Here is a 288,358-nt window from a genome sequence, read left to right as displayed (position 1 = left end):
TATTACTATAGAGTCAGTAGATACTACTGTAGAGTCAGAGTCAGTAGATACTACCGTAGAGTCAGTAGATACTACTATAGAGTCGGTAGATACTATTGCAGAGTCAATAGATACTTCTGTAGTGTCAGTAGATACTACTATAGAGTCGGTATATACTACTGTAGAGTCAGTAGTTACATCTATCTATATATAAATAAAAGAAATAAATTGTGGGTTTGTGGGTTTGTGTATGGTCGCTTGCTTGGCACTCCAACGGTGGGGTTTATGGTAAAAAAAAAATAACCACGCACTAAGCCCCGTGGTCAGCAAGCGCTATTCCAGTTTCACATCCGTCAACTTTAAATTAGTTTAATTAGCGATTTAGTGCGATTTTTGTGCGCTTCACTATTTATTTATTTATGGCGCGTGCACGACCATACCAACTCACGCGCCTTTCGTGTTAAAAATGCTATAAAAATCTTCACTGTGTGATGTCTCCCCCACCCCAATGCGTGCAGTTATTACTACTATACAGTCGCTAGATGTAGCAGGTACCACCACAGTCGGTATGTACTGCTGTAATCATAGCAGGTACCACCACAGTCAGCATGCACTGCTGTAATCATAGCAGGTACTACCACAGTCAGTATGCACTGCTGTAATCATAGCAGGTACCACCACAGTCAGCATGCACTGCTGTAATCATAGCAGGTACCACCACAGTCAGCATGCACTGCTGTAATAATAGCAGGTACCACCACAGTCAGTATGAACTGCTGTAATCATAGCAGGTACCACCACAGTCGGTATTCACTGCTGTAATCATAGCAGGTACCACCACAATCAGTATGCACTGCTGTAATCATAGCAGGTACCACCACAGTCAGTATGCACTGCTGTCATCATAGCAGGTACCACCACAGTCAGCATGAACTGCTGTAATCATAGCAGGTACCACCACAGTCGGTATGCACTGCTGTAATCATAGCAGGTACCACCACAGTCAGCATGAACTGCTGTAATCATAGCAGGTACCACCACAGTCAGCATGCACTGCTGTAATCATAGCAGGTACCACCACAGTCAGTATGAACTGCTGTAATCATAGCAGGTACCACCACAGTCGGTATTCACTGCTGTAATCATAGCAGGTACCACCACAATCAGTATGCACTGCTGTAATCATAGCAGGTACCACCAGTCAGTATGCACTGCTGTCATCATAGCAGGTACCACCACAGTCAGCATGCACTGCTGTAATCATAGCAGGTACCACCACAGTCAGCATGCACTGCTGTCATCATAGCAGGTACTACCACAGTCAGTATTCACTGCTGTAATCATAGCAGGTACCACCACAGTCAGCATGAACTGCTGTAATCATAGCAGGTACCACCACAGTCAGCATGAACTGCTGTAATCATAGCAGGTACCACCACAGTCAGCATGCACTGCTGTAATCATAGCAGGTACCACCACAGTCAGCATGCACTGCTGTAATCATAGCAGGTACCACCACAGTCAGTATGAACTGCTGTAATCATAGCAGGTACCACCACAGTCAGCATGCACTGCTGTAATCATAGCAGGTACCACCACAGTATGCACTGCTGTTACATTTTAAAGAGTAGTTTTGAAATAGTTTTAAGACCCGGGCAACGTCGGGTACTTCCTGCTAGTATCTTACATATATGTGTAACATCATGGAGACAGATTCCCATGCAAGGCGCTCCGGTGCCAATGTTCTGGGGTCGGGTGTGGGGTGTGATTATAAACGCGTCGAATAATAAACTCGTGAAGAGTCATATCGGTCAATAATCACGTGTATAACACTGGTCAACAAAAACAAAACATTTTTTTTTTCTGGCCTGGACTTTTGCATCTGTTTTAGACTAATTTCAGGGTGCTGATTCCAAATCTGATCTCAGATTTGCTCTGTCACATCTCATTTTTATGCTATCGGCATACCCCATTTTCATTGATTTTACCCGAAATTAACTCTGTCACTTATGATTGCAAGTAGTTGCGAGTCAGTGACTGCTTTAGTGTTAAAATATGATGCTGTATTTTTAGGATAGTGTGTTTATAATATCATTTTATGTAGATATCCACATCTGTTTAATTTTTTTCTTCTGCAGTTTTGATTAAAAATGCAATATTTGATAGACAAAAACTGATGCCAGATTTGGAATCGGCACCACAAAATTACCTTCAAACCGTTGGAATACCTTTTGTCAGAAAAACTATGTTGACAAGTGTAATCTGCCAATGTAAAAAAACGACGACATGTAAGTCCATACGGAGAGCGCGAGCGACGCCAAAAGCCTTCTTTCTTTCTAAACTTCCCGATCGCGTGAAACAATGTGGGCAGGGAGGTGAGTCAAGAGAAGCCGGCGAGCGGGAACCGCATTTTCGTCGCGTGTGCAGAGCGGCCGTCAAACTTGAGTTTCTATTCGCTTGCGTCGCTTGGCTCGCTAGGGTATACATCGCAGCATTGACCATTGGTCAGGATTGCTCACGTTCGTTGTTCATTCATACGTGCATGTATTTCTATTCTTAGGTTTTTTTCGGTAAAGTCACGTAGGTAAAAAATTAAAATGAATAAAAGTAAAATTAAAATAAAAATCACGACGTTTCGGAGGCAACACAAGCTTCCGTCTTCAGGTGGAACCGTCACAGCACGATAGCTGTATCAAGTGTATCACTTGTGTGTATCAAGTGTATCACTTGTGTGTGTATCACTTGATACAGCTGTCGTGGCTGTGACAGTTCCACCTGAAGACGGAAGCTTGTGTTGCCTCGTCGTGATTTTTATTTATTTTACTTTTATTAATTAACATTTTTTACCTACGTGACTTTACCAGAAAAAACCTAAGAATATGAATCCTTGCAGTCACGAAAGCTTCAAATCGAGAAAAAAAGTGCATGTATTTATCAGAACCATGTTGGGTCAGGCAAGAGGGGGGGGGGGGGGGGACGACGACGACTCTGCTACAGCATCAGAATTATTGACATCTCCTTGACAAACCACTGCTGGATGAAGACCTCCCAATGCCGTGGGTCACAGAGGTTGATTGACCTCACTCCCACCACGCTGGTGAGTGCACGTTTCCGTAAGCGGCCAGCTAGAAGCATTAGTTCGGGTAACACTCACCACCGATGCCAGCCCCTGGTCGCTGGATCCACAGGCTTCGTTTGGCTAACTACTGCGCCACCGCTCCAGATGATCTCGCATCCAACTCTCACATTCATTGACCCAGGAAAAAAAAACATCTCACCGCGGCTCAGGATTTATTTTCAAGAGGCTCCTGCCACGTTTGAGATGTTTGGCCAATTCCGCGCGTCACCCCACGAGCATTTCGTTCCACGTGGGTGAACACCCCGAGTAACTGCGCTCGGAAAAATCCCAGCTAGCACCCGAGGAAATACTAAAAAGAAATTAACCCGTAAAAACAAAGTTTTTCACTATAAATCCTTTATATGCGTGGTGGCTAGAGTCCTCTCGTCCTCTGGCTTGAGATGGCTGCCACCTATGGGTCAGATGATTGCCTGCCACCATTAAGCAATTGGTAATTAAATATAATTTTTCTTTTTCCTAAAAAGTGTAAAATTTTGGAAAAAAAATTTCACGAAAATAAATTGTCACGCACGAGTCTGTGTGCAAAATGTCAGCTCGATTGGATCACGGGAAGTGGGTTAAAAACGACCGAAAGATTTGCACGGTCGTAAGCGCGCAAGCAAGCAAGTAAACTTAATATAAAGGATTTAAAAACTAGAATTTAAACTATTGTTTTTATTTGACCAAGTAAGGCCCCGCTGGCTATCACAAATGGAAGCCCAACGAAGTGGCTTATCACGTGGACATTTAGAGCAGTCAAATCTAACAACGTGTAGAGGAGTAAAATGGGGACGTGACGTCAGGTGTGCCGTTCAGTGCGGTGACGTCACGTCTCCTAGGGTACTTAAGGGATACCCCGTGACGTAAGCGGGGTCACTGTGGGAAGGGGTAGAGTAAGCAGGGTGAAGAGGGAGCCAGGGGTAGAGAGAGGGATCGAGTGGGGAGTCTGGGGAGAAGCCGGTGGTAGCCGTAGAGGTGCTTCTCTCTCCGCTCGGTGCAGTCGGCCAAGTCCACGATCCGACACGAGAGAGAGACCGGAGCGAGCCGGCAGGGACCCGGACTCAGAGTAGGACCCCTAGCCCCCTGGGAGTTGTGTGCCCTTTTGTGATATTGATAAGCTTTAATAAACCCTGGCGGAAGCCCTTAACTTACCTCCGTCTTAAGTGCGTCCGTTGGAACTTCTCTACAAATGCAACACCCAACAGATCCACGCAGAGCCACTTTGCTCTGTTGTCATCTCGCACACCAGCCGAGCACTCCAGGATCTTTATTACTTGTCTTTATTGTTTAATTAGGATCCGGAATACTTAGGACAAACGTACCCACCACACACACACACGTAGACTCTATCGTATATATACACAGGAATGTCAAAATTGTACAAAAAATCAAAGAAGTTGCGTGTAAAGCTGTTTTGGGTGTGAATCAGAGGTCGCAACCGGGTACCTGATACCCGTACCCGGCCGGGTACGGGTAAGGTACGGGCACGGGTACCCGTTTGCGACCCTGGTGCGGCCGGGTACGGGTAAGGAATCAAAACCCGTTTGCGACCTCTGGTGTGAACAGAGAGAGTAGTGGGGGCAAAACAGTCCAAATGCGAGATTGCTCGGTGTGAATTAATCAATTGATGCTCAATAATCAGTGATGATGAAGCTCTCCCTCTGGTCGCGTGCCATCACATCATCACCACCATCACGAGCGAACGGATTAAAAGCGAAATAACACTAGGTCTGGACTTTGGGTAGTAGGAACAAGCTATTAGGTGAGGGTTGACTCAACCCAATCAATCCCCCCCCCCCCCCGAGGTCGATAAAATAAGCACCACTTTGTGAAGAAGTTAACAGTAGGTGTCGTATGTATTCAGAACGTATTTCGCACCGTACGTAGCCAATCGTGCTTATCGGATGTGTGAATACGGTGCCCCTTCTGGAATGTGGACTTTCGCCACTGAGAACGCACTTGGCAGGGCTGTAAACGGGAGTTGGGGCACGGATGCCTCAATAGATGGGCACCGATGGCTCAAGATAAATCAATGCTTGATCGAGCAAGGCATTCGCCGTGCCGACTTCACAGTCCTCCCACCCTCCTTAACCGCTTCGGCACATCGCAGTGAAGATACCCCCCCCCCACCCTCCCATAGAGCGTCACGATCCTGGTAACAACAACAAAAATGTGATTGTATTGATTGGATGACTCGATTATGACCTTCTCTCTCCTTTGTATTGTTTTCACATTTTATTGTTGTTGTATGGATTTGTAGTTTTTCACCTGCATGAGCACGATATCTATATCCAGAGATGTCTAACGGGTCGCTGCAGGGGCTCACGGCAAATTCCAACTGTGGGCCCCACAGACGCCTTCAAAATAAACTGGAAGTATAAACATCGGACACCGTGAAGTCAAAGCACGCCCTCCCCCCATCGCCAAGCGCGGGGCCCGGGGCAGTCGCCCAGATAGGGGCCATCCATTGAGTAGGTACGCAAAATCTGTCAAAACTCGACCCCCCCCCCTCCCTGTACGCACGTGGACTTTTTACACCCCCACCCCCACCTGCGTACGTACGGCACGCCTGACGCACCCCCCCCCCCCCCCAAATCCTATAGAACGGCCGATATTAAATCCACGCAGAAACGATCAAGGATTAATAATATTAACGTGTTTAAGCAAACAGATAGTCCACACCGCCGGACTATCCAACTCATTTGAAGGCCAATGTAGACAAATTATTATCGAGGCTTCACCACCCCCCACCCCGTCTCCTGTGTACATTGTCAGTAGAACCCCTCCCCCCATACGCAAGCGAACGCATTTGGGTTAACCCCCCCTCCCCCCTCCATGCGTACGTACTCAATGGATGGCCCCAGACGCCGTGCCCCACCTCGAGAGCACTCTGGGACATACCCTTCGCACAAAAGGGACAATCGCCATGGCCACCGGATTACAAGACGCACTACTCCCCGCCTTGGCTTTGAAATGCATGGGGGTTGGGGTGGGACGCGCCTCGCGGCGTGGAAAACACGGCAAGAGCTCGTGACGCTTGACGCCTGTATCGCAAGTCCAGTCGCAGGCTGTCATCGATTAATCGTTACACGACTCGACTAACCACCACCACCACCACCCCCCCCTCCGCCCGGAAGGACAATTAGGCTTGTGTTGCTTCCGAAACGTCGTGAATCATTTACTTGATACAGCTGTCGTGGCTGTGACGGGTCCACCTGAAGACGGAGGCTTGTGTTGCTTCCGAAACGTCGTGAATTTTTTATTGTTTTATTTTACTTTAATTTTTTTTTTACCTACGTGACTTTACCGAAAAAACCTAAGAATATGAATCCTTGCAGTCACGAAAGCTTCAAATCTAGAATTAGCGCTAACTATGAGGTCAGTTTCTGCTCCCCCGTTTCATCTCTCTTCCGCTGGTCGCTTGTGTCAAGTTGAACACGGAGTCGGCGGCTTTCGCGACCATCCATAGTACAAGTTGTTTTTTGGGTTCAATCACGTGAAAATATAAATGTGTCGTTAAACCCGTGACCAACCGAAACAGGCCAATTAGAAAGGAGACTAAATCCACAACATTTACAATCCGAGTACGCCTGATGAAGATAGTTGTAATTACTGGCGAAACGTCGTACTCACATTGTAAATGTTGTGGCTTGGCTCTCCAACACACCGGTTAGTGCTGCACTAGTGACGAATTGGCCACGTTCTGTTTACGTGACAAACCTCACTAATTGGCCGTGTCGGGTGGTGGCGGTTTTAACGACACATTTATATTTACGCGATCTAACCCCGACAACAACCTGCATTACGCTTGTGGAAGGTTAACGGCCACTTTGGCACTCGATAGCGATCGCACCGAGCAATGAACCGTGCCACACCGGCGCGAATAGGTCACGTCCACACGCACGCCGGCCGGCTTAGTGTGTCAAGACATCCGGCGACCCGGATAAAAGGGTATTTCCACAGCTTTGCACACCGCATCCACGACAGCTTTTACTTTTGTGGACGTGGTTCCAACTCACACGCGCTGCCACCTCCTGCACCCCCCCCCCCCCCCCCCACAGTCTACCAGCATCCCAGATAAAATATCTGCAGCCGTCACACCGCATCTTGGATACCTTTCACGATGATGGATTGTGACTTCGAATATTCAATATTTTTTGTTCCGTTCGAGCCTGCCAGGTTTGGCGGATGGGGGGGGGGCGTCTTACACCTGGCATCCCGGCACCCATGCGGGCACTTGGCACGCTCAACGCGATCTGGTCACGGGAAAATTGTTTGGCCGGAGAAGCATCGCCGAGTCTCAAGGGCTTTTCCCCAAGAGCTGCCCCCTGCTTTTGGGACGTTGGGCCAATTCCGTTAAATATGAGGAGTGTTTCGCGTGCGATAAGATGAGGGAGGGGGGGAAACTCCCACCATGACCGCGATTCGATTATTGAACTCGCGACTTTGAATTATGTAATCTCAACGATCGATTCATGATGCGTCTACCACTCGGTGTGCGCTTTCTGCCCTTGCGACATTGGTGGCACGCCCGCAGCCTGGCACACCTTCCACAAGAAGGGCAAAGACAGTTCGCCCTGAGAGAAAAAAAAAAGGGATGGGTCCAAAAAAATGTATGGGTCACCTTGGTGGCAATTGCGACATCAAGGGGGCTGCTTACTTTTGCCCAAAAATAAAGAACGTATCGGGTCGGTCAGCCTTTGAGCCTCCTGAAGCAATGCATCGTTTGGTTAAGAATGTGGACTTGAGACCAGTTGAATTCTCCCACATCAGCAGTGTGCGTAGCCCGTCAAGCAAATGCTGCCAATGCCGTGGAATGAAAGCGCGAAACGCCTGCGAATTTGCATTCTCGAGTTTGCCGTTGGTCACCCGTGGCTTGTTGCTCAACTAGCTGGGTAAAATTAGACAACCAAAACTGGCTGTGAAGTTATATTGTCATCCCCCCCCCCTCCCGTGACAATATAACTTCAAACGCCGCTCGTAAAACGTTGCTGCGGAATGGCAGCGAACTGTACCTTGGTGAGGTTATTCGCGTAAAGTCGGCTTGTCGACCTTCACTCATCCCCTGATCGGCTCGCTGCCGAGCACAAGCAGACCCCCCTCTCTGGTGGAGAGCCCCACTTGAGATGTTTTGTTTTTTCACGGGGTGATAAATTCGCGCACGATTCCACCTCGTAACTGCGCTGCGTTGCGTTCATGATCGCGGCGCGAGTCACGGGGGACGAGAGTCCCCGATTCAAAACTTTGGAGTTTAGATCGAGCCAGGACGACGTGTGATCTTATTTCGGATTAATTCGCATCGCGTGCAATCAGGTCGCGGGGAGTGAATGCGCCGCTCTGTGCCCGGGAAGCGACGCTGTGAGCGCGACGTCATTCGCCATTCAAATTTTGTTCGAATCCGAAAGCAAAAATAATTTCAGGCCCAATGTTTGCAGTTTTCAAATTCATTCATAATTTGGGGGAACTCAACCCCCCTTACCGTGAAATAATCCTTTTGCCGGATCGCGCAGCGACCACGAAGCTTTGCTCGACACAACGAATGGAGCCCGGCCCCGGCGTCCTCGACCAAGGTTCGTAGGCAGTGGTGGGAAAAGGGAAACCTGCCGTCGGCGTTTGCTCAGTGATGCGACCTTAGCACACGTCCCCTCTCTCTTCAAAATACTGTTCCATTCGCCACGGAACCGTGTCGAAACCACAACGACAAAGTATTGCGACGTAAATAACTTCTCTGAAGAAACTCAGTTCTTGATAATTAAAAAGAAACGCCCGCTCTTCCTCCAGAAGCGCGTTACACATCGAGACATCGTCCGAGAGCTCGAGCCGAGTTTCTTTCCATCGGGGTCGGACGCACGGAAACGATCTCTGAGTTGGTGGGGGTCGCTCCGCTACGGAGATCCACGAGGGGCAGCCAAGATGGCCCATGACGCAGGCCACCGACAGGCCACCGCTTGTCCTGCCCCACCTCGTCCAGATTGGCGTGGGGATGGTCGCCTGATCTCCCACGTCCCCACACCCAGGACAGGCCACCCGCCCCCCCCCCCGCACGCCATCCCGGGGTTGCCACCCGTCCTGGTCGTCCTCTTATTGAGGTGGCGGCCCTCCTGGGAAACCTGCGAGTCTTCCCAGGGCTTTAAAAGTCCCGGTGTTTGCCAATCGTGACATAATTATCACCACAACACTTTCAAGACCGATGCTTTTACATTTCCGCGGGCTTTGTCAGAGGAGACCACAAACTGTCCCAGGTGAGCTCGATTTAAACGCCTCCAGCTCCGGCCGACCGCTCTGCTCACGTTACAGAGGTTGCCACCCACCCACCCCCACCACCCCCATCCCACCCAGCAACTTTTGCAGACGCGTGCAAGCCGGCCCGACAGTCAAACGTACATCATAACCATCGATCAGGCTCGCCGCTACGTTTACGACACAACACGAAGGAATGACGCCACGGTGACGGGGGGAAGTGTGATGCAAACACCTAAGCGGCGGCTCAATAGGTCGTGTGAATCGCTCGCTAGAAATGACGTGCGTCCGACGCGTGTGCAGGTGGCTGCGATGATTCGACCTCGCTGTTTGCAACGTCTCGTCGGCCGGGCTCCTCCACTCAGTGTTTCGCTCCATCGATTGCACGCGCCCCCCGCCCCCCCCCCGCTCCGTGCCAGCGCTCTGTCAGGTTAAGATTCCAGGCAGCGCCACCCGCATCACCGCTACCGCCCCAAAAACCGCGGGTTGGGGGGGGGGAGCAGGGGGCGCTGGGTTCCGTGGCTCGGCTCGAGCGGCGAGCGGACGTTGATCGACCACCGAGCGATGCTGCTGTTTGTGGTTGGCGAAAATTTCCGCTTGCGTCGAGTCCAGTTCGTAGTTTTCACATCCACGGGCGCGGAAGCAGCTGCAGTTGAGCGCGGTGGTTTGATGTTGGACAAGCGACGGCGGCGGCGGCGACGACGATCGCCTGTGCCGACTGCTCGTGCCGCAAGATCTACGTCTCACAGGAGCCGGTCCCGCGACGCAAGGCCCATCGCGCCGTCAAAGTTCACAACTCTACACGACAGTGACTCGCATGGCTGTGTGTGTGTGCACGCGAATGAACGCCGACGTCATCCGTTCGAGAGGGTTAAGTTACGGTGAGATAAATTATGACGTGTAAAACAACACGACGGCTTCTAAAGAACCCTGTCCCATCAAAAACTCCCGACGATCATTTGAACGATTTAATTCCGATGTCATTCGCAGAGGAGGTAACTCAAATCTGTTTTCCCCCCCGTCCCCCCCCAGAAAGGTTAAGTCGTGATGAGATAAATTATAAAGCGTGTGAAAAAAATATATATAACGCGACACAGATAGAAGAAGCCTGTCCCCACCAAGAACGTCAACGACCATCTGACCGATTGCATTCCAAAGTTGTTCCGTCGGGAGGCTGTGCGACCCACCGATCCGCGCGTCGCCGTTTGGGAAAGTGTATTAGGACAAGGCAGCAGGGATATTGCCACGGTCTGCCACTGGTTACGGTACACGTCACTCGCACCACTCTTGCTCTTTCACCACCTCCGCACGCTATACGGTATTATATAAGCGTAGATTATCGGTATACTAACCACACACAGTGTATGCCACATTGAGAAGACTGACTGTGCATGTTGCGCGTATACCGGACGTACGCATGAACAACATCGTTGTGGAGGAAATGTGCAAGTAAAAAAAAAATACTAATTCCACCCCCGCGACAAGCAGCCGCCGTGGCAGCAGCAGCAGCAGCGAGCCTCAAAGGCGAGTGTCCTGCAATTCCCGATTTCTTGGAAATGTTTTAACTTCCCGCCGCACGTGGTACCCTTATTTACACCTCACTCATTCCGCGGCAGGTGATCGCGTGGCTTATCGCACGCGTTACGCAGAATACCGCGCCAAGACCACGGAGATCGGAGCCTCCGTGCCCGTCAGCCGGTCGCGTGCGCCGTGCTACATGAGCGAGCGCTGTCCCTGGTTTTCGAATTCTGCCCACGCGTCGTTCAGCTCCATGAAGATCATCTTGGCGTACTGCTCGTAGGGCTGTCCCGTCGCCTGCAAAGGGTCAGAGGGGGTCACAGGGGGGTTCACATCTCGCTGGTTAATCGGATTTCCGCGACGGCGTCAGTTGCAAAGACGCGCGAGGTTACGGTATCACGGTCCACGGCAGGACAGGCGCGTCACGAGTCGCGACTTACATCGAGTCTTTTACCCTTTTATCTGGCAACAAAACAGACACCTTTTTTACAAGGAGTCATGTTTACATAGACCACAATACCTGCAGTCATAATGCAAACAAAAAACACAACTCTGATAATGTATGCACTGTCCTTGAAGTTGATTGGTCCACACCCGAGACAGCTTTCCTTAGAGCCTAGTCTCACATGGTGTTGGACCAGATGACGCCAAAAGGCGCACAACTCAAAGACAATGCACCATCAGAGTATGAGAGCTCGGGGTAAGCATTTACACCATTGGAACCTCATTTGCCAGTAAAAAATATGATAATTGTTTTTTTACCCTTTTATCTGGCAACAAATCTGACACCTTTTTTGTTGCCAGATAAAAGGGTAAAAAAACAATTATCATATTTTTTACTGGCAAATGAGGTCCCAATGGTGTTACAACGAGTCCTCGTTTAGCGCGGGGAGGATGCGTTCCTGTGAAGTTCCGCGCGCTAAGAAAAAAACGCGTTAAGCGAAGAAAATGTCCTCATAAATAATGTAACGTTAAAGTCTGGCGAGATACGATGTACTACTACGCACACGCAGTGAGATGGCGGGACTAATAACTGGGGGTATGCTGCCGCGTTACTGTATCACTCCACATACCGTGTCACTCTGCACGGCCGACGCAGCTCAAGGAAGTAGTCCGTCATCAACGGCTCAAGAAAACACGTGATAACGGCGCGCACGTTTTACGTTAGAAGAACCGCATCTTGGCGAAAACGCGATGGAGTGTGGAACACCACGCGTTAACAAGCCACTGGATCAATGCACTTTGAAACCAAGATTGAAAAAACTAATTTCTATAAAACTGCTTTTTGCGGTGAGTTTATTGTCCTTCTCCCCCCGCACCTCCGATTAGCACGGTTGGTCCCGCACTGCGCGTAAGAATTTCAACGTACACACACGTACAAAAGCGAAAGCTTGCCGTATTTTAAAAATCGAGCAGAGAGAACACGCACGCGCAACGCGTGCGAGTGCTAGGGATCGTTCCGCACCGCCCGCGGGGTGCAGGGGCTCAGGTGTTGTTATGAATGCGCGCGCGATGGCGCCGTGATGCTCGCTCGCTCGCTCGCTTGCGCGCGCTGCTGCGGTTGGATCGGTCCTGAATCTTGAGCGAACTCCGCCCAACTCCCTTTAAACGTGCGACTCCACGAGCTGTATACGTAACGCTGCGTGTGTGTGTGCGGTGTCGTGACGTGTTTTTGCTGTACGTGTGTCGCAAGACACCTCCTTGCAATCCAAGAAGTTAATCAGTCTCAATGGATTTTCCATTTCAAAATAACAAACGTCTTCCTTTGTATTTGCCCGTTCCGCATGTTCCGTCTCCCGGCTATTTGTACCGTCCTGTTTTTACTGCATTATGTGCTCTGTGTTTGACGTTCTGTCCCGCGTGTGTTCCGTCCATTTGTTCCGGTCTCCATCTTCCTTGTAAAGAAATGAACACGGTAATTGCGTTTCGTGATGTTGTGGTTTTATTTTGTACGCACTGCTGCACTTTCCGTTTGAGTCAACATTTCCTGAAAAAGCGCTTCAACTGCACTTCTCTCTCAACAATAGTGTGTCACGAGTCTTCTAATCAACAATAGTGTGTCACGAGTCTTCTAGTCACGACGGGTCTGGGTCTAGAATGCTTTTAATGCATTCCCTAGTAGCTGAGCAGAAACGTTCCCTTCTTAGCCCGCCTTTTCTGCGCCCCCCCCCCCCTTCATATATAAGGGACAATTGTGTGCGTGCGTGCGCGTGGGTGCGCGTGGGTGCGCGTGGGTGCATGTGCGCGTGTCACCTTGTCAGGATGCACGATGAGCACCGCCTTGCGGTAGACTCGCTTCACCTGGTCGGCCGTGACCAGGTCGGCCATGGTGACCGGCCGCCACTTGGACTCGCCCTCCCACAGCACGGCCTGCAGAGTGGACAGCAAGGCGCGGATGTTCCGCTCCTTTCCTTCGATCCACTCGAGAAGCTGAAAAACACAAACAGCGCACACACCCCCCACCGCCGACCCCGCAGAGCCATTAGAGCCGGGCGAGCTGACAGTCACGCGACCTCGACCTTGACCACCCCTCCAGTTAACCTGACGTCAGGACCGCTCTTCGTCAAGGAGCGGTGGTCAGCGTGGGGTCATCGGTGTCGTAAACGGCTCACGGCCGAGGGGGCTTGACGCTCTACACGCAGTTTACCATAAGACTCATCATTAGCGCCACTGGGCATGATACAACACGTTGCAAATGACTGCTTCGTTACACATCACGTAGCTTTGCTTGGAACTGGGACCCGTACCTAACGGGCAAGGCGTCTGCCTGGAAAAACCCGGCAGCTCACCAGCACCGATGGTCAGCCGTGGCCCGGTATCAAACTCGCGGTTGCAGGGTTCACGGCAAAATAAACGTCTCGACGCCTATTCAAGAAGCCGGTTCAGATCACGTGGTTTTTCTGGTTTCCAGACCTCGACCCGAAGAGGCGCCTTTTGGCGTCATCTGGTCCAACACCATGTGAGACTAGGCTCTAAGAAAAGCTGTCTCGGGTGTGGACCAATCAACTTCAAGGACAGTGCATACATTTTCTTCTTCTGGTTCTTTCGGTAAAGTCACGTAGAAGGGAAATAATAAAATAATAAAAATTAAAATAATAAAATACAATTCTCACAACGTTTCGGCCACAACGCAAGCAGCCGTCCTCAGGTGAAGAACAGGTCTGTCGGAAAGACAGCGTCTGAATGAACACCACCAAGCTTGTCAGCGTATATTTAAGCTGGGTTAGGGGAGGAAGAGCGCCTTGACAAAGGAATTTGCATATCAAGAGGAATTTAGCATATTTATGAGAAATGCAGATATGGGATTAGTCACTACTTGTGGAATGTGTAGGTGATGGGGGGGGGGGGGTATCAAAGTCATATTATGCTCGTGTATTATGTAGGATTAGCAGTAATAAAGGGAAGGAATTTGTTGTGTTTTTGGTTTGCATTCCAACCGCAGGTATTGTGGTCAATGCAAACATGACTCCTTGTAAAAAAAGTGTCAGTTTTGTTGCCAGATAAAAGGGTAAACAACCAATTATCATATTTTGCTACTGGCAAAGGAGGTTCCAATGGTGTAAGGCAGTTCCAAGTGAAGCGTCGCGGAAATGCGTGCCGAATTTGGCTGCGAGAGTTCTTCTTCAACTCAGCGGTAGACGAGATGAAACAGACGGGAACAAATCGGCGCCTGCCCAAGTGGTGACCACATCACGACGTGGCCCCAGTCCAAAAAGTTTCTCGTAAGTCATATTTGGCTACGAAAACTGGTCTGTTAACTGTCATTGCGAAATACGGAAATATATATAATGCAAGATTGCATTGCATCAGGACCCAAATCTGAGAGATATTCCTTTGCCTATAAACATCTGTCAGTTTCGCCACCATTGATTCAAGCGAGCCGGACTGCCGATGAGACAATGTCTAAACCGGTCTAGACGTTTTCTTGTGTTGAATCAATGCTGTTAAAATTAAGCACTCCCAGAAGGCCGTGTGGCTTATGGGAAGTGTAACCAAAATGTTTGAATTGTTTTACATGGAGGGACAGATAAATCAGAATGAGGTGCAGTCGGCTTGTTTATTTCATTACACTATTTTGTTTTTTATCCCAGTCGAGTTGTAACAGACTCGTTGCCTCGGCATTTCATTCGAAGAAAAAAATCGTAGATGAAGGAAGCCTTGGCTCTTGGGCGCTTGCGTCTCGCCCACAGCGATTGCCTGCTGGGGCCGGACTCCCCTGGCACGACCGAAAGAACGTGGGGGCGCGCATCGTATCGTCGGCTCCTTTATCAGCGACCCGGACGTCGGCTTCTCTCGCGCAGTCGCCCGTCACGGTGGGCAGCGCCAGCCCCGGCACAGCCTGTACGGGGGCGAGCGCCGTTTGCGGGCGCCCGTTAAGGCCTGCGCGGCGCAACAGTGGGCGGGGTGCGGGGGCCCGGCGAACACACACACGCCTGGCCGCCTTTATGTCTCCCTGGCGCCGACGTTGACACGCCGATACGGGAAGAGCCAGTTACGGTTGGGTCCACCAAGGGGAAGCACGTGGGCTCGTTTCAGATAATCGCCACTCTTGTTGGCCGCAAGCGGGAGTCGGCCTCGGGTTGTCGAGCATGTGGCTTGCGCAGGGCGACTGCTGGCTAGGCACTACCCATCAGAGGTCGCAACCGGGTACCTGATACCCGTACCCTACCCGATACCTAACTACCCGTACCCAGCCGGGTACGGGTACGGGTACCCGTTTGCGACCCTGGTGCGGCCGGGTACGGGTACGGGTACACCGTGAGTCACTGGTGTGTAACCGTTTGTCACTCATTTCCCAACGTCTTGTCTCTTCTCACAATTCAAGTTCCTAGAATCAACCCACCCGCGCCTGCAATATGGCTTCATCCCAGAGGTCGCAATCAGGTACCCGATACCCGTACCCGGCCGGGTATGGGTACGGCCGGGTACGGGTACGGGTACCCGTTTGCGACTCTGGTGCGGCTGGGTACGGGTAAGGAATCAAAACCCGTTTGCGACCTCTGCTACCCATTCAGCACAACTTACACTCCCAGCGGTGTGGGCTTTTGATGAGGATTTGTTCTCTTTTGTTTGCTCGCCTCATTTGTAGACTTGTATTTTTGATGAAACTTGCTTTGCTTGAAATGTTTCCGTCATCAGTTTTGTTCCTCCCATTGTTCACCGTCTACAATTAAACTTTCTATGCAGAACAACTTCAGCGCATTCCGACTCCGTCCTTGCAGAGATCAGCGAGGGCACCGCGAGCGTGGGGGAGCTTGCTTTCGATCCGACGACGCGCCGCGGCATTGTTATCGCCGGCTTTGCGACTCGCTACAAGCGAACGTGCAGACAAAGAGGAAGTGCCCCCCCCAAATGTGTTGTCTCGATCACAATCCTGTGGGCGTCTTTCGCAAATAACAAGAATGGCTTCATCACGTAACAAAAAATATGCAATTGATGATTCACCCACGGCACCCCAACTCTGGATTTGGGGAGGGGGGGGGGGTTCGTCATTTGCATCAGATTATAGTTTTGCTTTCTCTATCTCGTAGAAATTTAATCAGTTCCACGCTTCAATAATCGTGTGCCGCGAGGGTGAGCAACCAAAGCTGCTGCCTCTCCTCGACTTAGCTGATGTCACGCTTCTGATACAGAGCTGTATAGTAAAGTAGCCGTCATCTTGAAAGCTACTTTTGATTTGCCAAATCCTTCCGTTCTGCCACATGCTTCACTCCTTACAAGCAAACTGCTTCACTTATGACTGTGATCTTAAACATTCCTCCTTTTAACTAGGAGGGAGTGTCATTGAGCCAAGTTCATCTTTACAACAACAACCGCCATTCACCACGAAGTGGCGGTAACATCACCACGGCGCTTGTGCCAGGCTATGTGCACGTTGAGGCCACGTGAAGTGTCGAATGCCCGCTGGCAGGAGGTCACGGGGCAGACGCAGGTGCCATGGGTCGACTGACTGAGATGAGTGGCCGATGCACCACCTGTGCCCCCTACTGTGCCAATTTGCTGTGTTTTAGCCACCTGGCGCTCCGCTCGTTGTTGTGAGCGTCGCTCTTTTGCCCTCCGTTGCTGTTGGAGGGCGACTGCCTCCAACTGCCCAGTAGCATCCTTCACGAGCCTCCTCCACAGAGGCCGATCTTGACACCGCTGGTACCAGTCATCGGCAAGTCCACTCAGCTCCACATCCTCCTGTACCACATCACTCCATCTCTTCTCTAGCCCATGCCGCGCCCGTTTAGCTCCTTTGATCCAGCCAAATAAAAGCTGTTTAGGCATGCGGTGGCTGGGCATGCGGGCTACATGACCCAGCCAACGCAGCCTTGCCTGCCGGAGGAGCTCACCGATGGGATTTTGTCCAGATCTTTCAAGGATTTGTGAGCTCCTCACACAATCCAGCCTGATTAAACCCAGGATGGATCGTAAGCAGGCCAGCCTAAACGTTTCCAAACGGCGAAGATGTTCCATGAGCGGGGTCCATGTTTTGCAAGCGTAGAGAAGGGAGGAAATTACTGTGGCCGAGAAGACCCGAAGCTTCATGTTGAGCGACAGACCTGGTAGCTTCCACACAGCGTTACGCAACTGATGAAAGATAATGCTGCTCGACTGATTCAGAGTGAGACCTCTGCTGTCAAACCGGAGCCAGTCATGAGCACACTGCCCAGGTATGGGAAACTCTCCACTCTATCCACAACTGCCCGATCACCAATGGGGAGTTGTGGGGGTGGAGTGTCCAATGGAACAAAATACCCATGCAGGTGCTTTTGTTCTTATTTCTTTTCGCTTCTGCGCCGGACCTCTTTTGCCGTCGTTTGGCTACCGTAATTTTTTTGGCGACGAGGTCACTCTCGCCAGCGGGAACGCCCCCATCTTTGGTCCTACCGATTTCTCCCCGGGTCAAATCGAATCACCTCCAGCTTGACTTGATTTCAATTGACGAGCCAAAGGGTTGCGAGCTCTGGCGAGAGACCGGGCACTCTCAGGAGTCAACGCGTCGCACCCTGCACGAAGCGCAGCCCTTGTCGCGATAACCCGAGGGTTTCTCTCCGTAGGTCGCATGCAGCCACGCAGCCAGCACATTGAATAGTGATGAAGTAATCTCGGAATTTAAAAGTAAAACGTAATTTTTTTGTGCCAACACGTACGCTTTTTTTTTTTACAACCGCATCACAACCGCTCGCGACCATTTCACAGAAAAAATATCCCCACACGCGACGTAACACACGCAAAGAAAAAAAAATAACCATCAATGCATGTGCATCCCTGCAGGCTTCTAAGTGTCAAGTGTGACAGAACAGGTTATTATTTATCATCATCATACGATACTTCTCAACAGCCGGAGCAATCCGTCAGAGAGACGCGGCCATAACAAAAAAAAAACGCCGTGCAATGTAAACCCAGGGCAGGCAGTTTTGACGGCGGGGCCAGGGATCAAAATGACAAAGTAAACAGGCGGCCGAGAGCGTTGGGACGGCGTTTTGAAGATAGAAAAAAAAACCGATTACAGAGGTTGACACGCCAATGCAAGCCACGAGGATTGCCTGCCTCCACGTGGTAACGAGCACTCTCCAACTCTTGTCGTGCGCCCCATCTCTCAGGCCTCTCTATCTATTTCCTCGCTGTGAAGTAGGACCACATATTGTGTGTGTACATGTATTACACGTTGCGACGAAAGGCCACGGTGTTACTGACGAGTGCGTCATGGCGTTATTTCCAGAACTTAAATATATAAAGTTCATAAATGTTAAGGTTAATCTGGATTTGAAGCTTTCGTGACTGCAGGAATCCTGGTTCAGCAGTTTCCCGCTGTGATTGTCTCACCTGATGACGGTCGTGATCTATTATTTTCTACCTACGCGACTTTACCAAAAGAACCAAAGAGCACGTCAAGATGAACTTTGAGAATTGTTGCCGCCTCTGTGCGACCGCCTCTGTGTCCGCTCAGCGCATGGGAACGGGGCGACCGGGTGGTGACCAACCTTACAAATGCGTGGAACTCCTAAAGGAGTCGCAAAGGGAGGATCGTGGAGAGGGCGAAGACAACAACCGCGCATGTGTATGGTGATGAAGAGAAAGGAAGTGACTACACCCTGCATTAACACTGCCCATGGGCGATGCAATTTACAACTGAAGTGACCGCTGGAATGATGGGTTCCTTTGTCCCGCTGAGATATCAACCGCAAGACCGGTTCCTCCCCCGCCCCCATGCGGTTCAAGTCGAGGAATCCTTATTCAAGAACTTCCACTGGGAAATAAGAGACTCGCGGCGTCTGCTCCGGCAAGGTGCAAGTGGTGCACTGCTCGTGTAAGTAGCTGCCGCTCTCGCAGAGCTCCGAGTACGCTGCTCGTCCAGCTTGTCGAGCGACTGCACAAGGCACAGCGTCCGAGCGGGACTACGAGCGAATGCAACCCTGTCCATTCACAGTTTGCGTTTCCAAGCAGCTGTGAGCCGAACGCCGTCACAACGCGGAGCGCGCGATCGCTAACGAGCCGCTCCCTGCACCCCCCTTTGTTGCGCTGGGAATCGTGCGCAGCTCTGGAACCACACCCAAACCCCAGGTCAATTCACTGCTTTTGAGCGCACTCGACAGCAGACATGCCCATTGAATTGTGACGAATTGCAGCATTGCTGTTTGCGCGCTTACTAGAAAAGCGCGCGCCGTTATCAAAGTGGCCCGCACCTCTGTACAATTCGCAAGAGGTTAACTTCACTCTGGACAGCCAAGTCCCGTGGGCAAGGTGACCCTGGCGTGGTCCCTGTGAAGGGCGCACGATGCGTAAGCGAGCGGCATCTCCGCGTGCGTGCGAGACCGCAAGCAACACCGCGGGACAACGCGAGCTGGAGAAGCACGCGACGGGGCCGCAAAGGGCGCCGTCCGTCAGGACGGGCTTGGGCCCGAGCGTCCCACGGCAGCCTCATCGGGAAGTTGCGGCGCCTCGTGCAGCGGAAAGCGAGGCTGGTGGCTCACTCGGGGCATCGCGTGCTCGCGAAAGCACGCTGTTGCGCACACAGAGAGGGGCGAGGCGGAGGTCTGGCCTGGCTGGCAGGGCTCAGCCGCGTCGTGTGCGTCCGCGCAAATGTGCGGGCAGTGCTTGGTTTTTGAATAAACAATGAAAAAAAAACATGTTTTTAAAGCAACCTTGAGCTTCTCGGGGTCCATGTCCTTGGCCATCTCCTCCTTCATCATCTCCTTGATGGTGCGAGGCTGGCGCCGGTCCTTGCCGCCGGCGGACGAGAAGCCCTGCTTGGAGAGGAGGTCCTCAAAGTCGCTCTCCAGCACCTTGGGCCGCGCCCCTGCGTTGGTTGCGCACACAAAGCACAGCGAGCTCAGGTCAGCACCTCTGTCAAGCGCCGACAACAAACCGCTCCGGCAGGGCGGCAACGGCGGCGGCAACGGCGGCGTCCACACTCGTGCCTCGCAGCAATAAGCTCCTGGGTTCGATTCACGCTCCCGGGCGCCTTTCTGCGAGAAGTTTGTATCTTTGTTTTCCTCCCTGCTCAGCATGGGTTTCCTCCAGGTTTTCCAGTTTCCTCCCATAGCTTAACAAAATGTAACTATGTAAGCGGTTATTGGTGCAACATCTCAATGCTGGAAAAGTACCTACTCTGCTCAATTTGGGATCACACATCGCAACGTCACCCCTAGCTGCAAATAAATGGCAAGGCCCTCCTAATAAAAGTGCCTTGAGCCTCGGTGTGGCTTTCCTGGGCGACCGAGCGTGAGGAAGGAATCCCCCCGGGACGGTGTCATGGTGGTGCGATGGCGAGCAGTGCACCGGACTTGCAAACCAGAGGTCGCCCATTTCACTCGGTCTCCCGGCGTGTCAATGGAGAAGGTTAATCAAATCCCCGCCAACCGTTTCTGTCCGCCCGTCAGTAAAGATGGATTAAACCACGGTTAGTTAGACTGGCAGGCCTCATGCGGTGGTGGTAAAGTGTGGGGACTGCCACCTCTTCCAAAATGCCTGGCCTGAGTGTAAGAGCAGGCCAAACTACTATCTGGAGAGGCCTCTCCAGAGCTCCCTCTAGTTGAGTCCCTTCTGCCAGCGGTGTCGTTAGCAAGCCATTGCTGGGCTGCACCTCCACCTTGCCTCAACCCTAGAGGGGTCTGGGTGAATCAGAGGGTCAAAGCGTCAAGTCGGCACCGCTGACATCCTGGGTTCCAATTCCCATTTCACGCACTCGTGCTTAAACCGGATGCTCAAGTGATCGTCTCAGCCTGATCATTATCTTTATTGATGGTACGTAAACATATATTTATATTTGGCCTTTCATGCCATTTGGATAATTGTAGACATTGGTATTGCTATGTTTCTACTTTGAATGACATGACACGCATATTCGTGCAGGGCAGACAAGGACACTGCCTATTGTGGGGATAAGTGAATAATTGGAGTGGCCAATCTTTGATGTCATCGTCCGGGGATGTTCTCCGAGGAAGGGTCTTTAAAAAACCGCATGACACGTGGAATACATGTGGATGATCCCGATCGACTGACATGAATTCTAATGGTATTCTAAAAGGACGAGAAACACCTAAAATTGGCTCCCAAGTCTTTTTGAGTTTTTGCTTATGACTGGAAAAAATATAAATGCACAAACCTGAAATTGATTGGCCTCACTCAGAGGAACAGCCCTAAGCTTGAAGTCCATTATCGGCACACGGGGTAGTTTGTACACCCTGGGGCCGTGCCCGCGCGTGGCGTACGACACTCATATAAATTGGGCGATGTCGCCTACTCGGCACTGCCTTTAACACCGGACTCAATGGCATTTTCCACTGAACAGAAACACTGAGAAAGCATGCGGTGGGGTGTCAAAACAAGAGCGGACAAGCACACACAACGCTCAATGGGCTGCTCGCCAGCTCCAAAAGCAAATAAATACGTAGCTGCATGAAAAGAGGGGAAAAAAAATAACATTTCAAAGAAAACTCACTGCGCCGAAACATCACGCGTGCTTTTGTGGACTCTGACAAACCAACATGACCTCGAATGTTCCGCTTAAGGTGTAAAGTAGGCGTGAAACGCACTCATAAAATGGACATGAACTAATACTACAAACTTGACGTTGCCCCAGTGGCTCAAAGCTCCGAGCACTTGAGAGTTGGCACCCCCGAGGATCCTGGGTTCGAGTTCAGATTTCTCAAATGGTTTTCCAACCAGACTTTTATTTCGCGAGTTCTTCGAACGCTGCCCCGCGCTTCTCATCCCCGTTGGACGGTACGATGCCTGCATCTGCATACAGAGTCCTGAGACTCAGTAAGGCTGCCCCTTGTTTAAAGGGAACAGCTCGGTTTTTTTTTTATCGGATGCAATTGTGAACGATAGCCGTATCGGACATCAGGACATCTAACCGGCATCATCATTGGTTCACTGCAGCTCAAAAGACTCGGTCCCATAAGGTTAGGAGGTGCCCATGTGCTCGGCATTTGGAGGCCTGAAGACCAGAAACGGTGATCTCGCCAACAATGTGTTCAGAGAGGCAGTTCTATATCTGGACAGCAGAGTGAAGAAGAAGTGAGCTTATGTCCAGGGAGCATGTTCTGGCACTGCGAGGAGGGGTGGAGGGGCGAGGGCATGGCTTGCCATGGTATTGTTATTATTATCTGAATCAGTCCTGGACCCTACCTTTACCAACCAACACTGACCAGCGTGGTCAAGTATGGTCAGACAACCCCCCATGGTAGAAACTGTGGAAGGGGACCACCTTCATCCAGCAGTGGATTAACAAAGGACTGAGATGTTATTTATTATTATTTATAATCGTAAGGAAATGCTGGTCGCGGAACATATTTGACTCGACTGTTCGTGTCAAAAAGGTAAAAATTGCTTCACAATAACCAAGGAAACATAATTGTGTTTATGTTTTAAACAACTGTGTTATGACATACACAAATAGCCCCTATTCACGACCAGCTAAAAGCCCTCTGAGCGGCGGTCATCAGAGGTGAGCACGCCCTGTCACAGATACGGTGGGTGGCGAGTGACATCGGAGAGGGGTCCCTGCCCTCGCCCCTCCCCATTCGCCAACTGGCACCGCAATCAGGAAGAAAATGACAGCACGTGTGGCTGAACACATTCTTGGGTGAGGTTGTGCTGTACACAGCAAACGCCACCGACCCACAGAGGTCGCAACCGGGTACCCGATACCCGTACCCTACCCGATACCCGGCTACCCATACGGCCGGGTACGGGTAGCCGTTTGCGACCCTGGTGCGGCCGGGTACGGGTACGGGTAGGCCAGTGAGTCACTGGTGAGTAACCGTTTGTCACTCATTTCGGGTAGGGAACGGGTACCCGTACCTGGCCGGGTACGGGTACCCATTTGCGACCCTGGTGCGGCCGTGTACGGGTACGGGTAAGGAATCAAAACCTGTTTGCGACCTCTGCCGACCCGACATCTCTTCCTTCCCCCGTGCTCCGATGCGATCCGATCACGTGGCATCGGACACGCCTGGTTCCGGGGGCGGCCCGGGCACAAGCTCGTCAGCTCTCTTACGAGAGACGCCGGGGGACGCGGTCCGAGTTGGCGAATCGAGCAGAGACCCCCCCCACCCCCCCGCCCCCCTACCCACGCTGCTCTTGTCGCGCGGTGACCTACGCCCCCCCAGCAGGCAGCGTATTGTTGAACAAAATTCGCGACGGAAAGTGTTTTTGTAAATTTAACGGTGACTACGGGCGGATAAAAAGACTCAGCGAGCGCGACGATGGCTCCGGCTGAACATAGAAACACACCGACACTGGCGTCGGTGACGCGACCAGACCTTGAGGAAACATTTTCCAAACCGATACATCACGCCAGAAAAGCATGAGTTTCAAAACACACGCAGTAGAAACTTGCGCCACACTCCACCTTCACCCATTATGCAATACGCCATCAGCGTATCCTGAAGGTGCATGACCTTTTGATTTTTTTTTTGCATAATGCGCAACACCGCAGTGTTTTATTACACCGAAAGCCTCGAGGGAAATCCTACACGCCCCTCGCAGCACCGAGAAATAACTGGGCGCGTTTTTTGACTAAACGTCCACCCCTTGTTTTCGTCATCCAGACGAAGAAGAGAGCAACTCGGTGAAACGCACCGAGGTCTGCGGAGGGTTGGCGGCGGTGACAGTGCCCGGACGAAGACTACGACAGAAATAAACAACGGCGGCCGCGCAGGGAACGCACCGAACCCCGCGGCTCTCTTGCCGCGGTCTTCCCGGCTGCCGATGACGCTGCCCAGGTTGACGTTGTAGTTGGGCTTCGCCGGAGCCTGCTGCTGTTGTTGCTGCTGCTGCTGCGGTTGCCAGGTCGGCGCCTGCGGAGCTCGAGTTGCGCTCGGCGCCGTGCTCAGCTTCGGTTGCCCCGCTCCGGGCGCTGACGCCGCTGCCGCCGCCGCTGCCGCCGGGCCCTGTGGTTGGCCGGGCCTCGGCTGGTGGTTGCTCGCCGGGTGAGGACTTTGCTTGGGCGAAAACAGGTTGCCACCTAAAACGACAACGTCCGGTCACGGGCGCGCTAACGGGACCTCACGCACGCAATCTCTCGGTGACTTATCTCGGCTCCGGCTTTACAGACAGACGACAATGGACGGGATTGCGAGTCCACGTGCGGGTAACGTCTCTGAGGCTTGAGACGTCATCGTGGTCCAAGCCGTTGATGCCACCACACTTCTTCCTCGCTACCCGCGTGCTCTACTCAACGCCAGATCCCGCAAGCTGCTGCACGGGAGAGACGCAGTGACCTCCGACATCTGCCCTGACAGTCTCATTCCGACATCTGCTCTTTGACTCGCACACAGACCCCCATAGACACAGAGAAACCCATAGACTCACACCGAGACCCACAGACTGACACAGAGAACCACAGATTTTGGCTGACATTCTCATCCCACCGTCATTGCCTCAGCAATCGGCCCTCCACCCCCTTCCACACGTGCGTCCCACCGAGCGCAATGACAGAGGGCGGAGGACACAGTGGTTACGCCCGTGCCTCACAGCGAGAAATTGCAGGTGTCAATTCCTGCCCCCGGGTGCTTTTCTGCGTGCGGGTTTGGTATGTTCCCTCCCCATCTTGTGCGTGGGTGACCTCCAGATGGTTTCCTCCCATAGCTAAAAACAAATCCCTATACAATGTGTTGGCTAAATTACATTCACACATTCCAATTGCTGGACAAACGACCTGCAAATCCCTCCATTCGCGGTCGCACACAAAAACAGCTGCCCCAATTGCAAAAATACTTGACAGAACCCTCCGGACTTTACTGATCAAACAATAGCATAAATAAAGGAAAGAAAAGCACAGAGGTGAGGGTGTGGCATTTGACCTGCAGGTAGGCCGGATCCCAGGCTGGCCAGCTCCGCAAAGGGGTCAAAGGTTTTCGGTTTGCCGGGCTGGGGGGCAGCCGTGGAGCTGCCCGTCACACCGGTTGAGGCTGCGGCAAAAACAAAACCAGCGGGACGATGAGTGTTCTGGTGAAACGCTCGGAGTGGTGCAGAAGCGAAACAGATTTTTTTTTTTTTACATCCCATCAGCCACGCGGCGTATTTTACAACTCGGATCCACATCAAACAGTGTGAACGTCCGCACTGACGAACACCTGGAATATAACAATAGGTTTAACCCTTTCGTGCAATAAAACACGTGTTAAGATGTTAAAACACCAGCTTGGAAGCGAACCATCAAGTTCTACACCGTTTTAACTGCATGCCTATACAGGTCACCATTCGTTGATGGTGATTACTGTGAGCAGACAACAGGTACTATATTCTTAGGTTTTTTCGGTAAAGTCACGTAGGTAAAAAACATAAAAAAGTAAAATAAAATAAAAATCACGACGTTTCGGAGGCAACACAAGCTTCCGTCTTCAGGTGGTACCGTCACAGCCACGACAGCTGTATCAAGTAAATGAGAGATTGCAGAAGCTACCAATCCGTTTATATAATGGTTGGAGAAGGTGGTGGGGCAAGGGCCGCATACTTTTATTAATATGGTAAGGTGAGGCTTAAGACTAAGAATAGACTTACCTACGTGACTTTACCGAAAAAACCTAAGAATATGAATCATTGCAGTCACGAAAGCTTCAAATCTAAAACAACAGGTACTGCCATTTCTTGTACAGGCACGATGTACATGCATAACGCAAATGCATAATGTATGTTTGATTACCCTAATGAATAACCCAAGCTGTAATGGTGTATCCATTGTAATTTATATGCAAATACATTAACTCCTCCCACACCTCTGGTCTTCGCACCTGACTGGTTCACAGGTGACGGCATCACATTTATCCCCCATCTATTTCAACAAGAGGATTTCTCCATAACACTGGCTGTCGCCTGATGACGATGACCGAAACTAACAGTGAAACGTCACAATACTCGAATTGTCGATGTTGTGGTTTGTCTCTCCAACACACCGGTTAGTGCTGAACTAGTAACGAATTGGCATGTTTTGTTTAAGCGACGAACCATACTAATCGGCCGTTTATTTCCGAGATCTAACCAAAAAAAAAAAACATCTTTTATGGACATGGATAATTCTTGAGTTGAAGCTTTCGTGACTGCAAGGATTCATATTCTTAGGTTTTTTCGGTAAAGTCACGTAGGTAAAAAAATTAAAATTAAATTAATGAAAGTAAAATTACCCTAATGAATAACCCAACCTGTAATGGTGATTTTTATTTTACTTTTATTAATTTTAATTTTTTTACCTACGTGACTTTACCGAAAAAACCTAAGGACATGGGTAATATTGGTTGCGAAATCCTACGTCTTAAACTGAACCAATACTGCGGAAATAATGCACTCCCAGAAAGCCGCGTCTGGCTGACGGCATGCGTACATTTTCACGAGGAGGGACAGATCTGTGAAGGAGGGCGCGTCGATTGGCTGCTTATTTAGTTTGTCGCGAATATTCTCTCGGATGCCGCCGATGATTACGTCGCCGTGCCAAACGCGCCAGTTGGCTCACCTCCAGTGGCCGGTTGGCCGCCGCCGCCCGCGCTCCACGGCTGCGACGGCACGCTCGCGGTGGACGCAGAAGGCCCCATGTCCCACCCGCCGATCAGGTCCGGTTTGCCGGGCTCGGGGGTCTTAGCGACAGCGGGCGGCGCAAACCCTCCTTGAGCAAACGACAAAGCGCGCGCAAGCAAGCAAGCGAGGTTTCCCCCGGATCGGTTCTGCACGCTCAAGGTTCACGAGGTCTCGGGCGTTCACTTCCACTCGGAGAGCACACGGAGGTCTCGTTCGCGACCGTGACCTCGGTTGGCGAGAACGGGCGGCGACGCGGCCCGGCGGCGGCGAGTTCGCCGGATCGAATTGGGTGGGCCGCCCCGGTTAACACTGCGGGTGTATAAACCGTGAACGTACGACTCGCCATCTGCTTCGCGTGGGACGTTAAAGAGCCTGCGTGACGTCATTGAAGAGAGCGGGCCATCGCGTGCCGGCGCCACGGTGCTGTCGAACGGGAATCGCATTTTGCACGCAAGCATTGCCGCGTTGCTCATCGCGGGGGCTGTCGGCATCTCACCCAGACTGAAGAGGTCGGAGTTGGAGCCGTGCGCGCTGTGTACGAGGGGGGTGTTGGGAGAGAGGAACCCCCCAAACAGGTCACCGGTCGCCACGCTCGGGGTGGGACCCAGCGAGAAGGGGTCGAACACGCCACCTACAGCGCCACACGGGGTCACGCGGGGTCACACGGGCGGAGGAGGACGAAGAGGAGGAGGTTAACGAATGCTTTTGTCTGCAGAGGAAGTCGTCCCAGCACGGTGCTCACAATGCCACCGCTTGTGCAATGGCACGTCCGATCGCTCGCACAGACACACAACGCGTGCGCGATCGACGCACCCGACTCCTGGGGTGGCGGCTGCACACTCGGCTGCGACGGCGGCGCGACGGGCACCGACTCGGAGAAGAAACCTTCCGAATCGGCGACCCCTCCTCCTCCTCCGAGCAAGTCGGCGGTGGCCGTTTCCGTCACGTGCTGCTGCCGGCGCTGCTGCTGCTGCTGCTGCTGCTGCTCCCCGGCAAAGAGGTCGCTCAGAAGGTCGGCGTTGCTCCCCGACGCCTTCATCTGCGACGTCGCCGCGGCGATGGAGGGCAACCCGTCGTGGGTGCCCAGGCCGAGCAAGTCGACGGTCGGCGCCGGTGCCTCCGGCTGCGATGCCGGCGGCGCGGCGGAGGTGAAGTCGGCGTCGAAGAGGTTCTCGGTGCCGTGCCGGTCCTCGGCAGGGGCGAGCCCTTCCACGGAGTCGGCGTAGGCCTCGCCGTCGCTGCCTTCTGCATCGCTGCACAACGCTTCCGCCTCCTCTCCCTGGTGCTCTGTGAATGGGGAACCGCGTGTGCTTATTCACTGTGCTTTTGATCATCCATCGTTCGTTCGTGCAGGTTTGGACGAGTGCGAGCTCACGGACACTGCTTCCACACACAAAACCTACAGACCGACATGGAGACGCAGGCACACACATAGGCCCATAGCCTCAAATATATACTCAGACTCACAGAGATCAACAGACTACCTCGAGACCCATTGACTCACATAGACTGAGTTCTGGTTAAACCAGGTTCTTAAGTGTAAGTGGGCTACGCATTGGTTTTATCGGTAAAGTCACGTATGTAGAAATAAAATAAAATAAATACAATTTAATCGAAATAAATCACGACATTTCGAACGCAACACAAGCGCTCATCATCAGGTATTTAAATGTTATTTTATTTCTACATACGTGACTTTACCGAAAAAAACAATGAATAGAATTTCTTTCTAGATTTTAAGCATTCGTGACTGCAAGGATTCATACTCTTAGGTTTTTTTGGTGAAGTCACGAAAAGTATAATTTCTGCAGTCACGAAAGCTTCAATTCTAGATATAAGTGGGCTTTGACCATCGCAGGCCTAATCACCAATCGTCTACCAAATAACACCATCGATATAAACGGGTGTTGCAGGATTCAAACCGGCTGAATCATTGTCAATTTAATTATAGCTCTGAAAATGTGACCACATTTTTGGCTTACAAAAGAACTTTGTCTGCAAGGTATAGTAAAGGAATGTCAAAAGCATAGTAAAACCAAAGCTATACAAGCCATTTGTAAACGTGTTCTGGAGCCTACTTTCAACGGGGCCCATTCCTCACAGCGGTGACAGACGCCGTTACCGCAGCCCCGAATGAGCAGCGCAAGAATATTTGTAGAAAAAAAAAAGCAGACTGGTGAAAATCTTAAGCAGAATCTACTGCATGGCGGCAGGTGAGATTTATGGGCAAGGTTCACGGTCACGATTTATGGCCGGGCGTGGTGCTTGTGGCTCACCCCCTCGGGTGCCGTGCCCGGCTTCAAAGGTGCTGCTCGCTAACAGCATTTTCCCCAACAGTCTGTTCACGACTATTCGGGGGAATCTTTGTCTTTGTGAGTGAGGGAGTGTGAGAGCGTGAGTTAGGGAGTGCGAGGGCATGAGAGAGCGAGTGTGAAAAAGCGAGTAAGAGTGTGAGAGAGCGAGTGTGAGAGAGCGAGTAAGAGTGTGAGAGAGCGAGTGTGAGAAGAGAGTGAATGTGTGAGAGATCGAGTGAGAGTGTGAGAGAGCGGGAGGGGGCGGGTGAGAGTGTGAGAGCGTGAATGAGAGTGTGAGAGAACGAGTGAGAGCACAAGTGAGAGTGTTAGAAAACGAGTGAGAGCACAAGTGAGAGTGTTAGAAAACGAGTGAGAGCACAAGTGAGAGAGTGAGAGAGCGAGTGAGAGCGAGAGTGATAGTGAGAGAACGAGTGAGAGCACAAGTGAGAGTGAGAGAGCGAGTGAGAGCACAAGTGAGAGTGCGAGTGAGAGCACAAGTGAGAGAGTGAGAGAGCGAGTGAGAGCGAGAGTGATAGTGAGAGAACGAGTGAGAGCACAAGTGAGAGTGAGAGAGCGAGTGAGAGCACAAGTGAGAGTGCGAGTGAGAGCACAAGTGAGAGAGTGAGAGAGCGAGTGAGAGCGAGAGTGATAGTGAGAGAACGAGTGAGAGCACAAGTGAGAGTGAGAGAGCGAGTGAGAGCACAAGTGAGAGTGCGAGTGAGAGCACAAGTGAGAGAGTGAGAGAGCGAGTGAGAGCGAGAGTGATAGTGAGAGAACGAGTGAGAGCACAAGTGAGAGTGAGAGAGCGAGTGAGAGCGAGAGTGATAGTGAGAGAGCTAGTGAAAGCACAAGTGAGATTGTGAGAGTGCGAGTGAAAGCCAGAGTGAAAGTGTGAGAGCGTGAGTGTGAGGGTGCGAGGGAGAGTGTGAGAGAGCGGGTGAGAGTGTGAGTGAGAGAGTGAGAGAGTGGGTGAGTGTGAGTGAGCGAGTGAGAGCGAGAGAGAGCGAGTGAGAGTGTGAGTGAGAGATTGTGAGAGAGTGTGAGAGAGTGTGAGTGAGAGAGAGAGGGTGGGTGAGTGTGATTGAGCGAGTGAGAGCGAGAGAGAGCGGGTGAGAGTGTGAGAGAGCGGGTGAGAGTGTGAGAGAGCGGGTGAGAGTGTGAGTGAGAGAGTGAGAGAGTGGGGGAGTGTGAGTGAGGGAGTGAGAGAGCAGGTGAGAGTGTGAGTGAGAGAGTGGGGGAGTGTGAGTGAGAGAGTGAGAGCGAGACAAAGTGAGTGAGAGTGTGAGATAGCGGGTGAGAGATTGTGGGAGATTGTGAGAGAGTGTGAGTGAGAGAGTGAGAGAGTGGGTGAGAGAGCGAGAGAGTGGGTGAGAGAGCGAGAGAGAACGGGTGAGAGTGTGAGTGAGAGAGTGTGATTGAGTGAGTGAGAGCGAGAGAGAGCGAGTGAGTGTGTGAGTGAGTGTGAGTGAGCGGGTGAGAGTGTGAGTGAGAGATTGTGTGAGATTGTGAGTTTGAGTGAGATAGTGAGATTGTGAGATTGTGAGAGTGTGAGTGGGTGAGTGTGAGTGAGAGTGAGAGATTGTGAGAGCGTGAGAGTGTGAGTGTGTGAGTGAGAGAGTGTGAGAGAGTGAGAGTGTGTGAGATTGTGTGAGATTGTGAGAGAGTGTGAGTGAGAGAGCGAGTGTGAGTGCGAGAGAGCGGGTGAGTGTGTGAGTGAGAGATTGTGAGAGAGTGAGAGAGAGCGGGTGAGTGTGTGAGTGAGAGATTGTGAGATTGAGTGCAGTAGGACCCACGCTCCCAAGCGGCGCTGGAGTGGGAGTTGCTGCACCCCGGCTCGTCCGATTCCACCGCGCTTGGATTCTGCGCTGGACTCCCGGAATCGTACTGCGTGCCGGATCCAGGCTCCCTGGGCAGCTCTGGTTTGCCTGAAGTAGGAACACCCCACACGCGGCTCGAGTGAGATCGGTATTTATATTGTTTTGCAACAAAACGCGAGCCCGGTGCATCACGCCGAAAAATTCCACAGTTACGGGGTAACAGAGAATCCGCGGGTTAATCCATTCTGGCGCGACGGAACGACACAAGGGAGGGCAGATCGGTATTTTAAAAAGTTCCACCCTGTGGAATTCTGACCTCGGGGTTAGAGCACCACACCCCCACTACCTCTAGGAATTTCTCTCTCAAATCCTGTTTGGTTGGTTGTGCGAAGCGTCAAGTAGGTGCCTGAAGCCCGTCAGACAACGCAATTAAAGCAGACGCACTGGTACGTCTCTGTTACATTCCTGTGCCTCAGTGTACAACGTGCACTTATTTTGTCTTTCACATTGACCATCTGCCCCACGGCACCAACAAACTCTGGACTGTTTTCGACGTTCAGTGTCTCGCCAGGAGAGCTGGGCTCGCTTGTATCATCAAGGCTGGGGAGCTACCACACCTCGAGGCAAAATTATGTCAAGCGTAACGCAAAATAATCATTAACGTACTTGCAGAGAATTTTAATAACCAAACGGATAAACACACAACAGGTCTCCCTCATTATCCATCTCTCCACGTAAAAAAAATAAAGGATTCTTTACACAACTCATTGGCCCAACACCCGTATATCCCTCTAGAGCAGGGGTCGGCAACCTATGGCTCCGGAGCCGCATGCGGCTCTTTACGGGCTGCTTCTTGACGATGAGTACATATGTACTCAGATGCATTGCGGCTCTTGAAATACTGAATTTTGTACCGAATTGGAAAGAAATGGCTCTTCTTGTTATTTTGGTTGCCGACCCCTGGTGTAGAGAATCCATCTCCACGTCTGGGCGACTCTATTCGTGAACTTTTTTCCGTTTTCTCTTAGTGCCAACAACTTGTGCTGCCTCACAGCAACACAAGTTGACAGAAAGAGTTGAGTTCGAAATGAATCAACCTTCACGAGTGTTTGCCCACCTCCCACACCCGTTACACAGAGAGCACTTAAGTAGTAGTCGGGCAGCTGACGGGGAGCTGTCAGGCAAGAGACGGACAGACAGACAAAACGTGTCTAGGCGGTGGGCACCGAACGAGGCGAGGGTGCTGATCTGCTCGTCGCGGCTGGAGAAGAGCGGCTTGGGGGTGAGGCCTCGCGCGGAGAAGGACTCCCAGGGCTGGGCCGGGTGCGGCGAGGGGCGGTCGCGGGGCTCCACCTCGAGCTCCAACACCACCTGGAAGAGCTCCGGGTACTTCTCCTGGATGTCGCACGCGTCCAGGTCGTACCTGCGCGACCGACGCAGCGTCCGCGAGGTCGGGGGTCATCGGCGTGCCACCCTCGGACGGCACCAACGGCTCGCTCGTCCTCCCCGCTGACTTTCCGAACGGCCGCGCGGCCGGATCGCTCTGCAAACTGCGCAACTTCGATCGCCCGCAACCGCTTTGTCCGCACCCGAGCGGAAAGTTGCGCAGCAAAGCACGTGGTGTCTGGCCAGGCCCTCGACGGCATAGGCCCGCCCCTTATTCTGTCAGCTGCACCCTCTCCCAACTCCCTATATCAGGAATCTAACGAGCGAAATCTTAGCTCACAATTGAGCACGCGACGGCACGCGTCACTACAGATCGCGGAGCAGGATCGCCCCTCTTGAGAGTCGAGTCCGTCAATCTACCGGTTGCGCAACAGCTTGCAACCGATTGCAGACGTTTGCATGCAAGCGATTCGGTTGCACGCAACCGAATTGCGCAACTGATTGCTCAGGAATGAAGCCGCCTTGAAAGCTATTCAACTGTAGTTCACGCAGCAAAGTCATCGCGCAGGTCTGCGCAAATCGTTACGACTTGACGATCTCTCACTGCTAGCGAACATCCTGTCAGATCCACACAAAATAATTACAAAAATGATGAAGTGATATAAATGCCATGCCATCAATTACTCAGAAAAAATACACTGCAAAGCACTAATTTAACAGATAAAAGCTATTTGTGTACAACTGCGATGACCAAATTTGCAATTTCAGAGAATTGAATAGTTCATCAGAAAGATTAAATGCCCGCATGCAGTAAAGTACAAGGCAAAAGTACAAAGCTGGGTCATTTCTGGGCGTGTGGTTGGAACCGTTGGGAGCAACCATTGGGAGAAACGGTTCCAAGGACAATCGTGACGTAACCATGTTTTGAGAAACAGACAACACGACAACCATGGATTAACGTGGATCGGATTTCTTGGGTTTGTCACGTCGCGACGGCCGTACCTTTTCTCAGTGAAATTAAAGAACAAAACAGTTTGCCGCTCAGGAACACGATCCGTCCCCAAACCGGCTTTTCAGCTAATGTGGGCGTGCAGATTAGCCAAGTAATTTACGCGACACAACACAATACGCACTTGGAAAACTTGATGGACGTGGCGTTCCTTGGTATGAAGCCCGTGTGGAACTGGATCTGAAACACCTTCATCGAGGTCATCTGAGAAGCACACAGCGGGGGAAGTCACACGTTACGTCTCGCGTGCCTACGCATGTTTTGCACGGCTGAACGAGTCGACAATTTAACTTTTTTTTTATGTATCCTTCGGGGAGGAATGCGTCTCCGCAGGTGACGTCCGCCGAGGAGATGGAGTGACGAGATCGGTTCGTGTGCATCGCAGGATCGCGAGAGATGGTGGCGACGTTGGGAAGGCCTTCGTCCAGCAGTGGATTGACCACGGCCAACGATGACGACGCCAGTCACAATAAACGATGGCGGGTACCTTGGCCTGCAGGCGTCCTCCGAGTGTGGACCTTGCGTGGTACATGATGATCAGGATGTCGCCCGACACCGTCACGCCCATGGGAATCACCGCCTTCTTGTCCTCCACTTGGAAATCCCTGCAAGCATCCATGCCATTACCCAGCGTCCATGCCCTTTACTCAGCGTCGATGCCCTTTAGCCAGCGTCCATGTGCTTTACCCAGCGTCCATCCGCTTTAGCCAGCGTCATGCCCTTCACCTAGCATCCATGTCCTTTACCCAGCGTCATGTCCTTTACCCAGAATCCATGCCCTTTACCAGTGTCCATACCATTTAAATGCCTAAATGCCCTTTAAAAGCGCCTTCACTTGAGGGGGAGGCTGGGAGGCTCGGAGGTCCGAGCAGTGAGCTGGCAGCGCGGCGGCCACGTCAGCGACCCGGAACGGATTTCCGTGCCCAACAGACCACACCGGGCACCACTCTCACTGTGGCAGCCGGGTCGGTCGAAAGAGGCTGCGCACCCACACTACCCGACTGTGTCGTCTCACCAACGCGGTGTTCCACCACCACCACCACCATCGCCACCGCCACCACCACCGCCATCATCACCGCCGCCGTCACTACCACCACCACCGCCGCCACCTCCGCCGTCACTGCAGGGCACAGCACTCCACCTTTTGCTTCTTCCCACGCACTGCACCTCGTTGGAATTTCCTCCTCTAGCGTCTCTTGCCCCCAAACCCTCAAAGCCTTGCTCAATTCAATACGCGTGTCCTCGACTCTCATCTATTAACAACTCTGGCAGTCTGCATTTCCCATAAATATGCTAAATTCCTCTTGATATGCAAATTCCTTTGTCAAGGCGCCCCTTCCCCCCTCCAACCCAGCTTAAATATACGCTGCCAAGCCTGGTGGTGCCCATTCAGACGCTGTCTTTCCGACAGACCTGTTCTTCACCTGAGGACGGCTGCTTGCGTTGTGGCCGAAACGTCGTGAGAATTATTTTATTATGTTTAATTTTTATTATTTTATTATATCCCTTCTACGTGACTTTACCGAAAGAACCAAGAAGATGAATCCCTGCAGTCACAAAAGCTTTAAATCGAAATTTAACTCTGGCAGTGCTGTTTGTTGCTGGTCGTTCGACGTTTTAGACCTTCCGCCCCCCCCCACCTCCCTCCCCCTCACCCGAATTCTTCTCGCCACCTCCGGTTAGAGCTGCCCATCCATTGGCTGCTGAGCCGTTCGTCAATTCAAATTTATCAACTGGGATTACACGTAGCAATTGCCGCCCCCCTCTCCTAGTGGCAGACTAATCCCAACGTCCCCCACCAACCCCCCCGTTTGCAGGCCAGGTGCTGAGTCACTTTGTGCCGAGCAGGGACAGCTGACACGGGGGGTCCCCTTTCAAATGTGCGGGGAAGAGATGTAAGATCGCGCGTAGAGAGGGCGGCTCCATCAAAAGCAAATAATCGTTGATTTTATCAAGAGAAAAATGTTCACCCTTTCCCGATCCGAGACAACCGCAAGTTGCACGGTGGCTCCTGTTCACCAATGAATGTTGGTACACGCAAGCGGTTCGGCGTTAATTCTATTCAGAGAAGCGCCGTTCTTTTTAAAGACATTGTACTCCCTGCAGAGAACCGTAGCGACACGACCTCCGCACACTACGATAGCAGCGCCAAACTGTGCCACACTCCCTCCCGCATGGCCTTGCGGGAGCCTCGGTCAAGAAAAATCAACGTCAGTTTTTCTTGCGGTTCCATTGTGATGACGTACACGTACGTTATCGTAACAGATCCGAAAGAAAAACTACTGACGTACGCGTATTCCGTTAACGGAATGGGAAAAGGGTTCATCAACTTCCCGAGGAAGCCCCCTCCCGACATCGGGCGACTCTGATCGGTGGGAACCTGCGCCGCGGCGCGCCCACCTCATCTTGTCGTACTCCTGCGAGGTGGTGAGGATTCGCTCCTCCCCGACGTAGACCTCGCAGAACGGGCGACAGCCGTTGCGCTGCTTGTTGAAGAGCGGCACGGGAGAGAGCGTCACGGAGCGCAGGCACACGGGCTTGCCGTGCGGGATGATGGGCTCGTCCGCCACCATGTCGCACACGTACTCGATGTAGCTGCAGCGCCGGCGGCGCGCGCACAAAGACAGAGAGCCCCCGTATAACCTCAACAGACTCCTGGGAGAGGTGCTGTTAGCAAGGCTGGCACGGCACGCGAGGGGGTGGGTGGCCAGCACCACGCCCGGCCGCCTTTGTCTTCCTAGTGCCAATATTTGCACATCGCATCAGGTACTCATTTGAGGCCGAGTCGACCTAGGGGAGGCCGAGGACCGATTCAGAAATTCGTCGCTGGTATTGGCCGTGAGCGGGAATCGAACCCGGGTTGCCGGGTTCGGAGCGCAGCGCGCTCCCCACGCACGTGCACACTCGTACACACACGCGGGGTGCCATCAACTTTCAAGCTCACGTTGTTTAATTAACTTCCTGAGAACTCGAGACAAAACAAGATGAGTGCTCAACACCATGTGAGACCAGGCTCTAAGGAAAGCTGTCTCGGGTGTGGACCAATCAACTTCAAGGACAGTGCATACATTATCAGAGTTATGTTTTTGTTTGCATTACGACTGCAGGTATTGTGGTCTATGCAAACATGACTCCTTGTAAGAAAAAGGTGTCAGTTTTATTGCCAGATAAAAGGGTAAAAAACCAATTATCTTATCAGGATGAGTGCCGTTCGAAATTAGCGGCTTAGAGCATTTCGTCTGCTAGTAGTGGTGGGGGGGGGGGGGGGGCGATGATTGCTACGTATAGTTCCAATCGAGCAATTTGCGGTGTCAGTTTCGAGTTTGGCAACCCCGACGCTGCTGGCACACGAGGGCCTCCTCTTGCGAATGATGCCCGGCGGGATCTTTGACGCAACCCCCACCGAGACAAGCACGGCGTCGCGTGGCCGCCTCTCTCTCTCTCACCGCTTGTGCGACGGCCAGATTCCAGGAGGGCAGCGGCGCAGGCTGTACATGTAGAGCGCCGCCTCGGCAGTGCTGAAGAGCCGGCAGAAGCACAGGAAGGAGCACACCGCCACCGCCGACACGGCACGCCCGTCCTAGTCCAACGGGAAACGCGTCAGTGTCGGATATAGTCGTCGTCCTCCCCCCAACGCTGCCACCGCCGCCCCCTCTAGTTCCCGATTAGTGCTGCCAAGAAGCTTGCAGCGATGGGTACAGTGAGGGAAAAAAGTATTTGATACCCTGCTGATTTTGTACGTTTGCCCACTGACAACGAAATGATCAGTCTATAATTTAATGGTAGGTTATTTGAACAGTGAGAGACAGAATAACAACAAAAAAATCCAGAAAAACGCATGTCAAAAATGTTATAAATTGATTTGCATTTTAATGAGGGAAATAAGTATTTGACCCCTCTGCAAAAAATGTTTTGTTGTTATTCTGTATCTCACTGTTCAAATAAACATACCATTAAAATTATAGACTGATCATTTCGTTGTCAGTGGGCAAACGTACAAAATCAGCAAGGGATCAAATACTTTTTTCCCTCACTGTACTACGGTAGAGTCAGTAGATGCTACAGTAGAGTCAGTAGATACTACTATAGAGTCGGTAGATTCTACTGTAGTCAGTAGATTCTACTGTAGAGTCAGTAGATTCTACTGTAGAGTCAGTAGATTCTACTGTAGAGTCAGTAGATACTACTGTAGAGTCAGTAGATACTACTGCAGAGTCAGTAGATACTACTGTAGAGTCAGTAGATACTACTGTAGAGTCAGTAGATACTACTGTAGAGTCAGTAGATTCTACTGTAGAGTCAGTAGATTCTACTGTAGAGTCAGTAGATTCTACTGTAGAGTCAGTAGATACTACTGTAGAGTCAGTAGATACTACTGTAGAGTCAGTAGATACTACTGTAGAGTCAGTAGATACTATTGTAGAGTCAGTATTTTATACTGTAGAGTCAGTAGATATTACTGTAGAGTCAGCAGATACTACTGTAGAGTCAGCAGATACTACTGTAGAGTCAGCAGATACTACTGTAGAGTCAGCAGATACTACTGTAGAGTCAGCAGATACTACTGTAGAGTCAGCAGATACTACTGTAGAGTCAGTAGATACTACTGTAGAGTCAGTAGATACTACTGTAGAGTCAGTAGATTCTACTGTAGAGTCAGTAGATACTACTGTAGAGTCAGTAGATACTACTGTAGAGTCAGTAAATTCTACTGTAGAGTCAGTAGATACTACTGTAGAGTCAGTAGATACTACTGTAGAGTCAGTAAATTCTACTGTAGAGTCAGTAGATTCTACTGTAGAGTCAGTAGATACTACTGTAGAGTTAGTAGATACTACTGTAGAGTCAGTAGATACTACTGTAGAGTCAGTAGATTCTACTGTAGAGTCAGTAGATTCTACTGTAGAGTCAGTAGATTCTACTGTAGAGTCAGTAGATACTACTGTAGAGTCAGTAGATACTACTGTAGAGTCAGTAGATACTACTGTAGAGTCAGTAGATACTATTGTAGAGTCAGTATTTTATACTGTAGAGTCAGTAGATATTACTGTAGAGTCAGCAGATACTACTGTAGAGTCAGCAGATACTACTGTAGAGTCAGCAGATACTACTGTAGAGTCAGCAGATACTACTGTAGAGTCAGCAGATACTACTGTAGAGTCAGCAGATACTACTGTAGAGTCAGCAGATACTACTGTAGAGTCAGTAGATACTACTGTAGAGTCAGTAGATACTACTGTAGAGTCAGTAGATTCTACTGTAGAGTCAGTAGATACTACTGTAGAGTCAGTAGATACTACTGTAGAGTCAGTAAATTCTACTGTAGAGTCAGTAGATACTACTGTAGAGTCAGTAGATACTACTGTAGAGTCAGTAAATTCTACTGTAGAGTCAGTAGATTCTACTGTAGAGTCAGTAGATACTACTGTAGAGTTAGTAGATACTACTGTAGAGTCAGTAGATACTACTGTAGTGTGAGTAGATACTACTGTAGAGTCAGTAGATACTACTGTAGAGTCAGTAGATACTACTGTAGAGTCAGTAGATACTACTGTAGAGTTAGTAGATACTACTGTAGAGTCAGTAGATACTACTGTAGTGTCAGTAGATACTACTGTAGAGTCAGTAGATACTACTGTAGAGTCAGTATTTTATACTGTAGAGTCAGTAGATACTATTATAGAGTCAGTAGATACTACTGTAGAGTCAGTAGATACTACTGTAGAGTCAGTAGATACTACTGTAGAGTCAGTAGATACTACTGTAGAGTCAGTAGATACTACTGTAGAGTCAGTAGATACTATTGTAGAGTCAGTATTTTATACTGTAGAGTCAGTAGATACTACTGTAGAGTCAGCAGATACTACTGTAGAGTCAGCAGATACTACTGTAGAGTCAGCAGATACTACTGTAGAGTCAGCAGATACTACTGTAGAGTCAGCAGATACTACTGTAGAGTCAGTAGATACTACTGTAGTCAGTAGATACTACTGTAGTGTCAGTAGATACTACTATAGAGTCAGTAGATACTACTGTAGAGTCAGTAGATACTACTATAGAGTCAGTAGATACTACTGTAGTCAGTAGATACTACTGTAGTGTCAGTAGATACTACTATAGAGTCAGTAGATACTACTGTAGTCAGTAGATACTGTAGTGTCAGTAGATACTACTGTAGAGTCAGTAGATACTACTGTAGTGTGAGTAGATACTACTGTAGAGTCAGTAGATACTACTGTAGTGTGAGTAGATACTACTGTAGTCAGTAGATACTGTAGTGTGAGTAGATACTACTGTAGAGTCAGTAGATACTACTGTAGTGTGAGTAGATACTACTGTAGAGTCAGTAGATACTACTATAGGCATTATATACTACTTTGAAGTCGTGGGCGTCATGTGGCCGCAAGCCGTATGAATGAAGCAGCGGGCTAGGTCACAACAGGTGTGTGTGTACGCATGTTGAACTTCTTTCGCACCGTACGTCGACAACCGTGCTGATGAGAGGTACGCGGGGGCGACTTCCTCGGAATGGCACGCAGAGTCCGAAGACTCTTTTTTTTGGGAGGTTCCTGCTACATCGGGATGTTTGGCCAACATCGATGACACTGTGTGTTTTCGCTCTGGGTTCATGAAAGCAGAGAACCCAGAGGAAACCCTTGTAGAACAGGGGGGAGAACGTGCAAACGCCATGCAGAAAAGCGCCTGATTTGAACTCAGGCCCTTCTTGCTCTATTTATAATTTAACATTTTATACTATTACTTTCAATAAAAAGCTGCTTATTTGGCAGCTATACTTTTTGATTACTGAAGGGGATGTCTGTTACTCAATGGCTAATAATAGTGGAACTAGTCATCTGAACGCCATGGTGTTAACAAGTGCAGTGTCTAACGCCTATTATCCAATTGGATAATAGGCTATCGTGACTGCAGGAATCCATACTCTTTCCATCCACTCTGTCTTGCCCCTGGCCTCTCTCTGTACATTCTATTTAAAAAGGGCCGTAACCTAAAAGGTCAACGCTTTTATTCTTGTCCTATTACAGCCACACATGAGCAGTGCTGTGGAGCAACGTATAATTGAGTTCCCCAAGGCAGCGAGGCACGGGCGTTCCCACTGCGCCACCGTGCCGCGCCCCGGTACAGCCTGCAGGCCATCGCTTCTTAGTCCTGAGAGAAACGCCGACCCCGCCGACCTCACCGATCCCGCAGACCCCACAGACTTCGCAGACCCCACCAAACCCACAGACCCCCCCCCGACCCCCTCCGACCCCACCGACCACCTGGGAGGGCGAATTCCGAGCGAGCGACGATGCCCGCGAGGGGAGGACGCGGCTGTCACTCGCACGTACCAGGCAGTGCACGACGCAGATGTTTTTGGGGTCCTGCTTGAGCCACACGAGCAGGTCCTTGCAGAAGGTGTAGAGGCAGCCGAGGTTGGGAGCGCGGCGTGTCGGGAAGGCGTACTCCGAGACCTGAACCAGCGCGGAACAAACCACGACGACACGGATGGCTGAGACGCGTGGCGGCGCGCTGCTCTGTCGCCGTTGTATTTGACGCACATTCTTCGAGTCTATTTACGCGTAGGTACATTTGTCGCGGTGTGGAACCAGGTCACCCTTGCAAATGAGGCCCCGAAGTTGGTCTCTTGAGTTCTCCGCTTCGGTTGAACAAAATTGACACCTTCGTAAAAAGCTCTCTGCGGCTTAAGTGCGACGTTTGTTGAGTCGCTGAGGTGGGGTGCACACGTCCACCCTCATCACGGAGTGTTATTCAAATGAGTCGCTCTGTTATTCGCGGACTTTATTCCCGTAATCTTCTTCTGCTGCTGCTGCTTATCTGCTCGTTCCATCTGCGACTCAAGATCAAGATGTCAACGGAGCCAAGGCCGTTGATGTCACCACCACCCAGAGGTCGCAACCGGGTACCCGATACCCGTACCCTACCCGATACCCGGCTACCCGTACCCAGCCGGGTACCCGTTTGCGACCCTGGTGCGGCCGGGTACGGGTACGGGTAGGCCGTGAGTCACTGGTGAGTAACTGTTTGTCACTCATTTCCCAACGTCTTGTCTCTTCTCACAATTCAAGTTCCTAGAATCAACCCACCCGCGCCTGCAACATGGCTTCATCCCAGAGGTCGCAATCGGGTACCCGTACCCGTACCCTACCCGTACCCGGGTACGGGTACCCGTTTGCGACCCTGGTGCGGCCGGGTACGGGTACGGGTAAGGAATCAAAACCCGTTTGCGACCTCTGCCACCACCACGCTTCCTACCCCCCTCTTTCCAGATGCCGCAGCTGCCACGCAGCCGTAAGGACGTGCCCTCAAACACCCGCCCTGACAGTCTCATCTAGCCGTCTGCTCTTTGGTCCTCTCTTCCCCTCGGTTGCCGGACTCGAGGAGGCCGCTCCGATGCCGGTCTCCTGTAATCGGCCCCCTTGTCTAACTTGCATCGGGGTGATGTTTTTTTTGTTCTTGCTGCTGCGAAATTATAGCTGAAAATTATAGCCTAAAATTACGTGCAAATGCTCTCTACCAGACTTGTGCATTGCTTATCCTGTCTGACCAACAACATACCTAGCATTTATCTCAGATTACTGGGCTCAAATCCAAAAAACTGGTTTTTATTTGCTTTATTGTCCAGCCATTCAAACCCTTCAGTAACACAAAGAGCAGCTCTGCCAAAAAAAACCCTTGTTTTACAGTAAAGGCTCATCTCTTTCCAAGTCCAAAATGGTTTTCATAGTTGCTCCACATCAACAATCATTATTGTGAATTCCATACCGTCCAATAGCAGTGGAGTGGTACATCGATACATAGCAATTCGTCAACTCAAAATACACATATTGGATGTCACACGTCACAACTGACATACGTCGTGTGGTGCATGTTGTTAGCAGCTGCTGACATACTTTGTGTTGTGTAAGTTGTACGTGACTACTCATATACTTCGTGTGGCGTACGTTGTACGTGACGGGTTCGTGTGACTCCTACTACAGCCACTTGAGGCATGACAATTCACCGCAATGTAACAACTTGAATCCAACTGCGATCCTTCATTGCGACCATTCAGTCATTATTCTTTCAGAGAATTCGCCTCCTACTTCCCATATCCGTCTCTCCACATGAACAAATCTTTCCTTTCTATTTTTACACATCCTATCATGCCACACGGCCGTCTGGGAGCATGCAATTTCAGCGAAGTCGATTCAACGCAAGCAAACTCTGGACCGGCTTCGACACCCAGTATCTCATCAGCAGAGTCAGGCTTGGCAAACACCCTTTTTTTTTGCTTTGATTTCTATTCGGTTTGTTTTTGCTCCGATTTACAAATGCTTCATTTTCCATACGACTGCGTGTTCATTTCTACGCGAACCAGGTCATGCTCGCTAATGACTCTATCCTCGTCCCTTGGGTTCTCAGCTGGTGAAAGCAAATACACTTGAAACTGGAATGCTCTCCGACAAATACGAGTCCAGGATATTATTTCCGAAGGCTTCCTTAACCATTTAAATTCTGCTTTTTGCTTTCTGTAGAAACACCGTCAGATGTAACAACAAGGCCTACAGTCGTATATATATTTACGTAATTACTGTTATTAATTTAAACTATCACGTGGAGCGAGACAGGGATGCGGAACGGTCATGGGCGTCATGTCGATAACGGCTTGGGGTGGGTAATTGCTTTGCTCAATGAAGGCACATGTGCCAGCGGGTCCCTGCGCAGCCGAGCACGATGACTTCACAGTGGCAGCGCACGCTCACCGGGATGATGCTGAAGCGCGATTGTCGCACAAGCCGACACAGGTGGGCGACGTTTAAATTACGGTGACTGTGACGATGGACAAGAAATGTAATGATGATAAAAACGATGATGACAATATTCACGACGATGATGATGTCAGTGATAATGAATGGCGATGATAACATTGTAATAATACAAACAAAATGGCAATGACATCAATGCTGATGCTCATATTATAAATGATAATATTTGCATGATTTTCTAAAAATATATATACATAGTGGCGTCATTCATGCCGAATTTGTAATGCTTTGCAATTTTCGCTCAGAGGCACGAGAAGCCACAGACATGCGCTTGGGAAGGTGACCAGAACCGGCACCAGCGATTGCCCAAGTTCTGTGATCCTACATTGGGATGCTTAGCCAACTCCATGAATGATGAATACGGAGATAATGCCGCAGACAAGATTTGGTGATGACGATATCAATGACTTCAAGGAAAATTACAAAGACAATGACCGTAAAAGCAACAGTGATGGTTTCAAAAATGACGATGATCACAATAACGCCGCAGACAAGGGCTACGATGATAATGGTTCTGAGCGGCAGCTATGGCGCGGAAAGCCGGCTGTACCCGGTTGTGGAAGCGCGCGGGGCGGTAGCCGCGCTGGCAGAGGTTGAAAACGGCGTAGTGGTCGGGGTGCCGCGAGTCCAAGTACGCGCGGACGTCCTCAATGTGGTTCTTGAACGCCGACTCGACTCCCTCCGCCGGGTACGACATGACTGGGGAGATCCGGCCACGCCGCGTACAGCCACAACGCGGATCAGCCACACGACTCTGGCCGTACCACGGTCAGCCACGCCGTTTCCCTGCCGCACCACTGCAGCCCACACCACCTCAGCAACACACACAGCGATCAAACCAACTGCGTACAGCCACACCGATCCGAGCGCAGGGCCACCGGCAGCGATCTCAAAGCCCACAATCCCCCGTGTCGCAAATTAACGGACAGCTAGGGCTGTAAGCGAGTAGCACCTATGAAGGCCGGCACGGCACACGAGGGGGCGTGTGGCCAACACTACACCTGGCCGCCTTTGTCTCCCCCAATGCTGATGCTTACACACCACACCAGGTACCAATTTGAGACTGAGTCGACCTGGGGGAGGCCCAGGACCGGTTCAGATAATCCTCACTGGTGTTGGCCGTGAGCGGGAATCGAACTCGGGTCGCCGGGGTTTTAGCGCAGTGTGCTAACCGATACACACGCTCACCGTACCCTCACACCGCACTGTTAGAAAGACCATCACCAGCAGCCTCCCCATTGTCACCCACACCACCGCAAGCCATATACAAACGATACTAAATGCACCACCACTATCCGAGCGAGGATGAACAATTCGATTCGTCTCAGTATGTCCCGACGCCGCGGAATTTAACGAGCATTTTTGCTCTCATCAAGGGAGGTGGATAAACGATTCCTGTGAAAATCATTGTTTTAATTGGTTGAAATACGATGCGCAAGTAGAACGCCTCTTAAATATCCCAGCAGCGATTGGTCGCGTCTCGAGAGAGAAAGAGGTTGCGAAATGCACGTCTCGCAAGTGAATGTCGATGCACTGGTCCACGGACTCAAGGCCGCACTCACCTGCTACCCGCGTCGTGATGTACGAGATGTCCAGGTCTCCCTTCGTGTAACTGAAACGATGACCACATTTTGTTAGAGCACTGCGCTCCGTGCGCTATGAAGCGCCACCAAACAAAACACAACCATCAACTTACAGTCAGTGCCTCCAAAGTGATTTTTTTTTAAGTGAATCGGCCCATTGGCCCTCCACACTTCACCAAATCAATCATCGGAAGCACTGCAGATAATCCAAATACAAAGGAGGCCGTCAGGAGCCTGTTCATAGGCCGCGGCGAGACAGTACGGCTCCGAAAGCAGCGCTGCCAAGGGAGGGCGAGGGCAGGGGTCGGCAACCAAAATAACAAGAAGAGCCATTTCTTTCCAATTCGGTACAAAATTCAGTATTTCAAGAGCCGCAATGCATCTGAGTATACGTACTCATCGTCAAGAAGCAGCCCGTAAAGAGCCGCATGCGGCTCCAGAGCCGTAGGTTGCCGACCCCTGGGCTAGGGCAACCACCCTAGCCCTCTCGGGCGAGTTCCTTAATAGCGACACAACTTGACGCTCAAGTGCCGTTCATATTGGGTCATCTGTAAGAGAGTTACCGTGACCCCCATCCTGATGCGGACAGACGGACGGGAGCGATCGAGCAGACGCACGGAGAGAGCGAATGCATTACGGTTTCAACCTTAATCGGAAAGTGTTCAAATGTAGAGTTTGTCTTCGGGGTTTTGGTTCACTAACAAGCTGTCCAGCTACAACTGGACAGCGCTGAAGCATTGCTCATCTTACTGTAATTACTACGCTTGTCTACCCAGGAAAGCATCACCGAGTCTCAAGACTAGTTTTCAAGAGGGTGCCCTCCTATTGAGTAAATTGCAGGTATTTATTTTATGCATTACGGCATTTGGCCTAGACTAGTTACACTGAATGTTTTATGTTTGGCAGCTATGGGAGGAAATCGCAGAACCCACAGGAAAGCGATACAGAACTGGGGGAGAACTTAGAATCTCCACGTGGAAAGGTGCCCGAGTTGGTAATGGAACCGAGGCCCTTCTTGCTTTGAGGCACAAGTGTTGCCACTGTGCCACCGTGCCGCCTCTCTGCCTTCAGCTGCAAATACAATCCGGTTTACAAGCTAAATTGCACGTAACAATCACGTGGCCGCACAACTTTCATGAGGACACAAATAGAATTGAATTGACAAATGCTACACTGGGTAATGTATACAACACGTGTAGAGCCTTCGCGTCAATCCACTGCTGGATGAGGGCCTCCCCAAACTGTGCGGATCACAACAGGTGTGTGTGTACGTACGTTGAACTCCATTCGCACTACCGTATGTAGCCGACCGTGCTAATCGGAGGTGCGGGGTGCGAATTGGATGTGCAGGGTACTACAATAAGTGTTGCAGCGGCCTACAACAGGCGTTCTAGGCGGCTGCGGTGCTACGCTGTGAGCAGCAGAGAGAGCGGTGCAGCAACGTCTATCGTCGAAGGGAATTCATTGCGCTTCCACGTGTGCGCTCCCCGCCTTCGCCAACCCGCACCGACCCGCGGCTCGGCAAGGAGCGGCACCGTGTGCATACGGCAGTTGAGGCACCTCAGCGTTACCGCAAAACCTGCGTACAGTCAGGTCAGCGCCCTTCTACTCCAAGCTCCGACCCTCCGGCACCAACCCCAAGCACCCAAGCGAGCCCTCTTCCCAGGGGTCCCACCAAGCAAAGCCCCCAGGTGAGCCCCCTTACAGGGGTCCCTCCAAGCAAAGCCCCCAAAGCGAGCCCCCTCCCTATCGCCGAGTCTCGACTGTAGCGGCAAATCTGCCGCATTCGCGAGACCTCCGGCCACCTCCTCGGCCTCCACCTCCTCCGCCCACGAGGTTCTCTCGCTCGGAGAAGCTGGCGGCCAGGGATAAGGAGAGGAAGGGAGCCTGAGGCTGCAAATACATCTTGGATTGGCCGGAGAGTCCCGGTGGTTTCAAAAGGTCCGTCCCGGTATCAGGATTTTGTCTCCACTTGGGCAGTCGGAGTAACGCGAGTCGTGGGTGGGGCTATGTAAAAGTAGGCGGGTCTGAGGGTGGGAGTGGGTGCCAGCTAGACCACGTGTCCCCGATGCCTTGCGATGGGTGTCTATTTGGTGTTTGAAAGTCTTAACGCCTGCGTTCTTTCCGCAAAGGGTAAAGCCTGTTCTTCTGGCATCATGTGTCACTGGTTGAGCCTCCTCCCCGATATTTGGTAGGCCTTTAGTGAGTGGCGTGGTCAGGGTGCTGCAAAAAGTTGGCATTGCCAGCACCTTAGCTCCCCATTTTTTCACACGTTCATCACAGCGGAACTTTAACAGGAGGCGGGTGACCGATGGCGCACGGTGGTCAAAAGCCGAGATGACAAGCGAAGGCATTACGCGTACACAGAAGCTGATGTTAAGCGCAAATAAAAAGTTAAAATCATGCGAAGAGGCAATGGGATTTACCTGGTGCTGAGGGTGGCAGGAGCACGTAATCGGCGAGATGGACATGGTTATTCACAGGTGAAAGCAACCAAGCAGGGTGTTAAAGTCGATTGCAGAAGCATAAATAACAAAAAACACGCAACAAAACGATCAATGCAAAATGCAAATCAAGTGATATGTCGCCACCTAGTGGCACACAGACAAATGTGCATGCATGACCACGACAACCACCCCCCCCACCAGCCCCCACTTCGAACGGGGCACCACGAAAAGGGCGTAAAACCAATATCGTTAAAAATCGACAATCCAGGTCAGCAGCTCGCCGATCGGAGGTTGACTCTAAAGCAACGAATTCGGACAACCAAATTGGTGAATTTAAATCACCGCTTTAAGTTAATTATAATTCATTAACGAGCAAAGGGGGTCTGGAGTGCATTGAAAGTGTGAGTGGGGGGGTGGGGAAGGTTCGAAAGCAAACATGGGAGGCAACTGTCCGAAACCGAAAATCGTGACGAATCGTCTCGTGACGGCGAGGGAGTGAACGCCACTGCACGCCGACGAGGGTGCGCACCGAGCGATCGGTGCGGCGGGGAAAGAGAGAGGAGGTCTCTGCACGGAGCTGCGAGCGACACACCGGCGCCACCATCACCGCCGTGCGAGTCACTTGTGCCGACCCTTGCTTTAGAGAGGCAATGGTGGCGGAACCAGGGGTGGGAATTCCATAAACCTATGTCGGGGGCAGTCTATCCGTAGAATAACCACTGTTGACTTTCCCCGAAATGCAGTACTCATTTTATCGACCCCCGGAGGAATGATAGGCTGAGTCAATCCCTCCTAACTGGAATTTGAACTGGCAACCTTCTGATTGCGAGCCGCTCACTCGGCCATTTAACTGCGCTGTCCACTGCAACACGCTCCTATCATTTCACTTAATTTCTCAATGTTCTCATTTCTGTACGTTTCATTGGACATGTGTTTAACTTCAGTCCACGGCTCTGGCTAGATTTTAGAGGCAATCGCTCACGCACCTGATCTCTCCCCCCACCTTTCACCCTGCGCGCTCTGCAGCGCCAACCAATCCAATACAGACGCCGCCGTCGTCGCCGGCATTTGAGATTGACAACTCAGAAACCCACGGGCTGGCGAGGCTGCGCACGTCACCCCTACCCGCTCGTTACGCGCATCAAACATTCAAACCCGCTGCATCGTTACATGGCGGGATAGTGAGAGGTGGCGGTGGTGGCTTGGCAAGGCCATCGTCCGGCAGTGGATTGACCATGGTTGACGATGTGTTTTTTTAACTACCAAAACCGGCGCAAAATAAACGCTCCCGAGATTGCGGCGGTGTTTTTTTGCCAGGGTCTTTGGAATGCTCATTCCACGCGGACAGCGCATTCCAACGTGGCACGCCCAACGAGCCAGCCCTACCTCGCCACGCAATAATCGTGACGCCGGCATAACATCTGTTCGGGCACGTGGGGGGCACGCGGTGAGGGGGTGGGGGGCAACGCGCGGGCTAAAGTACGGGGCCACGGCGGACACGTAAACTAAACTATTTTTATTGTACCAGGAAAAGCCCACTGAGCTATGTAACTCTTTTTCAGAAGTTATAGCTCAACGAAGTGACTTAACATCACGTGGAAATGTATAGTAGTCAAATACTCTAAACGTGTGATGTCGATTCTAAACGCAGAGGGGAAAACCGGAGAACCCAGATAAAAATCCACGTGACCACGTGGAGAGAGAGAGAGAGAGAACACGCAAACTCCAAATATACAGCAGCGTTCAGGGTCGGGATCGAATCCACGACCTCTTCCATACCAGGCGAGGTAGTTAACATCTCACCACCATGGTGGGGGGGGGGGCGCATACCTGGTGACCGACTGGATGACCTTTGAGGACGTGTCCTTGATGTTGCTGAAGAGACGGCCTGCGCCGCCCTTCATGATGTCCAGCAGCCCGCCGACCTGCTGAGGGTCGCCCTCCGAGCTCGTGAGGCCTGCGGGCAGGATGGCGTCGCGAGTTACGAAAAAACATTCGCCATCACGTCGCTGCGGACGCAAGAGGTGTCGCGTCGGCGGCTTGGGGAAGCCTTCATCCAGCGGCGGATTGACCATTGCTGATGATGACGATGACTTGTAAAAATGAACAAAGTCAAAAGTGATTTCTTGCTCAAATGAGCATTGAGCCATTGGCGTGGTCCATCTCCCATTTCCAACCCTGCAGAGCCGGTGGTGGAAATTCCACATTCCGATAAGCACAGGCGAGTCCACTCATAAGGACAGCCGCTGTTGACTTACCCACAAGGTGGGACATTTTAACGACCAAAGTTGGGTCGAGCACGTGTGCCGTGTCCCCGCGTGCGCCGTGCCCAGGCATGTCCCCATGTCCCCGCGCCCCCGCGTGCCGTGTTTTGATACGAACCGTGTGGCTCCATGCGGTTTTCGGGTGCAGGCTGGAAATTAGCGGTGACAGACGGGGAAATGCCAATGCCCAGGGAGCCTCCTCCGTCAAACAACTGAGGAAGCACACGCAGAAGTGAACGTACAAATGTGATCGCACTAAATGCCTTCCACATCCTCCAGAGACTGGCCTGGCCCTGCCTGCCTCTCATCTCGCTCTACTCCTCCACAAACTCTCCTCCATCTCCTCTCTCATCTCACTACTCCCCTCCACGCACTCTCCCATCTCACCTCTCTCTACTGCTCTCCACGCACTCTGCTACCTCTCCCTTTGGTCTCCCCAGTTTTGCCGTTACCCACCACATCTGGTACTCGTGCAAGGCTGAGTCGACATAGGGGAGGCCCTGGACAGGTTCAGATAGCACTCGCCACTTTTGTTAGACATGGCTGGGAGTCGCAACTCGGTCCGTAACGGAGTGCCGCTAACTGCTACACTACAGCTCCCCACACAATGGCACGCAAGCACAATGACACACAATAACACACACCCACACACACAACAGTCGTTCAACACTATGTAGCGATGACATCACCTTGATATTTATGCCAAACTCAGCGTGCAGCCCAGAGCAGAAAGGACGCGTACAAAGACAAAAATCCCCCGTATAGCCTGAACAGACTGTCGGGGCAAGTTCTGTTAGCGAGCACCTATGAAGGCCAGAACGGTACACGAGGGAGTGGGTGGCCAGCACCGCGCCAGACCGCCTTTGTCTCTCCAGTGGCGATGTTTACACACCGCACCAGCTACTCATTTGAGGCCGAGTCGACCTCGGGGAGGCCCAGTACCGGTTCAAATAATCGTCACCGGTGTCGACCGTGAGCGGGAATCGAACCCGAGTCGCCGGGTTCATAGCGCAGCGCGCTAACCGCTACACTACCGCAGAAAGGACACGTACACCCACGTATAGACACACGCACGCACGCACATACACCCACGTGCCAACACAACCACAAATGCACGCACGCGCGTGCACGCACACTCCGCAAACGGCAGCCTTGCCCTGGAAACGCGAGCTGTTCCACCGTGCTCTCAGAACCAAACGACACGGCAGCTAACAGACACGCCGCCAGTTCAAGTTCAGGTTTATTTATTAGGTATAGCCCTGTGAGCCATTCGGATCTTGAATCAGTGTTTGTGCTAAACTGCAGGGAGCATCAAAGTCATTACGCGCTGTCCTGGCGGCTATTCTCTACGTAGCTGCAAGGGACGCTGAGAGGGGAACCGTAAAAATAAATAAATACACAAACGCTCGCCGGCTCAAACGGCTTGCGAGATCAAACAGCGCGCTCGACCCTCATTGGCTAGGAGCTTGTCGCCGGGGAAAGCCGGTGTGGGGCCACACAACCGGATTTGAAGGTGGACAACCGTTTAAATCGGATTGGTCAACAGGGTAAATTTGAAAGTACGCGGGGAAAACTAAATGCAAACGAGGGGCTCACCCCGTTGGGATGAACGAAGCGGATTGGTCGGGGTTAGGGTTAGTCGGGGAGAGTTTCAGGAAGGACGAAAAGCGGAGAGAGACGGGGGTTCGGGGCCGTGCCCGAACCGAGTGATTCCCTGATGTTGCGACGAGCTGCTCCGACAGAAGCAATGGAGACCAAGTTGAGAGGACCTTCCCAGGCTGTAACTCCTTAACGTATCTTCGATGGCTCGTGCGAGTTTGTTTGTCAAGGTGAACGGAGACGTTTCTCTGAACCTCCGGCCCAACAATTAGGGTTACCGGCTGATTAGTCGAGCAATCCAACCGATACTCGGTCGGAGGATTCCCTTGCATCACGTGTAATGAGAGTGCTGCATGGGCAGACGCCTCCGTATCGGGCTACTATCGCTACTGCAATGGATACTGTTCCCGCAAGCTTTACACACCGATTCGACGACACAGTCGGTCTCTACCAGACTGACTGTCGTCTCATCCACCACACTGTGTTCTACCACCACACTGCAGGTCACAACAACTCACCGACTCACTGACTCACCCATCAACCCACTCGCTCACATCGTCTGCTCCCTCACTACACTCATCCAGCCACTCGATCACCCCGACACTTCTCTTTTTGCTGCTTCCATTCGCACTTTTCCACTTTGGAATTCCCTCGTTCCATTGTTTCTTTCTTATAAAAATGACCTTGCTCAATTCAACACGCGTGTCTTAGACTCTCATCTATTACAACTCTTGACGGTGCTATTCGTTGCTGGCCGCTCGACGTTTTAGACCTTTGGGCCTGTGCCGACGTGGCGATCTTCCACCTCTCCTGCCCTGGCCGACACAACGTCCACCTCTCGCTGCCCCCCCCCCCCCCCCCCCCACGTCAGCTGGCCCCCACCTCCGCCACCTGCGCCACCTCCGCCACCTCCGTCCGGTTCAGTGACACGGTGAGAGCTGCGCTTCCATTGGCCGCTGCGGCGCCGCTAAGTCGATGCATCGGTGCGCGTTTAGAGACCGCGCCGGGCGTTTGGGTTTGACGGTGGGGGCGGCAGTCACTCACCTCTGTGATTGGCAGCTTGGGGTTGACGGCACGCGCAGTGGCGATCTCCTGCAGCTGAGCGATGACCTCCGCTATTCCTGGCCGTTCATCTGGGTGCACCTTCAGCATAGAGCCTTGAGAGAGAGAGAGTGTAGACATGCGTGCCAGTGTGCCCGGGGTCTTGGTTTAGGAACAATGATGAAGACGACAGCGAGTGGCTGCTGGGGGATCTTTCACGTCCACTGTGAAGCAGACTGGCGCTTATTCTATGGTCAATGCATCCGTAGTAATAACCGGGGTGGCCTGTCCAATTCCATCCGCAAACCTCTGCAACAAGGCGGGGGTGAAGGTGCCATCACTGGGCCACGTCACGGCACGACAATCCTACAGGGCTGTTGTCCACACACTGGCGGACAAAGGGCTACCCGTGCTGTCTAGAGTCGTGGATGTGGTTGTGCCGTACTTCACCACACTGTAAAGGGACAGGTCGGTGAAGTTGGGGACAGAAGATGGTCCAGGAACGGTTCAGATGTCGCTCGCTTTGGACGCCAGAGTTGGGAATCGTCGAACGCTGGTCACGCAAATATAGCCGCGTCAATAAACCATGCTGCGTTCAACCTTGGCTCACCCAGCCCTGCGGAACGACAGCAAGTCTTGCTCGAACTACATCATCCCGACTTGCTATTTCCTGATGCACGTAGCAGGTTTCACACACGGGAGACGTTGACGTGTAGGTCGCTGGGTTCATGGAGGGGTACGCGCTAACCGCTGCACCTCAATCTCCAAGTGTGAGCTGCCGATGGCGAACATATTCATTCCTCTACTCTGTATAAAGGTGTCAGTTTTTGTACCAGATGAAAGGGTAAAAACCTCTCATCAGCCGTGCGGCGTTCTGGGAGAGCATCATTTCAGCAGCGTCGGTTCAAAGCAAGCAAACTCTGAAACCGATTTCGACGTACAGCGTCTCATTAGCAATCAGGCTTGGTTGAGTCAATACCGGTGAACTGCCCAATGTTTACAGGCGCGGACGCTATTCTGTTATAGATGGGTCCGAGTTCGATGCAAAATGACACGACGCGTAACTCAACAATCGTGAGCGTCGTGGAGAAAATAAGAAACAAAGCAAATTAAGCAGGCAAATCCCGCCTACTTAGCACAGCTGTCCCCTCCAGATAAAAAATATCAAAGTCTTCTTGGTTCTTTCGGTAAAGTCACGTAGAAGGGAAATAATCAAATTAAAACATAATAAAATAATTCTCACGACGTTTCGGCCACAACGCAAGCAGCCGTCCTCAGGTGAAGAACAGGTCTGTCGAAAAGACAGCGTCTGAATGACACACCACCAAGGCGCTCTCCCCGCTCCAACCCAGCTTAAATATACGCTGCCAAGCCTGGTGGTGTTCATTCAGACGCTGTCTTTCCGACAGACCTGTTCTTCACCTGAGGACGGCTGCTTGCGTTGTGGCCGAAACGTCGTGAGAATTATTTTATTAGGTTTAATTTTTATTATTTTATTATTTCCCTTCTGCGTGACTTTACCGAAAGAACCAAGAAGATGAATCCCTGCAGTCACGAAAGCTTTAAATCGAAAAATATCAAAGTATTCTCTTTCCACATCGGCCACACGCGGCCTCCTGAGTGGCGGCGTGAGAGCGTACGGATGAGCGGGTGCAGGGCGGCGTAGCGCGTGTCGCCCGGCGGGATGCTGAAGTTGCCGTTGATGATCCGCAGCTTTGCTCCGTCCTCAAACGGATGCTCCTGGAAGCAGAGCAAGTAGAGGACGCAGCCCAGCGCCTGCACGGCAAGTGGGGGGGGGGGGGGGGGGGGGGGGGGGGGGGGCGTGCGGCATTCAGCGGTGACGAGAAACCAAACGCGGACGCCAGAGGTCGCAAACGGGTTTTGATTCCTTACCCGTACCCGTACCCGGTCGCACCAGGGTCGCAAATGGGTACCCGTACCCGGCCGGGCACCGTTCCCGACCCGTACCCTACCCGAAATGAGTGACAAACGGCTACTCACCAGTGACTCACGGCTTACCCGTACCCGGCCACACCAGGATCGCAAACGGCTACCCGTACCCGGCCGGGTACGGGTAGCCGGGTATCGGGTAGGGTACGTGTATCGGGTACCCGGTTGCGACCTCTGGCGGACGCAGGGACGAAGGCGGTTGCCCCGCTACCGACGAGGCAACCCAGGCGGCAGGTCGATCGCCGTTCATCTTTTGGGCCGAGCACCTCGGTGCCGGATGCTGCAATCGAATCACCGGGCGATGCGCCCGACCTGGTTACATCTCGGAAGCTAAGCAGGGTTAAGCCTGCAGAGTGCTTGGATGGGTTAGGCGTCATGCATCAAGCCACCTGCTGGTACCAGCTGCTGCTGGGCTGCGTGGTGGACAACAGAGGGCAGTGCAGCCATGTTTGTTGATGCACTGTACCGAATCAAAATTCTCCCTTCCTTCACCAGCCCACTCTGCTGGGCGTGAAGTACAGTCAGATAACGACGACGACCCACGCGGCGCGGGGAGGACATCATCCAGCAGCGGATTAACCAAAGGCTGTACGTGTACCCCCGGTGGTTCAACGGATCGGTACAATGTGAAGTTATAATTTGACTTAAGAGTGGATTTAAATTTTGTCTTGTTTGTACCGTCACTATCGTTCTGTCTCAGCCATACCATTAGCCTCAAGGCATATGGGCATTACGGTAGTTTGCGTTTCATTTCCAGCCCTTTATTGGTCTAATGCCGTATGAAAAACTCTCTACCACACATCACAAATGCTTTTTTTACCATACTTCACAACAATGGTTATTGTGGATTGGCAAAGGAAGGTGGTACAGCACCGATGTTAGACATGGCCGGGAATCGAACTCGGGCAGCCCGGTTCAGAGAGCAGTGACCTAGCAAATCGAAACATTTGCATTACATGTAAATGAATGCAATTTTTTACTACAATGCTCATTTAAATAGCCATTTAGAATCTTTATACGTGGGGTGAATCACATGTGTCAATGTGACATAGGCACAATGGATGTCAGAGTCTCTAAGGGATAACAATATGCCCTTAATAACTATTCAGAATCACAGCCCGAGGGTGTAAAGGATAGATAAGCGTTCATCGTTGAGAGCGAAGCAACCTAAAGATTAACCACCAAGCGTGAAGCACAACAAAATTCTCAACTTATAATGACTGCAAAGCACAAAGTGCCGCAATGCCGAAGCCAAGCGACGCACAGCACCACCATACAGTAACCGACATTCATCTTAACCGCTGACAGCAGCACAGAGCTATTGGGCTCGCGCTCGACACACAACATCGCGCGCATGTTACAAACCGTTCACCGTAATCGAGGCAGATTTCGCAACGCGCTTTGACCGTTCGCCGGGGTGGGGAGGGGGGGGGGGCGGCGAGCGACGAGCCGAGAACGAAAACCCCCGGCGAGCGGCTACAGCCGCAGGACTGCCGTTGGCATCACGGCGGTGCGCGCAGCCGCAGTGTCCGTCGGTTGTTGTCGCGACGGATTTCCACCCGCCGACGCTTCGCTCACCGTGCGAACGGGGGGCAGGGCCGGGCGCCTTTCTCACGCCGGTACGTGATAAAAATACGCAACGCTTCCAAGGGCTGCCGCTGCTGCTGCTGCTGGCAACGCCGCCGCCGCCCTCCGCTACGCGAGAGGCATTTTTATTCGCGCCGGGGCCAACCGGCAGACGCGGTGCGACCTTTGTCTCAAGGATTTAATCCCGGCCACACCCACAGAGGGGGGTCACAGGGCAGCGGCAGATCATGTGATCCGATCGCATGGCTGAGCAGGAAACGCGTTCGATTGCTAATTAGGACGGAGCCCGTGCCAGACGCCCGGGCGTTGCACAATTAATTATCGGGTTTGTAAGAGTTTAAGAACGTGCACCAACCTCCTGTACTGGTGTCATGTCAGTGGGTGGAATAATGGCGCATGGTGGTTCGCATGCTGCGCTATGAGCCCAGCGACCAGTCAAATTCCCGGCCAGTGGCAAATGATGTCAGAACTGTTCCTGCCTCCCCCATCAACAACCAACCTTGACCAAAGTGGTGAAATATGGTCAACACACCCCCACCAACTGACACGGCATGGGGGCGCATTCATCCATCCGAATGAGAATGATTGGAATCATTCGTTTTATTTTTGGCATGTAATGATTCACCCTCCAAACACACCAATGCTTTGATGACTTGTCAAACATTGAGCATCACGACTGATTTTAAAGGAACAATTCTTCTATTTTCTCGCGTTCGCCTTCTCATCTGCCGTTTCTAAAATGTTCCGTCTCAACTGCATAGTTTCCTTCACTCCATTATCCTCCACGCTGCATTGGCATATCTGTTCGCACGAATTGTAAATAGTCCATTCTTCCACGCATTATCCAATGCACGTTATTATGGAGCTTAGAAACCCACCAAAATCTGCGAACCAATGCATTGTAACACGTTGTATATTGCAGTGACCGAGCGTGCAATAATCAGCATGCAAATGTCAACTCTTTGATGCATTGAGTTTCCAGTCAAGCCTTAGTAGTTGAATACATCATCCATTGTCTTTTCCCCCCATTTATTAAATCCTTTATATTAAATTCGCTTGCTTGCTTACGACCGTGCAAATCTTTGGGTCGTTTTTTAACCCACTTCCCGTGATCCAATCGAGGTGACATTTTCCACACAGACTCGTTGTGCGAGACAATTAATGTTCGTGAAATTTTTTTTCCAAAATTTTACACTTTTTAGGACAAAAATATTATATTTAATTACCAATTGCTTAATGGTGCAATGCAATCATCTGACCCATAGGTGGCAGCCATCTCAAGCCAGAGGACGAGAAGACTCTAGCCGCCACGCATATAAAGTATTTATAGTGAAAAACTTTGTTTTTACGGGTTATACTTGTTTTTTGTTTTATCCTGACCGTGCCGTCGGCGTCGTCGCCGCAGAGCGAAATCGGCGAGTTGGGTGCCTCTCGGCCCGGCCCCGAACCCCGCCCGAGTGTGCGGCGAGAGGAGCAGACGAAGCCTCCTCGCTCTCGCCCACTCTCCTCCCACGGGAGAAGCCACGCACGGCTGACGATGTAAAATAATCATAGTAGTAATGATAATAGTTAAATTTATAACGCGTGCAAATTTGCGGACGTAGTGGCCGCAACTCAGAGGCGCGGAGCCAAGCTCAGAGTCGCTCGAAAGCACGGTTATAGAGGTGAGTTTTTAAGTCTCTCTTGAAGGAGGCGATTGAGGTGATGCTGCCAATGTGCAGAGGGACGTCGTTCCAGACTGTTGGGGCTGCCACCGAGAAGCGGCGCATAGACGTGACCATCCTGGAACTTGGTATCAAGAGGAGGTCGTGAGTCGCGCTGCGCAGGCATCTGCCGTGTGCTGAGCTGCAAGTTGTCAATAATGAAGAAAGGTACGGCGGGCAGGCGGATATGAAGGCATTGTGGCAGAGGCAGGCGGTCTTGTATGTGACCCTACTGGCGATGGGGAGCCAGTTGAGAGCACGGAGACAAGCTAGTGAGTCGAGACGGGGATGAGTGTGGCCAATGACGACGCGTGCCAGGAGGTTGTTTTGTAGTCTTTGAAGTTTCTTTAGGTTGTCAGCGGAGGTCCGGACTAGGACGGAGCTGCAATAGTCAAGGCGAGACCCAACTATGCAACATGCCAATGTGTTGGCAATTTCAGTAGAGATGAGAGGACGTATGTGTCTGAGAGCCTTCAGGTGAAAGTTACATGAGCCGATGCTGACCGTGCTGTGGGCCCGCGGCCCCCGTCGCAAACGGTCGCCATTGTTCCAAGTTGGCTTGATGGACACGAAACAAATGACGTCGTGAGACGATAGGATCCATTCGGAAATGCGACCCTTTGTGTTAAGACAGCGGCCCACGGAAGCGGACATCGCGGAGCTAAATCTGAGATCCCTTCAAATGACCTCTGGACAGGACATGAATATACGTGTCCTGGTCTTGAGTGGGACAAAAAAAGGGAAATATTATTTTTTCAATCGAACCCAGGCCTTTTCATTTCAGTGTGCACATTTGGTATATGCAGAATTGTGATTGTCTGTCTTTGTGGCAGTGGTTCCTAAAATGTAGCAAGTTGGCACAGTAGGGGGGGTACAGCTGGTGCATCTACCAGTCAGACCTGGGTCTGTCCCGTGACTCCCTGTCAGCAAGCATTCTACATTTCAAGTGGCCTCAAAGTGCACCTGGCTTGGCACAGGCGCCATGGTGATGTCACCGTCACTTGGTGGCGAATGGCTGGTATTGTTATTGGATCGGTGGCAGTGGTGGTGCAGGGGTTAGCGCGCTACGCTATGAACCCGGTGACCCGAGGTCCATTCCCGCTCATGGCCAACACCAGTGACGATAATCTGAACCACTCCTGAGCCTCCCCTAAGTCGACTCTGCCTCAAATGAGTACCTGGTGTGATGTGCAAACATCGCCAGAAGGGAGACAAAGGCAGCTGGGTGTGGCGAAGGCCACCCACCACCTCGTGTGCCGTGTTGGCCTTCATAGGTGCTGCTCGCTAACAGTACTTGCCCCAACACAGTCTGTTAAGGCTCTACGGGGGAATATTTGTGTTTGTGCGCGTATGTGTGCTGTAGGAAGAATAGGTTTCATCCTGCAACTTCTCCACTTACACCTCCACCAATGTTTATACAAAGACAAAGCTCCCATGTATAGCCTTAAGAGGTCGGGTTTGTAGCGCAGCGGGCTAACCACTACACTATATGCACACACACACACACACACGTATATATACCCTACAATATGCAGCAACAATTCCCTCGGAACAGTTAAACAGAAGCTGAGTGGGACACGGTGAGGCACACACCGATACCCGCTATTCGCCACCACGACGCTTGTGCCAGGCCATGTGCACCTTGAGGCCACGTGAAGTGTCGAACGCCCGCTGGCACGAGGTCACGGGGCAGACCCAGCAGGTGCCACGGGTCGACTGACTGAGATGATTGGCTGATGCACCACCTGTGCCCCCTACTGTGCCAACTTGCTGTGCTTTAGCCACTCAGCGCTCCGCTCGTTGTTGTGAGCATCGCTCCTCCGCCCTCCATTGTTGCTGGAGGGCGACTGCCTCCAACTGCCCAGTAGCGTCCTTCACGAGCCTCCTCCACAGAGGCCGATCTTGACACCGCTGGTACTAGTCGGCGGCAAGTCCACTCAGCTCCACATCCTCCTGTACCACATCACTCCATCTCTTCTCTAGCCCGTACCGCGCCCGTTTAGTCCCCTCAATCAGGCCGAACAAAAGCTGTTTGGGCATGCGGTGATTGGGCATGCGGGCTACATGGCCCAGCCAACGCAGCCTTGCCTGCTGGAAGAGCTCACCGATGGGACTTTGTCCAGATCTTTCGAGGATTTGTGAGCTCCTCACACAATCCAGCCTGGTTAAACCCAGGATGGATCGTAGGCAGGCCAGCCTAAATGTTTCTAACCGGCGGAGATGTTCCATTAGGGGGGTCCACGTTTCGCAAGCGTAGAGAAGGGAGGGAATGACTGTGGCCGAGAAGACCTGAAGCTTTGTGTGGAACGACAGACCAGGTAGCTTCCACACAGCTTGACACAACCGATGAAAAGAAAATGCCGCTCGACTGATTCGGAGTGAGACCTCCGCTGTTAAACCGGAGCCGGTCATGAGCACAGGTATGGGAAACTCTCCACTCTCTCCACAACTGCCCCATCACCGATTGGGAGTTGTGGGGGTGGAGTGCCTGATGGTACAAAATACCAGCGCACACACACACCAGTTCCACAAGACCAAGCAACGATTGCACGCGGTAACCTCATCGCAGGAAGACTCGTCTGCGTAAAAAACATTTGCATGTACAACAAATACATATAAGGACGATTTATAAGCGTATGCGTTCACCAAGAAACGCTGTTGACCGCCAACATGGAGGATAAAAGCTTCAGGGTTTAATTCCAGAGCGCGTCGGGAATGGCTGCTTGCGCAAAGCGCAATCGTTGGTGCATCGTGCCGCACAAGTAAATACCCAGCCACGCGTAAACAGGAAGGGTGGGGAGAGAGGGAGGGTGGCTACAAGCCAGCAGTAAAACAAGGAAACTCGCGCTCATCACGAACACTGCCCCCAAAGGGGAACAGACAGAGGCAGTAAGTAGGCGACGTTTCGGACGATGGTCCTTCTTCACAGCAGTGTTGAGTTTGTGTTGGAATTTGTGTTTGTGCTACACAGACATGAGCTGTATGCGAGTGTGCGGGTCTCGATGTAAATCTATGGTTTTTTATGTAAATCTATGAATTGCAATGTGAGTCTACGTAAATCCATGGAGCTCTAAGTGAGTGCGGGTTTTTACGTAAATACATAGGCCGAAATCTACCTATTGATTTATATATGATTCTATAGGTCTCTGTGCAAGCTGTGTGTCTGTGAGCCTGCATCTCTCCGTGAGGCTGTGTGTCTCTGTGCGAGTCTAGGGGTTTCTACATGAATCTGTGGATCTCTATGCGAGTCTACGGGTCGATGCGCTGCTGCCGACGCAGTTATCGCAAAACTTTGACGTGGACACACGAGTACGTGAAGAGGCGTCACGTCGCGCAACTCACCCAGATGTCCTGCTTCTCTGTGATGGGAAGATTCGAATACAGATCGAGCATCTCCGGAGTCCGGTACATGGGAGTGGTGTTCCTCATGATCTAGACAGGAATACACGCGTTACGATGGTCTGACTTACGATATTTCGATCTTACGATGGCGATAGCGATACGACAAAATATTTTACATTTCGTGCGGCAGGCAAACGCAGCAGCGTACGAGGTACGATACTGTACTTCATCATCGTCATCCTCCTCTTCCGACAACTAAGTTAATGTAGCCATCAACAACCTAACATCGTTCAAGTATGCAGACGGACAGAATCTTGGTGAGCACAGTACAATACGATACGTTGCGATACGTTCAATGCATGTATGATACGTAGCTTTAGCGATTTTATTTTCGGGTTACCACGATACGATACGTTCAATGCATGTTAAAAGTTTTTATAGCAGATAGGATTGTTTCCTGAAAAAGACTTTCTTTAAATTGCAGTTCATATAGGTAGGCTAAGAACTTACCTTGTTTTTTTTACTTTACATTTTACTGTGCAATACAGTATTTTAATTAATACATACAGTATATAGTTTATACAGTACGGTAGTGTAAATTGCTCTGTTTTGCTAAATTATCACCATTCTTTAAGACTCCTGTGTAGGCTATAGGCCATCTTCGACTTACGATATTTTCGACTTACGATGGGGTCGTCGTAACGCATCTCCATCGTAAGTCGAGGACTACCTGTATTCACATCCACACTGATGTCGGGGGGAGAAGCCGGAGTCACGGCAACTGCACAGAGCGGTAACATTCTTGTGTATTCGTCGTATTTTGTTGGCGGGGGCGCGTCGGGGTAACCCACCTCCTCCTCCACCTCGGCGCGCTTCTGCGCCGACCAGCTGTAGTCCGGGTAGTGGCACACGGTCGTGGCGCTGCCAAAGTCGCACAGCTTCACGTTGCCCTGCGAGCTCAGCAGCAGGTTCTCCACCTGCAGAGGACAGCGCCGCGACATCTTGAATGCGACGCTACGACGATCGGTCACGGCGACGACGATTTGGCACGGCCAACGCAAATTCAATTCTAGGTAGTTGAGCCGTTCGGTTCAAAAACAGAATGAGATTGTGATTTGAAGAGGTGAAGAATCCACTTGGATCGCTCACAGACACGTGCAACCCTTCGTGTTGGAGAATGGCCCGTGGAAGCAGATTACAGAGCTACCTGAGAGCCCTACAAATAACTTGCGGTCCACACAGTACAAGACTGCAACTTTGCCACCTGCCATGCCACTGAGAGTGATGCCCATCACATGACAGCCAAACAGACATCATCATTCTCAGAGAAAGAACCGTGACAAATTAAGAACAGAAGAAATGGAATATGATCAGGGTTTTTTGACTGCACAAACAAAACATGCCCCAACAGTCTGTTAAAGGCTACACGGGGATGTTTGACTTTGTGGTAAGCGGAAGCGTAGATTTTCATTGCTAAAGCTATGGTCCATATTTGTTTTTGGGTAAAAACCGTTCATCACATTGCAATTGGATGTTTTGTTGTATATTAACAAGTGAAATGTAAGGCTTTTTTCGTTCAGTCATTGGCGACGAGACTGCTGCCATCCGATAAAATTTGAGAACCTCGTTTAAACACAGGTGACTTACAAGCGGGATTCACACACCCTGGATCTCAGAGGTACCACACGTTAGCTCTCTGAACTCCCCGCCTCCCGACCCCCTCTGACCTGATTTTGCGACTAAGTTGACGGGCCACACTGGACAGGGGGGAGAGCGTAGCGAGACAGACCCGAATCGACTCATCTCACGATGCCGATAAAAGAACTGCGATACATTTACAGACCGGTTTTTGTTTGTTTATAAACAACAGAGAAACCCGGAGTCCAGAGCCGACGTCGTCGGTCACCGTCCGCGCGAACGCACCTTGAGGTCTCGGTGGATGACAGGCGGCTTGAGGCGGTGGAGGTGCTGCACGGCGCGGCACGCCTGGTAGAACACCTTGATGATCGTGTTGCAGGGCACGGGGCCCCGCAGCTCGACGCGCTTCAGCCCGTCCGAGAGCTGACCTGCGAAGCGGCACGTGCGCGCTCGTGTGTGCCACTGCAACGGCACCGCAGCAGCAGCACGGGGACAGGCCGGCGCGGTGGCGACAATCCGTTTCCCCCGACTCGAGCGCATTTCTGTCTGGAGTTTGTGTGTTCACCCACCAGCCAATCCCAGCCGCCCCCACCGCTGTTCTGCAGGGTGTGTGCGCGCATGTACGAGTGTGTGAACGTGTGGAGCTTGTAAATTATTCCCCTATACCGGATAGGTTTCCTAAAGGTTCTCCGGTTTCCTCTGAAGGCTACAAAAAAAAACCATATAAACTAACTTCCATTGGTCAAAGTAATCATCGCTGCAAATGACTCCATTGAGATTACGCAGCAGCAGCATCCACATCGTCCCCCGACTGCGGAAACTTGGCAGGACCCTCCTGAGAAAGTGTCTTGAGACTCGGCGAGGCGACGCGTGAATTGTGCATCGGCGACGGACCTTTACAAAGCTCGGTGAGGATGAGGAACTCAGCTCTGCCCGTGTCGGACTCCTCTTTGCTGATGGAGGCTGCCGAGCTGAACTGCACAATGTTTGGATGCCCGGACACTTTTTTCTGGGTGCGCGGCAAGTTAAGTGCCACTCTTGATGGCATCAGCAGTTCCACACATTTCAGTACAACCGTGGCCACGGCATGAACAGGATAATCAGACAAACTGCACAATGCCGTGTGACGTTATGACAAGAACACGCGGTTGGTTTAATGCTTCGTCATTCTAGATTTGAAGCTTTCGTGACTGCAAGGATTCATATTCTTAGGTTTTTTCGGGAAAGTCACGTAGGTAAAAAATGTAAATTAATAAAAGTAAAATATTTTTTATTTATTTTACTTTTATTAATTTAAATTTTTTTACCTACGTGACTTTACCGAAAAAACCTAAGAATATAATGCTTTGTCAGTTTAACATGCTTACACAGCATCATCGAATTTCCGGTCTGATCCAGGGGTGGTGTGCCAAGGTATTTCAGTTTTATGATTTACACCAAATGTAGCCCACACGCAGCTTGAAATGTTATTGATATTGCTCATCTTCCAATCATACAAGTATTAAAAGCAATACGAAACAGAGGCGACAAAACACCTGCTAAAAGCACCGAAACATCACGAGCCAATTCAGGAGCGCGGAATCTAACATGACGGTCGGTACTTCTGCAGCGTAGAGCTGGGGGGCTGCACTGGCGCGCGACGTTGCCGCGTGGCCTGGAGACGCAGCTGGCAACAAGCCGGCACTGCTTTTCCGCTCACTCCAGCGAGTTTCGTCAGCGCAAGTTTATTATTTTTTCAACTTATAGGGTCCTCAACTGCCCCTCCCAGCACAAACTCCGTTACATGCGGGACACGGTATATCCCGCTCGTGTTATTTCGAGGTTACAGAGTATAACCGAACTCAGTCTATAAGGCTTTGTTACATATTTCAATGAATACTGATCATTAAATGGACAGTTTGCAGTGCAGCAGTTCGGGCTATTGATCAGCCAAGAGGCTCAAGAACAGGATATGCCACTTAACGCATCTTGTGTCTACTGTGAACACGAGGCACCCGCAATTTTAATCGCTGTGCTTTTTGAAAGTACAAGGGGAGGGCTGAGGTGACCGGGTGGCTCGGAGGTCAGAGCAATGAGCCAGCACCGTTGAGACGCTGGGTTCAGATCAGGGCAAGCTGCCTGCGATTAAACCAGGTTCTCAAGTGTCACGGGTTGATGGCCTCAGCCTAGTCGCCAATGAATCGTGGCGCCCCACAATGGCGAGATGTTAACTAACTCGCCAGGTGTACAGGAGGTCATGGGTTCGATCCCGACCCTGACAGCTGTATATTTGGAGTTTGCATGTTCTCCCCGTGGTGGCGTGGATTTATCTCCGGAACCTCCGGGTTTTCACTCCACATTTAAAACATGCGTTTAAGAGTATTTGGCTGCTATAAATTTCCACGCGATAAGCCATTTCATTGAGCTATCATTTGTGGCCAGATCGCTTCTGAAAAAGAGATATTTAGCTGAGTGGGCCTTACCTGGTAAAATAAAAATAGTTTCGTTTTAGACTTGCATAGAGACCCAAAGTCAGGCAGAGACCCACAGTCTCGCTCAGACCGAGTTACGATTCAATGGGGTCTCAAATTGATGGCTCTGGTCCAGTCAAAAGAGACCGCAGAAGAAACAACCTTGACATTAAATTTGGTTGTGTACTTAATTTGGATTGATTCCAACTCTCCCAAGAATTCAACGATTATCGGTTTACCTGTCATGGGATGGATATTACTCTCAAAATGCAGAGTGGGTGGGAAGGTTCTGCTCCCGACTGTGAGTAGACCTTAGGTCACTTGAAGGAATCTCAGAGGTCGCTGGCATGTAGCACGTTCAATAAAGGCGCTACATACACATCTAGATAAGGAAAGGATGCACTGCTCTGAGAGAAATCTGAATGGACACTTCATCTCATGAAATGTCAAATAAAAAACGAAACTCCAAGAGACCATGAAGGCAGAGATGCTGGAATGTAAATTACTTTCACTTCAACGAGTGGTAAATTGGCTTTGGCTTTTAACGTGTCAATTGAATGTGAACTCTGCACTTGTATTCAGGAAGCACTTTGAAAACACACGAGGGTACAGATACGAGACTCCATTCCTCCACTGTGAAGGTGAACGCCAGTTTCATCTGCCAAATCGCCACTTCGAATTTCACAATGACGTTCTGTAAGAAACGAGCAAAAACCTCTACATTTTACACTTTTTCAGGCAGGCACCGGTCGTGGCAAACCAAACTCGCAGTAGCGGTGGTTGCGGGGTGCTCAGATAACCGATTCAGTGTCAAGAGCATTGAGCCAGAACCTCCTGAGAGATCCTCCGTTCGACTCTGGGCAGCACCCGTGATGAAACTGGGTCCCGAAGTATTGCGAATTAAAAGTCTAATTTAGGGCACCAATGACCTCCCTGTACCCCACACCACCCCCCCATCCATTAGTGCAGTGCAGATGATAAGCTGTTGGAATTTGGCACTGACATCTGAACTTATCCTGAGCACACTGGACCACTCTAACCTCAAAACCGTCGGTGATAGCCAGCCAAGGATACCATCAGGTGCACCTCCTGAATGATAGCCTTGCTCCTCTCCTCTTCATCTGACAGCAGCCTCTGCAATGTGCAGACATCCATTCAAAACAGAGGCAAGGCAAGCTACGTTTATCCTGTTCAACCGAGGTGACAACTCAAAAGAGGCCAGAGTATTATGATTTACAAGAGTGACCGCCAGTGATCAAAATGAGCGTCAGTAAACTCGAGCAAGGGATTAACCACGTGGTGGCCAAGAGTGCGATGGCACAGTATAAGTAACATTTAAAAAAACTTTTTTTATCTCGCTTTAATTAAATGTACCGTACTAGTAATGGAAGAACTCCACGACTCCAGGAAGTGGCCCCGAAGCTTGCCAATTACAGCCAACGTCAGATTACCGTGGACAATTAGAGCCAAGCCGAAACATAACATATAAAAAATAATGTTTAAAATGTTTTTTTTAATGATAGAATATAGTATTGTCATCAGTATGACATAAGTATACCAAGTTTGCAGTCGATACCATATTGGGAAGTGGGTAAAAATTTAGTTACAAGATTTGAGGATACAACAATGGACAACAACAACAACAACAGACAGAGGTGAGTTAAATAAAAGCGTGTAAAAAGAACATACGAACAAAACCTAGTCGGGAAAAGTGACGCACTCGAATAGATTCTGTAATGCTTCAAATGTGCAAGTATCTCCAGAAGTATTTCAGATGTATTTAATTAACAGCTCTTATCTGTTTACCAGGGCCGTTCTCTAACACGGTTTATGCTCTGAAAAAGAACCACAGCCCAAAAGGTTCATTGAATATTTTTTTCCCATTTACGACTGCAGTGTTATTGACGACCGTGCCACATTTTCTAACACGGAGGGTTTGCACCGCCGCGCTAGAATTCCAAACGAATTATGCGTCTCATCAAGACGCCGCCGATTGCACAATCGGGAAATCACACAATTTCAACAAGAGCACATCTATTTTGATGTATTCGTATCTTTAGGCGCGGTCATGCTGAAGCGTTTTACAAAAATCTAATTGCACTGTAGATTTCAGGTAAAATTATGACGGAATAAAAATTTGGTTCAAAATGATTTCTAAACATGTTCTGGGGCACGACACCGATCGCACACTCACGATACGAGGAGGGGAGAGGATTTTTGGAAAAAGCCTTTAAGAAAAAAACAATGATTATGATTGAACTGAATACAAGTTTGGGTGCACCTTGAGGGCATACTCTTTGCCATTGCCGACATCCTGAGCTTCATAGACGAATGCAAAGCCTCCTGTGAACGCGAGAACACAACATCCGTTTAAAAATTAGCCGCTAAATCAACTGCCCATTCTTCCTTGAGAATAATTTTAGCCAACAGTACATCTCTGCAGATTTTCTCAAGAGGCACACACACACAAGGCAACAGTTCAGAGTCCTTTGGCATAAACAGGAATACCTTGAGCCAACCAGTTATGAAAAGACAAACGGAAAAGATATAATATTCAACAGGGTAAGAATATTGCACTAAAATGTAAATACAAAAATAAAAGTGATTTCTTGCTCAAATGATTGTTGCGGCAGTGCAATGCTCATGCCCTGTTTACAGCCCTGAGCCAGTGGTGGAAATGCCACATTGCTATGGCGGGGGCCAGTCTATCCAAAGAACAACCAGTTTACTTTCGATTTAAAGCTTTCGTGACTGCAGGGATTCATCTTATTGGTTCTTTCTGTAAAGTCACGTAGAATGGAAATAATAAAATAATAAAAATAAAACATAATAAAATAATTCTCACGACGTTTCGGCCACTACGCAAGCAGCCGTCCTCAGGTGGAGAAAAGGTCTGTCGAGGAGACAGAGTCATTCTACGTGACTTTACCGAAAGAACCAAGAAGACGGTTTACTTTCCCCACAAAGTAGTACTATTTTTAAATCCTTTATATTAAGTTCACTTGCTTGCTTGCTTGCTTAGGACCGTGCAAATCTTTCGGTCGTTTTTTAACCCACTTCCCGTGATCCAATCGAGCTGACATTTTCCACACAGACTCGTTGTGCCAGACAATTATTGTTCGTGAAAAAAAATTCCCTAAATTTTACACTTTTTAGGCAAAAAAAAATGTATTTTACATATATTCAAATATAACTAATTCATGGCTTTGGCTGAACGTCAGAGTGTAAGAGCCCAGAGCGTAACCCCTCCACAGGCCGTGGCGGAGTAGCGCAGTTGGTAGCACCCTCGCTTCCCATGCCAAAGGTCGCGGGATCGATCCCCGCGTCCTCCACAGGCGAATATATTTTTAAATCCTTTATATTAAGTTCGCTGCAATGCATATAAAGGATTTATAGTGAAAAACTTTGTTTTTACGGGTTATACTTATTTACACTTTCACCAACCCCCAGCCAGGATTTGAACTCATGCCGCCGGGTGTTAATCCACTGCTGGATGAAGGCTTCCCAACGGAATTAGAGCGTACATTAAAAACATGCATTTGGAGTGACCCGGTATGATGAGATCCGCGCGCCGATTAGCACAGTTGGCCACGTACGGTGCGAAATAAGTTCAGCATACGCGTGCATATGCTGCGGCAACTCCAAACCCCGCCGGGTGTTTGACCGGCTTTTAAAATCTCGCACATCTCATTCATTCGGTTGCGAAACTGGTTTCTGGCATTCCTTGGCAACGCCTTACTCATTCTGCCCGTTTACCTAAACCTCCCAATGACACGTCAGAGGCAGCATGTCAATGGGATGGGGTTTGGTGACTAGAGGCTAAGTTCACGGCCCTGAAAGCCACACAACGCCGCCGCTGTTGTGCGTATCAATGGCTGGCCACCGCTAGAAGCAACGAGCCCATTTGTTCGTCTTGTTCTACCGCTAACCATAAACCTGCATCGATCCCCGCCGCACCGAATCCTGATTGCCCTATCCTGACCTATCCCAACGTCTCATACCTCGAAACCCATATGGCGTATTCCGTATTCTTGTACAGGGAAATTGAGTTTTCAGGTGGTGGGAAGTTGTGGGATGAACGTTGACACTTATAATGGCACGGGGTGACCAACAATGTCTGAACTGGACTTTAATAAGGTAGGGTACTTATAAGCGACTTAGTCCGTACACTTAACCGCGGATTTATACCATCCCCACAGCTTCAGCCCACCGTCTGAGTTCCCACCCGTGATGGTCATCATTCCGGCTTTTGATCCTGACCCACAAATCCATTTCTCGACCCCCTGACCCTCACCCAATGTCTCCTCTAACCCCTAAACCTGACACCAATGTCTAACCCCGAGCCCGCGAACTCTCTCGTTCTAACCCAAAGTGACTCCAGCCCAACACCTATCATCACCCACATTCTCCCCCTAACCAAAGTTGTTATCATCTGTAACAAACCCAAAAAGCGCTTCAAAGCTCATCGGCTTTGTATATCACATTCCTGTCAACACCTTATCAGTGCCCTACCTTATTATAGACCAATTCAGACCTTATTGGTGATCCCGTGCCCTTATACATCTCAAAGTTCATCCTACAAAGTCCCATCACACGGAAGAAACACAAACAAATCGACAAAACACAAGTTTGTTCCCCGTATTGAAACGGCTGTACGCCGTACGAACCTCAAAACTCAATTTCACTGGACAAGAATACGGGGTAAACCGCATGGGTCGACAGGTATTATTGTGTAGTGTATAGTGTAGGATATAATAGTGTACTGTACTGTATAGTAGGGTATAGGAGTGTATAGTGCATACCTGTCAACCCCTTATCAGTGCTCTACATTACAGACGAACCCAGACCTTATTGGTGACCACGTAAATCCTATAAATCTCAACGTTCATCCCACAAAGTCCCATCAGGAGGGAGAAACACATTTGCTGCCCTGCATTGAGACGTCCTACGCCGTGTGGACATGAAAACTCAATGTCTCGGTTTCGATTTAAAGCTTTCGTGACTGCAGGGATTCATCTTCTTGGTTCTTTCGGTAAAGTCACGTAGAAGGGAAGTAATAAAATAATAAAAATAAAACATAACAAAAATAATTCTCACGAAGTTTCGGCCACAACGCAAGCAGCCGTCTTCAGGTGAAGAACAGGTCTGTCGGAAAGACAGCGTCTGAATGAGACCTGTTCTGAACGAGACTCTGTCTTTCCGACAGACCTGTTCTTCACCTGAGGACGGCTGCTTGCGTTGTGGCCGAAACGTCGTGAGAATTGTATTTTTTATTTTTTTATTTTATTACTTCCCTTCTACGTGACTTTACCGAAAGAACCAAGAAGATCAATGTCTCTGCACGAGAAGACCACACACAGAGGTAGGCCTCGGCAAGGCAAGGTAATTGTACCTTTTTTACCGGGTAAAAGGGGTAAAGGTAAAGGTGTCGACATGCCAACGGGTAAAGGTAAAGGGTAGGGTAAAAGGTAGGCTCGTTGCTTTTTACCTTTTACCTTACCTGCTAAAGGGTAAAATGTAGGGTAGAGTGATTGTATTGTGGTAAGGTAAAAGGTAGGGTAAAGGTAGGCTCGTTGCTTTTTAAATCCTTTATATTAAGTTCGCTCGCTTGCTTGCGTGCTTGCTTGCTTGCTTACGACCGTGCAAATCTTTGGGTCGTTTTCTAACCCACTTCCCGTGATCCAATCGAGCTGACATTTTGCACACAGACTCGTTGTGCGAGACAATTAATGTTCGTGAAAATTTTTTTCCAAAATTTTACACTGTTTAGGGAATTTTTTTTTATATTTAATTACCAATTGCTTAATACTGGCAGACAATCATCTGACCCATAGGTGGCAGCCATCTCAAGCCCGAGGACGAGAGGACTCTAGCCGCCACGCATATAAAGGATTTATAGTGAAAAACTTTGTTTTTACGGGTTATACTTATTTATTGTATTACTTCCCTTCTACGTGACTTTACCGAAAGAACCAAGAACATCAATGTCTCTGCACGAGTAGACCACACACACACACAGCGGAGTAAAAGCCGTGATAAATAATACTGGCAGACAATCATCTGACCCATAGGTGGCAGCCATCTCAAGCCAGAGGACGAGAGGACTCTAGCCGCCACGCATATAAAGGATTTATAGTGAAAAACTTTGTTTTTACGGGTTAATTTTTCACACTTTTACCTTACAGGGGGTAAAAGCCGTGACGGGCCGGTAGATTTGTGGCTGTGTGGAACCTCACCCTCGGCCAGAACGGCCTTGACACGAAGCTTCTGCTTGCCCAGCTCCACCGTGTTGCCCACGAAGTCCTTCTCGTCTCGGGCCGCGTTGCCTCCAAAGAAATCGAAGGCCGACTGCAGGATAGACATTGTGGTGATGGTGATGGTGGTGATGGTGGTGGTGATGGGTGATCCGTTTTTGGTGATGTTAAAAAGTTCAGGGATGGTGTCGGCGATGATGATGTCGGTGATGGTGTGAAACGTTGTGAGTGTTGATGGTGGTGCTTGCGCTGGTGTCGATATTGGTGATGGCTTTGATGGTGATGATGTTGTTGGTGGTGTCTCGTGATGGTGGTGATGGTGGTGGTGGTGATGGTATTGGTGATGTTGGTGATGATGGTATTGGTGATGGTGGTGATAGTATTGGTGATGTTGGTGATGATGGTATTGGTGTTGATGTTGGTGGTGTTAACGGTGATGTTGTTGATGTTATCGGTGATGTTGGTGGTGATGTTGTTGATGTTATCGGTGATGGTGGTGATGGTGGTGGTGATGGGTGATCCGTTTTTGGTGATGTTAAAAAGTTCAGGGATGGTGTCGGCGATGATGATGTGGGTGATGGTGTGAAACGTTGTGAACGTTGATGGTGGTGCTTGCGCTGGTGTCGATATTGGTGATGGCTATGATGGTGGTGATGTTGTTGTTGATGGTGGTGATGTTGTTGTTGATGGTGGTGATGTTGTTGTTGATGGTGGTGTCTCGTGATGGTGGTGATGGTATTGGTGATGGTGGTGATGGTATTGATGTTGTTGGTGGTGATGATGTTGGTGGTGATGGTATTGGTGTTGGTGGTGATGTTGGTGGTGTTAACGGTGATGTTGTTGATGTTATCGGTGATGTTGGTGGTGATGTTATCGATGATGTTATCGATGATGTTGGTGATGGTATTGGTGATGTTAGTGGTGATAGTTTTGGTGATGGTATTAGTGATGGTATTGGTGATGTTGGTGGTGATAGTTTTGGTGATGGTATTAGTGATGGTATTGGTGATGTTGGTGGTGATGTTGATGATGTTGGTGGTGATGTTGATGATGTTGGTGGTGATGTTGATGATGTTGGTGGTGATGTTGATGATGTTGGTGGTGATGTTGGTGGTGATGTTGATGATGTTGGTGGTGATGTTATCGATGTTATCGGTGATGTTATCGATGATGGTATCGATGATGTATCGATGATGTTGGCGATGATGTTGGCTCAGGTGGCCCGGCCCGGCGAGGCCCCGCGTCCGCGTTTCCGGATCCGCGTCGGTTTGTATTTCCCACTGCGGATGCGCGCACCCGCCGCCGCCGCATTGGCTCGCGTGAGACCTCGTGATCCGTCACTTATCCAGACTGGGAAATATGATTCGAGGGGAGGGGGGGTGGTGGCTCGAGGGGCTAGGAGGGGGGAGGGGTTAACGTGGTGACGTCATTACGCTCCTCGTGACGTCATCGCGCCAACGCGTCACCCGCGCGGACGAAACAAACCTCGGAAATTCTACGCCCGGTGACGTCACCACGCTGGGTGACGCCCCCTCGCGTGCCGGCGAGCGTGACGTGTGTAACGTATGGTGACGTCAACAGCGCGGTGACACGCTGTTGTGACGTCATCATACAAGAGGGGTGGGGTACGTCGTGTCCCGGGGGGGGGGGGTGGGGTAACCATAGCAACCCCCATCACTAGAATTCCCACGTGGATTTGACCCGTACATTTTTTATACATTTTTATCCTGGAAATATTCGATGAGCTATGAAGATTTTTTTTTTACAGTGCAACGTGTAGGAAAGTTTAGCAAATCACAAAAAATAAACTATTTTTTACTTTATTTTACGAGGTTAAAGCCTGCTGAGCTATTAGCTGCTTTGTTCAAAAAAAAGCTCACCGAAGTGGCTTATCAACCACGCCGGTCACAGCGAGTTGGTGAATCTTGGAGCACAGCAATTTAGAGTGGATGTGTCAGCACTGCCCTCTGCTGCCCGCCACGTAGGAACGCAGCAGCCTATAGCACCCGTTATGCACTGGGGTCGCCCATTCAAATCACTATCCAGGCTCAATACCTGCTTAGCTTAAATTATCTCAAGTGTCCATTATCTTATTCTTTATTTCTTATGGGTTAATAGCAGCAGATTAAAGATGCAATTTTAGATGTTGTTAGGGGCCGTCCATAAATGACGTCACGTGATTTTTGACGATTTTTGACCCCCCCCCCTCGTCACACGGCGTCACAAAAAGTCAGACCCCCCCCCTCAAATATGACGTCACAAAGCTCTGCCCCCCCCTCTCACCAAAACCATATTTCCATTTTGAAAATAAAACATGCTTCAAATCGCTTTAAACTATTGTCATTGTAGTGCGTATTTAATGTTGCGCTGCACTCTGATGTTGTAGGAGTGTTGTTATAACAATTAGTGTTGTTATAACAATTCTATATCTATTTTAAGTTGCGCATTTTGATGTGACGTCACATTTCTCACCCCCCCCCCCCCCCTCGTCTGGTCAAGTTTTTGGACCAGTTGAAAGGGTAAAAACCTATCACTATATTTTGCCACTGGTAAAGGAGATGTCTCATAGTGTAAATGCTTCACCCCGAGCTCTCAATACTCTGATAGTGCGCTGTTTTTGAGTTGTACGCCTTTTGGCGTCATCTGGTCCAACACCAATGGAGACTATTTATATTCTTGGTTCTTTCGGTAAAAAACGTAATTTGGAGCTTTCGTGACTGCAGGAATTATTCTTTGGTTCTTTCGGCAAAGTCACGTATCAAGATAAAATAATAAATTAAATACTAGCATACGACGTTTCGATTGCAACACAAGCAATCGTCATCAGGTATAAATTAAATAGAAACACAAATCTAGTATATCTTCTTGGTTCTTTCGGTAAAGTCACGTAGAAGGGAAGTAATAAAATAATAAAAATAAAACACAATAAAAGAATTAATAATATAATACGTGACTTTACCGAAAGAACCAATAAGATGAATCCCTGCAGCCACGAAAGCTTTAAATCGAAATCTAGTATACTGTACTTAGAAATGTAATGTAATACAACAGAGAGTCGGATGACATAACAGTCAACACCCTACCTGGTTGATGACGTTCTTCCTGAGAATGCTAAATTTGAGAGAGAGATCAAACACAGAACCAGAGACATATAGACAGACATATAAGCGGACAGAATCTTTCGGTAAAGTCACGTATAAGGGAAATAATAAAATAATATTAATATAAAACAATAAAAATTATCACGACGTGTCGACTTCAACACAAGCAATCACTTGATGATGATCACCTGATGATGATTGCTTGTGTTGCAGTCGAAACGTCGTGATAATTTTTATTGTTTTATATTTATATTACTTTATTATTTCCCTTCTACGTGACTTTACCGAAAGAACCAAGAATATGAATCCCTGCAGTCACGAAAGCTTTAAATCAAAATTTAATGTGTCTATTTGTTTGTGTTTCTCCATCGTGATGGGATTTGTAGGATGAACGTTGAGATTTATAAGGGACACGGGGTGACCAACACTGTCTGAATTGGCCTGTAATAAGGTCGGGCACACCCTCTTAAGCCTCACCTTACCATATTAATAAAAAGTATGCGGCCCTTCCCCCCTCTCCAACCATTATATAAACGGAGTGGTAGCTCCTGCAATCTCTCATTTACTTGATACAGCTGTCGTGGCTGTGACGGTTCCACCTGAAGACGGAAGCTTGTGTTGCCTCCGAAACGTCGTGATTTTTATTTTATTTTACTTTTTTAATGTTTTACCTACGTGACTTTACCGAAAAAACCTAAGAATATGAATCCTTGCAGTCACGAAAGCTTCAATTCTAGAATCACTGATTAGGGGTTGACAGGTATGCACTATACACTTCACACTACTATACACGAAACCCTACTATACACTACACTATACACTACTATATCATACATTGACAGGTATGCGGTCCTGATTGGGTTGATGGTCGAAGGTTGAAGTGTCCACGTAGTAGTCGTAGTCGCAGTGTTTTGCTTACAATTGTTTGCAAGCCTCACCGCGTGTTCTGCAGGAGGGTCATGCCAAGTTTTATTTCAGTAGGGGGCGATGGTCACCACTGCTGCTGCTGCTGCTTTGTGTTCCAAAGACATTGGCGTGTAAAACGTTGACATTTGGCAAATGTAGGTCACGATGTTTCTTCGAATAACGCCTCGGGATCTTTAACGTCTACTGCGAAATAAGTTCAATATGCGTACACTATACCATGCACTACACTATACACTACACTTGTATACACCACCCTACATTACCCTACACTATCCTTTGGGTCTTTCGGTAATGTCACGTAGATAGGTTAAAAAATAACAAAATAACACTATACGTGATATCACTATACACTACGCATTACACGAACCTAACTTTTTTTTTACTGGTTACATAAAACTCCTGAAACGTTTCTTTTGTGGATTCGAAAGGCCTTAAGGGGCCGTCCATAAATGACGTCACGCACCTAGGGGGGGGGGTCAGACATTTGTGACGATGTGTGATGAAGGTGGGGGGGGGGTTGAGAAATGTGACGTCACATTAAAATGCGCAACTTTAAATAAATATAGACAACGCGTTCTACTTAATTAAATATACTTTGTAATACACGTTTTCTCCGACAACATCAGAGTGCAGCGCCACATTAAATACGCACTACAATGACAATAGTTTAAAGCGATTTGAAGCATGTTTTTTTTTGGGGGGGGGGGCAGAGCTTTGTGACGTCATATTTGAGGAGGGGCTGACTTTTTGTGACGCCATGTGGACGATTTTTTACGGGGTCAAAATCGTCCAAAATCGCGTGACGTCATTTATGGACGGCCCCTAACTGGTCGCCGTGGAAGCACCTCAGCTGCATTCCCATCTACGAAACAACACCGGAGTAGGGGCCGCGATACGGCCAATGTTCATCGAAACTTTCAACGATATTAATCACCAAACAGACGAAGTGATGTGAGACCCGGTCGTCGAATGCGCCATTTGTCTAGAACTCTCAGCCCAGTGCCGCATTATCGTAGTAGCAATAAGTATAACCCGTAAAAACAAAGTTTTTCACTATAAATCCTTTATATGCGTGGCGGCTAGAGTCCTCTCGTCCTCTGGCTTGAGATGGCTGCCACATATGGGTCAGATGATTGCATTGTACCATTAAGCAATTGGTAATTAAATATAATATTTTTGTCCTAAAAAGTATAAAATTTTGGGAAAATGTTTTCACGAACATTAATTGTCACGGACAACGAGTCTGTGTGGAAAATGTCAGCTCGATTGGATCACGGGAAGTGGGTTAAAAAAACGACCGAAAGATTTGCACGGTCCTAAGCAAGCAAGCGAACTTAATATAAATGATTTAAAAATAGCTACATATGCTATGGGCCCAGGGCCGGATTAAGGCACGGGGCTTTAGGAGATGCAGCCCAGAGGCCTCAGCCAGCTGGAGGGCCTCCAGAGAATAAGTGAAAAGTTATTTCACTTGTGAATGCTGAATTGTATTTGTTGTTAGCCTTGTAAAATTTTTTTTTTTATTTAACATTGTTTTCCTTAAATTTCGATTTAAAGCTTTCGTGACTGCAGGGATTCATCTTCTTGGTTCTTTCGGTAAAGTCACGTAGAAGGGAAGTAATAAAATAATAAAAATAATTACTTCCCTTCTACGTGACTTTACCGATAGAACCAAGAAGATTTGTTATTACTGGGGGCCTCACAGTACATGTAGCCCAGGGGCCTACAAATATATTAATCCGGCCCTGTACAGGCCCCACACTTTCAAAGGCCCTGCACGAAATGCTTTCAAGCTACAATTCTGGTTCAGTGATTCTGCACTTGCTCTATTACTATAGTACTATACCGCCTTCAACTTTTGTGAACGACTGGGTATTTAAGGTTAGCGATTTGTCGTATTATCCGGCTGTATAGTAAATGGGAAAATATAATTACATGTAAAAAAATTGTGTTTTAATATTTACGTGTTTTTTTTTTATTTAGGGCCCCTTTATAACATATGCTACAGGCCCCGCACTACCTTAGTCTGGACAATTTAGTAAACCCATTTCAACGGAGGAGAAGTAATAGCAAAACGCCACGAAATCTCTCCTGATGCCCGCTCGTGGTCAGCAGCAGACCATGACACTGGCGCAGATAGCTCCGGAGCCATATTGCTGCCGAAATACGCAAGGCATAGAAGCCACAGATCACCGAGCAAGACATCTCACCAGCGTGAAAGAGTAGGCCAAATACCTTCGACGAGTGGAAGGCCCCCTTGTGCAATCAGTGGCATGAGCAAGCCATTGTAGGGCTGCCCTTTTACCAAGTGAACTCCCCTTAACTTAAGGCGTCGTCGTACAACCAGGCTCAGTTTGCAGGCATATGTATGTATGTTGAACTTCTCTGGAGCCGCACGTAGCCAACTGTACGTATCAGGATGAGAAAGAAAGGAAGACTCCGTGTGGACATTGTGAAATTGGCACACGTGTTGCTTGTCTTCATGGTCAAGTGTTGTAATTGGAAATCATTTTAGTGGCATCGAAAGCCGACGCTCGCCAGTATTTCCCAAGCTAACAAAAAAAAACCCCACTCTGTCTGGCATTGCCATTTCAGATGATTAAACATTTTGAACAAGTCAGGCGGGTTCAGGACCGACCAATGTGGCTGTGGGTAGCAAGTCTTCCCGTGCGCATTTTACACCGCTAAAAATAAAAAAAAAACCTGGCACACGAAGAAAGGATTTGGTCCGTGGAAGGTGGAACGGAAAAACCAACTGTGGTGACTTTTTTGTATGGTTAGCGCACAGCTGCGGTCTTGCAAACATAACGATGGTGGCCCCATCGGTCTCGCGGGGAGAAATGGAGAAGCCGAAATGGAGAAGCCGTTTGCATATATTAGCTAATATTCCCGATAGCGGTGGTTCGTATAATCCAAGTTCTGGGCAACCGTTTGATCGATGAGGCCACTCTTTTTTTTCTCTAGGGCAAGCCTTTAATCGCAACACAACTCTATGCTGAAGTTTCATCACATGGGACCATCATTTTGTTATATATATAAAATATATTTTTTATTCCATATCCTCCCTCACACCATACATTGACGGGTACAGATCAACGTCCTGTGCGGTAGTTGCAGGGGCATTGGCGGTTTCAGGCATCAGTCCCACACCCGATATGGGACCATCTTTACGAGGAGTTATTGGCGACAGAGTCCAAATTTTCCCAATTCAAAAATTACCCGCAAATTATCATTACGCCCCGACTGGCAATCAATGTCCCCGCTGACTCGCCCTGCAGAATTCTCACGGTCAAACAAAATCGACTTGAACAACCGCCACAGACAGACAGGCGGAGCTAATGCCTTCGGACTCTCGCCCATCATTGGAAAGGGCAACGAATGATATCTCGATGAGTCGAATCGCGACCGCCGGGTTGTGACATCTGACACTTTGCCGAGCCACGGGCCGGGTGTGTGCTCGCGGGTCAATCGTCACACGTGCAGTCGAAACCAACAGAGGCTTTGCGTGACGTTTCCTTCCACGCAGGGACACACATGAGCCAAGCGGATGAGAAAACTGAGACTCCATCTGGACGTTGTGAAATTAGCGCGCTTTAATGCTTCGCTTTACTCTGCAGACAAGTGTCGTAATTGGAAGTGATGTTATGGCATCGAGAGCGGATATTCGCTGCCATTTCCAAAGCTTAAAAAATAATCTATCCGGCATTGCCATTTAAATTCCTCGGACAAGTCAGCCAGGGTCAGGATGAGCCAATATGTCCGTGTGCAGCAGAGTCTCCGAGTGCGCGATTTTACTTCGCACTTAGTCCATCCCGTGCCACTGACGCACCGGCCTCCACGTGTCCACAGTTCCATAACACACCGGACTTTCGAGATCTGTTCTTACAGTGCCATCACCTCCACAACATCTGGCTTTAGGTCTTCCTCCTCCGTCTCCGGCGACATTACCTGCTATTTGCCATCCTTTCTATCGAGTCCCACGATGGATAGGTGGCGGTGAGGGCTGGGGGAGTGGTGAGCAGGTTGATATTGAGTGTGCCTTGGTGGGGGGAAGGTGCGGGGGGGGGGGTCCCCTTCAGACGAACGAGTGGACTTGGCTGGAGATGAACGCGTGGATTTGGGGCCACACCTTGTTGGTCTCCGTGCCCGCGAAGGTGTGCAGGAGGCCCCTGCTGCTGCTCAATGCGCAGGACAATGGCGACAACGACAGGGGTATGGGTGACGCTGTCGCTCGCAGGTCGGGCGGCGTGGTCACGGTGGTGGTGATGATGATGGCTGCAGGTGAACAGTGGAGGACGGGGGCTTAATACGGGTAGGAACAACAGGTTCCACACTGCCCACCAGGGATTATTTGTCTGTCTGTCTGTTGTGCATGGAATTCCGCCCACCCAAGCACCTCCCCACCGAACACCAAGCTACGTGTGTTCTCACTGAATTTTGTCCGGGCCGCTGGGTAGGCTGGGGTAGATGACACGTGACCGGCAGCCTCTGCCACTGCCGAGAGGGTATACTGGACGTGGTGTTCTGGGTCTGGAAATATTTCATAAGGCCGCTGAAATGAATCCCTGGGTGGAGGATGGTGATGGAAGATGGCGATGAATGACGATTTGGGTGAAAAAGATTACGTGAAGTGATGCTGCTTGGATGATGATGGTGATGTTGATTGGTCGAGGGCGATGGTTGTACACGATGGATTGCTACTGCGATGGTGAAGACGAGAAGGTCGTGCAAAGGTTTTCGCGGTTGGGGCTGGGAGCTTCCTCTGTCTCAACGATTAGATGACAACATGACGCTGGAAAGTGATGGATGATAGTGATGCACGATTGGTGGAGGGTTGCCGATGATGGTGACAGTTGCAACTGCTGACGCGCACGCTGACAACAGCGACAACGGCTGCCATCCGCCACGAAGTGGTGGTGACGACACCATCCTTAGTGCTTGTGCCAGGCTAGGTGCACTTCAAGGCTCGCTTGCAGGAGTTCATGCTGCCAAAACAAAATTAAATATCCCCGATTTGGCGAGTGGCTAAATGGGGATAAAGGCCGACACAGCACAGTAGGGAGTTGTGTGGCTAGCATCATGCCCGGCCGCCTTTGTCTCCCCAGTGGTGCCGTTTACCCATCATACCAGGTACAGTAAAATCTTGGATTGCGAGTAACTTGGTCTACGAGTGTTTTGCAAGACGAGCATTTTTTTTAAATAAACATTAATTTGATAAACGAGCGAGGTCTTGCAAAACGAGTAGCACGTGTATACGCTTTGTCTGCCGAGCGTCACGTGATCACAACTGATATACGAGTGCTTTGATATACGAGTGCTTTGGATTACAAGGTTTTACTGTACTCATTTGAGACTAAGTTGACCTCGAGGAAGCTCAGAACCGGTTCAGATGATCGTCACTGGTATTGGCCATGAGCGGGAATTGAACTCGGGTGGCCAGGTTCGTAGTGCAGCGTAGCACTCACCGCTACACTACTGCGTACTCACACGCCTACACGCACGCCTACTCGCACGCGTACTCGCACGCCTACTCACACACCTACTCACACGCGTACTCACACGCCTACGCACACGCCTACTCACACGCCTACTCACACATGTACTCACACGCGTACTCACACGCCTACTCACACGCCTACTCACACGCGTACTCACACGCCTACTCACACGTGAAGTCACACGCCTACTCACACGCGTACTCACACGCCTACTCACACACCTACTCACACGTGTACTCACACACCTACTCACACGTGCGTACTCACACGTGTACTCACACGTGTGTACTCACACGAGCATACTCACACGTGTACTCACACGCCTACTCACACGCCTACTCACACGCCTACTCACACGCGTACTCATACGAGCGTACTCACGCGAAGTGGTTGACGAGCGGCTGCGTCCTCTCGCGATACTCGCGGAGTCGCGCCACCACCGTGTCGGGTCGGTCGTCCAGCCTCTGCGTCAGCGGCTCCCCCGTCACATCGTCACGGCCCTGGGGGTGGTGGGGGGGGCAGGGGGGTGGGGGGCGGGGGGCGGGGGGAAGGGGGGCCACGGGGGGTCATGAGAGAGTTGGCCCCCAAACCTCCCCCACCTGAGAGAGAGAATCGCTCTAGGGCAGTGGGTTCTTGACCTTTACTGCAGCCTTGCACCCATTTGGGATCTCAGCAGTGGCGGCTCCTGCAAAATCTCTCAGGGGGGGCAAATGTCTGGATGATTGATAAGGATAAGGTCCACCCATGCAATGGATAAATTAACAGCTTAAGCATGTAAAGGCAACTTCACTTCTTTAATATTAATGAAAAATAAAGTGACTATTACAATACATCTTGTTTGTTTCTATACTCACTATTATTACAATCCACTCAGTTTCTTTTATTAAAGATTCCACTAGGTGACGACAAATAATATTGTTGACTGAAACGTGCTTACGTATGATGACGTAAGCACGTTAGTGCAAGCCCTCCCGGAAGCCATAGAGAATGCATTGCAGCGCCCGCCGTTCGAAAAAAAATATCTTTGAATGTAAGTCTATGGGAACACTCTGGGCGATTCTCAGCCGGAGTGAAATCGCCCAAAAAGAGGCGGTACTCCACAGAACGTGACATGACGCTGATTGGACTATATCCAGAGGCACAGTAACGGCTAGCATGATTCTGTGGTTGAATGAGATTGGTGGTGCGTCGCCCAATCGCCCTAATGAAGAAACCTCCCCTGGATCTCAGTCGTAAAAACTAAATGTAGAATGTTCATACATACACAGGGTTTGATGAAACAAAGTAAGTTGTACTTACATGCCCGTGCTTAATTTGCGTTTGTGATGATTTACCTTCTAAAAAAAAAATCTTCCCATGTCTCTCGCACCCCCAGAAAGGGCATCTCGCACTGCCAGGGGGTGGCGTGCACCCCCAGGCTAAGAAGAAGAACCACATTTACTATCAATAACCAATAACCACATTCACAGCAATAACCAATAACCACATTCACAATCAATAAACAACAACCACATTTACTATCAATAACCAATAACCACATTCACTATCAATAGCCAACAACCACATTCACTATCAATAACCACATTCACGATCAATAACCACATTCACTATCAATAACCAATAACCACATTCACAGCAATAACCACATTCACTATCAATAACCAATAACCACATTCATTATCAATAACTAATAACCACACTCACTATCAACAACCACATTCACTATCAATAACCAATAACCACATTCACTATCAATAACCAGTAACCACATTCACTATCAACAACCACATTCACTATCAATAACCAATAACCACATTCGCTATCAATAACCAATAACCACATTCGCTAACTATGACCAGTAACCACATTCGCTATCAATAACCAATAACCACATTCACTATCAATAACCAATAACCACATTCACTATCAATAACCAATAACCACATTCGCTAACTATGACCAGTAACCACATTCACTATCAATAACCAATAACCACACAACTATGACCAATAACCATAACCTATAGCCATAACCATAACCTACAGCCGTTACCATCACCTATAGTCCGTCGGTCCGTACCGCGTTCCTGGGGGGATTGTAGTGGGTGTTGTAGACGCGGCCGCTACGGGCGTGGATCCAGCGGGAGGAGAGGCGCTCTCGGATCATGTCGGCGGGGACATCGAGACACAGCACCGCGTCCAGCCGCACGCGCTCGCACTCCAGGGCGTGCGCCTGGGGCAGCGTGCGCGGGAATCCTGGCCGAGACGCAAACACGAGGAGATGGGAACGCCAGGGTGGCGAGATGTTAACTGCCTCGCCTGGTATACAGAAGGTCCGTGGGTTCCGATCCTGAATCTGACAGCGGTATATATATAAAACCTAAGAATATGAATCCTTGCAGTCTCGAAAGCTTCAAATCTACAAGCTTCAAATCTGGTATATTTGGAGTTTGTGTGTCTGTCTCTCTCTCTTTCTTCGTGGTCGCCTGCATTTTTCTCCGGGTCCTCCGGGTTTTCCCTCCACATTTTGAAACATGCTTTTAGAGTATTTGGCTGCGATAAATTCCCACATCTTCTTGGTTCTTTCAGTAAAGTCACGTAGAAGGGAAATAATAAAATAATAAAAATATAACATAATAAAATACAATTCTCACGACGTTTCGGTCACAACGCAAGCAGCAGTCCTCAGGTGAAGAACAGGTCTGTCGGAAAGACATTCAGACGCTGTCTTTCCGACAGACCTGTTCTTCACCACACTCAGACACTGTCTTTCCGACAGACCTGTTCTTCACCTGAGGACGGCTGCTTGTGTTGTGGCCGAAACGTCGTGAGAATTGTATTTTATTATGTTTTATTTTTATTATTTTATTATTTCCCTTCTATGTGACTTTACCGAAAGAACCAAGAAGATGAATCCCTGCAGTCACGAAAGCTTTAAATCGAAATTTCCACATGATAAGCAACTTTGTCGAGTTGTCATTTGTGGCCAGATCGCTTCTGTAAAAGAGCTATACAGCTAAGTAGGCCTTACCTGGTAAAAAAAGAAAAAAGTTTAGTTTAGCAAAAAAACTGTGAAAGAATACAATGATTTAGATGGCAGGGGCATGCAAGTACTTGCCACATCGCGTAAACAACATCAGTGGGGAGGCCCCCTTTCCGCACTCGTGTGCCGTGCCGGCCCTGCCATGAGTGCTCTCGCTAACAACACTTGCCCCAGCGGTGATGGGTGAGAGTTGGGGGGGGGTGATGATCTTCGGTCGTTGTTGGCAATTGCGGGTGGGGGAGGTTTTTTGCCTGCAGAGAAATGACCTCGGCCAGCCCCTCCCACCGCAAAAGCCGCGTGGCCGCACGGGACGTCGAACTCGGAGCGAGAATCCCACGAGGGACGAGCGGCTTTAATGCGCGTCCGACGGTTTCGCGCTGTGTGGTCGCATTTACATGTTGGAGTGTTTCCAGTTTTTCCCCTACCCCCTGCCCCCCCCCCCCCCCCCCCCCCGCTGGAAATCACGGCTTCCGTTCTTTTCCCGGCAGCTCGCGCCAAGATTCCGAGACCCGCGCGGCAGCGTTGATAATTATCACCGGTCAACACACTTTTTCTGGCATAAGGTATTCCAACGGTTTTAAGGTAATTTTGGGGTGCCGATTCCAAATCTGGCATCAGTTTTTGTCTATCACATCAGGAGATATCAAATATTGAATTTTCAAAAAAAAACTGCAGAAGAAAAATATTAAATAAATGTGGATATCTACATAAAATTATATTATAAACACACTATCCTACAAATACAGCACCATATTTTAACACTAAAGCAGTCACTGACTCGCAACAACTTGCATAAAAACGAGATGTGATAGAGCAAATCTGAGATCAGATTTGGAATCAGCACCCTGAAATTAGTGTAAAACAGCTGTAAAAGTCCAGGCCAGAATTTTTTTTTTTTTTTGTTGACCAGTGTTATTATCGGATGGAAGTTGAGTTGGTGAGGCTGGCTGTGGGAGAGGGTGGTGGGGTTCATAATGTCTGTAGCAGAGCCACGGACTCGCTGAACCCGCGCCGCAGAGAGCCTGGGATTGAATCCTGAGTTACAGCCGCGTTGAAACCGGATTCCCAAGCGGAACGAGTTGATGGTATCACCTCGGTCAGAATAACACGAAAATAAAATGTGTATATATATCCACACACCACGTGAAATCAGCTTTGTCACTTAAATTAAAAGGCCATGTTTGGTAACCATGCAACGAGCATATCAGAGGTGCAGAGCCGGTACCGCTGAGATCCTGAGCTCGACTCTCTGAGCTTACAGCCTGCCCACTCAGATTAAAGTGGGTTCACAAGTGCAGTGAGTTTTCCGGTGTCAGCTCGGTTAGAATAATACAAAAAAAAGTTAACCCGTAAAAACAAAGTTTTTCACTATAAATCCTTTATATGCGTGGCATCGGGGCAGCTAGAGTCCTCTCGTCCTCTGGCTTGAGATGGCTGCCACCTATGGGTCAGATGATTGTGTGCCAGCATTAACCAATTGGTAAATAAATATTATATTTTTGTCCTAGAAAGTGTAAAATTTTGGGAAAAAAATGTCACGAACATTAATTGTCACGCACAACGAGTCTGTGTGGAAAATGTCAGCTCGATTGGATCACGGGAAGTGGGTTAAAAAACGACCGAAAGATTTGCACGGTCCTAAGCAAGCAAGGGAACTTAATATAAAGGATTTAATAAAGGATTTAATTATGTATATAGTACACACCACGTGAAATCATATTCTTTGGGTTTGTCGGTAAAGTCACGTAGATAGGTTCAAAGAAAATATCCTATCTGCGTGACTTTACCGAAAGACCCAAAGAATATGAATTCCTGCAGTCATGAAAGCTTTAAAATCACGTGAAATCAATTTGTCACTTAAATTCAAATCGAATCCCGGTCCTGAGAATTAATAAGTATAACCTGTAAAAACAAAGTTTTTCACTCTAAATCCTTTATATGCGTGGCGGCTAGAGTCCTCTCGTCCTCTGGCTTGAGATGGCTGCCACCTATGGGTCAGATGATTGTCTGCCAGTATTAAGCAATTGGTAATTAAATATTTAATTTGTTTTCCCTAAAAAGTGTAAAATTTTGGAAATTTCTTTTCACGAACATTAATTGTCTCGCACAACGAGTCTGTGTGCAAAATGTCAGCTCGATTGGATGACGGGAAGTGGGTTAAAAAACGACCGAAAGATTTGCACGGTCGTAAGCAAGCAAGCAAGCACGCAAGCAAGCAAGCAAGCGAACTTAATATAAAGGATTTAAAAAGCCACGTGCGGAAACCATACAACGAGCATATCAGAGTTAGGCAGAGCCGCTATCGCTGAGATCCTGGGCTCGACTCGGAGCTTACAGCCTGCCCACTCGGATTAAACCGGGTTCACAAGTGCGGTGAGTTTTCCGGTGTCAGCCGGGTCACGTGTAGGGGTGTCGCCGCACCGTCCAGCACCCATCCCGCGTCACCGCGCCGCTGCAGCTCCCGCATGACGAGGTGTGTGATGAAGTCGTCGGGCACGAGGCGACCCGCCACGATGTAGGAGCGCGCCCGGTGCCCGATCTCTGCACGCGGACACACGCAGCACGCAGCACGGCGGTGATGCCTGGGGTCACACGGGTAACCCTGCTTGCTCGCCTGGATAAAGGCGTTCAACTCAGACAAGCCGGCTTGGATTGGTGGCAAGAGACAATGTCGGTGTGGCGAGCGGTGTCGGAACAAGGTCCTGTGCCTCCCCTAGGTCATCTCAGCCTTAAATCAGTACCTGGTGCGGTGTGGGTGTATGAGCATTGTGCAAATGCGGTCGCGCGTGGCACTGGATACACACACCCCCTTTGTGTGCCGTGCCGGCCTTCATCGGTGCTGCTCGCTAAAACAACAACAACAACAACAACAGAACACTGACCCCCCCCCCCACCCCCACACAGTCTGTTGTTATACGAGTGGCGTGGAGGCAAGGGACGGAGAGGCGGGTCCCGGGGCGACCCCAGCTCCGTGTTCCGGCACGGGCGGCCGCCCTTCCCGTAACCCTCGACGGTCCCTGCCGCTCTTTCACCCCAACAACCACCACCCCCACCACCACCCCCACCACTCCCTGCCGCTCTCTCACCCCAACCACCACCACCCCCACCACCACCCCCACCACTCCCTGCCGTTCTCTCACCCCAACCACCACCACCCCCACCACTACCCCCACCACTCCCTGCCGTTCTCTCACCCCAACCACCACCACCCCCACCACCACCCCCACCACTCCCTGCCGTTCTCTCACCCCAACCACCACCACCCCCACCACTACCCCCACCACTCCCTGCCGCTCTCTCACCCCAACCACCACCACCACCCCCACCACCACCCCCACCACTCCCTGCCGTTCTCTCACCCCAACCACCACCACCCCCACCACCACCCCCACCACTCCCTGCCGTTCTCTCACCCCAGCCACCCCCACCACCACCCCCACCACTCCCTGCCGTTCTCTCACCCCAACCACCACCACCCCCACCACCACCCCCACCACTCCCTGCCGTTCTCTCACCCCAACCACCACCACCCCCACCACTACCCCCACCACTCCCTGCCGCTCTCTCACCCCAACCACCACCACCACCCCCACCACCACCCCCACAACTCCCTGCCGTTCTCTCACCCCAACCACCACCACCCCCACCACCACCCCCACCACTCCCTGCCGTTCTCTCACCCCAGCCACCACCACCACCACCCCCACCACTCCCTGCCGCTCTCTCACCCCAACCACCCCCACCACTCCCTGCCGCTCTCTCACCCCCACCACCACCACTCCCTGCCGCTCACCCCCCCACCACCACCACTCTCTGGCGTTGACCGCGTTCCGGGAAGCCGGGGGGCAACGTTCATGGTGTCCAAAGCACGTGAACTCGCCATGCGGTGAGCGGATGCGGTGAGTGAACGTGGTGAGTGAACGTGAAGAGTGAATATCAAACCTCTGCAAGGAGCGGTGAACGCACACCGGCTGGGCGCCCCGCCTGCCCCCTCCGCTCCCCCCCCCTGCCCCCCCACCTCCTCTCCCTGCCCCCCCCCAGCCCCCCCCCCAGCCCCCCCGCCCGCCCCCACCTCCGACTCGTGGGCCCCGGGGGGGGGGGGGCTGTCGAGACCGCATGCGGTCCGAGCATCGAGCCTCCCGCCGCGACTTCTCAATTGCGTGACCCCTGATGACCTTGCTCCCAATTAAATATTTATTATATATTTTAACACCCCCCCTTCCCCACACTCATCACCCACGAGGGAGCCATCACCACGGCGGCTCGCAGTGGGTAGGAATTAGAAGAATAATCGTGGGAGGAACGCCGCGCGGAGCCGCAGGGGATGGAGAGAGAGGGAGGTGGTCACCACGTGGGCTACACGAGGAGCCCGTGGCACCAGAGGTTGCAACCGGGTACCCGATACCCGTACCCTACCCGATACCCGGCTACCCATACCCGGCCGGGTACGGGTATGGGTAGGCCGTGAGTCACTGGTGAGTAGCCGTTTGTCACTCATTTCGGGTAGGGTACGGTTAGGGAACGGGTACCCGTACCCGGCCGGGTACGGGTACGGGTCGCCGTTTGCGACCCTGGTGCGGCCGGGTACGGGTACGGGTAAGGAATCAAACCCCGTTTGCGACCTCTGCGTGGCACCCAATCGATATTGTAGGTAAAGGCGCAGCCCTGCAACTGCTTTCTTACCTTTGGGGCAAGGACGGTGGTGGGGGGGGGCAGTTGTCCGGCTTGAATGATTACTTCTGTGATAGGAAACGTGTAGTAGTAAATAATAATGATGATGATGTATATCCCGATTGTTAATCCACTGCCCTTTAATGAGTTAATGATGACGTCACCCTGCTGCTGCTCTATATAAGAACGGGAGACACAGCAGAGCCTCACCATTCTGGCGAATTGCCCGATGATGCTGGATGCAATTACCAGCGAAACGTCGTACTCAAATTGTAAATGTTGTGGTTTCACGCTTCAACACACCGGTGTGGGGGCTAAAGCAGTGAACTATTTGTCTTTTGTCAACGTGACACTTTTTTGCTGATTGGCCGTGTCGGGTGGTGGAGGGTTACGACACATTTATAAATAACGCGATCTAAACCCAAAAACGTTGATTATGAATAATATTGGTCGCGAAAGCCTGCCACGTGTTAAACCCACTGCCCTGCTTTACAATGTGGTCCTGCAGTGGAGTCCTTCAACGGAGGAGGAGGAGGAGCATCAGCACCACACGAACTCTCTCCCTCTCTCCTGAATTCCTCTCGCCGTGACCAGCAGCAGCGTCAGCAGCAGCATCTCCACATTGGTGTCTAGCTCCTGAACCAGACTGCTGTCAAGAATACAACATAATCCACTGCTGGATGACCGCGTGATTCATTCGATGCACGGCATTTGCCCACTATAGGGAAGCTTCGCCGAGTCTGTGAACTCTTGCCCAGGAGGGTCCTGCCACACTGGCGACCTTACGGTCAACTCCGTTCACGAGAGTTTAGCTTCGGGTTGGAAGGAAAACGGGAAAAGCACGGAGAGACCCCCCCCCCCACGCAATGGAATGGGTTAACACGGAAAGCACCGCACAGATTGATTCAACACTCTTGCTGCACTGCTGTCTTCTGGGAGTTCTCAAATATGCGCTTGTGTGGGGTGCGGTAGTGTTGTGGTTAGCGTGTGTGGGGTGCGGCAGTGTAGTGGTTAGCGCTACGCTGCGCTACGAACCCGGTGTCCGGGTTCGATTACCACTTACGGACAACACCAGTGCCGATTATCTGAACCGGTCCTGGGCCTCCCCTAGGTCGACTCAACCTCAAATGAGTACCTGATGCTATGTGTAATTATCGCCACTGGGGAGACAAAGGCGACCGGGCGTGATGTTAGCCACCCACCACCTCGTATGCCGTGCCGGCCTTCATAGGTGCTCGCTAACAGCACTTGCCCCTACAGCTTGTTACAGGCTATACGGGGGATCTTTGTTTTTGTTGTGAGGTTCACCAACCCAAGGTCAAGCACGCACGTGTCCGGGTCTCCACTACCCACACACCCGATGGCCAGTGGCGGCACGGGGGCAGAAGCAAAACTAAAGCAAAGGCTAAAGGGCCCCGAGTAGCTCACGTGCCTTCCCCGAAATCGCGATAACAAAATAATATTTTAAAATAAATGGTCAAACAATTCAAAGTCGTCTCCTTATACTTAAAAAAATTAACCCGTAAAAACAAAGTTTTTCACTATAAATCCTTTATATGCGTGGCGGCTAGAGTCCTCTCGTCCCCTGGCTTGAGATGGCTGCCACCTATGGGTCAGATGATTGCCTACCACCATTAAGCAATTGGTAATTAAAATATAAAAAAAAATTCTTAAAAAGTGTAAAATTTTGGAAAAAAAATTTCACGAAAATAAATTGTCACGCACAACGAGTCTGTGTGCAAAATGTCAGCTCGATTGGATCACGGGAAGTGGGTTAAAAACGACCGAAATATTTGCACGGTCGTAAGCGCGCAAGCAAGCAAGCAAGTGAATTTAATATAAAGGATTTAAAAAGAAGAAGCTCTCATGATTCGAATAACACGCAGAAAAAAAAAGGTTGTAATTACCCTCCGAACGTGATTATGTCACACACAGTCGGGACATGATTAAGTTACGCGCAGACTGCCCGGTTCGTGTGACGACTCACGACCGTGGCGGTCACCGTGGGGCGCCCAAAATAACTCCGGGATTAGAGTGCCAAGGGTCCCCTGGCAGCCCCGGGGCAGCCGGGCAGGGCGAGCACGTGTCTGCTCCTCGTGCCGGCCACGGAGAGAGATAGGGGGGGCAGCGATCGTGCGGGTGAATGGAGAGAGAGAAAGAGAGAGGGCGGGAATGAGAGAGGGGGGAGGCGGGAGACAGAGGATGAGAGGGGGAGGGGGGTAAAGAGAAGGGATTTAAGGAGGTGAAGAGAGAGAGGGGGGTGTAAGAGGGGATGAGAGAGAGAGCGGAAGAAAGCGACAGAGGATGAGAGACGAAGGGATGAGAGAGGGGATAGAGAGAAGGGATGAGAGAGGGGATGAGAGAGGGGATAGAGAGAGGGAGTGAAGAGAGGGGACGAGAGAGGGGATAGAGAGAGGGAGTGAAGAGAGGGGATGAGAGAGGGGATAGAGAGAGGGAGTGAAGAGAGGGGATGAGAGAGGGGATAGAGAGAGGGGGTGAAGAAAGGGGATGAGAGAGGGGATAGAGAGAGGGAGTGAAGAGAGGGGATGAGAGAGGGGATAGAGAGAGGGGGTGAAGAGAGGGGATGAGAGAGGGGAGATAAGAGGGGATGAGAGAGAGAGCGGAAGAAAGCAACACAGGATGAGAGACGAGAGGATAAGAGAGAGGGGATCAATAGAGACAGAGAGAGGGGGAGTGAACGAGAGAGGATGCGAGGGGGATGAGATGGTGGGGGGGGGGGGATGGGGGGGGTGTAGGGGTGGTACCGGTCCTCCGGTAGATGTGGTCCCGCAGTAGCTCCCCGCTCGCCACGCTCGTGATGCCGAAATGGAGGCGGATTTTGTGGGCCATGGTCCCCTTGCCCGAGCCCGGGGCCCCGAGTAGGGCCAGCCGGGACACGGGGACACGCGCAGCCATGGACGTGACAGCGAATCGACCGCAGGGAGCGAGGGCGGTGCGGGAGAAAGGGGGGGGGGGGAGACTGAGAGAGTGATGCGGGGAGGGAGGGAGAGGGGAAGGAGGGAGGTGCAGAACGAGAGAGAGCGAGAGAGTGAGCGAGAGGTGGGGGTTTACATAAAGCAAAGTTTAAATAAAATAAATAAAAAATAAATTAAGAAATGATGAACGAAGCAAAGTGCCGACTACACCGAGCATCTTCTTGTTTCCACTGATCGTAAAAAAATAAAAAAGAGGAGGGTGAGAGGGAGGGAGCAGGAGACGGGCAGGGAGAGTCGAGGGACGGGGCAGGTGGTCTCGAGCCAGAATAGGTGGGGAGCACGAGGAGAGTGTGGGGTGCAGGCTCCTTCCACTGCTGGCTGCTGCTGCTGACATCGGCCATCCCCGACGGCGTGACACAGCCCGGGACGCGCTGCTGCCACGGTCATCGTAATTATAGCGACGCAGACAGCCGCTCGCTGCTGCTACTGCTGCTGCCTCTTCAGCAGACGTCGCGAGCTAATTCGGGATCAAGATCTACCCCCCCCTCTACCCATCGGCAAGGGGTGGGCGTGTTTGTATTTTGAGATCCGGGGAGCTTGTGAAGGCTGCGCACGTGCAATTGTTTACACGTTGTTGGTATTGTACCACGCACACCGAGGAGACGGAGCGAGGATTGCGTCATGGCCCTCGAGTGTGGATTCCTGCACGGGTCGCAGGATCGTGATGAGAGGGGGGATTTGGGGAGGTCTTCATACAGACAGTGGATCGGTGTCGGTGCCGTGAGAGCGATTACTAGAGGCGGCGGTGCCTCTAGCAGGTGTTGGTGCTTTCCGCCTTGACAGTCTTGACCAGGTGACCCGCGCAGGTGACCTTAGTGACCTGCCCAGGTGATGCCCGGGGTCAGCCAAGGTCACCTCCCAGGCGAGGACGACTCGTCGCCTCGCCCAGCAGCTCCACTGGGGGACTCCTCCTCGCTGGTCCGTGAGAAGCGACGTTCAACAGCGTCGTGCGAGTGAGACGTGAGCGCAGAGGTAGGAGAGTGAGATGAGAGTGGAGAGGTAGGAGAGTTCGTGGAGGGGAGGAGAGTGAGATGAGAGGGGAGAGGTAGGAGAGTTCGTGGAGGGGAGGGGAGTGAGATAAGAGGGGAGAGGTAGGAGAGTTCGTGGAGGGTGGGAGAGTGAGATAAGAGGGGAGAGGTAGGAAAGTTCGTGGAGGAGAGTGAGATGAGAGGGAGAGGTAGGAGAGTTCGTGGAGGGGAGTGAGATGAGAGGGAGAGGTAGGAGAGTGCGTGGAGGGGAGTGAGATGAGAGGGAGAGGTAGGAGAGTTCGTGGAGGGGAGTGAGATGAGAGGGAGAGGTAGGAGAGTGCGTGGAGGGGAGTGAGATGAGAGGGAGAGGTAGGAGAGTGCGTGGAGGGGAGTGAGATGAGAGGGAGAGGTAGGAGAGTGCGTGGAGGGGAGTGAGATGAGAGGGAGAGGTAGGAGAGTTCGTGGAGGGGAGTGAGATGAGAGGGAGAGGTAGGAGAGTGCGTGGAGGGGAGGAGAGTGAGATGAGAGTGGAGAGGTAGGAGAGTTCGTGGAGGGGAGTGAGATGAGAGGGAGAGGTAGGAGAGTTCGTGGAGGGGGGGGGGAGAGTGAGATGAGAGTGGAGAGGTAGGAGAGTGTGTGGAGGGGAGTAGAGTGAGATGCGAGGGAGAGGTAGGAAAGTTCGTGGAGGGGAGTAGAGTGAGATGAGAGTGGAGAGGTAGGAGAGTGTGTGGAGTGGGGGTGAGAGAGGAGAGGTAGGAGAGTGTGTGGAGTGGGGGGGGGAGAGGTAGGAGAGTGTGTGGAGTGGGGGGGGGAGAGGTAGGAGAGTGTGTGGAGTGGGGGGGGGGTGAGAGTGGAGAGGTAGGAGAGTGTGTGGAGTGGGGGGGAGGTAGGAGAGTGTGTGGAGTGGGGGGGGTGAGAGTGGAGAGGTAGGAGAGTGTGTGGAGTGGGTGTGGGGTGAGTGAGAGGATATTTCGTGTCGAAGCGAGGGAGACGAAAGGGAGAGGCAGGGGAGCGCGAATTGACAGTGGGGAGATTAATCGGCATGCCATTCCCCTGGATTTTCATCGGCAACACGAGCTAACTACATAAATAACATGCCCACTCGGGGAATGTTTTATGGAGATTTCACGTTCTCCGCATGTTTTACGATTGCCGCAAGCGCATCACGACACCCGCTGGAAGAGTTCCAACTATTCACATCTGTAAATGACTAGACACTCCATCCCACCCCAGGCTCTATCTGTTACCCAGGAGCTATTAGGTCACGATTCATACGCCGATTTGAAAACTGGTGTCATCAGTAAAACATTTTTTTCGAAATGTCATTCTCATCAGGCACCCGTGGTGTAAGCGACTGCATTGTCCAATTCTTATCGTCGACGCTGTCTCTCTGCGCCACGGTGGCGAGATGTTAACTAGCTCGCCAGAATGGAAACAATAAAAATAATAAAATAAAACATAATAAAATAATTCTCACGACGTTTCGGCCACAACGCAAGCAGCCGTCCTCAGGTGAAGAACAGGTCTGTCGGGGAGACAGCGTCTGAATGTTTTATTTTATTATTTTTATTGTTTCCATTCTACGTGACTTTACCGAAAGAACCAAGAAGATGAATCCCTGCAGTCACGAAAGCTTTAAATCGAAATTTAGCTCGCCAGATATACAGGATGTCGTGGATGCGATTCCGACTCTGACGCCTGCTGCTGTATATTTGGAGTTTGCGCGTCTCTCTCTCTCGCTGTGGTCGCGTGAATTTTTCTCCGGGTTTCCAGGTTGTTCCCTCCACATTTAGAATCAACGTCACGCGTTTAGAGTATTTGGTTGCTGTAACTTTCCGCATGATAAGCCACATCGTTGAGCTATCATTTGTGGGTGGCAAGGTCGTTACTGAAAAAAGCTATATTGCTCAGTGGGCCTTATCTAATGAAATTTAAAAAAATACTTTAAATAGGTTGTATGTGCTGCGAAGGGCCATCAAATGTCGCCTAATGCTGTTTTTTGTTTACCTTTTTAATGCCACACACGGTGTTGTTTATAAAACCAATCACAACAGAAAAAAAAATTTAATCCGGGCCGGAATTCATCGGGTTTTAGTACCACGCAAATATGTGCACCATCACGTGTTGAATAAAACCCGTCAGCCAATTACAGTCCACCAGCTCAAACTCATTTAGTGTGCGCCTACGTTGTCGTTTAATGCCAGCGCCTCGATTAATCAACGTATCCCAAGGAATTGGTGGAGCCGTGTAAGGAGGAGGAGCAACACTCACCTCGGACACCTGGTGGAGGAGGCAGCCCCCTCACTCCCTCCCTTATGTAGAGGAGTAGAGTAGTAGCGTCATGTGCGCTGTCCAGTGCTGATGACGTCACGGGGCGTGGGGCCACGTGCGCTGGACAATGCACATGACGTCACGTCTCCTAGGGTACTTAAGGGATACCCCGTGACGTAAGCGGGGTCACTGTGGTAACGGGTAAAGTAAGCAGGGTGAAGAGGGAACCAGGGGTAGAGAGAGGGATCGAGTGGTGAGTCTGGGGAGAAGCCGGTGGTAGCCGTAGAGGTGCGTCTCTCTCCGCTCGGTGGAGTCGGCAGAGTCCCCGATCCGACACGAGAGAGAAACCGGAGCTAGCCGGCAGGGACCCGGACCCTGATGATGATGGTGTTACTAATGGTGCTGATGATGATGCTGCTGATGCTGATGATGCTGCTAATGCTGCTGATGCTGATGATGCTGCTGATGATGATGCTGCTGATGCTGATGATGCTGCTGATGCTACTGAAGCTGATGATGATGCTGCTGCTGATGGTGCTACTAATGATGATGCTAATGCTGCTGGGGAGAAGCCGGTGGTAGTAGCCGTAGAGGTGCTTCTCTCTCCGCTCGGTGGAGTCGGCAGAGTCCCCGATCCGACACGAGAGAGAGAGAGACCGGAGCTAGCCGGCAGGGACCCGGACTCAGAGTAGGACCCCTAGCCCCAGGGAGTTGTGTACCCTGCTGTGTAATATTGTAACAGCTTTACTAAACCCTGGCGGAAGTCCTTAACTTACCTCCGTCTCCGAGTACGTCCGTCAGGAACTACTCAACACTTACATAACCACACTCACCCGATGTCTAGCACTGCCCCGCCTACTTTTACATAGCTCCGCCCACTGGGCAGGCAGCACGCAGATAGCCACACCCTCTTCCCGTACCATGAGGTCAAGCTCGAGGTCAGAACTTCTGAACTTGGACGACAGCCCTGCCGTGGACCGGATAGAAAGCCCATAGAGACGGAGATACACAGAGACTCATAGAGATACACAGAGACTCTTAGAGATACACAGAGACTCATAGAGATACATAGAGACTCATAGAGATACATAGAAATACATAGATACTCATATAGACTCATAGAGATACATAGACATACACAGAGACTCATAGAGATACACAGAGACTCATAGAGATACACAGAGACTCATAAATATACACAGAGACTCATAGAGATACACAGAGACTCATAGAGATACACAGACTCATAGAGATACACAGAGACTCATAGAGATACACAGAGACTCATAGATATACACAGAGACTCATAGAGATACACAGAGACTCATAGAGATACACAGACTCATAGAGATACACAGAGACTCATAGAGATACACAGAGACTCATAGATATACACAGAGACTCATATAGATACACAGAGACTCATAGAGATACACAGACTCATAGAGATACACAGAGACTCAGTCACTCAGAGATACATAGAGATACATAGAGACTCAGAGATACGTGGACTGATACAAATACAAAGAGACACATATAATCCAGAGACTCATAGAGATACACATATTCATAGAGATACATTTCGACTCATAGAGATATAGAGCTACGTAAAAAAGACAAGCTGGGTGGGGGTGGTGACTGAGTGGGGGGTGGGTTACGGTGTCCTTTGATGTTTTTTTTCCGTGGTGCATTCCACTGCGACTCCCACACAACTGCGCTAAACCCGCACGGTGCCGAAAGACATTGACTATTCACACGCCTTGCAAGAGTCGCAGGGCGTTAGGAGACGCTTCGTGCAGTATTTTTTTGGGTTTCCTTTTCGTCTATACTCATGCCGTCTGGCACACCGCGGCCGTCGCTGGACATCTTGCGAAAAACAAGAGAGAGCTTCGTTAGCTCGTGGCGATGTCTTCCATGGATAATAAAAAATTAACCCGTAAAAACAAAGTTTTTCACTATAAATCCTTTATATGCGTGGCGGCTAGAGTCCTCTCGTCCTCTGGCTTGAGATGGCTGCCACCTATGGGTCAGATGATTGTCTGCCACCATTAAGCAATTGGTAATTAAATATACATTTTTTTCCTAAAAAGTGTAAAATTTTGGCAATTTTTTTTCACGAAAATTAATTGTCACGCACAACGAGTCTGTGTGGAAAATGTCAGCTCGATTGGATCACGGGAAGTGGGTTAAAAAACGACCGAAAGATTTGCACGGTCGTAAGCGCGCAAGCAAGCAAGCAAGTGAACTTAATATAAAGGATTAAAAAAAAACAGATTGTGATGCCGAAAACGCGCACTCACGCTTCGACATTCAACGGCTCATCGGCAGAGTCGGGGTCTCGCTTGAACCAGACATCTGGTGAAGCCGCCTGCAGCTGTTCGCAATCGAGGGGGTCTCTACCTGGTTAGCCGCGCGTCTTGGGTACGACGCCAAGATTGTGAGTTTCAGTTTAAAAAATCACAACACACAACGAACTTGTCGCACGCAGCGGATGAGTTCGGTTTTTTGGTGTTTAGGGAGTTGGTTAGTTTAGCACGTAGTAGCAGGCTTTCGCGACCAATATCGTCCATCATATAGGTTGTTTGTTGGGGGGGTTAGATTGCGTAAATGTATAAATGTGTCGTTAAACCCGCCACCACCCGACACAGCCAATTAGTAAGGTTTGTCATGTAAACAGAACATTTGTCGCCTGATGAAGCTAGTTGTAATTACTGGCGAAACGTCGTACTCAGATAGTAAATGTTGTGTCTTGGCTCTCCAACACACCGGTTAGTGCTGTACTAGTACACTACACTATACACTACACTATACACTAGTGCTGTACTAGTATACTACACTATACACTACACCAGGGGTCGGCAACCAAAATAACAAGAAGAGCCATTTCTTTCCAATTCGGTACAAAATTCAGTATTTCAAGAGCCGCAATGCATCTGAGTACATACTGTACATACGTACATATCATCAAGAAGCAGCCCGTAAAGAGCCGCATGCGGCTCCGGAGCCGTAGGTTGCCGACCCCTGCACTACACTATACACTACACTATACACTACACTACACACTAGTGCTGTACTAGTGACGAATTGGCCACGTTCTGTTTACGTGACAACCCTTACTAATTGGCTGTGTCGGGTGGTGGCGGGTTTGACGACATCATTGGGACCTCCTTTGCAAGTGTCAAAATATAAGAAGAGGTTTTCCTCTTTTTTCTGGCAACAAAACAGCTGTGTTAAGATGTTAAAAATACCAAACTGAAACCTTTTGCAAGGGAATCCTGTCTGCATTAACCACAGATACTTGTGGTGAAAATACAAACAAAAAGACATGCTCTGACTGTATCTGCATTGTCTTTGAAACTGATTGGTCCACACCAGAGACAGCTTTCTTTAGAGCCTCGTCTCAAGCAAGTTCAAGTTCATGTATTAGGTATAGTCCTGTGAGCCATTCGGCTCTTGAATCGGGTGCAACCGCAACAAACAAAAAAAACATGAACAAGAAAACATCTTAAAGTGAATATGTGACTAGGTGCAAACATAAAATCCAAGAAAAGACAGCTAAATATTCCAGAAAAAACACCTTACACCAACGCTGTGCAAAAATCCCAGTGGGATGCAAGTCAAATAACAACAAGACAACTTAGATTAAGCCCATCAGTCTTACTCCGTACTACAACAAACAAACATGGCCAAACCAAAAAACTTTTCGAAATCACCAAAATAAAGCCATGAAAGCAATGAAACAGTGATCATAGGAACTGTGACGGAATTTTCACAATAAACGACATAAACAACATGTACTACCAAAACCCTGCAGCCATAGCTGGCTGCATGAGTCACTCCACAACAGCAGGAGCATCAGTCGGAGTATCATAATGTTTCAATGCACCTTTAAGATCAGCACACTAAATCAAAACACAGATAATACTTTGCAGCGGTCATCCGGAGCGAAACATTTTATTTTAGGCCACTGAATAGCGTTGGCAGCTAGGGGTGCAGTGTTAGATCAGAGGACGACGCCAAAAGGCGAACAGCACAAAGACCATGCCACCATCAGGGCATTGAGAGCTCGGGGTGAGCAGCTACATCATGGGACCTCATTTGCCAGTGTCAAAATATAAGAATAGATTTTCCCATTTTTACACGCTTTTATTTGTATTATTTAACTCACTTCGTCTGTTGTATCATCAAAAATAAATCTTGTAACTCAAATTTTTACACACTTCCCAATGTGCTATCGACTGCAAACTTCGTATAGGTATGTGATACTGATGACAATACTATATTCTATCATTGAAAATTTAAAACATATATTTTGAAACTTTTTACACGCTTTCATTTAACTTACCGAATGTGTTGTCGTATTAACAAATCTTGTAACTCAATTTCAACCGTATTCCCAATGTCGTATCGACTGCAAACTTGGTATAGGTGTGTCATACTGATGACAACACGATATTCTATCATCGAAAATAAAAAAAAATATTTTTTAACAATCGTTTTACGGCTATAATTGTCCACGCTCAACTCACGTTTGTCTGTAAATAAACCACGGTCCCTTACGTCACGACAAGCCTCGGGGAGCCACGCCGAGGGGCGGGGGATGTGGAAGGAGGGGAGGGGCGATGGGGGAAGGGGCAGGGGGAGGTGCAGCTCGGACAGTACATTTCATTAAAGCGTGTTTTAAAAAAAAGTATTTTTAAATATTTTATTCTGGCAACAAACGACACATATTTGCGTGACCTAACCCTAAAAACCCCCTCTATTATGGAGGGAGTTGTTTATTTTCATTGTAACAGCGTGGGCTGCACAGTAGGTGGCGTTGTTTTACACAGAACGCCGAGTGGCGAGTCAGGCGGTCCAGACCTCCCTCTCGCTGGCGACACTCTCCAGCACTACATTACTATACACTACACTATACACTACTATATACTGCGCTATATACTACTATACACTACACTATACACTACATTACTATACACTACACTATACACTACACTATACACTACATTACTATACACTACACTATACACTACACTATACACTACTATATACTGCACTATTATGCACTACACTATACACTACATTATACACTACTATATACTGCACTACTATACACTACACTATACACTACTATATACTACACTATACACTACACTATACACTACTACACTACACTATGCACTACTATATACTACACTATACACTACACTACTATACACTTCTAAACACTACACTATACACTACACTATACACTACTATACACCACTACACTATACACTACTATATACTACACTATACACGACTAAAACCTGCGGAGCTCTCATCAAGTCTCAGTGGGCGGGGGTCACGGAGTCGCTCTCTCCTCCATCTGGTCGACTCTGGCAGCCACGCGCTCTCCAAAGACAAAGAGCCCCCGTATAGCCTCAACAGACTGTCGGGGCAAGTGTTGTAAGCGAGCAGCTATGAAGGCCGGCACGGCGCACGAGGGGGTGGGTGGACAGCACCACGTCCGGCCGCCTTTGTCACCCCCAGTGGCGATGTTTACACACTGCATCAGGTACTCATTTGAGGCTGAGTCGACCTAGGGGAGGCCCAGGACCGATTCAAATAATCGTCACTGGTGTCGGTCGTGAGCGGAAATCGAATTCGCCCCCCACTCATCTCCAATTTAAAATTTTGGTCAAGGAGACAATTCATCTGCTCGTTTATTTACGTATTTTATTACCAATATTTCTCAGATCATAACCAATCGGTGAACTCAGAGTATAACGCACGTGTCCCGAGGAAGGGCAATTGCCAGAAACGTCGCGTCTTCACGTTTAACCATTTTATAAATCCTTTATATTAAGTTCACTTGCTTGCTTGCGCGCTTACGACCGTGTAAATCTTTCGGTCGTTTTTTAACCCACTTCCCGTGATCCAATCGAGATGACATTTTGCACACAGAAATTTTACACTTTTTAGGAAAAAATAAATTCTATTTAATTTTCCAATTGCTTAATGGTGGCAGGCAATCATCTGACCCATAGGTGGCAGCCATCTCAAGCCAGAGGACGAGAGGACTCTAGCCGCCACGCATATAAAGGATTTATAGTGAAAAACTTTGTTTTTACGGGTTAATTTTTTTAAAGGCCACGGTGTTCATTGAAGAATGTGTTTAAAGGTTCGGTTCTTTGCGTTTGGGGAACTCTCGCGCGGATGACGATGTGTTGATGACGTGTTGACGATGTGTTGTTGATGTGTTGATGATCACGAGGAGCCAATTAGCGCGTGCACTCCTCCTCCTCTGCTCTCCGGCGACGCGGCGAGATTATATCATCTCCGCCTGCTGCTGCTGCTTCGCCTGCAAGCACACACGGTAATTTTGTCTGGTCACGGTCAGTCACGCTTTGGTCTTTGGCCGAGGCAGTCGTAGTCTAGCGGCGGTGATGACTGGTAAACGATTTTACTACTTCACACCTTTTTTAAAACTGAACCATAGCTATGTTTTGTTGTTGTCAGAAGTGACCTGGCCACACGTGATGGCTTAACGAAGTGGCTTATCACGTGGCAATTTATACTGGTAGGAACCTCCTGGTTCCACCAGCCCACAGGGGATTATTGTGTCCGTCCGTCCGTCGTGCATCCAAAAATGGGAGGGATGGGGCTGGGTGGAGAGGGGAGGGTGGGGTGGGAATGGGTGGGGAGGGGAGGGGCTGGGTGGGGAGGGTGGGGCTGGGTGGGGAGGTGCTGGGTGGGGAGGGTGGGGAGGGGCTGGGTGGGGGTGGGAAGGGTGGGGAGGGGCTGGTCACTCCGTGGTGCCCTTATGAAACTCAACGTTTAACCTACTCACGCCGGCTTGTGTCCACCCTCACAGTCGGGCATATTTGCGGAATACACCACGCCGCCGTTGACCCTGGCCATTGACCAAGCAACCCAACGTTCCTACGAGCTTTCTCTGCAGGAATGTGTTAGGAGCAGCCAGATCGAGTGGTGTTGATTATGTTGGTGGTGATGATGACGATGAGGGGTATATTGGTGAGTAGTAGTCATTGGCCATGCTTGATGATGATTTTCGTCCGCTCGTTTTATTGTTTGGTTGGATAAAAAAAAATGTACATGCACTCTTAGCTGACGGATCTCTCTCTCTTTCTCTGCACAGCTTGGCAGGGAAGTTTCAGCGCATGACGGTTTCTGTAAACACCCCCCCCCCGCCAGCGCCCACGTAACGTCACAAGGAAGGGTGGTGGTGGTGGTGTTGGGAAGTTGGGCTGTTTGAACATTCTCAGAAATTACATTTTGTGCCAAGAGTTTTGCATTGAACAAATCGGGTCATTCTCACGGAAGAGACGCGAGCTTGGAATTGGACCGTGAAACTGAAAGAGGGGGGTAAGGATACGCGTCCGGGGCCTTGGACGCGTCGCTGCCAGAAGGGGCGATATGCCGATGGTCGAGAATGGTCATGGGAGCTGCAACTAAAGGACGGAACGCGTTCCGACGTAATTGAAGTCAACTAAACTATGTTTTTCATGTTACCAGGTAAGCCCCCCATTGAGCTATGAAAACTCGTTTTCAGAAGCGACACGGTCATCACAAATGACAGCTCAACCTGAGTGGCTTATCGCGTGGACATTTTAAGCAGCAGCAGCAGCCAAATCCTCTAAACGCGCGTCTCTAAACGTGGAGGGGAAAAACCCAGAGGACCCGGAGAAAAAAATGCACGCGACCACGGGGAGAGAAAAAAAAGTAATAAAAAAAAGAGAGAGACACCGCAAACTCCAAATTACAGCAGGCGTCAGGGTCAGGATCGAACCCACGACCTCCTGTATACCAGACGAGGTAGTTAACATCTCCTAGCCACTGATGATGATGAGAGAGAGACACGCAAACTCCAAATCTACAGCAGGCGTCAGGGTCAGGATCGAACCCACGACTTCCTGTACACCAGGCGAGGTTGTCAACATCTCCTAGCCACTGATGATGATGAGAGAGAGACACGCAAACTCCAAATCTACAGCAGGCGTCAGGATCAGGATCGAACCCACGACTTCCTGTATACCAGGCGAGGGAGTTAACATCTCCTAGCTACTGATGATGATGAGAGAGAGACACGCAAACTCCAAATCTACAGCAGGCGTCAGGGTCAGGATCGAACCCACGACTTCCTGTACACCAGGCGAGGTTGTCAACATCTCCTAGCCACTGATGATGATGAGAGAGAGACACGCAAACTCCAAATCTACAGCAGGCGTCAGGATCAGGATCGAACCCACGACTTCCTGTATACCAGGCGAGGGAGTTAACATCTCCTAGCTACTGATGATGATGAGAGAGAGACACGCAAACTCCAAATCTACAGCAGGCGTCAGGGTCAGGATCGAACCCACGACTTCCGGTATACCAGGCGAGGTAGTCAACATCTCCTCGCCACTGATGATGATGAGAGAGAGACACGCAAACTCCAAATCTACAGCAGGCGTCAGGGTCAGGATCGAACCCACGACTTCCTGTACACCAGGCGAGGTAGTTAACATCTCCAAGCCACCGTGATAATATAATGATGAGAGACGCAAACTCCAAATATACAGCAGGCGTCAAGGGTCGGGATCGAACCCACGACCTCCTGTACACCAGGCGAGGTAGTCAACATCTCGCCACGGGGGGCACCGGTGACGTCCACCGAGAGGAGATGGAGCCGCGAAAGCAGCTTGTGGTGTGCAGCTGCTGGATGGATTCTTGCAGGATCGTGAGAGGTGGCGGCGGCGGCTTCGTAAGCTGTGGATCGATGATGGCCGACGATGATTTTTTTTATTGAAATACAATAATAGCTGCCACGTTTTTTTTGCCCATCATCCCCTCCGAGGTCGATAAATCGAGTTGTACTCGGTGGCAGGTCGACAGTTGATGCTTTATTCATTGCCTTGTCAGCATTTCAACCCAAGCATCAACTACCAACAGACCTCTCAACCTTTTTCCTTCATTCTCTCGCTTAATTTCCCCGTCACCACGGCCACCATCACCCAACACAATCAGTCTCCCTTCCTCCCGTCCCACACCATTCCAAGTTCATTCTCGACACATCGTCAAACATCATCCATCATCAACCCCACCCCTTCGCGTCTCTTCCTAACAACCCCTCTTCATTCCCCACTCACCCCTACCTCCCACCGCTACCTTCGACACCCCGATCACCATGATACTCCTATCTCATCACCCCTCGTCATCATCATCATCATCCCGATTACCTGTCTCTAGCATCCCAATCCTCCCCCCTCTTCATTTCCATCCCTCCTGTGCACCCCACCTCCCACTCCCCATCTCCTCCACGAGCTCCCTCCACCCCCCAGGCCATCAACCTCCCTCCCTCTTTTTTTACGATCAGTGGAAACAAGAAGATGCTCGGTGTAGTCGGCACTTTGCTTCGTTCATCATTTTATATATTTTTTTAATGCTTTGCTTTATGTAAACCCCCCCTCCCTCTCTCGCTCCCCTCCCTCCCCTCGCGATCTTCCCACGCGGAAGCTCGGGTCCACACGGGGCGGTGCCTGCACCACAACCACCACCACCACAACCACCACCACCACAACCACCACCACCACCACAACCACCACCACCGCCACCACAACCACCACCACCACCACCACCACAACCACCACCACCACAACCACCACAACCACCACCACCACAACCAACACCACCACAACCACCGCAACCACCACAACCACCACCACCACAACCACCACAACCACTACCACAACCAACACCACAAACAACCACCACCACAACCACCACCACCACCACCCCAACCACCACCACAACCACCACAACCACCACCACAACAACCACCACCACCACAACCACCACAACCACCACCACAACCACCACCACAACCACCACCACCACAACCACCACAACCACCACCACCATAACTACCACCACAACCACCACAACCACCACCACCATCAGAGACCACCACCACCATCACAGACCACCACAACCACCACCACCACAGACCACGATCACAACAACAACCACCACAACAACCACCACAACCACCACCACAGACCACAACCACCACCACAGACCACCACAACCACCACCACAACCACGATCACAGAGGTAGCAGCAGCAGCATGAGCAGCGAGCAGGGCCCGCCCCCACGTGTGCAAGGGCGTGGCGCAGGCGAGCGGAGCGAACCAATCAGCAAGCGGCTACACGACTCGCCTCTTCCCTCCCCCGTCCAATAGCGCCTCGTGCCTCTGCCTCCTAGCTACCCCCCCCCCACCTCTCTCTCCTCCCTCTCTCATCCCTCTCTCATCCCTCTCTCCTCCCTCTCTCCTCCCTCTCCCCTCCCTCTCTCCTCCCTCTCTCCTCCCTCTCTCCTCCCTCTCTCCTCCCTCTCTCCTCCCTCTCTCCTCCCTCTCTCCTCCATCTCCCCTCCCTCTTCCTCCCTCTCTCTCGCCTCGTGCGAGCCAGCGTGTGACGCGACATGATCCCTCCTCCTCCTCTCCCCAGACCCCACCCCATCATCATCCTCCTCCTCCTTCTCGAGGGCGCAGGAAGCAGCAGAGGCGAGCGCGCACGCCAGAGATCGTCCACAGCAGCAGCAGCAAGAAGAAGGATCTGAGTAGCTACCCCCCCCCCCCATAGTCGACCCTCCAATCTTGTCCACCCTTCCCGCTGGCTGCGCGCAGTCGGCGTCGTTCGCGAAGCGTTTCGTGGGCGAGAAAGGTTCCAACAACCACCACCACCACCGTCACCACCACCTGTGTTGGCGAGGCCTCGCGATTCTGCCCCATGGCACAGAGGCACGGATACCGCAGCAGCAGCAGCAGACGCCACCAGCGTTGATCGGACGACCTCCGCGGAGCCTTCGATTCGGTGAGTGTGGCAGCGTGGCAGTGTGGTAACCGTGCTACAGTGGCACCGTGCTACAGTGGCAACCGTGCTACAGTGGCAACCGTGCTACAGTGGCAACCGTGCTACAGTGGCAACCGTGCTACAGTGGCACCGTGCTACAGTGGCACCGTGCTACAGTGGCACCGTGCTACAGTGGCACCGTGCTACAGTGGCAACCGTGCTACAGTGGCACCGTGCTACAGTGGCAGCCGTGCTACAGTGGCACCGTGCTACAGTGGCAACCGTGCTACAGTGGCACCGTGCTACGGTGGCACCCCTTACACACCCCCCTCCTTGGTTTCGGTTCTGGTTGTGCGGAACGTGCGAACCCCATCCGAGATGGGTCAGAACGTGGGGCGCGGTGGTTGGTGGTGGTGGTGGTTGTTGTTGGTGGTTGTTGTGATGATGATGGGTTGTTGTGGTGGCGACGGTGGTTGTAGCTGCTGCGCAAATGCCACTGTTGACAGCGCTTAAGAGGGGAGAGAGAGCGGAGAGTTGGTTGATCACGTAGCGATCTGTGAAAGTTGAAGGACACAGCTCTACAGTACAGCAAGTAGGTCCGTGGTAACTGCCCTTTCAGACGGTGAGTTTAGAGAGCGCACGACCCATCGTGACCCAGACGATTGAAACAGGTTCAGAATGTGTCTCACTTTGAACACACGAGGCCCTGTGTATTATGGAAGTCGTCATGATGATGTCTGCTCTGGGTAAGCCCCCATTGGGCTTTGCGTGGTCAGTGAATATCATCACACACACACAGTACAGTATTTTATATTTCATTTCAAATCCGCCCAGAGGCGGAATGTAGTTGCGATGCTTTGTGAATGTGCGCAGTATGAATCCAGGTGGGAGGTAGTGGGTGGTTGGATTAGTGGGTGGTTGAATTAGTGGGTGGTTGAAATAGTGGGTGGTTGAATTAGTGGGTGGTTGAATTAGTGGGTGGTTGAAATAGTGGGTGGTTGAATTAGTGGGTGGTTGAATTAGTGGGTGGTTGAATTAGTGGGTGGTTGAATTAGTGGGTGGTTGAAATAGTGGGTGGTTGAATTAGTGGGTGGTTGAATTAGTGGGTGGTTGAAATAGTGGGTGGTTGAATTAGTGGGTGGTTGAATTAGTGGGTGGTTGAAATAGTGGGTGGTTGAAATAGTGGGTGGTTGAATTAGTGGGTGGTTGAATTAGTGGGTGGTTGAAATAGTGGGTGGTTGAATTAGTGGGTGGTTGGATTAGTGGGTGGTTGAATTAGTGGGTGGTTGAAATAGTGGGTGGTTGAATTAGTGGGTGGTTGAATTAGTGGGTGGTTGAATTAGTGGGTGGTTGTATTAGTTGGTGGTTGTATTAGTGGGTGGTTGTATTAGTGGGTGGTTGAATTAGTGGGTAGTTGAATTAGTGGGTAGTTGAATTAGTGGTTGAATTAGTGGGTAGTTGAATTAGTGGTTGAATTAGTGGGTAGTTGAATTAGTGGGTAGTTGAATTAGTGGTTGGTTTAGTGGGTAGTTGAATTAGTGGGTAGCTGAATTAGTGGTTGAATTAGTGGTTGAATTAGTGGGTAGTTGAATTAGTGGGTAGTTGAATTAGTGGTTGGTTTAGTGGGTAGTTGAATTAGTGGGTAGTTGAATTAGTGAGTAGTTGAATTAGTGGTTGGTTTAGTGGGTAGTTGAATTAGTGGGTAGTTGAATTAGTGGGTAGTTGAATTAGTGGTTTAATTAGTGGGTGGTTGCATTAGTGGGTGGTTGGATTAGTGGGTGGTTGAATTAGTGGGTAGTTGAATTAGTGGTTGAATTAGTGGGTAGTTGAATTAGTGGTTGAATTAGTGGGTAGTTGAATTAGTGGGTAGTTGAATTAGTGGTTGGTTTAGTGGGTAGTTGAATTAGTGGGTAGTTGAATTAGTGGTTGAATTAGTGGTTGAATTAGTGGATAGTTGAATTAGTGGGTAGTTGAATTAGTGGGTAGTTGAATTAGTGGGTAGTTGAATTAGTGGTTGGTTTAGTGGGTAGTTGAATTAGTGGGTAGTTGAATTAGTGGGTAGTTGAATTAGTGGTTGGTTTAGTGGGTAGTTGAATTAGTGGGTAGTTGAATTAGTGGGTAGTTGAATTAGTGGGTAGTTGAATTAGTGGTTTAATTAGTGGTGGTTGCATTAGTGGGTGGTTGGATTAGTGGGTGGTTGAATTAGTGGGTAGTTGAATTAGTGGTTGGTTTAGTGGGTAGTTGAATTAGTGGGTAGTTGAATTAGTGGGTGGTTGGATTAGTGGGTGGTTGGTAGTGGGTAGTAGGTAGTGGGTGGCATTACGCGTGGTGAGTCGTGTTGACTGCTGCTACCTGTGGCCGCAACGCGACTCAGTGGGAGCCAACGCCGCACTCGATACACAACAAAGGGGCGTCATTTGTCCGACGTTCCAGTGCAGGGCCCCCTCGTGAAGGGGAAACGTCGTTGTTGTTGTTGATTCTGCATGGCGATTTGTGTGGTCACCGAATGTCGCCTGCGACTTCCTGCAAGTGCGTAGTGGTGGTGTGGTGGTGTGGTTGTTGTTGTTGATGGTGGTTGTTGTCGGTGGTGGTGGTTGTTGTCGTTGGTGGTGGTGTGGTTGATGGTAGTGTAGTTGTTGCTGTTGCTGTTGATGGTGGTGGTGTGGTTGTGGCCGTTGATGGTGGTTGTTGTTGTTGGTGTGGTGGTTGTTGTTGTTAGTGGTTGTTGTTGTCGTTGGTGGTGGGGTGTTGGTTGTTGTTGGTGGCGTGGTTGACGGTAGTGTAGTTGTTGCTGTTGATGGTGGTTGTTGTTGTTGCCGTTGATGGTGGTTGTTGTTGTTAACGTTGGTAGTGGTGTGGTGGTTGACGTTGGTGGCATGGTTGTGGTTGGTGGTGGTGGCGTGGTTGTGGTTGGTTGTGGTGGCATGGTTGTGGTTGGTGGTGGTGACGTGGTTGTTGGTGTGTTTGCTTTACTGTATCTGCTCGAAGGCCGATTTCGCAATGCGACTGCGTCGTCACATGCACACCCCCCACGCACATTTAACGTCACATTATGAACTCTTTATCATTGCAAGTTAATTGCTTTTGTTTGGGTTTGACCAGTCGCCCCAAAAACATGTATAAAGGTATCAGTTTTTGTGCCAGTTGAAAGGGTAAAAACCTACTACTATATTTTGCCACTGGTAAAGGAGATGTCTCATAGTGTAAATGCTTACCCCGAGCTCTCAATACTCTGATAGTGCGTTGTTTTTGAGTTGTACGCCTTTTGGCGTCTTCTGGTCCAACACCATGTGAGACTAGGCTCTAAGAAAAGCTGTCTCGGGTGTGGACCAATCAACTTCAAGGACAGTGCATGTCATTATCATCAGAGTTGTTTCTTTTTGTTTGCATTTTGACTGCTTGTGTTGCGGTTATTGCAAACATGATGCCTTGTATAAAGGTGTCAGTTTTTGTGCCAGTTGAAAGGGTAAAAACCTATCACTATACGCTTAGTTATTTGATCATACTTCACCACGCTGGTCAATGCGGGTTGACGGCTGGGGTGGGATGTTGGCTGGCATCGCCTTCTGCTGCCCGCAGCCTATAGCACCTGGGTCACGCTTGGCGTGATCGCCCTGTAGGGCTCCAACTCTGCCTGAGCTTGACCTCGATGGAGCTCATCCCCCCACATTGCTTTGGCCATCTGCGCGTACAGCACATATATTGTATTTCACATTTCGTGGGATACAATATGTACTGCGTTTTGTGTGTCGTTTGTTGACCTTCTCCACCCCACTCCTCCCTACGCCACCGCATCTTCGATCAGCAACGTTTGGCTGTGTATGGTGCGAAAGAAGTTGCAGTACATACACGTGTCATTTCGACTTGTTAAAGACATGTGTGCGCAGTGGGTCGTCTACTCACTCGTCAGGCATGAATGACAACGTCTTGTGGCCAATGGCAGAGACAGGATTTTCAGGTAGGGTGTGGGGGGGCAACTTATCCAGCAATGAATAAGTAATATTTAAAAATAACTTTTAAAAAAACACGCTGTTATGAAATGTACTAGTAATGGCAGAACTCCACGACTCCAGGAAGTGGCCCCGAAGCTTGCCATAATGTAGGGAACCGTGCCCAATTACAGCCAACGTCAGTTGAGCGTGGACAATTAGACCCAAGCCGAAACATAACATGTAAAAAAGACTTTTTAAAAATATATTTTTTTATGATAGAATATAGTATTGTTATCAGTATGACATAAGTATACCAATTTTGCAGTCGATACCACATTTGGTTAATATTGAGTTACAAGATTTCAGGATACAACAACAACGACAACAACAACAGACAGAGTGAGTTAAAAGAAAGCGTGTAATAAAAATGATATAGGAGTTGTTAGTAAGTAAGGACTTGTCCCTTGCTTCTTATTCGACGCGTGTGCGGCGATGGCGCAGCCATCGATCGAGGGTCGAATTCGAACCGCGTCGTGCGATCGGCATCGCGCTCGCTGAAGGTGAATGCCTTCAGGGAAGTCGTGTGCTGTAGACGCAACTGCGCACAATTCTGTGAGCCACTTATAACTGCTTTGCCGTTTCTTATTGCCAATAATGGACTCAGACTATTGGCTGATCATCTCATAGAGTCCCTGGCACGTAATAATATGCTACACAGTGGCAGTGGGGGTAGCAAAATGCCGATTTATTACTAATAAACCCCAACGATCCGAACGAAATTCGGGATTTTGATCGAAATTCGGGATTTCGATCGGTTCATTTGGGGGGGCACGTGCCACCCTCTGGCTCCGCCAGTGTTTATGGCGGTCACTGCTTGCTATCCAGCAGTGTTTAGATCACGGCTGCTGCCGCTGCTGATGATGATAACGACTTTCAAAATGAGACGCGGCCTTCGTCTGCGTGCTGCTAAATCCTCGGCAGGCTTTCTGCAACCCGCGTGGAACTCGCCTCTCTCTCCGCACGTGCAGAGCGGATCGTTCGTTTGGTTCGACGCGGGCTAAGAGCCCCCCAGGTCCGGTTTAGACATTCGGTGTCGGCAGAAGTTGGTGACCTGTCGGGATGTTTCTAGCACACCGCGTCAATCCCATACGGTTTACGCCGTGTTCCTGTGCAGGGGACATTGAGTTTGCAGGTCCATATGGCGTACGGCCGTTTCAATGCGGGAATTTTTTTTTATTTGTCTTATTTGTTTGTGTTTTTACCTTGCGGTCGGACTTTGTAGGATGAACGTTGAGATTTATAAGAGGCACGGGGTGACCAACAAGGTCTGAATTGGTCCGTAATAAGGTAGGGCACTGATAAGGGGTTGACAGGTATGCACTATACACTCCACACTACTATACACTCCCATACCCTACGATACACTCCACTTATACACAACACGATACACTATAATACCTGTCGACCCGTACGGTTTACCCCGTATTCTTGTACAGGGAAATTGAGTTTTCAGGTCCATACGGCGCACGGCCGTTTCAATACGGCCAAAAAACATTCTCTGTGTTTCTCCCTTGTGATGGGACTTTGTAGGATGAACTTTGAGATTTCTAAGGGGCACGGGGTGACCAACAATGTCTGAATTGGTCCGTTATAAGGTAGGGGGCACTGATAAGGGGTTGACAGGTTTGTTATAGGCCAAGGTCTCTTCTCTGTCTTAGATATGGGTGCCAGTTCCAGGCACAGCGTTACAATGCACATTTCGCAATAGTCGTGGAGAATGTAAACAAGACGATAGATGTATGAAATATTAGGTGCAGGACTGTAATTGCGGGTTTCTATATCAGTACTGCATTCGAGTGCAAACGGACCGCTCTTACCAATGACACCAGGAGACCCAATCCGGCATCCGTGAAACAAAACTACAGACCTGCTGATGAGACTCAGAAAGCCGAAGCCGGTCCTGCTAGGCTGTGCCAATGTGCCCACACTTAGATCAATTATGCGGCGCAGAATTGATTGGCCTTGTCGGCTCTTCTTATAATAGCTGCCCAAGTTCTCGTAACAACAGTAACCCTTTGCTCCATCGATTCAAGTAAACGAATTGCAGTGTATGCTATCTTGCGCATACCTTCGACAGTGCCGTTTAGTTGCTGGCCGCTTGAGAGGTTTCGCGAGCCTAGGACCGCTGGATATGTTGGATATGTTGTATATATCTTCTTGGTTCTTGTTGTATATATGTTTAACTTGTTGGATGTAAAATTTTGATTTAAAGCTTTCGTGACTGCAGGGATTCATATTCTTGGTTCTTTCGGTAAAGTCACGTAGAAGGGAAATAATAAAATAATATAAAATTATAAAGTAAATAAATATAAAACAATGGCATGTTGTATATGTTGTATAAATTCTTCGCTTGTTTCGCACCCCACGTAGCCAACGTTGCTAAATCGGAGGTGCTGGGGGGGGGGGGCACAGCCCACACACACACACAGGCTTGGTGCGCTGCAAAACTAAAGCAAATATTGTTCCTGCAGGAATACAGAGAGCAAGAGAGAGACAGTTTGTTGATTTATTTCAAGACTACAACTGAGTTCTTGCACCGGCACGGTTACTTATTAACTCGCCTGCAGGATGCCGTTGTGCGTTTAAAGGGATGCCCACGTGGCACAGCAGATGTTCGGTGCCACGCCGGGTATTTAACTGCACGTACAGGGGAGAGAGGAGACGACCAGGGCTGAGCTCCGGAAAACAGTTCTATGATGGGGGGGAGAGAGGTGAGGGGGGAGGGTGTTCGAGACGTTGAAATGATGTAAATGTAGGAAATGCAAAAAAATATAAAAAATGAGAAATTGACCTCGTGTGCACAAGAGGCTTGGGTACACGCCGAGGCCTGGCCCCGTGAGATTCCGTGAACAGCACTGCATCGAAGTCTTCGTCTGGCCTCTGTGAACCTCCACTTCATGATGCTTGACCAGGTGGGAAGCCGAGAGACTAATTTTCGGGATCGAGTGGTGGGTGAACTTGGGCCCTACCACTCAATAACGATGAGAGGGAGAGAGAGATACCCCCCCCCCCCCCAAAGTTCGGCAGTGACCGACGCTGCTCTACGTGGCCTGGGGTGATTACAGCTAAAATAACTCCGCGGATAAATGAATGTACATCTCCTGTGACCCCGGCTGCTAACGCGTGTGGCTCGCTTCCCTGCCAGCTAGGCAGGTGTTTGTGAGTGTGTGTGTGTCTGTGTGTGTGTCTCTGTGTGAGTGTCTGTGTCTCTGTGTGTGTCTCTGTGTGAGTGTGTCTCTGTGTGTGTGTCTGTGTCTCTGTGTGTGTGTATGTGTGTGTGTGTCTGTGTGTGTCAGCCTTAAATGAGTACCTGGTGCGGTGTGTAAACATCGCCACTGGGGAGACAAAGGCGGTCGGGCGTGGTGCTGGCCACCCACCCCCTCGTGTACCGTTTCGGCCTTCATAGGTGCTCGCTAACAGCACTTGCCCCTACAGTCTATAGGCTATACGGGGGATCTTTGTGTGTGTCTGTGTGTTTGTGTGTCTGTGTGTTTGTGTGTGTGTCTCTGTGTGTCTGTGTGTGTGTATGTGTGTCTGTGTGTATGTGTCTGTGTGTGTGTCTGTGTCTCTGTGTGTGTGTCTGTGTGCGTGTCTGTGTGTGTGTCTGTGTGTGTGTCTGTGTCTCTGTGTGTGTGTCTGTGTGTATGTGTGTCTGTGTGTGTGTGTGTGTTTGTGTGTGTCTCTGTGTGTCTGTGTGTGTGTCTGTGTGTGTGTCTGTGTGTGTGTCTCTGTGTGTCTGTGTGTGTGTCTCTGTGTGTCTGTGTGTGTGTCTCTGTGTGTCTGTGTATGTGTCTCTGTGCGTGTCTGTGTATGTGTGTCTGTGTGTATGTGTCTGTGTGTATGTGTCTGTGTGTCTCTGTGTGTGTCTCTGTGTGTGTGTCTGTGTGCGTGTCTGTGTGTGTGTGGGGAGCGGCAGTGTTGCGGTTAGCGCGCTACGCTACGAACCCGGCGACCCGAGTTCTGTTCCCGCTCACGCCCAACACCCAGTGACGATTGTGAACCGGTCCCGGGCTTCCCCTAGGTCGACTCAGCCTCAAATAAGTACCTGGTGCGGTGTGTAAACATCGCCACTAGGGAGACAAAGGCGGTCGGGCGTGGTGCTGGCCACCCACCCCCTCGTGTGCCTTGCCGGCCTTCACAGGTGCTCGCTAACAGCACTTGCCCCTACAGTGTGTTAAGGCTATACGGGGGGTCTTTATCTTTGTGTGTCCGTGTGTGTCAATGCGGGTAACAGAATGAGAACGCGGCCGTGTTACGGACAGTGGTGAGCGGCTGTTGCGCAAACAGCACTCGGGGTGCCAGGGGCAGCAGCAGCAGCCTCCTCGTGCTGACAGCACCGCTTGACACTGTCCCGTCTGCCTGTGACACTCTGTGTGTGACACTCTGTGTGTGTGTGTGACACTCTGTGTGTCTGTGTGTGTGTGACACTCTGTGTGTGTGTGTGTGAGACACTGTGTGTGTGTGTGACTGTGTGTGTGTGTGACACTTTGTGTGTGTGTCTGTGTGTGTGTCTGTGTGTGTGATAGTCTGTGTGTGTGTGTGTGACACTCTTGTGTGTCTGTGTGTGTGACACTCTGTGTGTATGTGTGACACTCTGTGTGTGTGACTCTGTGTGTGTGACACTCTGTGTGTGTGACACTCTGTGTGTGTGTGACACTCTGTGTGTGTGTGACACTCTGTCTGTCTGTGTGTGTCACTCAGTCTGTCTGTCTGTGTGTGTCACTCGGTCTGTCTGTCTGTGTCACTCTGTGTGTGTGTCACTCTGTCTGTGTGTGTGTGTCTGTGTGTCTGTCTGTGTGTGTGTCTGTCTGTATGTGTGTGTCTGTCTGTGTGTGACACTCTGTCTGTCTGTCTGCGTTGTCGCGGTTTGCTGAGCATAAACAGGCGCCCAAAGCCCCCCCCCCTCGTCGATCACCCCCCACCCCACAAAACAAAGTGCCAAGCGGCCAGCAACAAACAGCGCGAATAAAGCTATAAATAGATTCTTCTGTTTCGAGACGCCGCGTCTCTCTTCGTGTTCACGACCAGCTCCGTGAGTTTGTGTCGTTGTTGTTGTTGTCGTTGTTGTTGTTGTTGTTTGTACGTCGAATGAAGGAGGTTTGGTGCATCGTGGGGCCCTTTGGGGGTTGTCGCCGATGGAGTTGTCGAGACGCTTCGTCAATCGATAAACGGCGTCGCGACTTGGGGAGGCCTTTGGTGGTGGGGGGCTGGTGGGGGGTGCTGAGAGGCGGTGGTGGGGGGCTGGTGGGGGGCTGGTGGGGGGGAGGCTGAGAGGCGGTGGTGGTGGTGGGGGAGGGAATTCCAACATCGAGTGGATGGTGGTTGTTTGTGGTTAGTGGATGTGGTTAGTGAGTGTGGATATTGTTTGTGGTTAGTGAGTGTGGTTAGTGAATGTGGCTATGTTTTGTGGTTATTTTTGTGGTTAGTAAATGTGGTTAGTGAATGTGGTTATTGTTTGTGGTTAGTGGATGTGGTTAGTGAATGTGGTTAGTGAATGTGGTGAGTGAGTGTGGTGAGTGAGTGTGGTGAGTGAATGTATTTGTCTCCACCCAGTGTGTCAATGTGTCTACTTCACCAGGCACTCAGTTAGGGTCGAGTCAACGTCAGGAGACCCAGCAACCTGTGTTGTTTGTTGGTCGTGAGCGAGAATTGCATGCAGACACAACAACAACCGCGACTCGCCACTAAGTGGCGGTGACGTCACCACGGCGCTCGTGCCAGGCTAGGTGCACCTTCAGGCCACGTGAAGTGTCGAACGCCCGCTGGCAGGTCACGTTGACAGACCCAGCAGGTGCCACTCGCCGACTGACTGAGATGACAATACACAGACAAAACATAGACGCACGCTCTCGCACAAATCATTTAATTTTCGCGCGCGCGCGCATTAACACAACAGCACGTGGCATTTGCAATGATGACGTCACCCCAGCGATTGTGCCAGTTTAAGTGCACCTTGTGGAGGGCCCCACGGGAGTGTCGAAGGCCCGCTGGCAAGGAGGGACACGGTGACAGACCCAGAGGTGCCACGCATGGACTCACCGAGACGAGCTCGCAGATGTGCACCACCTGTGCTCACGACTGTGCCAGTTTTATCCGCCCCCCTCCCCAGTAGCTACGTTGTTGTGAGCGTCGCTCCTATTGCACCGCCCCCCCCCTCGCTGTTGTTGGGAGGGCGACTGCCCCCCCAACTGCCCCCTCGCCCCAACTGCCCAGCAGTGTCCTTCACGAGCCCCCCTCCACGCACACGCACCTTGGCAGGCGGTCAATACGCAGCGTTCCCAATGCGGATTCTCCCAGAGGCACCCATTCTGCCTGCCTCGTTCTCCACCCTCTGCTCCACTCTGCTCCACGCTGCTCCACTCTGCTCCACTCTGCTCCACGTTGCTCCACGCTGCTCCACGCTGCTCCACGTTGCTCCACGCTGCCCCACGCTGCTCCACGCTGCCCCACGCTGTCCTACGTTGCCCCACGTTGCCCCACACTGCCCCACGCTGCTCCACGTTGCTCCACGTTGCTCCACGCTGCTCCACGCTCTGACTGCGCGCTCAGCGGCCTGCAGAGATTGCTCTACCGCTGCCCTTGCCAGTGCCGGATGATCCTCGTAGCAAAAGTAGCTGCTACATATGTAGTAGCTACGGGCCCCGCACTTTCAAGGGCCCCGCACTTTCAAGGGCCCCGCACTTTCAAGGGCCCCGCACTTTCAAGGGCCCCGCACTTTCAAGGGCCCCGCACTTTCAAGGGCCCCGCACTTTCAAGGGCCCCGCACTTTCAAGGGCCCCGCACTAAATGCTGTCAGGCTATCAATTCCGGTTCAGTAATTCTGCACTTGCTCTATTACTATAGTACTATACTGCCTTCGACTTTTATGAACGACTGGGTGTTAAAGGTGAGCGATTTGTCGTAGTACCTGGCTGTATAGCAAATGAAAAAATAAAATTACTTTACTGTGCAAGTGAAAAATGTGTGTTTTAATATTTATGTGTTTATTTATTTATTTAGGGAACCCTTTATAGCATGAGCTACAGGCCCCGCACTAGCTTAGTCCGGCACTGGCCCTTGTACAGTGTCCGGTGAGCGTGGAGTGGCTGCCACGAGCATTATAACTTTTATTACCACCACCACCACCTCCCCCTTTTCAGCCACTTACCCACTCACCCGAATGACCCACTTAACACCTCGCCCATCCATCAACCGACTCACCTGCTCACATCCCCTGCCCACACACCAACCCACCAACTCCCCCATCTATTAACCAACTCACTTGCCCACATCCCCTACATTCACACCAACCCACCAACTCACCCACACATCAAACCATTCACCTGCCCACACCCCCTACACTCACACCAACCCACCAATTCACCCATACATCAAACCATTCACCTGCTCACATCCCCGACACTCACACCAACCCACCAACTCACCCACACATCAAACCATCTATCAAACCATTCACCTGCCCACATCCCCGACACTCACACATCAACCAACTCACCTGACCACATCCCCTACATTCACACCAACCCACCAACTCACCCACACATCAAACCATCTATCAAACCATTCACCTGCCCACATCCCCGACACTCACACATCAACCAACTCACCTGACCACATCCCCTACATTCACACCAACCCACCAACTCACCCACACATCAAACCATTCACCCAGCCCACACCCCCTACACTCACACCAACCCACCAATTCACCCATACATCAAACCATTCACCTGCTCACATCCCCTGCCCACACACCAACCCACTAACTCACCCATACATCAAACCATCTATCAAACCATTCACCTACCCACATCCCCGACACTCACACCAACCCACAAACTCACCCATCCATCAAACCATTCACCCAGCTCACATCCCCGACACTCACACCAACCCACCAACTCACCCATACATCAAACCATTCACCCAGCCCACATCCCCGACACTCACATCAACCCACCAACTCACCCACACATCAAACCATTCACCTGCTCACATCCCCGACACTCACACCAACCCACCAACTCACCCACACATCAAACCATTCACCCAACTCACATCCCCGACACTCACACCAACCCACCAACTCACCCATCCATCAAACCATTCATCTGCTCACATCCCCGACACTCACACCAACCCACAAACTCACCCATACATCAAATCATTCACCTGCTCACATCCCCGACACTCACACCAACCCACCAACTCACCCATCCATCAAACCATTCATCTGCTCACATCCCCGACACTCACACCAACCCACAAACTCACCCATACATCAAATCATTCACCTGCTCACATCCCCGACACTCACACCAACCCACCAACTCACCCATACATCAAACCATTCACCCAGCTCACATCCCCGACACTCACACCAACCCACCAACTCACCCATCCATCAAACCATTCATCTGCTCACATCCCCGACACTCACACCAACCCACAAACTCACCCATACATCAAATCATTCACCTGCTCACATCCCCGACACTCACACCAACCCACCAACTCACCCATCCATCAAACCATTCACCTGCTCACATCCCCGACACTCACACCAACCCACAAACTCACCCATCCATCAAACCATTCACCTGCTCACATCCCCTACACTCACACCAACCCACAAACTCACCCATACATCAAACCATTCACCTACCCACATCCCCTACACTCACACCAACCCACAAACTCACCCATACATCAAACCATTCACCCAGCTCACATCCCCGACACTCACACCAACCCACCAACTCACCCACACATCAAACCATTCACCTGCTCACATCCCCGACACTCACACCAACCCACCAACTCACCCATACATCAAACCATTCACCTACCCACATCCCCTACACTCACACCAACCCACCAACTCGCCCATCCATCAAACCATTCACCTACCCACATCCCCTACACTCACACCAACCCACAAACTCACCCATACATCAAACCATTCACCTACCCACATCCCCTACACTCACACCAACCCACAAACTCACCCATACATCAAACCATTCACCTGCTCACATCCCCGACACTCACACCAACCCACCAACTCACCCATCCATCAAACCATTCACCCAGCTCACATCCCCGACACTCACACCAACCCACCAACTCACCCATCCATCAAACCATTCACCCAGCTCACATCCCCGACACTCACACCAACCCACCAACTCACCCATACATCAAACCATTCACCCAGCTCACATCCCCGACACTCACACCAACCCACAAACTCACCCATCCATCAAACCATTCACCCAGCTCACATCCCCGACACTCACACCAACCCACCAACTCACCCATCCATCAAACCATTCACCCAGCTCACATCCCCGACACTCACACCAACCCACCAACTCACCCATACATCAAACCATTCACCTACCCACATCCCCTACACTCACACCAACCCACAAACTCACCCATACATCAAATCATTCACCTGCTCACATCCCCGACACTCACACCAACCCACCAACTCACCCATCCATCAAACCATTCACCCAGCTCACATCCCCGACACTCACACCAACCCACCAACTCACCCATACATCAACCAACTCACCTGCCTACATCTCCTACACTCACACCAACTCTCACCCATCCATCAAACCATTAACCTGCCCACACACCAACTCGCCTAACTCGCGCAATCGCTCACCTACTCACTGACGCATCTCCCCACCCGCTCACGCCCCTCGCTCGCCCACTGACCCACTCACTCACGCGACCAACCCACCCGCTCACCGCACACACCACGACTCACTGACTCATCCACTCACAAACACCCCCCTCCCCCCATACGGCCCCACAAGCCCCACGCCGCACGCGAACGCGGCTAACATTCTCTCGCAGTGCATGAACTGGTGGGTGGTGGTGGTGGGGTGGGCGGGCACGTGTTTTTGCTGTGCCCGGTGCCGGATTATCATCGGAGCACAAGTAAATTTCGATTTAAAGCTTTCGTGACTGCAGGGATTCATCTTCTTGGTTCTTTTGGTAAAGTGACGTAGAATGGAAATACAAAAAAATGAAACTTATTTATTTATTTATTATTATTTTATTATTTCCATTCTACTGTGACTTTACCGAAAGAACCAAGAAGAGGAGCACAAGTAGTTACGGGGTCGTCCATAAATGACGTCACGCGATTTTGGATGATTTTTGACTCCCCCCCCCCCCTCGTCACACGGCGTCACAAAATGTCAGACCTCCCCCCCCCCCTCAAATATGACGTCACAAAGCTCTGCCCCGCCCCCCAAAACCATATTTCCATTTTGAAAATAAAACATCCTTCAAATCGCTTTAAACTATTGTCATTGTAGTGCGTATTTAATGTGGCGCTGCACTCTGATGTTGTAGGAGTGCTGTTATAACAATTAGTGTTGTTGGAACATTTATTTATTATTTAAATTTGCACCTTTTGATGTGACGTCACATTTCTCAAACCCTTCCCCCCTTCTCGTCACACATCGTCACAAATGTCTGACCCCCCCCCCACCCCCTAGGTGCGTGACGTCATTTATGGACGGCCCCTATAGGCCCCGCACTTTCAAGGACCCCGCGCTAAACGCTTTCAAGCGATCAATTCCGGTTCAGTGATTCTGCACTTGCTCTATTACTATAGTACAGTGCTACTAGCTTCTTTGCCCGTCCAAGGATGCGTGTATGAATTGCAGTAAATTTGAAATATTCAAGAGAAGAATTGTTCAGCTCATTATTATTAATGTGGGGAGGGGGGGGGGGGGCATGTGGAGTGACGTCACCCGCTAATGGTTGTTGTGGAGGGATGCGGCATGTGAGTGACGTCACACACTCATGGTTGTTGTGGAGGGGTGCGGCATGTGAGTGACGTCACTTGCTTCATCCGGCACTGGCTGTACCCTATGAGATTTCTCTCTGGGCAGAGGGCACGTCTGCATATTTGCAATGCCCCGTTGCTGCCCGTATCCAGAGTGAGTGGGGCATGTTTCATCACGTGCACAGAGGGAGCAGCTACTAATTTCATACCACGCATAGCATGCATCTGTGACGCTCCGAACATGAAATGTTTGATCGCTCGTACGAAGGGCATGGTTGCAACGCACTTGTATAGGGCACGTGTTCATGCTCACGCAGAGGGCATGCTTGTACCGTAATCTTGCACAGAGACCCACAGAGACTTAAATAGACCGGTATGTGTGTGTACCCAAAGACTCACAGCATCGTACCTTTTGCAGAGATGTCCATATGCTCGCATATAGACCCAGATACTTAATGAGACTTATCGATATAGATTTGAGTAGATACCCCATACACTTAGGAATCTTTCACAGAGACCCAGAGACTTTCATAAGTATCCATAAGCTTTAATAGAGACTCGTAGACTAACAAAGAGAGGCACTGGCTTGTATAGAGACCCATATAGCCTTAGCCACTTAAAGTGTCCCTCTTGTATCTACGGTACCCGTGATTGTTTTGTGTTTTCATGACTCGCAACATTCAAACTCTCAGTCCGGTAACCTTCAAACCCTTGTCCTAACACGCACACACGGGCAACACGTGTACACACACACACGGACAACACATGTACATACACACACACACACAGACAACACGTGTACACACACACACGGGCAACACGTGTGTACACGTGCAATACGTGTGGACACGCGCGCACACGGGCAACACGTGTGCACGCACACACTGAGAATTGGCTCAATTGGCGGAGACACCTTGAGTTGCTTGGCGCTTCACGTGGGATGTGTTTGAACAATCATCAGGCGCGCGGAACGAGTTCATTTGAATGTGGAAGAGTACATTGGTGAACGCAGGACTGCAGATACCCACACGCTTACAGTGGCCCACACACATGAGATAGACTAACATAGAGACCCGCAATCTTACACAGAGACCCATAGCCTTACACAGAGCCCCATAGACTTACAAAGAGACCCATAGCCTTACAAAGACACCCGAAATCTCACACAGACACCCATAGCCTTACAAAGAGACCCATAGACTTACATAGAGACCCGCGATCTTACACAGAGACCCATAGCCTTACACAGAGACCCATAGCCTTACTTAGAGCCCCATAGACTTACACAGAGACCCACACTCACACAGAGACCCATAGCCTTACAAAGAGACCCATAGACTTAGAAAGAGACCAATAGACTTACACAGAGCCCCATAGACTTACACAGAGACCCATAGACTTACACAGAGCCCCATATCCTTACACAGAGCCCAATATCCTTACACAGAGCCCCATATCCTTACACAGAGCCCCATAGCCTTACACAGAGCCCCATAGACTTACACAGAGACCCATAGACTTACAGAGACCCATAGACTTACAGAGACCCATAGCCTTACACAGAGACCCATAGCCTTACACAGAGACCCATAGACTTGCCTAGAGATCCATAGTCTTACACAGAGCCCAATAGACTTACAAAGAGACCCATAGCCTTACACAGAGACCCATAGAATTACATGGAGACCCATGGACTTACACGAAGACCCATAGCCTTACATGGAGACCCATAGACTTGCCTAGAGATCCATAGTCTTGTACAGAGACCCATAGACTTACACGGAGACCCGAGTAATTATCGCGTGTGCTTGTGCACCACTGCAAGCGCAGTATCTATCACCAGAGTTGCCACCTGTCTGGGTTTGGCCCGGTACAGTCCGGGAAATGGTATCTATCTGTGTTCGGGTCGCGACAGGAATGTATTCGTACCGAGATGTGGCGGCGTTAGTTAGTGCGGTGTTGAACGTTATCACAGCATAGGGCACAGTGTTGATAACACACCGAGTGCTGACTTTATTACGAGGAGGAAGACGTGTCTGGGTTTGGCCCACAGTGGTGTGTAAGGTCACCCTAGGGATCACAAAGTATCTGGTGATGCTGCTGCTGCTGCTGTGTTGGTAGTCTCTTGTTTGTCCATCGAAGGTTGACGATCACCTTGACACGCTTCGTTGGGGATGAGTCTGGGGTATGGTGAGAGTGCAGATGAATGAAGAGGCCAACGTGATCCCGGAACACTCTGTGGCACACTGGACATGATATGTTGGCGTCAGCCTGCTGGGGACGGGTCTCTTGATGTGTAGTTGGTAGTAGCACACGGATAACACAGAACTCTACACATTCGTCAACAACATTGTGGCCTTAAAAAAAGTCGAATCGGTGACGTTTCAGGCAATGGCCCTTCTAGCACATGAACAGAGAGGGCATAGAGTGGACGGACGATACGAGGTGGAGGCGGGACTTAACACAATGGGACCCTGAATTAGAATTATAATGGGGGGAAAAAATGTGACCTGATGACCACCTTTTTACACTCTTTTATTTAACTCACTCTGTTGTTGTTGTCGTTGTTGTATCCTCAAGTAACTCAATTTTAACCCACTTCCCAATGTGCTATCGACTGAAAACTTGGTATACTTATGTCATACTGATGACAATACTATATTATATAATAAAAAATATATAATTGTAAACAATCTTTTTTATATGTTATGTTTCTGCTTGGGTCTAATTGTCCATGGTCAACTGACGTTGGCTGTAATCGGCCACTGTCCCTTTACGTTATGGCAAGCTTCGGGGCCACTTCCTGGTGTCGTGGAGTTCTTCCATTACGAGTACATTTAATAAAAGCGTGTTTTTAAAAAGTTTTACAAAAAAATATGACTTATTAAATAGGCATACTGGATAGTTTACGGGTATCACACGCGCGTAATTTTATTGCCACTGATAGCTTGTTAAGTCGTGGGCGGGAATCAAACGTGGACCGGCGCACGGGGATTCGGTGAACAGCCGTCGATGGGTGAGAGGGGGGGCAGAGCGAAACCGGCCAAGTGGGCCGAGGAGGAAGGTGGCGGCTGCGTTTCTCGATTTCGCTCAGCGGGAATTCCCCGTAGAGAGTTGAGCGTTGACATCGCCCCCCTGCCCCTCACCTTGATGGTGGACAGAGAAACAGAGACTTAGGGGTGGGGTGTGGGGTATTGGGAAATCACTCAGCCCACCCATCAACCAACCACCACCACGATCCCGTGGCAATCATCATCATCCATCATACGTCATCATACGGAGTCGATGCACTGCTGCGTGAATCGGAGCCTGCCCCCCAAACCCTGCCCCCCAATCCCTGCCCCCCCCCCCCCCCCCCCAAAGCGTAGTGCCATCAAGGGCTTCACAGTGCATTGTTTATACTGGTAGGAACCTCCTGGTTACACCAGCCTACAGGGGATTATTGTGTCCATCGTGCAGGGAGGGGCTGGGTGGGGAGAGGCTGGGTGGGGAGGGTGGGGCTGAGTGGGGAGGGCTGGGTGGGGAGGGGCTGGGTGGGGAGGGTGGGGAGGAGCTGGGTGGGGAAGGGTGGGGAGGAGCTTGGTGGGGAGGGTGGGGCTGGGTGGGGAAGGTGGGGCTGGGTGGGGAGGGTGGGGAGGAGTTGGGTGGGGGGTGGGAGGGATGGGGCTGGGTGGGGAGGGGCTAGTCACCCCGTGGTGCCCTTATAAAACTCAACGTTTAACCTACTCACGCCGGCTTGTGCCCGCCTTCACAGTCGGGCATATTTGCGTAATACACCACGCCGCCGTTGACCCTGGCCATTGACCGAGCAACTCAACGTTCCCAGTAGCTCCCTCCGCAGGAATGTGTTTATTCGTGTCATTGGACTGCCGACGACGTCTGTTGACGTTCGAAAGCGTGCGCTCTGGGCGGGACACGTTGCCTGCAGAAGGGATGACTCGTCACGGGTTGGGTTGGTCGAGACGAATGATGGAGGAGGTGAAGAGAGGGGCAACGCGGCGTGAGGGGCCATCCATTGAGTCCGTACACATGGAGGGGGGAGTGGGGTTAAGCCAAATGCGTTCGCTTGCGTATGGGGGGGGGGGGGGGGTCTACTGACATTGTACGCATAGGAAACGGGGGTGGGTGGGTGAAGCCTCGATAATAATTTGTTTCCATTGGCCTTCAAATGAGCCACAGTTCAGTGTCTCCAGCTGTCAGACAACAAGTCCTGCCGGGAGAAGTGGGACTGTGGGAGACGTGTCACTTCGTGTGCCACCGTGCCCCTGACTGCAGCTATCACGCAGCTCGGCAACATCAGTGGGCGAGGTGCGCGACTTAATTATTTAATGCCGCCGGCGGTGGACTGTTTGCTTAAACACGTTAATATTTTTACGGTAATCCTTGATCGTTTCTGCATGGATTAAATATTGGCCGTTCTATAGGATTCGGGGGGGGGGGGGTGCGTCAGGCGTACGCACGCAGGTGGGGGGGTGGAAAAAGTCCGCATACGTACAGGGAGGGGGGTCAAGTTTAGACAGATTTTTGCGTACCTACTCAATGGATGGCCCCTAAGGGGCCGTCCATATATGACGTCACGCACCTAGGGGGTGGGGGGGGTCAACATTTCTGACGATGTGTGACGAGGGGAAATGTGACGTCACATCAAAATGCGCAACTTTAAATAAATATAGACAACACGTTCTACTTAATTAAATAGACTTTTTACTAAATGTTTTATCCTACAACATCAGAGTGCAGCAGCACATTAAATACGCACGCGATTTGAAGCATGTTTTATTTTGGGGGGGTGGGGCAGAGTTTTGTGACGTCATATTTGAGGGGGGGTCTGACTTTTTGTGACGCCATGTGACGAGGGGGGGGGGGTAAAAAATCGTCCAAAATTGCGTGACGTCATTTATGGACGGCCCCTAAGTTGTCCGTGGCAGCTTTGTGTTGGGGTCGAAGGTATCGGCTTCTCCCAGCAGTGCTTTGATCCTTGCTGTGACGATGATTACAAATTGAACCCTTATGGCAGGACCCCGGGGGTCACGTAAGCTCCCGGCTCTCGCATAAACTGCGTTGCGACGTCAATGTATGTCCGTTGAAGGCGAACGACACGGCGATCTATTCCTTTCGAAGAGCTCTACACGATGCGCTAACCAATGTTTCAAAGTTTTGTTCGCGACTACGGCATTCGTCCTCGCTGCTGCGCTTGGACGACACGACAACAGAAAGATCCGCGCCAGGTGGGACGGGGAGTCCCCAAAAATAAAAAAATGTCAATGACGATTTTGACTTCCGTTTATTTGGGGTCCCGCCATAAGGTTCATATTATTTGATCATCATCATTATCATCAATACAACTGCCGCTGCTGCTGTGTCTGCTACCACTACCCGCTGGGTTGAGTTACGGGACCAGAGGCGCTGGCTGTGGTTACGGCCTGCGTGGGTAGAGACACCGCCGTTGCGGGTGTCGCACTTCGGGAGGTGCTTCTGGGGGGTTTCCTGTGGCCGCTCCAAAGCCATGGAATGGGATTGCTGTCAGCTTCGTCATCCCACTCCCGTCCACTCAATTCCCAGAACCCCCAGCTGCTGCTGCTGCGACCCAGGGCGGTGAATGATCGCCATAGCCACCCCCCCTCTCTCTCTACCCGCAACTCTCTCATTCGCTCTCTCCAGAAAGCTGCTACACACACACACTTTGGCTCAAGGGCTCTTCCACCGTGGACCAAATATGAGTCGGTACTCTGGGCCTATAAATTATCAAACCCGTGCAGGACAGGGACTCCTCCACTTAGGAACCGAGAGTCGTAAGTTCAACCGCCGCGCAATTGATGGCGGTGGTGACATCTACATCTGCGCAACACGAAGAACCAGTGGCGTCTACGTCGATGGGAGATTATACAACTTTTCAATCCATTCCTCGTGTTTAGTGGACACGCCGTACAACGTGTTTGGAATCGACAGGAGTAAAGTTGGACTTACGAACAAATCGACTTACGAACAGACCTCTGGAACCTAACTAGTTCGTAAGTAGAGGAGTACCCATGCACAGTTTTTTATTAATAAAGTTCAACACAATACCGGAAACTCGAGCCGCTCATAGCCTCGCCAAAAAAGATACCCAGCGTCCTGGTTTGGCCGGGAGAGTCCTGGTGGTTTCGGTGGGTCTTACCTGGTAGAATAAAACTAAAACTTGTCGAATATTATATTTATCTATATCTATAAAAGGGAACTGTGTGATTATGTGTGTCTGTTCAAAATGTTTAGCGTACTTCCCGACATGCAAAAAGCTTGAAATTTGCCATGAGGGTACTTTCCAGACTGTACACCATGCACAAATGATAAAAATACACTTTTGTATTTTTTTTGGGGGGGAGCTCAACAATGCATTTATTTTTTGCACGGCATTGTGAGCTGTGACGTCACATCTGTCATGTCACCCGCGTATGCGCAGTGCTTGGCACGCTGCGAAACGAAACCCGGCTACCCGAGTTCGATTCCCGCTCACGGCCACCACCGGTGACGATTATTTGAACCGCTCCTGGGCCTCCCCTAGGTCGACTCAGCCTCAAACGAATAACTGGTGTGGTGTGTGAACATCGCCACTGGGGAGACAAAGGCGGCCGGGCGTGGTGAATCCAAGTCCTGGGCGAAGCCGGGTAGTAAAGCTCGTTTTATACAAAGTCCGTCCGGAATATTGAGCAAAACTTTCCGAGTTTATTTTATCGCAAAGTCTCATGGTTGCTGGGCAGTCAATGGATATACCCGAGCTGTGGGCGGGGCTTCCTGAGCAGTGGGCGGGGCTCACCTGAGCTGTGGGCGGGGCTACACAAACTGGGCGGGGCTACACAAACAGTGGGCGGGGTTACATTGACAATGGGTGGGGGCTACACTAGTAGGCGGGGCTACGTTAGTTATGGCGGGGCTACACGATAAGTGGGCGGGGTTATGTCAGGAGTGGGAGGGGCTAGTTAATTGAGTGGGAGGGGCTATGTAGAAGTGTGCGAGGATGGGGAGGGGAGGGGCTTGACAGCTCAGCCCACGTGTTGCAGGCTTTGCCTCCCCCCCAAGTCGAGTAATCCGATAGCTTTCATTTCTCCACTACACTTCCCCTGCTGCAGGTCTCCTGCTGCAGGTCTCCTGCTGCAGGTCTCCTGCTGCTGCAGGTCTCCTGCTGCAGGTCCCCTGCTGCAAGTCTCCTGCTGCAGGTCCCCTGCTGCAGGTCTCCTGCTGCAGGTCTCCTGCTGCAGGTCTCCTGCTGCAGTCTCCTGCTGCAGGTCCCCTGCTGCAGGTCTCCTGCTGCAGGTCTCCTGCTGCAGGTCTCCTGCTGCAGGTCTCCTGCTGCAGGCCCCCTGCTGCAGGTCTCCTGCTGCAGGTCTCCTGCTGCAGGTCTCCTGCTGCAGGGCTCCTGCTGCAGGTCCCCTGCTGCCGGTCCCCTGCTGCCGGTCCCCTGCTGCCGGTCCCCTGCTGCAGGTCTCCTGCTGCAGGTCTCCTGCTGCAGGTCTCCTGCTGCAGGTCTCCTGCTGCAGGTCTCCTGCTGCAGGCCCCCTGCTGCAGGTCTCCTGCTGCAGGTCTCCTGCTGCAGGTCTCCTGCTGCAGGGCTCCTGCTGCAGGTCCCCTGCTGCCGGTCCCCTGCTGCAGGTCCCCTGCTGCAGGTCTCCTGCTGCAGGTCCCCTGCTGCAGGTCCCCTGCTGCCGGTCCCCTGCTGCCGGTCCCCTGCTGCAGGTCTCCTGCTGCAGGTCCCCTGCTGCTGCAGGTTTCCTGCTGCAGGTCCCCTGCTGCAGGTCTCCTGCTCCAGGTTCCCTGCTGCAGGTCTCCTGCTGCAGGTCGGGTGTGTGGGGGCAGGGCAGGCGTGGAGACACTGGGGAGCGCTGCGCCACGAACCCGGCGACCCCGAGTTCGATTCCCGCTCTCACGGACAACACCGGTGACGATTATCTGTACCGGTCCGGGGCCTCCCCGAGGTCGACTCAGCCTCAAAATGAGTACCTGGTGCGGTGTGAAAACATCGCCACTGGGGAGACAAAGGCGGTCGGGCGTGGTGCTGGCCACCCACCCCCTCGTGTACCATTCCGGCCTTTATAGGTGCTCGCTAACAGTGCTTGCCCCGACAGTATGTTAAGGCTATACGGGGGATATTTGTCTTTGTATACACTGTACCCATGTAGCAGGGAGGAGGAGGAGGGGGGGACATTCGTGTCCGAGAGATGTGTCCTTTACAAAGTGTACCCATGGAGAGGGGGGCGCGTGCCAGGAGGTAACATTGGCACATTTGCATAGTGCACCCATTGAAGCAGGCACAGTGCAACTCCTTCTCAATCCACTGCTGGATAGTGGCCTCTCCCGCCACCCCCCCCCCCCCCCGCCATGTGTATCGAGGTGGTTATTAGACCGTACTTAAGCGGTCAGTGTGGGTTGTTGAAGGTAGCGTGCTGCATCTAACACGGCAGCATACAAGGCCGGTAACAGCAATAGACTTTGCTGCAACTGCCCTTTTGTTGTGCGACCCCTCGGCCTCTTAACGACCCATGAACAACAAACGTAGTCGCCCAATCCAGTCGCCCACTAAGCAGGCTGTCGAACCTGCTTGTCTTCGGCGATAATAACAGGACACTGCGGATTGCACACGTTGACATTTGACACAGGAGGAGGGCACATTTTTTACATCGCGGACGCAAATGTGGGTTGTGCATTTACATCGAGGAGGGCACACTTGTGTTGTGCATCAAGGGATGACACGTACAGAGGGGGCAGAACTACAGAGTGCCCCCAAATGTCAATGGAAATGTACACGTGGACCCAACGCATCGTGGCACGTATGCGTGTTGAACCTCTTTCGCTCACCCTACCTAGCCAATAGTGCGATATTCGGCACAGCTGTATGGTGCACTCTGAGATAAGGAACGCGGTGCGCAGAGGCAAGGGCACATGCAGCAGAGCCATTGGGGCTGTTGCATGCGGGTGTCAGGGGATGTGAGTGCGTGTGGGGAGCGGTGGTGCAGCGGTTTAGCGCATTGCGCCTACGAACCCGGCGGCCCAGGTTCGATTCTCGCAAGCGGCCCAACAGGCGACGATTATCTGAGCCGGGTCTGGGCCTCCCCTCGGTCGACTCGGCCTCGAATACAGGATGCGGTGTATAAAGGTTTCCGCTGGGGAGACAAAGGCGGCCGGGCGTGGTGTTGGCCACCCACCCCCCTCGCGTGCAGTGTCGGCCTCCACAGGTGCTTGCTAATGGCACTTGCCCCGACAGTCGGTGGCGGCTATACGGGGTGGGGCGGTCTTTGTCTTTGTGTGCGTGCGTGCGTACTTGGTGTGTGCACGATATAAAATCTTTGTAATTTTGTACTCGGAGTGCACTTGGCCTGGCACTACTCGGGGACATAAATAGGTGACCGAGCGCTGGGATTGGTCTCACCGCACCTCTCGTGCGGCCTTAATAGGTGCTTGCAAACAGCGCTCGCTCCATGGGTCTGTTAGGCTGGCGGAGGGGCGATCCTTTTCTTTTCTATTTAGTTTTGGGGTGTGCTCACTTGGGTACAACTTGAAAATGTGCACCCTGGGTCAAGGCTCTTTCAGTGTCAAGGGGCCAAGCACTTCGTGCATGACACTCATTGGCTCCTTGCAACAACGGGCGCGTTTCCACACGCGTTCAATGGCCAATGCGTAATTTACTTAGGATCCAGTAACCAAAGTCGCATTTGAATGGTCTTTTAGATTGCTTTACAGTGTAGCTTTACAGCAGGCTTACGAATACTGACGATATGGGGGTGTCTAGTGGGGAGGGGTGGGACTGGAGAGGGTGGGGGGGGGGGTGCAGTGGTGCCTGAGCAAAACCAGAGGTGGGATGATTCATCGATGGTGCTGTAGCAGCAGCAGCATTATCACCAAATATGTGAATGATGAATCCATGCATCATTCAGTTGCTTGATGATGCTTTTGCTGCGTTGGCGGTGGTGCACACGCACAGATAACACGAACAACTCGACGCGTTCCTTGTCAGTAACGCTGTGTGGCGTGAAAAGGAAACGTGCAATAGGCAACGTTTGGGGGCAGTGGCCTTTACAGGCACATGTTCGTCACGTCGATGTTGAGATTAATGATACGCGTGTGGCGTGTAAGAATCCTTCCCATCCGCGCGTGTCGTGCTGTACACTCGGGCGGAGCAGTGGCGCGCCGGTCTCGGCGCACTGCGCTATGGATGCGACGGGACGAGTTCGATTCCCGGCCCACGCCCGAAGTCGGCGGCCGCTGGCATCGTCGTGAAATCTCGCGTGCACGAGCGGACGCTGCGTTTCGTCGGGCTCCGCAGCAGTGGCGGCACACTCCGCTGTTGTACTGCACTATGCTCCAACGTCTATTCTGTCCTTGGGCAACGCGCGCACGTGTGCGGTATTGTCGAGCGGCGGTTTTCGGAGCCGCCGTCACGCCGCCTTAACGTTCTCGCGACGCTGTGCGCCCTCCAGGAGGGTCACTTTTTGAGGAGCAGAGCGTCCGCGACAGTTCCCGCGGGCCGCTCCCCACTGCCTCGCGGCCACCGGCGGCGGTCGCGGGCCCCTGTAGGTCACGGATGCCCTCCCCGCATCGTCCGTGCATTTGCTGGCCAGCCCACCGCATCGCCCAGGCCGTCCACACCCATGCCGCAGCGGCGAAAACGGTGTTGTGGTGGGGGGGGGGGCAGAAACAGTTTTAGGTGAGGTCTCGCCGTGTTCTTAAGATTGCATTTATGGCGCCTGTTAAAAGCCGAAACAGTCGGTTATTCCTGATTCGTTTTTTTTTCGTTTTTGCGGAATCAATTTGAGATTGGTCGTACGAAACAAAACCCGATAGGATTCCACGGGCGAGCGGCGAGCGAGCGGTGCGTAGCACAATTCGAAATGTCGAGCAGCCCCACAACAATTCCGCTCCCGATCCAGCGTCCCCGCGCGTTTAATTTATTTTAACCCCACGTCGGTGGGGAGAGCGCCGCTTCCTCGTTGGGCCCCACGGCCTGTGCCCGGCAGTCCGGTTGACCGGTGAGTCGGCCGGTCAGTCGGTCGGTTAATTGGCCAGTCGGCTACTCGGCCGCCTCTGCTTGTGCCGAGTCATTTAAACAGCGGCGCTCGCCACGCTGCGGTCTGATCGTTCAGCCGGGTTCAAACGGCGCTGAAGCTTAACGACGCACGAAACAAAACGCATCGTGAGCATCGTGCGTGGCGCGTCATCAACTGCGACAACTCGAGAGGGCATCGCAGAGAGCGTGGCTTGAAACCAGAACTGGCGGTAAAGCGTCGCGCGTCGCTTCCACATTCATTCTCGATTTGATGACTTTTTCAGAAACGACGACCGATTCCACAAAAAACGGTCATCTGAACATCAGGTTGAGAACCCCGTGTGAAAAAAAAAAAAAACGCTTGGCGATGCCGCCTGCTGCCGACGACGCGTTGATAGCGGCTCACTTCCACACCACGGGGCCGGAGTGGCCCCGTCGGATGGAAGTGAGCGTGATCGGTGGACGACGATGGTGATGGTGATGATGACGGCGGCGATAAGTGGCGACGGGCAGCCCGCCGCAACGTTTGAGTGTGCGGTGTCCACAAGTGGCTGACGGCGGTGGTGGTGGCGGAGCGGGGCGGGGGGCCGTGTGGCCATCTGGCCATCTGGCAGATCTAGTCGGTGATTTCCTGCTGCTCGGATGAGCATTGAGGCATTGGTGCTCATCTCATGTGTGCGCACCCTCGCAGAGCCAGCGGTGAGACATCCACATTCCCGTGGCAGGGGCGAGTCTGTCCGTAGAACAAAACTCGCTGTTGACCTCCCACCCGAAGTGGTGCTCATTCCGTCGCCCAGGGGAGGGACGACGGGCCAAGTCGACGCCACAGAAGAGATCGTCTAGACAGGAGATGGAGATACAGCGGGGATGAGCGAGTGGTAGAAATGGATAGATGCAGCGAGTCGAAAGAAGTGAGATGCGGATGAGTCCGAGACGAGAGACAAAACGTGGGGTTCGATGAGAGAATATGCAGACAAGATATGGATGAGAGAGATTCATTGGCTCGTGACATGGATTAGATATGATGAGATTATGATATACATATTTAAAATAAGACAAAATACTTTTCCGCGGATACGACTGGGGGTCCTTGCTCTTTGCTTGCGCCCAGCACGGCCACTGGCAGCGCCGGCGGTTCTGTTTGAGGCTGTGGGAGTTGCGAGGCGATCGTTTCACGGCTAACGTTCGTTGGCAAACATTATTTCCCTCTATCAGAATTGCCCCACCTTCCGCCCACGTGAAACACGTGCTTTTGCCTTTTTGTTGTTGTTCGACCTTCCTCTCCGCGACGCCCCTGCAGGCGGATCTTTCTCGTTCGTATCCGGCCGATAATTGTTGGGCCATCTCTGCGTCCCGCTCTCGAGGGCCACATTAAAGGAGGAGAAAACAAAAGCGTCTCAAGAGACTTTCTCTCCGACCTGATGAGGCAATCCAGCCACGCCGAGGCCACTCTGAACCCGCCCGTGCGCAGTGCACAGAGAAAGCGAGAGATAGTGGGGGGTGGGGTGGGGGGGCGGCCCGTGTGGCACGGTGCCCTAGGGGCCCGACTGGCAGCGGTAGACGGGGCGGCGATGCGGTAGCCACATGTTACCGACGGGTCGAACCGACGCAGTGGTACCGCACAGCGCTGACTGCTGCTCTGTTAAAACAAACAAGTCCCATGCTGGCTCCGTGCTGGCTCCGTGCTGGCTCCGTGCTGGACCCGGTGTTGGCTCCGTGGAGCCGGTGGTGTGCGCCTGACAAGGCCGCGTGCAGAATTATTCCGCGCGATAATTGCGTGACGTCACCTTGGACATGCACAGCATGCCGTGGGGCCCGTCGGCTCTGCTTCGCCGTTGAGGACACGTGCCCAGGAGTTGTCGCCCGTGCGGTGGCGTGGCTGCGGCCTTCCTGCCTACGCCTCCCACCCTCCTCGCCAAAGGACGCAGCACACACCAGCCCGGATTATTTTGACCTCAGTTCCCACACTTGGGCTCTCCTCCACCGGCTCCCTGTCTATTATCGCCGTCTGTTGTTTACATTTCTCACTCGATAAATCCCTACACCTTATCTTGCTGTTTTCTTCCCTCGTTCTTGCTGCTTTCATCTCTTGCTCGGTTCCATGCCGCCCCCTCGCCGCTCCCAATCTCTACTGTCCCTCTCTGTGCCTCCCTCGCCCTGCGCCCAGTCGCGCTCTCTCGTTCCCTTTCCCTTCGTGCTCCCCTTCGCTTGATAACAAACTCACGCCGCAGCACGCAAAACCATCGTCGTCACCTCAACCTGCTTCCGTTCCTTCCCTTTAAGCAACCCCCCATTTCTTTTGCCCTCGCCCATAATGCTACTGCTGCTCCCTAAGCCTCACCCCCCAGCTACGACCAGGCCTACCCCTACTCCTGTCACTAACCCCTATCCCATTCACTACCCCAACCCCTATCACTACCCCTAACTGCTACTCTCTGCCCCCGTCGCCCAGCTACGACCAGGCCTACCCCAACCCCTATCACTACCCCAACCCCTATCACGACTATAACCACTATCATTACCCCTATCACTACCCCAACCCCTCCTTAACCAATCCCAGCTGTTTCCCTAACGGTCACCATAACTACACCACCGCTGTTAATAATGACCGGCACCCTTTACCTCAACCACTTTCATCTCATGTACAACTTTAGCATCGTTACACAGCACCTTCGTGCACCGTTTCACTCTCACGGCCTTAGTTTTACAGATATTTACTTTGGGTACATTTTTACATTTGGTTTTCGCCGTTGTAAAGCAACCCCACCTTGGAAGTAGTTCTCCGGTGTCTGCTTCTGTGGGCTGTTGCAAAGGAGGTGGGCAAAACATCCCGGTGCAGGATCCTACCTTGGCAGAGGTTCCCTGAGACTCGGCGGTGAGGTTTTGCCGGGCGAATAAAGTGCATGATCGTCATTATTATCGTGAACGAGTTTCTTGCACCCGCACCACCCCCCCCCCCCCCCCCGCAACTCCACCACCTCTGTCCTGCCAGCGGTAGAAATGGGTTCACTACAGTTAGTCCGCGATGGGCAGGACGCGTATGAGGTGGTGGGTGAAGTGCGGGTACTCCCACGACTTCTCTCCGTCCAGCGTGGAAGAACAGACCCCGATGACCTCGTCTGGAGGGCTTCTACATACAGTTCCCTCTTGCAGTCGAGGATGTTCTGCGTGCGGTGGCGTTTGCAAGCAATGGCAAATGCTGCACATGCTTTATAAACGCAAACATCATGCCGATGATGATGATGATGACGGCGGTGGGGGATGGTGGGCGGTCGTGCGGTGAGAGATCGAGCCGACCACGTTCGGCTCTTTTGTTGCCCCATAGAAACCGCTGATGTGGCTAAGGTCGTAGGTCAGGGCGAGCGAGTGGGTGAGGACAAAGGTGGGCAGACGATTACGACGAGCCAGTTTGATGCCCCGCTGGCAAGACGTTATCTGCCTCGCCTGGTATACAGGAGGTGGTGGGTTCAATCCCAACCCTCTCTCCCTCCCTCCCTCCCCGAGGATCGTGTGGATTTTTCTCCGGGTCCTCCGGTTTTCCCCCTCCACATTTAGAATCGACGTCGCGCGCTCAAGAGCAATTTGGCTGCCGCAATACATTTCCACGCGAAAAGCCACCCCGCCGAGCTGTCGTTCGTGATAGCCCGGTCGCTTCAGAAACAGAGCCACATCGCTCAAGTGGTAAGGTAAAATAATTGATTCTAGTTTCATGGTTTTAGACGCGCGCGAGAGGTTTCTGTCACGTGGCACGCGGCGGTGCTCGGAGGGCGGTCGCTCGGCAGGAAGGACGACGGTCGGCCACACCGACCGCTGTTGACCGTCATCGGGCGGGTTGGTCCTTGGGCGGGGGGGGACGCGCTGTCCGTCGCCGAGAATCCACGACCCCGGTCGAAGCCGGGGTCGCGCCACGGCGGCGGCCTGCATTGCCGCCGACGCACGCGCGGCAAAAGGCTTTCGAACACGACCTGTGATCGACATGGACGTGACCTCCCGTCGCAACCGATATGGACGATGATGAGGTTGGCCGTGCCCCGGAAATGTGGCTCGCTCGTAGTCGGGGTCGCGGCGTGGTTTTGCGTTAACCGCTAAACGCCACGCCCCACCTCACGTGGCCATTTTTTACCATTCTAATAAATAAAGAACCGTCCTCATTGTGCAAGTCTACGCAAGTCCCGCGGTCTCGGTGCGTGTCTGTGGCATGGCTTAATTCCGCCCAAATGGGGTCACCCACCGTTCCCCACCGACCGTAGTCGACGCCTGGATGTGTTTCTCAAGTCGGCACGGGGGTCCGTTATCGGAACCGTGCAGCAGCTTCTCGCGATAAAGTTCAGCGCAGCAACACCGGGACCCGATCTCGGCGCAAATCGACTCCTGCCACCCGGACACACATGTTAGTCCACAGACCGTCCCGGCGTAACACGGGACTGTTGGCAACCCTACTTGCTAACCATTGCACCACCATTTCACGGGTCTAATAAGTTGTGGAGGAGGGCAGTAACGCGTAGGGGGGGGGGGGGTGCAAATAAGCTTCCGAGCGCAAACTCCTTGTCAGCGTTTCAGCGTGGATACACCCTATGTAATATATGCGTAGTCAAACGGAAGTCTGGAATGCGTTGTGAGTCTGTGTTGGTCTATGAGCGAATGAGCACAATCTGTCCACGGAGCATGGACAGACTGGGGCTGACACTGACTGCAGACACCGTACTCCCGTGTTGAGGACTCAATCTACCAGACGAATTGTTTAACGGCCACATTGCAATATCAGCAACACACCCACCCACCCATTCACTCATCCACCCATTCACTCACCCACCCACCCATTCTCTCACCCAACCACCCATTCACTTGTGCAGCGACACACCTATTCACTCACCCACCCACGCATTCACTCACCCACCCACTCATTCACTCACCCACCCTCTCACTCACCCACCCTCTCACTCACTCACCCACCCACCCACCAACGCACTCATCCACCTACTCATCCACCCACCCACTCATCCACCCACCCTCTCACTCACCCACCTACCCACGCATTCACTCACCCACCCACCCACTCATCCACCCACCCTCTCGTCGTTTTCTGTTCCCAAGATCTCATAGTGAGTAACCTCCCTCAATTTCAGAAACGTGTCACACTCTTGCCCATCGCAACTTTGACGGTGCCGTCCATTGCTGGCCGCTCTATAGATTGTCCCACTTTTGGCCTGCGCTCGGCATCCGCGTTTACAAACCAAAAAAAATGAACGTTTGACTATTCCTGTACGCACGTATGCATGTTGAACTTCTTTCGCGCCGTACGTAGACGACCGTGCCAATTCCCGTCTCTCGTCTCCAGGCGGACCGCGGCTCGGGCCTCGCCGTCGCTGTGGCGGAGCTCCCTCCTCCTCCTCTGCCGGCGCCGGCGGCACCGGCGGCGTGCCCCCAGTCCCGGCGGCGCTGCGGGGGCAGCGGAGGGCGACCGTAGCCGCCCCCCCCCCTCCAGCCGTGCCAGCCAACCGGACCCCCCCCCTCTCCTTATGCCGATGTTAGCCTGCCTGGGCGTCATGGCCGCCACCAGAGACGGCAGGGTGAGCGCCGGCAGCAGCGGCAACGACAGCGGCGACGGCGGCGGCGGCGGAGGAGGAGGAGGTGGGCACGGCGGCCGCGGCGACAACGGCGACGGCCGGGCCGCGCCGCTGCCCAACGGCGGCTCGGCGTCGCTGCACCGCTCCGGATCGGTGAACGAGGGGGCGGCGGCGGCGGCGGCGCCGGCGCCGTGGTGGGAGCTCGACGAGGCGGCCGTGAGCCAGAGTTGGCCGCGCGAGCAGCCCGGCCTGCACGTGCGGCTCTACCACGACCTGCAGGAGGCGCAGTTTCTCTCCTTCCCGCCCGGCGAGTACGTCGCCGAGGAAATCTGCGCCTACGTGGCACGCACGAGAGGTGAGCGGGGAGCGGGTGGGGGAGCGGGATGGGGATGGGGTTCGTTGGATTCGTTTTCGTGGACGTTTCCCAATGCTGCTTTTCCATTCTAGATTTGAAGCTTTCGTGACTGCAAGGATTCATATTCTTAGGTTTTTTCGGTAAAGTCACGTAGGTACAAAATTAATAAAAGTAAAATAAAAATAAAATAATGATCACGACGTTTCGGAGGCAACACAAGCTTCCGTCTTCAGGTGGAACTGTCACAGCACGATAGCTGAACCAGAAAAAACCTAAGAATATGCTTTTCCATTGGCACGTCCGAGCCGTGCCAGCGCGGGGCCACCGAGTTTCAAGTTGGTTTCGTTCGGCCGGCGGAGAACTGTCGAGAGTCCCGTTCGTGTGAGTGTGACCTGGGCAACCACAGTGACGACAGCGATAACAGTTGCAACTAAGCTGTTGGAAATCGGAGATGTAAAAAAAAAAAAAAATTCGAACCTTTCGCGTAAGAAGAAATCGCGAAATAGTGCACAAACTCGACGTCAAATCAAAACGACGTTCGCTAATGAAGTCCCTCGCGGTACGGGTGGCCGAACCGGGACTGAACCGCGATACGGCGGCCTCGTGACGGCACGTCTGAATGTGGCCGGGGGCCAGGGGCACGTGGTTCATGATCATCAACATCGTAGTCGCATCCCCTCCACGCGGCGATGATGCGTGCTTTTAGCCGAGCGTGTGCCCGACCGCGGCGATGAGAGAAGCGCTGCCGAGGTCACGTGCAGGTCTAGGAAGGGCAGACTAAAACCCCTCGCGTGTTTATGTGGCGACACGAAGCGGGGGGGGGAAGGGGCGGGGAGGGCTGCTGATTTTTGCCGTATGCCATCGCCGCGATCGTCTCCGGTAACCGCTAACGACGTTTGGCCCCTTTTTTCGATACGTGCCGTAAAAGCTTCGGAGAGAGGGAGGGAGACCGAGCCGGGCAAGCGCGCATCTTATCGTGCGGGCCGCGAGCCGCGAGCCGCACTGCGTCGTCGCCGCCATGGCGATTGAGATTCCGCCGTTTTGTTTTTCGCCACCACGATGGCGATGCGATTTTATAGTCGCCCCGCTGCAATAGGGGACCGTCCCGAGGCGGCAGGGGGTCCCGGTGGGGCCGGGCCGCCGGGGTCGAGGGTTCAACGGCCGCGCTTTTCCTCGGCAAGAGGTGCGGCGGCGCGGGACGAGGCCCGCTTTCTCCTCGTGTGACGCGGCACCGGAACGGGCGCCGTGGCGCCGGTGCTGGCGTGCTGCGGCCGGTGCGGTGGACGCGGGGGTTGGCGGATCGCTGGAGGATTTTACATTGAACAATAACAAAAGTTTTGAAAACATGGGACCTTTTTTTTGCCAGTAAAAAAAGGTCCCATGTTTGCAATAAAACACAAGGTGTGTTCAAACACCAAATACGTACTTTGGTGAACATGCAAACAAACACGCTCTGATAATATATATGCATTGTCCTTGAAACTGATTGGCCTACGCCAGAGACAAACACATAGAGACCCATAGAGATACGCAGAGCCTCGGAGACACATAGAGACCCATAGAGATACACAGAGACTCGGAGACACATAGAGACCCATAGAGATACACAGAGACTTGGAGACAGAGACACACAGAGATGCACAAAGACTCGGAGACACATAGAGACCCATAGAGATACACAGAGACTTGGAGACAGAGATACGCCGAGATGCACAAAGACTCGGAGACATGGAGAGACCCATAGAGATACACAGAGACTCATAGAGACCCATAGAGATATATAAAGGGTCATACATATACACAGACCTACAGAGATACATAGAGAAACGTAGAGATACATTAAAGACAAGCCACAGTAGCGCGATTGTGGCCACGCAACCAAAACTATGGACCTAATAATAAATCCATCGAGACACATGGATTTACATTGAGACCCATACAGTTGAGTTTGGAGCATGGAAGTATAGTACAACAGGTAATCATCACACACACGCATCACATTGACCCTAGCAAGGGCGATATCTGGCGGTCGAATCCATCTGTGGAGTGACGGCCAAATGAGGGAACAGCTGTCCTGTGACAGCGATAAATAACGTGAATCAAGCGCCGTTATTGCTCGGGAAAGCCTCACTGGGGTCACGTGACCTTTTTTTTAGGAAGGTCCCCACTACTTTGGGATGCTGGGCCAATCCCGCGAGTGTGGGAGTGAACCGGAGACAACCCGGCATGCGTAAAAACAGCACTCAAAAGAACTCAACCCTCGCTGAGCGTCTGCGATCCCACGAGGTTGGGAGGGTGAGATCAGAGCCCAATTAGTCGCAAGGAATTGCATTTACACAGACAGGAGCACATTTGCAGAGTGCAGCCCAAAAATAAGGAGTGTTTACAGAGTGCACCCTCAAAGGAGCGCATTTACAGAGTGCACCCAGAAAGAAGGAGCACATTTACAGAGTGCAGCCCAAAAAAAGGAGCGCATGTACAGAGTGCACCCACAACGGAGGACATTTACAGTGCATCCCATAAATAAGGAGTACATTTACAGACAGAGGAGCACAGTGGCAGGGTGCATCCATCGGAAATTGCGAAGCACTTGCACATCTTGCAAAGGAAACGTTTCAACAGAAAGGCACTTGAGGTGCGCACGTTTGGGAGCATACGAAGAAGTGTTACCGTAAGCCCCATTAATGAGGTCAACTGTATTATTGCAGCGAGTGGAAAGTTATTGCTTGGCTCCCGCGGGTGTTGGGCTCAGGCTGCGGCCCAGTGTGGTCGGGACATTTTTTTTTTTTTAACGAAAGATATTTCTGACAGGGTCATGAGCGAGAGTAAGGGCCAGCAGATATCCTGTTATTGGGCTGCGGGGACAAGCGAGATAAGGCGGCCAAGCACTCGGGCAGCACGAACCCCGCACGCTGAGCGGGGGACTTCCTTTACAGTTAATTTCGGTGTTTTATCTCCGCTCGTAAGCTCAGCGGATCGCTCATTTTCGCAGCGCTGTTTTTATGGCGCCGCGTCCGACGTTTCGCGCCCGGCGCCGCGCGGGTCGTGGGAGTTGTTTGTCCGTACTTCACCGCGCTGGTCAGCGAGGGTTGTCGAAGGCGGGGGTGGGGCAGCCACAGAGCGTCCAGTGCACGTGACGACAAAGTTCGGGCAAATGGGGCGCAACGTCAGACATCGTGCTGGACATTGTTAATATTATTGCTCATTCGGAGCATTTCTCTTCCCTCCTTTGGCTGCCACTCCGCCACTTGCCTCGACCACCGCCGCAGCAGACGTTCCCTTCCGCCCCGTTCTCTGCTGTCCCCCAAGACTGCCTTTCTTAGCAATTGATACGACGCGTGTGTAATGATAATCCGCCGTTGTACTGCGCTTCTGCGCGCTCCCAAATCTACGCTCGGCGCATCCACCAGCCCCGCGATAAACCGGAACGGAGGTAGCGACCGTCTCTTGTGATCTCCGCGCAATGCGTGCTCCGTGCGGTCCGTCGAGCGATCCACCGATTCCCACGTCGGCTGCTCGACCGTGCAATGGGTGAGGCCTGACCTGGGGGCCTGGTGCCCTCTCGTCGTCCTCGCTCGGTTTTTAGCGGCGGAGAGCGGGCCGCGTGACACACGACACACGATACGCGATTTCAACAACGAAATCTCGAGCCGCAGCCTCCAGAATCAAGATCAGCGAAATCACACGCGGGGGTCGAGGCCTTCTTTACACAATAGCCTGCGCGGCCGCGGCAGGTTTCGTAACCCGGGATTGCGTGGTTGCGTGCGTCCATGCGTGAATGCGTATGTCCGTGCGTGCGTCCGTTGTGAGGGCGCCAGCAGTTCCCTGCGGGTGTCTGGGCAGTCCCATCGGTCTCTCCAGATGCGGCGAAGAAACGGCTCCCTCCCTGGCCGCCGCGGTGAAGTATGGTGAAACAAATATCCGTGACCAAACAAGGCACGGCGAGGCCTTCATCCTGCAGTGGATGGTTATTTATTCACATTTTTAAAGACACCACCACTACCACCGCCAACATTCGCGGTGGTTTTGAGTGCGCGTGTTTTTTCTCGCTCAACCGCCGCCATCTCTTGCCGATATCTCTCCTCCAAATCTCGCGATGTGCCAGCGCCATCACCCCTGGTCTGCAATCCCCGACTCGTTCGAGGGCATCGCTGACACCGCAAGTGACACGCGCAGGTGTCACTGCTGCATGCGCAGGTGTCATTGCGCAATGCCCCTGTGGGGTGGAGCGGTGGCGCAGCAGTTGGCGCACACGGCGCCACCAACCCAGCGACTCGAGTTCAATTCCCAGCCATGGCTGACATCAGTGGCGTTGACACGAAACCGGTCGTGGGTTGACCCCGCGGCCTTAAATTAGCATCTGGTTAGATGTGTAAAAGCGTCTGCGTCGGGGAGAGAAAGACAGCCGCCGGGTGTGGTGCCGGCAACACTACCGGGTCTTAATCGGTGCTCGCTTAAAACAGCACTGGCCCCAGCAGTCTATGAAAGGATGGTGGAGGCCTCTTGACTGGGTAACAAGAATCAGTGCATGCAGCCGGCTGGCTCGGCATGAGAGAACTAGCGGCTCACAATCTTATTAACTATACGAAAACTGTAATGCCCACTCAGCTATATTAGCTCTTTTTCAGAAGTGACCTGGCCACAAATGATAGCCCAACAAAGTGGCTTATCGCGTGGAATTTTAAAGCGGCCAAATACTCCAAACGCGCGTTTCTTAAACGTGGAGGGAAAAAATACTGAAGAACTGGAGAAAAATCCCCGCACGATCACGCGGAGAACATGCAAACTCCAAATATACAGGCGTCTGGATCAAACCCACGACCTCCTGTATACCAGGCGAGGTCATTAACATCTCACCACCGTGGCGCAATCGCAATGTTGTGACTTCAATCCGGATTGTGGGGGTGCTAACTCGGCCCATCATTTTCCACCACTGGCTCTGCGGGGCTGTGAACGGAAGCTGAGCATCACTTTGACAGTCGCACTCCCTTGGGCCGCGGGTCGATGCGGTTTTGGTTCTCCTGTAATTGATGAAAATAAAACCAGTCTCTCAGGAATAATCAGTGGGGGGGGGGGGGGGGGGAAATCTCAAATGCCAGTCAGAAAGTCTGACTCATCCGTCACGACTGCAAGGCAGCTTGCTTGTGCAAGTTACGCACGCAAAGAAAAAGATCCTACATTTAGCCATGCAGATGGATGGCTGCAAGCGCTGTTTGCGAGCAACCATTAGGACCGTCGTGGCATGCGAGGCGGTGGTGTGGCCAGCACCTGGCGCTTGCGTGAGGATGAAGATGATCTTGGTGAGAACCAGGTTCAGATAATCATCCGGGTTCCATGTGCAGTGTGCTAACCACTGCGCCACCGCCACGCACAACGACAACAACAATAGCCATTGACCGCTGAGTGACGGTGATGTCACCGCGGGGCTTGTGCCAGGCTAGGTGCACTTTGAGGCCGTGCAAAGGTGTGGCTAGGCTTGCTGGCAGGAGGTCATGGGACAGACCCAGGTGTGTTGTGGGTTAATGGACCGAGGTGACGGACAGATGGCCATTAACCTGGTGAGACCGCTGCTCAGGAAAGCCCCGAGTAACAACGCACTTGAGGGGGTTCTCGCACGCCACTTCGGTCACAGAGGGTGGGATGGGGGGGATGGGAGGGAGAGGGGGGGTCGTTTGTTTGACCATACTTCACCGCGCCGGGTATAGCGGGGTGGCCGTTGCTGGGAATCGAACTCGGGCCGGCGGGTTCGCGGCGCCGCGCAGCGCTAACGTGTTGCCGAGAAATTGGAGATTGTTCAATTAACGGGCGGTGACGGGAAACGCAATGGATGACTCTCCTCTGCAGTTTGTTCATATTTTCCATTGACGGTTGCTTGGCTGTTCGTCGTGACGGGCTTAGATCAGTTTTGTGTATTTCAGGAGTCATCAGAAACTTGTAGCCTGCTTCCTATTTGCTTTGTCGTCGTTGTACTCGTTATATTTTTTTAAATTATTGCTTTTGTAATTTTTTTGAGAGTCCTCTGCCAGTCTCTTGAGCTTTCAAACTGGGTTCAACAAAATAAACGTGGGGGAAACCCAATGGTGTAATGTACACCGCGGAACCTGAGCGATGTGGCCAAGGGTCGTCGCCAGGCCACGGACGACCGAGCGGAGAGAGAGCGAGAGAGAGCCTCGGAGCGGATCGTTCACAATCGGTGAAATTACTCTCTCGTCAGCAAATTATTCGCGTGGGAAAACTTGGGCCAAAGCTTGTAAATATTTTTTGGTTTTCCGATTCGCTGAGAGGAAAAGAAAAAATATATAACCTTTCGACACGACTGCAACGATGGAATGACTAAATGAATAATAACAAGACGAGACATGTGTTACCACGAGAGACCTCTAAATATCGGCGATAATGGACCAAGCGTAAAGCCTGCGCCCATCAGCCAAAAGCCCCCGAGGACCGTCTCTTTTCGGAAATGTTTAAGTGTGCACGCCACGGCCCGGTTTCGACTTCCCTGCGCCTCATCGGCGGGGCGCGGCCCGTTAAACAAATGGCCCGCCGGGTCGCCTGACGTTGCCTGCTAGAGCACGCCGCGTCTCGCGTGGGGGGCCCAGGTTCTCGCGGGTCGCCCCGTAGCGTCTCGCGTGGGGGGCCCCGGTTCTCGAGACCGCACGTAGCGGCTCGGCACGTCTCCCCCTCAACGTGGGCGAAGGAGCGTGAGACGGCGAGGACCGTCCCTGCCCCCCCACCCCCTCCATGCGTGAGCGCGACGCTTCCCGGAGAGTTGATGGCGATAGAAAGCGGCTGGCTTTGTCCGCGGCGTCACCAACGACCCCCGCTCGCCCGTGCCGTCTCCACGGCCGTCGACGGCACCAGCGTCGCATGCTGCGCTTTCTGTGTGGTAAATATATATATAAAAATATATCTTTTTCGGGGGGGGGGGGGGGCGTTCAAAATCCACAGCTCCTAAAGCTCCTGCGTTAAATTTATTTTTCCCCGAAAACAAATCCAAGTGTTTTTAGTTGATCGCCCGGCTACATTCTGCAATTTCGGGCGAGCGTGGACGAGTAGGCCCCGAAGTCCCCTCGAGAAGGGCTCCTGAGAAAAAACAATCGGAGGCCCGTTCCGCCGGCAGTTGCTCATAGAAGGGTTTGCAGGGCTACACCTTTACCGCAATATTAAATCGAAACTATAAACAAAGCAATTTTTTAAAATGTTACCAGCGAAGACTCAATGAGCTTATGCAGCTCTTTTTCATAAGCGACCTGGCCACAAGAAATGGCCCAATGAGGTGGCTTATCACATGAAAATGTATAGCGGCCAAAATACTCTAGACGCGTGATTATAAATGTTGAGGGAAAAACCGCAGGACCCGGATAAGAATCCACGTGGCCACGGGGAGAGAGACGCGCAAACTCCAAATATACAGGTGTTGGAGAGTCGAACCCACAAACTCCTGTATAGCAGGCAAGGTAGTTAACATCTCTCCATCGGTCGCATGAAGCTTGGCCGTGTGGCGTCATGGTGCAGGGCTGGCTTCCTTTACGTTACAGCAAATTTGTCAATTCACTGCTAGATGAAGCACACGGAGCGAAAACGTCGGACGTGGTGCCATACAACGCGCGGTGCGACGGCAAAGATGCGTTGGAGCGCTGCTGTCGTATCTGCTCGTTAAGCTAACTGGCGGCAGTTTGAATTGCTCTACCGTGAGTTTAGAGGTGGTGACGGCTTGCGGGTAGGCTTTCATCCAGCAGTGGATAGATTGTCGCGACTGTTTCTGCTACTGACGACGACGATGACTTTGAACCGAACGGAGATAAAGAACAAAAATCCCCCGACATCATCGTGACCGATGCGAGTGTAGACAAATAAAAATAAGAATTTTTCGATTTAAAGCTTTCGTGACTGCAGGGATTCATCTTCTTGGTTCTTTCGGTAAAGTCACGTAGAATGGAAATAATAAAGTAATAAAAATAAAACATTAAATAATTCTCACGACGTTTCGGCCACAACGCAAGCAGCCGTCCTCAGGTGGAGAACAGGTCTGTCGAGAAGACAGTCTTAATGACACACCCCAGGCTTGGAGCGTCTATTTAAGCTGGGATGGAGGGGGGAAGAGCGCCTTGACAAAATAATTTGCATATCAAGAGGAATTTAGTATATTCCTGTTGAGAATTATTTTATTATGTTTTATTTTTATTATTTTATTATTTACAAAAATAAGAATCTCAAAGTCCCGTCAGGAGGAAGATAGATTTTGTCACACATCCTTTCAGTGAATGATGAAAACAAAAAATATCGGCCGAAAATATTAAATATTCGTGTTCCATCCACGTGAACGGTTTGGGCGCCGCGAGTCGTTATTTTTAAAACGCTCGGCGCCTCGCGATGCTCGCGGTGACTCTTGCCTGTGGCATGTGGCGATCTCGGTGTCAATTGCCCAACAGCAGCTTTGCCGATGACACGCAGAATACATGCACGAAGCCATTCAAAGTGTGTCACGATGAACAGCCGATCAACTGCCGATGGAAAATATTAGGACGAAGTAAGCCACCTGAAGTGTCCGCCCATCATTCCACCGGGGGGTCGTTAAAATAATCACCACTTTGTAAGGAAGTCGCGGTGGTCGTTGTATAAAGAAGTGCGTCCCTGGCATAGGATTGTGGAATTTCCGCCATTGTTTCAGGCCTGTAAAACAGGCGATGAGCATCGCCTCATTACGTTTATTTCTTTACCCTTTCGTTTAATTGGGAACTTTTTAGATAATTGGGAATGTATAGTGCACGCTGAGTTAATGTCCCCGCTCACTGCCAACGTCCGTGGCAAATTTCGCGGTGCCAGGTGCACGCTTGGGCCTTGCCAGCGACTATTACAATTCACGAAACCCGCTCCGCCGAGTGGGGTCCGGTCGAACTCCCAGCCGTGGCGGTGCCCCTCGGGATTAATTTCAGACGGATGTGTCCGGGCCGGCGACCCGAGACAATCTTCCCGTGCTCGGCGCACCACGAACTCGGCATTCCTCTTGCGTTGTCATCAACTCCGGTCTATGCCAGCGACATTGACAGCATCGCGTGATTTGGTGATGCCGCACTCTGCTGTAGGCCGCCACGCGTCCCTTTCTGCTCCTTCCTCCAGCGCTGCTCCACTTTGGAATTCCCTGGCTCCCATTGTCGTCTCTCTTTCCCGGTGCTTCTCTCTTAACCTTACTCGATTTCAAGAAGCACACTCAATCTTCATCTCTTGCACCTTCTTCGGCGCTGTTTGTTGGGGTTTTGGGGAGCTTTAAAGGGCCCGCGCTCGGCGACCCGTGATAAAAAAAAACGATTCCACCGTTTATGACCTCCGTGAAACAGGTGGGCAGGTCGCGTGTGGTGGGGTCAAGCGTGGGAAAAGTAGGCCAAGTACCCTCCCCGGAAGGGACTGTCTCTCCGGAACCACGGGGGGGGGGAGCGGCTCACTTCAAACACGCGTGGAAATTGGCCCGACCGCTCGCCGCCAAAAACACATTGGGCTCGGACGCGGGGAAGCAACGCGCCAGGGGGAAACGGCTGGCGGGGGCGGGAGCCGGGGGCCGCCCGCGTCACGTGCTCACGCGCGCATCGTCAGCCCCGTGGGTGCGGCGGAGGGGGGGTGGGGTCACGCCGGGCTGAGCGGCTGCCTGCTCAAATGGCCCCGGCGCGGGGTCGCCTGGTGCGTTCGCCTCCGCTGCCGCCTCCGCTGCCAAATCGGTGCCGTCAGGAAACCGCTGCGGGCGCCTCCGTGCGGCGACAGCACCGGCTCACGAGCCCCGGCTGCCGAGCCGATTCTCGTCGCGCGCTCGAGCCGTTTGGCACCCGAGAGCTTTCTCTCTGGTGCCGGGCGGTTTCGTGGCGGCGTGTCGTCGCGGACTTTCCGTTTTCTCCTGAGAGATGTTTTCCGTGGTGGCTGACTCGGCGCGAGAGCGAGCGGCGGTCACGAGCGGGGAGGTCGCGAGTTCAAATGCTGCGAGTTAAGAATGATAGTTTGCCGGGGGGAGGGTAGTGGGTTGTGGGTGGGGGGTTGACTCGGCCCTATCCGGTCCTCCGTCGTCGACACAAACGAGCAACCACCTTGGTCCACAACTGAACGGCTGTTTACATCTAGAAAGACTTGTTCCTGGCAAAGGAATGTTGAATTTCTACCGGCTATAGATCAGGGCTGTAAAAACGGGACACGAGTATCGCCATAATGTTAATTTGTGCAGGATATCACTATGACGTGTGTTTCTTTAGCGTTAACAAAAAAAACTGTGCGTGGAGCGGAGTGGATGGTGATCTGGAACGCGGAAACAGGAGCTGCCAAATACGATGAGAAAATGATTGTCGCACCCATTACAAGGCACGTCACTCGTTAGTTTTGCCCGCGACCAGATCATGGGCTGGAATGTGTGGTCTGGAGCGGCAGCAGCGAATCTAAATACGCCCTGTTCCGCTTTTAGAATAGACCTCCCCATTTGTGTCTCCAAGTAAACATTACCGTGTGGTTTTGGGAGGTAGCCAAACGCGCTCAGAGGTCGGCGTAACCGAGCGGGTGCTGCTGACAATATTGGGTTTGAGTCCAGGTCACAACCGTCCGTGATTAAACCGGTTTCTCAGGCGTAGAGAATGCATAAAAAAATCCCCATTATATAAAATTTGGTTCTGCACTTAATTTGGATGCGTTTCAGCTCTGAACATTTAAATCACAACTTTGACTGGCACGTAAAAAAAACATCGCTTTCTGCATAGCAGGGAGTGGGTGGACCAGATGTCACTTGAAAGGATTTCAGAGGTAGCGCTGTGATATCCGCTTCTGCTGGCCCAATGCTCTTCACAAAAACTCAACACATGTGTCAGCAGTGCTTCCGCCCTCAGGGTTGCACGACTCTGCGATATTTCCGAACGGATTCTCCGTCTCGTTGAGGTTTATCGGGGGGGAATGTTGATCGCAGAATAAAAGTTGGAAACCATCTTTGTTGCATTCCGTCAACCAATCGGTCTCCCCAGACCAACATTATCTGCCAGCAAACTCTGCGCCACCTTTAATACGTCGGCAGCATTTCCGTTTATGCAATCGAGCAAACAAAGCGCATCAACAGATGTCTCCTGGAACAATGCAAAAAAAATAATCGGGAGGTAAATTTTTAGTTTTTCGGAAATGTTTTCGGACGGAGAGTTTACTCGAAGGAGGCTCCGGGTCTCTCGCATGGCGCCTGCGTTGAGATGCTCGGGGTTGGACAGCGTTTGCCCACTATCTCCGGCCGCACACAAGAGTAGATAACCGCTACGAAGATGACGACCCAGTGGGAACCCAGCTTGGGTGTGAAGTTGTGTTGTTGTTACGGCATCGGCGCGAGGAAAACCGGCTTTGCCAAAACTCGCCGGCACGAAACCAGAGCTAAGACGACGATGCGTGAATACGCAAATTCGTGTTTTGCCCTGACAGCCGACCACTTTGTACTGGACTGTGTGAAGTTGCGTTGCCACTAGGAATTAAACCCCTACCCCCCGGTCCCTCTTCTGCTGTCTCCCCGCACCCAAGTTCCGAATCCTCAGGGAGTAAAGTAAAAATAAAAAAATGTTGGCGCAATATTTACACCGGGGGACAGGGGGGGGGGGTGTGGGGCCGGTGAGAGAGGACGGAGCGGAGCGGCAGGTTGTACAAAAGCAGCCAGCGGGCGCCCCATGTCGCCGCATCGTCGACGGTCCGACTCCAGTCGAACGCTCGCGGTCGGCCCCGTCGCGCTTCGTGTGCAGTTGCTCGGCGGGGGAGAGAGCCGTCGAAGAGCGCCGGCTCTCCGCCCCCCGCCCCCCCCCCCCGCGGCGAAGTGGCCGCCGCGAGGGGGGTCAACATCTCGAGCCACCCCGAGACGGAAAAACACATCGGCCCGCAGATCGTCGATTGCGTAATCACCGCCACACCCCCCCCATCACACCGGCTCCTCCACCCCCCACTCCACGCCCCCCCGCCCCCTCTCCCCTCTGTTAGAACAAATGTTTCTGAGGCCGCTTTCGACAGCGATGCACTTACGGCATCTGCTGCTGTTGTTGTTGTTGTCGTTAATTTCTGTGAAGTGTGGCGTTGCGGCATATTCCGTGCTTCGTAATCTTACGTCTGTGTTTGTTTTCGCGTCGATGTTCGATGCGGTCTGCTCCCCCCGCGCTTGTTTGAGCCTCTGGTCAACACCGGCGGCAGCCCTCGTGTCGCACGACTGATTCTGCTGATGAGCCCCAGGTGGTTGAAACCCCGTCCAGAGGTTGATTGCTTAAACAAACGTGATATATTGGTCAGGAAAGCCCATAGACCTGATGGATTACATTGCATTTGTATTCATTGTTGTACTCCTAACCTTCCATGCCTATGCCCCCTGCCTGACACTTGTACAGTTTCAATCCAGCAGTGGATCAACAAAGTCCCGCATTGCTTATCGATCGGCTATCGATATTGTCGCGGTCGAGGAGCCGGTCGTGTGTGCGGTGGCGTACAATGTGTGTACTCTGACACTTCTTCCGAGACGCCTGGCCGGTGCGGAAGAGTAGGCCAAGCGGCGTCTACGGAGGGACCCTCTAGAGCTCCCTCGGGCGGGGGGGGGGGGGGAGGTCCTCCCGTCGGCGAGCAAATTGCACGTCCTGCTCCTTGAAGTAGTCAATCGGTTCGCTGGCTCTCTCTCTCTGGTGATTTGTGCAGAAGGACCCGGCATTGAGACCGCCGCGACCTTTCTAAATGCCTCATTCTCGGCATTTCTGATGGCCGAGCGCGCACTGCATTTTCGACGATAAATCTCAAATTCCCCTCCCGTCCCCGACGGAGATGTATCTGGCCTGACGCTATCTCACCCGGCCGCTCACGTGTGCGGTTTGCGCCGCGTGGAAGGGTGGGTGGGTGGCTGCGGAGCTTTTTCAGGCGCACGTGGAATCCACGGGGTGCTTCCTTCACTTTTGTTTCTTGAGGCTCCCTTTCTCAAAAGTCTCCCGAAGGGTGAATCCTTTTGCTGGAATCCGGGGGCCGATGTTGCCGGCGGGCGGCGGGGGGGGGGGTGGCGATGTTGGCCAAGGGGGGGGGAGTGGTATGCACATACCGTTTAGAATGCGCCACGAAAGCCGCGTTGGTCTCACGGCGTTATAATTCACGCGGTGCGACCGGTTGCATGCACGGGGGGGGAGGTGGGGGGGAGAGGTGAGGCATCCACGCCACCGCGTCCCCGGACCGTCGCCGCAGGGCAGACGGACGCGCCGCGGATGCCGAGGGGTCAAGGGTCGCGCTGCACCGCTGCCGCTTGGCCGGCGAGCAAATCGGAGGGCAGGGCGGGCGTCCGCTTGTTTTCGCGTCCAGAAGTTCTAATCAGCCGAGCGCAGCAGCTCGCACGCGGTTGGTTCCTGCGGTTGTGCTGTTGGGTGTGGGTATTGGGCATGTAACATTTACCCCCTCCCCACCGCCCCCCCTCCCCCCCGCTACCCGCAGAGAGGCACGGCAGCAGGGGGGGGAGTGCCCAAGAGGGACAGTTGAGCCGCCAAATTCTTCGGGGCCGGTTTGTCCGTCATGGGCCATTTAAAAAAATATATTTCAGCAATGTTGTAAAAGTGAATAAGTGGACATCCTCGACGTTTCGTTTGGGATACTTTTTATTTTAATGTTGATTTTAAGCTTTCGTGACTGCAGGAATCCATACTCTTAGGTTCTTTCGGTAAAGTCACGTAGGTAGAAAATAATAGATCACGACGTTTCGATCGCAACGCACGCAGTCGCCTGATGACCATTGCTTGCGTTGCGATCGAAACGTCGTGCTGTCTTATTTTATTCTACCTACGTGACTTTACCGAAAGAACCAAAGAGTATACTTTTTATTTTCTTTCTATCTTTCGCTTACAGGGAAGTGTTCACGCTCCTGCAGATTACAACTGTAACGGTGACGATCGTTCGCAGGCCGCTTGGCTTTTCGGGCCTTTGGGCCTCTGCTCAGCCACCGTGATGAAAAAAAAATACTTTGCGCACGCTGCCCCAGCGGCGGTGTAACGATCAGCACTCCGCTGCTGGCAATACAGAGGTGGCCGGTTCGACTCCATCTCCATGCGCGGAAGTTGAAACAATGGGACGAGTTTCGTACAATCTCCCTCCCCCCCCCCTTACCGCCTCTGTCCACCCAGCCGTACGAATGGGTGCATCGCAGTTAAGTCCACGATCGACAGGCCACGCGCACGCCCGGGGTGAAGTGTGGCTACGCCCGCGTCGGTCCGGTTCGCGTGGAAGACTAGGCCAAAGCACCCTGTCTCGAGCCTAGGCTCCTTCCGCCAGCGGCGCGGCGAGCGAGCGAGCGATGGCGGAGGCTGAGCGGACGCGGTGACGTTGACGCGGCGCCTCTGTGCTCCCTCCGCAGACATCCTGCTGATGTACCACAGCCTCTTCGCGCTCTCCAACGAAGACGGGGCCCTCTGGTATTCCCCGAGTCACAACTTCAAGGTCGAGCCCTCCGCCTCGGTCATCGTCACCTTCCGCATCCGGTGAGACTACTCCTCCAGCCCCCCACCCCCGAACGCGCGTCTCCAACTAAACACAACAAAACAATATGTATGTACATAATAACAAATCCGGCAAGCCAATGGATCAGTGACTATTCTGTTAACAAAGTTGGGTTAGTGAAAACCAGTGGGCGGTGTCGGGGGGGGGGGGGAGCGCTGGTGGAGGCAGCTGCATGGATACCGTGCAGGATAAAAAAAAAGTGCCTTCCGTACAGGAGTAAAACGTGAAACGAGCACCTTGCGTGAATGCTGACGTCGCGTGGACGAGAGGCGTGGACACGCGGACTCTCTCTCTGTGTTGTGACCTCGACAACATGGGGGGGGGAGGGGGGCAGTCGCCAACCACGTGGTTAGGGGGTTTTGTATATTTCTTTGAGAGTGTGTGAAGTGTCCTCTCAGACAAGACACATGGACACGGAGACAGAAAGCCACAATATTCCCCAAGCAAGGCGTTGTGCAGTAATAATTGTCACCGTTGACGGAGCGTGGTGGTGGCTCTTCATGGCTCTGGGTGGCTCTGCGTGGCCCTGTCGTTCTGCTTGACTCTGCTGACGCCGAGCGCGTACGTCTGGCCGCCGCCATGCGGCACACAAATCACACTCCCACCCCCCCCCACCGAGAAACCACCGCGACGTGAGCCATGAATACGTCCATTACCAGGCTGACTGCCGCAGGTGCTCACAGCAGCCAGAGAAACGCGGCGCGCATTGGCAGCTCGCTAAAAATCGCACGCAACTCGAACAAAAATGAATCAGTCTCTTACACTCATCGCTACCTGCGAGGGATGCACCCGTACCACAGGTTGGGAACTGCTGTTGTAGCAACAACAATAAAAACAAACTCTCTTTGAATTGACGCCGAAAACCTAGCCTGGCACGGGGGTGGGGGGCACGGGCTCGTGAACCGGAGTCGGGGAGGGGGCACATCCCCATGTACGGGACACGGCAGCCCGGCCTTAAGATAGTCCTGAGTCCTGGCAGCGTCGCATTGCAGCGATCTGGGCGCTGGGCGCACACGCCGAGCGTCGCGTGAGTCAGCGCCTGTTTTATATCTGGGTTAAAGTAACACGTGCGTGTGTGTGTTCGTGTGTGTACATGTGTGCGTGTGTGTTCGTGTGTGTACATGTGTGCGTGTGTGTTCGTGTCTGTACGTGTGAACATGTGTGTGGGGAGCGGTGGCGTGGCAGGTTACCGCGCTGCGCTACGAACCTGGCGCCGACCCGAGTTCGAATCCCGCTCGCGACCGATAACAGTGGCGAAAAGATTGAACCCGTCCCGGGCCTCCCCTAGGTCGACTCGGCCTTAAATGAGTATCCGGTGCGGTGGGTAGACATTGTCACCGAGGACACAAATGCGGCCGGGCGTGGTGTTAGCTACCACCCACGCCTCGTGTGCCGAGCAAGCCTAATAGGTGCTCACTAACAGCCGTTGACCCAACAGTCTGTTAGAAGCTGCGGGGGGGGGGTGATCTTTGTATTTGTGGAGAGGGCTCGCGCGTAGTTTTTCCCCATTTCCAACGCTAATGTCCACATTTGTGCTTGAGGCCAAAGATCGTTCATCGGCGCGGCAATCGGATGCGCTTACTTTCATTCTCGCAGCTGGAATTCGGCAAAAATGAAGTGAAATTACGTTTGGGGGGGTTTTAATGTTTTCGTAAAGTCACCAGTCGACTGCGCCTGAGGGCGCGGTTCAACCGCATCCCGGAGTCGAACCCAGGGAACTCCGTCCGCGGCGTGGCGCTCTGACCTCCGGAGCCACGCGGCCATCACTTTAGAGCTCAGTTGAAGGGGGCACGGAGAGGAGGGGAGGCGAGGGGTGAGGGGGGGAGGTCTCCTGGGTCAGATGTCTGCTTAGAGGAGAGAGGTTCACGTTGCAAGTTTACTTTGTTTGAGCACGGGGAGATGTCGCCAAACGAGACTCGCTTGCAAATGAGTCGCAGATGAGTCTTCATTTGCTAGTGGCACCTGGGTCACCAGAATGACAAAGGGCAAAACAATGAAAGTCTCACAGTCATTAAGCAAATAGAAATTTGAGCAAAACACAAACGACGGTGTCTAATGATAAATCGTAAATATTGCACAAACGGGAGAGTTTTTTTGATCGGTGTGTTTCGTGTAGATGACCTGCTAAACTATAAACTGTTAACACATTTTTTTTTTGGAACCAGGTAAGGCCCACTGAGCTGTGTAGCTTTTTTTCGGAAGCAACCTGGCCACAAATGACAGCTTATCGAAGCGTCTTACCGCGCGTGGACGTTTCTATCAGCAGCCAAATACACATTGAAGGCGTGTTTCTCAATGTGGGGGGAAAAAGCGGAGGAGCCGGAGAAAAAGCCACGTGGCCACGGGGAGAACGAGTGAGAGCAACCGGGACGGAGTCTCGTTTACAAGTGTGACCTGGGTCTCCGGAAGAACAAAAGCAAACCAATTAAATTAAAGGACGGGGATATACGTATGCGTGTTGAACTTTTTTGGCACCCCACGTAGCCAACCGTGCTAATCGGAGGTGCAGGAATGGAAGCGAATAGGACGTGGGAGAATATAAATCGACTGTGTCATACGACGAGCAATTTAAAACGTTTGCACCGCGAGAGGAGGAGAGGAGGAGAGGGGGACGCGTGCGCGGAGGTGGATGGAGGCAGCCGTGCGGATGAGCGGATAGGGCTGTTCTAGAACCCCACAAGTGGTGGCGGAGAGAGAGGAGCGACCTCCCCGTGACGCTTGAGGACCCCGGACGAAATCGCCTCTTGGCGGAAACCGCGATTCAAGCCCGGGGTTAAGATTGTCTCTACTTGGCCTCCCCGAACCAGCTGGCCGCCTGATATCCCCCCACGCATTACTCCCGAGGTTGAGAGAGAGAGAGAAAAGCAAGCCGTACAATGCGGCACTGTCACGGCACCTCGCAGCAGCTGGTGCTGCAAGGCGGTTTCGAGGGTTGCGACGAGGGCGCGTGGCCGTTGTCGGACGCGGTGAACGACGGCGAGTTTGTTCCGAGCTTTCGTCACGGACTTGCGGCTGACGGGATTCGCTCGCCGCGCGGAAGGGGACGGAGAGAGAGGAGGGGAAAGCTTCGCAGTGAGTTTTAGCCCGACCGTGGACTCCGCCCGGCCACAGAGACCCGCGTAGAGACCCGCGTAGAGACCCGCGTAGAGACCCGCGTAGAGACCCGCGTAGAGACCCGCGTAGAGACCCGCGTAGAGACCCGCGTAGAGACCCGCGTAGAGACCCGCGTAGAGACCCATGTAGAGACCCACGTAGAGACCCACAGACTACAGGAGAGTGGTTCCCTCTACTCGAGTGCCGCTCCCCTCTTGGGCTCGAGCCGGCGCGGCGAGGTTAGCAACTGGGGGGGCGCGGGGGGGGGCAGCTGTGGAACTGGGGCAACTGCGGTCCACGTTCTCTCGCACAGAAAGGTCACGCCGGGTAACCCCGCTCACAAGGCGGAGGGGTTGGTGAATTGTCTCGAGGGACGTTGTGACATCATTTGCAAGGATATGCGCCTGCTGTGCGTGGGTGTCGATGTGAAAAATACACCTCGGGGCGAAATGCAAATAAAACATTACCCAGCGCTGAATGAATGTGATCACGATAATCACGACCTTTTGTCAGTCCGCTGCTGGATGAAGACGTCCGCACTATGTGCAGTAGGTCGCGGTGGGGGGGGGCTGCTTTTTGACCACTCATTGCCGTCCGGGTCTCGGTCGTCGGGTTAGATTTGGCGAGGCCCGTTGAGCCGGGAAGCTCTCTTTCCAGCGACGACCGTGCCGGAAGGTGGAATCGCGCCGGCGACGCCGCGGGTTTGCGTGGCCCGCGTGTACTGGCCGTCATGGCACGGCAATGGGCTTATGGCCTCCGGGGAGGCTATACGTTCAGGTGTTTCACGAGTGTGGAAACGGAGCCCCCCCCTCCTCCGTGTGAGCGCCGTGTAAAACTCCCTCGGGCAACGCTGCGGTAAAACAGCGGGCGGCGCTTTATTATAGACAGACGGCGAAGCAGGAGCGGTGGCATTTGGGGCGGGGGGGTGGGGGGCTGACGACACCGTTTCGTTTTGTCACTTTGAATGCCCGGCAAAACAATCTCTCCATCGCGTACGTGCCCACCCCCCTGCCATCCCCCACACCTAACCCCGCTCGCCCACTGCGGTTGCGCTAATTAACCATTGGCGTCCAACAAACAGCTGTATTGCAATTAATCCGCTGAATAATTTGCCACTTAATGGGCGTGTGGCGGGGTGGTGGGGCCGGCAGGGTGGGGTGCGTGACGCGCCGATGGGGCTGCTGCTGCTGCTGCTGCTCCGGGTGACTGTGGCGGCCGCTCCGAATTGTAGACAAGAGGGCAGCAGGCCAAGGCTGCGCTGCACTCCGCTCCTCCTCCTCCTCTTCTCTTCTTCTTTGCCGCATTCGCAGACGGTGACTGGAGAGTTCCTAAAGTCGCTGTGGCGTTGCCGTGGAGCTTTCTATATATATATAAAAAACAACACCACCCCGCAGTCAATGTGGGATTATTTTTTAGTTTCATCTCCCCCCCCCACCCCCCCCCGCTGATCGAGGTGGTGCTGCTCACTGGTGGAAGCTCCACATTACTATGATGGGGACGAGTCTATCCGTAAGACCACTAATATTGACTCCCCCCGGGGCACTCGTTATTATTCACCCCGACACGGGGACGTTGCGCTGAGTGGGCCCCCCGCCAATCAGGATTCGATCGCGAGTGGCCGTTCAGTGGAGCATCGCGGGTAAAGAAAATATGAGCGGAGCTTCGTTCCGTCTCCGCGTACGAATAGAGGTATGTGCGAGTCCACAGGCCTCTTGGCGATCCACGCTGACATTACCCCAAGCTGCATGTGAAACCTCATGGCGGGACCCTGGGGTCCCATAAGCCCCCGGCTCTCGCGTAAACTGCGTTGTGACGTCATTTCATGTCTGTTGAAGGCGAACGACACGGCGATCTATTCCTCTCGACGAGCTCTACACGACGAGCTAATCGAAGTTTCAAAGTTTTGTTTCTTCCGCGCATTCGTCCTCGCTGCTGCGCTTTGACGACACGACAACAGAACGATCCGCGCCAGGTGGGTCGCGGCGTTTATGTGCGCGGTGGGACGGAGTCGCCGAAAATAAATCAATTAATTGCGATTTTGACCTCCGTTTATTTGGGTACCCGGGGTCCCGCCATGAGGTTCAATTGTTGCAGCGAGCAAACCCTGGGCCTGCGTTGAGAGTCTGGCTCTCACGAGCACGGCTCGGGGCTTGTGAAACAATGCCCTGCTGGCTTACCAGATGTTACTGGCAAGAGCACTCCGTCCCCGCGATAGGGGCCCCTGTTCAACGCACAAAGCGGCATTGTGGACAAACTCATGATGCGTTTTCCCGTGGAGCGCTACGGTTAAGAATCAACGTGTTTCCGCACGTGGATTTAGCCTGTTGGCTCGCGCATACTCATATTGTCCAGCAGCATGTGTTTATTCAAGCAAACTGTAAAAAAGAACTTCCAAAAAATGTTTGCTGCTCCCGTTGCCACGGCGCGTCGTCACCGTCACGTCGCCGTGCGGCTCTCCGATGCGTTTTCGGGTCGTACCGCCCCCCCCCCCCCCCCCCCCATCTTCCGGGCATGACGTCCGACGTTTTGCGCCACGTGCCGCTGGGAGTTTTTCAGGCACCGAGGAGGAGCGAAGCGTCGGACAACGTGCCCGAACAACGGCGCGGCGCGACGCGAAAGCACCGTGGGAGAGAGCGAGTGGGAGTTTTCGGAGGCGGCGGAATTCCTTCCTTCCCCTCCCTCCGTGGAGCCGAACGTTCTAATGAGGTCCCTCCGATCCCTCCTTGCCTGTGCAGACGGTCACGTGACTTCAGAGGCTTTCGGCCGGCGGGAGGCCCTCTTTTGGGTGTGGCTGAAATGTCAGCACCTGTTAAAATAAAGATTAGGACACGGGGATAAAAACAGAAAATCGTATAATCCTCGGCGCTGTTTTCTTGCATTAATGGCTCGCGATTTCTGTGGCCGCTGCAAGCGGGATTGCCAAGGCGGCCCCCTTTTGTATTCGGCGGCAGCGCGGAGACCAGCGAGGTCACGTGCAGGCCTCCCGCGGAGCTCACGTGCGGCCCCTCCCCCCGCTGCCCCCGCCCCTCTGGGTGTACATCCCTGCCTGGGTCAACTGAGTTCCACCGTGGAGCCGCGCGCTGGTCGCACCGTTATCGTCGCAACGCTATCGTCGTCCTCTCTCGGGTGCGCTGCCCCCCCCACCTTTGGCTGCCGTTCCACCGCTTAGTCTCGCCCGCCGGCCATCATCGATGCCTTGTGGCGGCAAGGTCCTGCCCCCTGCCCAAGGCCTCTTAGCCGCAGCGTACGTTCTCTAATCCGAGTTGCTCCTCCACCACAAAGCGTGGGGGGGTGGGTGGGGGGCTCGTGGTTACAAGGGCGTGAGTTCAAATCCCAGCCTGGGTCTATGCCGTCTCTTCATCAGCACCACCACCACCACCGTCGTCGTCATCATTGTTTGTCTGGCAGTCGTAGATTGAGCCACCGCCTTCAGGAAATGGCAGTCCACAATTGGATTGTTGGATCCATCTGTGCGGCTGTTTGAGAGTTTTGCCAGGAAGTTTGCTTGGTCGTGGGTTTTCTCCACGTTCTCCAGTTCCCTCCCCACCAGAAGTCGTGACTGGAAAGAGCCAAAACGTCCAACTGTAGCAGGACCCTCCTGCAAAAAGAGGTCCTGAGACTCGGTGAGGCTCTCTCCTAGCTAGGTAAATATAGGGAATGGTTATTATTACCCGTGTATCATAAGCCAGACTAGTTGGTGTAAGACAAACCGTTATTGTGTTTGTTTTGACTCTGGACAGACTTGGGGGCCCGCCATTGAAATGAAGGTGGAATATCCATCACCGCCTTCCTAATAAATACACCAATGTCGAATCAATTTTGTTGGCCCAACGATCCACGCTTACCGAGTTAGGACCAACAACACAGATGTTCGCAGTCCAAAGTTAGAGGTGCCCAGGGGAGGCTAGGCGTGCGTGTGCTGATGAGCGGTAGCGGCAGTATGCGGCCCCCTGTAGTCGGTTATTTGTGTGCTTATTATTTGTGCTTGTTTTTCGTGTCGCTGCAAGGGCCGCCACCCTATTGATCAGCTTGAGATCACACCGAGATAAATTCTGCATTTCCTGGCAAAACGGCTTGTTTACAAGTCACAGCCTCCCTCCCTTCCTCCCTCCCAATCCACTGCTGGATGAAAGCTTTCCCAAGCCACCGCCACCTCTCGCGCTGCTGCTGCCGTTGCGATGCAGCCGGGCCCCAGCTACAGACCGCTCCGTCTCTGCTGCTGTTGTGGTGGTGTTGGTGGTGTTGGTGGTGTTGGCAGTTGCGGCGGTTGCGGCGGTTGCAGTGGTTGCGGCGGTTGTTGTGGTGGTTGCGGCGGTTGTGGTGGTTGCGGCGGTTGAGGTGGTTGCGGCGGTTGTGGTGGTTACGGCGGTTGTGGCGGTTGTGGTGGTTGCGGCGGTTGTGGCGGTTGCGGCGGTTGCGGCGGTTGCCGTGCTCCCCGGAACATTCCCCCGGTTTGGCTGCTGCTCCGACGCCGGGCCTCGCCCAGCGGCCTCCATCCCTTCTCGCGGCACGCTCCCCGGCACGTGAGCCGCTTGCGTCTCTGAACGGCGACAGTTATGGATGTAACGCGGGCGCGTTCTGTAATCTGCCCGCTCCTCTCTCGGTCTCCCGGCGCAATCCCTCGCGTGCATCTCTCCCCGTGCTTCCTTGCGCGCTTCAGAGCTCTTATTTGTTGTTGTTGTTGTTTATTAATTCTATCGTTTCGTCTGGAAGATGCCTCGAGACGGAACGTCTCAGTTGCACGGCTGTCCCCTACCCCCTCCCCCTGCTTTTCACGTCCACCCGCTCCATCGTGTTCCGTTGTGTGTCCCACGTTCGTGATCTGTGTCGTGGTAGGTCATCTGCAAGAACGCGCGCGCGCACGCACACACCGATAAAAAAAAAAAACTCCCTCGCTTGTTCAATGTTTTCGAGTCATCATCGGACGACTCGGGATTTCTTATTTGCTTCATGGGCTGTTACTTTTTAATTTAGTTAATTCCTTTCGCTTTTTGTCATTTCGTTGGCCCCCGGGTCGCCCTTGCAAAGGTCACGCACGAGTTCTCAGCCGGTGCCCCAGAACGGGCGTGAGCCCTGGACACACTCGCTTCGTTTGGGCACTTCACCGGCAACGGTGCCGGATGCCACGGTGTAGGCGCGACGGGCGACGTTCCTGCACGCCGGCAAAAACGCCAGGCGGCACGGCGGCGAAGCGATCGTCCCCGCGCATGCCGCTCCGAGAGCCGGGGGTCGTGACGCCGGGTCGTTGCGGGCGCGCGGAGCGAGCGGTGGCGCGCGCTCGCTCCTTGTGCAACGCGAAGCTGTTTCCTGAACTGCGCACAAGTGGAGTCCGTGTGCTTCCTGCCGATAAGGTCGTGTCGGGGGCGGCTCTGACGGCGTTGGGACCGGGCGATAACGGAGCCCACGGTTCCCCCCCCCCCCCCCCCCCCCTTAGCCTAGACTGCCCTCTAACATCTGGACTACATAACGGCAGTGGCTTCACAGGCCTGGCCCTTTGCTGACGAGACCCAGAATGTTGAAACCGGTCCTTTTGCTCGTAACAGCAGTGAATGCCGAGACCGCTCCTTTGTTTATGGATGAGTGTTGGAGCGCTTTGTGTGCGAGGAGGTGCGGAGAAGCCGGAGAAAACCCCACCACGCATTTGTGTGGAAGGGTAACACTCCAAGCTCCGCACAGGTGGATTCGATTCGAGAATACATTGCTAGTCTTCCATCGCAATGGCGGTGACGATAATGATAACGATGGCGATGATGATGATGATGATGACGCTTTGTTGACCCAGACTGGGATTTGAATTTGCAGATCTTGTCTGTAGAATAACACTCAAAACTTCAGACAGATCAATTCACGTGCGGTGCCACTGCACTGCGGGCAAGGATGGCTGGCATATGGGGGACACGGGATAGGTGGGGAGCACGGGATAGGTGGGGGGCACGGGAAAGGGGGGGGCAGTCTAGTGTGGGATGGGGGGGGGGGCAGGCGTGGGCACGGAGGGGCACGGACAGATTCCGCGGCCAGTCAGTGAGGTGAACGTTGATCTTTTGCGAGCGCCGGGCAGAGAGCGACTCCGAGTGAATGGCAGTGGTGGGGGCACTGCGCTGGGGGTGGGGGGGGGGGGTCGCGGGCAACTGTCCCGCCCAACTGTCCCGCCCCCCTCCCCCTTCGGTGTCCGCCACTACTGTGGCCGATTGTGCGATTCCCCCAAATGCTTTTGTGCGGAATTTGACTCTAATCCCGCGAGCTTTGGGTGTTTTTTTTTTTAAACATTACAATGGAGAGCTGGCGCTTAGCCCTGGCACAATTGCACACACGCTCATTCATTCTCGGACGCTCTCCCCTCGCTCTCCCCTCGCTCTTTCAGATGAAGAACGAGTTCACCCGAACTGTGTACGCCATGCATGGACGCGCACATATGCACACGTGGTTACGCAAAGGCAAACCCACATACGCATGCATGCAATAAAGACAACGATCCCCTGTATAGCCTTTGGCACACTGTTCGGGCAAGTGCTGTTAGCGATCACCACGGCACGGCACACGATGGGGTGGTGTGGCCAATATCACTCACGGCCACCTTTATCTCCCCAGTGCGATGTTTTCACACAGCTGCAACTCTTAAGGTTGAGTTGACCAAGGAGAGGCCCAGAACCGGTTAAAAATGTTTACCACCGTTATTGTTTTTTTGAGCGAGAATTGATATTAGTTTTGCCGGGTTCGTAGTGCAGTGTCCGAACCACTGCTCCACCGTCCCCCACTACCGCACGTGCGCACACACACACGTGAGCACACAAACAGGCAACGCACACACACACCCACCCACACGCACACGGTTGGGCCAGCGCACAAGCACGCACACGTACGCTTGCATGCATTCGCGCAGAAGAGAGAAAAAAATAACGCGCCCACACGCACGCGCGCACAGGCGCACGCACGCACGCACTTCCTCTACGACTTTTTTTTTAAAGGAACCCATTTAATTCGGACTCGGCAACTGCAGTAAACCGTGTGTGTGGGGGGGGGGGGGGGCGCGTTTCACTTTCAGCACGGTTTACAGTAAACGTCCCGTTTCCTTCCATTGTCGTCGCCAGGAGGCTTTCGAGCCCCTTCCTCACTCTCTCTTTCTCTCCTTTGCCCCGCACACAATAATTTTAATTCGTAAAGCGCCCCGAAAACAATCGTTCTCGGGGCGCACGGGGCGGGCGGGGGGCTGGCCACCGAGCGAGGAGGATGCGTTTCGGGGAAAGTGAAGGTTCCGCCGCCGCCACCACCCTTGCCCCCCCCTCTTTTGTTAGAGGAAGTCTCTTAAAAAAAAAGAAAAAGACGACTCCTCCACGGCCGCCGATCGCCTCTCCCCCCGCGCTCCGCGCCGCGCGCTGCCGCGGCGGTTTCCCAACGGCGGCCGTGAGAACGATGTTCAGTGCGCGCGTCGAATGCGTCGGTGACGTTCGGCAGCCAGCGGTGCCACCAAACCTGGATATGTTTTTTTTTTTAAATCAGTTTGCCTATGTCAGGGATCGGCGGACCTGCTGTTCCGGACCTGCAGGTCAGCCGTACGTACGCCTTTTGGCGTCCTCTGGTCGAACACCTTTTTGAGACCAGGCTCCAAAGAAAGCCGTCTCTGGTGTGGACCAATCGGTTTCAAAGACAATGCATATATTATCAGGGTATTTTTTTGTTTGCATTCTGACCACAAGTATTGTGGTTAATTCAGACATGATTCCTTGAAAAAGGTTTCAGTTTGGTGTTTTAACATCTTAACACAAACTGTTTTGTTGCCAGAAAAAAGGGGAAAACCGATTCACATGCAGGGGCTCTTTAAGGGACTGCTCCGTGATATTATTCCCGTTCCATTACGGCTCTTGAAATAGAGTTTTTAAAAGGCTCTTCTTGTTGTTTTGGTTGCCGACCCCTGGCCTAGGCCGACCAAAACTGTGCAGGACACTGCAATGAAGTTCCACGCAGTAACCCGTACCGGATATCGGTACCAATCGACTCCTGCCGCCTGAACACGGATGTCGATTCCCGGACTGTCCTGGAGAAACGCGGACTAGTGGCGGCCCTATTCACACCCCGTTGTCGATCCACTGCTGCATGTCAACGTGCCCCCATGCTTTGTCGGTCGTGCGAGTTATTTGACCATACTTCGCCGGTCGGTGGTGACGGCAGGAACGAGAAAGGGGGATTGTGGGTATCGCAGGACCACGTGCGGGTGAAGATGAAACGTGCCACGCCGCATGATGATCTTTTGCGTCTCAAAATCCCTCCCAAATCCCACCCCTGAGCCCCATTGCCCCGGCTCTCCTCCGAGACTAAACATGGCAATCGTCGTGCGTGCGTGTGTGCGTGTGGTGTCCGTGTGTGCGTGCGTGCGGTGTCTGTGTGTGCGTGCGTGCGGTGTCCGTGTGTGCGTGCCGCAGGTTTTTCTTCCCCCACTGGCACGGAGCTGAGGGTCCGTGCGCTCACAGATTCAGCCTGTCCAAGGACGGGGAGAACGGAATCTTCGACGACCACGTCATGAATTACCTGTACTGCCAGGTAACCCTCCGCACGCCCGCCCCTTCCTCCCGCCCCGTGACCTCGCGGCAAAGGTCGATCTCGGGCCGATGCCTCCTGTTGAACAATTATATTGGTAGTCTATTTACGCATGAGAGCACATCGACAGGCCCGTGCACGCGTCTCATTCGTGAATGGGGAAAATGAAGCCACTCCGGTCTGCGCTCCTTCAGCGGAGGAGGAGCAACAGCGACACGACAGGAACTCTCTCTCTGTTCTCATCGTGGCCAGCAGCAGGACCTCACAACAATCTAATTATGCCTGTTTACTCAAGAAAGCCTCATTGAGTTTCAAGACTCAATGTGTGTATGTGGAGCTTTTTCCGCACCGGACGTAGCCGACTGTAGATCATGGAGGGTCCTGCCATGATTTCGCAGCATGGGCCGATACTGCTTCTGGCGTTGTGATGATCCCAATTGAGCAGCTTAATGCGCAGGTAATTTTTTTCACGTTTGGGATGTTTTGGCCACTGCGTGGGTTTCTGTTTAACTGTGGAAGAAAAGCGGAGGGCCCAGAGGGAACGCATGCAGTAGGGGGGGGGGGGGGCAGAGGAGGCAAAAAAACCCGACGCAGAAAAGCGCCCGAGACGTGGGAGTCAAACCCAGGCGCTAATTGCCGCGAGGCGCGAGTGCAACCACGACGCCGCAAGCGGCCTGCCGAAGGCTTCACGAGGGATCTCCGTCGTGGCCGTCATCCTCATCGTCGTTTTTGTTCCCTGCGTGTGCCTGGGGGTCAAGGTCCAACACGACTTTGTGAACGGGCGCGTGTCGCTGAGCGACGTGGCGGGCGTGGAGGAGGAGTGCCTGGGCATGGCCGTGCTGGACATGATGCGGCGTGCGCAGCTGCAGAACATCACCCTGCTGCAGGTGTTCAACAGCATGAGGTGCGTCGTCGGCGTCTCCTGCGTTCTCCCTGCTCTCCGTGCTGCCCGTGCTGTCACCGCTGCTGTTCCTGCTGTCCGTGCTGTCTGTGCTCTCCTTGTTGCTGTCCGTGCTGTCCCCGTTCTATGTTTGTTACTGCTATCGGCGTCGCGTCACGAGACATTGTCCCGATTGCGCAAGATGGGCGTCGCGTTGTGGGGCGGAGGGAGGTGAGACGGCCGGGATTAGTGTGCATTACACCGCTCAACGTGTCGCTCGGACGGCGGCAACGGAGCGCGCAAGGCGGATAAACTAACACTCGCGCGTGCCTGCGTGTGTGTGCGTGTGTGCGTGCGTGTGTGCGCGTGTGTGTGTGTGTGGCCTCTCTTCCTCCGCCACCGCCGCGACCGCCTGCTCAGCTACAAGAAGTGCCTCCCAGTGGGCGTGCGTAGCCGCATCCAGAGCTACAACCTGCTGACGCGGCGTCGCATCCGCAACCGCTTCCGGCGGTTTGTGCGCCGCTTCGGGCAGTGCCGCACGGGCCTGCGCGACCTCACGCTCAAGTACCTGACCAACGTGGAGAGCCTGGACCCCACGTTCGGCCAGGAGGTGTTCGCCGCCAAGCAACCCACCGACCACAAGCCGCTGCTCGTCGCCGTGTCGGCGCAGCACGGCGTGCAGTGGCGCTTCGACGGAGAGGTGCGGGCTGGGCGGGCTGGGCGGGCTGGGCGGGCTGGCGCTTTTGACATCGTCGTAATGATCGTTATCGCCGTCGTCACATTTATCGTCGCCGTCGTCGCCTTGCTTGTCATCGCGATCGTCGTTATTGTACGAATGATCATCCTTACCGCTATCATCGTCGTCATTATCATCATTATCATCATAGCCATACAGGCGCCGTTAGCGAGCACCTATCAAGAAACATGCCGCAACACGCACGCACAAGCACGTACAGACAAATGCACAATCTCACTAGCACGTACACAGCAATGCACGTATATGTGCATGAACTCATTTAAGGCTGAGTTGAAGAAGGGAAGGTGTAGGATAGGTTCAGATATTCATCGCTGCTGTTGGCCGCGAGCGGGAATTGAACCGGTACCTCCACGTTCGTGCTAACCACAACACTACAGCTCGCCATCATAAGGGTCCCCCGTATAACCTTGACAGATTGTAGGAGCGAGTAGTACCTATGAAGGCCGGCGTGGCACACGAGGGGTGGGTAGCCAGCACCACGCCAGAGGTCGCAACCGGGTACCCGATACCCGTACCCTACCCGATACCCGGCTACCCGGGTACGGGTAGCCGTTTGCAACCCTGGTGCGGCCGAGTACGGGTACGGGTAGGCTGTGAGTCACTGGTGAGTAACCGTTTGTCACTCATTTCGGGTAGGGAACGGGTACCCGTACCCGGTACGGGTACCCGTTTGTGACCTTGGTGCGGCCGGGTACGGGTAAGGAATCAAACCCCGTTTGCAACCTCTACACCATGCACAGACACGCACACGACCTTTGCAACGGCGGCATTAAAATTGTAAAAATAACTTGTTTAGTCGGGCGGCGGTTTAAGTGAAATATGTTATGGTCTATATAAAGAGACAAAAAGCACTCAGCCAACGAGCTTGGGAAAACCTGCACAGCAAGTCGTCGGTGTCATTATTATTTCGGGCAGTTATTTTACTCCAAGTCTGCCGAGGCAGTGGGGGGCGTGGGCCGTGCGCTGGGCGGCCCCTGCCAGCGTGCGTGCTGGTGTCACAAACGGAGGATGCGTGAAAATCTCGCAGAGGAGCGGGGGCGCGGTGGTGTGAGCGTGCGGCAGCCTGAGTTTGATTCCGGACGAACATCAGCGGCGAGCGATAACACTGTGTAACAAATTTTTTTTTGTTCCTGGCTAGTAAGTGTTATTTCCTTATTGCTTATGCCTCAAAAGTACAGAAAAATGGCTATTGTTCCACACAAACTTTGCTTTTGTGACCAAGACAGTGATATTTTGAAATGTATCTATTTTCAATGAGAAAACGCGGTGTGCATTTGTGTCTTTCGTTCACATAAAGTCTTGGTCACAAAAGCAAAGTTTGTGGGGAATAATAGCCATTTACTAAACTTTTGAAGCATAAGCAATTAGAAAATAACACCTACTACCCAGGAACAAAAATCGTGTTACATATTGTCATCGCTCAGTGGACCTTGTATAAAAACGCTTGGTTTAGCAGCTCAGAGTGGTTTTGAAGTGCTTCACGAAACCAACAGCACGGACCAGTGTGGTGAAGTATGGTCAAATGGCTCGCCACAACTAGCACGGCATGTGGGGGGGGGGCAGGTCCTTGTCCGGCAGTGGGGCTGCGCGCACGACGAGCGAGGGAAACGCTCGCGAAAAATCCGCGAGTTCCAGACGTGTGGACGTGAAATTTGGACCGATGTGAACGTCACCCCTGGCTGCTTTCCCGCGGGAATCGGTGGCACCGTGGCGCTGCCGCTTGCAAGCCCCGGCGGCGCGCAAATACGCGACGCCGCGTGGATCCCAAACGTCCAGAAAATATTCGTAAAAGTCTTCCAAAGTGTGAAACGTTCAAGGCCGAGTCGTAAACTAACATCCCCCCCCCCCACCACTCCCCCTACCTCCCTCCCCGACCGCCTTGTCGCGCTCCGCAGACCCCCATGCCCTTCCAGACGTTCTGCGACTTCTCGGCCATCACGGACATCAGCATGCACGCGGCCTGCACCCCCAAGGACGGCTGCATCGTCACCATCAACCGCCAGGACTGCAAGCCCATGGTCAGTGGCCGGGCCGCTCGCGCGCGACGCACCTCCTGCCGCGGCTCACTCGCAGCGCGGCCTGTCGGCGGGGCGCGGTGTCGCGTGGCTACGCGAGGAGGAACGCCACGGAATCTCGGGATGGTTTGCAAATGCTTCGCTCGGAATTAAGATGCTGACAAAAAAAAACATTGCGGAAAAGATCGGTGCCAGAATGATGTGGCACTGCTTGGGGGGGCATATTGGCACAAGACGGAGGAAAGCGAATGACGAAAATTGCGGTGGACAACCGCTACGGGGCTATCTGCCCATGGATTCGATGAATTCTTGCGCCGTTCGCTGCCGCGCTTGAATCCCGGACTCCGCTGCCACTCGTAGAGCGCCTCTAGCGGCTGCCGGGATCTCGTAGCAACGAGCCACGCGCATGACGGACACGCACGAGAAACTACCGCGGGCGCTCGCGACAGCCGCTCCGATCACCGCACGCGACGCAAGCGCGTGGGTCGCTTTCAATCGGCACCCGCGCTCTCTCCCCGATCAAGCAACGACGCCGACTCTGTTGCTGCGTCGTGCGGTTGAACAAAGGGTGCGACTCCGAGCGAGGAATTCCGTATTTCGGCACGACGGCAGATGTTCCTCCTCCTCCACCCCCGCCACTGCGCCCCAGAACCTGTTTGGTCTCTCTATGTTCCGAGTTCACGGGGTTTGCGTTGTTTTGGCTTCGGTGGCCTGTCACGCTCGCCGCGCGCGAGTTTACTCCGCCGGGTGGAGAGAGCCCCCCCCCCGCACCGACGCTCCTCCCCCCACACCCACTTCAACTCGCAAATCCCCGTGATGGATTCACATCTCGTATGCAAGGGAGTACCGGGTGTCCAGCGAGACGTAGCATATGCACGCGCAGGCAAACCTTTTAAAGGCCACTCGGTGCACAAGTCCACGTGCTATCCTGCTCAAACGAGCATTAAGGCGGTGCTCCACTGCCGTTTATAATTATCCAACGAACCCGACGACCCGGACCGGTTCCTGGGCACCGCCGATGCCGTACGGCGGGCGGGGATGGGGGAAGGGTTGATGCCTTCTCATCCAGCAGTGGAGCGGCAAGAGGCTGCGAATTACTTGTCGCTTCTTGGACGCCAGAGTTGCAAAACGAGACGGGAAGTGCAAAACACATGGGGAGAAAAATAGGGGAAGATGCAGAGGGGAAGAGGATCAGCACAAAGCATGCACAGAGCGTCGCGGGGACGACGACGATGTGACGACGACGACGCGGCGGCGGTGGTGGCGGCGGTGGTGGCGGCTGAGAGGAATAGAACGCAAAAGGCTTGTCAATGTTGACCAAATTGGACGCAGTTGCGCCCGGTCTCGTCGGAGCCGGGAAGCTAAGCAGGTTTGAGCCTGGACAGCGGCACGGATGGGCGACCGCCGTGCGTAACAGGTGTTAGCGGGGGCCCGCGTTGTGGTTTAGTGCTGGGCCGTACGGTAAACCGCATTGCGTCTACGCCGCTCCGAGCCTTTTGCCAAACCAACACCGAGCAGCGTGATGGAGCCATCGTCAAGAAAACCCCTCCGCCGCTGCGGCCGACCTCGGGGGCATCGCCGCGGTCGACGCGGAGGCCGAAGTCGAGCACCGTCCCCCCCTCCCCATCCCCTCCCCGGCGTGCCGGCGCGCTCGGGGTTACCGGGCCGCCTGGCGGCGTCGTCCCGTGGGGACCGCTCTGCGCTCGGGCCGGGGAGGGGCACGCGACCGACGGCGACGACGGCGATTGGCGTGCAGGACGCCCGCATCAAATACGAGTCTTGACGGGTCCGGCTGAACGAGCGTCGCTCCGGTAATCGACGCACGGGTAGTTCACAGCGTTGATGACGGGGTACAGTTTAGCGTGGGCCTTCGGGGCGGTGGGAGGTGAAGGGAAGTTTTTTTTTCTTCTTTTTCTTGCAATGACGAGAAGTTCAGTGTTTTACTTTCAAATCCAGGCCCCACTTCCCCAAAATTCCCACCTGCCGCTCGGCGGTCGAGGAAATAGAAAAGGGCAAAGCGACCTACGCATCCGCACGTAAAACCCCGCTCCCTAACCACCGCGGTGCGGCGACGGCGGTGGCGTAGCCCGGCACCTCGCCCACCGCTCGGTGCCCGTTGGCCGCGGGGGGGTGGTGGGGCATGGAGGAAGTGACACACGGCGGTGGGATCGCGCGACACGCACGCAAATTTCGGTCGCATCAGCGCGTTTTCTGGAAAGGCCCAACGATGACGCACGGGAGGGGGGGGGGGGGGGCAGTTGAGAGCCTTCGCCGCCACCGTTTCTCGGTCTCCGTGGCCTCGTCGCTCCCCCGGCGGGAGCGTTTGGGACGTTGCGCCACGGGGCCTTCCGTGAAGCGAGCGCGGAGCGCCCCGTGCCCGGATGGTGCCTGTTAGGCCCAAGCCAACCAATAAAATAATTCGGGCACCCAAGCAGCTCAAGGGGGCGGGGGGGGGGGGGCACTGCATCGTAGATGAAATAGAATTTTGATTCGTAACAAAATCTGCATTGTGGATCCACGTCCGTCTCTAGTCTGCATCGCTGCCTCGTCCACATCTCTGTTCTCTCGTCTCGGCACATCTCGATTTGTCGTCGACACCTTCCGTCGTCTCGCGAGGGAACCTTTTTCAACTGGACGGAAGCAGGGTGGGGGGGTCACAACGAGCCTGCAGGGCCCCCACCAGGGGGGCTGCCGCCGTGACCTCGCTTTGGGTTGGGTGGCACTGCGCCTCTGCCCCCACCCCTTCCCCCACCCACCCTACCCCCACGACGGTTACCCACGGCCGGGACGTTGCGTGCGGGTTTGAGATAAAGAGTTTCACACGCGGCGGAGGGACCTCAAGAGCTGCGCTTCACACGCTCCCACGGCGGACACCACCCGGGGGCGCGCACCAGAAGCCAGCAGCATGGCAGCACTCCCGGCTGTCCGCGCTCCCAGCTGTCCGCGCTCCCGCTAGTCACCCGTGCCGTCTCCGCGCTGGTGTCGAGGGCCGCTGCTTCGTTTCGAGCGACGCGTGGTGTGGCGGGCGGGAGGGCTGCCAGGCTGCTGGCCGGCACACAGGGCCGGCCCCGTGACGTCAAGTAGAAGGTCGCTTTAAAGGCAACCGTGCTAATTGCTGCACCTCCGATTAGCGTGGTTGGCTACGTACGCTGTTCTGCGGTATCCGCTTCCGCGGGCCCGTTGTCCCATGCGAAAGATGGGTTTGCGCTTTTCCGTCTCATTATCGCGCAGTCGGCATTAAATTGGGGGAAAAATGCTGAAAAAAATATTTGGTGGAATGTTTGATACCAGCTGGAGAGGGGGGCAAGATTCAACGGGTACGGACTCGGCGATGGGCACCGCTGCTTCTGGTCGTACATGGGTTGAGAGTGGAACGCACGGGAGACACACTCGGGCCGTGGAGTTGCTCGTTTGGTTTAGCGTTTAACGTTCGTTCAACGTTGACCGCGTCGTGCCCCCAGGCAGCAGGCACGCAGTGACAGGGGTTGCGAGTTCTGTTTTGGAGGGTGTTGAATCGGCCCCATCATCCACCACGGAGTCAAGTCCAAAAAGTGGACGTCCTGTGGGGGACAGACTTGCCACCCACCATAGGAATGTGGAATGTGCACGGCTCTAAGCGGGGAGATGAGCCCGCTGCCTTTGCCCTCTGTGTCCAAGCGAGCGAGAAACTCGCTTTGGATTGCGAGCGAGGCCCCCGTCACGCGGGTCTCTTTGGGTCGCCGTCAAGTAAAAAAGCCTGGGGGGGGGGGGGGCTGGCGGCTCACGGACAGAGGTCAGGTGAGCGCCCGCAGGGGTCACCGGGCAGAAGCATCGTGCCCCGGGGCCTTGCTCTCTAATCGGCGATGTCCTCCCCCCCCCCCCCCGCCCTCCTCCTTCCTCCTGCCCCTCCCCACCCACAAAAATTAAAATGCAGACTTAAAACATTTCGTTCACGGGGACGTCGACTTGAATTACACTTTGTTTGCGCGGCAGCGCCAGCGGGGTGGACGAACTTCTATCTCGACGAGCCCGAGCAGTCCGGGCGAGCCCCAGGCGGCGATCGACGGAGCGGATGCTCGAGGGCAAGCGGGGGGGGGGGGGGGGGGTAGCTCGCCCCAAACGCGTGTTTATTGCTTCGGAGTGCTGGGGACGGTCTATTATTAACGCGACGGGCGCCATACGACCCGGCACGGTTGGGGCTATTCATGGCCAAGCGCCCATTTCCTTGCCCCTCCCACCCCTTTGCGGAAGCGAAGTCTCTCGGGCAGCAGTAATTCGCGTCGAGCGAGCTCTGCGCGCACGAGGAGAAAGCTCCGCCGTGTGCAGGGTGTGTTAACTCGTAAGCCAGCGGCGTGCAAGGGTGTGCTGCTGCTGCTGCTGCTCTGCTACTGACAGCAGCAGCAAGGCGCGAAGCCCATCCATGTGCCTCGTGTGCATGTCATTTGACCAACGCGTCCGCACGTTCATTGCTCCCGGCCTTGTCCAGCCGGATGGCACGGCCGCATGTTCAACTCTTTTTGAGTCTGTGGTCTAAACGGCACTGCGGCCGCAAGTTCAGCTCCCGGGCTTGAGAGCATTCTACAAGCAACGGGGCTGGTCACGTGGCAATGCACGAGAGCCGTCGCCCCCTTTCCTGTGTGTGTGTGTGTGTACGTTGAACTTCCTTCGCACCGTACGTAGCCAACCGCGCTCATCGGGGGTGTGCGAGTAGCGCGCTGGGGTTTCGCATGGGTGGCCGGTGCGGGGTCGCGGGAAAGCGTGACCCGCAGCCGCTCGGTCAGCAGTGACCACGTTACTCACCTGCAGCAGATGCTGCAGCAGCAGATGCTGCAGCATCTGCTGCTGCTGCAGCATCTGCTGCAGCAGCAGCAGATGCTGCAGGTGCAGAAGCAGCAGCAGCAGATGCTGCAGGTGCAGAAGCAGCAGCAGCAGCAGATGCTGCAGGTGCAGAAGCAGCAGCAGCAGATGCTGCAGGTGCAGAAGCAGCAGCAGCAGATGCTGCAGGTGCAGAAGCAGCAGCAGCAGCAGCAGATGCTGCAGGTGCAGAAGCTGCAGCAGCAGATGCTGCAGGTGCAGAAGCAGCAGCAGCAGCAGCAGATGCTGCAGGTGCAGAAGCAGCAGCAGCAGATGCTGCAGGTGCAGAAGCAGCAGCAGCAGATGCTGCAGGTGCAGAAGCAGCAGCAGCAGCAGATGCTGCAGGTGCAGAAGCAGCAGCAGCAGATGCTGCAGGTGCAGAAGCAGCAGCTGCTGCAGCTGCAGAAGCAGCAGCTGCTGCAGCTGCAGAAGCAGCAGCAGCAGCTGCTGCAGCAGCAGCTGCTGCAGCAGTAGTAGCAGCTGCAGCAGCTGCTGCAACAGTAGCAGCAGCTGCTGCAGCAGTAGCAGCAGCTGAAGCAGCAGCAGCAGTAGCAGCAGCTGAAGCAGCAGCAGCAGCAGCTGTAGCAGCAGCTGCAGCAGCAGTAGCAGCAGCTGCAGCAGCAGCTGTAGCAGCAGCTGCAGCAGCAGCTGTAGCAACAGCTGCAGCAGCAGCTGCAGCACTAGCTGCAGCAGTAGCTGCAGCAGCAGTAGCTGCAGCAGTAGCAGCTGCAGCAGTAGTAGCAGCTGCAGCAGTAGTAGCAGCTGCAGCAGCAGTAGCAGCAGCAGCCGCAGTAGCAGCAGCAGCTGAAGCAGCAGCAGCTGCAGCAGTAGCTGCAGCAGTAGCTGCAGCAGCAGTAGCAGCTGCAGCAGTAGTAGCAGCTGCAGCAGCAGTAGCAGCAGCAGCCGCAGTAGCAGCAGCAGCTGAAGCAGCAGCTGCTGCAGCAGCTGCAGCAGCAGCAGCCGGCTACGGAGTCGTGTGCGCTGTGCGGCGAGCGACACCACCTCCGCCCCCCCTCCCCCCGCCCGGCCTCACGCCACCAGAGAGCGGTTGTGGGCACACCGTGCCAACTTCGGGCAACCTCATCCGTGCCCGTCACAGAGCCAGTTTCGCTCTCCACACACGTGCGCGTCACGCACGTGTATCGCATGTCGGCAACCCAGAAGCCAAAACCACCCCCACGGGTTCGTGCCCGCTCGCCCCTCGCCCGCCAGCGTGTGCGCCCGTTATTGCCGACGCTGCAGCATTGTGCGAGCCGGCGGCGAACGGTGACGCGGGGCGGGGGAGGGCGAGAGAAGCGCCGGCGTTCCTCCCTCGCCGGGCCCGGCGCCAGCGCGGCTAGTCTAATCCGTGTGCCGTGCCAGCCTTCGTAGGCACAGCACTTGCCCCAGCAGCCTGGTGTTATAACCACCTCGCCTGGTTGGTTTACAGGAGGTTGTGGATTCGATCCTGACCCCTGACGCATGTGTATTTGGAGTTTGCGTGTCTCTCTCTCTCTCTGTGGTCGCGTGGATTTTTCTCCGGGTCCTCCGGTTTTTCCCTCCGCGTTGAGACTCAGTGTCACGCGTTGAGACTATTTGGCAGCTGTAAATTTCCACGCGAGAAGCCGCTTTTGTTTGAGCAATCACTTGCGGCCAGGTCGCGTCTGACAAAGAGCTACGTAGCTCAGTGGGCCTTACGTGGTAAAAAAAGATAATTTGAGGTTATGCTTTACAACCTTATATGGGGGGGGGGGGTGGGGGGGGATCTTTGGTGCGGGTGCTCGCCATTTTTGTCTTGGGGCAGGTACCGCTTGCCGCCGCCGCCGCTGCCGCTCGCCGATAGGGAGACGGCGACCTTTGGGGTTTTTTCCGTTTTCCCCTCTCCGTACCCCCGGCGCGCGTTTCCGGGACGCTAATCAGCGCGAGGCAGGCAGGTGCCGCTCGTGAACGAGGAAGTATACGGCCGAGGCGGCGCTGCCGGCCGAGTAGCGGGAGCTGCAGTGGATGGAGCCCCCTCCCCTCCCCTCCCTTCCCCCCCCACTCCCCCCACCCCTCGACATTTGCACACTTGACACATTTGTCATACAGTGTTGGCAGTGGTGCAAAAGTGCAAAGTAACAAAAAGACTCGACGCGTTGCAGTCGACAACGCCGCTTCTCTCTGGCCCGCTGCTCCTGTTGAAGGGCCATTGCCCGAAACGTTGCCTATTTACATACCCCCCCCCCCCCCCCTGGACAGACGCGGCTGGGATTCGAAGATTCTAGAAACTTGCCACCGTCGTTTAGAACTCCAGTCCGCCCGCAAGGAGGTGGTATCTCACCGGCGACCCTTTGGATCGCAAAGCCCCTCCCACCCTCCCCCCCGGCGTGCCGACAGCTCGTTCACGGCACGGCGGCGTCGGCGCGTGAAGCCGCGTTTGTCTTCGTTGCATCCAGGTTCGGAGTCGCGCCCTTGCTCAGACGTGTCGACAGCGCGAAGTTCAACCGACAACGCTCGAGAAAAGCGGAGCAAAAACGGATGAACGCAAAAGGGAATTTATTCGCGATTTAACCGAATTGATAGCGGGCCACGGTCCTGGTCAATCCGCTGCTGGACGAAGGACTCCCACGCAGCGTGTAGGTCACGGGGGTTGTTTGGCCGGACATCATCACGGAGGTCAGTGGGGTTTGGTGAAGGAGGAAGACGCAGCACCAGTTAAGATATCACTCGCCACTAATTTTAGCCATTATCGGTAATAAAACTCCGGTCACTGGGTTCACAGTAATTAATATAGAGTAATATATACTGTGAAGCCGTGTGGAGTTCAACCTCGGTTCACCCAGCCCTGCGTTACGACAGCAACACTTTGCAAGTCATGCCTGAACTATGCGCTCGGACTCGCTATTTCATGACGTGTGTGGCACGTGACACACGTGACGGTTGGTTTACGTGGACGTTCGCCGGCCGGTCTATTATCGGCGGGTTGGCACACGCAAGATGCCTCTCTTCCTGTGTCAGCACTCGGCTCGGCCCGCACGGTGGCCAGACATCATAGATGGTGGTGGGAGTACCCACACTTTACCCCACCTCACTCGAACTGCTCACATTGCATCGCTCACCGCTGGGTGGACAGAGGCGCAGTGGCGGGGGAGTAGGGGGTGGGAGATTTTAAGAAATTCGCCCCCGTCGTATCGACAGTCTCGCCGGCAGATCTATCGGAACCGGCGCCCTCTGTCCGGCGCGCCGCCGACCCTAACGCCGGCGCGGCAGCTCCCCTGCCGCGCCGAACACGCGGAGACGAGTGACGCTCGTCTCCGCGTGTTCGGGGTTTACGAGACTCCCCGAGGAGCTCGCTGGGGGGGGGGGGGGGGGGGCTGGGGGGGGGGTGGGGGGTACGACACGAGGAGGAGAAGTGGCGGCGGCGGTGGCAGGAGGAGGAAGGCTTTGGCGGCGTTTCGGGGTTTTGCGGGGCGTGGGCGGCCGTTTGCGTGGTGCAGTTTGGCGGGCTGGTGCCGGCTGTGCGAGTGGTGAACCTAACCGGATCGCTGCGGAAGCAGCCGTGTGCACCGCTGCTGCTGCTGCTGATGAAGCAGCCGTGTGCAGCGCTGCTGCTGCTGATGATGATGATGAAGCAGCCGTGTGCACCGCTGCTGCTGCTGCTGATGAAGCAGCCGTGTGCAGCGCTGCTGCTGCTGCTGATGATGATGAAGCAGCCGTGTGCACCGCTGCTGCTGCTGCTGCTGATGAAGCAGCCGTGTGCAGCGCTGCTGCTGCTGCTGCTGATGATGATGATGAAGCAGTCGTGTGCAGCGCTGCTGCTGCTGCTGATGAAGCAGCCGTGTGCACCGCTGCTGCTGCTGCTGCTGATGAAGCAGCCGTGTGCACCGCTGCTGCTGCTGCTGATGATGAAGCAGCCGTGTGCAGCGCTGCCGGCCCGGTGACGTGTCGCTGATCCGCTCGTCCGCCCCTTGACCCGCAGGAGCTGGAGTTTGCGACCCTGCAGGAGGCGCAGTCGGCCATCTGCCTGCTGGACGGCTACTACCGCCTCACCGCCGACGCTCACCACTACATGTGGAAGGACCTGGCGCCGCCGCGGCTGGTGGAGCTGTGCCGCAACTACTGCCACGGACCAATCCTGTACGACACGCGCGCGTTCCCGCGACACGCATTCGCGGGTTTACTCGGGGCAACTCGAGTCTTGTCTCCCCAGCGCTGAAGTTGAACACGCCGCACCAGGGCTGCTCATTTGAGGCTTAGTCGACCTCGGGGAAGACCCCCTTGATTGGTTCCGGGTGTTATCCGTGATCGCGAATTGAACTCGGGTCGCCAAGTCCGCAGCACTGCACCACCCCCGCAGCAACACGAACAGGGACGTTAACAACGACGATGAACGTCGCCCTCCAGCAACGACGGAGGGCAGAGGAGCGACGCTCGCGACAACGAGCGGAGCGCCGTAGAGCTGATGGTGCATCTGCCAGTCATGTTAGTCAGCCAACCCATGGCAACCTGGGTCTGTTCCGAGCTCATTCTGTCAGGGAGCCTTCCACACTTCACGTGGCCTCAAAGTGCACCTGGCCTGGCACAGGCGAATGGGCGGGTATTGGTATTGGTGGTGGCTGTGGCAGTGGGAATAGTGGGGATGGTGGTGGCGGTGGTGATTAGGATTGGGAGTAGTGGTGGTGGTGATGGTTGCCGTGGTGGTGGTGGTGGTTGGTGGTGATGGTGGGGAGGATGGATGTGGTGGCCATGGCGGTGGGGGTGGTGATGATGGAGGTGGTGATGATGGCTGGTGGTGGTTGGTGGTTATAATGGGAATGATAGGAGTGGTAGTGGTGATTATGGTGGTGGCCGTGGTGGTGATAGTGGGATTGGTGGTGATGATGATGGTCTTGGCGGAGGTGGTGGTGGTGGGTGATAGTGGGGATGGCGGTGGTGTGACGCTTGACGTGTCTCCATTCCCTCCGCCAGCTCCGACTTTGCGGTGCAGAAGCTCCGGCGCTTGGAGCACGGGGATGGGCACTTTGTGCTGCGCTGCAGCCCCAAGGAGCCGCACCAGTTCTTCATCAGCGTGCGCGTGCGGGTGAGACTCAGACAAAGATCCCCCGCGTAGCCTTCGGCAGACTGTTAGGGGGGCAAGTGTCGCTGGCGATGTAGCACCTCATGAAGGTCGTCACGACGAGCGAGAGAGGGGTGGGTGGCCATCGCCACGCACGCCTTTGTCGCCCCGGCGGTGATGTTTACTGCAGAGCGCAACGGGTGCTCGATTAAGGCCGAGTCGACCTAGGGGAGGCCCAGGACTGGTTCAAATATTCGCCATTGTAATTGGTCGCGAGCGAGAATCAACCTCGGTTTAGCCGCGTCCGTAGATCAACACGCTAACCACTGCACCACAAGACGCGGGTGAGACACCACACACACACACACTGGCGCCTCATCCACACTGCGGAGACTTGGCAGCATCCTCCTGAGAAGGAGTCTCGAGACGCGGCGAGGCTTGTCTGGGTGAACAGTCGAGATCCCACGATAGTTCTGAGCCGCAGCGTAACACCGCGGAAGAGACGGCGCCACCCCGCGCGCTTCGCCTTGTCGCGCGGCGTGGAACTTCCGTGCCTGCGGGTTCGTGGAACGTTGGGGCGCACGCCCGGTTGGGTTACACGTGCCTGCCTGATGACGCTGGTTGCAACTACTAGCGAAACGTCCGTAGCCCACTCTTTCGCGTTGTGCGGATCGCGCCTGAAGCAGCGATAAACTGTGGCCACGTTTGTTCATCGCTTGACAACTTTATGAATTGGCCGTGTCGGGTGGAGGAGGGTGCACGACACACATCTTACTGACGCGCTCCTTAAAATTAATTGTGGCTGAAAATAAAACTGTTGAATTTGCCTTCGAAATCTCTCTCTCTCCTCCCTCTGCTCTCATCGCTTGACCTCTTACCCCCCCCCCCATCCCTCCGCTGCCGTGTTGTGCCCCTTGTCCGGCGCCAGGACAACGACTTCAAGCACTGCCTGGTGAGGCAGGAGGGCTCCAAGTTCGTGCTGGTGGGCGGGCGGCGCTCCTTCCCCACGCTGGCCGAGCTCGTGGCGTACTACCGCTCGGAGACGCTCCGCTCCGACGGGGTCACCTTCCGCTTCACGCACTGCTGCCCGCCCAGACCCAAGGGTACGGCCCGACGGCGAGGCGGCGGCGGCAGCGACGCACCTTCTTCCGCTGTTCCGGAATTCCCACGATCTGGAAATCTGGCATCCTGTGGCAACAGATCTCTGGTGCTCTGGCAACCCAACAATTCAGGAATCTGGAATTCTGGCCATCTGGAAATCCGTCGTTCGGCGGTCTGGCATTCTGGCATTTCGGCAATCCGGCAATCCAGCAATCCGGCTCGTGTCGTGATCTGAGCCCCGGCTGTTCAACGCCAGATGGTCAAGGGTCACACTGTGGGATTCCTGCCGAATTATAATAATAATAATGATCGAAGGTGAAGATGGTAAAGGTGCAGCCCTGAGATGCATTGCTCACACCACTGTCTTTCGACCAAGTCGTCCACACTGGTCTAACATCTTGGAGGAGGCGGGAGTACGCACACTTTACCCCATCACTCCACCAACTGCTGAATCGTGGACTAACTGTGATGTACACGTTCACACTGCTGGGTGGGACGGAGGTGGCGGGCGGCGGGGGCCGGGGGATCTAAGAATCTTGCGCCGTTGTTTCCACTGCGGGTGGGGGGCGGGTGGGGGGGGTGGGGGGGGTGCGCGTTTCGGGGACGCGCACGAGCCCTGGGACTGGGACGTACCGAGCGTGCCGCCGAGGCTAAAAGCAGGCGCGTCACCGTCGGCCTTTGAAGGGGGGAGATAAGCATCTGAAAAGTGAGGCCATCCTCGAGTGATTTTTGTGAGCTTGTTTTGTTATCACCTGACACTAGCCCCGCCGGCTTGGCATTCTGGGACGGATTCCGACATTTTTTTGCGTCTTTCAGAAAAGTCTAACCTGCTCATCGTCCGGAGCAACGACGCGTCGGAGATGCCGAGCTCTCCCACGATGCAGCGCAGCGTCGGGCGCATGCAGTTCAACAGAGTGAGGAGCGAGAACCTGGAGCAGGTACGACGCCGGCGCCTCTCGGGCCGAGGAGAGCCGCGGGCCTCGTGCGCGTCGCTGTCGTTCCGTTCGTTCGGTTCCGTGCGGGTCCCTGGGCGGGGAGCGCTCGGCCTATGTGCGTTTCGTGAACGAGTGCATTCTGTTTGGCGACCATCGAAATAAATTTGAACAAACGTGACGCGACTGGCGGTCAGAAATGGTGCAGGGATAGACAACGGTAAGTACGTACGTGTGTACGTTGAACGTAGCCAACGGTGCTAATTGATAGGCTGTTTGGGTGACGTCAGACAAGAGGACCATAATGCACTTCTTCGGATAATGCTGACGGTGTTCTCCAAAATGCACTGAGTGCTTGCTTTACACGCCTCTGTCGCGTGTTGTTGAAAGCTCCATTTACTTTCCATCCTGCACTATGTTTCCGTTGCGATGCGGTTTCCACGTCGGTCACCGATTTAAGTCGCTGGGTGATCGTAGCTCCGACAGAGGCAGGCGAGTGTCCAGCCGTCGCGATGGCAACCACAGCAAGGTGGTCGGTGCGACCCAGGGTTATCATCGTGACCCAGTTCTTGCTCGGCAATGCAATGTCTCGGAGGGCTTTCACTCGGCTATAAATACATGGGGATGTAGAAGGATTTGTACCAGGGGTAAATTCGTCTCTATTTGCCAGTAGCACGAGAGAGTAGCCAGGGCTCTGTTGCTTCGCCAGCCTCCGACCTCGCGCTCCATGAGCTTCATTTTAATTGAGGTGGTGCGGACTGACGGGCGATCAACGTTGGCGAGCGATAAAAATTTGCGAATGGGAAGTCGCGTATGGTCAGATGGACAATTGAAACACGCGAGTAATCCAGATGGGGGGTGGGGGGGGGAGGCGGTCAACGTGGATGGATGATGGGGGCGGATCGTTGAAACGTGCCGGTGATCAGAATCGAAGGCTGGGCTGGGACAGACGGACGACGATGCACGGCGATGGCGACGCGCGATTGCTGGGTTTGTCCGTGTGTACACCTGTTTGTGTGCGTGTCTGTGTGTGTACCTGTGTGTGTGTGCGCGTGTAAACATTGGCACCCCGGCGTGGTGCTGGCCACCCACCCCCTCGTGTGCCGTGCCGGCCTTCTTAGGTGCTCGCTAACAGCACTTGCCCCAGCAGTCTGTTAAGGCTACACAGGGGATCTTTGTCTTTGTAGCGGTTAGCACGCTGCATTACGAACCCGTGACTCGAGTTCGATTCCCGCTCACGACCAACACCATTGACAATTATCTGAACCGATCCTGGGCCTCCCGCCCCTAGGTCGACTCACCCTCAAATGAGTACCTGGTGTGGTGTGTAAACATCTTCACTGGGGAGACAAAGGCGGTCGGGCGTGGTGCTGGCCACCCACCCCCTCGTGTGCCACAGTGCCGGCCTTCGTAGGTGCTCGCTAACAGCACTCGTCTCGGGCTATACACGGGGGATCTTCGTCTTAGTTTTTTTTTCCCGGCGCTGCGGCGCGTGCAGGAGCGCCACATCGGCAGCGGCACGCTCACCGACCTCTACGTGGGCGTGCACAAGGAGATGAGCGACTACGGCGAGCTGCGCCGTGTCGACGTCATCCTCAAGGTGCTGAGCAGCCAGCACCGCAACTGCTCCGAGGTGAGGAGGAAGGACGCCGCTAGCGTACGCTCACTCCTTCCGTGCCTCTTCAATCCCCCCCCCCTCTCTGACCCCCTACCCTCTGACCCCCTACCCTCCGACCCTCCCACCCCCTACCGTCCACCCTTTCACCGCCTACCCTTCGACACCCTATCCTCCGACCCCCTACCTTGTGACCCCCTACCCTTCCAAACCCTCTCACCCTCTGACCCTCTACCCTCTGACCCCTACCCTCTGACCCCTTACCCTCTGACCCCCTACCCGCTGACCCCCCCCCCACTCCCTACCCTCCACCCTTCCACCGCCCTTCGACTTAAAACGCACGGTCGCTGCGTCGGCTCGGTAACAAACGGCACGAACGCAGTTGGAATCGGCAAGGGAGCGGAACGCGTTTCTCGCGTTGAGCGAGCTTGGACGGGACGGAACGGTCGGTGTCTGGTTGACCGAGTCCTCTAAACCGTGTGGAGAAATCGACGGGTGAAGCCCACGGGAACGGTGGCCGCGGTAGGAGCGACTAAATGAGTTACAAGGAGGCGACTGACCTACGCCGGTCGAGAGCGCGAGTGTTGGGGCAGGTTGTGGCGGCGGTGGTGGCGGCGGCGGCGGTGGCTGTTGTCTTTCGGCAACTGAATGGAGAAATGCTTTTGATAAAAAAAACACTTTGAAGTCGGAGGTCCGCTGGATGTGATCTTGTCGTACGCTCTCAACCCGCGGGGGTCCCAGCGTCGCGCTACCCCAAAAAAAAAACCTCGCCTCGCTTTGATCAACCTCGTCGCCACGCGAGACGTCGTCATGACATGCCCTGCCCTGCCCTGCTCGTCGCTGCTGCTGGTCGGCGTGGGTTGGCGGAGGCCGGGAGCATATCATGAAACGTATCTTTTGACAGTTTACCGTGTGTGTGTGTGTATATATACCGTCTATATAGAAAGGCAAAGATACCTGACCACAAAAATCCTCCACGTGATTTAATCTTCATATACGTGTAGATGTACGTACAAGGACAAAGATTGCCTGTAAAGCACCACGGCTGGGCCACCGTAGTCTCCCCACTACTGATGTTTACACATCGCACAGAGTAACGATTCCGTGCTGCGACACCCTACCGTGCTTTCCCTCTGCTGAAGGCCCTTCCGGTAGTGGTGCAGGACCGCACCTTTACTTAATTCGCACTTCACGAGGACCATATAGCCCCCCCCTCCCCCACCGTCATGTGTGACGTTACGCATCACCAAGATACGCACAGACAGTCGGACTGAAAGGAGCCGGCAAAACTGCTTTTGATCAAATGTGCCGTAGCCGCCTGCGCCTAGGCGTGCGTGCCTTCTTTTAAAGCCGCGTGTCACGGGACAGTTTAAAGTTTGGGCGGGGGAGTACCCGGAGCTTCCGCTTCGCCGGCTCGTACGGCAGCTTATCGCGAGCGGCGATCTCCGCCCCTTGTTTTGGTCGCCGCTATTGCGGTCTCCCTCCGCACTCACCTGCAAACCCCCCCCATCCCGCGTGTGTGTCCGCAGTCGTTCCTGGAGGCGGCCAGCATGATGAGCCAGCTCTCTCACAAGCACCTGGTGCACATGCATGGGGTGTGCGTGCGGGGAGATGAGCGTGAGTGACGCGCACGCATGGCAACAGACACGCTTGCACGCGCCCGCGTCATGCGGCACACACACACATGCGCACATGCACGTGTGTGCCCTCTCAGACGGCCGTAGTTTGGTGAATTGGAGGAAAAATTGACAGGACATGGGGAGAATCGTGGATGTGCACTGGCTTCAAGTGTCCCAGGTCGGACGGACCCAGTAGTTGATTGTAAATACGTTTGTGGACTATCTGTGCATAAAACTTGGTTTGAAGCTTTCCTGGCTGCAGGAATTACTCTTTGGTTCTTTCGGCAAAGTCACGTGGAAAGAAAATAAATTAAATAATAGAATACGACGTTTCGATTGCAACACAAGCAACCGTCATCATGTAAGAATGAATGAAAAAACAAACCGAGTAAACTTAGAAATGTAATGCAGTACAAAACAGAGTCGGCTAACACAACAGATTGCTAAATTTAGCAATCTTTGGAAGAACGTAATCAACCAGGTAGTGTGTTGACTGTTGTGTTAGCCGACTCTGTTTTGTACTGCATTACATTTCTAAGTTTACTAGGTTTGTTTTCGCATTCGTTGGTTGCTTGGGTTGATTGTGTTGCAATCAAAACGTCGTATTGTAGTATTGAATTTCTTATCTGTGCATACTTTTACGGGTGTTATCTTCTGGGTATGCGTGGGTTGTCTCCGGGCGGTCTCGTTTTGTCACACGCGGCAAATCGTCGTCGTAAAAAAGAAAAAAATTGGCCACGGCATATCTGAGCGTGGCAACATCCTGAACTAAAAAAATCCTCTTGAGTCTCGTTGACTCGATGAAGACGTAGGGGTTGCGAGCAAACGCACAGAATGGCCAGACAGCACCCCGCGCATCCACACGTACAAGCACACAAAGTCGAACATCCCCCGTGCAGCCTACACAGACAGGCTGTCGGGGCAAGGAGCTTGTTAGCAAGCACCTTTGAAGGCTGGCGCGCGGAACACGAGGGAGTGGGGTGGCCAACACAACTCCCGGTCATCTTTGTCTCTTCGAGTGGCGATGTTTACACACTGCACCAGGTGCTCATTCGAGGCTGCATTGACCGAGGCGAGGCCCCCAGGACAGGTTCATACATAGTTAGTCACGGGCTGCGAGCGGGAATCGGACTCGCATCACCGGCTTCAGAACTCGCTCGCCACTGTGCCGCCCCCCCCCCCCCGCTCCCGATGACGACGCGTGTGTACACTTACGTGCAAACTGAGACAAAGATGATAGCCTTCCCCTTTAACTGACTGCGGACGATTGGGAATGTTTGTTCAGCGCCACACCCATTCACTTGCTCGGACGCAACGACAGACGCACAGACACGCGCCCCCGTGCGTTCACACGCCCGTAAATTCGCTCACGCACGGACGTGTCACGCACAGGCACATTTCCCGCCACCCCCCCCCCCCCGACCGCCTTGTCTTCTTTTGCCTCCTTCCTATCGAAATTGTCCACTGGCGGTGCCACGGGCAGTCTGCCGCGCTGCATATCAGTCACGCTTTAGAGCAAGCACGACGGCTTCACGGCGGACTTCGAACGAACCCTTGTGGCCGGGGAGCGAGCGATTAGCGATGAGCGAGCGTTGCCAAACTCGACGACGCAGCGAGCCTCCCTCCCCTCCCTCCCTCCCCTCCCCCCCCTCCCCTCCCCTCCCTCCCTCCCTCCCTCCCTCCGTCCTCCTCCACGCCGGCTGCCGACCGTCGCCAGCTTTAAGGTCGTGCTCGCTTGGGATTGGAAAGTCGACATTCGCGGGGCGGATGCTGACGGCTGTTGGCTCAGCCGTTCGCTCGCTCGTGCGTATGGTAAATAAAAAAATAAAAACCGGAAAGGGAATAGTTCAACGCGGCAACAATCCCAACAGGAAAGGCACAGTGTGAGGTGGAAAGGGTTTGTGGGGGGCATTGAAAGGAGAGGTTGGGGGTGGGGCGAGGAATGTTTTGCAGTACAACGTCACATAATCGACCGTCGAATATCCGCCCTGCACACTATTTGCTGTTTGTGCATGGTGTAACCTTCAGGAATGTGTCCTTGATACATTCTCTGGCTTCTAAAGTACGGAAAAAAGCACTTTCCCACGTTCTAAGAAGTCTGGCTGGCGTTGTTGTTGTTGTTGACATTCGGCCCGAGAGGGCAGTCGGAAATCGGAGCCTGGCAAGCAACTGTGGAAAGTCTGGCCAGACTCCATCAGGGTCGGGCCTTCGATTGGGCCACGCTGTGGACTTGGAGAGAGGCGACGGCGTTCGTACCGGCGGCCGGGGGAACGGCGCTTTGACTGGAGAGAGTGTGTGTGCTGTCCGTCGCTCGCTGCTCGCAGATGTCATGGTGCTGGAGAAAGTGCGCTTCGGCTCGCTGGACACCTACCTGCAGCGCCACCGCCAGTCCGCGCTAGCGCTCAGCTGGCGGTTGCAGGTCGCCAAGCAGCTTGCTTGCGCCATGAGCTTCCTGGTGAGATGCGACGCGCGTGTATACACTGACTGTCGGGGCTGTTTGCGGACATCTATTTAGGCCGGCACGGCACACGAGGTGGCCATTTGGCCAGCACCCCACCCGGGCCCACCTGAGCCTCCACAGTGGTGATGTTTTACACACCCCCATCAGGTACTTATTTAAGGCCGAGTTGGCCTAGGGGAGGCTCAGGACCGGTTCGGTTAATCGACATTGATGCGTTTGGCTCGCGAGTGGGGAATCGAACTCGGATTGCCGATTTCGTGGCAAGCCGACCGCTACTCTCTGCCGCATGCGCGCCCACACTCGCGTACGTGTACACACACACGCACACACACACACACTCGCGTACGCACACACATACACACATACACACTCGCGTACACGCACTCGCGTACACGCACTCGCGTACACGCACACGCGCACATGCACACATACACACTCGCGTACGCACACACACACACATACACACTCGCGTACGTGTACGCGCACACACGCACACATACACACTCGCGTACGCACACACATACACACATGCGTACGCACACACATACACGCACACGCGCGCACGCACACACACTCGCGTACGTGCACACGCACACACTCGCGTACGTGCGTACGTGCACACGCGCACACACATACACACTCGCGTACGCGGACACACGCATACATACGCGCGCGCGCCTATACATCATCTTTTATTCAATCCGGCACAAACTGACTTGGGTTCAGTGACCTCTTCTCTGCGGGAGGCCTGAGTAATCGGAAGGTACGAAAAAAAATCAAATCTCCGGGCTGTGGTGGTGGCTGCCTGTAATCCGGCACTGTGAAGGCAGCAGCGAGGGTTGATGGATCACCAGGAGAAGGCAGCACAGCAAGTGGACGCGTCGCTATCTGTTTATTCCATCTGTACGGGGATAGAGCGTTGCCCCCCCCCCCTCCGACCCTGTGCAAGGCTTTTGGGGGGTTTCTCCGGGTTTTCCAGTTTCCACAATTGGGAAAAAAAACACAACTCGTCAATAATTGGCTGAAAATATCTTAAAATAAAAACCCAATGCAGCACCTTCCTGGAAAAAGAGTCCTACGATCCTTTGTGGCGATAATAATGATTTACTCGTAATAATTATAACACTGGTCAACAAACAAAAAATTGTTTTTCTGGCCTGGACTTTTGCAGCTGTTTTAGACTAATTTCAGGGTGCTGATTCCAAATCTTATCTCAGATTTGCTCCATCACATCTCATTTTTATGCTATCGGCATACCCCATTTTCATTGATTTTACCCGAAATTAACTCTGTCACTTATGATTGCAATTTGTTGTGAGTGAGTGACTGCTTTAGTGTTAAAATATGGTGCTGGATTTTTAGGATAGTGTGTTTATAATATCATTTTATGTAGATATCCACATTTATTAATATTTTTCTTCTGCAGTTTTTATTGAAAATGCAATATTTGATATCTTAAACACCTGATAGGATAGACAAAAACTGAGGCCAGATTTGGAATCAGCACCCTTAAAAAAATTCCCTTAAAACCGTTGCAATACCTTATGCCAGAAAAAGTGTGACCAGTGTAATTATTCTCCTCGATTCTTTTGCGCGACGTTTCCCTGCCGCTGCGGCCACGACGGCTGCGGGCAGCGATGGCGGCCGACCGCGTTCCCTCCCCCCGCGACACCGACCCGCGTGGCCGTCCGCAGGCCCCGCCAACTACCCGCCGACGGAGAGCAACAGATGGCGCTGGAAAGCGAACTGTTGACCCGCCGTGGCACAACCTGCCAAGTGGCGAGAGCTCCGACCGCCAAATAACCCAGACGCTGACGACAACAAATGACATCACCCGGGGCGTGGTGGAGCAGATGAGCCCCACAGTACGGCCACCATTAGGGCCCCGTTGAATTGATTCCTACGATAATCCCGTTGAATTGATTCCTACGATAACCAGCACAACGGAGAGGCTTCGCTTGATCGTTGACGTCACCCAGTGATGTTCACCGGCTGTGGCGGCGGCGGCGGTGGCAGTAGTAACGCCCTCACCTTTGTAACCCCCCCCCCTCCCGCGCTCTCTCCCTCTCGTCACCGCCATCGGCGAGCAGGAGGACAAGGGCATGGTGCATGGGAACGTGTGCTCCAAGAACGTGCTGCTCACCAGGGAAGGCAACGCCCGGGACCACACGCAGCCGTTCATCAAGCTCAGCGACCCGGGAGTCAGCATCACGGCGCTGTCGCAGGAAGGCAAGTGCTCGCGGTCACGGAGCCGCCCCCCTCGCGGTCACGGCGTTGCCGTCATGCCGACGGTCACGCCGGCGTTCGCATCCAAATGGCCGTTCTGATAGCACGAGGCTAATATAATGGGAAGGTCGCTACGTTTCACAGTCTCCCCGTAGTTCCACGGGAGGGGAGCCGATGTTGCTTGCGGAGCTTAAACGAAACGAGTATATTTGCGAGTAGTTTTAAAACTTGCTCAGATTTAGGCCGCGACGCCGGCGCGCAGCCGACCGTTTGTCCAGCGACGTCACTCGTTCCGTTGACGGCCACGGCAACGTGCCCGCAGTGTTAACCAGGGTGGCCACCGTGCTTCGAGCTGCCAATTGCGCGATAGCTGCAAATAGTCCAAATCAAGTGACAGAAGCCGAGTGTCCGAGAACAGCCCCGGAAGACGATGTCACGGAACTACTTCTGAAGCCTATTTTAACAGGCCTCGTTTAACGCACTTAGCGGCACTATGCCCGTTACGTGCCCCGATAAGTGTCCGTTGCACGTACGTCGACGTAAGCCGCTGTGACCGAGCCAAGGCCATCAACTCGCTACACTCGAGGACCGAGTTTAATAGCGCAGCGGCTAAATCGAGGATCTCACAAGTGCTGGCTCAGCGTCTCTGACCAACGAGTCACGCGGAAACCTCTGACTGGCCCCGCCGCCGCCTGTAATCCGGTGGCGACAGGAGGCCTTGATGGGCAAGCGGGCACGGCCCCAGCCCTGCCAATGTCCTGGCTAGTGTTGCCAGACATGGGCACGAGGCAGAAGCCGGGTGCCGGGCAGAGGTTACGGACGGTGGTGGGGTGGGGGTTGCGGGCAGTCGGCAAGCTTGGCCCTTGCTACATGAACTTAGCACAGAATTACCAACCTATTTGGGTCACAGACCGACAGACGACAACAATTGCGATCGCCACAAACGATGTACACGTGTGGGAGGCGTGGTTTGAAAACGATAACGACAACCTCAGATAGGGGGTTGGGGGCCCGTTGCATTCTGCGGTCACGTGCGCGGAGAATGCCGGTGGCAAGATGTTAACTATGGGCTCGATGCCTTTAGAGTATTTGGCTGCTATACATTTCCACATGATTAGCCACTTGGTTGAGCTATCGTTTGTGGCCAGGTCACGTCGGAAACAGAGCAATAAAGCTCGGTGGGCCTTACCTGGCAATATAGTTTTATAGTTTAGACGCACGCCGCCCTGCGGGTGTCGAACGCGCGGGCTGTGCCATGCCGGCCCGACCCGGCCCGGTGCCGCCAGCGGCCTCCCGTTTGGCGCCGTCACCCACACAAAAATAAAATTAGCAGGCTTGTTTCCGGCTCGTAAACGCGTGTTTTTTTTTTTATTTCTTCCCCGCTCTCCTCTCTCTCGCCAAGAACATGACGGCGATGTGAAAGTGTTGCGCTGCCGATGGCCACAAATGTAGGCGGCCGCATTAGCGGTGTAAGACGATCCACCTGAGGGGGGGGCGGGGGTGGGGGGAGAGGGGGGGGGGGGCTCTGCGGTAATCTGCAAGCCTCGCTGCTCTCCGCTCTCTCCTGGGTTATTCTTTGGTTCTTTCGGTAAAGTCATGTAGATAGGAACGCTTGTGTTGTGATCGAAACGTCGTGGTTTTTTAGCTTTCATTTTCTTTTTTATCTACGTGACTTTATCGAAAGAACCAAAGAATCTGAATTCCTGCAGTCACGAAAGTTTTAAGTCAAAACTCTCCTTGGCTTTTTGCCCAAGCCTCTTCTGACGGGGCGGTGATCGGCGTCGCATCCCCGAGGATGGAAGAGCAATGGGGGGAGGGGGGTGGACGGCAAGTCACGGTGCCACGTCGTGCCCCCCCGCGTGTGCGCACATCCCCGGGGCGAGATCGAGCCCGTCGCGCGTTTTGTCGCCGTGCCTCTGGCAGACCGCGAGGAGCGCATCCCCTTCCTGCCGCCCGAGTGCCTGGAGGACCCGCGGAGGCTGAGCCTGTTGGCCGACAAGTGGGGCTACGGCGCCACGCTGTGGGAGATCTGCATGCAGGGGGAGCGCCCGCTGCACAATTTGACGCGCGAGGAGGTGAGCGCGTCCTGTCCACGCGGCATGTGTCTGTAAGCTTGGCCAGCGGGCGGGGGGGGGGGGGGGGGCCCATCGCAGTACAGATTTTTTATTTTTACCAAACCTGCCTTGGGGCCAAGCGGCGGGGATCGTCGCGCGTTAATTGCAGCATCGGTGGCACAGCTCGTGTCCCGTGGTGGAAAAACAAGCGGGCGCCTCCCGAGCCACTCTGGGCTGGCTCGGCGCACGGCGCCTGGCGCGGCTCGGTTGTGCAGTGGAAAAAGGGGCGCAAGCACCTCCCATGTAGGCTATATCCAGACTGCGCCGCCAGGCAGCGCCTGCTACGGGCAGCATGGCGCACAGCGCGAGGCGTTGGAGGGAGATAAAACTCTGGTGACGAGGTTCCGAGCGCAGCGCGCGAACCGCTGCACCACCACGCTCGCACGCGCATGCAGAAACAGACCCGCCGTGCCCCACACAGATAGATTTGAGAATCCATCTCTGCACTGCCATCTCCATGGCTTCCTCGCAGCCCACGCACACATCACCCTATTGCACACAAGGCGGTCTTCATATTCCGAGTACGAGCCAGGCTCGGCCCCAGCTCAACATGCGAGCGATCTGTGTGTGTGTGCGTCCCCGTGTGGCGTGAGCAGAAGGTGAACTTCTACGCGCGGCGGCAGCAGCTGGGGAAGCTGTCGTGGCCCGAACTGGCCGAGTTGATCAGCAGGTGCATGAACTATGACCCCGAGATGCGTCCGTCCTTCCGTGCGGTCGTGCGGGAGCTCAACAGCCTCATCAACTCAGGTGAGCGCGGTGTGGGGGCCGATCCCCCCCCGGGGTTTTCTCCCCGTCGTGCGATCGCGCGATCCGTATTCCGTCGTCCCGAGATGATGAATGCACTTGGAAATCTCGCGGAGCAGTACGACCCTTGGTGTTAATCGGAGGGCACGGAAGTGGACATCGCAGAGCTACTGCCGAGATCCCTTCAAGTGACCTCAAGTCGACGCAGTATGGGTGGGGGGGGGTAGCAATCGGCTACCCACCCTAACATAAGAGAGTCATGTTCGTCGCATGACAGCCAAAGTAATATTTTTTTAAAAATCGTGAAAGTGAATTGCCGAACCGAACGTACTTAACGTGCTCTATTCACAACTCGGTCTGATCGAGCCCCTGGGGGTCGATGCGAGTGACTGGTGACTTGACTAAGAGCGTCACCTGCACTCCACTTGAGAGCCCAGTTTAAATCGCCCGTCGGTCGACGAATGTCTATGGGTCTCCAAAACGGCGGGCAAACCAGTCGCGGGCGATGATCCGAGTTGCGCGATTTGGTCGCCCGCAACCGATGGCTCGGGCGCGAGGGTGGCTTGACGATGCCCGTGTCGCCGCGCGATCTCCGTGTGCCAGGGTACGAGGTGCTGCCCCTGCAGGACGATCGCAAGCCGGAGGAGCCGGTGATTGCCTACCCGGCGTGGACCGGCCTGCAGGACCAGAACACGTTCGAAGATCGCTACCTGAAGTTCATACGCATCCTGGGAGCGGTACGGACGCGATACGCACAATACTCACTATACACACGCCATACGTATGATAGATGCAAATGTGTTTGTTATTTGGCCACAATTTTATTCCCGGCGTGCTGTCGGTGTCGCGGGTGCTGCTGCGTTGGGATGGTTGGCCAACACCAGCGGCTGTTCCGTGTTTTTAGCTCTGGGAGTATATTGATTTGGCTGTCGTGTGTGTTCGCTCCCTGCAGTACAGGGGGCGAACACACCGACTCCACGCAGAAATGCAACCGAGTGGTGCTTGTGGGCCTGGGCTACAGAATGGCCACGAGACTGCCACAGTACAGCAACAGATTCTTGAACCTATCTGTATGTTGAACTTTTTTCGCACCGTACGTAGCCAACCGTACTAATCGGAGGTGTGGGGGAAGGACAACAAACTAAAACACGAGTCGTCCAATATAGCTTTAAAAGTGCATAAGCTCCAGTGGCTTCCTAATTTCGGAAGAGCGTTCCAGACGGCCACCACAGAAGCGCATCGGAAAGCGCGCGACGTGGCGACCGTTTTTGTTCGATGGCCAGCCAAAAGCCGCCGCTGCTGTGATGGTGACCCGGAGTTTGCGTGATGGTTCGCGTTCCTCGGCAAGGTTATTGGCGACTCATTTGTGTCAGAAGTCGCAAACGGGTTTTGATTCCTTACCCGTACACGTACCCGGCCGCACCAGGGTCGCAAACGGGTACCCGCACCCTAACCCAGCCGTACCCGTACCCGGCCGGGTACGGGTAGGGTACGGGTATCAGGTACCCGATTGCGACCTCTGGGATGAAGCCATGTTGCAGGCGCGGGTGGGTTGATTCTCGGAACTTGAATTGTGAGAAGAGACAAGACGTTGGGAAATGAGTGACAAACAGTTACTCACCAGTGACTCACGGCCTACCCGTACCTGGCCGCACCAGGGTCGCAAACGGCCGTGTACGGGTAGCCGGGTATCGGGTACCCGGTTGCGACCTCTGATTTGCGTTGCATCCCGCCCCCCCGGTCCCTCTCAAAGGGGAACTTCGGGACGGTGGAGCTGTGCCGCTACGATCGCCTGGGAGACGACACGGGCGACACGGTCGCCGTCAAGAAGTTGCAGGGCAACCCGGAGCAGTCGAACGCCGACTTCGAGAAGGAGATCGAGATCCTCAAGTCCCTGCACCACGAGAACATCGTCAAGTACCTCGGCGTTTGCCGCGGGACCGGTGAGCGCCGAGTGGGGAGAGCTGTCGAGTGTGCAGGCGGTGCAAATGAAGAGAGGGGGAAGTCGGACAAAGGGGTGGGGGGGGGGGAGCGGATCAGTGCGGGGAGAGAGCCCATTTCGTGTCGTTCCTTGCGGCGGTGGCCCGTATCAACCACGTCGCGCCAGTGGGTCAGGCGTTCATCGCAGCGCGGCGCAGTGGTCTTCACGGATTCTCAGAGGGGGGGGGGTTTGGGGAGGCCCCACTTTCATCAACAAGACATCGGCAGTTGCGAGGGCCGCCACACGTTAGAATCCATTGGGGTTTGACAGCAGCATGACAATAATGGGGGGGAATGTTTTTACATTTGTGTGTCGGGGGGGGGGCACACTGAAGGTCACTAGGGGGCCGCTCAGTGGCGCCATGGGGCCTTGTAATCAAGAACACGGCCGTGGTTGCTCACAGAGCCAAACGATGGCTGATTAAAAGAGTTCAGTCTTCAGCCGAGTGCGCAGGCGGTGCAACTGTTGCTGCCGACCAAGGGTGGAGGGGGTGGAGGGGGTCCAGGTGCCACGCAACAGAGGGGCGGGGCAGGGGGTAAAAATCACTCCTCAAGGCGGAATCCATACTCGCCGCACAGCGACACCAAAGGCAAATGTTGGTCAGGACAGAGTGGCCCACGGATAGCAGGTAGCGCAGTACTCCTTCTGAGATCCCTTTCAGAATGACCCCTCGAGTCGTCCAGCCCGCTTTGCTGTATGGGGCCAGTCAGCCGTGTTGGAGAGCAGCGGGTTGCGCGCTGCGAACGGCGATGGAGGCCGCCACCGCCGGCCTCCGTCGTGGCGCCAAGTCGACCCGAGCGGGGCGCTTGCGGGTGGCGCCCGCCCGCTTGCCCGCCCGCCCGCCCGCCCCAACGGGACCCGCGTGTCTCGCTCTGCGCAGGTGGGCGCAGCCTCAAGCTGGTGATGGAGTACCTGCCCTTCGGCTGCCTGCGCGACTACCTGCTTCACTACCGCGAGAAGACCGACCAGAAGTGCCTGCTCATGTTCGCCTCGCAGATCGCCAAGGTAACGGACGCTTGCGCGAGCAATGATGACGCTACCGTGGTGACGGCACTGCCACCCGGTGACCAGGGACGTTGCCGTGCTGCTCGTGCCAGGCCTGGTGTAGCCACAACCGCGCTAGTCAGAGGTGCAGGGCAAGGACCAACAACTTTGTTGGTGTGCGGCTTTTAAAGTAGCGATCTTTTGGGCAACGCGCCTGACGGGACAAGTTTTTGCCAATGGTCGGACAAAAGTGAACGTCCGTCGTGAATCGGGCCCGTAACCTTACACTTGAGATCTCCCCACAGAAGGCAGTACAGGAAATATGTTGCTTATCCGTTCTCATGCAGAGTTTTTTTCTTTCCTTATTCGCTGAAGCGTGGGTTTTGTCTGGGCACTCCAGTGTCCTACCGCACGCTAAAAACCAAACGCTCTAAGTAAATAATTGGCGGAGCGTGACGCGGTCGTTTTTTACTCCGATTTCTGCTTGCTCCATTTTTTTTTTGTTACAGCTTTTATCGTTTTCTTGACCCAGGTCAGGCTCGTAAACGAGACTGCGACCTGGTCTCTCTCTCGAGTCCGATTCCACCGCAACCTTGGCAAACAAAACAAGCAATGAGTTTTGACGTCTAACACCGCCCCCACCCCCAGGGCATGGACTACCTGACGACCAGGCGCTGCGTCCACCGCGACCTGGCGACGCGCAACATCCTGGTGCAGAGCCACACGCAGGTGAAGATCGGCGACTTCGGCCTCGCCAAAGTTATCCCCCAGGGCAAGGAATACTACAAGGTCCAGCAGCCCGGCGAGAGCCCAATCTTCTGGTGAGCCATCGCCCCAAGTTGCCGCCACCTCGTACCCCCCCCCATGGCCCCCCCACGGCCCCCCCCTCCGAGTGCCGTCTGTGCGCGCGACGATGACAATCGTCGTCGGCAGGGAGAAGTCCACCCACGAGCAGCGGTTCTGGCAAAGGCCTCTATCCGAGCCGGCAGTTGTTTGGGGAGGGCCTTCCTCCAGCAGTGGATAGATCACGGCCGATGGTGACGCCAAACCCCCCCCCCCCCCCCCCCCCCCCCAGGTACGCGCTTGAGTCGCTGATTGAGAGCAAGTTCCTGGCGGCGTCCGACGTGTGGAGTTTCGGCGTCGTCCTCTACGAGCTGTTCACCTACAGCGACAAGAACAAGAGCCCTCCACAGGTGGGGCCTCACCCCAATACAGCCTCACCTACAGCCTCACCACCTTACACCCTCACCATCTACCTGCCTGCCTCACCCCTACACCCTCACCACCTCACTGCCACACCAGAGATCGCAACCGGGTACCCGATACCCGTACCCTACCCGATACCCGGCTACCCGTACCCGGCCAGGTACGGGTACGGGTACCCGTTTGTGACCCTGGTGCGGCCTGGTACGGGTAGGCCGTGAGTCACTGGTGAGTAACCGTTTGTCACTCATTTCGGGTAGGGAACGGGTACGGGTAGGCAACGGGTACCCGTACCCAGCCGGGTACCCGTACGGGTACAGGTACGGGTACCCATTTGCGACCCTGGTGCGGCCAGGTAAGGAATCAAAACCCGTTTGCGACCTCTGTGCCACACCCTCACACCTCACTGCCTCACCCCCACCACCTCACCCCCTTCCACCAGCAGTGGCATGAGCACGGCAGTTTACAGGGCCGCACCTTTACCTTTGAACTGGGACGCAAGGGGGGGGGGGGGTACATGAGCCACAGTGCCGTCTGTACATCTGAGCGTGCCGGTCCGTGCGTGACTCACTTACATTCCACTAGAAGCATGGTTTCCCGCTCCTGGCTTTCGAAAGCGGTAACCAATTCTGAAAATGGTTACCGGTTTATCATTGGTGAACCGGTAACCAATTCTGAAAATGGTTACCGGTTTATCATTGGTGAACAACCCGGTTGGTGCAAATCGAGGGGGGAGGGTGATCTGTGGGGGGTAGGTGTGTGTGTGTGTGTTGGGGGGATGTGGGGGTGTGTGTGTGTGGGGGTGTGTGGGGGGGCACACGTTGTCCCGAGCGCCTGGCTTCCACCACCGTCATGGCCGCTTCAGCAGTGGCCTCCAGACCAAAGTCCAGCAGACACCAAGGGCATTCTGGGGCATGCCATGGATGGGAGACGATTCCCAGCGTTCGCTCTCCCTCTTCCTCGACTTCTATTGCCCCCCCCCCAACCCCCAAACACTTCAAAGGATCAGTCACGATCGCAGACGGACGTGATGATGATGGCGAAGTAAAGCAAGGGCAATAAATGTGGTTTATGGACTCTGAGAAAAACACTTGGTACATTGTCTGCGCTGCCAAAACGCGCAGGCGCTCGTTTGGACTTTCAGCCCCCCCCGTTGTGCGTCGGTTGGAATTTGATGCCGGTGTTTGCATGCGCAAAGCTTGCATGTGCTCCCTCTCACACGGGGGAGGGGGGGGCAGGGAGTGGTAGCGTTGTAGTTTACTGCACTGTGCTACAGAGGCGGTGACCCGAGTTCGATTCCCGATCACCAGTGACGAATTATCTGGAGCCGGTCCTGGGCCTCTCCCCTAGCTCGACGCATCCTTTACGAGTTCCACGTGCGGCGTGTACACGTTGCCACAAGGGAGGCAGGCCGGGCGCGGTGTCGGTGCTGGGTCGCTAGCAGCACTTGTCCCAACAGTCTGTTAAAGGCTACACCACGGGGGGTGTGGGGGCCCCTTTGTCTTTGTCTGCTCGCAGGAGTTCATGCGGATGATGGGTGGCGCCAAGCAGGGCCAGATGGCCGTCGTGTTGCTCATCGAGCTGCTCAAGAACGGGCAGCGGCTTCCCCGGCCCACCGAGTGCCCCGAGGAGGTGAGCAACCCTCCGAATGCACGCACGTGTGCGCACACACGGACGCATCCACACGCGCGTGCCCACTCACACGCACGCAAGGGGGCATTAGTGTTCGTCGGAAACGTTCGGCGCATTTCTTAAACTCTGAAGCTGTTAACTATTTGACCGGGTAAGGCCCGCTGAGCTGTGTAGCCCTTTTTCAGAAGCGACCTGGCCACAAATGATCGCTCAAAGTGGCTTATCGCGTGGAAATTTATAGCAGCCATATACACTAAATGGAGGACCCGGAGAAAAATCCACGCGACCACAGGTAGACCACGCCAACTGGCAAAAAAAAGGTCCCGTAGATATGTTGCTGACTTCGATTTAAAGCTTTCGTGACTGCAGGGATTCATCTTCTTGGTTCTTTCGGTAAAGTCACGTGACTTTACCGAAAGAACCAAAAAGATGTTGCTGACTGTTACGAAAATTGAGCAGGCTCAGGCAGGACCAGTGGTGAGAAGGGCTCATTGCCCTGCCGGCGGTCAACACTGGCCACAGAGTGGCAGCCGAAGGAGGGCACGCATCAGGGATCGCGTCTGGCGAGAGGTAGATTATTGCAATCCTGAGACCGTGAGAGATGGCAATCCAGCAGTGGATCAATTGTTTGGGGGTCGTGCGAGAAAGGCGCTTGGGTCGAAAAGGTCACGTTCCACGCGATCAGTGCCCAACCACGTGTCGGGTCACGCGCACCTAAGCCAGAGGCAATACATCCAGCGAGACAGCAGGTTGTGTTTTCAGCTGGGCATCCCACCACAAATGTCCAAAGGTATTTTCCACATTTGCCCCCCTCAACACGACACCGCTTGGGGGTTTGTGTTGGCCGCGTTCATTCTTCCATCTGCCGCTGCTCCCCCTCGCCTCTGTCTCAGGCACGCACGCACGCACAGACGATGGCGTCAACGGCGTTGGGGATTGTTGCCTTGATCATCGGTCACCATCGTTCTTTTTCTTGGCACTTTCCCCACTACTTTGACCTGCGTCGCACGCAATAAACCAGAGAAGTTCAACATATAGTTTGTTGTCCCGCCCCAGCACCTGCGATTAGCATGTTTGGCTATGCACGGTGCGAAAGAAGTTCAATATTACCTACATATGTCATTACCCCCCTGGCCCTGCTTGGCCCCGAGCCAGATGTCCTTTTTGCGAGACAGCCGTAGCGCAACTTTCGGTTCCAGGCAGTGAAAAACCACTCCCTGCCATGAGGGCCCAGCGCTGGCTCGGCTCGGCTGTGTTGGTGGGAAAAAAAAATGGCCACCCGACTCGTGCTTTTCCGACCACTGTGGGTTCCTCTGCCGATGCCAGAGCGCGTTGTCTGATGGAGCGTGCGTGTCTGTGTGCGTGCGTCCACATCCTCACCCCGCCAGGTGTACCGCATCATGCTAGACTGCTGGCACACGGAGCCACCGCAGCGGCCTGGCTTCCGCGACCTCCTGCTGCGCATCGACAGCATCCGCGACAATAACCCGCGCGGCTGATGGGGCCGGCGCGTGGTGCCACCGTGGAGGAGATGCCCGGCGTGGAGTCGTTGCGGCGAGAGGGAGGGCGGGCGAACGAAGCCAAGGGTTGCACTCGCCTTGTCTCCGTCGCCCCGACGAGCGGATGTTTGCGGACCCTGAAAAAAGCTAAAGCCATCCCCCCCACCCCTAAGACGGCAGCTCGTCACGCAGGAGCGCTGTCTGCAGCACAACACCCATGGCCTCCTTCTGCAGGCGGGGGCCACGTTCAGTCTGCCAGACTTTGTCTGTCGTTACGACGGACACTTTTTTTTTATGTCGCCGTTGCGTTAGGAGGATGGTGGTGAGCAGCGCTCGCTTGCCGTGTGTTCAAGGGCTTCTCCGTTGCCTTGTCAAGAGTTTCGGGCTTCAGATTTTTAGCGTCGCTGGAACCTGGATTCTCCCTGCAGCTTTCGCTGCGACGGAACTGCACCTGTAAATATTGTTTGGATTTTTGGTCCGCGTAGCCTGGCAACCCTCCCACCGCCGCGTGGTTCAAATCTACGCGCGGATGAAAATGCAACACAAACAAACCGCAGCAGGGCAAGACTCAGTGGTGGCAGCAGCAAAGAAGGCCAGATTCCTGAACTTCGACTAGATTGCCTTCATGAAACGATGACGACAACAACGATAATTTAGAAGCCGCAACCAGTTTTCACGCCAGTGGCCGGCACCCATCAACATTTAACTCTGCTGCACTCGCCTGCGTGTCCACGCGTGGCACGATGTTCACGGACCCTTGCCCACTATAACAAAGCGCGCTTAAGCTGTGAAGGGACGGGTTGTGGTGGTGGTGGGGAAGGTGTTTCACTGTACGATCGCGATACCCTGAACTCCCAACACCCTCGTTCGGTGACAGCAACGCCCTCGGCCACCGGATTCCTCTCTCTCCAAACGTATTTCGGGAATCGCTTGTAAGACTAGAGAGTAGGTGGCACATTTATTCGTAGTAAGCCACAGCCATAGCGAGGTATACTGGATGTGGTGTGCCGTGTGGGGAAATATTTTCTGGGTTGTTCCACCCCAGGGCACCCCCCCCCCCCCGCCACCGCTGAAGTTGATTCTTCAATTCTGGGTGCCCGACCTTTCCTGCCGGGGGCGGGGGTACAATGTGAACCCTGACCTCCCATTGGCTAGCTCAGTTCTCACACCTCCCTCCTGTCGACGAATGGCGATGGACGTCAGACGCACAATTAACCCATCGTTAGTGCCACCTCTGGCCCTGCTTGGCCCTGAAGCCGGATTAAGATGTCTTGCGGGGTCGGCGTATCACAGGCACGGGCCTGGCTTTGCTTCAAAATATAACCAATGGGGAAAAAAAACCTCATTACCCAGAGGGCACCTGCCCCCGCCTCCGATGTGCCAGTCGAAAAGGGGCATTTATTGCCGTGAAGCCACGGACCCTCCGGCGCTCTCGGCCTCCCCCTCGTCGCGCTTCTGCCCCATCGCTGCGGGCAGCGGGTTTCGTCGCTTCACCTAAAAAAATATGTAAACCAAAGTCAAGGCTTGGGGTCAGTACGCTCTGTAAATGGCAACCGCGCTCGCCGCCCAAGGGGGGAGCGGTGGCTGTGGGGGCGCACGCAGACTCAGCGACGGCTCCGAGGCCCCAAGCAACTCAAGGGGGGCACGTGCGCCACGTTATCGGCTTGCATGCATATCCTAATAAACAGAGCAACAAGCCAGTTAAATCTCTCTCCATCTCACTACACACATCTGTCGCGGATCCTTCACTTAAAGCTAGCTACATCCGCTGTCGCTTGTCATCTCACTTGGAGTTTATAATTTTAAGAGATTCGGGGGGGTGGGGGTGGGTATAATCATTTGTTGCTTAGGGTCCCCTTCCCACCGTTCCAGTTTGCGAGCACCACCACCACAGATGGGGGCGCTCTGGGCCTGAGCAACCTAGGGGCTGCCTGATAGGAGGAGGGGTGGCACGCAAGTTTCTGAGGGGGAAGACGGGGATGGCATGAGCGGAGGGGGGTGAGGCAGACGTCGGGAGTAGACCTTTGAGAAACAAATAGCCGGCAAGGAGTCAATTACGCGGAGTGCCAAGGAGAGGGGAGAACGAGGTGGGAATGCAACAGATCATTCGGTCATGATGATGATGCTGCTGCACAGACGACGCACAGAGTAAAAAAACACATTCGTCAATAACGCTGTGGGCTTTAAAAAGAGCAAATACATGATTGGCGACAGGTCAGATAATAGCCCTTCCCATCTTAGTAGCACATTAAGTCTGCATCTTGAGAGGGTGTCCTGGGAAAACCAGGACAGGTGGCAACCGTAGGGAACATGGAGGTTGTGGGTAAGAGTTGTTGCAATGGCAGTGACGCAGGGCGGTTGAAATATGGAATCCATGCTGCTGTTATGATTTTGCCCCTTGAAGGTTCCAAATTCGTGCGTCTATGCATTCCTAGGAGTGTTTTTCTGGCCGTACCCGAGTTCACTTTTGCAGGAATAAAAGCGGGGACTAAGGGCCAAAAACAAAAAAGGAGAACGCGGAAGAAGAAGAATAAGACGCGTCGTGCAGAAAGTGTTTAGACTCGGCTCTCAACAGACGAGCGCTTTGGGCCAGAGGTCAGAGGAGAGGGGGGCAGGTGTATGTCTGTGGCAAAGGGCAGCGCACGTGGTGGTGGTGGTGTGGGGGGGGGTCTTTAAAGGGGCAGAGAACTTAGAGGTCGTGCATGCGCGTGACCCCTGCGGCAACGCCTCGTGCGCTCGTGCCGGTTTCGACGGGCGAGGTGGGGGGGGGGGTTGTACCGCCGTCGAGTGGTTGCTGCGTCGTCGTCACCCGCGGCTCTTTATACTGTACGTGCGCGCTCGCGGAACGCATCCTGCAAGTGGTGCGCTAAAAGCGGCAGGCAGACAAAGTTGCGCCGCCGTTCTTCCCGCTTGAGGGCATTATAGCTGGGGGGGGGGGGGGGGGGGGGGGCATTCTGGTGGTGTCTGCGATTGCAAAAAAAAACCCCGGGCAGAAATGATCGTCAATGCTGCGTGAATCAGGCCGCCGAAAGAGTGAAAAGCAAATAGGATGGGTCTGGGGCTGCCAAATATTGAGGGGTAGGGGAACAGCAGCAGCACACGGAGCCAGCCAGATTTTCATAGCCTCTATCACAAACCCTAACAGCGAGTCATAACAGCCCACAGTGCAACTGCACTCACCTATTCTCAAACCGTGAACCACACAGTAACCGCACTGGGCATGCTTAGATAACGGAGTCCATGGGTGTCCACGCAAGTCCTAACCTCTTCGCATCTCAAACCATGGACTCCACGCGGTCATTCGCCAGGCCAGATGCTCGGATTCTCGCCGGCTCACTTGCCAACACGAACACACAAGAGACGTCCCCCCATCACCTCACCGTGCGAGTTGAGAGCTCCAAACAAACCGAGTCGTCGACACAAGACGAGAGCCCAGCAGCAGCCGCAGCATCTTCACGGGCGCTCGCCCCGAAGCGAAATCACACATTGGAACGTTGTTTTAAAACTTCAAACCATGCCGGCCTTTTCATTTTTGTTGTTGTTCGCTTTTCACTTTTAGCACCATTTTGCTTTTAAAATTCGAGGACTTGTTGGATGCACTGAAGGTGACTGGAGAGCCAGAATGTTGTTTTTTTACTGAACGTATCTATATTATATCTCGTCGTCACTTGGCTCGGGAATGGCTGAATATTTACACACACACGGCAAAAACACCTTTTTTTATGGAAAAAATTCAAAACGTAAAAATACGCAAAAAAATTAAACAAAAAATTAATAGGGAATATATTTTCGTACGTTGGGTTTTTCTCTCTCCTTATCCCAGTGTCTCTTTTATATATAAAAAAAATAATGTAATTTACCAAAAAAATGCTGCTTTCATTAATAATCACTGACTTAGCAAAAATGTATAAACTGCTGTTTAATTAGGACTTCTACCTTCAGCTTTAATTTTGTGGGGGGGAAAAAAAACCGTGATTAATAATTTTGACGGAATAACTCGAATAAAAATAATTAATCAGGTAACCTGCCTCCATTGGCTTTGGCCAAACACCTGTGGCAGTGGGACCGCGAGAGGGGGGGGGGCAGGAGGGGACGGGGGTAGGGGGGTAAGTGGGGGGCTAAGTGGGGGGGGGGGGGGGGTGACGACAGTGGGCAGAGATTCTGCAAGAAACCCCTCGGAATCGTTTGGCCTTCAAAAAAAAAAAAACTTGGGCACGGCCACATTTTTTTCGTCCACCCCTCCCCGATCGCGCGCGCATTCGCACTTTTTGACTCACGGACACAAATCATGGACCTTAAAAACTTTACAAATGTGCTGCATTTAAAAAAAATGTTTTTGATCCTTTTTTGATAAATAAAAAAAAATGTGAAAATTAATTCCAAGCGTTGGGTGTCTTCCTCCCCCCCCACCCGTGTTCATTCTCGGCACGCCACACCGCACGACGCTCCGTGCGAAGAGCCATCGGACGAACCCGTCCCGCCCGTCAGTGACCGTCTCGCTTGGTGTCGTCTGCCAGCAAAGCACGCGGTGGCAAAAGCTGCTCCGTGGCTTCGCCCACAACGAGTTAAAATGTGCGAGGAATTGTTGTTTCCACTTTGGCGACGCTCTCCCCCCCCCTAGAGTTTTCAAATCACCGTCAAGGGATCTAAAGCGCGTTTGGTTAATAGACTGGCAGTATTCACCAGGGCGGTCCACTCGGGTTTGAACCGTGGCTCTGCACCAAGAATCAACCGCGCTGCCGCACGGCCATACGAGAAAAACGAATGGCCGATAACCAGATCGCCTGGAATGCACAACAACCTCATCCGCTAAGTGGTGTTGAGCCTGGCTAGTGCTTGGATGGGCGACCGCCACCCAGGCCATGCCAGGCTTTGTCGGTCGAGTCGAGGTGCGGCCAGGAGAAGGCAGTGCCGAGTGTCGCTCCCCCACCCTGTGTGGTGAGGTTTTCTCCGGTCTCCTCCGACACGAGGCCAAACTCTCACGTCACAGAATTCATGGCCAAACATTGCGATGATGCAGGACCCCTCGTGAAAATGTGTCTCGGAAGTCAGGGAGGCTTTTGTTATTGTTATTTCTTATGTGCGCAGTGGCTTAGTTGACCGGGAATCCCGATCCATTGAGGCTTGCTGGGGTGGATGAAATTGATCGGCGGCTCGCCACTAAGTTCAAAAAAACTCTCACTAGCTGCACAGGGCTCACACCCTACAAACGCGATCAGTTAGAGACAGAAGACAAGGGACACGGGGGGGGGGGGGGGCTCAAGGTCTTTCCGTGTTTCCATCTCCTTGCTAAACAAGAACCTAATGTCATACATGTCATAAAATAACAAACAAGCGGGAGTTACACGGTAAACGGCGGCGTAAAAACCTTAAATCGCGGTACATTTGGCATTCCGACTTCGTGGAAACGAGACAAAGTGAGCGCGCCTACCTTTAATTTGCACGTCCGCCTGGGCTCGCGCTGTAAACAAATTAAAACGCAGACGGCGGCAGACGAACCGCTCGGGCCGTCCGGCCGTGGCGAAAATGCACAAAACGGTTTTGAAAGAACGATTCTCAAACCCGGAGTCGGAGCACATCGCAGCGGTGTCGTGAGAGAGTTACGGTTCTGGGCGACGGTTCAGATTTTTAGTTTGCCGTCATTCCCCCGCACCACCGATTTGCACGGTTGGCTACGTACGGCGGCGAAAGTTTAACATGCGAGCAATGTCACGTGGTTTGTTAAGGGCCGACGTGCAAGTCCATCGTTAGCGTCGATTATATTGGAACACGCGATAACAACACGAACATCAACTTGATGCAGTAATTTTAGCTGTGAAGGTCCCACCTGATGACGGAGACTTGTGTTGCCTCCGAAACGTCGTGATTTATTATTTTATTTTATTTCCATTATTACTTTTATTAACTTTTAATTAAATTTTTTACCTACGTGACTTTACCGAAAAAAACCTAAGAGTATGAATCCTTGCAGTCACGAAAGCTTCAAATCTAGAATCAATAAACGGGCATGATAATTCTTTCCTCTGCCAGATGGGTTAAACGGTGATGACATCATACCAGATATGATGCACGGGGCTTGGTTTTATCCTGCCGCCAGGTTGGCCGGCCGGCGAGAGCGAGTTTCGATGACGTTACCAACCAAACAGTTCTTAACGCGAGTGAGCTTTACCATCTCGCTACGACACCGAAGATTTTTACTTTTGACTTTCGCCCCCGTTTTTCTCTCACGACGTGAATGATCGTCCCACAATCGTAGTCCTGGGCGGGACGTTATGGAAAATCTTAAAAAAAAAAATTTCCCCGCATCGAAGCTCCCGGGTGGGGTTCAAATTCACGCTTTGACAAAAGTCAGTTTTGGCGGCAACATTGCCAGCATCTGGCAAAAAAAAAAAACTGACGTCAAATTATCGCCTCTCCCCTGCCAACTCCGCACGGAGGAGTTGGTAAAACAAAACACAAAACCAGAGCTCGGTTCGTTTTACAAGTCAAGTCATTAATTAAAAATATAAACACATGCAGGCACATAACAGAAAGCACGTAAAGTGATAAAATACAAATTAAAAGAATAAATAACACAGGACCGACGACGACAAAAACATTTTTCTGAACGAGAGATGTGAAGTGACATAGCAATGCCTTTTCATGAAAATGAGGTAACAATCTCGCACACTTTGGCAACTCAGGAGACAAATAAACACACAAAGGACGTGCCCCAACAAATCCGCATCGTCATCATCAATATCCACCAGTTTTGTTCTCCAAAATACGCACCACAGAGAAATGGCACATGTTAATATACACGCTGGCACGCGCACGCATGCGCACACACACGCGGTTTACACGCACGCACAAATCCATACGCCGACCGAAATAAAGATATTCCCATTTGGACGACTGTTGGGGACAAGTGCTTGTTCGCGAACACCTATCAAGGCCGGCAACGTGCACGAGCGGATGGTGTAAGCCAGCCCCCCACGCCATTTGTGTCCCCGGTATTGATGCCTAGACACTGCAGCCGGTACTCGTGCAAGGCCGAGTGGACTTACAGGTGGGAGGCCCAGGACAGGTCAGGGAATACCTAACATCGGTGGCCAGAAATCAAATTCAGGCCTCGTCAAGTTTGCAGCGGTGCCACAAACTACTGCGCTGCCGCCACCGCCCCCCGCACCACACGGACGCAACACATCGGCAACGTCCATTCGCCACTAAAGCGACGGTGACATCGCCACGGCGCTTGTGCCAGGCTAGGTGCAATTGGATGCCCCGTGAAGTGCCAAAGGCTCGCTCGGCAGGCAGTCCACCGGGACAGACCCAGGGGTTATGGGTCAGGGTCTCCAGTCTCTCCGCGTGGTGCCGAACGGCGACCCCGCGATGTGCCGCGAGCAGTGTTAATCGGCATCTACACACCCACCACGCCGGCTAGCGGGGGGCGCAGCACAGGCGCAAGCGGCCACTGACCCATCTCCACCGTGACTGTAACTACCACAGGACTACAGATAAAACAAAGACACACGCTCACTCACCTCGCGCACACTCGCTCACCGCTCACACGGGCGTGCGACCGATTCAACAACCGGCGCTGGCGTGTCGAGGTGGCCACCTTCCCCCGTGGCAGACTGCACCGGACAAGGATGCCGTCGCGCCTTTTCCCACGGAGCGGACCTGGTGCGGGCCAACGCCTCGTCAGAACCTGGGGGAGGAGAACGCCTTCGGCCACGACTCGGGATGTGTGTTCGTGGATTTTCCCAGGATCCTCGGCTTGTCGAGGCAGCTGCTGTCCTGGGGAATCTTGTCCGTCTTCTCCTGGGACACGGCGAGTCCCTGATAAGACGGTGCCAAGTCCGCGATGCGATGGCGTGGAGTCCCCTCCCCTGGTGTTGTGAAATATTATTCCTCTCTCCCCGTGATGTCATCCCGGTTCTGTGTACCTCGGGCGTGCTAATCGTAGCCGCGACAGCAACTCTCTCGTGAGGAAAATCTACCGCGGGAGTTGCGATTTTTAAAAACACAAACAATAATCATCATCATCTTCTTGTCGCCTTGCTCTGCTTTTAAATGCCGAGTTTTTCAATAAAATAGCTCTCCTTGTGACTCGGATATCGAATATAAAACTTTAGTACCAGGCCTGTGTTTAAGAGTCAGTTTTTCTTTCTTCCCGTCACATTGTTCCATTATTTATTTGTGTTCACTTCCTTCATTTCATTTCCATTTTCTTCCTTGTCGACTTCTCGGGAGATAGCAATCCCAACCAAGTGCCTCTCGCGCTGTGGCCGGGGGTCCATTCTGGTCGAATCCAATCCGGTCCGGTTTAAATCCGTTCCGGTCGATTGTGATCTGGTCCGGTCTGGTCGACTCTGTTCCGTTTTGCTTCATCGTCCGGGTTGTGTTCGCTCGCGCGAGGAAGAATCGTCACGGCGACTCTCGCGTGTGCGATGGGCTTTTAACACGAGACACTTTTGTTATCCTACATCAAAAACTCGACTTCATATCCGGAGACGTTTAAACACTCGTCGACGACAATATCATAATCGTATCACGTCCACAGATAATACCACCACAGCCACCATGCGCGTACCTCCGCCGCCTACCAACGAAGAACAATTTCACATTTTCAAAGCGACTTTTTTGCTCCGCAGGCGTTTCTCCTCTTCACAGGTGAAGTTTCTCACCTCGTGTCCGGACTCGCCGAGTTAGTCGATGTCCGCACACGGCACCACGGACAGCTCTGTTGTTTTGCATTCGTTCGGTGACTTTGAGCCGTGGGGCCACCGGAGGACCGTTGCACGCCGGAGGATTTCCCCACCGTCAACGGCCTTCGGCCAGGCGTTCGACGGCGAGGCGCCCCCTTCCTCCCCCGAGCGTGCCCGCACATCACTAAATGGGCGACGATGTCACGCAGGCAGGGAGAGGGGAACGGCAGCACCGGGCGCAACGGGTGGTGGTGCCGATTCGGATGCCGTACTGCGTTCCGGCCTCCTCACCTTCAAACCCCCCACCCCCACCCCTCCCCCCAAACACGTCGCGTACCACAGGTCGACGAGCGGAGCGGTCCCACCCCCGTACCGCCGATTTCCCACCTCCTCCCTCGTCGCGCGAAGGGCTCCGAGAGACCCCGGCAGCGCGGGTCGGAGGCCGCGCAGCGGCCCCCGACGGGCCAACCGGTGGCCGCGCGGGCCAGACGACCGGGGGCGACCGTCAGCACTCGGCGTGCACCGTGACGGCCGCCTGCAGGCAGTGGCCGTGGCGGGAGGACGAGCCCGGCCCGTGGTGGTGCAAGTGGTGGTGGCCGCCTCCGTGCCTCGGCGGACGACCGCCGCCGCCGCCCCCCCCCCACGGTTTGGCGAGGAGGGCGGCCGTCTGCGGCGGGGTGTCCGGCTCCAGCTCCTCATCGTCGCGGTAACGAGACGACTCCTCGTTTTGCTGCTGAAGCTGCTGCTGCTGCTGTTGCTGCTGCTGCAGCTGGTGCTGCTGCTGCTGCTGCTGCTGCTGGGCGTGATGCTGCGTTCCACGGCAACGGCCGGCGTCGTCGCAGCGACCGGCGGGGTGGTCGCCGCGGCGACCCGAGGAGGGCAGGCGCAGGCCGATGGGAGGCAGCGGGTCGAGGCCGCAGGGCGGGTTCTCGCTGTCCTCCTGCGGGCTCATGGTGCTGTAACCTGCGGCACGGAGACACGACGGTCGCGCTCGGCAATCTGCGCGCGCACTTGCTTTGGTCGCTCAGTCAGGTTTTCCCCGCTTTCTCCCCCCAGATCGCTGCCGCTTGCAGGCGTGGGGAAGAGCTGTGCCAGATTGAACAAGCGCCCTCTGGCGGGGGGCGGGCTAGCGCCTGATGAACACGGTGGTGAGCGCCAGCTCTCGCAGCATGGCCCGGAGGGGAATGGTGAGGTGTGGGAGTGTGCTTGAGCAGAGTGGTACGCACGGTATGGTGGAGCGTGGGGTGTGGCGATGGTGGTGACGGGGGAGAGGGTCTGGTGATGGTGGTGATGGTGGAGAGGGTGTGGTGGTGCTGGTGGCGGTGTAGAGGGTCTGGTGATGGTGGTGACGGTGTAGAGGGTGTGGTGGTGTTGGTGGTGGTGTAGAGGGTGAGATGGTGGTGGTCGGCGGTGGTGTAGTGGGTGGGGTGTGGTGGCGGTGTAGAGGGTGTGGTGGTGCTGGTGGCGGTGTAGAGGGTGAGATGGTGGTGGTCGGCGGTGGTGTAGTGGGTGGGGTGTGGTGGCGGTGTAGAGGGTGTGGTGGTGCTGGTGGCGGTGTAGAGGGTGAGATGGTGGTGGTCGGCGGTGGTGTAGTGGGTGGGGTGTGGTGGCAGTGTAGAGGGTGTGGTGGTGTAGGGGGCGAGGCGTGGTGGCGCACGCTGGACGAGTGAGCAAGGCTGGTGGGTGATCAGAGTGGGCGAGCAAGGCAAGTGGTGGTGGCGGTGCGGGTGAGCGGGCGAGCGGGTGGCACCGTGATCGCTCTCGGTGCCCGAGCGTCCCCAGTAGCGGCGCCGCCGGTCGGGACTGTGGGCCCTCCGCTCCATGACGGCGGCGATGAAGCGAGTGTGGCCCACTGCACCACACGGACACACAGTGACACGGTGAACACACACACACACACAGTGACACGGTGAACACACACACACAGTGACACGGTGAACACACACACACACAGTGACACGGTGACACCAATACACACACACGGTGACACTAACACACACACAGTGACACGGTGAACACACACACACAGTGACACGGTGAACACACACACACAGTGACACGGTGAACACACACACACACACACAGTGACACGATGAACACACACACACGGTGACACCGACACACACGCAGTGATAGGGTGACATTGGCACACATATACACTCACACGCAGTGACACTATGACACACACACGCACAGTGACATGGTGACACACACGCACAGTGACACCACCATGCAGACACACCACGCAAACATTGTGTAATCACACATCCTGCTGGGCGCAGGTGCTGCGAGCGAGCGGGATGCTGCCATCGTCACAATCTCGTGAATTCCGTTGGCTCGCGCTCAGGATCCGCGAGCTCCCCCGTAAGATTCGCCCGGCTCAATAGTTGCCGCGTGCCACCTTCATATAAAAACACTCCCCCCCCCCCCCCCATCTCGGCAGGCTCACCATCACCAGCCATTATCATTAAACCGCTGCTGGATGACGGCCCCCCAGCTGCTCCCCGGGTCGTCAACGCGCGGACCCCAACCGAGGACGGGCGCAGAGGGACACTAGCGGCGCGCGGCGCGTGGCGCGGGGGGGGGGCAACGCTACTCACTGATGCCGCGGTCCTCGTGGCTGTCCTCGTCGCGCTCCGTGTCGATGTTCGACATCCGCACGGACATCTCTGCGCACAACGCACGAACGCAGCCGCACGACCATAGCGGCCAGCCGTTATTCACGAGCGTCCCGGGTGCGGCCTAGTCCCCACGCCTTCCGACACGTCTGAACAGCGTCAAAGAGTAGGCCAAAAACACCACTGGGAGCTCCCCCCCCTCTTGTGCAGGTCCTTCCTCCAGCAGCAGACTGGAGACGGCAATTGCAGGGCAACGCCTTTACCTATTAGCTCGGCGTACGGTCTTCCCGGTGACATTTCGCAACGCTGTCTGTCCAGCTTAAGTCTCTCGCTCTCCTTCGACTTGACCAAACATCGACATGGTTCCCCTCCCCCCGGGATGTACCCGTCACGTCTAGAGGCCACGTCTCTAAAACCCTAGAGGTCCCCTCTCTCCGCCTACTGTCGGTTCGGTCCGGCCTCTTCGCCAGCCTCGCAAGGTTATTTTAATTAGCGTCGTTATTCCGTGGGGCTATGAACTTGCGCCTTCACTCTGGGAGTAAAATGCTGCAACACCCCACACACACACACGTCCTCTCAAATCTCCTAAAAGGCCTGTGGAGTGGGATTCAGATCTCTGCGTTCTCGGGTCATGGAGGCTTCGGCCTATGAGCGACCGAGCTCCTTCACCGTGTAGTCGCCAGTACCCCTCGCCGAATCTGGAACGCTCTCCTGCGAGATCTCAGGATCTACCCCCGTGAACATTTATCCACGCACTTCCTGTTTCGTTCGACTTATGGTTGATTAATAAAAAAGGTTTTTCGCATTTATTTGATTATTTAGCCGTCTATTAGCGTCTGGTTTCACGAGCCGTCGTCATGCCGAGTTGTCTGCTGCAAGAAGCAAGGCACTTCACAATACATTTATTTCCATTTAAAGCTTTCGTGACTGCAGGGATTCATCTTCTTGGTTCTTTCGGTAAAGTCATGTAGAAGGGAAAAAATAAAAGAATAAAACATAATAAAATACAATTCTCTTGCCGTTTCGGCCACAACGCAAGCAGCCATCCTCAGGTGAAGAACAGTGCTGTCGGAAAGACAGCCCTGTTCTTCACCTGAGGACGACTTTACCGAAAGGACCAAGAAGATGAATACAATTATTATTATCATCACATGAACCCTCCTGTCGTCGTTGTGGTCATAGTCGTTATGGCAACGGTGCGGCGGAGGAGAGGTGCACTGACCCTGCGTGGCGAGCGGGGACATGTGCTGGTGTCGCTGCCGCTGCTTCTGATGGCGGTAGGCGTAGATGCCCAGCACCACCACCATGACGACGCCCATGATGCCCCCGGCCACGGGTCCCACGGGGGCGCTCTTCACAGCCCCCAGGGCCCCGGCGTCCTCCACGGCTGCCCCGGGGGAGACACACACACCGCGGCCGCTCAGCCTCGCGCCCCAGACACACAGACGCAATGGATGCCCGTCGACAAGCGTTTCGTAAACACGGTCATTGACGACTCTCCGAAGGAGGAGGCATTTTTAAACCCGGCAAAGTCGCAGATCCCACGGGACCTAAACCAACACGGTGCCACCACGGCCAGCCGTGGCCAGAGCTGGGTCGCGACGGGAAAAACGCAGCCCCGCCTCGGATTGCGCCACGGGAGCCGATCGGCTTGTCCGAGCGAGCGAGCGGGGGGCTGTGGCAACGTCGGGTCCGGTTCTGGCCCAGTCACTTTCCGGCCAAGTCACTATGCGGCCAAGTCCGTTTCCCGGTCGAGTAATTTCTCGATCGTGTTGGTTCGCACGAGGAAGAATCGTCACGGGCCTGCTCACCACCTTTCCCTTCGGCGTAGGGGCTGCGGGCGCCCACGACGCCACCGAAGCAGTCTTTTTGGGGGGCGCAGTACGGCGCGTCGAGCGCCGTGCCCCCGTCCGAGTCCACCGTGCACCACTCGCAGTCCAGCACGCCGAAGCAGTCACTGCCGTCAACAACAAAGATCCACACCCCGCCATATATTATGAGGTCGCAGCAACTACGCACAAAGTGTGCGCCACAAATTAACCGCAGTGAATTGCCGATCTCGTCAAGGAGCATAAAGCATCATCACATCAACTCGGTTAATCCTCGCAGCAACAGCAGTGAGCTTCTGGCTAGCCATCGCATCGCGCGCTTTCAGATGCGCTTCTGCGGCCGTCTGGAACGCTCTTCCTTCCGCTATTAGGAAGCCACTGGAGCTATGCACTTTTAAATAATCCCGATTGAAAACGAATTTCTTAAAACAGTTTTTTGTGCTTAGTTTGTGGTTCTTCCCCGACTGCACCTCCGATTAGCACGGTTGGCTACGTACGGTGCAAAAGAAGTTCAAAATACATGCATAGCCTCAATAGGCTCTCGGGGAAAGTGTTGTTAGCGAGCAACACCTATGAAGGCCTGGCATGGCATATAAGTTGGTGAATGGCCAACATCACACCCGCCTGCCTTTGTCTCCCTGTGGTGATGCTTACACAGTGCACAATATACTAATTGAGCCCTGGACCACTTCAGATAATCATCACGGGTGTTTGGCAGTGGGAATCAAAATCTGATCGTTGGAATCGGAGTGCTGTGCGCCAACTTTTGCACTACCACTACCCACTCGCAAACAGACACACGCACACGTACACACACGTGAAACGTGGCCACGCACGCACGCACACGGGAAACACAGCGCGCGTCCGCGCTCGGTGCGTCGCCGCTCTTGACGGGCGCGGCGCTACCTCTTGGTGTGGCGCTGGCTGCAGCGCGTGTTGATGCACTGGGGAAGCGTCTCCTGCAGCGCGGGGTCAAAGGTGGCCAGGCTCAGCGTTTCCTGTGTGACTTCACAGCTGGGATTGCTGGGACAGAGGGGGGGCGGAGAGGGGGAACGGGGGGGGGGGGGGGGAGTGGCGCGAGCATGAACGGCGCACATATGGCAGCAGCTTCCAACATTCTTGCTGTAATTGTGTCACGTACAACGTGCAGCTATTGTCAATCCACTGCTGGATTAAGAACTCCCTCATTTTAACACGTAGGCTTTCGCGACCAATATTATTCATAATCAACGTTTTTGGGTTTAGATCGCGTTATTTACAAATGTGTCGTAACCCTCCACCACCCGACACGGCCAATGAGTAAAAAAGTGTCACGTTGACAAAAGACAAATAGTTCACTGCTTTAGCCCACCGGTGTGTTGAAGCATGAAACCACAACATTTACAATTTTTGAGTAGTACGACGTTTCGCTGGTAAATGCATCCAGCATCATCGGGTGGTGGAGGGTTACGACACATTTATAAATTACGCGATCTAAACCCAAAAACGTTGATTATGAACTCCCTCATTGTGAGTGCCGGTCTCATCGGAGTTGTTTGACCGTACTTACACCACTCGGTTGGTAAAGAGTGAGGCAGGGGCTCCCAGGACCGGTTAATCAGAAGCAGAATCTTTATTTAGACGGGTGGAATCCGATGAGCTATGAAGCTCTTTTTATCACAAACGCCCGGTGAAAGATATTGTTCGCCAGTGATGGTAGCTGTGGCCAGCAACTCAACTCAAGTTCCTGCCCATGCAACACATCCTCCCCAATCGAAAGCCGTACATTTTTGTGCTCAAGTGATCAATCACGAGGCTGGACAATCTATGCAACGATTGACCAATAAATATTGATCTGGACGTGCGCATGAGGTCACACTATTCTACAGGATCATGCCGCGAATCATAAGATGTTTGGCGCTAGGCCACGTACACTCGTGTCGCTGGTGCCCCTTCCACCACCCAAACTAATTAAACTGCCGCGTGCGCACAGGCGTTGCAACGACGCGCCGGCTATTCGCGTTGCTTCAACCTCGCTCGCCGGCGAGCTCGAAAACAATTACTCGGATCAGAATTTAGCAATGAGAGACGGGGCGTTTTGTCAGGCACCCTTGGGACAAGGTCCAAGAAGCCGGAATAAAAATCCACAATGAGGAGATAATTTTGCCTGACGGCGAGGGGGGAGGGGGCGGAGGGGGCTCAGGGATTGGATCCTAACGTGTGTGGCCGCAAGTCAGTAGATGATGCAATCCGTGGATCGTAGCAGACACCAAGGCTCGCTGCACAAAACACCAGACATCTCCGACTGCGTGGCACAACGGTCCGTTGGAATGGTACCGACGGTGGGTTCTCACACATCCAACAGGGTTGGGGAATCGCTGCAACCGGAGTCACGGATTCCGTTTAAAAAAAAAACACGTGTTTTTAATAACGACCCGAAGGCCACAACTGTTCTGGCATCCGTTGTTATGCATTGGTAACGCATTCCACTGGTTGCGCCGCTGTCAAATCCATCTCACTCACGACGGAGCTTCGTGTTTTAATTGCAGCGTTCGTTGCAAAACGTTCGGGGCCGTTGCAAAATTAAAATCGCCGAACGCAGCTCTCCGCTCCGTTGATAAAAAATAAAATTGGGCACGTGCTTGCCCAAAATAAATCTCTACGGCGAGCGCGGAGCCGTGCCGCCGCCGCCACCGTCAAAGCCATCTCTGTGCTAAGTCGGGGCCCCCCTGTGCAAGGAGGTAAAATGGCCACAGGAGCTTAACTCGGAACACATTGGTGGGGGGGGGGCAGCACTTCAAGCGGGCTCCCGAGGAAATGCGCGCTTTGCAGAAACAAAACTCTCAAAAGCAAACGGAGAATGAAGGGGGTGCGTTACTCGGCCGAGTACTGACGAAGAGGTTAGAGTTTGGGGTGAGGATAAGTTCGAGGGCTAGTGTGCCCAGCAGTGGGCTGGCTGGCGAATTGGTTTCAATCACAATGATGATGCACAGCGTCGTCGCGCGTGCAAAAACCGCTGCTCGCAATCGCCGACGAGGCAGCCAGCCGGGCAGCGCCCGGTCCTCGCTTCCACCAACCGACCGAAACTCCTACCCCCGCAGCCTCTGTATATTTTGACGTTTTCACAGCCAATTAATTAACGAGCGATTGCACGCGCGGGAAAGAAACCGAAGCACCCGGAGGGAAGAAAAAAAGCAAGCCGCTGTGCGCGAGGGGGGAAACGCGCTTCAGCGACGGCACAATCGGCGCGTGCCGGCGGACGGTGGGCTTGCCGGTGAGGGTCGGTGCTCGTGGATGGTCGCCTAAGTTCGCTCGGGGGGGTAACCACACGAATGGCCGGTGGGCTAGGCCCAGGCTCAACGGGAGGATCGGTGTGACACTCAATGGCTGTAGTTGGTTGATTGTTGCTAGAGGTGGGGCGCGTGTGCTGCTGCCTAGCAGTAGAATGCACCACACCACCCTGCTGACGGTTGCCCTGCGCTGTCCGTGCACTGGCAAGTGTAACGTTGTACCTACAGATGTCTCTCTGTCTCATTGCTGCCAGTTGGTTGGTAACGGTTGCTCAACGATCACAACGCAGTTCTTTCGGGCACTTTCTGTTAAATCCGTGGTTTTGCACAAAGCTCAATGGCGGCATACGAGCGCATGACACGCGCGTGCATTTGCCACACGCGCCACACGCATGTGCTGTGCGTGCGCGAGGCCGGCACGAACGTCCCTGCGGCGTGGGGCGGTTCTCCTCACCGGTTCTCGGCGTTGGTGAGGTTTCCCGTGCACTCGTCGACCTCCAGGGGGCACTCGCAAGGGCACTCGCACTCGTTCTGCTCCATCCTGCGGACACACCACGTGCGCACGTCGCCAACGCGCGTCACCCACAACAACTCGCCCTCCCCGAAGGCGAGCGGGGGGCCACGCTGCCTTGCAACGCTGGCCACTGGGCTGGGCATGAGAGTCCCCCCCCCCCCGCCTGGCCAGATCAATCCGGCTTATCCACCACCGTCATCATCACCTTCACTCGTACGCAAATAAAAGTCAAGATGGACCTGCGTGTCGTAACGCAGAGCCGCTGGGGGTGGAGGTGGCGAGCGGTAGTGGCGTGCGAGCATCTTGGCGAGTGGTGGTTGCGATGATCAGGTGCCGTGGGGGGTGAGGCACAAGCCATGGGCGAGTCGAATATGCATCGAGTCGAGGTCGCGGCGATTTGGCGAGCAGGAGGTGAGGATAGCGGCGAGAGAGGGAGGTCACGATGAGAGAGAGGGGGTGGACGTCGCTGCGGGTGGAGGACGCGGTGAGCCGAGACGTGGCGAGAGCCGGCGTGTTAGCGAGTGGCGGTTATCGGCGTGGCGGCGAGCGGCGGTTACCGGTGGCAGTTGAGGCAGAGGCGGTCGACCATGCTGCAGGCGCAGAACGCCAGCGAGTCGCACGTCTCGTTGAGCAGCGCCACGAACGCGTTGGTGCCGGGAACGCGCGCCAGGCGGTAGCGCGAGCAGTGGCTGCCGTGCACCAGGTTCGTCAGCTCGCCCTGCGCGCCACCGCGGCACGGTTAGCACGACATTGGCGGTGGGCGGTGGCGACGGCGGCGGCGCCCAGTGGTCACGGCAACGTCCAAGGGAGCCAAACTGCTGAGCTCTCTAGCGACGCCATCGCCTTTAATCCTTAAAACTATGATTTAGCTGATATTTACACTGGATACTCTAAGAGACTCATCTTCTTGGTTCTTTCGGTAAAGTCACGTAGAAGGGAAGTAATACAATAATAAAAATAAAACATAATAAAATAATTCTCACGACCTTTCGGCCACAACGCAAGCAGCCGTCCTCAGGTGAAGACCAGGTCTGTCGGGGAGACAGCGTCTTCTACGTGACTTTACGGAAAGAACCAAGAAGATGAATCCTTGCAGTCACGAAAGCTTTAAATCGAAATTTAACTCTAAGAGACTGTTGAGGCAAGTGCTGGTAGCGAGCACCTATGAAAGCCGGCCCCGCAAATAACATACACGCGTGCACACAGACGCACACAGGCGGAGGTGCGTGTGTGCGTGCGTGCGTGCTGGATGGTTGACTGCTCTCACCTGCAGGCTGGTGTTGAACTGATACATGCGCTGCACGGTGCGGTCGCTGAAGCTGTTGCACAGCCTCTTCCTGACGAACATCGGGTGGTTCAGGATGTCGTTGGCGACGAGCGGTTCCTGGGACACAGAGCGTGCGTGGCGATCATCCACAGGGCCAAATACGATGACAAAGATGACGATAGTGACAATGACGACAGTGATGATGACGGTGACGACAGTGATGATGATGACGATGACAACAGTGACGATGATGAGGACGATGACGACAGTAACGATGATGACAGTGACGATGATGAGGACGATGACAACAGTGACGATGATGAGGACGATGACAACAGTAACGATGACGACAGTGACGATGATGGTGACGACAGTGACGATGATGGTGACGACAGTGACGATGATGTAGACGACAGTGACGATGATGGTGACGACAGTGACGATGAAGACAGTGACGATGAAGACAGTGACGATGACGACAGTGACGATGATGAGGACGATGAAGACAGTGACGATGATGAGGACGATGACAACAGTAATAATGACGACAGTGACGATGATGAGGACGATGAAGACGATGACGGCAGCCGCGTGCTCGCTCCATGTCTTTCCCTCTGTGCTCCGGGTGTCGGACGTCGTTGTTACGACGAGTGGCTCCGATTGCCCTTCCTTCCATTATCAGGAAGCCGCTGGAGCTACGGCACTTTTAAATCATTATCTAGATCGAAGACTCATTTCTTTAAAACTGCTTTAAGCGGTTGGTTTGTTGTCCTTCCCCCCGCACCTCCAATTAGGGTGGTTGTCTACGTATGGTGCGAACAAAGTTCAAGTTCAACATACATACATAGGGGCCTTGTTCCTGGTCTCATTACGTGGGTTCTCGTTCAATCGAGTAGTCTGATTCTAGACCCGCAGGCACAAGAACATTGCGTTGAGAGGTGAACGTTTCTTTGTCATCGTGACGTTTCTCTCGGGGCCTCTACGATCCACTCGCTCTCAAACGCCGACACGGCCTACGTGACATAAGCGTCGTCATCTCGGGCGGTCTTGCTGTACCAAGAGGAGGTAGCAAAACGTTAGCATCACCGATTTGTTTTCATGGCACAATAAGAGCGCATTATTTGATAACCCAGTCGCATCGAGTGGTCATCACACACAATTCCCCAGAGACCCGTAGGCTGACGCAAGAGACCTGTAGGCTGACGCAATAGACCCGTGGGCTGACACGGCGACCCATATATTCACCGAGACCCACACTGAACCCCACGGAGCGCTCTCCACTGCTTGGCAGGGCGACGCCGTAGGAATGATCGGGCGATTAATATATTCTACGTTTGTGCTAAAAGTGACGGCCCCGGACATCTGCCCCCCCCCCCTCGATGCACTGCGCGACGGGATGGCGTAATGGGACGGGGCAACAGGACGGGGGAGACGGAACAAGGCGGGGCATGACAGGGAGATGGGACGGGGCGACGGGACGGTACGGGTGAGATGGGACGGGGCATGGCGGCGCGACGACCTTCCCACCTTGTGCGTGATGTGCTGCTGCTCCACGGGCGCGTGGCCCCGCGGGTCCACCAGGGTGGGGTGCGCCACCAGGTAGCCCTTGTCCTCCATGATGAAGCATCTGCCGTTGCGGGCGGGGGGAGCCGGGGGGAGGAGAGACTTTTGGTGAAGCGTGGAACAGATCGCGGCGCTCCAAAGGGACTCGGGAGTTCCACACCAAGACACCACAGAGCTCCCCGTGCATTGTTGCCGGCGTGATGTGATCACCCCAAGCATGGCTTGCCTACGTACTAATTGTTATCGATGTTAATTATATAAATTAAAAATGCTGTCACCAATTATGTGAATTATAAGTCAGGTAGGATCGATGTACCGGAATATTTCTTGTAACTTATACCAACGCCCTACGTCACATAACTCGAACTTACTTAAATATTATCGTAAACTAAACGTGCGACATCGCTACGATGTCGGAAGACGTCCCCCCGTGCTCTGACCACGGCGGTGGTGAGGGAGATGATGTGCGTGGGGGCTCCGTTACCGGATCCTGCCGGCAGCCCCGGCCTTGCATGCGGGGATGAAGTCGGTGAGGACCTTGTAGAAGTAGCGAAGAGTGAAGTCCATCCCCATCACCGCCACCACCTGGCCCAGCTCCGCCTTGGAGCTGTGGGTGGCATCGATCAGTAAACCCCTCCCTATCCTCCCTCCCTCCCTCCCTATCCTCCCTCCCTGCCTCCCTCCCTATTCTCCCTCCCTGCCTCCCTCCCTATCCTCCCTCCCTGCTTTCCTCCCTGCCTCCCTGCCTGTCCCCCTCCCTATCCTCCCGCCCCTCCCTCCCTCCCGCCCCTCCCTCCCTCCCGCCCCTCCCTCCCGCCCCTCCCTCCTCACCCCCTCCCGCCCTCCCGCCCTCCCTCTCGCCTTCCCTCTCGCCCTCCATCCCGCCCGCCCTCCCTCCCTCCCTCCCATTCCAGGCGTTACAAAGCCCCTGGTTGTGTCCCCCACCCTGGGGCACCGGCGACGGGGGGGGAGGGAGGGGGCGGGTCAATCACCTGGAGGCGTGGATGGTGTGGCTGAGGGTGACCACGTAGCCGGCCCCACCGATGTCCAGGTAGGGCCCCGACAGCGTGATGAGCCCAGGGTTGGCGATGGCCTGCTGGTACCTGCGGCCAGAGACGGGGCGTGCAAGCAATGTGTCATCACACGCCCGCACCTCCGAATAGCCCGGTTGACTACGTACGGTGCGAAAAAAGTTCAACATACGTCCAGTCATAATCAGCGCTCGGCCTTCTAGGTTTGAGAGTTTCTTCCCTGAAGCCTTCGCCTCGACGCACTACTTTTCCTCCTCTACCCCCACCCCCCCACCACCCGCAGGAGTGCGCGGTGAAGGCAAGGTCGCACTCCGAGTTGGGATCAAGTCAGCGGTGGGGAGCTTGGGGGTGAAAAGAATTCTGGACAGTAGGAGCAGCAGGGGGATAAGAAGCGACCCACCCACCCCCCCACTTCCACCTGAACCCCATTTGAAACCTTCCGGATTGCAGAGGGCTTGGCGGGGGGTGTTGGCGGAGTGGGCCGTACCACTGCTGGCGGGAGGGGTGGTAGGCCTTGTCCATGAGCGTGCCGGGGTAGACGCGCAGCACGCCGCTGGGCGTGGCCACGTAGCGCCGCACGATGTAGTTGTGCAGCGAGCTGAGCTCCATCTGCGTGGTCCACTCCTCCGACACGTGGCCCGTGGCCATCACCTCCGCCCGCACCAGCGACTGCGGCGCACGGCGAGCGAGAGGAGCGATCGAGCAAGAAAGCCAACGAGCGAGCGAGGGAGTTGCCGGGCGAGCAAGCGGACAAGTGACCGAGCGAGCAAGCACTGACTGATTATACATTAACAAAGTAATCCAGCTTCTCCGTGTGCGTGCGAGCGAATAAACATGCGAGCGGGAGAGCGAGTGAACGAGCGAGCGATCGAGCGAGTGATCGGGCGAGCGATTGAGCGATCGGCAAGTCACCTTGAGGCCGGGGTTGGCGATGAGCCGCGTGTTGTCGCTCAGGTACGCCATGTAGTGCTCCGCCATGCGCCGCGTCTCCGGCTGGCTCAGGTGCTCAAACGGGTCCGAGAACCCCCCCGCAGACAGCATCACCGTGGGGCTCTCTGCGCCGACGCGCACACACACACACACAGTGCTCACCTCAAACCTCGTGGGGCCTGGCTCATCCCAGAATTTTCCTACTCACACGCGGGACCCTGAGTCTGCTTACCCCCAATTCTCTGTCTCTACTGAATTATGACCCTGGCCATCTCCACGTGGCTCGGTGTCCACGTGCGGCTCGGTGCGTGTGGTTTAGTGTGTGTGGCTCTGTGCTCGCTAACAGCACTTGCCCCAACAGTCTGTTCAGGCTATACGGGGTGGAGATCTTTATCTGTCATTTGCGTGGCTCGGTGCAGGCAAGCGGTCCCCGTACCGAGCGTGGACAGCTGGCGGAAGTGCATGCACAGGTTGGGGGGGCTCAGCAGGTCCACGCGGTGGTAGAGCAGCTTGCCGCCGGGGGGCGCGCCCAGCGACTTGAGGTGCTTGGTGGGCACGGCCGGCTGCACGACGGCGACGCACGCGATGAACGCCGTGTCCTGGACCTGGCGAGGGCCACCGCAAAGCATCGTCACCACGGCGTCACCTCTCCCGCCAACGCTCGCCAGCCACCGCTATGCCGTGTTTTAAATCTCTCGTGTGAAAAAAGATCTTTAAAATGTATTTTCCATTTATTGTATAAAATATTATCAATTAGAGGGCATCGAGTTATCGATGAACACGTTGAGTTTATATTTTTAAGAACTGAAAACGCTGGACTGATGGATTGTTCCATCGCGATATCGAGATAGGCAACGACGATATGGGAAAGCCTTCATCCAGCAGTGGACAGATCACAGCTCGAAGACGGCAACCACGACGACGACAATCACGATGACGATGACGACGACACGTACCAGCTTCCAGGCATAGCTGACGTTGTAGGCGCCCGTCCGGCCCGTGTCGCGCAGTCGGCTGGCGTGCCACGACAGCGAGGCGTTGGCGGGCACGGTGATGGTTTGGCTGCCCAGCGGGAGGCTGCAGCAGGGGTTTGGAGCGCACACACACAGACACACACAGACACACACAGACACACAGACACACACACAGACACACAGACACACACACACAGACACACACACAGACACACACAAACACAAAGACACACACAGACGTGCAGGCACACCGGGGGTCACAGCAGGCAAGGGCAGCGCGGCTCCGGCGTTCGTTTACTGCGCTCGTTTTTATCCAGCAGCGGCTCGACCAACGATTGACCGATTTGTAAACAAGCGATTTTGCAGCGGGGAGAAACCCCACCACGGAATACAAGCGGGTAAAACGCTAAAATGTAATCTGCACGGATGGGTTCGCAACCCCACTTGCTGCACTGCCACGGCATACCAGCCACGTCACCGCCATGCCGGGTTGTATTGCTGCTGCGTGGTTTGCGCTCCTAACCTCCCTGTGATTTTCGCTGTCAGAATCAAGACAACTGCCGCCTCCTATCCGACTGGACGACGCCATCCGAGTGGCCCAGTCGGGGAAGGGTGACGGCAGCAGCAGCAGCTCTTTCCCTTCCCTACGGCAGGGGAGCCAAATCGGCGACGTTTCTGTGGTCACGCCGAAGGTTGGCGAGAGCGAGCCAATGGCCGGCTTCAGGGGCAGCCCGGAAAAAATCTGGCAGAGGCGTGCGGGCTCCCACTCCCCCACCCCCCAACCGAAAGGATGGATATGGCCGAGGTGGGGGGGTGGGGGGCGGATCTAGGCGGCGGGGGGGGGGGGGTGTCACCTGAGCATGTTGTATCGCACGAGCGCGAAGCCGGGCACGTTCTCGTAGTGCAGGACGTCCGTGTGGAGTGGCGGCTCCCTCTGCTGGATGGGCCGCACCAGCGACGGGTGCATCACCGTGTATCCTGCGCGGTGGACACAGCGGCGGTACCGGGTCAGCCTCCGCCCCACCGAGCGAGGAGCCACGCGGCCCCAATCGTCAAGCGGTCAGCAACAAACGGCACCGTGTACACTGCACTGTGGGTTACTCACTGAAGGCCGGAGTCATTCTAAGGCCGTGGTTCTGAACCTTTACTGCAGCCTTGAACCCGTTTGATTGTGAATCGTAATTTTTTTATAATGTTAATAAATACATAGGGTTTGATAAAACTAAGTTGTGCTCACGTGCCCGTGCTGAATTTGTGTTTTGATGATTTACCTTCAAAAAAAATATCTGGCCATGTCTTGCACCCCCAGAAAGGGCATCTTGCACCCCCAGGAGGGGGTGGCGTGCACCTCAGGTAAAGAATCACTGATCAAAGGCAAGGCCCACGGGAGTAGTTCAGGCACTGTTGAGGAACCGATGCAGTGCGTGGTTTGGCGAAGCGAATCACAAAAGCCGCCACCGTCACTGCTCTAACCGCGTGGCAGTGACATCACCACTGCCAGGGTTGCTACATCTGAGAGGTACAACAAACCGGTTAGGAGTTGTTTAAAAATATTAGTTGGCGTTGCTGCGGCATTGGCGTTGGGGCACAAATAACAAAACGCTGACCACGTGCTACGAAGCGGAAGGGCCATTGGTCGATAGTAAACTCTAAGGCCACACGGTGTGATTGACGAAAGTGTTGAGTTTAAAGTTGTTCAAGACAGAGAGAGCAGGGGGACGTGGGAGCATACATAAGTACAGTACAACGATGGATTTGCTGCACTGCCTCTCGAATGCCCGCGACGTGGCCCTGCGGCCTATAACGTTTTACACGGTGGCCACCCAATGATAGCGTTTACAATATCATTGCATTGAGATTTGTGCCCACGAGGCGGTCGAAACGTCAAGGCGTTACGGGGGCAGGGTAGAGAGGTTCAGTCGAACCACTCGGCCCGCCTCGCCACCGTCCCCACACTCCTCTGCGTGACCTATCGAGAGGCGTGCAAAGCAGGCCCCCGCTCAACTTGGAAGCATTTCGCACGCCACTGTGGGTTTGCCAAGCCCACACGTTTAACGAGGCGGTGCCATTCTGGTCGCGTCGAAGAGGTGCGGGGGAAGGCGGGGAGGGGGGGGCGGGGGTCGAGGGTGGAGAGGAAATGAGAGGAAGAGGGAATGGGAGGGGGTGGCGGAGGAAGGGGTTGTTAGGTTTCACGTGACGCGCGGTGTAATTGTTCAAATTTGCCAAATTGGACCACGACACCAGCACACCGTGGCCTACTCTTCTTGCAAACGCCGTCAGGCGGTCCTTGAAGGTGTACTGTGAGTTAAGCGGAAGGAGCGTAGCATCATTATCATTATATTGGCTGTTGGATGGTGGTCGGTTAACGACACATTTAAAAATTTTGATTCAAAGCTTTCGTGACTGCAGGGATTCATATTCTTTGTTTTTTCGGTAAAGTCACGTAGAAGGGAAATAATAAAATAAAATAAATATAAAAAATAACATTTTTTATTAAAATAATATCAATATAATTTTATTATTTCCCTTCTACGTGACTTTACCGAAAGAACCAAGAATATGACACATTTATACTTACACGATCCAACCCGAAACAACCCCTTGTTGTTTCGGGTTGGATATTAGAGTTCCGCACAGCGGCGATCATCAGTGCGGCCGCTTGAGGAGAGGGAATTACAGGTAGCGGCGGCGTGCCACGGTGGTGGCGGTCACCTTTGGTGTTGATGAGGAAGGCGTAGGAGGCCGGGTTGTCCTGGTAGTAGGTGACGTCCTCCAACACGTCCGCCAGTGCCAGGTCGACGCCCACGACGCCCAGCAGCATATTCCCAAAGTAGCACGGCTTGCTGAGCGTCATCACGAGCCCTGCACCGCCGCCACCGTCGCCGCCGCGCACACGGGAGAGATGAGATTCGGTCAACGTAGGGATTCAAGGAGACACGTTTGGGGGGGCCTTGCGTGTCACCGCTGTTGCCAGGGCCCCCACGAGGGGGCGCTCTGGAAGGCGCGACGCGGACCCACACACCACGCTCCGTAACGAATATAAATGCAGTGCAAAGGGTGGGCAGGCACACGTAAAAACAAACCAACTCAACCACGTTCGTTCATTGGATAAAGGTCAAGCTGCAGCCCGGTAATCACCGGCTAGTATTGGAGGAAGGGCCTCCAATGAACACAGGGAGCTCTAGAGAAGCACACTCCAGGAGGGTGTTTGGCCCACTGTTACACTCCGACGGAATTGTCTTGGAAGAGGTGGGATAACCCACACTTTCCTAGACGCCTGGGCCCACGCGGAAGAGTAGACCAAACAGTCTCTCTCCAAGAACTCAATCTCGTGGAGACCCTTCCGCCGGCAGTGGCGTGAGAAAGCACTTGCGGGGCTGTATCTTTATCCACGAGGATCAGGCGTAGCGAATGAAGCGGATTTATATATATGCGTTTAATTTTGCTCAACGTGTCCTCGCGAGAATTGAATCGACGCTGGATTGACGTTTGCACCGCCGACACGAACGTGGACACTTGGTGGAGACGCCAGCAGGTAAGCACTAGTGTGTGTACGCGCGCGTTCCAGCATGCACTGTAGTACGCGTCTTGTTCAAAACAAACAAAAAACACTCGCGACTTAAAACTCCTCATGAAATGTATTCTCTATCACTTTAATTCAAACTATCATTCTTAACGAGGGAACAAAGGGTAGGAAATGAAATTTTAAATGTTAAACAATTTCCAAGAAGTATTATGAAATAAGTAAACGATGGCGAGCGAAGTTTTTATGTTGTTACGTACAACGCTTTGAGATATTTTGATACGAAAGGCGATTTGTAAAGAGAAGATTATTATTTAGAAGACGATCCAAGGGAAAAAAATGTAACGTTGGTGTACAGTTGTGTTGTTATGAGGGACACGTGCAAGAGGAAACGGGCCACGTTTATACAAATGCGTTGCCAAAACCGATCCAACAAAAACCAGAGGTTAACGAACAATTTACAAATTTACAGACACGTTTTGCTCCAACAGCTGCCCGTCAGCTTCCGCGCAGCGAATTAAAACGCTTCTGCGGACAAACTCAATGCCTTACAGACTCCACACGCAACGACGATGTTTGCTTCCTCGTCCATTTATTTGTTTTGTTAACTCTCGTACCTAGAAACACACGGAGGCCTCGCGAACATCCTCCCCACTCATCTTCTTGGTGCTTTCGGTAAAGTCACGTAGAATGGAAATAATAAAATAATACAAATAAAACATAATAAAATAATTCTGTCGAGAAGACAGAGCCTGAATTCAGACGCTGTCTTCTCGACAGACCTGTTCTTCATCCTGAGGACGGCTGCTTGCGTTGTGGCCGAAACGTCGTGAGAATTATTTTAGTATGTTTTATTTTTATTATTTTATTATAATTTTATTATTTCCATTCTACGTGACTTTACCGAAAGAAACAAGAAGATGAATCCCTGCAGTCACGAATGCTTTTAATCGAAAAATCCTCCCCACTTCTAACCATCGCCCCCCTCCATCCCTCCGCAGCAACTCCAGCGCGCAATTCTAAAATTCCCTTTAAAATGTTAATTTTTCTTCCCCCCCTTCCTCTCGTCTCGCGCACACGCAGAGCTTTGATCTCGTTATCGCGGACGAACACGCACAGACCAGCCTGGCTCGGGAATCTACACGAAGGTTAATCAGCTTCCGGAGAGAGACAGAGAGAGAGAGAGAAGAGAGAAGAGAGCCAGAGAGACCGCCGAGGAGAAGCGGCGCGTTGCACGGTCGCCACTTGCGGGCAACGCCGCACGCTCGTAAAAAAAAAAAAAAACCCGAGCTTGGTGAAATGGGGAAAACATATACAAGTGATTTCCTGCTTGAATGAGCAGCGGTGGAGATTTACACATTCCTATGGTGGGGGACGAGTCTATCCAAATGAAAATCGCCGTAGAACTCCCGACAAAGTAGTGGGCTGGGTAAAGCCACCAACCGGGATTTGAACTCTGAACCTACGATTTACTATTTTTATTTTACTAGGTAAGGCCCCACTGAGCTACACAGCTCTTTTTCAGAAGCGACCTGGCCACAAATGATATCTCAACAAAGTGGTTTATCACGTGGACATGTGTAGCAGTAGCCAAATACTTCACAACACGCCAACTCCAAAAATACAGGCGTCAGGGTCGGGATCGTATCCACGACCTCCTGTACACACCAGGCGAGGTAGTTGACATCTCGCCACCGTGGCGCCTACCGACGACCACGACGAGCCGATCGTTCTACCGCTGGGAGCCGAGCGGCTGCACAGTAAAACCAGCCAGCACCGCGTCTCCTCGAGGTGCCGATCGCCGCTGCCACGTGCGTGTCCGTGGATACACGGAGGATGTGTTCCCGAGCGTTAGGCTCATCCGATAAAATCCGAAAACTGGGCCTAGATACCAACCTTTCAGAGGGATCTCCCCTTCACAAGAGCAGCATATTGATCGTCACATGGCTATTATGGCTTTTGGTGGCTCGGCAGAAGTTTACTTTGACCCCAGGGTAGGGGCCCATCCATTTAGGAGGTACGCAAAATTTGGCAAATATTGACCCCTCCCCCCCTCACTGTGCACACGCGTACTTTTGACACCCCCCCCCCACCTGCGTACGTACGCTTGACGCCACCCCCCCCCTCCCCGAATCCTGTAGAACGGCCGATATGTAATCCACGCAGAAACGGATTACTAATATTAACGTGTTTAAGCAAACAGATAGTCCGCCGCCAGACTATCTAACTCATTTGAAGGCCAATGTAGACAAATTATTATCGAGGCTTCACCCTCCCCCCCCCGTTTCCTATGTGTACATTGTCAGTAAACCCCCCCCATACGCAAGCGTACGCATTTGGGTTAACCCCCCCTCCATGCGTACGTACTCAATGGATGGCCCCGTACTCCGTCGAATACGGTACAAAACTGCCGTAGTTTGTTCAGTCCCGGCCACAGCGCTCGCGACTGAAGGGAACAAAAGCGGCGGCTGCTGCCCGCGGATCGCGCTCACGAGCCAGCGTTCGACGAGCATGAACGCTGCTGGAAAGCCGCGTGGAATCAAGGGACGTCATTTTTTGCGTCCATCAACTCGCCGGGTGTTTTACGAGGGATAACCCCCCCGCCCCCACCCAAACCCACCCCCTTAAAAGTTCCGCATCTTATTTACTCTCAGTAAATTCTTCTCGCCAACTTGCAAAACGTCGCACGGATGCGGATCCCCGGATCCGTATTTGTTTTTTAAGAAAAAAAGGAGAAGCAGCCATCCCTTTTAGTCTCGCGTATATTTGTGTTACAAACGCAAGCAAACGGGACAATAACAGGGAGGAGGAGGGATGAGGATGAGGGAGAAAGTGCCCATTTGGCAAACGCATCCCAACCATCCCAGAGGCGCGCGCCGTGCTCTCTCAGGACGGGGGCCAGACCTCGCACGAGCCCGAGAGCATCAGCGGCGGGCAGGGGAGACCCGTGCCGCCACCACCACCTCCCCCCCCCCCACCCACATTTATCACCGCACAGTCCCGACCCGGCACCCTCCTCGCATTTGAACGGCGGCCGCACACGTGGGATACGTTCTGATGAAAACCGACTCGCGACAGCATTGGCTTCCGGTTGCCGAACGAAAAGGTCATAAGGTCGCACGCATTACACACACACAAAGTACTTGACACAAATGAACCACAATACCTTGCGGAGCTCGTCAAGGAGTGTAAACAATCATCGCGTGAAACCTCGCAGCAGCAGCACCTCTACTGCACGCAAAAACCACCATTCGCTACTGGCAGGAGTTAACGGGACAGAGCCAGCAGGTGCCATGGGTCGACTGACTGAAATTACTGTCCAAAGCACCACCTGTGTCCCTTACTACAAAGACAAAGATCCCCCGTATAGCCTGTAACAGACTGTTGGGGCAAGTGCTATTAGCGAGCAGCACCTATGAAGGCCGGAACGGCACACGAGGGGGGGTGGGGTTTACCAACACCACGCCCGGCCGCCGTTGTCTCCTCGGCGGCGATGTTGACACATCGCACCGGGTACTCATTTGAGGCCGAGTCGACCCAGGGGAAGGCCCCCGAGAAACCGGTTCGGACGGTCGTCACCGGTACGAGACGCTGTGCCCGCGGTCGTCCTCACCGTCGCCCACGTCGTCCCGTCGCGGCAGGCTGACGACGGCGCGGTCCACCATGCGGTTGGGGAGGTTCGTGTAGAACCTGCCCACTGTCGTCTCCAGGTTACTCAGCGGGTTGAGCACCATCATGGTGCCCTTGGGCGCGGGGGCGAGTGGGGGGCCCCAGGCCGCCGCCGGGAGGGGCGGCGCCGCCGGTGGCCCCGAGAAAGAGGCCTGCGGGAACAGCGCGGCGCGGGGGCGGTCGTCGAAGGGCGGGCGATCCGCCGGGATGCCGTGCTTCCCCGAGTTCTGCTCGGCCAGGTCGCGCAGGAAGGCCAGCTCGCGGAGCCCCATCGTCGCTTCTGCCAAACGTGGACGACGACGACAACAATAACATAATCAACATAAAAAAAAATACAGTACCAAGTGGGGATAATGCCATCGGCGAGTGAGATGCAGTTGAATTCAGACAGTGTAAGCAATCCACATTGCCTTGCATTGCACACAACCCTTGTGGGCCACACGTTCTGGGGAAGGGGCCTCATCCAGCAGTGGATTGACATGTATACCACGTACAAGTGTATGTAGGCTGAACTAGTTTCGCACCATTCGGCAGTACAAACGCTGGAGTCACGCAAAACAAACGAGGGGCGGGCATGAGGAGAGCCCAGGATGAAGAGCCCCTCGCAAACACAAACACCAGGGAGGGGGCGGCACTTGAGATGAGGCCCTTCGCGTCGCCGTGGTAACCGTGGGGGCAGGGCGAGGGGGGGGCGTCGCGCCTGTACCGTTCATGAGCGCGTAGGTGAGGATCATGACGGAGTTGTTGAGGGCGGCGTTCTCGGTCGCGACCACCGCCAGCGTCTGCCGCTTTTCGTCGTCGCCCGGCGACGCTCCCGTCACCCCCGGCGACAGGTACACGATCACCATGTCCACCACCTCTGCCGTTGCTAAGGGCGACGTGAAGGGACACCACACCGGCGTTAAATTTAGTTGCCAACGAAACACGAGCGCCAAAAACAAATCGCCAACAAAGTGATTTATTTTGATTTAAAGCTTTCGTGACTGCAGGGATTCATATTCTTGGTTCTTTCGGTAAAGTCACGTAGAAGGGAAATAATAAAATAATATAAATATAAAACAATAAAAATTCTCACGACGTTTCGACTGCAACACAAGCAACCATCAATCAGGTGTGAAATCCACAGCAAGAAAATTTTCTTGCTGTGGATTTGACACCTGATAATTTTTTTTTTGCTGTGGATTTCACACCTGATGATGGTTGCTTGTGTTGCAGTCGAAACGTCGTGAGAATTTTTATTGTTTTATATTTATATTATTTTATTATTTCCCTTCTACGTGACTTTACCGAAAGAACCAAGAATATAAAGTGATTTATTTTAAATTTTTAGTCGACGATGGCTGCGAGTGGACCAGTTGCAGGCCTATGCCACGGGCAGCAGTGGGCACTGCGGCAATATACCCTTTGCTGCACTGTACTTCTACGCTCCCACGTCTATGCTCCCTGCCTCCATCAACAAACGCCGAGCAGCGAGGCCGGTTCAGAAATTCGTCACCGATGTTGGCCTTGAGCGGGAATCGAACTCGGGTCGCTGAGTTTCATCGCGCAGCGTGCTAACCGCTGCGCCACCGCTCCCGTGAGTGGCACGCGCACACACAAGACACGCGTGCGCACACGCTACATAATTGCAACGCGGAGCGTCTGCGAATCATGCCGATGGAAGAAGACGCCGTGTCACGCAGTTTACTTTTCGCCGGCTCTGCTAAGCGATCATTTCCCGAGCGTGTCTCCAGCTGCGAGGCGGTGCGCCCTGTGGCACTCTCCAGCGCCCCCGACGCCAGTGGCAGCGGGGGCCCCGTCATTATCTTAAAAGCTAAGAGCCCGTCTTTGAAACGCAAAATAAATACATAAATTGCGAGCACCGTTTAATGCGCGCTGCTTTTAAGCCCTAGAGCTGGGGATCTACCCAAGAGGCACAGTACTAGGTGACGGGTTCGAACCGAGTTGCACGAAGAGGAATTTTAAGAGTCTGCTTTTACGATCGGTGCTCGAGCGGTGAATTCTGTTCTGCGAGCGTTCGTTGCGTTCGATTAGCGTCGCCGGTGGCCGAGTGGCCCACCGGGCTCGGACCGCGGAGATGGCCCAGCTGGTTTCACATCCCGGTTGTCACACCACTGTGATGAAACCATAGGGAAATGATTGGCTCAGCCTGGGCCACCAATAACTGCACACAAAAAAACCAACATGTGGATTTTTTTTTTCTCCCATTTCATTTGCAAAAATTCCAGCTTTGAGAATTAAAACACATTTAGTTGACTGCCGTGTGACCAACCAGTGCTCTGGGCTCTTCATTCACCAACCAGTGAAGAAGTACTCTCAATGAACTGTAATGGCCGACATGGCTTGGAGAGCCTTCATCCAGCAGCTGAGTGATCATGGCTGATGACAGTCGTAAAAATTAAAATCTTTGCATTTACGTGGCGCTGAAATGTCTTTGCAACTCAATATACCTCGCATCACATCTCCAAAAAGGGCACCCCTGGCGGCAGCCGTCTCTGTGCAGCCACAAGTCCGCCAGTGGGGGCGATGAGTGCGGCGAGTGTGGCGAGTGCGGTGAGCGAGTGTGGGGTGCAATCCCGAACGAGTCGCGGTCATCACGGACCCTGGTGGTGCCGCCCCCCACGCGTCCGTCCCAGCTCCCGCGTGGCCGCCAGCAGCTGGAAGGCGCGGCGGAAGCCCAGTGCATGCTGGGTAGGCGCGTCCGTGGGCCTCGCCGCGGCGACGAACGCCGCCATCTTGCGCCTCGTCTCCGCGGTGACGGGCGACAGTAGCGTGCGGTAGCAGGAGTCGAGCGGGCAGGCCTTGGCCGCGTCCGACACTGCGAGCACGCCGAGCTGTGCGGGCGACACACGCCGAGTGAGACGAGAGCGCACGCCCCCCCGAGGCTCTGCCGACGGAAAAGGGGCAACGCCTCGATGCGGCTCGCTTGAGAAAAACAAAACCACCACTTTGACTTGTTTCTGACGAATCTTCTTCCAGCGAAGGATAACAGACATCGACGGGCCGAGTGAGTGAGCGAGCAACTGGGTGAGCTACCGAGCGAGCGACTAAGCACTTGAGTAACTAGGCTCGCGAGCGAGTAAGCGAGTTAACGAGTGAGCGAGCGAATGAATGAGAGGGTGAGTAATTGAGCTTGTGAGTGTGTGACCAAGCACCTGAATAATTGAGCTCATGACCGAGCAAGCAAGCATGTGAGGATCGAGCAAGCGAACGACTGGGTGAGTGAGCTGGTGAGCGAGTGAGCTTGCGAGTGTGTGAGTGAGCTGGTGAGTAAGCGAGCGAGCGTGGCGTTGCCTTGTCGTGGTGGTTGAGGGCGGAGATGACGGTGGTGGCGGCGTCGCGAGCGATCCTCAGCTGGGCCTCCGTGGTCCAGGCGCCGACGTCCAGGAGGATGACGACGTGCTTCGACTGGGGCCGCACCGTCGCCACGTACACCGGCCTGCAGCGCCGCAACGGTCACAACCGCCGCGACCGTCACCACAATCGCCGTCACAAAGTCAACAACCGACAAACCTTCGTCACAACCGTCGCAATCGCGACGAGCGACAGAAAGGGAGGAACGCGCAGATTGGAGGCCGCACGCAGGCGACCGACGTGACATTCCAACCGTTGAGAAACGCGAGCGGGGCCTTGGCAGGAGTTGTCGCGGCCAGAAGGGACGCTGGCCGATGGTCGGGGATAGAGACGGAGTGGCAGCGGAAGAACGGAGCGCAACGCGAGCGGCTCGCCCCACAAAAGCGTCAAGCGGCCACCCACAAACAGCACCAAGGTGTAATTGACAATTAAAAAATAAATCTAATCGGTTTGTGTAAACGAGCGAGGTTATTTAAACGAGCTTGGGGAAATTGGACAATGGCAGCGGCGCGAGGCATCGCGAGGCGGCGACGGTTCGCGAAAGGCCTTCATCCAGCAGCGGATTGACCACGGCCGATGGTCGACGGCGGTGACGAGGCCGGTGTCGTGCCGCAGGGTTCCCGTACCGGCTGCGGTGCTCGTAGTTCCCCTTGCAGGAGAAGCGGTGAGCGGGGAACACGGTGAAGACGCCCTCCTCCGAGCTGTAGTACTGCCACTTGACACTCGGGTTCACCTTGAGGTTGTCCACCAGCACTGCGGGCAACACGTCCACCCGCCAGGTTCACCACTACCGCCACAACCGCCAGCCGTGTCACAACCGCCACCTCTGTCACCTCCGTCACATCCAGCATATCCACTATCGTAACCACCACCTCTTTGTTGAGGTCAAGTTAAGAATGAACAAGCCGGCAAGGCAGCCCAACAGAGGCGAGCCTCTGCTGCGTTGGAGACACGCGGTCCGGTTGACACGCTGAGGGCGTCGTTGTGAACAGCCAAGTGGCTCTCTCTAAACTCCTCCTTGAGTTGTGAATAACAGCCCCCCTCAAACGCTCACGGAGAACGTGCGAGAATCCCAGGTTTTATCGGCTGGGTAAAAAAACTAAAGAAAGAAAAAAAACGAAAGAAAGAAAAAATAAACTAGGACGATGATCGTAAGGAAGAATAATCCCAATGCGCAGCGCCAAGCCGGCCATTAAAAATTTAAGCAGGAGACTTAATAATAATGATGAAGAGAACGCCCGCCCATGGCTGCGGGAACACACAGCGGCACCCCCCCCCCACCCACCACGCCCCCCTTCCCAAAACCTCAAAGCGTTTGGCAAATTAAGAAACATTTCGGCGGCGGTGAATTTAATCGGAGCCATTGGTCACGATTCAAATCTGCGCTCCACGGTCTTCGAGTAAAACCCCGGGATGAACGCCACGACGGGCCCCCACGCAATTAACTCCGCTTCAGGTGCAACAGGCTCGCTCAATTAAGAGCAATTTTTGTGGCGGCGTCGCCGTCGGTTTGGAGATCGGCTCCGTTAATTACGTACAAAAACCCACCACAGTGGCTGCCGTCGCCGTCACTGCCGTCGTTGACAGCAACCTCCGGTAATTTGCGAGGGGGGCGGCACGAGACAGTCACGCTCCGCGAGCCGCGCCACGCTCTTCTCTCTCCCCACGCGTGACGGCACTCGTTAATTATTGACGCCCCGCCATGGCAGCCGTCCCCATCGTACCACATGAGCCGCTCGACAGCATGGCTCGCCCGCCCGCCCGCTCGCCCGCCCGCTCGCCCGCCCGCCCGCCCGCACACCCGCCCGCTCTTCGTTAACTCGGTGCTTCGCTCGGATTAGCAGCGACGTGTTTCATGAACGATAGCGGTTGGCCTGGTGGGGAATGGAGTGGGGGGGGGGGGGGGGCTTTGACAAATGAACCGTGTTTCACAAACGGGCATAGTAGGGGGTGGCGATTTGTTCAAACGATCTTATGGATCTTTTGAACGAATTTGGCCACTGCGAACCTTGTGACGCGGCCGGTCGACCGCACCACGGCCCTGGTGCGGTCGCCGCGCTGTTCAAGCGGCCGGCTGGGCCCGACAGCAAGTAACAGCGCGTGCAGTTAGCGAGCGAGCGGCCTTACATTGTTTATTTAAACCTTTTCCCCAATTTATCCACCCCCGAAAGGCGCCATCGGCATCACGTCACGAGATGGAAGAGTCCGTTCGTAAATGTCGCACAACAGCTCGACCCTCCGTGTTTGGCGAGCGGCCCACGGAAGCGGATACCACGGAGCTGCCGTCAAGTGACCTCCAGTCCACACAGTTGGGGGGCAGCACTTTCCACACCCAGTAGCAGACAGTAACGTTCGTTGCATGACGGCGAAACCAATATATTTCACGCTCAGTGCTGGGGTTTTGCCACATTAAGTGCAGAACCAATTTAATGCGAGTTTTTTTTTGTGTGATCAAGCCGAGATCATCAACTCACTTTGCTTGAGAACCCGGTTTAATGACAGGCGGCTGTAACCTGGATCTGAACCCAGGGCCTAGGTGGTACCGGCTCAGCTCTCCGACCTCTGACCTATCCGACCACAATGACAATGACTGTACCACAATCCGAAGGATTCGAACCCCGAGATCTCAGCTGTTCCGTTCTTGCGTATTTCAGCAATCGGTCCAGGAGCTCAATGCCAATGTTGGGGTCTGCTGGCCACGAGGAGGTGGCTTCAGGAGAGAGTTCGTGTTGTTCCTCCTCCTCCCCCTCCTCCGTTGAAGGAGCGTAGTCTGTAGCGGTTTACCGCGTGGCCCAGCGATGCTGGCTCAGCACTCTGACCACCGGGCCATGTGGCCACGTCAGGCGAGCGGCATGTTGTTTTAGAGACGTGCGCGGTGGCCTCGAGAGAGGCAAACGGCACCACCAAACAACAGGGTGCCGCAAAAGGTGGATCGGCAAAAAGCCCTGCGGAGGCGGCGCACGCACGTGACCCCGCGTGGTACCTGGGTTGAAGTCCCGGCCGGGGTTGAACACGCGGCTGTTCACGGTGCTGGAGAGGCGGTCGCAGCTCATCGCCTTGGACACGTTGCTGTTGAAGTTACCGTCGTACCTGGACGCACACGTGGGACACGCACAACAGGTAAAGATCCCTCGCGTAGCCAATCACAGGCTGCTTGGGGGTCAAAGTGCGGTTATCGAGCACCTATGAAGGCCGGAATGGTACACGAGGGGGTGGGGTGGCCAGCACCACGCCCAACCGCCTTTGTCTCCCCCAGTGGCGATGTTTACGCACCGCACCAGGTACTCATTTGAGGCCGAGTCGACCTCGGGGGAGGCCCAGGATCGGTTCAGATAATTGTCACTGGTGTTGGCCGTGAGCAGGGAATCAAACTCGGGTCGCCAGGTTCGTAGCGCAGCACGCTAACCGCTACCCACTGGGACACATGCACACACGTGTACACACACACACACACACGTGCTGGCTGGTTCGCATCCCATGCTGCGAGTTTCATGACTGCACCTCACCACACCAGTTATTGCAGTTGAGTGAAGGTGGGGAGGGAGTGTAGGAGTACAGCACAACAATTTTTCCACGCATTGCTCTGCCGCCCACCGTTCACGCGAGCGACTGCGTTTTCCCCAGCCCGTCTGCGTCCGGATGGCCAAGCGTGGCGCGTGCAGGGAATTGCATGGGGCTGCACCTATACCTTGAGCATTAATTTTCATCATAGAGCTCAGGATAACATCAAGGACGTCCGCCAGCAAACGCTACTCCGCCAAGCAGCGGCCGCAGAGATGGGGCCCCGGCAGCGAGAGAGATAGAGGGGGAGAGAATCGTTTATATTTCTCCCACCCCACACCCCAAAACAACAGCGCGGAGAGCTTTCGTAAGCCGCTCAAGTGGAGCAGCGTGCTGGACAAGGAAGATGGCCGCGTAACTCGAGCACCTGACGGAAAATGCGAGCAGGCAGCGAGCCAAGAAACCTCCCCACCTCCCCCACTCCAACCCCCCCCGCCTCCTGCTGTACACAGACTCTGGCGGCATGCTCGGACCCCCACAGGCAGCAGGATATGAACCAGGGGTCACACGTGTTTGCCAGGGGTTTCTGAACTATTTTTTTTTTGCTCAACTGGTAGAAGCGCACTTTGACGCAAGTACGGTCGGTTCAAAAGTGCCCCTCCCCCCCGACTCCACTCAAAAGTTTGCTTTTCGCTCCTCCAAGGATCAGCGCTCGACAAGGGGATGGGTCAGACGCGATCTCTCATGGCCAGAGGTCGCAAACGGGTTTTGATTCCTTACCCATACCCGGCCGCACCAGGGTCGCAAATGGGTACCCGTACCCGGCCGGGTACGGGTACCCGTTCCCTACCCGTACCCGTACCCTACCCGAAATGAGTGACAAACGGTTACTCACCAGTGACTCACGGCCTACCAGTACCCGTACCCGTACCCGGCCGCACCAGGGTCGCAAACGGCTACCCGTACCCGTACCCGGCTGGGTACGGGTAGCCGGGTATCGGGTAGGGTACGGGTATCGGGTACCCGGTTTCGACCTCTGCTCACGGCCTTCCGTGGAGGAGTCGGGGCGGCGCGGGACGCCAAACGGAAAAACTCTCGCGCGTCTCGTCCTCACGAAACACAACAACGACAACGCTCCTGGACACTCAAACCGCGGCACTCTCGCTCACCACCACCGACTGCGGGTTGCCACAGCGACCGGTTCTGCAGCGGTCTGCTGCAGAACCGCTCACGTGACCCCAGGTGACCTGGGGATCTTGGCACTGCGCCAGTGAAAGCTAGTGGTTTCCTCATAACGGCGAGACAAAAAAAGTGAGCCGTGAAAAAACGAAACTTTAACGAAGGTGGGACAAACGCACGATCCTCGGGAGTTGTTATCCCCACGCAACGCTGTGGGGTTTTTCTGTGGGTCCTCCCGATTCCTCGCACGTGGAGCCAAACTCTCCCATGTTTGTTTGTTCTAGTACAGAGTTAGACTTATGGCCTTAATTCTAAGTTGTCTTGTGGTTGTTGTTGTTGTTTGACTTGCATCCCACTGGGATTTTTGCACACAGCGTTGGTGTGCGGTGTTTTTCTGCAATATTTTGCTGTCTTTTCTTGGATTTTCTGTTTGCACTTAGTCACATATTTACTTTAAGATGTTTTTTGTTCATCTTTTTGTTTTTTGTTTGTTGCGGTTGCACCCGATTCAAGAGCCTAATGGCTCACAGGGCTATATACCTAATAAATTGAACTTGAGTGGAACGGAGACTCGGGGAGGGGGGAGAGGCTTTCCCAGACGAACAAACGGGACTCTGCTGGGCCCCGAAACGGAATCCCTAATATCTCGCCATCCCCGCGGGCTCTCTCCGGGACCTGGTTCGTCTCACCATCATTTCCAGACCTCGGGTTTATGATTAAGTATATACTTTTTAAAGCGCGTTTAATTTTTGTTATTTTTGCGGGGAAGGAGGGAAGGACACGAGCCCGCGCAGCAGCTGGTGGCAGTGCGAGTGGCCAAGTGGAATCGGTGAGGGAGAAGGGGTGGTGGGGTGAGAGATGGAGCCACAGTGGGGCTAGGAGCAGCCCAAATCAGGGATGGACATTGACCCACACCACCCCCCGTCGCTTGTCAGTGGCAACGAGCTGCAGCGTGCTGTTCGGACATCGTCATGATGTCCGACGTTTCGCTCCAGGAACTGGAACCGAGAGGGGCTCACCTTTCTCCCTCGAGTGCAATCGGCATCCGGAGCTGGCAGTGGCTAGCCGCAGCGTAAATGCCGAAGGATAACGAGAGCCGCTCTAGTTCAGCGCTCTTGACGAAGCTGGCGGCGCGTGGAGCGAAACGTCGGACATCGTGCCAAACGGCACGCGGCGCGAAACCGAAAACAAGAAACGCGCCGGGAGAGCCGTACAGCGGCGCGACCGCGAAAGCCCCCCGCGGTAAACGCAGGGAGCATCGTTAAATAAATACCAAAAAATAACAGTCTGTGCTTTTTCACCATTAAGCAAGAATACACACTGCTGAACTCCACGGAAAAAAAAAAGTAACCTCGTCTGGCAAAACCGTAACCTCGTCTGGCAAAACCTCAAACTTAATAAACGTCGTGAAAGCATAAAAAAAAATTCGCTCTTCGTTCCCCCCCCCCACCACCGATCCTGTGCTTCCCAAAGCCCGAAAATCCAAACTGTCAAGGAGCGTAAGAGAATCCTCACGAAATGTAATTTGCCCGGAGTCTTGCCGGCGAGACTCACCGGGGAGGAGCGATGCTTCTGCACGCTCCGTGGGGACGCTGGGTTAGTGTGTCAGCACGCTAGGCTCGCGAACCCGGCGCGGACGTTGAAACGTTGAGGTGAGTTTCTTAAACCCCCCCCACACCCCCCCCCCCCACACCGTGGTAATATCACCTCTCCCCGAGGATAAAGGTAAAGATGCAGCCTCGCAACTGCTGGCTTGTGCCACTATTGGAGGAAGGGGCCTCCCCAATAAAGACAGGGACCTCTAAGAGGGTATTTGGCTCAATCTTCGACGCTGGCCAGACGTCCTGGAAGAGGCGGGGGGGGGGGGGGAAGCCACACTTTGCAAGACGTCTGGGCGAGCGAGGAAGAGTAGACAGAGCACCCCCTCACTCTCTCTCTCTCTCTCGTGGAGACCCTTACCGGCAGCAAGCACTTGCAGGGCTGCAATTTGATTCCACTCACGAATCGGTTACTCTTTCGCCCCGTGGCGAGCGACAGCGCACCCTCCAGCGGCGGCACGGTTCAAGGGAGCCAATTTACACAGCGGCGACTCCGAAACGCGCACGCGTCGAGCGAGTCCACGCGTGCGCGGTTCGGCTTGGGAGTCGGAGTGACCGACGGGCCGATGCGTCGCGTGCACCCCCTGGCAAGCGACGCATCGGTCCTTCGTGGCAAGCCCAAGGGCGAGCGCCCTATTCCGCCGCTCGGCGGTTTACAGGCGTGGGAAGATGCCTTCATCCAGCAGTGGATTGACAAGGCTGCAACACCGCATGCGTCCCCACTTTGGGCCTTCATCGTAAAAACCAGCGACGTCTCCCGAGACTCCTCTCGGCCGGCGCTACCCTTCACTTGTTTTACTACTTCTTCCACATCCACCGCTCGCTGGCGCGGAGGAGGATTGTTTGTTTGGAAGATAAATGATGAACGCTCGAGTAGGCGGAACAAAAACCCGAAGAGCCTGTCGAGTGAGGCCCCCCCCCCCGCCCGCACCCTGCCCACCCACACTTCCCCCTCCACCACCCGGTACTCCGGTTGTTTGCTCTGTGGCCAAATTCCCGAGCCCACAGGAGGTGATGTCACCACCAAACATCAGCGACGGAGGGGGGTGGTGGTGGCGGCTTTATCCTCCCACCGCGTGCCACCTCGTGCCAGGCCCGCAAGCCTAAGCGGTTGCTCCGCCGTCCAGCTCTGCGGTGCCGCGCGCCGATCTCGACCCAGTCGTCGTACTGGGAGGTGGGGGAGGGGGGCGGACACGATGGGGCTCTGCTCCGTGGCAGCGAGCGAGCGTGGCCCTCGAGGAGAGCCGGCGAGTGCAGGGGGCGATTGGGAGGCTCGGTGGGACCAGGGGCGAAACCCAAAACGGGCAGAGACAAATTTGCCATCGCACCTCCACCGCCGCCACCACCGCAACTGTGCGAGCCGGCGCCAACCGCCACCACGGTGGTCTCATCGGGTTGCTCCGAACACCGGGGAGCTGCTTCCCCATTTCTGGCAGCCAGCGGGCCGGCAAGCGGGGGCGGAACGTCGGACGCCGCGCCGACATCCGCACAACATTAGGTACTCCCCGAAAAAAAAAACGCCAGAGAGCCATACAACCGTGTAACCATCAAAACCTACGCGCTTCTAACTCCCAAACAGTTTGCTCTTCCCGAAGCTTGCCGGGTGCGAGTGGAGGGTGGGCGGCGGGTGAGCGGCGAGTGAGTGGAGGGTGAGCGGAGAGTGAGCGGCGAGTGAGCGGAGGATGAGCGGAGTGTAAGCGGAGTGTGAGCGGAGTGTGAGCGGAGGGTGAGCGGCGGGTGAGCGGCAGGTGAGTGGAGTGTAAGCGAAGTGTAAGCAGAGGGCGAGCGGCGGGTGAGTGGAGGGTGAGTAGCGGGTGAGCAGCGGGTGAGTGGAGTGTAAGCGGAGTGTAAGCGGAGTGTGAGCGGAGTGTAAGCGGTGGGTGAGTGGAGTGTAAGCCGCTTTCGTCCCGCGGCTATTGCACTGTTAGAGGAAGTGGTGAACAATTATAATGAAACGATCTCTCGCTCAATACCGAGATGTCGCAGACACAGAGGCGGCTCTTGCTGCTCTCGCACAGCGAGACGACCCCTCGGGCGAAGATGGCAAAGATCCTCGGAAGGCGGGGCTGGCGCTGGTTGAGGGGGGCGGTCGGGGTAGCTGGAGCAGACGAAGGAATTTTTGCTGAAAGTTACCGGCTGTGCGGGCCTCGGTAGTGATTAAACCCCGGGGATGATTTTCCTCCCCTTAAAGGTTGTTCGATTTGGGAGGCCAGGAGGCGATTCGAGAATCGGTTCGCTCTACGGATGCGTTGTGGTCCACGCGCCGGATGGCCTGCTGCATTGTGGGATTGCGAGAGGTGGCAGCGGTGGCTTGGGGAGGCCTGCATCCAGCAGTGGATTGATAATGGCCCATGAAGATGAACACGGTGCACAGTGAGCAAGTGAGCGAGCGAGTGAGCGTGCTTGTGAGCGTGCGTGCCCTCACGTGAGCATGGAGGCCGGGAGGTTGCAGCAGTCTTGCGACGTGGTGAGCGGTGAGCTCAGGTGAGCAGTGTAGGCCGCCTCCACCACCTGCTTGTTGCGGCTCACCACGTCCATGTAGCGCGAGAACTTCTCACGCAGACGTTTGGCGAGCTACGGAGGCGAGCCGGGAGAGAGGCAGATTTTAGTAGTCACAGGGGCGGCCCGGGCGTGGAGAAGAGACGGTCTGCTGTGGCAAAAGTAAGTAGCAGGAGTTTGAGTTTCTTTTTTATTTGTTACACAGACGGTCCCGTTTAGGCAGTAGGCCGGATATTTTACACGGGAAATCTGTGGTGCCTCCTTCACACATCTGTCCCTCCGCATAAACATTTGAAAAATTTATTTTCACACCTCCCACCAGCCACACGGTGCCTTTGGGGAGATTGCATCATTCCAGATGCAATGGTTTCAATACAGGCAAACTCTGGAGCCTCTCTGGACATTCAGCGTCTCTCATCCAGAGTCCCGCCTGCTTGAACCAATGCTGGTGATGAATTGCCAAATGTTTATAGCCATTGTCCCTTCTCCGTAAGATCCGAGTCTCCTAGTGCAAAGCAAAACTGAATAACGCGCAACGCAAACCGCAAACTAATCGTGAGCGTCGTGGGAGGCAGCAGAGGGGGTGAGTGGGGGGGTGGGTCCCGTTTGTGCTTGCATTGAGAAGGAGAGAGGGAACGTCACAGGGGGTGTCACGAGTTCAAATAATAAAAGAAACCCATCATGGCAAGGGCCAATCTCGGCCGCCGTAAAGTTTCCCTTGGGGAAGTTGGCGAAGAGCGGCGCAAACGCTCTCATCGGGGCAAAGGGGAGGCGGGCCGGGGATCCACCGCCACTGGCCATCAGCGCCCAACAGATGGCCGCCACAAGTTGGCATTCTTGTGCTGCTGATGGTGGCTCTTACCCGGGACACCTCCCCCCCACCCCCCCCCCCCCTACTCAGCGGTGAGGAGGACGAGCTCTCTCGCCCGCGCGTTGCAGCCCGGGGGCGCTCGTTAGGGTCGCCCGATACGACGCTGCTAAGGAAATATTTATTTTCGTAACGGATGATGCGACAAAACAGCTAGCTTTTCCATCCGTCCGTGCAGGTCCAGTAGTTCTTCGCTCAACGCGGGCATTTTTTGAGAGACTCATCTACCGCGACTTGAAGCCACAAAGGCAATGAGCAACGCGAATTCGAAATGCAGCCCCAGCGGCGCGAGAAAGCGGCGTCGCGAACAACAGTCACATCGTGACGAACGAAAACTGGAACGGGGCCGCGTCACCAGAAACGGCGCTGGGCAGACACCGGCCTCGTCAACTGGAACGGGGCGAGCGGCAAACGGCGCTCGGGACGGGAGGAAGTGCGTACTTTGGATCAGAATGTGCTTTCTGGAGAAAGTCGTGGGTGGGGGGTATATGTGGGCGGGGGGGGGGGGGGGTATATGTGGGGGGGGGGGGGGGCTGTAGGGAAAGCTGAGCTCTCAGTTACATTAATCAGCTGTGGCGGACGGGCGTAATTATTGCGCGCAAGGGGCCGACGGGGGCTGTGTGCGATCGCTACGCAGACGGCACGGCCGTGGTGGCGGTGGCGCCGGTGTTACCTGCTGCACCTCGGTCTCTCCGTTGGACATCCGCTCCGTGTAAGCGAACGAGCTGTACACCTTCTGCCGAAGACAAGAGAGACACGGAGAGAAGAGAGACACGTCAACAAAAGCTGGAAGCCCCGTCTTGATTTGCGTTCCGTGTTCAGACCGCCTGTGCCGTCCACTCACGAAGCTCACTCACCCACTACTCACCAAAATGCAGGTCAAGACAACCCACCCACCCACCAACCTACTCACTGCTCACCACACTGCAGGTCAAAATAACCCACCCACCCACCAACCTACTCACTGCTCACCACATTGCAGGTTACAACAACCCACGCACCTACTCACCAACCTGCTCACTGCTCCCACTCACCCAACCACGATAATAACACAATATGGCCATATGGCAGGGGAGGGGAGCAGAAATTAATCGCGAAAAATGCCAGCACTGTTCCCGGCTTGTTCTAGACTTGTGTCAACGCCAGGACTAAAACTCGCAGGCAGTCTGACAGATAGAACCGATACGCTGCCGGTGCTGCTGACGGCAGGCAATAACAATGCACCCATTCTTATTTATCCCCAACCCAATCCCTCCTGCTCACCACCATCTTTCCCCCCACCGCCGTAACCCCCCTCCCCCAAATCCCTTGCCTCCCAAAGCCGTGCTGCTGGAGGCCCAGGCGCCTGGTAAATCCACCCCACGTCCAGGCAGCAGCAGCAGCAGCCCGCGGCTGCAAACAATTATACCCGGCTCACAAACCTGCGCGTGCAAAGTCACTCTTGCCTTCTTCCCACATTTTCCTCATCCTCCACCTCTCTTCTCTCTCTCTCTCGCTCTTCATCAAAATAATTTGCAACGTTCCCCGCACGGCCATCCTCTTTACCGAGGAGAACCGCTCTCTGGGCCGCATTCCACGGGATCAGAGATCCAACGAACTGAACGGAAGCATTGCACGTTCGGTTGCCGCGGCTGCCGTGCGGATTTTCCCCGCGGTTGTGCCGGGTGGCTCTGCAGCGTGCTCGGCATCTGGTTGCCGAAGGAGCACCCCCCCCCCCGCCCCTCCCTTCCACAGCCACGTGGAGCGAAACGTCGGACGTCGCGCCTAACCACGTGTCGCGTCACGACCCGGAAAGCGTATCGGAGAGCCGTTCTTTGCGGGAGTTCTTTTGCACCACACACCCCTAAAGACGTAAGGTCGCCAAAAGTCCCACTGCAGGACCCTGGTGAAACAGTCCGAGACTTAGTGAGGCTTTTCTGGTTTAATAAAGTTGTTCAAATTCTGGGGGGCATGCAGAACCACGATGTTGAAATCTTATGTTAAGTCGCGGATATTAATTGAAGGGCACCTGGAAGGCCTGATGACGTTTAGGGACTTAAATCGAGGGAAATGGACTTTAGCGGGAGCTCGGAGCGGTCAATCAAATTCCCGAGAGGACAATGGCTCCAATCATGGAGCCCTTAATTAAACAGCGCCGTCACAAAACAACCAATGACGTGTGGCCCCGCAACCCAATACAATATCCATCACCGGGTCCCCTTTATTAAGCATTACCTTTCACAGTCATCTTACTGCCCAACCGACCGCCAGAGCCAACCAACCACCCCGACCGACCGCCAGGGCCGACCAACCACATCGACCGACCGCCAGGGCCAACAAACCACATCAACCGACAAACCGCCCCAAACAATCGCCAGGGACGACCAACCACACCGACCGACCGCCAGGGCCGACCAACCACCCCGACCGACCGCCAGGGCCAACAAACCACCCCAAACAATCGCCAGGGACAACCAACAACACCAACCGACCGCCAGGGCTGATAAAAAGCCCCAACCAACCGCCAGCACAAACCCACCACCCCAACCAACCGCCAGCACCAACCCACCACCCCAACCGACTGCGAGGGCCGACCAACTGCCGGGGCTACCAACCGCCGGGGCACAGAGGAAACCGGCGGCGCGTCGACATTTCACTGTCATGCAATGGGCATTCACTCATAGGTCACATGGGGAATAGTATAGCAGCCTCCTAGTGTGTGGCTAAACGAGGTGACTTGAGGATGGATCTCAGAAGTAGTTCTCTGATATCTCCTTTCGGGGGCCGTTTTGTAACTTTGGGTGATACACCTCCACCTGCGATAGTTGCGAATGGACAATTCCCATCTTGTAACACGACACGGAAAACAACACAACTGGAATGTGGGGAAAAAGACGATAAATCATGACGGTGAAGAGGAAGAAAAGTGAGAATGTTAGAGGGCGCCTCAACCTCCTCCTGAGTGGAGGGCAAAGTTCTCTCTCTGGGGGGAGATGCCACCACTCATGGGCGTAAGGCTCCCATCGGACGCCTCGGCCCGCTGATAGCGCAACACCGATAGCAACTCAACCGGAATACAACCGGACAGCAACGCTCTAAACAAACGTTTGCCGCGCAACGCCGTCGTGCAGTCGTTATCGGAGGTCAGCCGTTGGATCACCGAACAAAGCCGTAGATCAGAGAGCACATTACGGAGGTTGAAGAGAATTCATAACGGCCAAGAGAAGGGGGCTGGGGGGGCAGGGCACGTTGCCTCGAGGGACGACGACGGCCGACGGTCAAGGTTAATGACCGAGCGGGGTCAAAGCGCGTTCCAGAGGATGTCCGGCAGGAGAGATGGAGTGATGAAATCAGCTCGTGAGCAGGTGGTAGGGGCGGATTGTTTGTACCGTAGCACCGTGCGAGAAGTTAACAAATTACTTGGGGAGGCATTGCATCCAGCAGTGGCTTGGACATGACTGATGAAAAAATATGATGACGGTATATTGTGGGCGCCACGGTGGCGGGATGTTAACTTCCTCGCCTGGTATACAGGAAGTCGTGGGTTCGATCCCAACACTGACGCCTGTTGTATATTTGGAGTTTTCATGTTCTCCCCGTGGTCACGTGGATATTTCTCTCGGTCCTCTGGTTTTCCCCTCCACATTTGGAAACATGCGTTGGAGTTTCGATTTAAAGCTTTCGTGACTGCAGCGATTCATCTTCTTGGTTCTTTCGGTAAAGTCACGTAGAAGGGAAATAATAAAAATAAAACATAATAAAATAATTCTCACAACGTTTCGGCCACAACGCAAGCAGCCGTCCTCAGGTGAAGAACAGGTCTGTTGGAAAGAATTCAGACGCTGTCTTTCCGACAGACATTCATTCAGATGCTGTCTTTCCGACAGACCTGTTCTTCACCTGAGGACGGCTGCTTGCGTTGTGGCCGAAACGTCGTGAGAATTATTTTATTATGTTTTATTTCTATTATTTTATTATTTCCCTTCTACGTGACTTTACCGAAATAACTAAGAAGATGCGTTGGAGTATTTGGCTGCTATAAATTTCCACGTGATTAGCCACTTCATTGAGATCTAATTTGTGGCCACGTCGCTTCTCAAAGAAAGAGCTACACAGCGCCCAGTGGACCTTTGCTTGATAAAAAGAAAAGTAGTTTCAATAGCTTATACTGTGACCCAATTAATTCACGATTCCAGAGCAAAACTGGACTGGAGAATCGCACGCCCACGACACAAATGTGCCGTTTGTTGAGCGCGAGCGGAGCCCTCTGTACCCGGGGAGCCTCCGCAACAGCCCCGATGCGCACACGCAGGCCCCCCCATCTGTCCGATGACAGCCACTGGGCGAAGCTCGCACAAATCCAAATAAACACACAACTCGCTCTATTTTTTAATTACTCCCGACGCCTAAACGTGCCTTTGCTGTGGGCCCAAACTGCCTCTCCATCTCAATAGTTCAATAGCGTGTAGATTAGCTGCCATGGCAACTGGGGCCGCGGGGAGGGTGGGGGTGGGCTGGGAAAAACAAAAAAACACCACTGGAGGGCCCTAATCAAGGCAGATCCCAGGTCAATGAAAGACGCTGGGGGGGGGGGGGGGGCATGGGGGGACCGGACAGGGGGGGGGGGCACGGTGACAGCACCGTTAATATTCCATCAAACTGGCCGATAGCGATGACCGCAGAGGTTGGTCCGGATCCTCACACCTTTCGCACACGCGGCAGTTCACCTCCTCTTGTTGAACTGCCTGGAATGCCCCCCCCCCCACCGCCCACCATCCCTCCTGCCCCCCCCCTCCATGAAGCAGTATGATCGGTGTGACCGATACCTGTCAGAGAATAGCCTCATTGAATTGCACGGCGGGGCAGACCATTCCCTAGGGAGGTTGCGGGGGGGGGGGGAGCGGGGGTCAGGAGATTAGCGGCTGGATCTCTTTTCGAGACTCAGCATGGCTTAGCTGATCGTGCCCCCCCCCCCCCCAGTGTTGCGTTAATGGGAGGGGATGAAGTGGGGGTGGGGGGGGCGGCGGGGGGGTAAAATTTTCGTCAAAACACACGCAAATTAATTAAACGCGACGTTTCAAACTCTCGACGACGCACACAGAGGAAACCGACAGCGCGCCGACAAACATCTTGCCGCCACTTGCGAGCAACGGCAATGTTTTGTCAACGCGCGCCGGTAGCGCAGGCATATGTATTCCCTTCTCTGTCCAGAGCTCTCCTTTCACATGCTAATGGCCACGCCTGATGAGAGAAACATCTTCCACCACGTAGGGTAAACAGAAGCTCGATGCCTGCAAACTCGCCGGCCCCCCTCAACATGCTGTCCGTTTTAGCCACGTTCATTAAAACGTTCTGCGTATTATAATTGGTTTTTTACCCTTCTATCTGGCAACAAAACTGACACCTTTTTTACAAGGAGTCATGTTTACATAGACCACAATACCTGCAGTCATAATGCAAACAAAAGACACAACTCTGATAATGTGCACTGTCCTTGAAGTTGATTGGTCCACAACCGAGACAGCTTTCCTTAGAGCCTAGTCTCACATGGGTTGGACCAGATGACGCCAAAAGGCTCTAAGGAAAGCTGTCTGGGGTGTGGACCAATCAACTTCAAGGACAGTGCACATTATCAGAGTTATGTTTTTTTGTTTGCATTATGACTGCAGGTATTGTGGTCTATGTAAACATGACTCCTTGTAAAAAAGGTGTCAGTTTTGTTGCCAGATAGAAGGGTAAAAAACAAATTATCATATTTTCACTGGCAAATGAGGTTCCAATGGTGTTCTGCGTATTGCCATGAAAACGCTCCGTTTGCCAGCCCTACTGATGTAAGCGCCAGGTCGCTTTCGTTTGAAAACCGCAACTTCACCGTGAAGGCCGAGCTTGCGGAAGCAAAACACAGCGTCCATTTGTTTCGGCGCCATAATGTTGAGAAAGCGGCATCATCGGACCTGAAAATCGATACGCGGTGTCAATTATTTTCACCGCATTTTATTGGAACGTCATCCTCACCCCTTGCATGGCTAAGTTGGCGAGCGAGCGTCGTGCAAAAGCCACCGCGGTAAACCGCCGTCGGGCCGACGGTAATCGCGGTGGTGGTGACGTGGTGCATGCAGGCCAGAAACTGCTCTGACACAATTGGTTTCCATGCGTTTGCTCCATCGGACACCACAACTGAATGTTCACGGCTGTATCACCATGAACGAGACCGAGACCAATCTCAAGAACGCCTCCACCTGACAGGAAGGACTCGCAACTACCCGCTGCATCTTATTTGGGGTCACTGGTCGATTGGAGTAGGCCCGCGAGCAGCAGCAGCAACAAGAGTCACGGCGAGAGGTACACATGGATGTGGTGTGCTGGAGAGATGTTCAAGGCGGCCGACGCAGGCAGAGCCGGCTGAAATTAGTCCCGTGCCCACACCCCAAACTCTCGACAGCGCTCGCTCGCACAGGGCGATCCATCTATAGATACCCCATCAAATTAGCAGATATATTACAGGAAACAACGTCTTCTTTTCAAAGCCTCTGCACGATCTCCCAAAACACCAATCTCCGGAGAGCCTATTAAATAGCTTAACTCACCGCCGTGTAAAACACGGGGCCACGGCTTTCACGACATTAACTCGGCTGCGGATCGGCCCTGCAAACCCACGCACGCTGTGACACGCCACACCGGGTACGATGTCGATGCAACGCGTTACGTTTCACTGTCCCTGCCACCTCTGTGGTTTTGAACCCACGCCATTGTTTGCTCGGTGCATAAATAGAATACGGACCGTAAAGACACCTTTTGAACAAGGCGCGCGCGCTGCAGGGAAAAACATGGGAGTAAGCGAGAGAAATATTAACCCCCGAGCGTCCAAAGTTTGCTTTCGCTCACACGTGTGCAAAGTTGGCATCGTCCGCACTGGTTTAACTCTTGTCCTCGCAGCAAATCACCAGGCTTGTGCGCGATCTCGTCAGACCTCAGGAGGCCGAGCGGGGTTTGAGCCGCGCTTGTACTTGAATGGTCAGTACTCAATACCGGTCGAGACATTTGCTTACGTTGAACCAAATACTGCCGAACATTTTCACTCGCCAGAAGGCCGTGCGGCTGATGGGGTGTATAAAGAAACACAAATTTTTACGTGTAAATACAGATATGGGGCAAAGAGTAGTTAATCTGTTCATGCATCGCAGGATTTTATTGGGTGACCACCACCAGGCAGAGGTCGCAACCGGGTACCCGTTACCCGTACCCTACCCGATACCCGGCTACCCGTACCCGGCCGAGTACGGGTAGTCGTTTGCGACCCTGGTGCGGCCGGGTACGGGTACTGGTAGGCCGTGAGTCACTGGTGAGTAACCGTTTGTCACTCATTTCGGGTAGGGTACGGGTACGGGTAGGGAACGGGTACCTGTACCCGGCCGGGTACGGGTACGGGTACCCATTTGCGACCCTGGTGCGGCCGGGTATGGGTACGAGTAAGGAATCAAAACCCGTTTGCGACCTCTGCCATCAGGGCTTGCCAGGTGTTGTAGACGGAGGGCTGCGAGGTGTGGCCAGGAGACACAAGTGCTGAGTGTGCGTCTCCCTGGATTTTCTGCCCACGAGGCCAAAATCTCACGAATTAAGTTGGTCAAACATCGCAATGTCGCAAGACCAAATCTGAAAAGAACAGTCTTGAGTCTAAGTAAGGCTTTCTTGGATAAATGGCACTATCATTATTATTTTGATCATTACCTACGTCTAAACACGCAACAGATGGCCCACATTCCAACGTCAGGCTAATGGCCAATAGGGCACAAAGAGAAAGGCGCGTGTAGTGGAGTTTGATTTTTCACAGGTTTAAAGCAGCACAAGCAACGCATCACAAACGAGACGGGCGAGCCAAATGTGAAATTGCAAAGTACGAGCGAAGATTTCAAACCTTGAGACGGCAGGAAGAGAATGTGTGGTGGGTTCGAATCAATCGCTCCCCTCCCCCCAGCTCATTCCTCTGGCCGATGTTAGTCACGGTCGGGAATCGAGCTGAGATTTGCCGGACACGTGGAGATGGTGTGGAAGGACGACCTTAAAATTTTTATTTAAAACTTTCGTGAGTGCAATAATTAATATTCTTTGGTGCTTTTGGTAAAGTCACGTGGATAATTTTTTTAAATAATTTGTATAATGTTTTATTATTATTTAATTTTCTATCTACGTGACTTCACCGAAAGTTCCAAAGAATAGGACGTACTTTGTTTTGAACCAAATGAAGAGCCACTGCGTGGGGAGGCTCGCATCCAACAGTGCACTGACACAAAGACCGCGTGCGGACAAGATGAGGAGAAGCCAATTGAGATGGGGTGTCTCTCTTTCTCTCTCTCCATCTCTCTTTCACCTGACGGGGATTAAGTCCATGATCCATCTCCAATGACTGCCCCCCCCCCAAGGGAGTATTTTTTTCACGACAGTGTTTGTATTGTAAGGGCAGATGCTTATAAAGCCTCGCAACAATACGGGAGCTCAGCACATTGTGACCCCCAACCAAATCTAAGCCAACGTGATGGAGAGCTGTGGTTCAGGGCTGCACCCAACGTCGTTTGTGTCCATTTCTCTGTTCTCGGTCTCACTTGCACAGATTTTCGTTTGTTCCGTTAGCCTACGAGTAAATCTATTGGCATGCACGGAACATCGTCAAATTCACCGCTGCACGAGGTCAGATTCATACGCCCTTCAGCGACGGGTGGTTGTTATTTGACGATGACATCCCGACGTTGATCAGTTCGGGCTGGCGAAGGGCAGAGTGGGGGGGGGGGGGGGCATAGAATCGGAATCTTGATTTTGACTCGACGAATCCGATGAGCTTAACCAAGCTCTTTTCCCACAGATGTCCAGCAGCACGGCACGACAGAACAATGGAAGCACGGTACAACAATGGCGTTCGCCGCAGCGCCCCTCTGCTGCGTCGCTTTAGGCCCACGCCTCTTGCGCCATGGTCATCCATCCAAGAACTGGCCGGGCTCAAGACGGCTTTAGCTTCCGAGCTGGGACGAGATCGGGCGCACAGTCGGCGCCAGGTGGTCGCGGCCATTGATATGGCCAATGGAGGTGGCCGAGGAAGATGTCTTCCAAACGACCGAGCTTCGTTCATAATTCGTCAGCGACGTCAACGACGGCAACAGCGCAAGACGTCAGCCTTGGCGAAGAATATTATGCGCAAGATGTTTTTGGGTTAGGCAAAGGCCAGAGCGATCTGATGATGCTTTTGTAAATTACTGGCGAAACGTCGTACTCGAATTATAAATGTCGTGGGTTTTGCGCTTCAACTTGCGTGTCCATTCGCGAACCACAAAACCCTGCCTGTGATTGTTGTACAGTGCAGTTCTGCAGTGTTGCATGGGGGACACCCTGGCGACCGGCTATTTTTTCTAATCCCTACTCCACTACATCCCCTCCCCCTAACCCGCACTTCAAACAGAAATCGGTTTTCACAGAGGATGCGAGCACATACCACAACTAAGCCAAGTCTGAGGGAACAAAAGTTTGGGCCCCCTGATCGTTGCCGCTTCGTGCAAAAAATAAAAGTGTAAAAAAAACAGCTTCAATATCGCTAAACTGTAAAGAGCCATATTCTTAGGTTTTTTTCGGTAAAGTCACGTAGGTAAAACATCAAAATTAATAAAAATAAAATAAAATAAAGATCACGACGTTTCGGAGGCAACACAAGTCTCTGAAACGTCGTGATCTTTATTTTATTTTTATTAATTTTGATGTTTTACCTACGTGACTTTACCGAAAAAAACCTAAGAATATGAATCATTGCAGTCACGAAAGCTTCAAATCTAGAATGTAAAGAGCCATCTCGGGCAAAGAGGCAAGACTGGAGAGCGTCTCTCTCAACCACAACTGGGAGAGGGGAGATAAAAACTGAAATATTTACCAACGATGCCAAGATGTTACTTCAGCAATGCTTAAACTAAAACTGAACCAAACTAATTTTTTATTTTACCAGGTAAGGCCCGCTGAGCGATGGAGCTCTTTTTTCAGAAGCGACCTGGCCACAATGCCAAGCTCAACGAAGTGGCTTATCATCGTGTGGAACTTTATATCAACCAAATACTCCATGAACGCGTGATGTTGATTCCAAATGTGGAGTAAAAAAACACGTGACCACGGGCAGAGAGAGAGAACGTGCAAACCCCAAATATACAGCAGGCGTCAGGGTCGTGAGCAAATCCACGACCTCCTGTACATCAGGCGAGGTAGTTAACTTCTCGCTACGGTGGTGTCCACTCGCCACCATTGTTTTTGATGGGTGCGGAGGGGGGATGGCGTCACTCAGCCGTTTGTGCGCTCAACACGAACAGGCCGCTAACAATGCGCACCCGTCTCGTGCGAGCTGGTAAATTTTATTTTGTAATTTCGGCCAGGACAGTCGGGAACAGTGAGGAACACCACATCCGTGTCTCGCCGAGTCTGTGCCCTCACGGTACCGCATTCAGGCAAGGTGTCGTGAACCCACAATGCAATCTGTTGCACAAGTTGCACAACTTGCGGCCTCGCGTCAATCCCATGACGGACGGGGCCCATTTGACCGGCACTTCACCATGCTGGGGCGCACAACCGGTTCCAATGTGCTGCTTTGTACGCTGAACTTCTTTTGCGCCGTACGTAGCCAATCGCGCTAATTATGCCACTCGCTACCGATGGCGGCCGTGCCCTTGGAACCAAACTCTGTCGGCCGTGTTCACAGCGCGGCACGCGCTAACCGCAGCGCCACCGCTCCGACCGGCGCGTTCGTGACTGCACCACCGCTGTACGCGGGGGTCCCCGTTACATCAGGCAGCAACGTTGATCTGCACGTGTAATTAACGTGCCCAACACCGGCACGCGATCACATTTTAATTAAGATGAATGTACGCAGCGCACCAGGTGGGTTTCGGATGATCGTGCACCACCCCCCCAACTCCTCGTCACCCCCTCCCCAATCCCCTCCCCCGCATCGTCATCTCTTGTGCGCTACAGGACATGATTTGTGAGATACACCTAACCACAGCTACCCCCCCCCCAGAAGCCTCCAATTGGAGCAGGTTTATGGTCCCAGCCCAGTTACTAATTGACGGTGGAATGACCGTCACATTCAGTTTGGTTATCCACCAGATTTGTCTAACTTCCAGCTCCGAGAATGAGAGATGCTCGATCAATGGACTTTAAACGGGCAGTATTCGCACAGCATTAAAAATCTGCGCCCCGATGCCTGCTGCAGTGAATTTCAGAAGACGTTCAACTTCCGGCTCCGCTCTCTCCGACACAAGACGATGCACCGCTTCGCCACATATTTTACAAACGACAACACCTGCGTCTCATGACACGATGCCGGGCGCACAAACGGAATATGATTTGCGTAAGTAACAAAAAAAACCCCCAATAATATAATCGGTGAATAAGTAACAAGAAGAAAAACCTTGCCCCAAATGGCTTTGCACACAAAATGGAATCCTCGCCGACACCTGTTAGCGGCTCCGTGCCTTTTTTCACACGGTCATGACGGCATGCGCACACGCACACGGTCACCGGCTGGCGGAGCATCCAGGATTCTCTTTGAGATGTGAGGATCGGAAATGAGGAGGGGGGTTGGGTGGGTGGGTGGTGGCTGTTAGGGAAGGAGCAGGTGACACCAGCCATGCCAGGTCATCTCATTCCGCACCCACACTCCCCATCTCATCGCTCTGATCTCGCGCCTCCATCTCGCTCCGCGTGTCTCTGATCGGCGCTGTGCTCCAAGGCTAACGAGGCCATCCAACCCACGCACGCGGGCGCAGGAGCTCCGCTCTCCAAACCGCACGCGGCCGCCGTGGGCCCAGTGCAGATCCTGCGACCCGCGTTCGATTCCCAGCATCGGATACCACAAGTTTTGTATCCCCTCCACCCCCCAACCCACCCACCCACCGTGACTAGCATGGTTGAAGTACGGTCAAATGACCCCCATGGGCACCACGTTAAGCGGGGAGGCCCAGATCCATCCGAGCATTGACAAGGGGGCTTCTGACGTGCGTTGTGCCATCGCAGATGGGCATGGGGGCAACGGAAATAAACAAATAAGATGGCAGCAGATGTAGGCGCACAAAAGCAATGCACGTGTGTTTAGCTCCACGTTGACCTGTAGTAGGCCCTCCGGACCAACGTTTTATCAGCATCTTTTTATTTAAGAAGCCAAAACCGTTTCTATCGAACACGCTCCACGCCGTGGCCTGGTATGGCTTGGGCACCCCTGCGTGGTGCAAACATGCCCAAAACAACAACGGGGGGGGGGGGGGGGAAGACTCCGTGACGTCCAGTCAGAAGTTACGGCACGCACACCGTGCACTGTACGCGTCAAGGTCGAAAACCGGGCAGTCCGGTCGCAAACCGGACGGGCCGGCGACCCTGGCGGGCCAGCGGGAGGGCCCACGGCGCCCCGGAATGTCGCACCGCATCGCGATCGTCCCTCTGCGGGCCGGCGCGCTAATGGGTGGCGCCGAAAACGTTCACAGGCCCCGCTCGCTGCTACGCACCGGGGTCAGGGGCCCCTACACCTCACCACCACCCCCCTACCGCCCAGTGGCCCCGCGGCCCCCTGTAGCGGCAAGCAGGTTGTTGTTGTTGAGCGGTGGTCGCCCCACATCCGAGCGCCGGCCAGGGCCCGAGCCTGCTTGGCGTCCTGAGATGCGATGAAGCGGGGGGGGGGGGGGGGCGCATTCCGGGCGACTTGGTCATCGGCGTGCTTCTGCTTTAAGCCGGCGTTGATGACGAGGGTAGCGAGATATTTGTTAATGACGAGGGTAGTGAGATATTTGTTAATGACGAGGCTAGTGAGATATTTGTGAATGACCAGGGTAGAGATATATTTGTTACTGAAGAGGGTAGAGAGATTCGTTAATGAAGAGGGTATAGAGATATTTGTGCTGCGATTTTACAACGCTGTCATTGCAAATCCCATCCCTGGTTGGTCTCCGTTCGGGAGAAGCAGCACGGCTAACCGCGTGGGCATCCGCTGTTTGAGCTGCCGTACGGCTCTCCGGCACATCGTGCCGCCGCTTGTGTGCACGGCGTCCGACGTTTTGCCTCTCGGAATCCCAATTTACGTCGCCGCAAAAGCTTCGGGCGCGTGGAGCGGAACGCTGTTGACGGGAGATGTCCCCGTGTGTTTACCCCCGACGAGCAACTCGTGCCCATTTCCACGGCAACGCGCTTCCCTTTTCCGGGCCACGGCTGGCATCGCGCGCTGTGGTTTACACTTCACCGTATTTACAGCAGCGCCCCGAATGTAACTGCCTGTATATGCATGGGAGCCATCAAAGTGAGCTTATTTAGACTTGAAACGTATTCATTGCACACCGCGTCCCAAACGTATTTATTTAACAAATATAAATGACGAACGCTCTTGTGACCTGCCCGCGTGTAAACATGTCGTTCCTAAGGACAACGTCGTCATCCTTCCAGTATATTTTATTGAATTTTCTTGTTATTTTCATTCTCTTCTTCTTCTTTCGTACGGCGGAATGGGGGGGAAAAAAAGATCAACCGCGTTGAAACGCGCTGCGAGTTGAACGCCAAAGCTTATTTCTTCAACCTACCCGGGGATTCGTTGACGTAACAAGCTTGGCGGCCGCGGCAGCAGATGCCGCGTGGATCACATCGACACCACCGGGTGCGTCGCACGGACGGCTTGGACATCGGTGGCGTGTTTGATGGTTCGCGTGAACGGCACTCGTTCGACTAAACAACTTAATTGGAAACCCGTTGTCAGCTAAAATTAGTCTATCCTGAAGAATGGCCCATTACCCAGACTCCGACGCTACCCCTACCGCAGATGACATAATTGGCGCAACTCCACCATCTCCGCGTCTAAACCAAACACACATTATTTATAGTCCGCTGGCCTCTTGGCTTTCTAGAGCAATATTATTCAGCAGCAGCAGCAACAGCAGCATTTGTTGAAGTGAGGAAACTCTGGACTGATTTTGGTTTTCTATATCTCATCAGCAATCAGCAGAGGTGGGACAAAGTCATTGTTATGCAAGTCCAAGTCGAGTCTGAAGTCATCAAATTCATGACTCGAGTCTGACTCGAGTCCAAGTCACATGACTCGAGTCCACACCTCAGAGGTGGGACAAAGTCATTGTTATGCAAGTCCAAGTCGAGTCTGAAGTCATCAAATTCATGACTCGAGTCTGACTCGAGTCCAAGTCACATGACTCGAGTCCACACCTCTGGAAATCAGGGTCTGTTTACAAATGCTGCTGCTGGTTAATAATGCTCTGGAAAGTCACCCCGGGTGATGGACTAACTTTATAATTGTATTTATATTTGTGACTTATGCTTGTATATGCTTTTACCCATAATGAGGTTGTATAGATGATGTCGTGTTTGAAGGCCGTGTTCATCACAAACGGTGGGGCTTTTTTTAGTGGGTTACGTGCACGCGCATCAATGGCAACCGCTGTCCCGTTATTTCCTTATGTGGGAGTTTGGGGCTAATCCATCTGCGGTGTTTACGTTACACGTTACGGAAAATCGTTTACTTCGCAATCATTTACATAACGCTCGGTGATTGTGCGAGTAAATAAACAGTTTTACGAATACTTTGGCACTTTGGGTTATGAGCATTAACTTGGTGGAATGAACGAATTACCACAAGAGACGTACAACAACATTGTAGGAAAAAAAGGTTTCTTTGCCAAACGCTCAATGAAATGGGTCTTGGGCCAAAGATCTCAATTCAGGAACCCCTCTGCAAACCCCTCGAGACTCAGCGAGGCTTTCCGAGGAATACACAGGGTATCATTATTACGCTAACCCCACCTCCACCAACACGCGCTGACCAGGGCGGTGAAGTATGGTTAAGCAATCGCCACGACTGGCACGGTGTGAAGAGGCCCTCATCCGGCAGTGGACTGACACCAGGGCTGCATAAACTACGTTGATAGTTTATTACCGTCAAGGGACAGTGCCCAAACAGTTTGTTTGGTTATTTCTTTCTTTATAAAGTGCAGCTCTCGGGATGCAGGGCGATTAAACTCTTCTGCACCATTGTTTCGGACTTTTTGAAACACTGCCAATGCATTTTCTTAATCTGCGCTGAAACAAACCATTCAACGCAGTGAGTCGGGTAGCAGGCCGCTGCCAATTCGGAACAAAACGACGGGTCTCTCTCGCTCGCTCACTCGATTGAAAAAGCAAGAGAAACCACTGCATGGATGTAAACATTTCTCTGTCTTGGCCCATGGTCTCAGCTCTTGCCAACCTCCAAATATTACCCGATTATAAGATGCTCCGGAGAGCAAGACGCACCACCCTCCTCCCGCCTTTCCCCCCAAAACCTGCGCCCAGGGTCAATTAAGTTATAGAGTCCAGATCTGGACAACAACAACAATAACAACAACCGCCCGTTCACCACGAAGTGGCGGTGACGTCACCACACACACACAAACGCTCCTACCGGATTGTAAGACGCACCACCAACGTTTGCTTTAAAATTACAAGGGCAAGTGCGGTAATAATTCAGCGGACCTTTCTCAATCCACTGCTGGATACTTCAACGCTGGGCGGTGCGGGTTTGAAACTAACTTTCTATTTTACAAGTTAAGGGCCCAGTCGGCTATATAGCTCCTTTTCAGAAGCGACCTGGCCACAAATGATAGCTCAACCAAGTGGCTGAGCACGTATAAATGTATAGCATTAGCTAAATACTCTAAATCGCACGTTGATTCTAAGTGTGGAGGGGTAAAAAAAAAAGGCAGAGGAACCCGGAGAAAAATCCACGCGACCACGGGGAGAGAGACATGCAATCCGCAAATATACAGCAGCAGGCGTCAGGGTCGGGATCGAATCAACCACCTCCTGCATACCAGGCGAGGTATTTAACATCTCGCCACCTTGAAGGCGGTGGGAGGAGTGGGGGGCAGCGGGGGTGGAGAGGTCACGGCTGATTGGGATACCACTCGCCACTGATGTTAGCCGTGCAACCAGGTTGGCGTCAAATGTTTTGGGAGGTTGCTCACAGCAAACCCCTTCTCGATTCCGAGTCAAGTCAGACAGGCGCAGGGGATGCGATGCAGAGGCCGAGTGCGGGACGCAAGTCACATGCGCGTGAGCCACTCAGCCGCCCGTTTGACGTTCGCTGGAAGCTTGCTTCACATGCACCGAATGTCCTATATGCAATGCATGCCTCCCCGGAGCCACGCAAACGCAGCCGTGGTGGCCCAGAGTCAGAGGTGTGGACTCGAGTCATGTGACTTGGACTCGAGTCAGACTCGAGTCATGAATTTGATGACTTCAGACTCGACTTGGACTTGCGTAACAATGACTTTGTCCCACCTCTGAGGTGTGGACTCGAGTCATGTGACTTGGACTCGAGTCAGACTCGAGTCATGAATTTGATGACTTCAGACTCGACTTGGACTTGCATAACAATGACTTTGTCCCACCTCTGCCCAGAGTCATTCTCACTCGGGCGGTGCGGGCTCAGAGCGCAGGCGCGTTAACCACCGCGCCACCGCTCTTCACCTTTGCCCGCTACAAAGTCCGTCCCGTCCGTCCTCCTCCTCTGCCGCCGCACTCCCTCCCCCAGGTGAAGATGACGTGACTGACGATGTAGCGGGTCTCGCCCACCACCCGGTAGTGGGGGAGGAGTCGCCGCTCATGCCCAGTCGACTGCCTGGACCCGTTTGTGATGGGGGCTACACTCCCCAGTCCCACGACTAGCCCCGAGACCAACCATCTCCCCTCTCTATATTTAAGGGACCGTCATAGAAACGACCTCTCTCTTTGTGCCGTTGTGTTCTCTCTCTGTGTGTCCTTGTGATGTCTGTCTGCGTGTATGTCTGTCTAGTTTTCTAGTTAGATTTTTGTTGCTATTTCTTTTATGCCTGATGATGATTGCTTGTGTTGCAATCGAAACGTCGTAATATGGTATTATTTAATTTATTATTTTATCTTTAGACGTGACTTTACCGAAAGAACCAAAGAATAACATCTCCAAGGACTCAAGGATTCGTCTAATCACACCCCCCCCCCAACCCACGACTGCCCGTAGTTATTTCTACACGTAACGACATCGTTGGACAACAACCCATCGACCACACAGACCTTACGTTTGTTGTTGTTGTTATTGACAACATTGGTTCTATGCAAGCAAGCTCTCTAGAGCGGTTGCGATATTCGGCGTCCCCTCACCAGCAGTCTGGCCAGGCTTCAAACAATGCTGCCAGATGTTCCCATAGTTGAGCGCAAGACGATTTCAGACGCAACGCCCATTGGAACACTTCTCATTTCTCTCTCGAAAATTAAAGCACGTGGTTTTACGGCACACATAAGTTGGCCACGTGCGGTGCGAAATGAGTGCAACATATGTATCAAGAGGGCCCTTGGCCAAATCGCCGCTTATTGCTACATATTTTAAGGGCACTGTTGTTGACGAGTGTGTTGAGCTTTCAATTAATTCAATGCTCACGGGGCTCTCCAGAGACCTGCATGTACACACGCATGTGTGTGTACACACGCATGCGTGTGTGCTCGTGCGATTGTGTTACGGTCATCACGTGTGAGAGCGTAGGGGGGGTGGCGCAGAGGTTAGCGGCAGAGTTCGATTCCCCGTCCGCAGCCAATATCGTTGACCAATTATGAATATCGGAACCGGTCCTGGGCCTCCCCTAGGTCGACTCAACCATAAACGAGTTCCGGTGAGACAAATGCTGCCGGTCGAACGTGGTGCTGGCCACACCACCCCCTCGTGTACCGAACTGGCCTTAATAGGTGCTCGCTAACAGCACTTACCCCAGCCGTCTGTTAAGGTTATAGGGCAGTGGTTCTTCTTAACCTGGGGTGCACGCACACCCCTTGGGGCGTGAGATGCCCTTTCTGGGGGTGCGAGGCATGGGCAGATTTTTTTTAGACGGTAAATCATCGAAAATACGCATTACGTGTAACTTACTTTACGTGTAACTTACTTTGTTTCATCAAACCCTGTGTATGTATTAACATTATTTAAACGATTGAGAGCCAAGGGGGTAAAGGCTGAGGACCCTTGTCTTAGCCTTGTACCCCTGCGTTCCTGCTTATGTATTATTTGCGTGTGTTTTTGTGTCCGTGCATTCCTCCATAGGTAATTGTGTCTTTATGTAACCGTGCACCGCGTGTGTGTGTGTACGATAACCTGTTATGTGCGTGCTCATACGTACACACTTGTGTGTGCACGCTTGCGTGTGCACACGCGTGTGCTTGCGTGTGCACACACACGTGTGTTCTTGCGTGTGCACACACACGTGTGTTCTTGCGTGTGATGGCCTGGCTGCTCCCACTGGTAGCATTTCGTCTGGACGCGGGCGATGTTTCGCCGCTTGCTCTACCGAGTAATCATTCAAATCCGGGTCTCACTTGGAACAATGTGGTTTGAGGTCTACGTTACGAACGTCTTGAGACTCAGAAGAATAAGAAGGCCCCCCCTGCAACGCCGATTGGTGATGTTCGGCTCATGGCAATCCGCGAGTGTTGGAAGCATCACACGTGGGCGTCGGGAAATCGGAGGCAGCCGCCGAGAAAATCCACCACGTGCAGACGCACGAGGCGAGAACGCTCGCAACTCCGCACAGATGGAGTCAGCAATCCATGCGGCCGGGAGGGGGGACGGACGTCGCACCACACTCCTACAACAACGATGCTTATAATGCCAACACGGGAAGCACCATCAACAAGGAAGACTGATTTTTGTTGTTGAATTACTGAACTCATCTTGGCCACCACTCCCCCCTCCTTCCCACGTGTCTTATTCATCCACCACCCCAACCGATCTCCCCCCCCTCGGTTAAAAAACAACCACAACAACCGCCACCACCACAACAACAATAAACACGTTTTGATTTAAAGCTTTCGTGACTGCAGGGATTCATATTCTTGGTTCTTTCGGTAAAGTCATGTAGAAGGGAAATAATAAAACAAGATTTTAAATTATTTTATTAATTCCCTCCTACGTGACTTTACCGAAAGAACCAGGAATATAATAAAACACGTTGGTAAAATCATGCACACGCATGGATTGGTGTAATGCTTTTCCAGCACACGTGTATGTGCGTGTGTGTACTCTGAAGTATTCAATGAGCGGTAATGCGAGCCGAGAAACCGGTTTACATAATTGTAAAGACATTCGTAAATTTTGCTCTGGTTTTGTATCTCCAAGTTTCTGGAACATTCTATTTAGCCGGTCTGCCAATAACCTATTGAACAATTCCCTAAAACTGTAGCGACGTGAGCATGCGGTAAGGGTGTAATGAACCGGTTGTTCAACTTTACGAGTTACCATGCTTCCCTGGAATGGATTAGACGGAAGCGACTTGAATCACGAACCCAATGCCACATTGGTTGCAAATCGCTAATGGCTCAACAACAACAATCACCAACATCGGCTGCACGTTTCCGAAAGAGCTCTCAAGAGTCCTCAGCCAGTAGCACACAAAGTGTTATTCGTTTTAATCCGGATTATAAGTCGAAACCAAAGCCAACGTGCCCGGCACGTACTGTGGAGTTGCACATTGCACGCCACAACACACTGGAGTTTAAGGCCACGCGAATGATCTTTGGCCGAACGTGTCGTCAAGACCCTCCACCACCCGACACGGCCAAACACATGTCTTAACGACGCACATTTGACCAGTTTATTTACTTGGCTTATCCCAAAACAACCCCAAAAAAAACCCAACATTGGCTTGCGAAACCCTGCGCTCTCAGTGACAATTACACAAATCTGGCCACACACAGCCACACACACAACTACCGGATTATAATACGCCCCTTCCCCAAAAAAAGAGCCTCTTAAAACATTGACGCCGCGTCTTGCAACCCCGATGGGCACACGTGCAACAAAGATCGATTTCGTTAGACAACCAGGCATGGCGACTCTCACCTGCAAGGTGTCCACCCCCAACTCCTCCGTGGAAAGTTTTCTCATGTGCTCGGCCAGGAGTCTCGCACGATCCACCATAGAGGTCACCTCGGTGACCCCCCCACGGCATTCGCCGGGCAGCGAAGAGAGGCAGCAGACGAATGCGGCGAACGCGGTGGTCATGACGGGTTGGAAAGCGCACATTCTCATCCGCGCCATCATGCCGTCTGTTCTTTTTCTTCTTCTTCCTCCTGCTCCTCCTACCTCTGGCATCACCTCACTCTCTCCAGGCTCTTCTCTCGCCTGTTACCTTCCTCCCCCTCCACACACACACAGCCAACGCTCTCTGCTCGCTCTCTCTCTCAGTCTCTCTCGCCTCTCCACTCACTCACTCATCCACTCCTCTCTCGTTCTCTCAGTCTCTCTCGTCTCTCCACTCACCCACCCCTCTCTTCTCTCAAGTCTTTCTTTTCACCCCTCTCGTCTCTCTCGATCTCTCTCGTTCTCTTCGCCGTTTACCTCTGCAAAGCTTGGAGGTGTCTGTGGCTGTTTCGTGCGTGGTGAGGGGTAGAGCGAGAACGTAAATAAATAATCAAGCGATGCGGGATGGAGGATGAGGAGGGGGGGAAGACGATGGAGATGATGGATGCCGCCGTCGCCTTCGTCTCGCTCTGCAAATGCGCTCGAAGGAGTGAAGAAACCTCACCCTCCCCCCCCCCCCCACACACACCACCACCACCACCCCCTGGCCGAGTTCGACTCCGAGGCCCTGGAGCTGCGTCGTTCGGCTCGTTCCCTCCGTGCGTCCCTCCGTGCGTCCTCAGCCAAGTTTGTCGAACGACCAAAAAAAAAATGAAAGTAACTCCTGGCCCTTGCGTATTCGCCCTGGACGCGGGGCTCATCCGGGAGGCCGCGAAACCCGCAACGGATTTGTAGCGATGTGGATTCCGGAGTGTTAAAAAAAACAGGATCGTTAGTGAGAGAGAGGATCTGTCCCGCATAACGTGATTGTACCCCCCAACTCGATCCCCCCCGTCTTCAAATAGATCGTCTTCTCGTGTTGGTGGCTCGGCTTAGTTCACCTGAATCTCGAAAACGCACGCAGCAGTGCACTCCGGAATCCTACAACTCTGCGATTCTCGACCGGGTCTTTGGACTCGTCCATCGGCGCGTTATTGCAGGGGGGGGAATTTGTCGCGTGTTTTGCCCGAGATTCGTGGTGCATGTCACACATTCGACCGCACGCCGTGTTCACGTCGGCCTTGTCTCTCTTTCCCGTTTGGTTTTGAACTCCCTCCGCCTGGCATTAAAGCGGCTAGGCGACAAGCCGAGCATTGATCTGAGAAGGTGTCGTTTTGTCCGCTTTAATGAATGCGGAGAAGAGCTATACCCCCCTGCGAGAGATGGTACGCTCCACGCTTTGAAGTTTTCAAAGAGTTTGAATGAAGCCATGGGGACGTGCCTAGCGAATCACAAGACGAGCAGAGCACATCACCGCCATCACCCCACCACCATCATCATCGTAACTTCATCCTCACCACCATTCATCCTCATTAATACACCACCATTGCTACCACAATCAACATCATATGATAATAATAATCACAATCTCATCACCACCACCACCATCATCATCATCGTAACTGCATCCTCACCACCATTCATCCTCATTAATACACCACCATTACTACCACAATGAACATCATATGATAATAATAATCACAATCTCATCATCACCATCATCATCATCGCCAGCAACATAATTACAATCAATAATATAATCATCATTACCAACATAATTATAATCTATAATAATTTTATCACCACCATCATCACCACCACTACCACCAACATCATTACCATCAATAATCATTATCACCACTGTCATCATCACCACCTTCATATCATCACAATGATCATCCTCACCATCTTACCATCACCGCATCATCATCATAACCAACGCATGCACGTGTGCGCACACCATAACGCATGAAATCGTCACTGGGAATTGCTCACCTAGAGGAGTGCCATCATTTGCCAGTGAAACAAATGGCATTGTGAAAGCCCTCGTTGTCTACGAGATCATATTCACACCACGTGCAGCCGCGCGTCTTGACTCATTCAGATGAGCGAGGTGGATGGGGCGGGGAGGGGGGGGACTGATGGGGAGTAGCGTTAGTGGCGAGTCGGAATAGATGTCACAGATCATGAACACTGCCAGCTCTTATCGTCCGCCGCCACCATCAACTCGTGGTGTGTGCGCGAAACGATTACTCGTCGATATTCATTTGAGCCTGGGTACAATTCGATTCCCGTTTAATGCGAGCCACCTCTAGAGTTTCAGCTTCATTTCATGTATTAGGTAATAGCCCTGTGAGCCATGCGGCTCTTGACTCGGGTGCAACCGCAACAAAAACATGAACAAAGAACATCTTAAAGTGACTACGCGCAACAGAAACATTCAGGAAAAACCAGCAAGATCTTCCAGAAAAAACGCACCGTATATCAACGCTGTGTGCAAACATCCCAGTGGGATGCAAGTCAAACAATAACAACCAGAAGACAATTTAGATTAAAGTTATCAGGCTAACTCCGTACTACAACAAACAAACATGGCATAACCATAAGTTTTCGAAATCACCTAAAATAAAGCTATAAAAAACAATGTAACAGTGATCATAGGAACTGTGATTCAAGCTTAACAATAAACGATACACATAACATGCAGAGAGAGATAGACCATCTTACCAGAGTATTTTGGCCTACGTCTCAACGCTGGCCACAACGTCTTGGAAGGGGGTGGGATTACCCACGTTTTACCCCACCAGACGTAGCATTCCCATCGTATTAATTCTAGATTTGAAGCTTTCGTGACTGCAAGGATTCATACTGTTAGGTTTTTTCGGTAAAGTCACGTAGGTAAAAAATAAAATTTAAAGTTAATAAAAGTAATAATGGAAATAAAATAAAAATAAAATAATAAATCATGATGCAGTAATTTTAGCTGTGACGGTCCCACCTGATGACGGAGACTTGTGTTGCCTCCGAAACGTCGTGATTTATAATTTTTATTTTATTTCCATTATTACTTTTATTAACTTTTAATTTTCTTTTTTACCTACGTGACTTTACCGAAAAAACCTAACAGTATTCCCATCGTAGTTGACACAGTGCTGCGTGTAACAGAGGCGATCGGAGGAGAATTTAAGAAACCTCCACCACTGTTTCAACTGCTGCGCCAGAATGTGGAATGGAACAGGCGCTCCACGATTGCAAATTTTAAGGGTGTTGCTGACCATTAACACCTCTGCAGCATCCGTTACGACTAATGTGTCAAAATAATGGAAATCATCACAGCCCTTTGTTCATCTTCTTGGTTCTTTCGGTAAAGTCACGTAGAAGGAAATAATAAAATAAGAAAAATAAAACAGAATAAAATCATTCTCACGACGTTTGTTCGTCGTCTGCTGGACACGAGGTCTCCCATCGCCGCGTCGGTCTGGGGGAGTTGTTTGGCCATACTTCACCACGCCGGTCAGCGCGGGTCAGTGAAGGTGGGAAACACAGATGTAGGTAGCACAGAAGCACAAGTCGAGGTGCGGCAGCAATGCACTGCCCACTGCTGCCCGCAAAGTAATCGAATACACATACTCTTAGTTCTTTCGGTAAAGTCACGTAGGTAAAAAATGAGGTGCCACCTGATGACTGAGACTTGTGTTGCCTCCGAAACGTCGTGATTTTTTATTGTTTTATTTTTATTAATTTTTATTTCATTTTTTACCTACGTGACTTTACCGAAAGAACTAAGAGTATGAATCCTTGCAGTCACGAAAGCTTCAAATCTAGAATTAATCGAATACACATCAATTCTAGATTTGAAGCTTTCGTGACTTTACCGAAAAAAACCTAAGAGTACGAATACACATCGTTAAGCGGTAAAATCTGACGCGCGATTTAATGCGCCCATAATTTAGCTTTAGAATGGATAATTAGAATATTAATCGTCATCGATTAATGGATGTATTTCCTCCTGCATTGTCCCGACAAGTGACGCGTGAATGATAACGACGCGTCCATTCATCGATTATTACCATCGATGAATGAGCTGTATAGCTTCATAGCTCATCAGATTCCTCCAGTAGAAATAAATATTCTGAATCTGTCACGCCAAAAATATGCAGGCAGCACGGGATGGGTGGCGGTGGTGTTGAGCATCTGCCCAGCACGTGACTCTGCAACTGTGTGGTCAGTGAGTAGTGCACGTGGCAGAAGAATGCTGCCTATCGATGGCAGATAGCGTTACCTATCACGGCAAGCCCCGGGACTTCCATTGTTGTAAGTACTTACCCATTTCGATTTAAAGCTTTCGTGACTGCAGGGATTCATCTTCTTGGTTCTTTCGGTAAAGTCACGTAGAAGGGAAATAATAAAATAATATAAAATAAAATAATTCTCACGACGTTTCGGCCACAACGCAAGCAGCCGTCCTCAGGTGAAGACCAGGTCATTCAGATGCTGTCTCCCCGACAGACATGGTCTTCACCTGAGGACGGCTGCTTGCGTTGTGGCCGAAACGTCGTGAGAATTATTTTATTATGTTTTATTTTTATTATTTTATTATTTCCCTTCTACGTGACTTTACTGAAAGAACCAAGAAGATACTTACCCATTGTCACGTGCACAGAGACGCGTCTGATGGTGTGAATAGCAGGCAGGAACAGCAATACTGTATTTGTAAACATGCGTTTAGATTATTCAGCTGCTAGAAATGTCCACGTGATAAGCCACTTCATTGAGTTATCATTTGTGGCCAGGTCGCTTCTGAAAAATAAGCTAATAGCTCAGTGGGCCTTACCTGGTGAAATAACATAATTTAGTTTTATTTATTTATTTTTTCAAGTGATTTGCTAACATTTCTTCTACTTTGCACTTATATCGTGTTTATATTGTTGGAACGTTCTGACCTGCTCCTACTGGACATCTGTGAAAAAAGAGCTTCATCGCTCATCGGATTCCTCCTATAAGAATAAATATTCTGATATGAAGTTAAGAGCTTTCGGAGGGGACTGTGTGAAATTTAGAGACGTTTCCGAGGAATGAGTCATAGTGGACATTCCTGTATTTTTTTCTAACTGGACGGTCCCAGTGGTTTGGAGTTGTTCGCATCCATCCCTACGGCACCCTCGAAACTCCTTCATTTGTACAGCAGACGAGAGCATGGGCATCGATAAAGTACTGGATGCCACTCATTATCATGATGTCAATAAAACATTCCCTTTGTCATCGCCGATGTTGTTGATGATGGTGACGACAAAATAAGCCCTTGGTATGTGGAAAGAAACCTGAGAACCCGGGGGATAAAAAAAAAACCCAACTCACACGCATCATAGAGGATGCCACTGAGAGTTCCGCACAGATCGATTCAACACTCTCACTCACGTAAACCGCGTTATATCATTTCGTGTATTTACCGACGTTGACACCAGACAACACACTCCTACGGAAGGAGCTGGTAGGAACGTTGGGTTGCTCGGTCAGTGGCCAGGGTCAACGGCGGCGTGGTGTATTCCGCAAATATGCCCGACTGTGAGGGCGGGCACAAGCCGGCGTGAGTAGGTTAAACGTTGAGTTTTATAAGGGCACCACGGGGTGACCAGCCGCTCCCCACCCAGCCCCACCCCTCCCACCCCCCACCCAGCCCTACCCTCCTCACCCAACCCCTCCCCACCCTCCCCACTATCCCCTCCCCACCCAGCCCCACCCTCCCCACCCAGCCCCTCCACACCCAGCCCCTCTCTCCCCACCCAGCCCCTCCCTGCACGACGGACGGACACAATAATCCCCTGTGGGCTGGTGTAACCAGGAGGTTCCTAGCAGTATTCTCTCCGCGTAAGACCGCGCGAGTTAGCAACCGACGGGCGCTGCCTGCATTCGCTAAGGGAGACCTTTCGTTTGACTGGCAGGTTCCCAACAGGTCACGGTGGACGTGTGGTCTCGATGGTCTCTGGGCACAACGGAAGGAGGGAGGTCGACGATTGCCCGCCCGCAGCCGCGTGCCACTTCGCCGGTGAAGACGACGACGACGTCCAGACGTCGTGAACGCGGCCACTGTCGCCCTCTGTTGGCCATTCTCGATTGGGAGGAACAATGTGGCGTCGCCGATGGCCTGGCTGCTGTCCGCTGCCTGTGCTAACAATACTGCTTAATAATACAATACAATACGTAATAATACTTGTTATTATAGGCGACGTTTCGGGGCAATGGGTATTCTTCAGAGCACATGCATGCTTTTTTAAATATATGTATTTAATCGTTTAGGACGTTTTTTTAAAAAGGAGCTTATAAGAATAGTTTTTACCCTTTCTGGCAATAAAACTGGTGCTTCTTGAACATACCTTAACGGTTGACCCGCAACCACAGCAGAACGCGGTATCGTTAAAACAGAGAGACGCGTTTGCAGAGACACCGCAACGCTGATTTGTTCATCGCCAGCACCGCGTGTCAACTCGTGTCGCGTTGCTTGGGGGGCAGCACGGGGCAGAAGCAAATGCAATCACAGTTCCTGATCTCGGAGACTTTGATAAAAACATTTTTTATCATTTTATTTGGCAACAAAACTGACACCTTTTTTTACAAGGAGTCATGTTTGTATTGACCACAATACCTGCAGTCGAAATGCAAACAAAAAACATAACTCTGATAATGTATTCACTGTCCTTGAAATTGATTGGTCCACACCCGAGACAGCTTTCTTTAGAGCCTAGTCTCACATGGTGTTTTGGCGTCATCTGGTCCAACACCATGTGAGACTAGGCTCTAAAGAAAGCTGTCTTGGGTGTGGACCAATCAATTTCAAGGACAGTGCATACATTATCAGAGTTATGTTTTTTGTTTGCATTTCGACTGCAGGTATTGTGGTCAATGCAAACATGACTCCTTGTAAAAAAGGTGTCAGTTTTGTTGCCAGATAAAAGGGTAAAAAAACAATTATCATATTTTGTTACTGGCAAATGAGGTTCCAATGGTGCTCGGAGACTTTGTTGAAGCGAACAATCTGCGCCGATTTTGGCCTCCTGCTGGAGTTTTTGAGTCTCTGCAACCAGCAGCAGGAGAGTCAGGCTTGTTAAACAGATGGTGCTAGAATTCCAGGCGTTTTAAATGAAGTCCATGTGTCTGTACGCTCTATTCTCGAGAGGTGACTGAATGGCGAAGGCGATGACTCCGTCTATAACGGAGTTAAACCGATGTAAGACGTGCGGTTATATTTGTGCGAGACCCTTAATTAAAATTGCGCATCATTGGTGCGACTGGTATGATGGTACAGCTGTTACCGAGCATGCGTGAAGGAAGTAAGATACTGAGTGCAGTTGAGTGGTATGGAGTTGTGTGCCGTGACTTTTGAGGAATCTCTGCTCCTTTAACCAACAATCATCACCGCCATCATCAGTGCTCCATTTCTCACACTCGGGAACGCTGTATCGGCTGCCGTGAAGAGTGCAAGTGACACGTGTCCACAATCGCCCTCTGGAGTACATCAACGAAGGCTATAGTCCTACCAACAGGATGATGACGAGGCCAACACGAGGCGAGATCATCTTCTTGGTTCTTTCGGTAAAGTAACGTAGAAGGGAAATAATAAAATAATAAAATTAAAACATAATAAAATAATTCTCACGACGTTTCGGACCACAACGCAAGCAGCCGTCCTCAGGTGAAGACCAGGTCTGTCGGGGAGACAAGGTCGTGAGAATTATTTTATTATGTTTTATTTTTATTACTTTATTATTTCCCTTCTACGTGACTTTACCGAAAGAACCAAGAAGGTGAATCCCTGCAGTCACGAAAGCTTTAAATCGAAATTTTACGAGGCGAGATATCTGCGGCGTGGCCAAAATCATTCCTGGAGCAGCGCTCTCCCCGGGCCGTTCCGACTGCAACGACGCACCGACCATCACGCCGCACATCATCATCATCACCTCCCCTCGCCAGCCCTCACTCCCTCTCTCACCTCTTCAATCACAGCCCCCTTCCCTCCCCTCCTCGTCCCCAGGGGGGAATGGCGACATGTTGGTACGTATTTCGTACCCAGCACGACACTTGGCAGCCCGCGGCGATTACGCGAACACAGGGCAGAGATGAGTGCCTGGTGATGGAAATTCCTCCATGGTAGCAGCAGCAGTGATGCCTCGCGGTGCTTACTGCAAGGAGGGGGATGGGTCCTCTCGACACCTCGGGAGGGGGGGTGCGGACCGGCCTAGAGGGCCACAGAGAGACACGGTGTAGATAGACCTCGTAGAGGCTTCGAGACGCAGCCATGTAAGATGATAGAGAGTGGCTAAACAGACGCACCGTCTCATCACACTGCGGTGTGCGGAGATAGAGACGTGGCCAGAGCTGAGGGAATAGCGGAGAGACGGACACGGAGAGACATGGAGAGATTGACACAGACACGCGCATCGAGACAGACACGCAAGACGTGCGGAGATGGAGACATAGACCGAGACACGGAGACTCGCGCGGGGACACGGAGCGAGATGCACCGAAGTTATAGACATACTCTTGAAGACGGAAGCTTATGTTGCCTCCGAAACGTCGTGATTTTTTATTTTATTTTTTTATTTTACTTTTATTAATTTTAATTTTATTTTTTACCTACGTGACTTTACCGAAAAAACCTAAGAGTATGAATCCTTGCAGTCACGAAAGCTTCAAGTCTAGAAGTTATAGACTTTCAGGTCGAATTTGTCCATGAAAACTCGAAAGACGAGGATAAAGTCGCGGGCGTTACCCAGGTCATCGACATGACAAGAGAGACGGTATATCTGATTTGAAGCTTTCGTGACTGCAGGCATCCATACTCTTTGGTTATTTCGGTAACGTCACGTAGGATGACGGACGCTTGTGTTGCGCCCGAAACGTCGCTTTATTTTATACCGACGTGCCTTTACCGAAAGAACCAAAGAGTAAGAAACAACCACACTCGAAAAAAGACCCCACGGGGTTTTCTCAACAACAAGCACGACCCCCATCTGACACCAACGTGTCTCCCTCTAGCGGCCAACCCCAACGACCGCCAGCTGCGAGTCGAGTGACCTCTCCTCCCGGTCGCGTTTCTCTCCACTCCTCACCAGAAGTCGCAACCGGGTACCCGATACCCATACCCTACCCGATACCCGGCTACCCGTACCCGGCCGGTTTGCGACCCTGGTGCGGCCGGGTACGGGTACGGGTAGGCCGTGAGTCACTGGTGAGTCACCGTTTGTCACTCATTTCCCAACGTGTTGTCTCTTCTCACAATTCAAGTTCCTAGAATCAACCCACCCGCGCCTGCAACATGGCTTCATCCCAGAGGTCGCAAACGCGTACCCGTACCCTACCCGTACCCGGCCGGGTACGGGTAGGGTACGGGTACGCGTTTGCGACCCTGGTGCGGCCGGGTACGGGTACAGGTAAGGAATCAAAACCCGTTTGCGACCTCTGCTCTCCACTCCTCACGCACGGCTAGAAACTCACTCTGGTCGAGAAGTCAGGTCTAGAATAGGACTGAACGATTAATCGATTTCAAATCGGAAACGCAATTTGAAACAATGCGAATTGGAAATAGCAAAGGGTGCGATTTTTTGCGATTTGAAAAGTCCTATTACTTTCTTATTGGAATTGTTTTATTTTCTATTATTATAACTTTCTTTATTCAACTTAACGATTGTTCTATTTCAATTAAAACATTTTAATAAAGACATGTTGGAAGCAATTAATATCTTTTAAGTTCTCATCCTAGCATTAGAATATATAGAGCAGTTCATATTCTGATGGTATCATGTGGTAATGCTCCATCACATGTTTTAAATCTATTACACAGTGAATATTGAACTGAGGCTTGACTTGAAAATTTTCAATCGCAAAATCTGTCAGAAAAATCGCAATTAAATATTTCCCCCAAATCGTTCAGCCCTAGTCTAGAACTCCCTGATGTCTATCATTTAATTTTCCCTCGAGCCTTCTAGAACCCAATCGGGTCTAGAACTCCCTCTCCCTGACCGTCTAGAACCCAATCGGGTCTAGAACTCCCTCTCCCTGACCGTCTAGAACCCAATCGGGTCTAGAACTCCCGGCTCTCGAGTGGGAGAGTTCAACCGAATTGATTTTGATCGAGGCCACGTCACGATCTGACCAAATCTGTCACTAAGACGCCTCCAACCGCCCCGACACAGATTTGGTAAAAATCATCACCACGTGGCCTACCTCCACAAAAATAAACTTTCGGTGGTGGAGGGGGGGAGAAAGCTTTGGGCAACCGCCTCCTCCCCCCTCGAGGCCTCTCTGCCCCCCCGTATCTCACAAACACCGCGGGGCCGCCTGCTACTGGACAGAGACACCCCCCTCCCCACAGCTGCTGTTGCTTTTCTCTTCGCTGCGAATGAACGGCCGCGTTGCTCCCCCCCCTCACTCTCCTGCTCCCTCTACGCCATCACCCCCAGCCGCCGATGTCGTTCTTGCTCTCCCGCATTTGCGTTCACACTGCAGCAGGGGCGGGGGTGGGGGGGCAATAACAACAACCACACTTTGTGTGCGATGGACAGCGGAGGGGAGGGGGGGCAGCGGAGGGGGGGGCTCTGGGCGAGTGAAAGGAAGAACACGCGCGGAGGAAGGAGCCGCGCGTGTCACGTGGAGGGGTGGTGGTGGCCCAGCGGTGGTGTCACGTGGAGGGGTGGTGGTGCAGCAGTAGCAACAGCTGCTGCTGTTGTTGCTGCTCCTGCAAACTCCGTTGCGCGTCCGGTGCTCGGCCAGACCGCATTGGATGCCGGTTGCATAACGAATACGTTAATGGGGTCGTCGCGCTCGTTACACACAACGTGATCTAGCCACGGATGAATCACACCAGTGCCTTGCTGATCTCGTCCGTGAGCGTGAACCATCATCACGCGAACCTCCGGTCAATCCTCGCTGTTGGTTGGCCATCAAACGAAGACGCTCAACGCTCAACTGCATCGCGCGCTTTCAGATGCGCTTCTTTGGCCGTCTGCAACGCTCCTCCCGCCCGATATTAGGAAGTCACTGAGGCTATGCACTTTTAATTAATCTAGACTGAAAACTAATTTCTTTAGGACTGCGTTTTGTGTCTAGTTTATTGCCCCCCCCCCCGCATCACCAATTAACACGGTTGGCTACGTACGGTGGGAAAAAGTTCAACATGTGTACATACAGAAGATTCACCCCCCTTTCATAGGTCGGGCTGCCCTCTAAACTTCCATTGCAACATACCCCACGGCTACACTGCGGCCGTCAAACTTCAACCGTGAACCCCGGACGCGAGGCTAATGCGGTCTGAAACTTCATCCTCGTCGCGTAACCCTTTCCTGGAGTCCCACAGCGACCAACATCCACCAACCCGGCCGCGAATCATGTCCATCCCACCGCAGTGCTCCATCCCCCGACAATCACGTGTGTGGGGAGCGGTGGTGCAGCGGTTAGCGCGCTGCGCTATGAACCCGGCGATCTGGTTTCGATTCCCGCTCACGGCCAACACCAGTGACGATTATCTGAACCGGTCCTGGGACTCCCCTAGGTAGACTCAGCCTCAAATGAGTACTTGGTGCGGTGTGTAAACATCGCCACTGGGGAGACAAAGGCGGTCGGGCGTGGTGCTGGCCACCCACCCCCTCGTGTGCCGTGCCGGCCTTCATAGGTGCTCGCGAACAGCACTTGCCCCTACAGCCTGACACAGGCTATATGGGGGAGCTTTGTGTGTGGGGATCGGTGGTGCAGCGGTTAGCGCGCTGCGCTATGAACCCGGCGATCTGGTTTCGATTCCCGCTCACGGCCAATACCAGTGATGATTATCTAAACCGGTCATGGTCCTCCCCTAGGTAGACTCAGCCTCAAACGAGTACCTGGTGCGGTGTGTAAACATCGCCACTGGGAAGACAAAGGCGGTCGGGCGTGAGGCTGGCCACCCACCCCTTCGTGTGCCGTTCCGGCCTTTATAGGTGCTCGCGAACAGCACTTGCCCCTACAGTCTGTCAAGGCTATACGTCTTTGTGTGTATGTGTGCGCGTGTGTGTGTGTGCTACTGGGCAGTTGGAGGCAGTCGCCCTCCAACAACAACGGAGGGCGGAGGAGCGACGCTCACAACAACGAGCGGAGCGCCGGGTGGCTAAAGCACAGCAAGTTGGCACAGTAGGGGGCACAGGTGGTGCATCAGCCAGTCATTTCAGTCAGTTGACCCGTGGCACCTGCGTCTGCCCCGTGACCTCCTGCCAGCGGGCGTTCGACACTTCACGTGGCCTCAACGTGCACCTAGCCTGGCACGAGCGTCGTGGTGACGTCACCTCCACTTAGTTGCGAATGGCGCTTGTTGTTGTGTGCGAGCTGCGCTATGAACCCGGCGACCCGGGTTAGATTTCCGCTCACGGCCAACACCAGCGACAATTATCTGAATCGGTACTCAGCCTCAAATGAGTACCTGGTACGGTGTGTAAACATCGCCACTGGGGAGATAAGGCGGACGGGCATGAGGCTGGCCACCCACCCTCTCGTGTGCCGTGCCGGCCTTCATAGGTGCTCGCTAACAGCACTTGCCCCTACAGTCTGTTAAGGCTACACGGGGGATCTTCGTCTTTTTCGCGTGCGAGCGTGCGGCTATTATAACCATAACCGCGAGGTCCTAAAAGCCAGTACAAGTTCGAATTACAAGCCGGCGTTTAAAAACCCTCGGCGCCCGCATTTTCACGACGAACCTGGATGGTGTTTCATTTCAGCTTTGTCAGACAACGCCGGACAAAGCCGCGGCCACTCTGCCACTTTGTTTTTACACCATCGGATTTGCTTTGGCGGCTGTGAGAATTGGTCTGCAGTGTAAACACTGCGTGGGGTTTTTGTTGTAATTCCACCCCCCCGCCCTCGCAAATATTATGCAGAGAGAGAGAGACCGGTCCGCGGAAGCGGGTATTGTAGAGTTGCCTCTGAGATCCCTTCAGCTGACCCCTGGTCCCACACACGGTAGAGGGGTCAGAGTAATGTTCGTCGCATAACAGTCAAATGAAACAGAACTGACGTCTAGCCAAATGCAGTGTGCGTGCTGTCATTGGTGATTGGGGCTGAGCTCCATGACCTCACTACACTGAGACCATGACCTCACTACAGAGACCATGACGCCACTACAGAGACCATGACGCCACTACAGAGACCATGACGCCACTACATAGACCATGACCTCACTACACAGAGACTATGATCTCACTACACAGACCATGATGTCACTACAGAGACCGTGACCTCACTACAGAGACCATGATCTCACTACACAGACCATGATCTCACTACAGAGACCATGACCTCACTACACAGACCATGATCTCACTACAGAGACCATGATCTCACTACAGAGACCATGATCTCACTACACAGAGACCATGATCTCACTACACAGACCATGATCTCACTACAGAGACCATGACCTCACTACACAGAGACCATGATCTCACTACACAGACCATGATCTCACTACAGAGACCATGACCTCACTACACAGAGACCATGATCTCACTACACAGACCATGATGTCACTACAGAGACCGTGACCTCACTACAGAGACCATGACCTCACTACACAGAGACCATGACCTCACCACACAGACCATGACCTCACTACAGATACCGTGACCTCACTACAGAGACCATGACCTCACTACACAGACAATGACCTCACCACACAGACCATGACCTCACTACAGAGACCGTGACCTCACTACAGAGACCATGACCTCACTACACAGACAATGACCTCACCACACAGACCATGACCTCACTACAGAGACCGTGACGTCACTACACTGGAGAACCCGGTTTAATCACTGGCGTATTTGAACCCAGGACCTCAGCGATTGCGGCCCAGCGCTCTGACCTTTGAGCCACCGGACCGCCGCTATAAACGCTGCGACACAACACAACACCGAGAGACACGTACAGTGCATTCATTTATTGGCTGCACGAGTCGGGAGTGCGAAATCCGACTCCGACGAACAGCCTCGCGCCCCTCCAACGTGTCCTGCCCTCTCCTTGGGCGGCACTTTCTAAACGTCCCGGGAATTAGAGAGAGAGACACTGGAGTTGCGAACTACAGTCGGGCAGATATGAAACTGCATCGGAATTCACAGCAGAGCCGCTACAAGAACAATGCAGGGCAGAGTTTAGTCGTGGAAGAGAGAGAAAGAGAGATTTGTTCATGAAAATGTTCAGTTGCGTCTGAGAATTAATTCTTCGTACACGTCCCGGCCCTCTGTATGCATGTACATCGAACTTCTTTCGCACCGTACGTAGCCAAACGTTCTAATTCCGAGGTGCAATCCACTGCTGGATGAGGACCTCTCCTGGTGCATGCCTCTCCCTGTAACCGTGACATTTCACGGCGCGTGTGCCGTCACGTGCCCGCCCCATCGCCGGGCAGCGTGGTGAAGCATGGTCAGGCAACTCGCGTGGGGAGGTCGACGTCCAGCGGGTGGCTGGGCAACAGAGCAGCAAAGATTTAACAAGGGTTGCCACCTCTCCAGGTTTCACCGGGACAATGCCGGGCATTGGCATCTGGGGGAGTGGGGGGGTGGCACCGGACACCCGGTACCGCTGTTCTGTCGAATGTTGTCGCGGGAGGCTGCGGCAGTGTTTCAGTTTTCATTTATTAGGTATAACCCTGCTCTTGACTCGGGTGCAACCGCAACAAACAAAAATCATGAACAAGAAACATCTTAAAGTGACCACACGCAACAGAAAAATCCAGGAAAAAATAGCAGTCTTCCAGAAAAAAACACCGTATTTCAACGCTGTGTGCAAAAATCCCAGTGGGATGCAAGTCAAACAATAACAACCATAAGACAATTTAGATTAAAGTTATCAGGCTAACTCTGTACTACAACAAACAAACATGGCTAAACCAAAACGTTTTAAAAATCTAATAATAGGGTTTTCCCACTTTTTTCTGGCAACAAAACTTAAACCTTTTTACAAGGATTCATGTCTGCATTAACCACAATACCTGCAGTCAAATGCAAACAAAGTACCCACGATGATTATATATGCATTGTCCTTGAAACTGATATATTCATCGTGTGTGTTTTGTTTGCATTTGACTGCAGGTATTGTGGTCAATGCAGACATGAGTCCTTGTAATAAAGGTTTCAGTTTTGTTGCCAGAAAAAAAGGGGAAAACCCTATCATTATATTTTGGTACTGGCAAAGGAGGTCCAATGATGATGATGTTTTCAAAATCACCAAAATAAAGCTATAAAAACTATGTAACAGTGATCATAGGAACTGTGATAAAATGTGTCAATAAACGATATACATAACATGTGCGACCAAACTTTGCAAGCCATAGCTGGCCGCATGAGTCACTCCATAACAGTAGGAGTATCAGCAGCAGTATATGGTCACGGAGCCCGTGTGTCGACTCAGAAACACGTGCGCGTTTGGCCCCTGTGTGGTGGGAAAGGTGGCTTAGTCGACACGGGCATCGTGCATTCAAACCGGGGAGGCGGGAGGTGGGGAAAGCTCCGACACTCTTGAGTCTCGCCGTCTTTTCTGCAGCCGAGACAAAAAACGACGAGGCAAGAACATTGATCCGGCGGCAGAATGTTCCGCGCACATTGGGGCTCTTGTTGGCGTTCCTAAATCGGGCCTCCTCGCCCTCCCCGAACGAATCCCTATCTAGATTGTAAGTCATGCGTCTGAGAGCCTGCAGGCTCACGCCGTGACCCTGGTGATTGCCCCTATGCCGAGCCCACATGCGCCCATCAGATGCCTGGCACGCATAGTCAGCCAACCGTCCACCGCTTGACGGATAAGGCTAAATCTAACAACACTGCTGGAGTGTTTACATGCATACGTGTGTGTGTGTATATACGGTACATGATACATACACACATATATACACGGTATGGGGGAGTGGTGGTGCAGTGGTTAAGAGTACTTGCGCTGCCCATCCGGTGACCCGATTTCGAGTCCCGCTCACGGCCAACATTTGTGGCGAATATTCGAAGTGATCCCGGGCCTTCCGTAGGAGACAAAGACGGCCGGGCGTGGTGCTGGCCACTGACCTTCTCGCGTGTGGTGCCGGCCTTCATAGGTGCTCACCCACAGCACTTGCCCCAACAGTCTGTTAAGGCTATAGGGGGGATCTTTGTCTTCTCTGTGGAGTGAGGTCATGGTGCGCTCTGACCGGTGCGGTGCGTAAACATCGCCACTCGGGAGACAAAGGCGGCCGGGCGTGGTGCTGGCCACTGACCTTCTCGCGTGTGGTGCCGGCCTTCATAGGTGCTCACCCACAGCACTTGCCCCAACAGTCTGTTAAGGCTATAGGGGGGATCTTTGTCTTCTGTGTGGAGTGAGGTCATGGTGCGCTCTGACCGGTGCGGTGCGTAAACATCGCCACTCGGGAGACAAAGGCGGCCGGGCGTGGTGCTGGCCACCCACCACCTCGTGTGCCGTGCCGGCCTTTAGAGGTGCTCGCTCACGGCACTGGCCCCAACAGTCTGTTACGGGCCATAAAGGGGGGGGGGGATCTTTTTTTCGTGTGCTCTGGATGGGAACGCGTAGCTGCGGGGCCAATGCGTTCTTCTCCGCGTGATCGTCCGCGATTTTTAAATCCTTTATATTAAGTTCACTTGCTTGCTTGCGCGCTTACGACCGTGCAAATCTTTCGGTCGTTTTTTAACCCACTTCCCGTGATTCAATCGAGCTGACATTTTGCACACAGACTCGTTGTGTGTGACAATTTATTTTCGTGAAAAACATTTTCCAAAATTTTCCACTTTTTAGAATTTTTTTTTCATATTTAATGTAAAATACCAATGTGATAAAAATGAAACTCTTACTCAAGAAAAACAGAAATGAATAATAAAATAAAACCGATGCCACGCATATAAAGTATTTATAGTGAAAAACTTTGTTTTTACGGGTTAATTTTTTGAGAGTAATTTGGCGCTGGGCCGTCAATCAGCGGCGAACCCGGCGCGAGAAGCGGGCACATTCCTCGGGAGGTGGGTGATGACTGTTGGGGGGAGGGAGGCGGGCGGGGGGGGGGCCCTTTGGATATATTTTTTTCCCACGGAAGTGACATTGCCCATCTGTGCCTGGGAGCCATGCGGCTGCGCGCATCCCGTCTGGTCCTGGGCGTTGTGAAGAAAGCCACCGACTTCTTTGTTCTTTCGGTAAAGTCACGTGGAAGGGAAATAATAAAATAATAAAAATAAAACACAATAAAATAATTATCACGACGTTTCGGCCACAACGCAAGCAGTCGTCCTCACCTGAAGACGGCTGCTTGCGTTGTGGCCGAAACGTCGTGAGAATTATTGAATTATGTTTTATTTGTATTATTTTATTATTTCCCTTCTACGTGACTTTACCGAAAGAACCAAGAAGATAAATCCCTGCAGTCACGAAAGCTTTAAATCGAAAGCCATGACTGCTTACCCTCGGTTGTGCCACCCCGTGTTAGTTTCGCGGTTGGAGCCGTGGAGGCTAACCGGCTGTGCGCGTGCGTGCGCGTGCGTGCGCGTGCGTGCGCGTGCGTGCGCGTGCGTGCGTGTGCGTGCGCGTGCGTGCGTGTGCGTGCGCGTGCGTGCGTGTGCGTGCGTGTGTGCGTGTGCGTGCGTGCGCGTGCGTGCGCGTGCGCGCGCGTGCGTGCGCGTGCGTGCGCGCGCGTGCGTGTGTGTGTGTGCTTTCGGCTTGCGCGGCTTATTGTTCGCCACCACGTCCGACGTTTCGCTCCACGTGCTGGGAGATGATTTTGTTTTAAGAAAATGAATTAAGGGTTGCCAACTTTGTCGCAGACCGAACCCGGGCATATTTATCGGTCAGCCTCTAAGTCTACTGGTACGTTATCAAAACTGTGCGATATTCTGTCCCAATGAAGTTCAACACGGCAATACCGATACCAGGTCCTGAACACAGATTTCAATTCCCTGACTGTCCGGGTCAAATCCGGATAGGTGGCAACCCAGAATCGAGCCACTCAACTTTCTCCCGCGTTCTTTCGTGTTGCTGCTGCTGTTATTGGTTCTGGACGCTGATTGGCTCAGATCTCTGACGTAGGCCGGTTCTATGGTTGACTCCTGCCATACGAACGTGGAATGTCCACAATTGGATTATGCAATAGGTACCCACACCCAAGCTAAATTGATTTGAAAGAGAAAACACTTTGACTTTGATTACAAAATTTAATTTAAATTATACAATTTAAAGTGTATCTATACTGTACATGACATGAGATGTATATAAACTACTTATTATGTCAATTTTGGTGGATCAGCGACCTAGGTTCGCGTCCCGGTCACAGCTAACATCAGTGGCGAGTGATATTCGCAACAGTCCTGCCCCCACTCGCACTGACCAGCGTGGTGAAGTATGGTCAAACAACCCACGCGACCAACACTGCAAGGGAAGACCTTCATACAGCAGTTGATTGACAAGGGCTTCAACAATAATTACGTAATTGACTGTAAAGCGACGAATAATATAAAAAAACAGAGTGTAGTGTTTCCTTCTTACGGTGCCCTGAGTCACATATTACAGCCATGCTTGACACATGTGGGCTCATAATAATATTAATTGCCCCGTTTCCCCTTTCAGCCACAACTCTGCAGCTTATATTATTATTAATTTTCCCAAGGAAACGCGATCACCCTTTTAATTGAATACTTACAAAAAAAAAGTTGCTCAACGCTGACGAAGCAACCCTCCCTCCCCCCCACTCAAAAAACAAACCTAGCGTCTGGAGCTTTTCTCTTGCCCGCCTTATCGGAACACTTATTCCGTGGCTGTATTGCGATTTTTTTCGATTTAAAGCTTTCGTGACTGCAGGGATTCATCTTCTTGGTTTTTTCGGTAAAGTCACGTAGAAGGGAAGTAATAAAATAATAAAAATAAAACATAATAAAATAATTCTCACGCCGTTTCGGCTACAACGCAAGCAGCCGTCTTCAGGTGAAGAATGAGACACTGCCAAGCTAGGAGCTTATATATAATGTTTTATTTTTATTATTTTATTACTTCCCTTCTACGTGACTTTACCGAAAAAAACAAGAAGATGTATTGCGATTATTGTTTAATTTGACCGCGAAATTCGAATATATCACATCTTGGTTTATGCCGAATCCTCGGTAGGCGAGTGGGAGTGTTGTTGTGGGGGGGGGGGTGAGGGCCCTCGTGAAAGCACGTGATCAGTAACCGATCGTTCGGTGGGGGGGGGGGGGGTATTGGGATGCGTCTTTTGCACGACGAGGAGCGATTTCGTGTGAACTCAGCGGCTTGGGGGCACGGCCACGTGGCTTGCTTCAGACAGCATCGCCTCCGTTCGTATCTTGAGAATCTGCTGGGAGGCTTCCACCCTACGCCTCCCTCTCTCTCGACTCTCCCTCCACCCCCCCACCGACACCAACTCTCATCTTCTTGGTTCTTTCTGTAAAGTCACGTAGAAGGGAAGTAATACAAAATAATACAAATAAAACATCATAAAATAATTCTCACGACGTTTCTTTATTTTTATTATTTTATTACTTCCCTTCTACGTGACTTGACCGAAATAATCAAGAAGATGAATCCCTGCAGTCACGAAAGCTTTAAATCGTGAGAATTATTTTATTATGTTTTATTTTTATTATTTTATTACTTCCCTTCTACGTGACTTCACCGAAAGAACCAAGAAGATGAATCCCTGCAGTCACGAAAGAAGCTTTAAATCGTGAGAATAATTTTATTATGTTTTATTTTTATTCTTTTATTACTTCCCTTCTACGTGACTTTACCGAAAGAACCAAGAAGATGAATCCCTGCAGTCACGAAAGAAGCTTTAAATCGTGAGAATTATTTTATTATGTTTTATTTTTATTCTTTTATTACTTCCCTTCTACGTGACTTGACCGAAAGAACCAAGAAGATGAATCCCTGCAGTCACGAAATAAGCTTAAAATCGTGAGAATTATTTTATTATGTTTTATTTTTATTATTTTATTACTTCCCTTCTACGTGACTTCACCGAAAGAACCAAGAAGATGAATCCCTGCAGTCACGAAAGAAGCTTTAAATCGTGAGAATAATTTTATTATGTTTTATTTTTATTCTTTTATTACTTCCCTTCTACGTGACTTGACCGAAAGAACCAAGAAGATGAATCCCTGCAGTCACGAAAGCTTTAAATCGAAAAATCTCATCGTCTCGTCTGCGCACGCATGGGTCCCACCCGCCCGCCCGCCCGTCTCTTTCTTTGACGGGCGAGATTTTTTGGCATCGGAGGGACGTTTCAGAAGCTGAACGGCACCATGAGACGAGGGTGATGGCTCCATTGGGGCAAGCACGGAGCGGGGGCCGTGCCTGCTGCTCGGCTGAAAGGAGTCACGGGGCCTGGGGGGGGGGGGGGTCGCCGGAGACGCGGGTGTGGGAGTGAGCGCGGTCTGCTCCCTGGAAGAGGGCACCGCGGCTGGTGGTTGTTGTTGTTCGTGGTGGCGAGGTGGTGCTGGTGGTGGTGAGGTGGTGCTAGTGGTGGTGGTGTGGTGGTGAGGTCCTGGTGGTGGTGAGGTGGTGCTGATGGTGGTGAGGTGGTGCTGGTGGTGAGGTGGTGCTGGTGGTGGTGAGGTGGTGCTGGTGGTGGTTGTTGTTGTTGGTAGCGAGGTGGTGCTGGTGAGGTGGTGCTGGTGGTGGTGAAGTGGTGGTGGTGTGAGGTGGTGGTGGTGCTGGTGGTGGTAAGGTGGTGCTGGTGGTGGTAAGGTGGTGCTAGTGGTGGTTAACTGGTGGTGGTAAGGTGGTGAACCGGTTAGCACATCCGGCGACCCGAGTTCGATTCCCGCTCACGGTCAAAACCAGTGACGATTATCTAAATCGGTTCTGGGCCTCCCCTAGGTCGACTCAACCTCAAGTGGGTACTTGGAGCGATGTGTAAACATCGCCACGAGGGAGACAAAGGCGGGCGGGCGTGGTGCTTGCCACCCACCCCCTCGTGTGCCCTGGCTGCCTTTCATAGGCGCTCGCTAACAGCACTTGCCCCAACATCCTGCTAAGGCTACACGGGGTGGCCTTTGTCTTTGGTGAGGAACAATCCTGGGCTCTGAATACTGCGTTTTGTATTCCAGGCACCGCGGGAGCGCTGCTGTGGCGGCGGCTACGCGGGGCTGACGGTTCCCCGAGCTGCCCAGCTGTGTCGCTAATAACAACGCTGGCCCCACTTTCAACAGCGCTTGGCACGGAACGTGTAACGAGAAAACGGATCACAGACCCCCCCCCCCCCGCTCAGTGCCGGATTAAGCTCGTGCGGGGGCCTGTAGCATGTGTTATGAAGGGGCCCTAAAATGACAAGAAAAAAAAACACGTAAATATGAGAAAACACACAGTTTTAACTCGCACAGTAAAGGGAAATAATAAAAAAAGAGATTTTTTTTTATTATTTCCCTTCTACGTGACTTTACCGAAAGAACCAAGCATATGAATCCCTGCAATCACGAAAGCTCTAAATCGAAATTTGGCACGATAAAGTAATTGTATTTTTTAATTTGCTATACAGCCAACCTTAAACACCCAGTCGTTCGTAAAAGTTGAAGGCGGTATAGTACTATAGTAATAGAGCAAGTGCAAAATCACTGAACCGCAATTGATAGCTTGAAAGCATTTCGCGCGGGGCCCTTGAAAGTGCGGGGCCCGTAGCTACATATATGTAGCAGCAGCTTTTGCTACTACGATTATCCGGCACCGCTCACGATCCCCCATCATGCCCTGCAGAAGAGGCACAGGACGTGTCGCGTTCATCACATCGCAAACATCTCTTTCTATTTTTTCGCTTGTAAAAAAAAACCGCGCTCGCGGTCGATGATTAATGTTGTTATTATTTGAAATGACATTCTGTTCGGGCCGACCTAAAAGACGCAGCGGATGTCAAACCTTTCCGCGTGTACTTTTTCATCAAAGCGAAAACATACCCACAACACACCCCGCACACACAAAGAACACGCGGACAGGGGGTGGGGGAGGGGTCACACGATCGATTGATTTGCCGGCGAGCGTTATTAGCGGTGCGTGCGCGAGTGTTTCCACCCCCCCCTCCCCGCCGCACACTCCTCTCCTCTTCTTCGAGACGTTTAAATTGAAACCATTTCGCTTCTCGCCGAACCAGCGGTGGCAACGCGGAGCCCCGCTGAAAACGCGCGCGCGTGTGTTCTGTGCGCGTCTCGGCATCTGCCCGTAGGGGTCACTCTTCACCAAGACACCTCACTCGACACCACAAACTATGAACTATTTTATTTAAAAAATTAACCCGTAAAAACTAAGTTTTTCACTATAAATCCTTTATATGCGTGGCGGCTAGAGTCCTCTCGTCCTCTGGCTTGAGATGGCTGCCACCTATGGGTCAGATGATTGCCTGCCACCATTAAGCAATCGGTAAATAAATATAAAAAAAAATCCTAAAAAGTGTAAAGTTATGGAAATTTTTTGTTCACGAAAATAAATTGTCACGCACAACGAGTATGTGTGCAAAATATCAGCTCGATTGGATCACGGGAAGTGGGTTAAAAAACGACCGAAAGATTTGCACAGTCGTAAGCGCGCAAGCAAGCAAGCAAGTGAACTTAATATAAAGGATTTAAAAAAAAACATTTTACCAGGTAAAATGCCCACTGATGCTATGTAGCTTTTTTTTTCTTTTCAGAAGCGACCTGGCCACGGACGATAGCTCAACGAAGTGGCTTATCGCGTGGAAATGTATAGCAGCCCAAATACTCTGAACGCGTGTTTCCTTAATGTGGAGGGGAAAATCGGAGGACCCGGAGAAAAATCCACGCGACCACGGAGAGAGACACGCACACTCCAAATATACAGCAAGCGTCAGCGTCTGGATCGAACCCACGACCTCCTGTATACCAGGCGAGGTAGTTAACATCTCCTCGCCACCGTGATGATGATAACAGATTCAAACTCCAAATATACAGCAGGCGTCTGGATCGAACCCACGACCTCCTGTATAACAGGCGAGGTAGTTAACATATCATAGCCACCGTGATGATGAATAGAGATTCAAACTCCAAATATACAGCAGGCGTCAGGGTCGGGATCGAACCCACGACCTCCTCCGTACCAGGCGATGTAGTTAACATCTCCTAGCCACCGTGATGATAACAGATTCAAACTCCAAATATACAGCAGGCGTCTGGATCGAACCCACTACCTCCTGTATACCAGGCGAGGTAGATAACATATCCTAGCCACCGTGATGATAAATAGAGATTCAAACTCCAAATATACAGCAGGCGTCGGCATCGGGATCGAACCCACGACCTCCTGCGTACAAGGCGAGGTAGTTAACATATCCTAGCCACCGTGATGATGATAAGAGATTCAAACTCCAAATATACAGCAGGCGGCAGGGTCGGGATCGAACCCACGACCTCCTGCGTACCAGGCGAGGTGGTTAACATCTCCTAGCCACCGTGATGATGATAAGAGATTCAAACTCCAAATATACAGCAGGAGGAAGGGTCGGGATCGAACTCACGACCTCCTGCGTACCAGGCGAGGTAGTTAACATCTCCTAGCCACCGTGATGATGATAAGAGATTCAAACTCCAAATATGCAGCAGCAGGCGTCAGGGTCGGGATCGAACCCACGACCTCCTGCGTACCAGGCGAGGTAGTTAACATCTCCTAGCCACCGTGATGATGATAAGAGATTCAAACTCCAAATATGCAGCAGCAGGCGTCAGCGTCGGGATAGAACCCACGACCTCCTGCGTACCAGGCGAGGTAGTTAACATCTCCTAGCCACCGTGATGATGATAAGAGATTCAAACTCCAAATATGCAGCAGCAGGCGTCAGGATAGAACCCACGACCTCCTGCGTACCAAGCGAGGTAGTTAACATCTCCTAGCCACGGCGGCCATACCCACAACATCGCGAAACTTCCTCGTTTTGACATTCGTCCTGGACCACACCCCGGTGTGTGGCCATCAAACGCGTCAGAACATCACCAGGTCGAAGCGCGCACCTCCTTCACACGTGGAAAATATCAAGACACGTGGCTGCTGCGGCTGCTGATGCTTCTGCTGGTGGTGCTGCTGCTGCGGCTGCTGGGGGTGCTGCTGGTGGTGCTGGTGGTGCTGCTGGTGGTGCTGGTGCTGATGGTGCTGCTGGTGGTGGTGCTGGTGCTGCTGGTGCTGGTGGTGGTGCTGCTGGTGGTGCTGGTGCTGATGCTGCTGGTGCTGCTGCTGCGGCTGCTGGTGCTGCTGCTGGTGCTGCTGCTGGCGCTGCTGCTGGTGCTGCTGCTGGTGCTGCTGCTGATGCTGCTGGTGCTGCTGCTGCGACTACTGGGGGTGCTGCTGGTGCTGCTGCTGCTGCGGCTGCTGGTGCTGCTGGTGATGCTGGTGCTGCTGTCTTCCACTCCGAGACCAAAGCGCGAGCACGACCGGGACGAGACGAGGGCTTGCGAGCCCGAACGATGACGCACACCGAGCGAGACAACGTGGTCGCGTTACGCGTCGGCTCTCTGTAAAAATGCCCTCGACGAGTTTATACGACTGCGGCTGCTGCTGCTGCTAACACACGCTAAGTGAACGCCGATAGGGACTGCTCTGCCAGTGCCCCCCACCTCCCCCCCCCCAAACAATCCATTTAAATTTTCCAATCACACTTATGTCGTTTAGTCTTCATTCTCATTTGATTACAGCCGCGCCACCGCCATCCACTTCACGCGACAAAACCCGTCAATTTGGAACGTTCACAAGAAGCGATGCAATCATTCCACGAATGTTTGAGCATGGAGACATCACGGAGCTTCTTACGAGCTGCCTTTCAAGTTGACCACCTTATCCACACTCGCATTGCCGCACTTTTCCCATGCGCGCCGATAATGGAGTTGTTTGTCTCATGCCAGTCAAGCCCAAATGTTCAGACCTCAGCGCTGGAACTTTGCCAAATTGAGTGAAATCCACCCCCCACCACCACCTGCCCCCGATTTACAGAAATGCAATGGGGGCTCTTTGCGTGCAAGTCACTGGTGACCTGGCTGAGAGCATGTGTAACATATTTAAAAATCACTTGCACGCAAAAGCATCTAAGTGCCTGTCAAGGATCTAAATGCTGGTTGAGCACTGAATGGGATGAACTAGTTTCCACGTGTAACACGATATTGTGCGCTGTGCGGCGGGCATCATAGAAGAGGATTTGCCAAATTTAGCTGCTGTAGTAATAAGTGTTGAGATTTGCATTTTCCAATGCAGAGAATTAAGTAACCAGAGGTTCTGACAGCTCAACTCATTTCTAAGATCATAACCAATCCGCCCACCTACCCAGTGCACCACCCACCTACCCAGTCTGCCCACCCACCTACCCAGTGCACCCACCCACCTACCCAGTGCACCCACCCACCTACCCAGTGCACCCACCTACCCAGTGCACCCACCTACCCAGTGCACCCACCCACCTACCCAGTGCACCCACCTACCCAGTGCACCCACCTACCCAATGCACCACCCACCTACCCAGTGCACCCACCCACCAACTCAGTCCACCCACCCACCTACCCAGTCCACCCACCCACCTACCCACCCACTTCTTAATCGCTCATTCGAATAATGAGCACTAATTTACGACCCTTGTTCAACCCACTGCTGGATGGAGATCAGATACCTTCCCATGCTCTATCTGGACACGGGGGCTGTTTGACCATTACTCTACCACGCTGGTCAGGCAAGGGTTCGTGAAGAGGGAGGGCCCAGGACCGCCGATCAGGTATTGAACTCGCTTCGCCGGGGTTCATAGCGAGGCACTCATTCATCCAAGCGACGCGCGTAGCAGCAGCAGCAGCGGCAGCGGCGGCACGTGCTCAGCACACAACCACCGCTTATTCGTCCGAGTCAACCATCACCTCCCTCCTTGCCCCCCCACACACCATCATCCCCTTCTCGCCCGAGAGAACGCGGCTCAGCCTCCTAAGTCGCGTCGCATGGGACGAGGCCGCGGCGGCAACGGAGTAAGAAACACAGAGACAGCGGCGTTCGTCGGAGACCTCTAAATGTTTGCCGATCTCGCGAAATGTGCGGTCTGGGGACGGAGCGAACGACATGAGACCGGCGGTGTGGCGCAAACGAAAGGAAATAACAAAAAAAATAGATTTCTAAAATCCACCCGCTACTGCGGTTTGCGCGAAGAATGTGGATCTGTTGGACTGCATTAGGGGAATGAAACGTCTCAATGTACCCGCTGCGAGCACCCCGATTCGTGAAGCGGGCCAGGGGGGGGTTTGGTTGCTCGCACCGCGGTACGAAGCCCGCGGCGACACGAGTTCGATTCCTTGGCCGCGGCCGACGGGAGCGGCGAGTGATATATGAACCGATCCTTGGGTGGTTCCCTTTCACCAACCCCATTCTGACCGGCGTGGTGAAGTATGGTCAACCAACTCCCGCTGGCCGACAAGGCGCAATTATTTAGAAATCAATTACCAATTTTGTTGTTTTTTATAATTAAAACAAAATGCTAAAGTGCATTGAAAATGTCGATTTAAAGCTTTCGTGACTGCAGGGATTCATCTTCTTGGTTCTTTCGGTAAAGTCACGTAGAAGGGAAATAATAAAATAATAAAAATAAAACAATAAAATAATTCTCACGACGTTTCGGCTACAACGCAAGCAGCCGTCCCCAGGTGAAGAGGACGGCTGCTTGCGTTGTGGCCGAAACGTCGTGAGAATTATTTTATTATGTTTTCTTTTTATTATTTTATTATTTCCCTTCTACGTGACTTTACCGAAAGAACCAAGAAGATGCATTGAAAATAATGTAATGATAAACACTTGGCAGCCCGTTTGTCAACCCGCTGCTGAACGAAGGCCTCCCCATGCCATGATAGACGTGGAGGTTGTTTGACCATACTTCACCACCCACGTTGGTCAGTGCGGTAGGTGAAGGAAGAGGTCCCAGGACCGGTTCAGACACCGCTCGCCACTGATGTGAGCCGTGGACGGGAATCTAACTCAGCGTTTGCCGGTTTCATAGGCGGTGTGCGCATCGCACCGTCCATCTAAAAATACCCCCTTTGGATAAACTCCAAACAATTCCTTCCCCGCAGCATCACGGTAAAAAAATGTAAATACCGTAAATTATATTTGAACAGAAATGAAACCCTACCGGCCGTCACAGAGATGTTTGGATTCCTCGACAGACCGGCAGAACGTTCCTGAAATCGCCAAGGGTCGTCGCTTGCGAGCAAAAAAAATCTGAATTTAAATTTCGATTTAAAACCTTTCGTGACTGCAGGGGTTCATCTTCTTATTATGTTTTATTTTTATTATTTGATTATTTTCCTTCTACGTGACTTTACCGAAAGAACCAAGAAAACAAAAAGCTGCTTCGGGCCGCGATGACGCGTCACCTCCCCTTCGAGTAAACACCAGTCGACTTCAATCGACTAAATCCCAACTCTGGGCGATAAAACATCGGCTTGACCGTCATTCGACGAACCTCGCTCACTCTCATACAGCAGAGCGAGCGGGGAAAGTGCTCTGCCCCTCGACTGTGCGTGGCCCAGTGTCACTTGATGGGGCCTCAAGAAGTGGCTCTGTGATATCCCCTTCCGCGGGCCGTTCTCTCTGCGAGAGAATCCGAAGGGCGAACACAACACCGCGCACCGTACATTGTTCTCTTTCTCAAAACACCGTCTCTCTCTGCGCTCGAAAAGCACGCGCCGACGAAAACAACGAAAGAGAGAGAGGGATGAGCGCGAGTTATAGAGAGGAGAGAGAAATCTAATGACAAACACCTGTGGCCACGTCTGATTGCTCTTCTCCCCCCCCCCCCCGCCGCCTCGGATGACATGATGTTTTCAGCATTAGAAGGCGGCTGGTGGTGATGGGGGTCGTGCCGGGTGGGTTTGTGGGTGGGAGTCAGGGATTGAACTCTGACCCTTGTCAAAAAACATTTCTGGGGTGAAATTTTATGAAGAGCTCCTCTGCCCATCCCAGCCCTTCTACCCCCGCAACCCTCCCGCCTCCGCCCTCTACCCTCCACTCGAGGGAGGCGGGCGGGGGGTTTGTGCCGAGTTGAAACTGACCACTCAATGGGCTCCACAGCTTGCTTCTTATTCGTGTTGTTGTTGCTGTTGTTGTTTAAAAGATAAAGTTTACACGGTTTAACAAAGGGACACGTAATGGACGCACCAAGAGAAAGAGAGGATTGGACATAAAAACTAACCCACGGAACTCGCTATGCAATGCTGTGAGGCATGATGGGTAAATAAATAGATATACTGATTTTAAGCTTTCGTGACTGCAGGAATCCATACTCTTTGGTTCTTTCGGTAAAGTCACACTATCTACTATGTGACTTTTACCGAAAGAATCAAAGAGTATAGATATACTGACATCCATTTCGTCTCTTCACATAAAATATATATTTTCGTCTTCTTGGTTTTTTCGGTAAAGTCACGTAGAAGGGAAGTAATAAAATAAAAATAATAAAACATAATAAAATAATTCTCACGACGTTTCGGCTACAACGCAAGCAGCCGTCTTCACCAGAATTATTTTATTATGTTTTATTTTTATTATTTTATTACTTCCCTTCTACGTGACTTTACCGAAAAAACCAAGAAGATGAATCCCTGCAGTCACGAAAGCTTTAAATTGAAATTTATATTTTCGGTTCATCAGCCTTGACCATTTCAAGACCACCGATAATCATCATCAGTTTAGCAATCCACTGCTGCATGAAGACCTCCCCAATGTCGTCGTCGGTCATGGGGATTG

General features: G+C 53.0%; 5 protein-coding genes across 9 annotated transcripts; 1 reads left to right on the top strand and 4 right to left on the bottom strand.

The window, feature by feature from the left end:
- Positions 1–5,709: 5,709 nt before the first annotated feature.
- Positions 5,710–71,938, bottom strand: LOC133350085 (cyclin-G-associated kinase-like). 2 transcript variants are annotated; one of them, XM_061564089.1, is made up of 28 exons: positions 71,037–71,938; positions 67,082–67,143; positions 65,875–65,934; positions 63,245–63,359; positions 62,636–62,778; positions 61,564–61,689; positions 60,713–60,802; positions 53,771–53,906; positions 52,134–52,246; positions 49,609–49,702; positions 49,057–49,183; positions 44,759–44,808; positions 43,747–43,895; positions 40,719–40,841; positions 36,816–36,949; positions 35,770–35,964; positions 33,857–33,974; positions 33,494–33,573; positions 32,201–32,397; positions 30,951–31,082; positions 27,677–28,150; positions 27,360–27,494; positions 26,802–26,951; positions 25,156–25,263; positions 24,021–24,317; positions 19,987–20,141; positions 13,109–13,285; positions 5,710–11,152 (listed from the first exon to the last, which is right to left on the bottom strand). In XM_061564089.1, the coding sequence occupies exons 1-28, from the start codon at positions 71,161–71,163 to the stop codon at positions 11,051–11,053; spliced, it is 3,969 nt and encodes a 1,322-aa protein (XP_061420073.1). In that variant the 5' UTR covers positions 71,164–71,938; the 3' UTR covers positions 5,710–11,050. The 2 variants fall into 2 exon arrangements, with proteins under 2 accessions (XP_061420073.1, XP_061420082.1); XM_061564098.1 differs by lacking the exons at positions 63,245–63,359; positions 65,875–65,934; positions 67,082–67,143.
- LOC133350738 (mucin-2-like) lies at positions 71,231–79,027 on the bottom strand. Its single transcript, XM_061565425.1, has 3 exons — positions 78,980–79,027; positions 72,197–72,334; positions 71,231–72,100 (listed from the first exon to the last, which is right to left on the bottom strand). The coding sequence occupies exons 1-3, from the start codon at positions 79,025–79,027 to the stop codon at positions 71,231–71,233; spliced, it is 1,056 nt and encodes a 351-aa protein (XP_061421409.1).
- LOC133350139 (GTP:AMP phosphotransferase AK3, mitochondrial-like) lies at positions 78,141–91,254 on the bottom strand. Of its 2 annotated transcripts, none has more exons than XM_061564168.1 (5): positions 91,059–91,254; positions 86,044–86,163; positions 82,660–82,835; positions 80,962–81,080; positions 78,141–79,257 (listed from the first exon to the last, which is right to left on the bottom strand). In XM_061564168.1, the coding sequence occupies exons 1-5, from the start codon at positions 91,207–91,209 to the stop codon at positions 79,158–79,160; spliced, it is 666 nt and encodes a 221-aa protein (XP_061420152.1). In that variant the 5' UTR covers positions 91,210–91,254; the 3' UTR covers positions 78,141–79,157. The 2 variants fall into 2 exon arrangements, with proteins under 2 accessions (XP_061420152.1, XP_061420156.1); XM_061564172.1 differs by having other exon boundaries at positions 78,141–79,254.
- A 13,832-nt stretch (positions 91,255–105,086) lies between these two features.
- On the top strand, positions 105,087–200,516 carry LOC133350099 (tyrosine-protein kinase JAK2-like). Its single transcript, XM_061564124.1, has 24 exons — positions 105,087–105,388; positions 136,528–137,111; positions 151,468–151,591; positions 163,121–163,238; positions 163,994–164,139; positions 164,536–164,815; positions 166,768–166,890; positions 175,658–175,815; positions 176,647–176,758; positions 177,663–177,837; positions 178,652–178,773; positions 180,266–180,400; positions 181,912–181,999; positions 184,326–184,456; positions 186,553–186,691; positions 188,612–188,763; positions 189,399–189,549; positions 190,150–190,283; positions 191,300–191,489; positions 192,408–192,532; positions 193,160–193,332; positions 193,587–193,704; positions 195,233–195,346; positions 196,735–200,516. Exons 2-24 carry the CDS (start codon positions 136,709–136,711, stop codon positions 196,843–196,845), a joined length of 3,522 nt encoding a protein of 1,173 aa, XP_061420108.1. The 5' UTR covers positions 105,087–105,388; positions 136,528–136,708; the 3' UTR covers positions 196,846–200,516.
- A 1,577-nt stretch (positions 200,517–202,093) lies between these two features.
- CACHD1 (cache domain containing 1) lies at positions 202,094–260,618 on the bottom strand. Of its 3 annotated transcripts, none has more exons than XM_061564067.1 (27): positions 259,610–260,618; positions 240,395–240,457; positions 238,780–238,928; positions 233,060–233,166; positions 230,703–230,829; positions 230,017–230,161; positions 229,325–229,556; positions 227,429–227,590; positions 226,667–227,002; positions 222,243–222,392; positions 220,385–220,508; positions 219,513–219,633; positions 218,993–219,161; positions 218,539–218,681; positions 218,114–218,295; positions 217,588–217,698; positions 217,080–217,202; positions 216,560–216,659; positions 215,033–215,149; positions 214,323–214,483; positions 213,706–213,792; positions 210,889–211,005; positions 209,968–210,110; positions 209,376–209,540; positions 208,136–208,204; positions 207,286–207,387; positions 202,094–206,498 (listed from the first exon to the last, which is right to left on the bottom strand). In XM_061564067.1, exons 1-27 carry the CDS (start codon positions 259,859–259,861, stop codon positions 206,041–206,043), a joined length of 4,215 nt encoding a protein of 1,404 aa, XP_061420051.1. In that variant the 5' UTR covers positions 259,862–260,618; the 3' UTR covers positions 202,094–206,040. The 3 variants fall into 3 exon arrangements, with proteins under 3 accessions (XP_061420051.1, XP_061420046.1, XP_061420060.1); XM_061564062.1 differs by having other exon boundaries at positions 209,965–210,110; positions 259,610–260,617; XM_061564076.1 differs by lacking the exon at positions 259,610–260,618 and adding an exon at positions 241,936–242,013 and having other exon boundaries at positions 209,965–210,110.
- Between the last annotated feature and the right edge of the window lie 27,740 nt (positions 260,619–288,358).

Source organism: Lethenteron reissneri, chromosome 4 (genome assembly GCF_015708825.2).
Source record: "Lethenteron reissneri isolate LAM-NWPU_2019-01 chromosome 4, ASM1570882v1, whole genome shotgun sequence".
Taxonomy (NCBI): domain Eukaryota; kingdom Metazoa; phylum Chordata; class Hyperoartia; order Petromyzontiformes; family Petromyzontidae; genus Lethenteron; species Lethenteron reissneri.
This window is presented reverse-complemented; position numbering and strand designations above follow the sequence as displayed.

Coding starts and splice junctions, on each gene's coding strand:
- LOC133350738 (XM_061565425.1), bottom strand. CDS start 79,027: ATGTCGCCGGAGACGGAGGAGGAAGACCTAAAGCCAGATGTTGTGGAG. Junction 72,335..78,979: donor TAAAGCCAGATGTTGTGGAG/GTGATGGCACTG, acceptor GCGCATCCGCAG/TGGGAAATACAAACCGACGC. Junction 72,101..72,196: donor ACATCACCGATAACATCGAT/AACATCACCACC, acceptor ACCAACATCATC/AACATCACCACCAACATCAT.
- LOC133350139 (XM_061564168.1), bottom strand. CDS start 91,209: ATGGCTGCGCGTGTCCCCGTGTCCCGGCTGGCCCTACTCGGGGCCCCG. Junction 86,164..91,058: donor CCACATCTACCGGAGGACCG/GTACCACCCCTA, acceptor GTCCGCGTGCAG/AGATCGGGCACCGGGCGCGC. Junction 81,081..82,659: donor ACAATCCCCCCAGGAACGCG/GTACGGACCGAC, acceptor CACCACCCCCAG/GGCCGTGACGATGTGACGGG.
- CACHD1 (XM_061564062.1), bottom strand. CDS start 259,861: ATGCCAGAGGTAGGAGGAGCAGGAGGAAGAAGAAGAAAAAGAACAGAC. Junction 238,929..240,394: donor GAGAGACCGAGGTGCAGCAG/GTAACACCGGCG, acceptor TCGCCTCCGTAG/CTCGCCAAACGTCTGCGTGA. Junction 215,150..216,559: donor AGCAGCACATCACGCACAAG/GTGGGAAGGTCG, acceptor TCTGTGTCCCAG/GAACCGCTCGTCGCCAACGA.
- LOC133350099 (XM_061564124.1), top strand. CDS start 136,709: ATGCCGATGTTAGCCTGCCTGGGCGTCATGGCCGCCACCAGAGACGGC. Junction 164,140..164,535: donor CAGGTGTTCAACAGCATGAG/GTGCGTCGTCGG, acceptor CCGCCTGCTCAG/CTACAAGAAGTGCCTCCCAG. Junction 189,550..190,149: donor CAACAGCCTCATCAACTCAG/GTGAGCGCGGTG, acceptor TCCGTGTGCCAG/GGTACGAGGTGCTGCCCCTG.
- LOC133350085 (XM_061564089.1), bottom strand. CDS start 71,163: ATGTCTATCCTGCAGTCGGCCTTCGATTTCTTTGGAGGCAACGCGGCC. Junction 49,703..52,133: donor CCAAGCTGCCAATCACAGAG/GTGAGTGACTGC, acceptor GTGCTTCCTCAG/TTGTTTGACGGAGGAGGCTC. Junction 31,083..32,200: donor CAGCACCCTCGCCTCGTTCG/GTGCCCACCGCC, acceptor TTCCTACTTCAG/GCAAACCAGAGCTGCCCAGG.